Source organism: Hirundo rustica, chromosome 6 (genome assembly GCF_015227805.2).
Source record: "Hirundo rustica isolate bHirRus1 chromosome 6, bHirRus1.pri.v3, whole genome shotgun sequence".
Taxonomy (NCBI): Eukaryota; Metazoa; Chordata; class Aves; order Passeriformes; family Hirundinidae; genus Hirundo; species Hirundo rustica.
In genome coordinates this window covers 52988633-53276990 of record NC_053455.1, presented here as the reverse complement: position 1 = coordinate 53276990, position 288358 = coordinate 52988633, and the positions used below count along the sequence as shown (strand labels likewise).

The following is a 288358-nucleotide window of genomic DNA, read 5'->3' as shown; positions in this document are numbered from 1 at the left end:
CAAGAAAGTTATAGTGTTTGCATCTTGTCCAGTTTTAACTAATGCTATGTTATTTCATCGTGTTTTTTGTAAACTACTGATAAAACTAAAGATGTACTTGCTTCAACATCCTCCATAAGATGTTGCCAAACTCACATTGAAATATATACAAGATTTTGTAACTAAAGACACATGTGGCATAATTTTATCTGTTATCATTTGACAGCACTGTCATAAAATGCTATTTTAGTGCCACTGTTGCCTCCTGTAGTAATTTTATTTCTGTTATTCTAGCAAATGCAAAACTTGTCTGAAAATATATAAAGAACCACAAAAATTATAGGTTCCAAATGACAATAAAAGCTACAAGTTGTCACGATTAATCCAGATTTACAGCATGAATGTTAGCTTTTCATTACTCTGTAGTAAAGGACCATACAAAGAAAATAAACTTATTATGTTGGTGTCATCTTAGTAGACATCACATTACTATTTTCTTTCTTGTCTCATGTGGCGCTGCTGTCTTCCATACCATTTAGTAGTTGCATAATTGTTCCCTTTCAGCATACAAACAAGGTCAACTTGAGTCATGTCAAATAACTAGAGCAAATACCACATATGAAACCATTTAAGATAACAAGTCATGTAATCACATATATTATAACTTGATGGATTTTTCTGGATCATGCTAGAAGTGTGTTAGGATGTTCAAAAGCAACAGTTCACCAAATGACTGTTTCGCCTATAAACAGGCAACTATGAGCAGTTTGTTGGAAAGTATTAATACAGACAAGCTGGAATTGAAAGTTACCTTCATCTACGTCATCATGCTTCTTCTTCACCCTGACCTTTTCAAAGCAAACCTGTGTTTTCCTGCAGAACAAAAAAAAAAAAAAAAAAAAAAAAACCAAACAAAACAAAAAAAAACAACAACAACAACAAAACTGGGATGAAGGTTTAATTTTATTTAGTGGTTTTAATAACATTCAGGCTATGTTGGCAATTTTAAAGCTGCCTAATTATCAGATGCAACATCTGGGATATAATATCTATCAGACTGTGTTTCTCCAAACTGGACACAGATACAAGAAAGGGTTATTTGTATTTATTAACTAGAACATAGAGAGAAAGGTGAACACTTTCCCTATTCATCCTTCATCAGAAGAGAGGCTGGTAAGAAAAAAGGGTAAAAATAAAACCCTAATCAACAAAAGATCGTGCCTTCAAAATTATGTGAGACCCATGAAAGCAAAGAGGAAGCTTCTTACCTGTGCATTTTTTTGCTTTTGTTGCATCATTCAGTTAAGCTGTAGAGCATGTCAGCAGACCTCTTCTGTTCTCAGCTGAAGGCCAAAAGAAGTGGTTTCTCTCTTGCTACAGTGGTTGACAAGAAGTACTGAAACACTGTCCATAAACAAGGAACAATTAAGAGAAAACAGAACATGGCTAGAACAGTTCCACTTAATATATTTATTCCACTCTGCAGCACTTTGAAGTATTTTAAGCAGTTGTTTCTATGATCTTCCCAAGTACTTGTGACAGTAGTAACAATTATCGACTCCTCAGTTTCTGCCTCTAGAGATTTTGAGTCTCTTTTTTCTGCACTGCAAGGCCTAACTGAGAAGAGGTGACTTTCTTCTAACCTTTCAGTCCTAGAGCGTTTCAGGCTGCTGCTGGAGAGAGTGTGGGCACATGGATGGAACAGCCCTGTTGGTACCGTGTCATGGTGTAAATGTGTGTTCTAACCCCATACACCCTCAGTAGCCAGTTTCCCAGTCATATGCTACAGCACAGCCACCATTGATGTTCTCAGTAAGCAGCACAGCAGAGTGGCTTTCCTGCCTGGAGGGATGCTCAACGCGGGCTCTTTTCAGAGGCAGCACAGAAGTGGCCTGACTGGGTTAGAACAGCAGATGGACTGCGCCAATTGCTGGGCCAGTCTCCTGCACTGAAAGGATATATGGTCTAGGGACATTGTGGAACCTGGGCCACTTCCTGTGGTGTGTTCTCCTACTCTTCCAGCATCACTGGATTAAGGAGCACACCTCTGCTTATTGCCTGTAGCATTTGCTTTGATACAGTTATCTGTGATACCAATCCCTTGCTAATGTCAGTGGCTGCCTACTCCCCTCCCCTCCCCGTTGTAATATTGCGGGGTTTGATGAGTGACACATCACATTCACTCACCTTATCGACCACCCTTAATGATTCTCAGGGCCCTTCCCGATGATGTCCAACATACTGACTTCTTGCTGCTGCTGGAGCACTGAACTGGAAGGTCACATTTCTCCCTCACAGCATCTCCGACGTGGCCTATCACACAATTCTGGTCCCTTTCTCTTTCACAGATTTTTTTTTTTTCTCTCCAGTCCCATTTACCTTGAATACATGAGAGCTGTCAGAGTTAAAATCCAGTCTAATTTAGCAGCCCGGGTGGCTTCAGAGTTCCATGGTTTTAATCAGAAAACAAAATGGAATCCTAACTGGAAAACAAAACCTAGATTTAGAACAGAATTTGAAATAGCATTTTGAAACCCTTTCCAGACCTACTGTTATATAAAAGCTACTATTTCAAAGTACTAATTTGACTGAAAATCTGGAATCCTCTAGCAACTATTTGTCCAGTAGAAGGATTGTTCAGACTGAGTTTTGCACAGGCCTTTGTCCTCGGACTGAAGGAAGGATGCCCTGGCTGCTGAGTGCTCCTCTTTAGGTTCTCAGTGGGCTTCTCTCTGGGGGCCTCCTCCAGTGATCTCCAGGCTTACTGGAAGTGGGCTGACATATGTGTGGGTTGCATGGTTATTATTGATGCCATGCCCTGGAGGTGACAGCAGGCCTGTTTCTCAAGGCCTGGACAGGTGTGGTTTCTTGTTGGTGTTTCTGTGCTTCAATGATCTAGATGAACTCCGTGAAGTAATGTTCTGGCTGAAGGGCTGTGGTGTGCCCCAGCTAGTGAATCACTGTGTATCCAGGAGAGAGCAAAGGTTACCAGCATTGATTCCAAACCACTTCAACTACGTTTTTTAAACCCACTATGAATAAAGAGTTGCATCTTCTATATCAGCACCATACAGAAGATAATTTTGTGAAGAAACTCTACAGTCATAGAGATGAGAAAGAAATATATTGATGGACGGTCCCATTCTTCAGTGCCTGGTTGAGTTACTTGGCAGGATTAAAAATAAAATTTAAAATCCCTCATATCAGCCAAGAGAGTTTACAATCTTTTAAAAGCCATTGCTACTGTCTCTAGCTTCCTCAGGTAGAATTTGAAGCCACCTTTCATACCAGATATGACACTTCCTTCTTGTGTGTTTTTGGATTGTATGTTATAATAACATTTTGCAGCATGCCATTCATAAAAATAAGAGTACTTCTATTATATTAAGTGTGCGTAAGTTACATAACTATGTAAATACTAACTGTGATTTCAATACAGCAATTTTTTTTTTTTTTTTCTGAAAAGGATCCCTTCTGTTTGTAACAGTTAGATGTACAAAGTTCTTTGATCATGGAAGCTAACAGCTCATACCTGACTACTACTGAGATGGTGTTGTTTATGCTGGAGGTGGAGAAACAGATCAGTCGACTCAGCACACTGTCCCTGATGCCTGCCTTGAAAGAGCTGTCTGGGTGGAAATGAAGAGCATGTGCACGTCTATCCTATTGCAAGCTGTTCTGAAAAGGCACTACTGGTCTTTTCTAACTTCCAGCCTTCTTACTCTTCAATAAATAGGTCCTTTCTGCATGCAGCAGGAGCCAATGTTCTCCTTTTGTCTCTTCATGTCACTCCTTGAAAACACTATTTTCTCCAAACAATGCTACTACTGTTGTCTTGGTAGCCCAGAGTGGCAAAAGTGGTATCAGGATAGTTCCTTTCATCCATCTCTTGGAACATGTAAAGGTATTGTGCTGTTCCTGCTTTTTTTGAGTAAAGCTCAGGGGGAATGAAAAATCTGAGTCCCTGCCTTACTCAGCATATTGTGTAACCAGCCCAGGGCAGCCAGGCTGCCAGATTTTAAAGCCAAACCTCCCTTCCCTGCTGGCAGCAGCTCTGTGCCACTGGCATCCGGCTCTCATTTGAGTGATTGCTTGTCTTCAGGAGGCAGCAGATGGCAGCAAGTCTACAGATGCGCCAGGAGAAGGAAAATATCTTTGTGCACACACTCTAACAACATTCCATGGAAAAGACGTGTCATTTGTTTCTGTCTGTCTTGCAGTGTGGTTAAGATAATAAATCAGGCTTGTTGGCCCTCGTGCACTTGTAACATTAGGGGTTGTTTTTTTTCCCATTACCAAGAGTTGGTGAATCAGGTCGGGGTGAGAAGATATAAGTTATTTCTCAGTAAATCATCTTCATCTCTGCAGGACTCACTTCTTTGTGCAAATCTCTTTACAAGCCTTCATTGAAAACAGATACTGGTGGCCTTGTGCAAATGTTATAACAAAATGCTGGTGTGTGCACTTTGATTCACTGCCAGTCTCTGCTGTGAGCTATGGAATTCCTCTCTCTCTCTCGAGCTGTCCAGATACATCCTTTTCCAAACACTTCAAAAAAGGTAGCAAGACTTTTTTTTTTTTTTTTTTTTAAACATAAGAGAAAAAGGATGAGGAAGGAAATGCTATTATTAAAAGTCTTAGTGTTTAACACTCCACAGTCCTACTGCATTAAATAAAAGATGAAGTCTGGGTTTGGACAAGAGCACTGGAAGTTTCTGGGATTCCATCCCTGCTCATGAACACATTTAGTGACGCACTTGACACATGTATGTTTGCTGAAGTTGTCACTGCCAGCAGCAACCACATCCACTTAGAGCAGCAGCAATAAGCATACATTGCTGAACTCATTTCAGATTGAATGGAGAGTCTGCATTTTTGTTCCTTCTTTTTGACAGGGGATCCCATTCCTTACTTGAATCTTTTAGTAAGTTTCTTCAGTGTTCAAAACCAGAAATTGGGAAGAAATGAAGTATAAAGCAAAATTTACAATACAGTCTTCTGGTATAAAATAGACAAGCTTTTGAAGAGAAAGATGGAGCTTAGACTTTTCTTCCTGATGAGTCAGTAGAAGTTTGTTTCAATTAGATGGGATCAGCCTCAGGCTTGGGATTTGGTGCTAAGATTCCTGTCTGGCTCCCCAGTCCATCACACCAGCATGTCTGATGTCTGTAGGCAGTAAGGAGACTAATGATATATGCCAGTTGAATATTTTTCATGTTGTTTATCAATAAAGGCCAGACTATGAATGTTGTTCCTTATGCAGAATGAGATGCAGGGCGCACGCCTCAGGGAAAGATTACTTAGAAAAAGGACTTAAAATCCCTCACTTTCCCTCGTCTCTAAAGAGAACAGACGTATTTTACAAGGTGCAGCTGTCCTCTTCCAGGGTGCAGCTCAGACCTGCTCCTGATCCCTTGTGGACACCAGGGAAGTGTGGTAGCCTCGGAGAGTTTTGGGTGTTTTCCAGCAGAGAGACACCAGAGCGGGTCACGTCAGGGGAAACTGAGGAGCCCACACAGCCTTCTGTGCTGAGCTGTAACAGTGGTGGGATGAATTAACCAGTGCCTTTCAGTCTTGAGTGATTCAGCTTCATGGAACTCCTGTGACAGTAACCACCTCTCAAAGGACATTATGTGTGTTTGTTTGATGAACAGCTCAGCCTACACCTGAACTAACAGATAAGATCCCGTTTGTTTTGTCTCCCCTTTCTGCCCATACTGCTGGACACCAGACGTTAGGACCCAGCCATTTGTTTGTTTTTACACCGTGTTAGTAAAGTATGACAGAAATATAAATCTTTTCTAGTGATGGAAAAGTTGCATGTATTTTCAGAGATAGTGACAACTTTACAGAAAGTATTGGAAGAAACTTATTTTTGCTAACCTATTCTAAAGTCAGAAATTTGTTCCAAAATATGTGCCTTCAGTGGGCAGAACAGATCTTTCTTGACTTCGGAAAGCCCCAGGATTTTGTAAAGTGGATGAGACACTCAAGGAGGTCTAGTTAAATGTTTTGTACAAGTTATCACGGAATCAAAAAAAATTTAAAAATTCGTCTGGCAACCTCACTGCTGTTGTGTTTGCTGGGAATGTTGCATGCAAAACACTCCAGTCTTATCAATCATTAACATTGATTCTAGTCTTAATGGGAGCCATTTGTTTTTCATTTGGAGACATTACGAAGCATTTTGACTAGTGTACATAGCTTGTAGTAAAAAGCTTTTACATAGCAAAGTTCTTTACCTCATGAACAAATTATGCTCCTCCTCATGAAGGATACATGGCCTCAACTCCAAAGAATTAAGTATTTAAAAATTAAACAGTTTCAAAGCTGACACAAATTATTTGGTGAAAAAAAGCTCTGTTCCTTAAAAAATATTTGGATAATAAAAGCAAACCCTTGTGAATGCAATAAACAAATTTTAGTTAGGCATAATTGGATTTACTTATTGGTTGTACTCAGTCATGCTGGAATTCTTTCTCCTGATGCCTGTGTGCTCTACACTACTTAAGTATGATGTGAGATAATATGAAACGGTGAATTGACGGCACCAGGAAACTATTTGGATGGCTGTCTGGAGTTGCCATTATTGGCTTTAATTATGAATTGCTGTCCTTTGGGTACTCAATGAGCCAGAAAAGGCTTCATATGTGCCAAAGTATTCATTAGTATTCCCCTTTCTGTCGTTGTGCTTGCAGAAAGAGTTTATATCTGGCACCTGACTGCAGTTCTTCTTAGCACGGACCGAGCTACTTTGCAGCTTTTGATAATCATCTGAAAGTACACCAGTGTCTCTACTTTTTGGATGCAGCAGAAGTTGTTCCTAGGTAACAGTGGAAGAACTCTGACCACTTTCTGATGTAACTGGAGAGCAAACTGTTTTTGCAGTTGTTCATGTGACATGGCTGCTTAAAGGAATTATTGTGGTACCAGCTGGAGAAAGAAATAATTGTTTTCCTCTTCCAGGTTAGGGGACCTGTACTAGGGCTTCATGGGGAAGTCCTTGTATATCAGCAATTTAGGCACTTTGCCATCATTCCGTATAGAACTAATAATGAAGCCCCAAAATCTTTCTGAAATAAACATAGCCTTTGGAATCCATTTTGGTAATGAAAAATTGTCTGTAGGGAAGAATTTTTTTTGTCTGCCATAAGGTGTCCCTAGGGTAGGTACAAAACACAGTAACCACTCATAAAGAATATTCCATGAACTCATCTGACACTTCGCTGTGGAGGCTGTACTGAGAATGGTGACCACTCTTTGGCATGTGCTCTTGAACAGACTGGTGGACAAGGATGAATTCCTGCTCCAATATATATTTACCATTGCAAAACTTAATTTAATTTAGAACCTCATTGAACTTCGAGTCATTGTTTTTAGCAGCCTTTGAAATACTGTCCTGTGGGACACCAGACTGTCTCTTAGAAACAAATATTTTAACTAAGGTAGTGTGTAAACAGATACTCCTGATTTTGGAGCATTTGATGACATTTTCCACTTCTCATCTGTCACATTGCAGCACTAGCTGGCTTTGACCTCATCTTGAGCCTCTACTCTTACAGAAGGATGCTCACCGGCAGTGGCTGTTTCACAGTCTTGTTCTCCCTGAGACCCCAAATCCTCACACTTCTGGGAGATTTTAATCTAGTTCATGGATGAATTTCAGCCTCTATTTAAGCATTCATGTCCAACATTTTGCTTTGTGGGATGAAGTGAAATGATCTTTCACCAGGGTTTTTCAGTATCATCCCCTGCTTGGGCAGGAGGAAGAGCTTTCACCTGGGCAGCTTACACCTGGGGCTGGTGCAGAAATGGATGAAAAGAGAGGATGCTGTCTTGATATATCCTACCCCTTATAAGCCCAATCCCTGAAACCTGGAACTGAGACTAGGGTATGGTGTTAGCTGTGCAACGGGAAAGAGTCCCTGCCTGCCATTCCCCTGCTCTGCCATTCTCCTCAAGCTTATCTAGCCTGGGTTAGCCAAAATCCACTGACATCATGTTTCCAGGGTTTCCTTGCCCTCTCTTACACTCAAAGAGTGTTGCCGTCTTTGGGCTGCTCAATACTTTCTGATATGTCTCTTCAGCGGTTGTTTGTTCATAAAAACACATGGTTTCAAAGGCTGGGGGGGGGGGGGGGGGGGGGGGGGGGGGGGGGGGGAAAATAAAAAGGGAACAAACAAACAAACAAAAAAACCCCAGTCTTTCTTTTCTTTGGTTGCTATTTTTTTGCAGAGAGTTTGTTTCTCTTTACAGGCGCGGCAGGTGGTGCTCTTGGTCCTTCCAAACACAAGTTGCACTTCCTAAACTCCAGTCAGGTCAGAATTGTGCCATCCTGCACCAGCTGGTGGGAGCCCTGTCTGGTTCAGGGCAGGGTCTTTCAGCTTTGAATGAAGTGTTTTCCACCACTGAAGAGGAAAGGAGGGAAGAAAGGTACTCTATGTGGGGTTTTGGCAGGAAATAAAGAAAAAAGATCAATACAAACAAAAGGAACTAGTTGCCAAGTACATTACTTAACCACATTGTAGCCCAATCCAGCCTTCTGTCCCAAACGTAGATAGCAAAAATACTAACTGTGCAACTTATAAGGAAAACATTGTAGCTGTTAAATTGGATGGATCTGTTGCCATTGTTTTCTTGTGCTGTGTACATTAAGTAGGATCAGGCTTCACCTGCACATTGTATTTTCTCACTGCAAGCACCACAAAACTCGTAACAGCAACAATTCAAATTTCCAGGTTTTCCATAGTCCTGAGAATAGCCACTTGCTTGTTTCTCAGCTGGCAGCTGTACCCTGTGCTGAAGATTATGCATTTGTGTCATCCCTTACATCTTGCAAAATCTGGATCAGAAAGGCCATTGGCAGGAGACAGGTAAATTCCCTTCCAGCTGTTAACGAACAGGTAACTAAAAGTGGCAAAAAATCTTTGATTTTTTTTTTTTCCTAATAATGTTTCAAGTGGAAAACTCGCCTGTCAGGATTTCAAAAAGTTAGTTGAAAGTGCTTAGAAAGTAACTAAAATAAGGCAATTCTGAACAGAACTTGAAAGTTTGCAAAGAAAAATCATGAATACAATGCCAAGTATCTCCTCACTAGATTCCCTACCCAAGGTCTTTGCAGCCATTTCCTGGAAAGGTGTCATTGCCAGGTCTTTTCAATTTTTCTCATAAATATATGTTCTTGAGGAATGTATATTAGGTAAAATAAAATTGAATCCCCACTTCATTTATTCTAGAAGCATTGAGTTCTGCTGTTCCACAGTCCTCTCCTGTATATGTTGACTGTTATATGTTCAGAGATATGGTAAAATGGAGGAAATGCCAGGTTTCACCCAAGAAGTTATTCGAATACGCTGGTTTAGGTTTAGGTTTGTTTTCTTGGAGTGCAAGGAGAAACCACCAATAGATGGTGCTGGTGGTGCATTAATAAGGTTCAGTTTCGCATTTGTTTTCTGGTCTGTGCTTGGAATTTGTTTAAAAAAAAAAAAAAAAAAAAAAAAAAAACGAGCGAGAGAAGAAAACAAAACAACAAAAATGAACAAAACAAGAAAATCCCTCGTGCTGAGCTTTTATCCAAAATGTTCTCCCCGCACTGAACCGGTCACCGATTAACTTTAACGTGAACTGTTGGCCCAGGAAATCCTTCAACATAATAACCTTGGAAGCTGCCATGACCATTTTTGGAACGTGCTGCCTCAATAAATCTGTTACTTTGTTGTGCAATGTTGAAGCGTGCAGTTGTTTCTCTGATTAATTAGGGAAAAAAATAAACTTGCACGATCAATCCAAGCTGTGACACGTTTCAGCCCTGGCTTGAACCTGTGGGCAGAAAAGAGCTTTAGAGCCTTCTTGACAGACCTGCCCTGGAATTTTAGGATGCATTGCTGGCTTGGAATTTACACACCATTTGATGAGATAAGGTGGCTGCTAACAGCCTGCAAGGGAAGAGTTTTGGTCTGTCCCAGAACTGCCATTCTATCTTGGCATGAGTAGGACTTAACACAGTGAGAAATGATTCATCTTGACTGCTGCCCCCGCTAAAGACAACATAACTGAAGAGTTTTATATAATTGTGTTTATTTTATTTTATTTCACATATTACCCATGGAGAACAGCTGATACATTCTCTATATTTTTCACCAGTCTGGAATGCAAGATTAAAAAAAGGTATGGAAAAAGAGTTTAACGTTTGACATTCACGATATGAAAAATAGAGGGGATACAATGTTTTAAAATGCCCTTATGCATATATATATATATATATATATATAAATCGTATAAAAATAAAATATATTTTTTTTAAAAAAGGGACATGACACGGAACAATCTTAAATACCAATGCATATCTCGTGATCCACACCACCGCACTTATAATTAACAAAAACCACGTACAATTGCACTTTTCCTCTCTGTGACGTTCAAGTATATCGCAGTCCCCGCAGGGACTAATGAGTGTCCGATTCCCTGCCGGGTGCACATAACGCGGAGGGTAGAGCAGATATGGGCGGCCGTCCTTGCCCGCGGCCGACGCGCACCCTCCAACCCTCGGGGGCAGAGGGCAAGGCCGGGGCCCGTCGCCCCCCTTGAGCATCTCCTCCTCGGCTCAGCGGGGCGCGGGAGGGCAGCGAGGGCCGTCCGGCCCCCTGGGAGCAGCGGCGGTGCCTTGGCGTCCCGGGCGGCGGCGGCTGCGGGAGCCGGCGGTGCCCGGCCCGGGGAGCGCAAAGAGTCCGAGGCGGGCGGGGGGCGCAGCGTCCGCTGCCCTTCTCAGCTCCCCCGCGGAGGGCGCGCCGGGGTCCCGCCCGGGCAGACGCTCTCCGCGATCCTGGCGGATCTCAGCCCGTGCCTCAGTCCATCCGTCGAGACGGCCTCGGCCGGGTCTTGCGGCGCTCAGACTCCGAGGACGGGGCGGAGGGGCTGCGCCCGGCGCGTCCGTGGGCGCGGCCCGGAGCGGCGGGAGCGCGCTGGGCTGAGGAGCTCGGGCAGGGAACGCCGCCGGCGGCCGTAGCCCTGGGGCTGATCTTGTTCGGGGGGGCGGCATCGTTCCTGTCGTTGACGGCCGCCCTGTGGAGCTCGTCGACCAGCCAATGCACCGTGCACGTCCCGAAGCGGCACGCCTTTGTTTGGAAGTGGGGGAATCTGTTAATGCTCTGGCGGTAGCGCTTGACGCGGATGTGAGCATCCTCCCGGTTGCTGCAGGAAGAGAGAGAGCGGGCATGAGAAGAGTGCAGTGGGGGTCCGTAGGAAGAAACCCGGTGGGCGAGGGAAGGGGAGGGCAGGGAGCCCCCAGGCTGGAGACGGCCTCGTCCCGACGGTGCCCCTGCCCCCAGCAGCCCCGGCTGTGCCCTGGGCGAGAGCGCGCTGCCCCGGCGAGGAGAGGCCCGACGGTTTACGGCTGTTACTTTTTCCTACGCATCCAGGGCTCAAGTTACTATTTATATCTGACTTTCGCAGCAAAGGCACTTTTTCGCCAGCTAAAGAGCACGGGGAAAGGAAGGCGGGAGGCTGCTTTTCAGCGCGGTGTGCAGCCCGGGCAGGACCTGCCTCTGGGGCGAGGGGAATCTACGGCGAGAATAACCCTAAACACCCGGCAACGAGGGGACCCCGAAACTTTCCACTGCTCGGAGCAAGTGTCCGAGCCCAGGAAGGGCTGCAATTTACCTGGGAGGCGAGACTCGGGAATCCTCCTTCATGTCCTGGGTGCGTATGAGAGGCAGCACGTCGGCGGCTGCCCCCAGACCTCGGAGCACGCCTGCAGGCTTCATGTCCCGCTTGGCTCGGCTTAGTGCCCATTTCGTCCATCTGAAAGGAGCGCAAGGGAAGGAGAGCCTGTTATCGCAATCTGCAAGGGCGGGAGCCAAACCAAATACATTGGAGGGGCGAAAATCTTTGCCAGCGCCGAGATTTTTTCCGTTTTCTTTTTTTTTTTTTTTGTTTTTTTTTTTTTTCCCTACCCCCAATGTTTTATGAAAGGGCACGAGGCCTTTAAGAAGCTGAGCAATTCCCGCAGGGAATCCAGTGCCTCTGATCGCGGCCGGAGCCAGGCGCGGGGGCTCGGCAGCTCCACGCGCGACGCGAGGCTCTGGCAGAGAGCGCGCTCCGATACTCACTTTCTTTTGAACTCTGTCGCTACGTCCACCTTTGCAGCATCCACCTCGAAGAAGGTCACAGAGCCGAGATAGAGCAGGGCTACGTGAACTAGTTTCATTCTGGCTGGGCTCCTGCTGGAGGGAAAAGAGAAGAACTATAAGCATGCTTGCTAATAAAAGTCAAGTAAGGACTGTCCTTTATTCCTGGTGATCCCAGAGAGGAGCTCCTTCCCCCGCAGAGCCCCCAGGCTACCGGGGACTTTGTGTCTGATATGAACCAGAAGCTAATATTTGCTCGACAACTTATCACAAAGTAAATAACAGAGCCTCCAAAGTTTACGTTTGTCGAGTTTAGTTGCAGAGGCGGCTAAAAACCAGCAGGCTTTCCAGAATACCCCCAGCGGCTTGCACTAGGATTTAACAAACCCATAAGATTAGAGAGAGCTGGCTATCGGATGCATCGTTTCCGAACTCCAGCAAGTGTTTTGCTGCCGGGAAGCTTATTCCCTGATAGTTCCTCTTCCCACTTCACACGCAGAACCAGCTAGGTCTGGATCTTATGTTGTAAACTGCAGCTGATGCCAAGAGCCAGTGCAAGACTCCACAGCATAACTCCAAACTCTTCAAAACAGTCCAAATTTAGTAGAGTTTTACTTGCGTTCCACCTCCCCTGAATCTTTTGTTGTTGGCAAGGACGGAAAGAAAAAATAGTTCTTACCTGACAGTGAGGATAATCCACTGAGACAAATGTTTTTGTAGTAGCGATCCGAGCTTGCAGGGTTTCCTGAGGAGTGAGAACTCCTCCTTTGTGTGTGTGTGTGAAGTAATCACTGCCGAGCTCTGCGCTCCACTGCTCGTTTTTATAGAGCAGCGCTGAGAAGTGGGTGGACCTTGGCGTGGCTGGGCGATCTCTCTTTCGGCAACCCCCCCCACCCCCACATTTCAAGCACTCCTTAAGCATTCTGACCTGAACTGGGGGCAACATTGGTGGGGGGGGGGGGTGTGGAGGGGGAATAAGAGGATTATTGAAAATTATCTTAAACAACCCCTTGGTATTTTGTTAATTATAACAGCAGCTTTTAGGATTCTGAGTCATGGACAACTTGCAAAATTCAATGAGCCCCTCAGCCTGTTTTACTTGGGGCAGACGTTTTAACCGCCAATATATAATTATATTTACTCTGCCTGTAGTATATTTCTCATTCTCGACATCATAGCTTCAGGTGGGTGAAAGCAGAGGAGTGGGAACCCGATTCAATCCATTCCAAAATCCATGAAAATCCATCAAATACCAAAGTTCCAAAAATAAACCCATATTTGGACAACGTGAATGTATAATGAGTAACTGGAATAAACCTTCTTTACATAAGTAAGGAGGTGGCAAATCTGTCATCATTAATATTTATGACTCAACTTGAGTGCATTTTTTGTCTAACAAAATGAATTTGATTTACTTGATCGATTTAAGTAGATCGTGATTCAAATGGTTTTGACAGATGAAGGCTAGAGCTTAGTTCTTTGCCTTGGAACAGAACAAGTGGTATTGCTTTGCGGCAAACACAGGGTCACTGAAACGTCTGGGGTTACGGGCGCCGGGGAGATCCACCGTGCCTTGTGCTATTCCCAACCCGCAAACCTCCAGGGACTTGAGTGCAGGCTTACTTCTCCGGTTTAGAAAGCTAAACCGGTGCAGGATCAGGGTCTCTAACAGCATTCTCCCGGCTGGCCAGCAGCAAAACCTTAGTCTGACCACCTTGTTGTGTTTTTTTAACTTCTTTGCTCCGTGACGCTACAGAAATGCAGAAGTATTTGCAATCCGGCTTCGCAGGGGATGCTGGAAGCCAGCACGGATGGACCGTGTCTCCGCTTACTTGTCGCAGAGCAAATTCGGCGGGACCAAGGGAAATGCCCCAAGGAGATCTGCGCCCTGGGGCGCCAGGGTCCCCTGGCCAGCGAGAGACACTCGGCAGGAAGGAATGAGCTGGTGAATGTTTCTCTCACATCTTTCCCCAAGCAAAGTGTTTCAAAAGTCAGGTGAGTGTGAGCTCGTGACTGCGCCTTTCTAGATAACCGTGATGTATAACAACACCCTTGAGAGGTATGTGCAGGGGGATGACGGAAACTTTCCTGTGCCCGGCTTATTCGGTCTCAGATGCTCTCTCCCTCCCGCCCCTCGCTCGCCAGCGGCGTCCAGATATCTGGAGGCTTCTGTCTCCGGCATCTACCTGTGCGGGACAGGCTGGCCCGGGAGCCGCCATCACCCGGCCGGCGGGGAGGGCCAGCACTGCCTGTCGCTGCTCACCAGCATTAGCCAGCCGCCCCTCTGCCCCGAGCTCCCGGCGCGGCTCCCGCGGGGCGAGGCTGTTCCCCCGGCCCCGAGCCGGCCGCCGGACCCGCTGCCCGCCGCACCTGCCCGGCCGAGAGCGGGGCGGGACGCGCGGCGGCCCCGGAGCGCCGGCAGCCAGCGGGGCTGCCCCGGGCTTGCCCTCGTCCCTCCAGCCCGCAGCTCCGCGGCTGCCCGCGCCTCGGACCGTGCTCCGGAGCACAAAACGAGCAGAGCGAGAGGCTTGGGGAAATGGAAAATGAAAAAAAGAAATGGTCTAGAGCGGGACCATATAATGACCAGAGCTGAACGACCGCATCAGCTCGCGATGGCTGGATTTTAGAGACCTCATGAGGCGTCTCAAGCTCGTGCGAGTTCAAGCATTTCCTTGATTAGCAGAAGTTGAAACTGAATCTAACTTTCTTCCCGAATGAGGATTTTGTGTGATAAGCATTGCTTTGACTCAAATTAAGTCTCCTATTCCTGTAAAAAAAAGAAAAAGAAAAAAAAAAAAAAAAAAAGAAAAAAATTCACACATTTCCTCAAATGCTGGAAAATCCCTCATTAAAATTCTTGGCTTTGACGGGAAGTGTATTTTGTATACTTTTAGCCAAAAAAATGCAGAAAAAAATCTTGCATTGATTTAGGAATAGTAATAGCAGTAGTAACACAACTCTCATGTGACTTCCATATTGACTGTAATATCATCTCAGTGATACAAAATTACTTCATGCAGATTCATGAGGTAGCAAACTCTGACACATAAATGATGAGTTTGTTGCTGGTGTGATTTGTGAAAGGGCTTCAGCAGGTAAAGCTGGTTTAAATCCACCACAAAACATCATGTTCTTTGTTCAGATGCTAATTTTGGTTTTTCTACGAACTTGCATTCTCATGCAGTTTGGAAATGAGCAATAGTCACTGAATTGGTACTATGATGTAACAGTGACCAGTTCTTAAAAAATTATTCCAAAAATATTTATTTCTAAAAAAAAAAAAAAAAAAAAAAAAAAACCAAACAAAACCCACCACGTTACACAGAATGTTCCATAGCACAATCATTCACGAGCTGTGAGCCTGAGGCAATGCCAAGCAGTTCAGCAAGACCAGCCTGTCATGTGAAGTGCAGGGTCTCCCAGATGCTGCCTCATCCATGGCAGGACGCCGGCCTGAAGGAGCAGCGAGCTCCTGGACCTGATTACTGCTTATCTTGGGTGTAGCATTCAACCTCGTGGGTGCACAGAAGACCTTTCAACAAATATCTGCTTTGGCAGGGACATGGTGAAGATGAGTTGCTGTTTATAGAGCATTTATTCAGGGTGAGATTTATTCCAAAAGAAAAGGTCTAAAATCTGTGGGTATCAATGGGGAATCAGTGTGAGGCAAATATTCTGTGCCGATTATGGAAGAAAACTGTTGTTTGAAGCCAGTGGAAGTGCCTTTGCATGTTTCACTTTGTTTAAACAAATTGCTCTGAATTCATATGTCATGCATACAAATAGACTTGATTGTATTTCAGGCTGCACAAAATCAGAGAAAGACAATACTACTAGAAGAATGGCACCCCCTGAAGGATCTAAAACCTCAAACAAGCTCCACACAGAAAAACCTGTTAGTGCCTGCATTCAGCCAGTTCTCTCCGTGCCAAGGGCACAGTGACAAAGGGATGATTCCACTTCTGATAGTCCTGTTGGAGATTATTTGGTAAGCCTTTATCTGACAGATCTGAGTACACCAAACAAAGCCTCAGAAGTGAGTGGGGATGTCTACTGGTAGGGGAAAGCCTGGTTGGGGTCATGGCTGCCCCCCTGTTCTGGCATGGGGTGGGGTGACATTGGATAAAGGGACTACAGCAGAGTGTGAATTCTCTGTTTCTTGAAGGAGGACTGAACTGTAGAAGGTATTGTGTTCATACCTTGTTGCTGGCAACTACACAATCTGAGTGTGTTGACATTGTCCCTTGAGTGTTTTCAGGTTCTTGGAGAGGCTGCAGCCTTGCAATTCTTCCCCTGGGGTGAGTATACGACTAGGTGCTTGTTGAGACCCGTGCCTTGATATCCTCTGTGAGCCCCTGCTTCTCCTGTGAGGAGCCAGGCTACCCTGCTGTAAGTGAGGAAATTAAGGTTTGATGCTCTGGATGAGCATTCAGTTTTACTTTTCATTAGAGTTTAGGTGAACAAACCTAAACAGTGTCTGCTCCACTTCCTCACTTGTCCTATAAGAACATAAGATTGCTCTATACTTAAGGGAAGTTGCCCAGAGAAGTTGTGGATACCACATCCCTGTAGGTGTTCATGGTGTGGCTGGATGGGTCTGAGCCACCTGGTCTAGAGGAATGTGTCCCTGCCCGTAGCACAGGGGTTGGAACAAGATATCTTTAAGATCCCTCCTGACCCAAACCATTCTGTGATTCTGTGAAATAAATAAGATCAACTGAACTTCCTATTTCTTATTTAAGATGTGACACTTCTTAAAAATTTTATAAGCTTTATAAACTTTGGCTGTACTGATCTAGATGGCAGAAGGAACAAAGCTGTAAAGTGAGCACTAACAGTATTGGGGAAATCACTAAATAAACATCTTGCTCTTGAAACAGCATTCATTAATGCCATGGGAAAGTGAGTGGTCCTCTCCTGCTAGAGGTGCTGTTTTAAAAGAGCAATGAGTTTTTACTATTTGGATTTCTTATTGCATATTGAATCTTTTCATGAGTGCAGATATGATAACTCAGCTCCAAATCAGGTAATTTCTTAGTGTCTTTAAACTTTCCCTCCAGATTTAGCTGTACAGAACATTATCCTTTGCTTTGAGAACTGCTGTTGTCCTGCAAACAAAATGCCTATGCACAACTTAACAAAGGTATTCCTACCTCTTACCTAGAAGTGACTGACCCCACAGAGTGCATCTCTTTCTCAAAAAGTACAGTCAATCTTTTTCATGATATATTACACATTTTTCTTTACTCCTAAACAAGGAAATGTTAGGATTGGATCTTTACACATGTCATTTGCTTCAAAACAGCTAAATCATGAAGCAGATGACACCGAGGAGATGTCAAACCTCTGCCCTCCGCTGAGAAGACACAAGCAGGAACACTGCTTGAAGCTTCCTGACCAATTTGCATCTGGCTTATCAACAGGACACTGCATCAGAACATCCAGCTAAGAGGTGTAAGAACAGCCTTTGAAGCAGAAATGTCTCTGAGACCACTAATGACTATCTGCTGGGTCCCTCGTCAGGGTGGATCATCGGAAGCGAATCCAGTTTGCTGCATTTGCACACACAGCCTGGTGCCCACAACTGCTCCTCGCTGGAGTGCACCCCATGTCCTCTGCACTGCATCTTCTCTCCGTGCTGTCGAATGGAACGCACATAGAAGTTTATCAAGAGTGTTTCTTGCAGGCTCTGCCAGCTACCCAAACGCTGTACTGTCCGCTCGTTTATCCTCAGCATTTCCACGACTGCTGGCAAAGCCCACCGTGCTTTCGAGGGCCGCGGTCCAAAAGGCGCCTGCCTCATCTGCACGTTCTAAGTAGCACCACGTCAGCTCCCGGCGGGGCCTCGCTGAACGCCCCAGCGGCCACCGCCCGTGCCCGGGCAACACGTCCGAGGCCACGCGGGTCACGCCGAGGCACTACCGGCCACTGCCCTGCCAGGCTCGGCCCCGACGCCGCGTCCCGCGGGGAGCAGCAGGGCCGGGCCGGGCCGGGCCGCACAGCCCGCTCCGGGGCGTGGGTGCTGGGGTGAGGGGGCCGGGGCCGAGACCCTCGCGCCGACCCTCGGCACCGCCACACAGCCCAGCGGGGCCGCGGGACGGCGACCCCCACGGCGGCACGCCCCGCACACTCCGGACAAAACGTGAGCGGGACATTTTCTGGAAGCGCAATCCCCGATTCTCCAGGCCGGGCTGACAGGGCCGGCGTTATCTCGCCGCCGGCTTCCATTTCCGCGGAGCCTCGGTGGGGGCGATGTCCGGTCCCGGCAACTCGTCGCGGGAGCGACGAAGTGCAGCCCCGCTCAAGCACCCGAGTCTCCTCGGGCATGAAATGGGCTCGGACATGCTGCCAGTGTCGTTTCTAAGGGGAACGTGCCCCGGACCCGCTGCCTCTGGGCGGCCACCGCCCGGGGGGAGGCTGCCGGGAGACAAAGCCCCGCGCGGGCGGGGCGCGGACCTACCCCGCCGGGCCCTCCCGCCCGCGGGTAGCTGCGAAGGGAGGCGGCGGGCCGGCTGTAGCGTGCCGGCACGGCCACCGGCACGGCCACCGGGGGCTAGCGGCACTGCGGGACAACCGGGCCGGGCCGCCCCAGCCCCCGCCCAGCCCCGGGGTCACGGCGAGCGGTCCGGGCGGTGCGCAGGCGCACGGCGCACCCGCGCCTCCAACATGGCTGAGGTGGTGCCGTTCCTCCTGCGGCGGGCGCGGAGCGGAGGATGCTGAACCTGCCCCGAGCCGCCGCCGCAGCCGCTGGGGTGGTGAGGGCGAGGCGCGCCCCGCGCAGCAATGGCCAGGCTGGCCGACTACTTCATCGTGGTGGGCTATGACCACGAGAAGACAGGTAGGTGTGGCCGCGCGCAGCGCCCCGCCGTGCCTGGCCGCTCCCCGCGCTCCTGCCCGGCCCCGGCCCCCGCCCGCCTCCGGCCGGGCCGTGGGGGAGGAGACTGCGGCGCGCACGGGGCGCGCGTCCGGCCGGGGTAGGAGGGGGGGAGGGCGGCGGGGCGAGCCGAGGGTTAATCCCCTTTCCCGAGGGGGGAAGCGGCGTGGCTCCTGCACCGCCCGGCCGGGGCAGCCCGGCCCGCCCCGCCCGCCGGGAGCGGTTGCGGCTCCTTCGCGAAAGCGCGGGCAGGTTCAAACGGGGCCCGCGGCTGTGTCCGGGCGCGGACCCCGCCCCGCGGCCGGACCCGCGGCGCAGGGCCGGTTCCACCGTGTCCCCGCCTGTGTCCCGCCGGCCGGGGCGCGACGGCCGCGGCTCCCGGGAGAACAAAGGCTGCCGAGGGGGCTCGGCGAGCAGGGGTTTGCCCCGTCTCGCCGCTCATTCATCGCCTGTTGAACGGTGCCGCGGATCCCCTGGGGAAGCGCCGCAGCACCCGGGAGGCTCTGCGGGAATGGGTGCTTTTCCTAAAGCCTCGGGATACGTTCTGTCTGCTGGGGGAAAGGGAAGTGGTGTTACCTGTTGTCATTTTGTGGGCAAAGAGAGTGGTTTGTGTTACGTAACTCTCCGTTATGATACCAGCTTTGTTTAAACTGATCGGAGAATGAAGTGATTGTCAGCTGGTATGTGTTTGTGCTGGGTATTTCAGAGCGATGCTTTGAAAGTACGTTGTTAATAAACAATATTTTAAATAGTCCAATGTTCCCTAATTTTTATACATCAACACTCAAGTTTGTTACTCCGAGTAATTCTTTGCAGTAGCAATTGCGTGTAGTCATGTATCTGTTCATTCAAAAAGTGCAGCTAATAAACTCAGACTGTGGGATCTTATTAAAGAAATAGAATTTTTAGAGAAATCATTGTATCTGTTTTTAAAGGTGCAGTGTCTTACAAAGTTTTGCTAAGGGTCTCTTGGATTTTACTATTCTGCAATTATTATTCTGTTAATTACGGCCTGGTGTCTCCTCCCACCCCATTTGATAATAAGTTTGTCCTAATTGTACTGTCAAAACCAAGAGATGTGAAATGGGGGGTATTTTATGTTAAAAATAAAGACCTTCCCTTTTCCCTCTCTCCTGGGAACATTTTCCCTCTCAAAGTAGAGAGAACCCAAATCAATTCCAAGAAGCAACCAAAAATCCCAGATGTGCTTTTAAGAAGACAAAGCAGGTAGGCTACTTACTTCATGGGTGTCATCAGTCTGACAGAGTACATGAAGTGAAATTACAGATTGCATTGGAAAGCTTTATATCTGTAAAATGTCTTCATCTGTAGCATTTAAGTATGTGTTTAACTTCCCATACATAAATCATCTCATGAAATTTTGTGGAATTGCTTGCATGGGTGAAATTGAGCAGATTCAGAAATAACTCCTGAACCTTAATTTGAAATGGTGATGCCAAGAAGGTAACTGGTTGGACTTTATTATTTAAATTACTTGTTGCTACTTCAATGCTTCATAAGAAAAATGCTTGAAGGAACAATGTTTTGTTGAAGACTAGGCATGCATTGTTTTCCAAAATTCCTTTACCCCCACGTGCAATCCCATAATACATGGAGTACTGACCTTTATTTTTGTTATAAAACTGTAGTTTTTTGATGCATTTATTATGCTTCCTTCTATATGAAAAGCAGGGACAGACATTTCTAGGATTATAGACTAGCTACCTTTGAAGCTTTTATATTTTTAAGTATGTTCCTTTTTTTTCTTTCCTATTTTTTTTCAACTACAGCTACCTTCTGGCTTGGCTTTCATGTTCTTGATTTTAATGTTGAGTGTCATTACGTTTTTTAGTGTTTGTTTGTAAGTGTTTGTTTGTTTGTTTTTGTCGTTGTTGGGGTTTTTTTTCCATTTTTCCCTAGGCACAATCTGTGGAACAGCTTTGTGTAAACAAGCAAACAAAAATGCTGTACCCTTCACCACAACCTGTGTGTCAGCAGCATTTGGATGCTAAGCACTTGTGGTTTATACAGAAGGGTGTTTATAGTAGTGACCGCTCTCCCAGAGAGCCCCACTATGTCTGCTGGCTCTCACTGCTTCTATGGATTTATTTACGTGTGTGCCAATATCTGCAGTACTCCTGAAAATGTAAAGGTGCTGATTTCCTGGCAGGTTATCTGGCTTTACTCAAAAAACATTCACTGTAAATATCTAAAATGCAGTGTTTATGTAGTTTAGGAACAGAATTATAGATTTTTCTTGTTTTGGAACAACTTTGTTACTGATGCTACAAGTTTTTAAACAGCATAGTCTTCAGGGGGAGTGAACAGTTTTATTGTCCTCGAATAAACCAGTGAGTGTGACCTTTGGGAATCAAGCATATGAAAGTCCATTCCTGTTCTGATCTAGGCCTGTGTAAATTGATGTTACAGCAGTCCTAGCGCTGCCATTCGTATTATGTTTAATTTTCCTTTGGTTTCCACCTCTCTTTAGGATGCTCACCCATCCAAAAGACCTTTCTTGCTGGGTGTGTTACCTGTGTTGCTGTATTATCTTGTCCTTGGATTACTTTTCTGCTAATTTTTCAGTGTTGGCTCACCATGATGTCAGATGAATGCCAGTATTGGCATAAAGGAGGGTCAGGAGCATGCTGGAAGACAGATCAAAAAATCAGCTTAAACGGTCCTAGAGCCTTGGGCACAAAGATGTTAGTGAGGTGGCTTAGTCTACATGCTCCAAGGAAACTAATGGGAGACCTTGGATAATTTGCCTAACAGGGGTTTTATTCATGCTTGGCAGGATGCACAGAGGCTCTGCCTGAGCAGAGAATGAGCTTTGCTGCTAAGTGTCAGTAGAATTGCAGGCATTTAGGAGCTGAGAAGTCTTTGTGCGAAGGATGACCTGATTCACTCAGCTTTTTCTGTGTTTCAGGTACACTGGTCTGTATTCCCACTTAAGTTGCTCAGTCTGTGTCTCTCATCATAAAACTAAGCTCAGATGGATCATAGTTTTAATGGCTGTTGTGAATTTTAAGAACTTGTTCTGAGCTGCTCAGAACTGCAGTAGCTGCTGTTAGAAATGCATGTTAAGTGTCCTGACAGAGTTTGAGAAACTAGATTTTTAAGTCTCCCAGTTTACTAAACCTTTTTTTGTTCTAACAGTGAAAGCATGAAGGATTTCAGTGTTACACAGAGTAAAACAATCAATCTTAGTGTATTTTGTCTTCAGCTGAACCTTGGCTGAGGTAGATAACATTTTCCCCCAGCATATCAGCACAATATAAAGCTGTTACATAACTAGCTACAAAAGGCACTTACAGAAGTCTCTGAAAGGAGCAAAGGTGCTACTAAATGTAGACATTCTGGGTTAACAGCTAGGAGAAATCCCAGGAGGCCTTACTGTTTATGCATTTTATTTTTTCATGGATTTTGAAGTGTGTTTGATGTGCTTCACCAAAAAATTCTCATTTAATGTGTCTGAGTAGTGGAATGTGGATGGGATTTACATACACAGATGTTTGTAAATATCATGTAAGGGCATGAGAAAATGCCTTTTTGTTTTGTTTGGTTTTGGTTTTTCTGGTAAAAGCCCTAATCAAAACCTGTCCCTAGAATTCACATATAGTGATACTTGGAAAAGGTAAAAGAGAGAATATCCTGTGTCTTCCTTAGTTCAGCAGCTGGAAGGTAAGGGTAAAGAAGAAAGGATCCAAAGACTGGATTTGATTAATTATCCCAAACACCCATAGCAGCTTTCCATTAGGATGCTGTTTTGTACCTAGAAGTTGAAGGAGAAAACCTGTGACGTGGAGCAAGATATTTCCTGTGAGGTTTGGTCACTCTAAAAAGACAGAGGAATGATTTGTTCTTGATTGTGCATGAAGTTGCAATGTGTAGGACAGAAGGCTTGCAACAGTATAGCAGTTTTATTTGGCTGTTGTCACAACTGATGAATGCTGGTATAACATGTGTAGGCTCTGTTGTGGTTGTTTCTGTTCTGATTTTTATTAACTCCTCTTCAGGGAAGCCTTTATTGTGTAACATAGCTTCGTATCTCAGAAGATTTTGAAACAAAGCAAGTGATTGTTGATGGAGTGGGAGAAATTTCTAAATGGAGTTGTCTGATTCTTTTTTTTTTTTTTTTTTTTTTTTTTTTTTTTTTTTTTTTTTTTTTTTTTTTTCCCTGTGAGCAGATTTTGCCTGTGAAGAATATAATATGTGGGTTTTCTGGTGTATTTGCTGTATATTCATAGTTGGACATTTCACTGAGCTAGTGTGTGTATTAGGAGCGGATGATTGCTTGATGCCATGGCATGCAATCTCTGTAAAATGTAGAAAAATAAGGGAATAAAGCTGTTACTTCAGTGGCTTTGTTATCTGTGCTGTGGCTTAATTTGATTCAAATGCAATCCAGGGAAATATCAAAGGGATTAAAAAAGCAACAAAAACTAAATCCTTATTGTAGCAGGAGAATTTTTGTAGCTGAACTGGAATGAAGCATTAAGCATAGTGCTGGAACTGAGCAGAATGCAGAAGTGTGCCTGTGTATTGCTAGGAGATGACTGTAGTTGGCTATGGCTGGGTAGGGCAGGGCAGCCCAAAAGCCTTGTACACAAATTAGTTGCTCCAGTAAATGAAATTATCTCTTCCTTGAAACTTTGTGCTTTACTTTTCAAATACAACAGATTCTACAATACTATGTTGAAACAGGATGAGGAAAAAATATTTCCATTGCATATGGTTTTGTTTGTTTTGACTGTGGTGATGTTGAGTTTTTTGGGTTTGGTTTTTTTTTTTTTTTTGGTGAGATAAAGCTGTCTTGAAAGTCTGCTTGGAGGACCCCCAGTGTTCTTTGGTAGCATGTATTCATAAAAGATATTCAAGCAGTTTCTTCTATTACATAATATTGACTAAAAAAATTAATTTTGATTTTGGTTTATTGTTTTTTTATTTGGAGCAATCATAAAATCTATAGAGATCGTCTTCTTTCCCTCACATGTCTGTAATGAATATTTCTAAAGAACTTGGAGTTCAGACTCCTTACTCACTCAGTCTTGCCATTATCATGACAACAATAAAAATACTTTTTTTTCAGCCTTTCATTTTAAATGAAAAAATTCATAGAGGCTGATTTTTTTTCTCTGTAGTCTATCTTCATTTGCTCTGAAATACGCGGACACAGATTATGTTGAGGGAAGTAGCATTTCCTATCTTTGTGACCAGATTGCAGTCAAGGAACTCTCCCCTGTTCTGTCCTGGATTAACTTTTTGGATTATCTGACAAAGAGACACTTTTCCTGCAGCCTGTTCATGGAAAACAGTTCGTTATGCAAGCCTGAACACTGTGTAAGCCCTGGCCTTCTATAACCACAATCATATGTTTCAGTGGAGGGACAATGAGACTGACATTTAAATTCTACAATGTCCCAAACATAACAGTGAGGAAGAGAATTTATTGCTGTGATAGTTCTCTGACATGAATTTAAAGTACCAACTACCTCCCCAATTACTGGTACTCGCAAAGGAAAACCACAGTCACTGTGGAATTGTTTGTAAAATGCGTAACAGCAGATTCACAGTTCAGCCTTGATAACTGTCAGTGAAAGTTGTATCCTGCAAATATATACTGCTGAGTAGGAGGTTTTACTTTGGTTCATCTCTCTTCTTACTCCTCTTTGCAGTAGCATGAGACTTTCAGGCTCCTTGCTTATATAGTAAAAAAAAAAAAATATTTCTAACAATAGCATTATCAGTACTGATGAAATTAATTTTCTTCTGCTTGGTGTTTTGGGAATTGTGTTCCATTTATATGTGTTTGTTGAAATAAATTACTCCTGTGGTGTCAGTGGTATGTTCTGAAGTCAAGGACGATCCAATTAGTGTTGATTGGGATTTGGCAGCTAAATCCCTGCTCATTGAGCCAAGAACATGCTGGTTATTGCTTATCTGCTAGTGACTAGATAGATCATGATTTCATGTCTCTAATGTTTACAGTTCTCAGTTTTCAATCTTCTGCAAATTGAATACTATGAAAAAATGCAATCATTGAACAGAGCTTGAATTCTTTGTTTCCTTTCTGGTAGTGTTGTGCTCCAGGTATCAAAGGATTCGGGATAGTTGCATGCAAAACTCCTTTAGATCATGGGAGACCTCAATGGATAAAAAGAGACAAAGGAATGTTACTGGGCTTACAAAATCAATCACTCAGAAAGAAATTCAAGAGGGGAAAAAACAAAGGGTAGGAATAATGTCCTTATCATGTCCTTTTACTGTGGTTCATATGTTGTTTCCTAGGATTGAAAACCCCAGAAAATCCATTATCTGACACTTGGATCGATTTTCAGCAAGATAGAAAATGTCTTTTAAATGTTAGTGTCAGGTTGGATCTGCTGGAATAGCAACCTGAAGGAAGATGAGACATTCTGGCAGAGGATTTCTCAGACACTTGTGAATGAAAAGGGATTACAGCTCTTCTTTCTGGAACCTTGACTTCAGTTGTGGAAGGTTGTGCATTTAGAAAATGGGTTTTGTTGTGCTCCTTTTGCCGGCTGCTGTAGCCTGGGATACCAGGACTATGGAGTGTGGTCGGACTCTCTAGTGGGCTGCATGTCACTTCCTCGTGGTTTAGGAAACCTTCTTCTTAAGACATTGGCCACTCCTCCTGCTTACTCTGTTTGACACATTCTGGTATTTTAGAGTGCTCTCAGTCTTCTAGGTGGAAGAATATCTCCCTTATCATCTCTCTCACTTTCTCCTTCCTTCTCTCGCTCTCAGTATCCATTTAACTCTCTTTATCTACTCAGTGGTTTTCTGAGATTAAGTCCTCTTAGCCACTCTGTCTCATTTCTTATGGTTTTCATCTTTAAATAAACAAATTCCAATTCATCACACAAGGTGAAATTCCAATTCAAAACACAGGTTTTGTTGTTTCTGTAAATTTAGGACCTAAAAGCGTGTTTGGTAGAATTTTAGTTTAGGCCAAAAAAAAATCCTTTTCTCCCCAGTCTTATTTTTTGAAAGCAGAAAAAGTATTTGGTGTGAAGTTTCACTGAAATAATTGAGCTGGAAACAGATGTCAACCATTGAGACTTTATATCGTGCATTTAGTTTGTTTAAGTAAAAAAGAATTGAAAATACTTAGAGAACAAGATAGAGCACCATTAGTGATGCCTATAGATGTTGTTTATTTGTGTACCTAAAAAAATTACACTCTTGTTTCTTAGTTTGTTATAATTGCACCAGTTAAAGCCCAATAAACCTTTTAGCTTGACCGCTGTGTTGTTGAAGTCTTCTACAGCTTAAATTTGTACATTTCACATGTGTTTTTGTTTTGGACAAAGAAATGCAGATGCTCATCTTTTTTTGTGACTATTGTTCTCTGAACTGTAAATCTAATTCCTAAATGGCAGTAAGAATAAGCTGTATGTGTGAGTAACAAAATATTCAAGGCTTGAAAGACAAAGGTGATCTTGTCATAAATTCAACTGTAATGGAATTTTAAGTCTTGAAATATTGTTGAATGGGCATACTGTACTTTTTAAGAAAGGTTAAATTAGGAAAGCTGTATTTTTAAATTCTATTACACAGACTGCTTTTCATAAACATGCAAATTGCAATTGCATAAAAATAGAAGAAAGCCACATGCTTTGTTCCTGCAGAGCTGTTTCTTCATAATTAATTTATTTTCCCAGAAAAACACGTAGTAGTTTTATGAAGCTTCAGTGATGACTGGGCTGTTACTGGTCTATATTGTTGGTATATGCTATTTTTAAACTAGGTTTAATACAAAACATTTAGTAGAACTTATAAGAGGATTTCCTTTTTTCTTCTTGTTTTATAGTTTGTGAAGAGAGTAGTAGGTTTGACATTTTTTAAGAATATAGAACTTTTTAAAGAAGGCTTCAGAGAAAAATTGGTGATAAACCAAATTTTAAAAGCCTTCCTAAAACATGGATTTAAACCCACGTTTCCCATGTATTTTTGGGGGTAATTTAATCTATTTAGAGTCTTCCTCTTTTAGACTGCAAGTTCTTAGAATCTTCAGTCTGTGGGAGTTTTTTTTTTTTTCCTTCCTAAGCAGTATATTTTGTTTAGTGGGCTGGTAGGCAGAATTTGCTTTTTGTGAAGTATCTTAGCCTGGGGCCTCTGCCTGAGCCTTAGGTTGTGCCTGGCTGCAGCTGAGGAACAAGTTGGAATTTCCTGTTAAGGGAGGGAAGAGCTGCTGCCTAAGCACTGCCTTTGGGATTCTCCCCACATTTCTTAAAAGTGCAATTATTGAATTATTCTTATTTTATGCCTTTCAGGAGCTGCTTGCTTTTGCAAAATAGGAAGCTAATTAGTATGTGTTTCTCATGATCAGTAAGTTTCAGCACTGGTAGAAAGCCCAGGGTTTGGAATGGATGCTTTTAGTGGTATTTCCAAAACAAGTAAGATAACAAGGCATACACACAGAATAAAAGGATGTTTTCTGTGGCAATAAATATTCCGTTTGTGTTTAGAAATCCATGCAAGTGTTCAAAGTGTTGCAGAGGAATGTTTCTTCCCTGGGTGTTTTATAGTGACTAAAACGGAAATGCTTATTTCAGTGATAAATTCTGGTCCACTTTGCTAAAGTGTTAAGATAACGCCTGTGAAGGTCTCAGATTTACCTTTTAGCTGGAAGCAGCTGCCCCTGCAGCAGTTTTAGATGCTGGTGCCAGTTCTGTGCTATTCCCACTCATGAGCTGAGGTTTTGACTCAGCTTTAAGCTTGCTTTAAGCTGAGGCACCTGGATTTGTCCTGACACTAGATGTTCCCTTTTCCAGCTCGGAGGGGCTGATCCTTTCCAGCAGGGAAGCAGCAGAGAGAGCTGGAATATCCCAAAGCCCCCTCAGTAGGTTGTCCTGAGCTTGCAGCTGTGATGGCACTGCAGGTTCAGCAGGACAGCCAAAGCAAATGGCATGTTGTTTCAGCTACAGGCAACTGAAAAGAAAACAAAGCCATCGGGAGCCACATGTTTGTGATTTGGAATTCAAAACGCTTTTTTCAAAAGATTCTCTTTCCTGTTTGATTAACGTGCATAAATAATGATACCAGGTTTGCCCCTGAGTAAACAGTGTCTGTTCGAGTTGTGAGGTTGTTGTTTCAGCACTGTGTTTTCCAAATATTTTGTTTATAGTGTTTATTATTAAAAGAGATGAAATCATACATATTTCACAAAATCTCATGGAGGCTGTTTTTTATCATTTTGTTCTCTTTTGCCACATGGCATCTTTTTGGAAGAGGCAAGACTGTCACTCATTTTTTGTGACAGAGTGGTCTTGAAAACAACTCAGGAAACATGCTTTCTGCCTTTCTGACCTTGTAAGATGTTTTTGCATTCCTACAAAATTGTTTACGTGCTTGTTTATGGGTTTCTTTATTTTTAATTCTTTTTGTTTGTTTGTTTGTTTGTGGGTTTTGATTATTTTACAAAAACATGGCCAGTGTTTTAGTAAATAACCTTTTTTGGAAAACAGCAGTTCAAGAACATGTGGGTTCCCTGGTCTAGTCTCCAGACATTGCTGTTGATAATCATAGCTGCTCTTCTTGCTGATAGCTTAGTAGAAGATGGAAGGTAGCAATTTACATCCATACTCAATTCTAATAAAAGTGAGAATTGTTGCTCTTTACAGTGAGATTTGAGAGGATTTGAGAGGCCTAACTCAGAAGACTATTGTTTTCATAATCTGTTGTTTTCTTGAGTATATGCTTACCATTATTTGAAGTTAGAAAACCCAGAGGTAAGATTCAGATAAAAGTAATAATAACAATAATAATTTATTAAAGAAAGGCCTTAACTGGTCTGCAACCCATTGTTTCTGTCTTGTGGAAAAGACATTGGAGATGTTTCATTTCTCAAAGTTGTGATGGTTAAGGATAGGATGCTGAAAAGTAAAACCCATGGATCTCCTATCTTACTTTGTAACTGACTTGTGTGTGTGTTCTGCTTATTCTCAACCACTGTTCTTAAATTTATAAAAAAGTCTGTGGGTTGCGTTGTCTCCCATGCCTATCTTCTTTTCTCCTTGTCTTCCCTGACCCCAAAAATCAGTAATTATTCTTGTTTTAGGTTTCATATGAAAACAAGAACAGTCATGGCTACTAATAAAATACTTTGAAATTCTGAAGCAGAAGACTCAGAATATAGTTCTGTTTAAAAATCCCCATATGAAGTCTAGAAATGATCAGTAGAAAACCCTCATTGCTTTCTAAGTCTGGTATGTACTACATATCTAGTTCTAACTGTTCTCTTAAAAGTTTGAATATAGATTTGCTGAGACCAAAACATAAACTGTATGTTTTATTAGGTTTGATTTATGGTTTTATGAAGATTCTGGATTTTTTTTTTTTTTTATTCTTTTGTATTTGATGGTTACTTACAGGAGCTTTGGACTTTACTGATCTTAATGTAGTTGTACAAAACACCATATGCTTTCTGAAGTTTTCACAGCAGATGGACCAAGGTTTTTGTTGACATGATCTTGCCAAACTTAATTAGCAGCAAATTTTCATGTCTGAATTTGAGCTGTTTCTGATTTAATGGTAAGAGTTATGTATAGATTAAGGGATCATAGAACAGTTTTGGTTGGAAGGGACCTTAAAGATCCTCTGGTTCCGTGGGCAGAGACGCCTTCCACTAGATTGGCTTGTCCTTGCTATTTTGGGGCCCCCAGAGGTGGATGGGGTACTCCAGATGAAATCTCAGGAGAGCAGAGTAGAAGGAGAGAATTGCCTCTCTTGATCTGCTGGTGAAGGATGGGTGCAGGTGGTCACTGTTTATGGGCATGGTAGCATGGACTCGCAGAATTAATTTTGCAGACTTCCCCCCCCCCCCCCCCCAACTTTTAAATATCAAATAAAAAGGGAGGTGGGATACTTAATGCTTGAGACTTGCAGATGATTAAAGAAAGTAACTAAAATAATTCCAAATAGCTCAATCTAAAGCTTGTGGTGAAGGGCTCCAGACAGAGCCCATGATGCTGAGTGACTAGAATGTTAAAATTTTGCTTAAAGTGCAGTTTTGATAAATAAAAGCTGAAGTACATTCAGTGATGAGAAAGAATTCATAGCAATGGTCTCTAATTTACCTATTGTCACTTAGTGGAAAAGTTCTTGGAATTTGCTGGGGCAGTTCTCTGTAAAACTTCAGCCTAATGTCTGGTGTGGCATCGGTAAACTCAGAAATAAGCAGTGTAGAATTGTGAAAAAAACCCACCCCAAACCGCTGTGGTGTTGGCTTGGAACCTGAGGGCCAAGAATGGGCGAGGTGAATCCTAGAGGTCCTGTTCAGCCCTGGTTTCTGTGATCCAGAACCTTAGAGACTGGACAGGATCTGCAGGAATTGCCTGATCTGTTCTCTCCCAAGGCACAATTAGCTGGGGCCTTTGCTGGCTGGGGCAGATCTTAACTCCTTCTCAAAGCCCCTTTTTCCCAGCACTTTCACAGCCTTCTCTGTGGTCTATTCCAGTGCTCCTCTGGCTGACTTTGAGGAGACTTTTCATAGTGTTTGAGTCATGTGGCTTTGGGTACAGCTTTCAGCCTTTTACTGCTATTCTCCTTGAAGCATGGTGACCAAACTGAATGTGGTAATTTACATGAAATCTTACCAAAATACTGAGTGAGACTGGTACTTGCTGGTTTTGTGGGGAGTTCTGTGCATTGACATCACTCTGAACTTTTTATTTTTAGTTTTCAACATCACAACACTGACGGTCACTTTGTGGTCTGCTTTAACCTCCACATCCCTTTACTAAACCACATTTTGGCCATCCCCTATGTGTGCAGTCAAGTGTTCTGGCCTAACTCTGCAGCTTTGCAGTTCTCCTTAGTCACACTCTTTAATATTTTTTTGTAACTTTTTTCCTGGTCTTTCAGAATCACTTTGAATTCTTCTCTTGTCCTCTGCTCTGTTTATTATCTGCATTTTCAGAAAACAAATAATTTATGTGTATATATATAAAATACTTTTGTGTATATATGCTTATATATTAAAAGAACAGCTGCAGTTATGTTCTGTGTTTCAGCCTCCAGCAACGTTAATCAAATCCAAAACAAAACCCACTCCAAACCAAAAACTGAGCACTGGACCCCACAATGACTTGCATATCATGTCTGGTAGATAGAATTAATGCTGCTGTAAATATGATTGAGTGTGTGTAGTGAATGAAATTGCAGAAAGCATATTCAGTTGATGTCCCTAGGCATACTAAATTTTGGATTGTTGGGAGTGCATTTAAAAAGGATGATATTTTAAGAGTCGGGGACTTTGAGAAACAAGTTAGCAAATTATTTCCTAAACAACAGAACTAGTGATGTATTTCTGCACATTTTTGTCTTTTGTCTGGAATGGCCCTGCTAGTGCTGCTACAGACAAGGAGCAGGGTGTCTTGAATACTAACTTTTCTTCAGATCAGGGTCAGTGTGTATTTATTTAATTGGGTTAAACGCTGTTGGTCACACAGACGTTGTTTCTGTAGGAAAACTCTCTGCAAGTAGCAATCTTACTTGTGAGAACACCATTTACTGTCACTTAGGAGAATATTTGCCTGCCTTTGTGGCAGACACATATGCTCCAGTTAAGATTCTAGGCCTGCAACAGCCTCAGAAGGGAGAGGTTATGTTCTATTAATTATGGGCCCATAGTCAAGTGGCATTTAATTGTTTGCTAGGACACGAATTTGACTCTGTTTTTTTGTTTATGGGGTCACTTGAGACAATGACTTCCTCCAGTTTCTCGCAATTGCAAAATATGGATTGAGGAGTTAAAAAAATATTTTTTACTGCTAATGGTGCATGCACTGGAAGTGCATTTGGATGTGCAAAATCTTGGCAGTGTAGCTTATTTTTGGGGCAGTAAGGAAATAGGTGATTTAGCACAAACACAGAACCACACTTTATTCTTGCATTACGGTTTTAAGAGAACTCTCAAAAACCCTGAAATACCATAATAATTGTTCCAATTTACACATTTATATTTATTTTATGCCTTCCTGTTTGATTTTTTGGGGTCTTTTTCCAGTCAGGTAAGTACTTACCAGCATTTGCGGTGCTTGTTTAGCTGTATGTGGAGATCAGGAAATATGCACTATGTGAGCAAAGTGCAATTCACATGCAAAGTTCAGGTTTAGTGAAGACTGCTAGAGTTAGAAGAAATAAAAATACACAGTAACACTTGTGATGTTTCAAAGTCTATGCTGTGGATTTAAAAGAAATTTGCGTACAGCATTATTTTTAAGAATTCACATACTTTGTGTTGGTCCCCACTTAATTTAAATTGCTCTGGCAGCTGTGTTCTGTGGGCAAGGAGGGAATGAAATACTGTTAACCTTTGCGAGCCAGAACACAAACAGCATTTAACTTGGGTGAGCATTTAACAGCTGAGGGTGTTTCAAACAGTGATGTTAATTTCTATTGCCTGTTTGAAGTAGACCCTTGCTTTTTGTTCTCAGTTTGGAAGCAAAACATGTTTGGAACTTGTTTGGACCTTTTGCAGCTGTGAAGAACCAAGTTTGTCGTGCAGGAGTTGAGCAGGATGACGTAATGAGATGATTGTGATCACTGTGTGTTACTGTATGTTATTTGGTTTCATATTGTATTTCATTTTTATTTTGGGTTTTATAATGGTTTGTTCTATACTCTCCTGTTCTCCTGGAAAATGTAATATCCCAAAGTTTGTCCCTGCCCATCCTCCTGGTCCCCTCGTGCGGGCCCTGTCTGTCATTCAGCTGTTCCACCCAGCTTCTGGAGAATTTGGGTAAAAGACACCAAATGATAGGGCAAGGGCTGAGAAGATCCCTCCCTTTATGTTCCCATTGGTTTCCTTGAATGTCCCTCCAACCCTGTTCCATTCCCACCTTATCCCTCATTGGGTGTTGGCTTGTCCCCTCCTTTAGCCCCTTCCCTGGATATAAGCCCAAGCAACATGAGGTCAGGCCTCTTGATTTGGCTTGGCTCTGGGGCAGGACAACAGGCAGGACAAGACTGAAAACAGCGTTGGTTTCGCCCCCAGATCAAGCTCTGACCCCTTCCTTTGCCGCTGATGGCATCTTGCTCTCTCATGCTAAGGGAAAGGTTCTTGGCCACCTCCCAGGTTTTTTGGACCCTAAGAAGTTCCTTCTGTTTGCCAGGGAGCTCCATAAGAGGCAAGCAACAACTGTGGCAGGGTGCTTGTGTTTGACCCTGTGTAAATGTGGTCACTGGCATGGATTTGTTTCATTTGGGGTCAATCAAGCAGGCGTGGATAGAATTGCATTCTGTGGATATTTATGTGATCCCTTGTTTGGGGCTATTGTTACTGTGACCTGGAAGGCACTCTACTGGATCTCTGTTCCAGTGTGTTCCCCAGGTAAGTCCTCTTGTCTTCAGACAGCAGAACGTTCCTGTGGGGCTCTCAGGGTGTTTGGATGGTGACACACCAACTCTTTGAAATTCAGGCATGACAGAAGGCCAACAACTGTGGATCCTTGCTCACATCCCCTGCACATTCCCAGCAGGATGGAGAATGTGGAGCAAAATGTGCCTAAACCCTCAGGGCCAAATTCTCTTGAGAGAGAATAGTTCTTTAGAATCTTGGCTTGCACATACCAGTGTGGGGTTAGCTGGTACATGGGGTGACCAGCCTGAAAGTTGGCATTGATGCCATTCAGGCAGGTGGGTAAGGAGCTGATTTCTGCTAAATACATATGGGCCATAAGATATGCTCAGCTTATTGGAAGCTCTTTGTTTTTGCTATGTTTTTAGTCTATAGTCAGTCCAGACAAAATATTTGGCCTACCAGGATATGTGAATCATTCTTCTTTATAAAGCATCATTTATTATCTGTGTTCTGAAAGTGTTTTGTATGAGGAAAACATTGAATGTACTCAGAAATTTTTATTGTTAACATGCGTTTTTACAGCTGTTGTATAAAAATCTTGTTTTGGTGAGATCAAAATATTATTTGTTTTAGCCTGTTAGAATCACAGGAAATATACAGGGTGGGAAACTTCTAAATGACTTGTCACTCCTTATCACCTGTAGGTGAGCAGTGGCATGCAGACTTAAATCTTAACAACTGGTTGGTTTTGGGAATAAAGAGAGAAGTCCTTTATGATTGATTATATTTAAGTGTTGAGTAGAAGAAAAGCTTTGGAGCTTCCTTAATCAGTACAAAAATATATGTACAGTACAAATCTGTTGTTAAGGATTGAGTGAACAAGTTGAAATAAATTTGTGTTGATTTTTTTGTCCTTTTAGTCTTGTTTTAAATGAAACTAAACCTGTTTTTAAAATAAACTAATACATGTGAGGAGGGTGCTATCTAAAATTGTGTGGGGACTTTCAGTGAGTATCTCAGTACCCAAATGTCTGTCACAGCTGCTATGAAGTGGAGGGAAAAATAATGTAGTAGAGAGTTGAGGTGACCTTCCAGTCACAAAATTTTGTAGGTTTTGAACAAATTTTATATCAAGTATGATGCAAGGAAGTTTGCTGACATGTGATATATATGAATGATACCTGCCGGGCGCAAGAGCATGTACAGATCCATGTTCCAGTTCCTCTCATTAAAGGACTCTAGCTCTGTAACTGCTTAAAGGCAGGAAGCATTATTGAAAAATAGTATTTAAAACAACAAAAAGAAATGGAAAAGGACAGTGGAAGAGGAACTGTGAGATTACAAACAGTGTCATTTAGAGATAAAGTGTGCCATGTACAAGAGGAAGAATCCTGTGGTAGTGGAAGGAGAACAGGGACTTGGAAGTTGAGGCGGCTTCCTATTACAGAGGATTGGAAAGTAGATCAGGAGGAAGTGAATTGCAGAGCTAACATCTTGCATGTTGAGATTTACTAAGTAATATTTACAGGTTGGGTTGAGATGTGGATACCTTGAGCAAGCTCTGGAACAGGAATTTGCAGTGATGTGTGATACGGAACTACAAATAAAGACAGGATTTAAGGCTAAAGTGAGGGAGTTGGAGAAATGAGTTGCATGTTATCTCTGCAGCGCTATTGCTGCGTGGGCCATGAGATAAGGAATCCTTATGAGGAGGATTCCTTCTTTACACATTTCAGATTTGAGGAGGATTGTTTTGATCTAAGGCAGATGAAAGAGAGATATGTGTGAATATACAGCTTTAGAAAGAAAGAAGTGAAGACAGAAGGGATTTATCTGTCTCCGCTGCCTGAATTATGTTGTTCACAGGCCCTTGGTTGAAAATTTCAGATGAGCTGGCTTAGTCTTATATTGCAAGAATATCTTGAACTTACCAAGATGTTAACTTTTAACACAGTTGGAAAATAGTAACCAAAAGTAATTTAAATTTTTGGAGGTCATGATAATTTCCCTAGCTCTAGAGTGACAGTGTAAAACAGCATTAAGTTACACTTACGTTGCAATTTAGCAGGAAACATGGATCTTTCATTTACTATCTGGGTCAAGTATGTATTTCCTTTGATTCCAAGCAAGTCCATTTTACTAAAAAAATCAATGTGTTTTTTTTGCTATTTTGGGAATATTTATTTATTGATCAACTCCCTAACCTCAAAATGCTTTTAGAAGTGATGATTGTTTTGCTTAAAAGTGTGTCACTCTAACTTTAAATGAATTACACTCTGCTGTTTATGTGGAGTGTCTTTCTGGTATTGAAAACATCAACCCACACTACATCTAAATTTACAGTAGGCTTAGAGCTTTGGTAACCTTCACCTTAAAAATTTCAGAAAGTTCATTGCCTTCTGTATAAAATATGTTATTTATGAAGTCTTTTCCACATACTTGAAAGCAAGATGCATACTGTAATGCATGCTTACTTTGGCTTCTAGAAGGGACTGGTTTTTTTGCTGTATCTTTTACACAAATGTGATTTTTCCTTAATTTTACTTTGATCCTTCATGTGCACTTTTGATGACCAAAGAAGTAACAGATCCTCCTTGTCTTGATTTGAAAGACAGGTATCTGCTAGGGAGGGGCAGGGCCTCTCTAGGGATGGGGAAAGTCCAATCCCCTCCCTCCAAGTTAATATAATTTAGAAGATTAAAGAGGTAGGGCTATGTGCGGAAAGGGAATAACAGTCTTTAGTAGTAAGTATAACAAGGCAAACAAAACAACAACTACAGCATTAATAATAAACAGAACCAGGACCTCGAGGGGCTTTGTTTCACAAAGCCCGGGGCAGTCTGATCCCATGGACCCTGAGAGCACAAAGCTGGAGCGGTGGAAAGTCCGGGCTGGTGGCTGGAATGGCAGGATGTCCCCAACAGGCAGGGGAATGTCCCGGCAAAGTGAGCAGTGCTGAAGAAGCTGCGACAGCCGGACAGGGCTGGCCCAGCTCCTGCAGGGCAGGCAAAGGAGCTCAGAATTCCTGGGCACACGAGCGGAGGATGGTAGATTTCCCAGGACTGGACTTTCCTCCTACAGCAAGCAGCAGCCTGGCCATCCTCTCCCATGCTGAGAGCAAGAACCCCCAGCTGCCCCAGCCCTGTCCTTTTCCGTCCCCCAAAACTCAGTGTGATCTTTCCCCTCCCGAGTCAGCCACGTCTTTTGTATTGGTCCGGCACCCTCTAAGCACCAGTACTTAGTCTCTTAGCAATTTATGGGGAAAAATTATGTAGGAAAAAAAAAAAGAAAAAAGGAACAAACCTAACCCCCAACATTATTCACCCTGAACTTTTTCCCATACCAACATATTACGTTAAATTTAAACCTTTAAATTATATACGTATATACATGCGGATATGGATACAGACACAGTCACAGTGTTCACTGTAAAACAAGGTCCCCTTGAGGTATGCAGCGGGTCTCTCCATCCTTTTGCATCACCCACCATGTGCAACCAGGTCCATGAGCGAAAACCCACCCCTCACGTGGGATTGTCTTTGCTGGAGGCAGAATTAATCCAGACAGTTTTTCCCAGCATTCCTCTCATGTGTACCACTGGAACCTTATCTCCATCTCTTGTTCTTAGGGGCTCACATTGGGCAGGGCCTGCTTGGTTGGTGGAACCTCGAGTGTTCACTAACCAGGTGGCCTTTGCTAAATTAATCTCACAGTTGAAAGTCCCTCCACCCAGTGCCTTCAAAGTGGTTTTAAGCAGACCATTGCACTGTTCAACTTTCCTGGCAGCTGGTGCATGATAAGGAATATGGTACGCCCACTCAATGCCATGTTCTCTAGCCCAGGTGTTTATAAGGTTGTTCTTGAAATGAGTCCCATTGTCAGACTCAATCCTCTCAGGGCTGCCATGCCTCCACAGGATTTGCTTTTCAAGGCGCAGGATGGTGTTCTGGGCAGAAGTGTGTGGCACAGGGTAAGTCTCCAGTGGTCAGCCATAGCTTCCACCATGGTCAGCACATAGCGCTTGCCTCGGCGGGTTTGGGGAAGGGTGATGTAGTCAATCTGCCAGGCCTCCCCATACTTATACTTGGACCATCGCCCGCCATACCATAGGGGCTTCACCCCTTTGGCCTGCTTGATTGCAGCACACATCTCACAGTCATGGATAACCTGAGAAATACTGTCCATGGTTAGATCCTCCCCTTGTTCTCGTGCCCACTTATAGGTGGCATCTCTGCCCTGATGACCTGAGATATCATGGGCCCATCAAAGCTAGGAACAACACTCTCTTGTGTTGCCAATCTAAGTCTATCTTTGATACCTCTCTCTTCGCATGCTTGATCTACCTGCTCGTTGTTCTAGGTGCTCCTCATTAGCCTGATTCTTGGGGACATAGGCATCTTACATGATGGACTTTGACAGGTAGCTTCTCTACCTGAGTGAGCATGTCCTTCCACTCATCTGCAGCCCAGATTGCCTTTCCCCTACGCTGCCAGTTGGCCTTTTTCCACCATTCCAGCCAACCCCACAGAGCATTGGCTACCATCCACGAATCAGTGTAGAGGTAGAGCTTTGGCCACTTCTCTCTTTCAGCAATGTCCGGGGCCAGTTGAACAGCTTTGAGTTCAGCAAGTTGGCTTGACCCACCTTCTCCTTCAGTGGGTTGTGCAACCTGTCATGTGGGGCTCCATACTGCTGCTTTTCCACTTCAAGTTCATCCCTACGATGCGGCAGGAACTGTCAGTGAAAAGAGCATAGCATGTTTCTTCTGCTGGTAGTTGGTTGTATGGTGGAACTTCTTCAGCACATGGCACTTGCTCCTGTTCCTCTTCATCCATGAGACCAAAGTTTTTCACCTTCTGGCCAGTTTGTAATTATCTCAAAAATCCCAGGGCGATTCGGGTTTCCAATGCGGGCGCACTGAGTGATGAGGGCAATCCATTTGCTCCATGTGGCGTTGGTGGTGTGATGGGTGGAGGGAACCTTTCCTTTAAACATCCACCCCAGCACCGGTAGTTGAGGTGCCAGCAGGAGTTGTGCTTCTGGGCCAGTCACCTCCAAGGCAGCTTGAACTCCTTTATAGGCGGCCAAGATTTCCTTCTCTGTTGAACTGTATTTGGCTTCGGATCCTCTGTAACTTTGGCTCCAGAATTCCAGTGGTTGGCCCCAAGTCTCCCCAGGCACCTTCTGCCAAAGGGTCCAGGACAGGCCATTGTTCCTGGCTGCTGAGTAGAGCACGTTCTTCACATCTGGTCCCGTCCTCACTGGGCCAAGGGCTACCGCATGAGCGATCTCCTGCTTGATCTGGGCAAAGGCTTGTTGCTGTTCAGGGCCCCAGTGGAAATCATTCTTCTTGTGGGTGACCAGGCAGAGAGGGCTCACAATCTGGCTGTACTCAGGAATGTGCATCCTCCAGAAATCTATGGTGCCTAGGAAAGCTTGTGTTTCCTTCTTGCTGGTTGGTGGGGACATTGCAGTGATCTTATTGATGACCTCAGTGGGAATCTGACTCCATCCATCTTGCCACTTTACTCCCAGGAACTGGATCTCTCGGGCAGGTCCCTTGACTTTGCTCTTCTTGATGGCAAAACTGGCTTCCAGGAGGGTCTGGATGATCTTCTCTCCTTTCTCAAACACTTCCATTGCCGTGTTCCCCCACACAATGATGTCATCGATATACTGTAGGTGCTCCAGAGCCTCACCCTTCTCCAAGTGCAGCCTGGATCAGTTCCAATGGCAGATGGTGGGGGTGTGTTTCCATTCCTGGGGCAGTCGGTTCCAGGTGTACTGCACGCCCCTTCAGGTGAAAGCAAACTGAGGCCTGCATTCTGCAGCCAGAGGAATGGAGAAAATGCATTAGCAATGTCAATTGTGGTGTATACCATTTTGCTGCCTTGGACTCCAGCTCGTACTGGAGTTTTCAGCATGTCCGGCACAGCAGCGCTCAATGGTGGAGTCACTTCATTAAAGGCACGATAGTCCACAGTCAATCTCCACTCTCCGTTGGACTTGTGCATAGGCCAGATGGGGGCTGTTGAAGGGTGAGTGGGTTTTGCTGACCACCCCTTGGCTCTCCAGCTCACGGATCATCTTGTGGATGGGGAAACACGGCATTCCTCGATTTGTCCGATATTGTTGGCGGTGCACCACTGAGGTGGCAACTGGGTACTTGTTGCTCTTCTACCTTCAGGGAATCCTACTGCAGATGGGTTCTCTGACAGTCCAGCCCAAAGTGTTCAATTCTTATGATGCCCTCCGCCTCCACAGCAGCTATTTCCAAAAGCCCCACCTGAGTCCCTTAGGGTCTTTGTAATAGGCCATTCCGGAGGAAGTCTATGCCTGAAATACATGGGGCCCCTGAGCCAGTCACAATTGGATGTTTTCTGCCACTCCTTCCCCGGTCAGGCTCACCTCGGCTTCCAACAGAGTCCAATTCCTGTGATCCCCCCGTCACCCCAGCAATGGAAATAGGTTCTGTCCCCACATATTCCGATGGTATCAGTGTACACTGCGAACCAGTATCAACTAAAGCTTCATATTTCTGTGGCTCTGATGTGCCAGGCCATCGGATCCACACCGTCCAATAGACCCGGTTTTCCCGTGCCTCTTCCTGGCTAAAGGCAGGGCCCCTCTAGCGCTGGTCATTATTCCCTTCCTGGGCATACATGGTAGAGGGTTCCTTCACAGGGATCTGACATATCATCCTCACTTCTGTAATACCTGGGAGCTTGGTCATGGCATGCTGAGGCTACTTTCATCTTAGTGGAACCCCCCTCGGTTAGTGTTTCTCTCCTTGAGCTCACGCACCCCATAGCTGCCAGGGCAGAAGTGGGTTTCCCATGCCACCTTCCCATGTCTTCCCCATGGTCACTCAGAAAGAACCACAGGTCAGCTCATGGGGTGTACCCTCTCTCTCTAGCTGGGGGCTGTTGAGCTCTGGACTCTGGGCCTGTAACTCACATCAGTGCCACATGGGAACTGTTCCTCCTCATCTCCTCCCCCATCTCCTCCCTCATCTCCCTCATCTCCTCTCTGAGTTCCTTAACCACAGCAAAGACCTGAGCCTGCATTGGGCCACTGATCATACTTGTAATTTCTGAGCTCGTTGGCTGCAGAACCCACTGTCTCTCGGTTGTTATCAGGATGAATTGTTGCAATGTATGTGGCGATATTGAGATGGTCCTAGGGTTGCCAGATTCCACAGCATCTGCCCTGTGCACCTGACTTTGTCGAGGTCATTATCATGCTGTCCACCGCTCCCAAAGAGTACTTCCAATACTGCCACTTCTCTCAGCTGTTGGATCCCTTCCTCAAGGGTCTTCCAGCGCATTCTATGATGGTGCTCCTGCATTCTGTCTCTGTGGACAAACCTCTCCCGTACACTCATTAAAAGCCACTCCCAGAGAGAAAGAGACCCTGGCTCCTTACCTGATTCACACCTGAATCCTGGGTCAGGGGTCCCAAATTCCTTGCCTCACCACTATGTAGCTGCACACCTACACCTATAAGGTCCCAGACCCAAAAGTAACCAGGTTGTATAAGCCTCACGTCTCCGTCATGCAAGATATTTTTGCAGATTACAGAGACTTTCATACACAGGGACTCAGTGATGATCTCAACCTCTGGCTCCCCTGTGGGTTGTGAGGGCCCTGCCTGAGTGCTCTGATTTCACCTTATACTTCGTTGTTTCCACAGGGGCAACTGCTGCTGGCTGTGACTGCCCCTGTAGTTGTAACCTGGGTGGTTGTAACGTCTGTGGGTTCCATTGCTGCACCATCAGACTCTCCCTCAGTAGGGTAGGGGGAGGGTTTCCCACCCACTGGGGCTAATGAGGCCACCACTGGGGAAATGTGCTCCTTCAGCATCTTGCCCATCTCCTTCACCAGAATCCCCACCCAATCCAGGTGGTTCATTTCTTAGGTGGGCTGCAGGGCAGGGTCAGGCGGTGGGCCAGCATCCCTATTCTGTGGGGCAGTGTCAGGCTCCATGACAGTATTCTCCATCTGGGGCAACTGTCTGTGCAGTGATCCAATTCAACCTCACCTTATCTCTGAAAGCTAAATAAGCTAGGATTATCAGCAACACTTGATTAGTATCTAGAGGAAATTGAAACCCTTCAAAAGCTGGTGAGGTAGGCACAAAGAACTGGTTGAAGGGCTGGAAGAAAACTTCACCTACTGTCATTTTCTCACAGAAAGTACCATTCTTAAAGTAACCCCAAAAACAAGCACTTAGTGTGTGATATTCGTGTATCCATGTGCCCACCTTCCAGAGAAAGTTAAAGATCCATGAATCCCTCACCTTATCAACCCATAAAACAAACTGGGTAACAGCCACAGTAGCCTTAGTTATAGGGCCCATGTTTAGATAAGGGCCTGCAAATGGAAGAAATACAGCTGCAAACACATGCCATCTGTACCAGGGTAAGTTAGACCACATGATGCTACTTAATGAGGTTTCTATATCCACTACACAAGCAATTAGGTCACTCAAGAACTGTTATTCCTTTTTCCCTCAATGCCCTACACTTGGGTGCCAAAATCTGTCTTGGTTTGAAAGACAGGTATCTGTTAGGGAGGGGAGGGGCGGGGCCTCTCTAGGGATGGGGAATTCCAATCCCCTCCCTCCAAGTTAATATAATTTAGAAGATTAAAGTGGCAGGCTATGGGAAAAGGAGTAACAGTTCTTTACTAGTAAGTATAACAAGGCAAACAAACAACAACTACAGCATTAATAATAAACAGAACCAGGAGCTTTGAGGGGCTTTGTTTCACAAAGCCGGGGGCAGTCTGATCCCTTGGGACCCCGAGAGCACCAAGCTGGAACGGTGGAAACTCCTGGGCTGGTGGCTGGAATGGCAGGATGTCCCTGGCAGGTGGGGGAATGTCCCAGCAAAGTGAGCAGTGCTGAAGAAGCTGCGACAGCCGGACAGGGCTGGCCCAGCTCCTGCAGGGCAGGCAAAGGAGCTCAGAATTCCTGGGCACACGAGCGGAGGATGGTAGATTTCCCAGGACTGGACTTTCCTCCTACAGCAAGCAGCAGCCTGGCCATCCTCTCCCATGCTGAGGGCAAGAACCCCCAGCTCCCCCAGCCCTGTCCTTTTCCATCCCCCAAAACTCAGTGTGATCTTTCCCCTCCCGAGTCAGCCACGTCTTTTGTATTGGTCCAGCACCCTCTAAGCACCAGTACTTAGTCTCTTAGCAATTTATGGGGAAAAATTCCATAGGAAAAAAAAAAAAAGAAAAAAAGGAACAAACCTAACCCTCAACACTCCTTTACAAATTGTTTTGAATACTTTACTGTGCGTACCAAAGCATCACTTTGAAACTCTGAAAAATTAGTGTAATGAAACAGCTGAGTTCCAAACGTGTCAGAGTTGAGCTTGCGAATAAACATTCTGCGTTTTAAGCTGCTCAGTGCAAAAACAGTCTTTTTGAACATGAAATATATGATTACTGTGTGTGAGAAGATGCAAAGCACTTTTATTTGATATAAACACTGTCATAATGCTCTGTGTTCTACTTTACTCCAGTGTTTATGATAACACTTTGTATTACTTGGTAAGGAGGCATAAAGAGCTTCTAAAGAACATCACAAAATAGTCCAAATTATCTCAAGGATAAAACTAATTAAAAACCAGACAAAAGCCTTTGCCTTTTCAGTCATTAACCAGACATGAAGCCCAAATCCTCAAGCTGAGGGAAAGAATACTCTGTCACAACAGACCTTGTTATTCTGATATGGAGGGTCTGTAGAGCTTGTGAGCACAGTCCAAAGCAACTCCTGCCCTGTCAGTGGGATAGGACAGAGGAACAGCTGAAGGAGTATGTTATGGAGGATATGACTGCAGAAGGTCTCCACTGTGAGTGTTGCCATGAGGGGATACAGTTTGCCTGCAGAAGGGTCTGCAGAAATACCTGGAAAATAGTGAGTAAAACTCTGATCAGTTCACTCTCTGCCTGTAAACATGCAGCTCTGGGGTAGTAGATATACATGGGATTGCTGTGCAGTGCGAAAGAGAGTGTGTAGAAATTCCAGGTGTGCCTTGTGTGTTTAGTGAGGATATTCCCGTGCAGGGGGAGGTTGCTGTGACTGTTGAGAATTGCTCTGGTAGACTTGCTCTACATCTCATCTCCTTCTGAAAGTAATGTGGGTTCAACTTGGGTATTCATGCTGCTGAAATACAGAATTCATTCTATGTCCATTATTTATTTCTGTAGGCCTGCCTTGTTAGGTCTTGCAACACTGAACTGATGTTTGTCTTGGTGGGGAACATTAGAGGGAGTGGCTTTGGCCACTTCAGTTTAAACTGAAGGTCATAATTAAGTTTTTTCAATAGTTGTTCTGTTTGGTTATGTTCTAGTTTGAGTCATGAAGGAGTTGCCTTTTTTTACTGATTCTGATGGACGCAATAGAGTTGGGATCTGGTAGGATTAGTAAGGCAAGAAAAATTCTTGTTGGAGGTATATCCAGGAATGGGATTTTTTAAAATTATTTTTTTTTAAATCCCCTAGAAGAGAAAGAGCTCTCAAAAATAAGTCAGGATCCAGACATGAAGTGTAGGAGAAGGGAATACAGGTGACCTTGCCCTTGATAAGTAACAGCTATGTTAATTACCCAATACAGCCTTGCCCCTTTGTGAGTAACAGCTGTATCCAATAAGGGTGAGTGTGATAAAAGGGAGGGGGTTAGGTAGTTAGAAAGATAATGAAGGAGGAGGAACCTTGAAGAAGGATCCTGGGGAGAGAATCACTGCTGTGAGGTCAGTCTGAGGCTGCAGTTAGAGCCCCTTGTTGGAACCTGCAGTCACAGTCTAGCTAGGTAAGAGCCTGCATTCTGCAAACTGATACATGCAGTCATTGTTCAGCAGGAAATAACCAGCAGTCAAGAAGCTGCAGGGAAAACCTACAGCAGGAGGTTGCAGCCAGAATCAGTGAATAGTTGGAGTCAGGATGGCTGAGCTGTAAAGAGGAATAAACCACGACCCTTTCATGCTGTGATAAGCAAGAAGTCTGTGTCTGGGCTCATTTTTACCCTCTAACAAGAGGGCTGCTGCAACAATTTAGCTCAAGTTTTATTTATTTAATTAATTGAGAGTAGTTATCCTAGTTCATAACTTCCTTTCCATTTTCTGTAGCAAGTAATGTTGCTTCATCAGAAAAATGGGGATTTTGCTGTTTTAGTTCCAAAGCATGCATTCTAAATTTTCTCTTAGTGCAAACATTATGGGAATTTTTTTTTCAGATTTTGAAAGTCAGATTTTAACTTTGGAAGTACTGAAGTTTGAGACTCCATCTCCAGCAAGTTCTTTTCTCCTCTGTTTTTCCTTTGAAATCAACTTAACAAGAACGTCCATGGGGCTAAATAAATAACAACAGGTAAAAAATCCAGGATAAGGGTAACAGGATGATGTGTGTGAATCTTGCAGCTCCTTTTTACACATTTCTATTAAAATAAGTAGTCATTAAATAATACAAGTCCTCAGAGGCCTCATCTGTGTGAGATGTGTATACAGCATTTGAAAGTCATGGTGATGCCAAAGAGTATAGGAAGTTCTATGAAAAATTGACACCATTTACTGTGTAATAGGGCAAAAAATACTGTAAAGCCAGGGATACGGTTTCATGACTGCTGAGTTTTCAATGTATTATCATTTGATACTTCTGAAAAGCAGCTTTTTAGCAGCTGCTGATAAATTATTTTTGTATGACTGTTCTGCTAAAACAAGAGAATAGCAAGATTATGGATGTTCAGTAGTAAAGGTCTGTATCTTCTCTAACTGCAGGTTTTCTCTGTAATTGTCAAAATACTTTTATTCTTGTTAGAAAGCATTAAATAATTTCCCTCTGCTGCTTGAACAAAAGTCAACCCCAAAAGCCAGCCCTGATAAGCTACACAAAACCAAAGGAGACCCTGAATGTAAACAAGTACACAAATACCATCACAGAAAATCAACCAAACAAAACCCCACTGTCTTGGGTTATGTAACAACAACAAAAAAGTGTATTCTATTTCATTTGTTAAAAGCTCTTAAGGAGATGTTTTTTCCCTATCTCTTGTGACTCCAGGGGGGAGGGGGGCAGATAATGATGATGGCCCAGCCATTAAAACCAGGTGGGGCAGTGTTTCTTATCTCTTTCACCACCCCTCCATCCTCCAGGGGACATCTTCTGATAATGGGCCATTAGGGCTCACCAATAACATGATGCATTACATCATCCCATTGTGAGATTCTCCACCCAGTAACGGGGGAGCCAACCATTCCTATCTAGATAAAAACTGAGACTCAAGAACACCAAGTATCCGGTTTTTCCACTGGATGCTTGGAAGAAGACCGGACCCATCTTGCCACCACTGGATTTTCATCAGGATCATCTCTACTCCACAGAACCACATCTGTTTCTCCAGGAGGACTTATTTGGACTGCTTCCAACACCCTGACCAAGAGGGTGTCAGGTTATATCCCTGACTCTGTCAGGTTTTTCCTGAATTTTTGCTTGCTTGCTTGTTTTTTTTGTACTACTGCACTTGTAATTTTAATATTCCTAGTAAAAAACTGTTACTCCTATTCCCATATCTTTGCCTGAAAGCCCCTAATTGCAAAATTATAATAATTTAGAGAGAAGGGTGTTCCGTTCTCCATTTCAAGGGAAGCTATAGCTTTCCCTAGCAGACAGCTGTCTTTCAAAAACCAAGACACCCACAAAGCACCACCACAAAAAACCTGCTCAAAACAAAACCAAGAAAACCCCTCAAACCCCAGGAAATAACTTCTTTCATTTTTTGCATGTTTTCTATAGAAGTTTGGGGCCTTCAGACTCACAAGGGGATTCTGTCATTTCATTTGTTGAAGTAATGGGTAGAAATAGGTTTGATATGTGTTCAGCCACTTAAAGAGGGAAATGCATTGAAAGCATGAAGATGAAAAGGTAACACCTGTTTTTGCTGCATAGGAAGGTTTTTACCTCTGTGTCAGGGAAGCCTTTTTGCTAAATATTGTACTGTGTTTGGGCAGTGACATGCAGAGCATTTTCTCATATTGAAATTCTCTTCTGCAAGCTGAGTCATAGAAGCGTGTGCCTCATTTGGTAATCTCTACTCTGCATGTAAATTGAAATAGTTTCTGTGTTTCTAGGATGAGGGAAGGAGGAAGGCAGTAGAGACTGTATATATGTGTGTATATATATAAGTTTTGTGTGTGTATGAGCTGCCTCTTAGGGAGTGTTTTGGATATTTTCCTGTCTTATGTTATTGTACCTCTGAATTTAAATCTTTCTCACATCTGTTAATTTCAAGTTAATGTGTTTTATGATTGTATTGTGCGTAAGTAGGGCGCAACCGAAAACCTGGCTGGAATACATGGAAAATTACTTCAGTTTAAAGACAAATGATTGCTTTAAAAGTGAATATTTGTGCTGCCATATTAATTGTGCTTTCATCATAGTAATTGATATGGTGTGACCTAGTAAGTCTGTCAGGGGCCACCTTACTTGCTATCCACAGCGCTTTTAGAATTTAAAGAAAAAATTCTGAAGTCATTGGTGGATTTTTTTCCTTTCTTACATTCTTTCACAGTGCATGATAAAGTAACAAATGAGGAAAAAAAATCTAGCACTTTTTTTCCTGATTAGTTTTAATGCTGCTTTTATTCAGTGCCATACCAGTTAGAGATACAGACCTGACAAACAGGTCTGAAATTGTAACTCAGACTTTCCAGTTGCAGTGCTATAATAGTTACTCTCATCGTGGGGGCTACAGGGAAGTAAAATGATGAGTAATGAGATGGACTGGGAAAGATTTCCTTGCTGAAGTTGAGGCTGGGGTTAAGTTGGATGCCAAGAGAAGTGGAAAATAGAGATTTGTAGGTGCTGTGTGCCTGGGGGAGCAGGGTGAGTAGGAGCTGTGCTGTTACCCTTAATAACCAAATCAAGTGGATGTTGTACTTTCAGGCAGTTCTTTCTGTTTTATTAGTATCGATACTCTTCAGACTCTTCTTTCATTCTGTCAGAGAGGTTGTTTTTCTCCTTAAGTCTCTATGGAGACTATGTAGTTGAAGTTAGGAGAGGTTATGTACACACAGTGTTGTCTTGTCATCCATAACTTCTCAGTTCTCTAAACTAATCTCAAGCATTTAAGTGTGTGATGGCTCAATTGCAGTCCTGTGCATAAGAAAGGGCATGCGAGAAAGGAGAAGGCTGTTTGTCTCAGACTGTTTTTCTGCCATGCTCATTTTTTGGTGTCAGGCTTCTGACGCCAAACGCTGGTTGGATTAGTAAAAAAGCTTGCAGTTTATTAATTCAGAGAGCAGCTCTCATACATATTTCAATTATTTGGCATACTAAGCCAGAAGATATGATAAGGAAATTTCAAAGTGCTGGTGCTTTGACTAGTAATAGAGTGATAGAACTTTTTACTTTGGCAAACAGATTGTTTGCAAGATGGAGTTTCTGGTTTTACTGATGATCTTTATCACGTTCATTACCTGTTAATTCTTTGTTGTTGTGGTCCAGGCTTATGTGCTAAAATGTCTTTTATACAAGAGCCAGCAGAAACAATTTTCAGTGAGTGTATTGTATGTAATATTTAGTATTATATGTCGTATTTCCTGAATTTGGAGTCATAAGTTTACAATCATTTATTTCAAAAATAGGACACTAAAATACATATTTCTAAAATATATGCTGTGTATGGATGTGGTTTTGGGTAGTGTCTGAAAATCATTCTGAACAAACTAATAGACTGTAGTAATTTATTTTTTTTTCCTTTCATGGTGTCTGTATCAGGTGTTCCAGTGAAAGAGATGTAGTTGGTGCAATTTGTTGCTTTGTGCAGGGTTTTTTTCTCCTCCCCCAATCCTCCTAGCAGCCACCGGTTTTGTAGGGGCAGCTTGGAAAAGCAAGGAAGAGATAAACCTGAAAGTGTAGGGCATTTTCCTTACATGGTAAAAATAATTTCTTTCATGAATAAAGCAGTTAAACAAGATCTTGCAGGTCCAGTGAAGAGGAATTCAGGGTTGTTGATGATGATGATTATGGAATTATAAAGCTGGAAGCTTTCACATTACATCAGAAGGAAATGTGACAAAGACCCTGGTTGTCAGTGGATTCACTAACTTAAAGAGGAGAGATTTTACATTCGCTGCTACTGCTGATGTGTTTGTAGGTCAGTGCTAGAAGAGTTTTGTACTTACTTTGTCAGATTAAGGAGCGCAGGGGGCTGGAATTGTGTTGATGCACAGTATTTTAGCTGGTGGATCGTTGCTGAAAGAAGCTCTTGTGCTGCCTTGCTGTTCTGGCAGTTCTCAGCTCCTGTAAGAGCCACTTGAAGGGCAAATCTAGGAACTGCCTTTGGGCTTTTTGAGCAGAGCACCAAGGATGGTTTTATTTCTACCAGGCAAAGGGTAGAGGAAGTGGAAAGGTGGTTCATAACTTCCACTTGCCTCTGGTCTTGTGCTGCTGCTCTGGGGCTCTGGGCCAAGCATACATAATGTGGAAGACGTGCTAGCAAACCACATCATTTGAAGATAGAGAATATATGCAATTTGCAACAATTTGTACAGATTGTGGAGGTGGTTGTGTTTAATATGTAGCTTAGGAACAAAGTTATGTTACAGACTTGTTTAACTGTGTGAGTATTTTGTAATAATGGGCAGTTTGCATCTCAGTAGTCTTAAAAAAAAACCCCAAAAGTCAGAATACTTGCAGACATGTTAGTCTCGTATGACAGGCTCTTCATTCTTCAGGAGTTGAAATCTTGCTTGTCATTTCCCCAACTAGAAAGTAGTATCTCCCTTGTACGACCCCAAAGGCTTTGTGCATTTGACAGAATGTGAAAGGTATTTCTTAAAGTAAATAATTCTGTGCTCAGAGAAAGTTTACTTCCACTGTTCAAACGTTTAAGCTTGACTGAGGAATAAAATAAGATTTTAGTATGATTGTAGTTAACACGGGTTTTGTCATTTGGTTGTTCTGTACATCTCACATGCAGGACTGAGATGGTTACTAGTGGAATGTTATTTTCAGTATATCAGGATCTAATTTTGCCTTTATTCATTATAATAATTTGTGTCCTTTGAAGCCAGTTTTAAGTGTGTCCTGTGTTTGGTATGCTAAGCCACAGCATTAAATGTTCTCCAGAACATAATTAAATGATTGGAAGTTATTTCTACTAAGGGAAACAAAACATCTACCGTTCATCAAGAAATAAACATTATAGGAATTCAAGCCAAATAGGATAAATAGCCACAGGCTATTCTTTTTTAAATGTCTAGGTCAAATGCCTAAGCTTTAATCATGAAGCTTGCTGGTATGTATGGAGATGTTTACAGTTATTTCTGTGTTTTTCTCTTCAGACGACTTAAGCTTGAAGGGGTTTTTTTTACTGTTACTGAAAACAATAAAAACTCCATGTTGGTATGCATTGGTTTAAATGTATAGCATATTATGTAATAACCCGGCTTTTATGGTTTGTTTTCTTGCTTTTGTGAAAGGCGGGGTGTGATGTAAAATATTCTGATGCTTTACTCATGCAGAACAACTCCAGAAGGCCTACTGAAATTGAATCTATTGCAGTTACTGTGCAAAGTGGAATTGATCTAGTAGAGTAATCCTTGAGGTAGTCTATCAGAATCCATGAAGTTGCTAAAAGAAAATAAAAAAATTCTGTATTTAAGGTAATAAGGAGTAATTGCATCGCCTCTAAAAATGGGTAGCATGAGAAATTTAAAATAATAAATTAAAACTTAAAATTATTGGTAGTTAAGTCCATTCCTTTTTTTGTGAACTGAAAAGTGGAAAGTTTCATTTCTTAAGGTAATGTTTACTTTTAAGCCTATGCCAACCTTCCTCTGCAGTGTGCATTGTCTACTTCAAAGCAGCATTAGATCATTCATTCTTTCATTAATGAATCACTAGAATTATTTGTTCAACAATGAATCACAAAGCAGGTTTGAATGAAGCTTATCGAGGAGTGTATTATTACCAAATTTGCATCACAAGTGCTGCAGCATATATTTCATTTGCGTTCATTGACTTAGTGATCCTGTTTTTCCTTGCTACTCCGTTCTTCCCACCCTGCATCATTTATCTCATTTCTGAAAGAACAGCTGAAATTCAAACTTAATGCCTTGATATTGTTTAATTTTGTTTTCTATTGCTTTTACGTGATAATTTGCCACCCCATCACTTCTGTAGATAGGAATCTGTCCTGGCTATAAAGTGCATAATTTACTAACAGTATTTCTTACAAGTAAGGTTAGAGGTAGAAATGATTACACTGAGATTATCTGGGTAGATGTCCAGAAATCTATAAAATGCAGAATTATACAGCATGAAATTAGCCAAGAATGTAGACACTATTTTTCTGACTCATGTTAAAGAAAATATGAAGTGCTACTGCCTGGAAGCAGTCTACACTTCTGTGTAGTCTGTGGAAGTGTGTTATTTAAGTTCAATTATTATTCAGGGTAGTTTCTAATACTGCCCTTTTTTTGGTATATTGGTCAGTTTTCATCTGTGTCAGATATGAGTTACAGGTGTGTTTTGACTTTCAGTAAATTCTGTGTTATCTTCAAGAGCTTTCTTCTGTTCTTCAGGCTTGCAGTTGTGTCCCCCGTTGTAACAGTGTCACAGGTGGCATTAACAAGAGATCACATATCTGAGAAAATAACCGTCTGACCATGTTGGTCCAGTCACTAAATCCCCATAAAATGTTTGTCCAGTCAGTTGAGCACCTCTGGCTGTTTCTGATGTACTTGATTCTTGATAGAAGAAATTGGCTAAGTGGAGTAGTGATTGTGGGGGCATGACCTGGAAGGTCATGTTGAGTTTCATTTGTCCTGTTTCATTTTGTATGGCTCATAATGCCCTGGTAGTTGGCTGGAGGATGTTCTTGGTGGAGTAGTGGGGATTTAGTGCTAATAACGCATTCAGAAGAACTGGAAAATCTTTATTTGCTTTGGTATTTTGTTGAGTTTGTTCTAGATTTTGTGTGATTGTTTGATGGTTTTTCCTTTCAGAAGTGGGAAAATATTAAAAGTCAAAAAAAACCAGAAAAGATTCAACACAATGTAGAATTTATGGGTGAACAAAAAGCCAAGTGTATATATATTATATTAATAGGCATTCAGTTTGGTTTACTGTGTGCAATATTTGAGTTTGTGACTGAAATGGCATTTTTTTCCCTGAAAACCTATGAGCTAAATGATGTGCAATCAGATTGTGTATCTTTTTCCCATGCTCATACCCTTCCTTTTGTTTCTCCACACACTGTCAGGATGTACAGGATGCAGCCTTTGAGATGTATAGCTCTTTTTAGAAGATGTGAGATTTTAGTTTGCTCTTGCTAGACAGTGTCAAGGAGCACAGCAGTAGCCTCTGCTTGCCCTCTCCTGCTGTGCGTTCTGGGCTTGTGTGCTTGGAAAGGTCAGTAACTTCAGGATGGAGCCAGAAACAAAAATGGGCTTTCAGCTTTGGAAACTGGTAGGGGCAGAGAATTCCATGCACCCTGATGTTCTGCTATGAAACAGAAATATTTATAGATTAATGTAGGTTCCCCAGCCTCCTCCTCAGTGTTAATTATGGGCTGGGGAGAAAGTCCTCAAACACATTACTTGAAGGTGAGTAAAAACCATGTGAAATTCTCAGGGTAGTTGTGGTGGTGTAGTTTCTGACGCTTCAAGTAGACTAATCTTGCATGTTCAGGGACTTGTATTACATTTTTTTGTATATATGGGTCACAGGTAGTAAGAAACCAGCTTTATCACATTAGCGGTACAAGAGAAAAAGATACTGAATATATAAGTCTGTCATTTGGGTGATCTAGGCAACGTTTGGCCAGATGTAGGCTAGATTAACGGTTTGCTTTCCTTTTAAAAAAGCCATATGTGTCATTTTGTAAAATGTTTGCATATCTGGATATGCAATAACAAGGAAACTTTATTTATTGAAAAATTTGAAAATGAAAATTCTGTGTAAAAAATATATAATAAGATAGGAAAACTTCTATGGTAATTCCTTCTCTAGGAATTAATTGTTCTGTGGATAGTTGGTGAGAGAACTAAGGAAGGGGTTAAAAGTGTCATGAAATAAGAGCCATGTGGGATTTGTATGTATGCCATTAAATGGTTTGACAGTATTTTAAGGGCTCCTGTTTTGGATAACAAATAGAAACACAGTTTGGAGATAGTGTTTGAAAACTCATTTAATTGAGCATTGTATAAATATGGACTGAAAACAACTGAGACTTGGATGACATTGCACAGGACAAAGAGTACTTAAAGTGCAGAGCTCTGTGGTAAAAGTAGTGTTTACTTCAGAAAGCATGGGCTGCCAGTTTGATAATTAAAAGTTTAACTGGTGTAAATTGCTGTTACAGAAGTCTCATGTGATGGTATTACTAGAATCTAACTGTGTAGTGAAACCTTTCTGAATATATGAATATGAGATGGCGAGTATCTGTTTGGTCCTTTTTATGCGTTTGTTGTAGCCAGCTATATTACAAAATGTTTTATTTATCCATCATACTTTTGGCTTTCAAGATCCCGGTACAAGAGGCTGCAGCAACGCTTTGCTAATTCAGAAGGCATGTGTCTTATGTGGAAATTGGTCTGACAATCCTGAAAATAAAAATACCTTGTAAGTTATCTCTCCTCTGGGGAACATTGTAGGTGCATTTATGATGTTATCAGTGGCTGTTGGCAAGTGCTTGACTGAGATCACAGGATCATGTTCTTCCCACAGCAGAGACAAGTTTGTTTTCCTCTGTGCCGCAGGTGATTAGGACTTCTCCAAAGGAGAAGTATATTCTACCGTAGGTGTTGAGTCATTAGTTGAGTGTCTAGTGCACACTGATTGACTCTAATTTCCTGAGTCTAATTTGGGTCAAAACTCATTCTAGAGGAAAAGAGTTTCGATGTTTTAAAAGTAGAGCTTGATAATGTCACGATTAACTCAAGGTGCTTTCCTGTACAGTTTGCAGTGCCTGTTGCTAAGTGTACTGTGTCCAGTTCTGGGCTCCTCAGGATGGGAGACACAGAGCTCATGGAGCAGGTCAAGGGAAGGGTGACAAAGCTTATTAAGGGGCTGGAGCATCTCTTAATAGGATAAGAGGCAACGGGCAGAAACTGATCCATGAGGAAGTTCCACCTGAACACAAGGAAGAACTTCTTTACTGTGCAGTGACCAAGTACTGGGCCAGGTTGTCCAGAGAGGTTTTGGAGCCTTCCTCCCTGGAGATGTTCCGGAATCACCTGGACTCAATCCCGTGCCTTGTGCTCTGGGATGCCCCTGCTCAAGCAGAGAGGTTGGACCAAGATGATCAGCTGTGGTCCCTTCCAGCCTGACCCATCCTGTGATTCTGAGACAGCGTTTGGTAGGTTTAGGACAACCTGTGAAACTGAAAAAAAATCTGCACTGAATTAGGGTTATGATGTGCAAGGAAGAATATCTTGGAATAGTTTGATGTGGCACTTGCAGCATGCACAGGAGTTCTTGCCTCTTTTTACTTGTGTTGATCTGGAAGGACACATTTAAGAGCAGTTAGAAGTATTTTGGCACCTTGATGTTCAGACTGTACTACACATGCAAATCCCATAGGATTTCAAAGTTTGTAGGACTTTTTCACTTCAGTGTCCTTTTGCATGTGGTGGCAGGGCTGGATGATAGCGCAGTACTTGAGTTTGGAGGTTACATGTTAAAAACAGTGGTGCCTGTAGCCCCAGGAGGTCTTCAGTGATAACCTTCTAGGGCAGGAATCTGTGAAACAATGCCATACTAGTTTGCTCTGATTTTGGTTTTAGTGTTTTAAAAACAGAAGTGCCAGTTCCAGTTGAGGCTTTATAGTGGAGTTTCAGGTTTGTGGTAGAGATCTGAGTAAGAGCAGTTGAATGCGCTCTAATGTATGTGGTTCTGGGTAACGATTCTGAACACTTCCTTAACATTTCTGTGGAGTGTTATGATTGTCGTATGTGCTGAATCCAGTTAATTGCAATTATTGTTGACTTGTATGCGTAGACATTCATGAATGGCCTAAAGGTGAGAGAGAAGATGTGCTAGAGCCAGTAGTGGGATTGGATATGCTAGTCTGTCTGCAGACATGAATGCTTTTTGTTGTGTTGTTGTTTGTTTGTAGGTAGCATAATTTTAATTAACAAAGTATATTAACAAATAATTAACAAATATTTTAAGTAACAAATATGGTGGTGCCACATTCTTCACCATTTTGCAATATGTGCGTATGGGTTAGATACAAAAGTGAAGCAATCCTTGCCTTTCCTAGTCATTAAACATTTATAGCACTCTAGTGGGTTTTTCTTCAGCGTGTTTGGACTACAGCTTAGAGTTTATTCTAACCTAAGTCAATACTCTTTCTATACCTATTTCTGGAAGAGTTTTATAAGTCTTTCCACAGTTTAAACTCCTGTCCAGTGATTTTCCTTTGAAACAGTTGGAATTTTCATTTAGGGAAGTAAGAGTGGAGTCTTGGCTTTGGTTTCTTTGCTAGATTAGCTTTTTTCCCTCTCAGTTTTCTTTTTTTTTTTTTTTAAATAATTTTTTCAAGTGCCTCTCTAGTGATTTGCAGCTTGTCACTGTTAGACAGACAGCTCTCCCAAATTAAATATTTAAAGTTTAGTCATGTAAAGCAGATATTGCTGGAGTGTGCCAGGAGGAATGGACTTACTCTGATACATCTGGTTCTGTTTCAGTATTGAAGGGTTCAAAAATAAGAACAAAAGGTAACAGATAACAGCAGTACAGAACAGTTGTCCCTGGCTGTAACTTTTTGTCCTTTGTTTCAGAGGGGTAAGAATCCTTTGGGCACAGTTGATAAAATTTTTCTATAGAGTTAGTGTAGAAGGAGGGCTTACTCAGATTTTTAATAATAATATTGTTTTTAATAATACATTTTTCGTTTTTAAGTTCCACGGAATTTGTAGTTCTGTATTTGAGTGTGGCTCACATGAATTTGAGCACATCGCTTACACTTGCAAACTTAAGAAAGGGGGAATTACTTTCCTTTTGCAGGCTCTGTAGATGGAACACTCATGCTCCATGTGTGGAGAATGAGGAAACACATGGACGGCGTTAGTTGGAATCCATCTGGCACGGCTCTTCCTTGGGGAGATGGAGTATTCCATAGCTGTGAGTTGTTTTCCTTTCAGAGTGGCAGAAAGTTGTTCCATATTTGTTCTTTTTCCAAGTTCTTCTTTTGCAACTTGAGAACTGACTCCACCTTGTACTCCACATGTGGTGTATATCTATTCCCAGAGAGACAGAAATGTCAAGATATTCCAGTATTCATCTTTCATCAAAACAAAAGCGGATAAGGTCTTTGCCTTGGAAGATTCTCTTCTTGAAAGCGCCTATGGATGTCACAAGTTGACATCACCTGAAGTCAGAGCTTTTAGAAGTATCTTTAGTGGCAGACAAGTTTTTGTCAGCCAGGTCCTTGGGTGCTGCTGTCCTAACAACTCCATTTTGAGGATGTTCCCTCTCTGTCTACATGATAAATTTGACAACTGTTCGGCACTGGGTTATTCAGTAAAATCCAGAAAGACAAAGTTAATGTATGCTCAGTGCTCTGTTCTCATGTCTTGGAGGGCATGGCTGCTTGTGGCAGGGAAATGGAGCTAAGAAGCCAAAATTGTGACAGTAGCAGTTGTCCTTATTCCTTGTGAGTTCTAGACATGCCTCCACAAGACTTGTGTTCCTTTTCTGTGGCTACAGACCAGGCATTCAGCCAGAGCACATTAGTATAATATACTTTCACAAAGAAAAATAGATAAAATTACTTTAAGCAGGTTTATCTTTACTTTTTCAATGAGAATTCCTCACCTTCATGGAATCGGTATCTCAGAACCTTTCCGGTGGTCAGAACCATTATTTTATTCTTTGGAAAGGTGTACTGCAGTGATGAAATTTGCTTAAATAATAGAGGATCCTACTGAGGAGGAGTCTCTCCACGTGGAAATGGAACCATGTTTTGAGGTCATGTTTTGTTATCTGCCTGCGGCCTGGATGCTGTTGCCCTGTAAAGGAAGTCTGATGAACCTCCTGAATCTTCTGTGGTGGGTTGACCCTGGTCAGTGTCTAAGCCCCCACCCAGGTGTTGGCTCACTCCTCCACAGCAGTATTGGGGAGAGAATCAAAAGGACAGAAGTGAAGAAAAGCTTTGTGAGAATCAAAGAAGGCTTTGATGCTCTGCAAGCATTGCTGAGTGACAGCTCAAAGTTTGGTTTATTAACAGCACTCCTGCAGTCATGTATCTGAAACACAGCAACATTCAGGCTGCTTTGAAGGAAATTCACTTCATTGCAGCTATACCCAGTACATTCTGTACTTGAGAGTCTCCAAATTTTGTCACTTCACTGCTCACAGAGTAAGTGGGGAATACCTGTTTTTCGAGGAACTCTAAACTTGCTTTAATCCTTCTTCTTAGCTGAATGTTCCAGGTTCAGAAGCATTTGGAGCACTAGGCTGATTTCAGCAAAGGCATTTGTTCCTTTACCTCAGTGCGGTTGGGCTGTCAGATTATTTCACACTGCTTTCCTGAAGTGACAAAGCTGTTTTTCTTTGACTTCCTGCCCACTGAAACCAGACAGAATTACTTCTTCTTCCAAGTTGTCTTCAGGGCATTTCTTCAAGTGTTGTTAAGAGATGTAGATGATACTGGTCTGTGGAGTTAGCAGTTGTGCAAAAGCTTAAACACTATACCAGTGCAAGTTGTGGAGTGACTGGATGTATTCTTGATTCCCAAGTGAGGAGAGGTCTATTTCCTATAAAACTGATACCAGTCTATAAGTTTGGTTCTGTGACTGCATACTCTGCTAACAACTATGGTAAATCAGTATGTCCTCCTTCTAAAATAGATGACCTATTTATCTTATGTGACTCATTGTACCAAATGTTAACTCAGATGACTTGAAGTATCTGGAATCATTCTGAGTCTTTCTGGCAAGCATTCCTCTGGTGAGTGGATCAACATTGTTCAGATTTGTTGTGGTAATACTGTTCAGCACTTGAACTTCCCTGAATCCTCCAAAAAAGTGACATCAGATGTGTTTCGTGACAGTTGGGAAGCTCATTTTCAGTGATGTTGTACAAGGTCCGTGGACTTGGTTGGGAGAGACATTTTGCATCAATGCTGTGGAGCTGTGCACTCTTGGAAGTGGGTGGGCACCTAACTGACTAATACCAAATTGACAGGTACAGAATGCAGTGATTTCTCTTTTAATAAACAAATTGGGTTTTGGGATAGGTACATGGAAATTCACTTGCCAGCAATTCACCCAAGTGAAGCTTCAAAACTCTAATATGTAAATTTGAGATGTCTTGTTACTAAACCATGAGCAGCACATTCTAATTAAAATGTAGAAAGTGGGGTATCAATCTGTTTTTCTTCCTACAGCAACTGGAGGCACTTTCTGCTCCTTAATGAGTTTTCAGCTAAATGTTCTTGGATACACTCCAATTACATCAGGGTGTCTGGCCATATTTTTGTTCTGGTTCCACTGTTGCAAATCTTTCTAGCCCAAGGAAAGACTGTTTGTCGCTGATTTTTTTTTTTTTTTTTTTTTTTTAATGTGTGTGTAGGTGAAAAAATTTGATATTTAGACCTTCTGCTATTTTTGTTTTCTGTGAAAGAATTGAGAAAATTCAAGGCCTTGCTTAGCCTTGTGGTCTTTTCACGTGTGTTTATGTACCTTATTTTTCAAGACTGGTTGAATGCATTTCTTACTGTATGTTAAAATGTTCTCCAGACTCAGGTGACAAGGTATTCAGCACTGCATGGACACTGCTTAGGTTCTGGTTCTTGATAAGTAAACTTCCTGTACCCTTATTCCATCTCTGTTATTTCCTGGTATTATATGTGGAGTGTAGAAGACTGTTTCAGGTCCCAGTAGTTTGCCTTCTTCTGTGTCAAATAACTGAATTGTGAGGCTTTCTATGAGTTACAATTCATATAGATAGTTTAATTAACATCCTGGTAGGGATTCAGAGGCATGTAAGAGTGTTCCTAGCTGATGTTTTCTTCAAAACTACTGCATAACCAGAAATGATATTGGAGAATCACCATGCCTGTGATAACACTGAATTCTCCTGCATCTTCTATATGTGGTCTACATAGGAAAAACCACAAAACTAAAGAGAATTATATGTTAAAGAAGCTCTATTATTAGGCCACAGCTGAGAGCAGGTTATAGCAAGAATGGTTTTCTGTGGCAATAGTACTACTTAATAAAAATGGCTTTTGTAAGAGTTTATCTGCATGGGGACAAGGGACTTAAACCCTTAGTGGAGATATTGCAGTTGGATGTAAGTAGCTGCTGTACTGTAATTTCTGGTGTTCAGTAATTAATCCTTCACTGAGTATAAAATGGGGATGTGTGGGAGAACAGATGGAGACAGTGCTGAGGGCGCTCTTGCCCCTGATATATTGCAGCTGTATTAATCACCAAAGAGTGGAAACAGCCTTGCCCTCACAGTTTTGGGGTGATAAAAGAGTGAGTTAGGTGATGGAGTGGTCAGTCAGTTGGAGTCTGCTGGCCATAGCTGTGAGGAGAAAGGGACAGGAAGCAGCGAGCTGAAACTGCGGAAAGAAGAGAGAAAGAGCCAGAGCTGTGTGGAGCGGCTCATTGGGACTGCAATGTAGAAAGAGCATGAAAAACTTAAATAACAAGGTACTGATACCTGAGGCCCCCTGAAGTTTTTAGAGGGAGCACTCTTGAGTGCTGCGTCCATCTCGATAATGATGACAGGGATATTCCTGTTTTGACAGGTCATCTGTCTTTGGCTAGAAATGTTGTGATACCATGATGGAAAGTATTTTGCAAGTTGAAACATTAGTTTTGTGTTCTGACATCTGGCACAAGGAAAATGTCGTTTGAGACCAGCTGTTAGGCTGAAGAAAAGTTAGCAGTCAAGAACTCAAAAATTAAAGTTCTCTTTAAATATAATGTTCCAAGATTTATTTTCTATTCTATATATATTTATTTATTGTATTCCATATATAGTATATGGTCCAAGATGTATTTAGTAGGCAAAAAATGAAAAGTGAGAGTGATGAGCTATTAGCTTCCATCTCTGTGAGCCGCCTGTGACAGAAGAGCCTCATGGACACCTTTTCTTACACCTCATAATATGACCACTGCTGGATTATACCCAGTTTTCTGCCCTGAGGTTCAGGACTGCATCTGCAGTTGGTCTGGGATAGGTATTTTAAATCACACTAATGAAGCACCCCAATCAACACTACAGCTGTCTTTGTGAGATTTGGAAGCAAAGCTTTGTTTTTTAGGAACTGCAGTAGTAGGTGATACAGATGCTGCTCTTTTATATAAAGTTACCAGAAGTAAAAATGTTTCAGACCTGAAGCTGATTAGGATTCTGTTCTTGTAACAAAAAACAAATTCAGTAACTGCTGTTGGATCTGTTGTGTGCATATGCTGGTCAAAACTAATTTGGGGAAAATGAAAGCTGAGTGATGTTTATCTTATGGTTCCTACCTATTATGAGTACCTAAGTGCTGCATATTAAATCTGAAACTTACATTTTGCTTCTGTTACTTTATAGATTTAAAACAGTGTGTTCTTGCATTCCTTCCCCTTGACTCTCCTTAAGAATCCTAGAATGGTTTGAGTTGGAAGAGACCTTAAAGGTTGTCTATTTCCAATACCGCCACCTTTCACTAGACCAGGTTTCTCAAAGCCGTGTCCAACCTGGTTTTCAACATTTCCAGGGATGGGGCATCCACAGCTTCTCTGGGTAACCTATTTTGCTATCCTCACAGTAAGAATTTCTTCCTAATATCTTATCTCAACCTGCTCTCTTTGAGTTCAAGGCCATTGTCCTATGTCCTGTCACTACCTGCACTTGTAACAGGTCCCTCTCCAGCTCTCTTATAGCCCTTTGGGTACTGAAGGTGCTGTAAGGTCTCCCTGGAGCCTTCTCTTCTCCAGGCTGAGCAACCCAAACTCTGTCTCCATAGGAGAGGTGCTCCAACCCTTTGAGCACCTTTGTGGCCTCTGGACTCATTCTAACAGATTCCGTGTCCTTGCGTGGAGGGCCCCAGAGCTGCAATGCTGTATTCCAGCTGGGATCTCAGGAGAGCAGAAGAGAGGGGGCAGATTCACCTCTTGTCCTCTGCTGTCCACTCTCCTTTTAATGCAGCTCAGGGCACATTTGGCTCTCTGGGCTGCAAGTGCACATTACTGGGTCATGTTGAGCTTCCCATCAATCAACACTCCCAGGTCCTTTTTCCTCAGGGCTGCTCTTAGTCCATTCTCTGCCCAGTCTGTGTTTGTGCTTGGAATTGTATGTATTCAGTTTAAAATGAAAAACAATGTCTGCTTTGTACCAAAGATTAGTCTTCAGAAGTAGAGTCTGGATCTTCTGCTGCAAGATATGTGAACTTGGTATAGCTTAGAAACTGTCTTCTGGTGCTGTGCTTGCTTTTCCTCATGGGATGGAAAAATCTTTCCAGAATTTTTTTTTTTTTTTTTTTTTTTTTTTTGTCTCTCAAAACTGTCCTCTCTGCTCACTTATCATGTGTCTCTGTGTTGGTGAGCCCTTCGTTGAAAATGCAGTTATCCGCCAGCTCTGGGAAGTGCTTTGCTTACTCTTTTGCAACATTGAATTCCCTGTTAATTAGATATATCCGACTTTCTGGTGCCTTTGAAACAAGTCAATGCTTGAGAAGACACATTTGGTCTTGTACAGTGACAGTTTTTCTCATCAGCAGAATTTTTTCAGGTGATAGTTCACACTGGCAATCTAATTTTACCTTTTTCAGAGGTAGAATGTGGTAGGGATAAGATTCTTCTTGCAATCTGAGTATTTACTTGAAGTCCTTCTGGCAGGATCTAAATGATGTTATACAAACCATTGTAGTTTTTCAAGCAAAAAATATCTGTTCTACTTAGTGATTGTTAACAGGGAAAGTGGTGTAATTTTACATAGGTTTTGAGAACCCATTTGCTTGTCATTGTTTTCCACTTTTTATTTTGTGGTACAATAGGCATGAAAACTTTTTCTTTCCTTTTGAAATGATCTTTCCAATCACTTTTTATGAGACATTTAATTCAGAGCTCTTTACTTTTTGACTGAATTTGAACTTTGTGACTTTCTCCCTCAAAGATAACCACTTGTTCAGACCATTGGATACAAATGTGAGCTTCAGGGGAAGTCTCATTGTTTGCCTTAGAAAAATGTCTTTGTCTAAGAGTTTACACATCTTTTACAGCACAAGACCCAACCCCAAACTTTGTGTATGCTTATTCCACCCTGTATACCCAGCTACTACTAATTTACTCTCTCAAACAGACCAGATCTAATATTTTTCTGTTAGTGTCTGTATCAGTTTTGGAAGAACTTGCTGAACTCGAGACACTGTCTCTGTAAAATATTTTTCCCTATTCAAGTCTTAGAATAAGTAATAGAAGAATAAGTGTGATGATGGATTGAATTGTATAGCAACTGAGTGATAAATTTCAGAGTTTATATTCCTGCTTTATTGTAAGCGTGTTCATAGTTGAGAGCTGAAGGGAGTGGAGAGAAGCTGGTGGACTGATGATGTGCAATACAGAAACCTCTTTTCCTTAGGAAACCAACTGAGGAAGGGTGAAGATGCCCTGTCAGAACAGAAGAGCTCAGGGTCAGGAGATGCTGAGAGCACTGAACTATGATGAGTTTTTAGGAAGAAGATAGACTCAGCAGTAGAGCCGTACAAGTATTCAAAGCTTACAGTGCTATAACAGTGGTGTTGAACACTTGACTGCTGTGGAGCAGGAAAAACTGATCAGAGCCATGGACTGAGATGAGGGGTCAAAACCTTTAGGAATTCAGGCATCAGTAGCTTGGTGCTCACAGAGTGACTTTTTCTCCCTCCTCTCATTCAGATTATTTTTTTGTTTGGTTGGGGTTTTTTGTTTTTATTACTTAGTTTTTTTACTTCCCCCCCCCTCCCCCCTTACTTTTAATTCTTAATGAGCACTTTTAAAAATGAAAATAGAACCACAATATTAGGAAGATTCTTCAGGCTTTTTATAGAGGATTTAGTCTGCAACTTTCCTATATTCTTTAGGGCCTCAAAGAGCATATCAGAATTTTAATTTCCTGATCAGATATATGGCTTTTCCAAATGAATAATTTATTATGATACTGTAGATGGCACTTCAGGTGAAATTACTTTAAGCATAATTTAATTTTTTACTGTGTCATATGACTATTATTTTCCCCCAGGATGTCATATGAAGGAATTGCTCTTTGTAATGGCTTTATTGGCTTGTTTATCAGTGTTCACACAAGTGAGTGAGGAGGATTTTAAAAAAACCCATAAAACCATATTATTAAAATTTTCAATAGAGCACAGTAACATATTTCCCTATTTAGTTGAATGTGCCAGAATTTTGTTTAGTATTGTTATCTGTATTGAGCTGCTCATAGATCTAATTATGACTTTTTCTGGCTATTACCAGACATGATTAGATACTTCCAGTAGTTATTTTGTGTATCTGAACAAATAGTGTCTAGTCAGTAAAATGATAGATGTGGGATTCCCACCCCATGACCTCAGATTATCTCTGTATACTCTGCTCTGGAAAAAAAATTACATAATAGGAAAAAAACCCTCCAAACCATAGTAGAAGATAAAACATGACTGTACTTAAATAGTAGACCAAGTGTTTCAATATCTTTAGGGTATTTTCTAAGTATTGCATTTAGACCTGAATCTTCATGTTCAGGAATCCTGTAGATAAATACTGATGCAGAAGAACTGTTGTATGTAGTCTTCTTTACCTATTACGTTCCTATGAAGTGATGTAGAAAAATAAGTTTTAGCATATGAGCAGACTTCTTTAAGAGAAAATGTAGAAAGCCTTTTCGTGAAGTTGTTTTGCTGAATTTTAGAGAATGAATAACTTTCTTTATATTCCATGAAATCAGATTACAGTTACAGCCACTTACATCTCTGGAGTGTAAATATCTGAAATCTGATTCTAACCTTGCTGTCTGTGTTTGGTTAAAAAAATTACCATACAGAAAGTAAAAAGATAATTGCACAGGCTGTTTTTTTAATGTATTAAAATTTTGTATGCTGAAATAGGTGCTGATTAAAGTGTTGAAAAAACCAGTATTGAAAATGTAAAATTGTTTTGGTAAAATTAGAATCTTACAGTTATATTCAGGAAATTTCAAAGTGGAGCTTTTTTAAAATTCATTTGGTATATCAGTTAAAGATCATTCCAAAGGATGGTTATAGAAGGGAGATAACGTATTGAAAACAGTAATCATATTAGTAAATAGGACAGGGTTCTTTTTAAAGCTGGACAAGTAAACACAATTTGTTAGCGCTGAGAAGCTGCCTAATTTTTTTTTTTTTTTTTTTTTTTTAATATTTGAGACATTGATTCAGAGTACAAAGCTGATTATGGTTTTGGCATCCTGATTTTTATACCTTCCTTGAAAACAAATATTTTCTCCAAGGCAGTTGGGAAGTCTTTTTCAATTTGGTGTGTTCAAAAGACTGTTTGTTTAATATATAGTGTTTATTTTGAAGTCTGATCTTCCCTTTCTATGCAGAAGCTGGCAAAAGTGATTTGTTTGCAAACAAGGAGGGGAATTGTCAGCTAGCAGGAAACTTTCTCCCTGCCAGCTGCCCAAGCTTTTTTCCAATTTCTTGAATATTATGCCAGCCATTGGGTAGGCAGTTACTTGAAAATGTTTTAACATTTATGTTGTTTTCTTGTCTGTGGTTTTTTTTTTGTTTGTTTTGTTTTGTTTTTTGTTTGTTTGTTTTTGTTTGTTTTTTAAGGCTTTTGCAAATCCACGTTACTGTCCACCCAGCAAAAATACAGCGTTTGTCCAGGAGTGTGTTACATCCCAAACTTCTGCCTGGAAGGAAGAGTCCTGAGGTGCTGCTGTTGCAGCCAAGCTTCATTAATTGTATCAGTAACTTATCTAGATAAAATATTGTGGGAATTAGAGTGGTGGTGAAAGGTGGAGGATGATGGTGTAAAGGGGGTTCTTCAGGAGCAGCTGGCACTTTCGTAGGTGTAGGCCAGAAAAAGTTTTTAAAGGACAGCTCGTGCTGTTGAAGAGGTTCCCACGCAAGCTCTTAAAGACGAGAAACGCAACGGCAGCAAAGTTAAGTAACTTTTTACAGAACATTGTAAAGTGTCAGTGAGTTCATTGCCACTGGTCACTAAGGTTTTGTTCTCAAACATGGCTTTCAGCATGAGGCAGCATTTTGCATGACGTTTTTCCAAGGATAATACTGAGTTTGTGGCATTTGGCACATTTCTTCAGAAGGGTTAGATGCTGCTGGAGTCTCGGCTGACCAAGTCACTGTGTACATCCTCAGCCAGTGCTGTTGTGCTGTATCACATGGAGCAGCATTAGAGGGACACTGCTGCTGCAGCTGAATAGGCCTCTAACCTGCTCATTCCCTCTTCTTCCTCCTCATTCTGCTTCCCTCTTCTCCATTTCCTTCCTCTTCTGCTTTTTGTGGTATTTATCTGTTTTCATTTCACTTGGCACTCGTACAGCTTCAGTGGATGAAGTTGATCCCTAAATGTAAATTTCCTCTAGAAGATCTGTTTTAGAGGTTCCCTGAGTACCAGTGGCTAAATTCCTTTCAGCAGAAACACCAACTGATTAAGTGGAATGAGATATGGCATATTTTAACCCTACTCCCACTTTACCTTAAATTAAAATGCAAGCTGGAATATTTCTCTCCTTTATTTACACACATAGAAATTATTTCTGATAGCCAGGTGTAAGGAGAATGTTGGCCTGCCTAGAAGAATATCTGTTGCAATAGTAGGAGGATGATCCTGCATGTAAGGTGCCAACCTGTGATTTGTGTGGTAATGATTGAGCCTGTTTCTTGTACATACTCTTTTCTGTGCTCTGCAAATCACAAAAGTACAAAAAATCAAATACCAAGACATTCAGGATTTTGGACTATCCTAAGTATTTCAGGTAATCCTGACTGCAGTGCCAGTACATTTGGGGGATGATTAAAATGCTACTACTTCTTTTCTCCTCCCACTAAGTTCAACAATTTTTTTCCTGTTTACAAAGAAAAAGAGCCTGAGGATCGCCTTATCCCATTATTTGTTGCATCCTTGATAATATGGCAAGCCTCCAGAACGTCTGTCGTTCAAATTCCCAGGATTGTTGTGTGCATGTCTTGACCTGGTTAAAAATGAACTGACTCTGAGTTGTGGCCAGTTGTACAGAGCGTGTTTGTGGTCATCGTGGGACGCCTGTCTTCATTCCATCTTCCTAAACATACTGGCATTTTGTTTAACCTTTTGTGGCAATTAGGCTGCGATAAAGTCTTTATTCTCTTGACTAAATCAGAATTAAATGCTCTTTATGTAACTTCCATGTCCAGGCTACCTCAGACTTTAAGATGCGCACGGCCCTGTGATGTGCTGGTGGGGGTTGGACAGATTTTTTTCAGAATTTCATGTATTTTAAAGCCTATCAAAGAAACATTTTTCTTTCTTGGTGTTTAATATTAGCTCTCCTTTGGCTTCTTTTTCCCTTTTATTTCAGCACTGACTTCTGTACAGGGACTAAGTTAAAATCCTCTGTAGTATTTTCTCTCTGATTTCATCAAGATTTCTGTAGTGATGTTTATAAAACTACAGTGAGGCCTCAAGAACATTCTGTTCCCAAGACGGGACATGAATTGTCTTTGTGCTTCCATGAAAAGCATTTCCAAAACACCTAGATGTGACAAGAATCCTGAATAGTTTAAAACTTCTGCAAGGTTCAATTTAAGAACTTTGATATGAAAAAAAATTTATTTCACAGCAGATTTTAGTGATGTCCTTAGTACTAGGGTCCTGTTTTGAAAAGGATCAGAGGTACTGTGCTCTGCCACCTGCCTGTGTATCTTTGACAACAGACAGTGTGTTCCTAACTCTGAAGGTGTAAAGTTGTACTTGTGAATGCTTGAAATTATTTCTTACCTTTACATTACCTTTACATATACAGTGGTAGTTTTAAACTATTTTCCATGGTGCAACTATTGATGGTTTTTGTGATCTGTTGTGTGTTTCTTCTTCAGGCCTGAAAATTATACCTTTGTAGCAGATCACCAAAGTGTCTTCCATTCAAAGCTTTGCATGTTAACAATACTGAGTGCTCAAATACATATTTATCAGGGGTTTGTAAGTGAAAAGAGAGCGTTTATCAGTCCTCATTAATTTGGAATGTAAGTTGCATTAACAGCTCGCTTCTGGAATTTCAAGGGCGAGCAAGAGATGGCAATGCGACCTTTCATGGGGAAAGATTTATATAAGGAGGGAGTTTAGGGGACTAGGGTTCAGGAACCAGAAAATTATGCCAGAATTTTAATGTGTTGCGTGTTTGTATTGTTTAAAGAAAAATATGGGAAAAGGAGAAGGGGAAAGAGGACAGATCAGAAGAGGTTAGTTGGGGAGGAAAAGTTGCCTTTTCCCTTAGTAGCTTAAGGTATGGACTGCTTGTTCAGAATTCTTACAGGCTGAAATTTGAGGTTTGGTCTTGGCAATTCGCTTTGTGTATGTACTATACATGGGCAAGAATATAATGTCTGAAATTTGAAGCCTAATTTATTTTGAGGTCAACTGTGATTCTGAATAGATTAAGATTTAAGCCCTCTTAAAGGTAGAAAAAGCTATTGGATGAAGATGATTATTTTAACTAGGCACATTTAGTGAAAATGAAAATTCAATTCATTGCTGTAGGTGCCGAATTAGAGTTTTGAAAAATGACTGCAATGCTTTTACAACTTTTGTACTTCGTGACAAAAACCTTACTACAAAATGAAAGAAAAAAAAAGCAAAACACTTAATTTGAAATATAGGAATATTTTGCTTTGTAGGAATGACTATTAAGATAACAGTATTAATGTTTAATAATAATGGCAGTAGTTTTGTAGGAAATACGTGTCTTGCTACTGCCAGTCATGTTTTGTTCATGTAATTAATAATGAGAACAATTCCTGGTTTATGTGGAGCACAGTGTTAATGTGCAGTGATTACCCATGCTCTGCTCACACACACAAATACTGCAATTAAGCAGATTGTTGTCTGAGTGATGTCTATAGTGCATCTGAGTTTAAGTGGTTTCAGAAGCCTCTAGCAGCTTCTGTCTGGTTGGTCTGGATTCAGTGAGCAGTCCTAGCTATGGGCTTTCCACCATGTTTTTGGGCAGCTTGCATGTTATTGGAAAGGATACCAAAAGGCAAACATACTTTAATTGATGATACAGAGGTTCTTCCTGGTGGCTGTGGCTGTCTGAAGCCATTGACACTGTAATGGCCTATTTTTCCAGTTTAAAACCAAAGTGCCAGTGTTAATGAGTGACAGTTCACAGAATCATTTGGGTTAGAAAAGAACTTTGAGATCATCAAGTCCAACCTCTGACCCAACACTATGGTGCCAACCAGACCGTGGCACTTGAGTGCCACATCCAGTCATTCCCTGAACACCTCCAGGGATGATGACCCCACCACCTCCCTGGGCAGCCCATTCCAGTGTCTGATCACCCCTTCCATGAAGAAATCTTCCCTAATGTTCTTAAAACCTCTGAAACCTTAGTAGGTCTGTAAAGCAGATACTATCAGGCACTAACTGAGGAGATTGCTACTGGTGTTCACTGTGTGCATGTTTTTAATGTGGTGTCAAATTTGTTTAATTAGCTTTAGTTAATAGGAATTTCACCAGGATACTGAGGGAAAGTCCTTTCAGTGTTAATTAATAAAAGGGGCTTGAAAGAAGACTGGATACAGAGTGAAGGGAATGTGGTCAAAACCTAAAGTTATTAATGGGAAAATCTGAATCACCTTTTTAACTTTTTTCCTCATGTAGCTTCAATATTTTTGCAAAGTTGTCAGCAGTTATCAGTAGCGTATATTGAAACAAGTGATGGTTGTTGAAATCCCATGACCTGATATTTTTCTATTTCTTCCTGTTGTGCTAAAGCAGTCAAGAATTAAAATTCACTTGGATGTTGAGTTGCAGCCACCTCTTGAATAATGTTATCTTCAGAGGCAACTGCTGTGCTGAAAGTTGGATGATTTGACATAAGTCAGCTGAAGGCAGAGAGTGTCCACAACCCCTCACCCCAAACCATGAGATTTAGACTCACTGCAATTCTGCTGATATTTTGCTGGTTGGATTGAAAAATGTCAACAGAGAATCAACAGTAATTGCAGTATAAAGTATTGGGGAAATGTGGTGAGCATACAGTACTGGATTGGATCTATTGTTAAAGGAAGTGCAGCTGCTGGGTCTTCTCTTGCACAGGAGGTTCTTTCAAATGATCTCTGTCTAAACTTTTCATAAAGAAGGCAACTTGCAGATCACTCTTGTAATTGAAAGGAATAATTTTTATTTATTTTTCAAACTTATCAAATTACAATGAATTCTACCTCATGATTGCAAACATAGAAAACTCTGAGATCCTGAAGAATTGACCTAAATTTGAAGGAGTGCAGATTCATTTAAAAAAGCAAAACCATCAATCCCCCCCCCCAAGCCAACCCAAATTTTATTGGGATAGGAAGTGTTTCTTACCTATCTGTATTGTATTCAGCGTAAGAAATCATGTGAAATAGTTAGATTTTATGCATTATAAGTATCACAGCACTTTTCTGTGGAAGGATTAACAGTGCTTTTTCTGTTGGTGTTTTGGTTTTATTTTTTAACTCATATCTGATGAGTCTTAACTCATAACAGATATCACATATCTGATGTGATATGGGTAGAAAAATAAGACCAATGTGAATGAAATTATGTGAATACTTTCTAATGCTCATATCTTGAGCACAGAACTATTCACTTCCCTTTTTTCCCTTTAAAATGTTACATTTCTATGATACATCCTCCATGCACTGTTCCATAAACTTTTTGAAAATGTTCTCTATTAAGGATGATTTAAGTTGACGGTTTCCTGAAGATTCAGCTTTACTGCTGTGGGCCTTAAGTTGTACAGTTTAATACCTGGAATGTTTGTGAGGCTTCTGTGAGGCTGTTTTGGAAAGGATTCTTTTAGAAAAATATTGAGAACTTGGATATTAAATCAGTTGTGCCTGAACTATAGGTAGATAGAAAGCATTTTAGGTTTTTAAGTGTTTTCCCAACAGTGGAAACAGGCTGGTTCTGGGGACACACGGAGGGACATGTTGCTGCACCTCTTGGAGGGGGGTGCTCCGTGGGATATGGAGTGATTTCTCTTTGATACCAGAGGTGACCTGAAGTGCAAGTTCAGGCAGCACAAGAAGTTCAGTCTGGCTTTCTGAAATGTTCAGAGGCACATCATTTTCTTCAGGGTAAATTCCTACAGAAGTTTAGAATCCTTTTTGAAAGCAAAATGGGAATTACATGCAGAAAACTAACACTGATGGCCAGCATTAGTGGTTTAAGGAAAGCAAACTAAAAACCTGATAAGATTTTGACGTAAAGGAGAGACTATTAAAACCTTTTTTTAGAAAGTGTACATCTCTCAATTCTGAATTAAGAGCTTCCTATACTGTAATGTAGGGAGAGTCTTTGTAGCAGTCAAGTAAAAAGGAAAGTAGAAGGATTGATAGCTTCAGAATATGATCAAGTAGAAGAAATTTTGAGAAGAAAATTCTTTCCTGGATGTCATTATTTATAAGTGTAGTGGGTAGTGTCAGAGGTCTCAGTCTTTTGTGAACTGGATTCAGAGTTTAAAAAAGTCACCTGTGTTTCCCACAGAGAAATGTAGGGAGCATGTACATAGCAGGACTCTTTGCTGCTGTAATTCTTTGATACTTCCTTTCCAGGAAGTCTGGATATCTCTGTTCAGCTGGGTCATTCTGCCCTTTCTTGCTGTTGGCCTCCTCATCCCCTGGCTGTGCTCTTCCTGCAGTGTTTGTGCTCTCTGCTGCCTTGGGTGCATTGTTTGCTATCTCTGTGCCACCTGCTAGCCTTAGAACAGCTGGAGGAAGAAGAGATTTGACAGAGATATGACTTAGGATAAGCAGATAACGTGGTAATTTGAGACTTTAACTCAACAAGGGGAGAAGTTTTCTGACACTGAGTCGATGAAGGAACCTTTATGCAGTCACCTGTTCCATAGTCACTTCTACTGTCTGCGTAAAGGAACGGAAATGCTTTGATAGAGTACATGAGGGGAATACTTAAACAGTGGGATCAGTGATTGGTGACCCCTGTTCAGTCTGATATAGAGCTCCTTTTCCTTACAAAAGCTGCAGCTGTAGCCTTGTCTTGTTCCTCGGTTTCTGGCACATTGTGAGCTCTGCTTTCTGAGGCATCTCTGCAGCTTCTCTAGAACATGATGCTCCCTTTGGCTTTTAACTTGCTGATCTCATACATACAAGTCATAGCTAACACCATGTTATTGCAGTTCATCAGCAGGCTGCCCTTGGGAGTCACAGTGTGTGCTACCTTGGGGGTAGGATTGCTTTTGGGAGTTTTACCTCTTTGTAGTTTGTATGTCCGTTGTACTAAGAACATCTGTCTGGGATTATTCCCAAGAGACAATCACAGATTAAGTGTAAATATGCACAAAATGGGGAGAACACTTCTTTACTAACCCATCAGATTGCCTTCTGCCTAAACGCTTGTAAGATGTATTGTGGGTTTTAAGATAGCAGCAAAGTCAAACGTAAATTAGGAAGCTTAGCGGGAGGCCTGTTTTTTGTCACTATAGCAATCGATTTATGCTAGCAGACTTGAGTTGTCAGACCGAAAATGTTTTTTTTTTTATGTTAAAGCCAGGAGAGGTATGTATTCATTGCTGCTGCCTGGGTGTCTGCAGAGGAGGCAACACATATAGAACTGCTACTACTAATGCATAAATTGGACGGCTCCATAACATCAAGTACAGCTTTGAGCATTTGGACAAGAAAAATGTTTAACAATTTAATACTTAATCTCCAAATTTTTGTGATACATCTTCAGAGAAAAGATGTTTTTAATTAGATATGATGGGTCAGCTATTAAAAGGGCATTTTAAATGGTTTGCAAATTTCAACTTTGCCATTGATATATGGACAGACAGAAGAATGGAGGACCTTGGCGAGCAGCCCAGTGGGAGGGGACCTGGGGGTCATTGAAGTTACAGCTTCTTCATGAGGGGAGGAGGCAGGGCAGACACTGATCTCTTCCTCAGCCACAGGACTTGAAGGAATGGCCTGAAGCTGAATCAGAGGAGGTTTTAGGTTGAATATTAGGAAAAGGTTTTTTCAGTATTTACCGCAGGATTTCAGAATGTGAAAAACAGAAGTCCTGTTTGTACATGCATTCGTGTACCGTTCAGGATGATGCAGCACTACCATTGCGGTGTATTTGTGCGTTCCAAAATTTATCTATAGCACTGTGCTTCCAAAAAAAAGGAACATGTAAAAAAGAAGACAGTTGCATCAGAAAGTTATCAGAATTTACTAGCCTTTCTTCACGTTTTTCTGTGGGGAAAACCACTGCTGACTTGTCCAAGGAAACCAGTGAGAAATACAGGCAAAGAATTAGTGTGTCCTGGATTAATCATGTGGACTTTTAATCTGGAGATTTATTTCAATCTACAGGCTTCTTTTGGGAGACTGCTATTGAGAAACTTTTGCTTTCTTTTTAAATATCACATTATCCATTTTATTAGTCTTTAACTCACTGCTGTTTTTAGAGAGAGACTGAAATTATCAATAATCATCTTGTCATTTTGAAAACGTGCATGAGAGGCAGAAGCTGGATGCACTTCCTGTAGTGATTCCTTGTGTTACTGCTGGAAAATGTTAAGATTGTATTTATTATATGACTTGCAAAGTCACATTTGAGGAGTGTGTTCTGCCTCTTGTGGCAAAAAACTTACTAATATTTGGTATATTTTGAAAATGTTCTCAAATGTATGGTGATTTCAATTCCACCAGTTTAAGTAATTGAATTTTATCTTTCAGCAGGACCAACCGAAGGTTTGGGGAAAATAATACAAAGATTTCCCCAGAAGGACTGGGAAGACACTCCTTTTCCACAGGGAATAGAGTTGGTAAGTTTGCATTATATTTTGCAATTTTTGGAATTTCTTTCACTTGCAGTTGGAAGATAATCTGCCTTCATGTAATGATCTCTATTATTTAACTCAACAGGGAATGGGTAGAAATTAGTGAGCAGAGGGGATAGATAATGGGTTCAAGAACAATAATTTTGGCTAACAGAAGATAATTTTTTTCTGGTATGCGCAGCTAAGTAAATATTCCTCGAATATAGAAAATGTCTGCTGTGAATTTATAAACAGTGTGTTTAAAAGAAATGCTTATTTGTGCCCTTATGTTTTTGTGAGCAGCCTTCAGATGGCAGATGACTTCTCACTGTCATATTCAAATAATTACAAATGCATATTTGTATAATTTAGATTAAAAAATAAATGAATATAATATCCCAATAAACTGGATTTGTTAAAACGGTCAGCAAGGCTGGTGTGCGGGGATCTGTTTTAAACAGTGAATTCCCAAGGTGCTGTTTCTTGGTCTCTTGGAGAAGAGAAGAGACCCTTCCTTGGTCTCTTGTGGGATGCAATGAAAAAGTGTCTCTCACTCATCTGGATCGTGTATTCACTCAATAGCTGTCTCTAAAAATACTGAAGAGAGCTGAAGGACTGTGGTCACATCCTGAAATGAGGTTTCTGAGAAGTCAGAGTGAAACTTTTACTGCTGCGAACTTGGCAACTTCTGGGACAGGATGAGCTAGAGGAGGAGATGGGCTGTAGGAAATGTTGCAATTCGAGTCTTTGTATTGTGGGGCAGAATCGGCTGGAGAGGACACAGACACCCGAGACTTCCCTGAGTTTATTGCACAGACAGTAAACAGAGCAGCTTTTACCAGTCTCTCTTATCTTTTCAGGCGTGTTCAGCTCCTTGCTCCATACCATTGCTGTGTGCTGTGCTCTCCATGAAGAGCAGGGAAGGGAGTCTGGTGTTTGGCTGCTCTGGTCCCTGGTGCAGAGGAGGTGGCATTTACCTCCCTGAGCTGGTGTACAAGGCTGGGCACTCGTTTTTCTCTGGCTCTGTGGTTTCATTTCTTCACATCCTGGCCTCAGTTTGGGGTTCAGGGCTTGCGATGCCCTGATCATTGGGGTCAGCACAATTTTCTCCCCCACAGCGTGGGGAATTGCAGCCTCTGTGGTGCACTTGCATAACAGCAGGTTGGCAATGCTGAGCCCTGCTGAAACGGGGGAAGCTCCGAGGTTCAACCAGGATGGCTGATCCTGCCTCGAACAACTGCAGGGGCTGAGTCATGGTAAGATTTACTCTGTCACACGGATCTTCCTTATCTCGTTCAGAGAGAGCAACAGGTCTGACTGCCTGTGAGGATGGGAAAATAAGTAAGCACAGCTTGTCTTGAAGCAGTGGATCTTAATCTGTGTCCAGGTGTTATCTCCCATGTAAGTTTGATCATAGGATTTTAGCACCACAAGAAACACCTTTCTAAGGGAGAGATTTTTTAGTTTTTTTAATGTGACAAAATGTTATTTCTGTATCGGTTCACAAATGACTCATTAGGCAAGCCCTTAAGACTAAACTTTCCAAATAAACAAATCTGACAATTTAAGAGCATTGATTCAGCCAGTTGGCAAATCAGTCAAGTTTTGATCTGCTTTCCAAGTGTGGTAAATAAAATTTTAGTTAATGAAGATTGAGGAGTGTTAGAGATACTGCAGAGATCAAGTACTAAAGTATTGTCGTGTGGCAACATTGACCATCGTGTCCAGAGCGGAACACCGGCAGGGAAATAGACAAGGCTTTGTTATAAGCACGAGAATCCATTTATTTCCCCTCCTACCCTGGGCTGGGGAGAGGGTGAGAGTGAAGAGAAAGAGAGCGAGCAGGGCAGGGTTGTGAGTTTTATCGGGTATTTTAGGGGAGGAAGTCTTTGGGTTTAGGTCAAAGAGTGGAGATCAGATTTTCAGCCTCTGCAAAACAGGACTCCAAACTAAAATAAATCACTTATGAAAGTCAGATTTTGGCAGGAGGTTTTTTTCAAGGTTTGGATGAGTCCAACAGGAATCAACATTAGTTCATGGAAAGGAAAGAAGAAAAGCTGCATTACCATGTTTCTGTTTGTCACCTTAAGGGGAGATTTAATATCATTAAGGGGGTAAAAGGGCATACCTTAAGGAAAAAGAGATGGGGGGAAAAGGTAAGAATAGAATAGTTGACAAATGTATATGAGACTGAAGAGAGACATATTTATTAATAGCACTTAGTTCTATGAGAAAGTTTGAGTTAATATCCTCTTAAATGTACTTTCCCCTTCTTTGAAAGATCTGTGTGAAATGGTATGGTTTCTGTTAAATGGAAAAAAAAGACAGGATTTGTATCTGAAAAACATGTCAAGCTCTCTTCACTGTGTTCTCACGAAGGAGAAAGGCCAAAGCTTTTCATGCTTAATGATAAGATTGAACGGAGATTTGCAGTTTGAATCTTGTTTTCTTTCAAAGGTGGTTCTCCTGCTGTGAAAACCTTCAGCTGATTACTGGTGATGATCTCAGTGTGCCGCTGACTTCTCCCCATCCCTCTCAGCTCTTTTGTGAATTCTTTCCCTGAGAATTCAGAAATCTGTGGGATTTTTCTAATTTTTGTTTTTTTCAAATAAGGTGGGTTGAATGAGGTAATTTGTATTGACATGTAATGGGTGATACATCCACAGATCACAAGATCACAGAGCAGCCCAATTTGGAAAGGACTTGGAAACGTCCAGCTTTCCTGGGAAAGGAAGCATAGCTGAGATTATCCTACCACCCTGTCCAGTCTCATCTCAAAACCCTCCAGCAGAGAGAACTTGATTGTGTCCCTAAATGATCTAACAGTTACATAGTCTATTAATGTTGTTAATGGCGTTTTATGAAACAAGACAAGGGGGAAATAGTGGAAAAGACCTATGCACACCCCCACCCCTCAAGCTTTAGTGCTTTAAGATGGAAAACACCTTCTGGGGCCCCTGGTGGTCTCTGTAGCTTGTAGAGATGCCATTAGTCTGAGCTCCAGCCAAAAACTGATAGATGAAGATGCTCTGAGAGTTTTTTTGAGAGCTCTTCTCTTTGCCAACCCTGCGTGCCCACTATCCTTGTGGCTTGAATTCATGTGATCAGATTTCTGAGACATAATTAAGACAATGCAAAGAATGGATTTGTATAGGTAATTTTAAAGTTAAATAAGAAAACCACATCAAATAAGTATTTAACTTTTTCTTTGAGTCCAGTTTTGATAAACCGGTTTCCTGTGGGACAAACTGGGCCTACTGGACCTGCCCTTGACTGACTGAAAAGGGATCATTTTGAGAACATCTTCTCTAGGAAGGATCACCCAATTTCACCTTTTACTTTGTATTGTAGTTTTAGTAATTTGACAATATATAGAGAAATTGGGTCATTATATAATGTAATTGCACTCTGGACTTCGCTGAAGGATGTTGTATTTGGTGTATATGTGTTCTGGATTAAAGGATTACGAGTTATTCAAACTCTGCCTGTTTTTATGTGAGCAGCATGATAGCTATGTTCTCTACATGAGATTGGGAGTAAAACACATTGTCCAGAATTCAACAAGAAGTATACTCTATTCAGTTTTATTCAGATCAAGTACTTTAATTTGTCTTGTTATTCAACTGTGTGTCTTCTGGTTGTCAGTGGTGAGTAAAGCCATGACTCTCTGCTGAGGGAATGATGCTGTCAGGAGGTCTTAGTCAGTGTTTTTTCACACCTCCTGCTTGTCTGCATCCTCTGAAATTACCTAAGGAGATTTTTCTTAACCTTATACTTTTTGCATGTGCCATTTCACTAGAGACTTCACAGCTTTAAACTTTGTTCTGTTTATAACTGAATGCAGGAACTTTGATAAGCCACCTGCAAATTGCTGTGAAGCATACCTGAAGTCTTTTGCAATGGATTATTGATACTTACAGAAACTGCTAAGGGCATGAAGACGTTTTTACCATTTGTTGAATTGTGTGACGTAACTGTAAGATACGATATTTCTTAATGTTATATATGATACATATTGAGTGTTGCTTCAGAAGCAATAAAGTGCTCTTCTTCCATTTGCTAGAAGATTTGTGGGCTATTCAAGAGAAATGTAAGGAACAATTTCAGTTTAGAATCTGAGCATCTTCATTTTACTTGATGAAAAGCAGTCTGTCTGCAATTTATTGACCAAATGCAAGTCAGAGTGCGTTTCTTCAGTTCCATGGAAGTAAGCTGACTCTGAGGGGTAAAGAGAGATTTTCGCTCATTCTTAATAAAGTATTTGGCTCAGAAAAGCATTTCAGTCATTGGTTTTTGAAAGAATGCGGTTAGAACATACCAATCTGATGGCTGCCCCCCATGACATTTTAAATGGAAGTGTTTGGGTATCCTTCTCCATAGTCTGTTTCTGAGAAGTTTCTTCAGATGCAGCTTAAGTGTAAAAATAACCCTGTAAAGTTAGCTGAGACATATAAGAGCAGTGTAAGATTAGGACCATTGAACTTGTTGTTCTTTCTTGTAGAAAGAATGCTTGAGAGTGTATGTTGGTTGGATGAGTTAGCTTTACATTTCTGCATATTTTCTTATTTTTATCACAGTTTTAATTTGACTGTGTAAATTTCTAGACATCCTAATTAGTTATACATCAGAGGAAGCTTTGGTATGTAATGTTACACTGTAAAGTCATTTTGTCCAGGGCTAAATTAGCTAAACTAGGTATCATCTGCATTACTCAGTGTTGGGAGGGTAATCTTAATGAGGCCAGTGAAAGTCAGCCTAGAAAACAGTTACATTGTCTTTAGTTTTAAACTGGATATGATGTGCTTCTGCAGTTTGTGAGTAGCAGGGAAGGAAATTGCCCACTGTAACTCGTGGTGGTGTTAGCAGTAGTGTCATGATTAAGTAATTTGGATTTCAAGTTTGTGGTCAAGTATAGAAATTAATATGAATTTCTAGACAAGGTAATTACTTATCCAAATAATTACTTAAATTATAACATTTATTTTTTAATTGGTAAAAAGTGCTATTTGACACAACCATTTGAAGACCACTTACATGTGTTTTGACAGTAAGATAGAAGGAAAGGCTGCACATGCCCTTTTGGGATCTGGAAGGTTGCCTTCTAAATGAGGAGTCGGAATCAGCTTATTCCTCCTTGGTGTACAGCCCTTGCCGTGGAGCTTAGTATTTCTGCACCTTTGTTTTTGCTTTAGATATGAACTCTTAAATAAATGTGAAATATGTCTTTAATGAAAACTGGATTCAACTTTCAAATTCCAGCTAACCTGAGGTCTCGGTTTGAAAGACAGGTATCTACTAGGGAGGGCAGGGCCTCTCTATGAGTGGAGAATTCAAATCCCCTCTCTCCAAATTATTTTAATTTAGAAAATTGAAGGGGCTTTCAGGCAGAGGTATGGGGACGGGAGTAACAGTTCTTTACTAGTATGTATAATAAGGCAAAAAACCAACAACAATTCCAGCATTAATAATAAACAGAACTAAGAACCTTGAGGGGTTTGTTTCACAAAGCCCAGTGCAGTCTGATCTCTTGGGACTCCGAGAGCACCAAGCTGCAGCAGTGGAAACTCCCGGGCTGGTGGCTGGAACGGCGGGGTGTCCCCGACAGGCAGGGGGGTGCGGGGGCTACAGCATAGCAAAAAGAGCAGTGCTGAAGAAGCCGCAACTCCCGGCCTCCAGCAGGGTAGGCAAAGGAGCTCAGAATTCCTGGGCACACAAGCAGCTGATGGTAGATTTCCCAGGACTGGACTTTTTGTTGACAGTGGACTTCTCCCGCAGCAAGCAGCAGTTTGGTCGTTCTCTCCCCGATGCCGAGGGCAAGAAGAGCCAAGCTGCTCCCAGCTCTTTTTCCTGCCCCAAGATCTTCCCCCTCCCGACTTTCAGCCACCTCCTTTGTGTTGGTCAAGCACCATGTAAGCACCAGTACTAAGTCTCTTAGTAACTTAAAGGGAAAAATTCTATAAGGGAAAAAAAAAAGGAGCAAACCTAACCCCCAACACTGAGATACAAAAAAATGCGAACAAATGAGAGTAAGGACTGGTCAAAGTGTATTTGTATTCTGACTGATCTAGTTGGTCTTGTACAAATTTCCCACTTCATTTTTACATACGTAATTATTGAATTACAGCTGTACTGCTGAGCTCTTAACTGATATTTACTTCTGTTGGAGCTTTACAGTTGGAATAGGGAGGAAAAAAGCTATTAAAAAAAAAAAAAACAAAAAAAAACCCACCAAAATCCAGCTCATTTGTCTTCAAAGTTGCATTCAATTGAAGACATTTAAAAGGCAGCCAGATTTTAAAGTAGAAGTGTTTTACAGAACTCGTACACTTCTGAAAATTTCCACTGCAGAGTCTGTGGAAATCATTACATGTTCAGTCAAAAGCAATACTTTTAATATTCAAGTGATCATCCCTTAGCATTACTTTTGTTTTGCCACCTTGGTATAAGGCATCTTTTCTGAGGAAAAAATCTGATACTTGAACATTTCACGTCTTATTTTAAGTAAGACATAAGAGACAACTAGGCTTGCAGATTAGACAGTTAAGGCCTGAAGTGATTAGAGTTTTAAGGGAGTTAATCTTTAAATGCTTCAGCCTTAGCTAGCTGATCTGTGAGCCAATTTTTCTCAAACATTAATAATTTTAAGGACCTGAATAAAGAGTTATCGACGACATCTATTTATCCTTCAGTGCACCTCGTCAGCTGCAGAGATTTTTATTTGGTGAGGGGTTTTTTGCCCCTCTTTCCCTTCAAATATTTTTAACCTCTTAAGAATCATTACATATATAATTTTTCGATGAACAACTGCACCACAGAGCTCAGTGTAGCACTTACAAATGCATTGTAACATTTTTATTCTTGTATTACGGAAAAGGTGCTTTCAGCACTTAGTAGGAAACATGATAGCAAAAGTACAGCAATTTTTCTTTTCTGAGTGTTTCTGGACTCAGCTTTTATTCTTCAAACATATCAGTCTCCACTATACAACTTAGAGTGCCATTGTTGTGGTGTATTTTACAGTAATGTTACTGCTGTGTTGTTAAACAGCTACATTCTGGTTTTAGAATCTGGTCTTACTGAATGGATGTTAGCTTCTGGATTTTGTAGATTAATGTGATAAAATAATTTGATATTGGTATCTAATTACTTGCAAGTATTCGTTGTGTAATATAATGTCTCACTTGACTAAGTGCTGTCAAAGGGTTCAATTATTGTGCTTTATCCATTCTTAGTTTTGTTTTGAGTTGGAAAAATAACCACATCAGAGCACTACAGTCAACCTGTTTGCAATTTCAACTCTTTTTCAATTCTCTTATCTTTCAATGGAGTATATTGTAAGTGTAACCTTTTTCGCATCTGTCATGGTGTTTTAAGATCCATGCACTTCCATTTTAAGTTAAATTCTTTTTGGATCTTCTGGAGGACTTTATTAAGAAGTGCAGATGTTTTTAGAATCACAGAATGATTTGGGTTGGTTTTCTTCGTTGTTCATATCTCTCATCTCCACAGATAATACTCGACTGCCTGAGATGGTCTTGTCCACCCAAGCTTTGTGTGTGATTCAGTGTCTTTCTTACCTCTCCGTAAGTTTTTCTTACCTTGTTTAAAAGTTAGAGGAAGGCCTGCAACATGGACTTATCTCTAAGTCTCTGTTTTGGGGCTTTTGCTTACTTTTGCTGTCATCTGTTTCCTACTAAGTGTAACAGTCTGCAGAGGAGATTCTGAGACCCCCAGTTAAGCCATGAGGTGTTGTAAGATCTACAAAATTTTGTGGGTGTCTTGGTATTTCCACCTTATAACTTACAAACTTGTCTGTGATAAGTCTCCTGGGTGACCCTGCTTTTCCTGAAGGTTCTGAATTTTGAGTATTAATGTTTTTTGTTGTTGCCTGCTTAAAAAAAAAAAACCTTTTGAAATACTCTTGACTAAAAAGGGCAAGCAATATACATCTCAAACATGTGATATGAAAATGGGCTTATCCAGAAACCAAAACTGAAAAGCAAAAATTATGGGGAAAAACTTATGGTTTTAATTATTTTCAACTTTATGAATAGCCTGGCTATGGATGTGCTTTGTGTTTTTCCAAAAACGTTAGTTTATACTTGAAGGTTAACTTGGATGAATGCAGCACATGACTGTAAAGTGATACATGTTTTTGAAAAGATGAGCATGTCCTTAACATCAGAGGAGGTTCTTCAGCCTAAGTGACCTATTCCACTTTGGATTAGTAATCTCTGAAGATTATTTCAGAATAATTCTATATGAACACAAATCCATGTGAGTTTGAAATGCAAGCAACAAAAGAGCCATTTATCTGGAAAGACACAAACCAGTGTGCATTTCTAAGTCAGTTAAAACTCCTCTGAGTGCTGCACCTTCTGGGTTTACAGCACTGATTTTATGTTGACTCAGCCACACAGAAATTAACTGAAATGTATTTGTGTGCACTATAACATCCAGCTCTGTTGTTATACAAAACTCCTGTTTCCAGTTTTTCCTCATGCCATGTGCAGATGACTCTACCTCAGTTGGGCAAACGTAGATACTGTACGCATCTGTTGTCTCCACAAATAACAAAGTTGAGCCCAGCATGAATCAAAGAATAAAAGTGGGCACTGTTTTGAGATGGCCAGAGGTTAGACATGAGAAGTCTTCGGATAAATAAAATGAAGAGGATAAACTCTTCTCCTTGTCCCTTGTGAATATGGTGAGCAAATAGATTCTCTAGCAAAGGAGATTGGGTGTAAACAGTAATAAATGTTTTAAATAGATGGAGCTCATCCTATTTAGGATTGAAAAATTTTGAGCAGTATTATTTTTTTCTGATGGAGGATGACGTGTGAGGCTAATAGTACGACATGGAAAGGGGAATTGCTTGGATAATCTCCTAAGGTTCTTCTTCGGATTTGTTAATCTGAAAAGCCAAGGTCCTGGCTTCTCATTTGCTTCTCTGAAGAGAGAGCCATGGGAAGGTACCAGACTGGGACATCAGAATGGAGATGAATGAAGAAATATTGTGGATTACCATGGGAGATGAGACTTGGTCTCTGGGGGAGGATTGTCAGGTGTTTGTCCTTGCTGTTAAGTTCTGTATGTCACCATTGGGTCATCTTCCTGTAACTACCAGAGAGGAAGAGAGAGAATTGGACAAATGTAACAATCCTGAAAACTACTGAATTACCTCAGAACTACTTTCCAGTTCGTTGTTTAAAATTCCTGGGTTTGTTTCAGCTCTTTATTGCAGATTATCTGTCAACTTTCTGTTAGAAGTTGAAACTTCTTTTATGCTTGAAGTGCTGTAATTTAGACAATTTTTTGATTGACATTTCTGGGGTTTTTTGTTTGGTATTTCTGTGTGTTTGTGCAGGGAGCTGAGAATTTGTGGGGTTTTGGAGAAAGTCAGCAAGAATGTTGTGTGTTGAATTTATAACCATATATCCAGTTGTCACAAAGTGATCCTTTCTGGGGTTGTGCGAAGGAGCAGAAAGGCAGATGATGTGCAGTCTGTTGGGCTGGAGACAAGATTGTGAAACTTGAACTGGGTCGTTGAATGTGTTCTGGGAATCCAGAAATAATTTATCTGTGAAGTTGATTCCTATGACTGTAAATCACTTTGGAATGTTTTCTAATAGTTCAAGAAAACAGATTAATGGAAAATAAAGGGTATTTTACTTTTTTTTTCTGAACAAATTTGTTAGTGGTTTGTGTTTTGTTAAAGCTGATTCTTTTCATGCTAAGAAGTTTTAATCAGTAGTACCTGTAAATCATTATATTCTCCCAACTCCCCAGTTTGACTGACCTTTTAGTTAGTACTCTACATAAATTTTGTTGTGTTTTGATGCAGGTTTCTTCTGCTGGCTTAAGTCATCTTAGTGGTTTTAAAGCTTGGCTTCTTAAAGTTGAAAACGTTCTTGAAGCCTTTATACAATTTAAGTGCTTATTCATAATAAATTATAAAAGGTGTGTCCTAGTAGTGTTCACCAAAGAACAGAAAACAACATTAATAAATCTTGTGATGATACTTCACAATTTTGTGCATTCTGTGGGCCATAGCTCATTTTATCACTTTATTGTCCAGTTTGAAGCTAAACAAAGATCAGTGCGGAGGCTTTCTGCAGTTCCCAGTTGGTATAATTTCTGATTTCCAGATTCCATACAGGTCAGAGTGGCTCCAGGCACGCACCTGACACAGCACCCATGCAGAAAGCAGCTGATTCCAGTGCCTCAGTGTCTGACTGAGGCTGTGCCATGCAGAATCCTTGGCAAAGGCCTTGGAAGTTTATTGCCTTTTTTTTTTTTTTTAAAACAAATTTCAAAAGTAGCCTGTTGGCCTCCCAGCAGCAGCACTAACTGAAGTCTCAAACAGAGCTCAGCTTAGAAATCCTGAGACTGAGATGCTGTTTTGTTTGCTTCTAAAACAAACACTGCTTAATATTGTTTCAGTACAGCATGGTGGAGCTGCTGTTTGGCTGATTGCATGGAATTGGCAGGACCACTTTGAAATTTTCAGGTTTTATTGTACAACCTTTTTGGACTCTTGTCTGTATCCCAGTAACATGTAGCAATTTGTTTTCTTTTATACAAAACCTGGCATTTGTAGTTGGAAGAAGAAGAAGTTTATGAATGAACTTGAAGGTTAGAAGATACAAAAGGTGCTAGGCTATTTAGATGGCCTTCTTCCTCCTGTATTATTCTTTAGTAATGTGGTATTTTATAACTTCTGGTATGGTTCTGATCCGAATTTCAATATGTGTTTGGTAAATGACTATGAGAATTCTACGGAAGAAATCTTATTTTAAGTAGAAGTCCATAAATAATAATTTTCTATATATTTGTTGTAACAGGAGTTTGGGTTTGGTCATAATAAGGTAAAAGAGTAAAGAAATAATGTGTTTTTATATGCAAAATACAATTTGTACAAAGAGAAGGCAGAAAAACATAACTGTATTCAGATGTGATTTGTAAGTGCTTATTTTAGGGCTAGTCACCAAGAAGAATCTTTGTCTTTGAACTTCTCCTGAGTGGGAATCTGAAGTGTGGAACCAGTAATTTTGCCAGCAGTTTACCTGGACCGCTCCTAGCAAAACTTTTCCTTCTTTCTTTGTCCTCATTGCTCTTTGGGTGTCAGAAATAAACCAGTGCAGGCCAAAACCTTCAGAAGTGGCAGATTTTTAAGATGCGTGGTAATGGTGTAGCTGATCCATGGAGTGTTAGGACTTTATTTAACGTTGCTAAGAGAGACCTCTCTTGGGTCTGTTGCGTTGCAGTATCTGTGTTTTTCAAGGACACACTGTCAAAGCATCACTTGAACAGGTGCTTTTATTTAGTTGCCATGGATACCAGCATAAACTAAAAAGGAAGTTTATTTCTATATCAAAAATAGAGTAATAAATAAAGGATTTCAACTGGCTGCTAATGTGAATCTCTGAAGTCCCAGCTTGCAAAATTGGAGAGGAGGCAGTTCAGGCTCTACTTGTGGCTAATGCTGCTCTGTGGTGATCCTTGCACCGTTTGTAGCTATTGCTCAGCCTGCATTAATTAAATCTGAGCTGTGGAGTGAACCAAGTCAAAGAGGGAGAATTATGACACCCAGGTCTTCTCTTGGATGGTATTTGGATCTTGAGCTTCCATGACTGGATATCACAAGTCTTGCAGGTTTGTATGCTTTAATATATCACCTGCTCTCTGCATGTTTCCCTAGAAATAAAGCAAATTCCCCCTGCTCCCCATCCTGCCCTTCCTGGATTTATGTTTCTAACATAAAAGTTACTGATGCTTTTGAAGAAGCTTTTCTGTCTGGATTTTGTCATAAAGGTTTCCCCAAATTGCTTGCTCATCTTTCCTTTACACTGGCTAGTTCCTGAACTTGGATGTGAAATGAAATTATCTTTTATTTATGTCAACAAAAGAAGATCAGAAAAGCAGATCATGCCCTGTTACTGACCAGTATTGGTTATCCTCACGTTAAAAATGTCTTTTTTCTTGTTTTTTGAAAGCGTATTTCTGATTTGAATCTCTGCCAAGTTACTTGGACAAAAGCAACTAGTACATACATAAAATTAGGATTAAAGCAATTTTAATATAATACATAATGTGTAGTCACACCTCCCACCTCCAAATGAAATGATTCGCTGTTTTACTGAACTGCTAGTATTTCTGTTATCAGTCTGCCATAAATTGTGGGGAATTTTACATAAGAAATGGCTTTAACTTTCTGCTCGTCCCTCTCCCTGTTCTCCCTTTGTCTCTCTGACTTTGGAGATCAGTAGTTCTTTATCTGAGTAAAGGCAGTTCAATGCAAATCCATTCTAGCACTGGTAAAACAGACTGGTAAGACAAGGCTGGATTATGTAGCTACTTTGTGTGGATTCATGCAGTGTATTGCACTGGAATATAATCAACCCAAATCATCTTTTAGTAGTAAAATGCCCCATGCAGTTATGATTGTCCAGCTTTTTCTTAGGCTTACCTGTGAGCTAGGAGTGCAGGAAGCATTATTCAAAAAAAAAAGTAAATAAATTCAAAATTTTGATCCGAGAGAGATCTGTTTTTTAGTTTGCTGACACATCTATGGTATAATGTAGTATTTTAAAAACAAGCAATACTCCTGTTATGTACATGGCATCTGCAGAATCATCCTCACTTCATTTTTTACCTATATTGTTTCCTTTTTGACATGTGTTTTAGCAGTGGACAAGAAAGATGTTCATTAAAATCATGGCTTATAAGCTTAGAATGAAGAATGAATTAGATTTAATGTCAAAGTAGTGGGATAAGAAGTGAGTACTAAAGTTACAGTGTGCTTTCATGACCTCGATGTTTTTAACATTCCTTGAATACCAGATTTGTCTAGTTCTCGGCATCACCTCATGATTATTTGCTATAACTGCATACCAGAAAACCTTATTTCACAAGGATTTTCCTGCATTCTGGCCTGGTAATATACTTGTAGAGACTTGTTGGCATTTGCAATTTTGAAGATTTGTTGTTGGACTGTTTTCATATCTGGTTCGTGTCTTGTATATTGGATTTGATCTGCTTCTCCCAAAAAGCAGAGGAACTGGCATGACCTCTCAAAAAGTGGGTGGAGAGTACATTCTCCCCCTCCCCACAATTTAAATATTTTGCTCCTATGACCAATGTGTGTTTGCAGCAGCCACTTTCTGCATGAGCAGCTTTTCAGCATCCACAGCGAGTTATGTATTGGCACTGAGGGGAAAAAATTACTCCAAAAAGTCACTTGCTGGTCTGGCTTATGGCTGGATCTTTTATATAAGTACAGTTGAAGTTTTCTATTTTAAAATTCAAGATTAGATTCTTTTTATACTTTCATCAATGATGTTACTTAAAAGGATTTCTGAATTTCATGTCTGAATGTCTTTAGTCCAAAAGATTAGCAGCATTTTTAGCTGTGTAGCTGGAAAACTGTTACTATTGTAATAAATATATATCTACAATTTTCTGGGGGTTTGGTTAGTACAATTGTGAAAACTTCATGTGATTTGGGACACTTCCATTTTATGTAACCAAAGAGTGATTAAGTGAATGGAAATGCATTGAATAACAGTAACTTTGTGAAGTCTGATCAGGCTTGAAATATTGTTGATATCAGTTTTTTTGGACTAGTGTGCCTTAGCTGAAGAAAGTAACTATTTGAGTTGCTGTGCTGAGAAAAATGTTTTGCAGTAATGACTTGTGTGGAATCATATGCAATTAATAAATATTCAAATATATTTTAGCTTTGTTTAAAATGAAGGCACATCAGTGTAAAATTTAGTTTATTATGGCTGCCGCAAACATAATTATATTTGTATTTTGTGTGGCAAAGGCTTAGTAGATAGTATTCCATGAAGTGGGTTCAATAATACATTTTCCAAAAGGTTTCAGTTTGGTCCAAGGTGAACAATGATATAAAAAAAGGATAATGTAATCAAGTGTCAGGTTTTTGTGTTGACTTTGGCTTTAGACTGCAAGTAGTATTGTGTGTTGTGAGAGTTCAGTTAAAACTTCTTAACTCCAGCCCCTGAGTTCAGACTGAGAATTAACAGAGAGAACCTAAGTGGGATGTTTTTATTGAACTATTTCTTTGGTTGTTGAAATGGAAAGATGGAAGAACTTTAAGATTTTAGGTACCTTTCTTTCAAAATTCATCATTAAGCTTTCAAGAACACTTCAAAATTACAGAAAAAAGAGATTTTCATTGGCTCTCCTTTTTTAACTACTTCTTGCAGGATCTGAATACATTTAACAATGCAAGTATTTTTTAACGGTCTGTATTTGTAATTTGATCATAAAAAGAAATGGTTGGAAAGCATTACCTGAAAAGGAGTATTTGGTGGCATGTTTTATGTATTGGCTGTTTTTTTTAATGACACATTTTGAGCTGAGCAGCCTCTAAATAGACGTATTTTCTAAGTATCCTAATTTATTTTTTTAAATACATAGATGGGATTTATGCTGAAGCATTTTAGGGTAATAAGTAATAATATGCATCTTACATTATTAAGGTGTGTCATTATTACAGCATATGCACACCCTCCTATGTCTTTCTACTTAAATATGATAGCGCTTATAAGCTTTCCTTTTAAAGTAGGAATTTACTATGATGAGTTAGGTAACAGCATATTTATGTGCACTATTTCACTTGTTATGGGTAATGCCTTACTTGTCTGTTGCAAGAGCCTCACTACAGTGGAAACTGTATTTAAATAAGGACTTGAATTGAGTAGTGGTTTCTGAAGGGAGTTGAAAGAAGGAAACTTAATGACTGCTGTGTCTTCAGACGACTAGCTTTAAGTGTGGTAGAGAAGAATGTGATTTTCAGTTTCACAGTATGTGATGTCTTGCACTGAATAAGGTAAGAATGGGGTGCTCCAGAGTTGTCTGTAATTTAGTTTTAGTTTGAGTTACCCCCTTCTTTGGGTTTTCTTGTTTGAGAAGGTGTGGTTCTCTGTGCCAGCACTGATCCTGAGGGAGAGGAGAAAGCCAATTACCTCATTGGATATGCAGTATAGAAAGATGTAAATGAGATTTGCAAAGTGCAAACACATTTCAGACCCCCCAGTAGGAGAGGCAGTGCACACAGGGGATGAGTGCTTTCTGCTGAGACTGCAAAAAGCAGCATGGACAGCAGGTGAGGGAGGACATTCTGCCCTTCTGCTGTTGCAGTGAGTCCAGAGGAGACCACTAAGGTGGTCACAGGGTTGGAGCACCTCTCTTGTGAGGAAAGACTGAGACAACTGGGGTTGTGCAGCCTGGAGAAGGCCAAGGGAAACCACCTTCTGGCAGCCTTCCAGTGCCTGAAGTAGCGCTACAAGACAGCTGGAGAGGGACTTTATACAAGGGGCAGGTAGGACAAGGGGCAATGGCTTCAAACTGAAGGAAAGTGAGTTTAGATTAGATGATAGGGAAATTCACTATGGGAGTGGTGAGGCATTGGCACAGGTTTCCCAGAGCAGCTGTGGATGATCCATCCCTGGCTGTGTTTAGGGCCAGGTTGGATGGGGCTCTGAGTAACCTGGGATATTGGAAAGTGTCCTTGTTCCTGGGCAGGGAGTTGGACTTAGAAGATCTTTAAGGTCCCTTCCAATTCAAACCTTTCTATGATTCTGTGACTTGCTGTTCAAATTTCAACCTATGGCAAAATGCAGACAGTACAATTTCTTCAAAGTCTTACAGGTCTATGTGCTACCTTCCCCTTCCTAAAGTGTCTGTATTAGTGCTGTGGGAACCCTGTGAATTTTGGAAGGCTATGTTTTAAACAGGAATCAGTAATGGAACAGATAGACAGGTTTATTACGCTGTTGATAGTTGAGCTACCATGTTTCAGGTTCCCTTTCCTGAGTGATAACAAGAAGTCTGGTATTGCATATGCATCTTCAGGATTCTTTTTTCATGGGCTTTAGTTTCCCCTTCTCAGTTAGGGAACATGTAATGCTTCATTACCAACTGCTTGGTATTGTAAGACCCTCTCATGTACGATCACTGAAGACTTTAGTTTTGACTGTTACAGATTATTTTATTGTCCCCAGACTTGACAAATTTCCTGTTGAACATTTGTGATATGTTTACTGTCAGTCAGCTGCTACACCACGCACACAGAGTCCAGCAGAGATCTAATTTGCATCTCTTGGGGAAAACCAGCCATTCAGTCTTGCTTTTAAAAATAGCTTATTACTTCAAAAGAGAACTGTTCTCCTATACCATGACAGTTTAATTTGATTGAGAATTTTTTTTGGTGAATGGTCCCGCTAAAAGGTTTTTTACTAAGTCACTCTTTCGTGTGGAGTACATCATCCATTTACTTATGTTGAAGGGCTGTTAATAGATAGATGATATATGATCTAGCTGTATAGAAGCCTTTCTGATTCTTTTCCAGTGTAATTTATTTTTCTGTTGGGCTACTAGTTTGACGTAATTCGACGTCTTCTGCACATTTGCTACTTGCAAGCAAAGATTCTGGAAAATGCTTTTATAAACAGATGAAGCATTTGCCTACTTCCCACAACCCTACCTTCTCTTGTCTTCAGAAACCCACAACTTAGAGTTATCTAATATTACATTTTGATTACAGAGAACACTTGGAATCATCCTCACTGATACTTTTAGTTTTGTTTTCTGAAATCTTCTCTATCTTCCTCTCCAAAATACAGTTTTGTTGTGGGAACTTCCTCAGGAACCCTTCTAAGAAACTATAACATAGAAAGACTTCATAGATGGGTTTTTTCAGTCCTCTTTGAGGGATTTTGCTGTTGCTTTTATTTTAGCCATTGTCATCAGTTTTTAGATGCTTTCTCCTTCTGATGCATGATGAAACATATCTTAGTAGTAATTGAGGGGATTATCCTGTTCTGCTACGCACTGAGTCAGCCTCACCTTGAGTCCTGTGTGCAATTTTGGGCACTCCAAGATAGAAAAAATATAAAGCTGTATAGAGAGTGACCAAAGGAGGGCATGAAGATGAGGGGTTGGGAGGTGGGAGGGGAAGCTGTTCGAGGAGTGGCTGAGATCACTTGGTCTGTTCAGCCTGGAGGAAAGGGAGTGAGAATAGACAGTTCTCACTGTTAAAACTTCCTCATGAGGGTATGAGGAGGGGCAGGCACTGATCTCTTCTCTCTGGTGACCAGTGACAGAACTCAGAACTGAAGTTGTGTCAGGATATCAGGTTGGATATCAGGATAAGGTCCTTCACCCAGAGGGCAGTGTGACACTGGAACAGCTGGGCAGTGGTCACAACACCAGCCTGACAGAGTTCCAGAGTGTTTGGACAATGCCCTCCGGTACATGATGGGACTCTTGGGGTGTCCTGTGCGGGGCCAGGAGTTGGACTTGATGATCCTGATGAGTCATCAGGATTGCCAACTCAGAATATTGTATGGTTTGATGATTCTGATTTTCATTCCTTAACAAATTTCTCTGCCATATTTCTCAGTCATTTTCAAATGTTGTTTTATTTGTAACTTGCTGGAGTTTATGCGTACTTCTATTTTCCTTATCTTGGACAGGACTTCCCTCCTCTTCCCCCTCCCCCGATAGTTAATTGATTGTTTTCAGAAGATAATTATGACTGCTGAGTGACACTCTGACAGCAACAGGCTTCAGACTCATCACCACTTTCTAGACTAGAAAAAGTGAAGCCTACATGAGGTTTATCACAGTGACTTCCAAAAAACAAATTGCTACAGGTTCTTGCTGGTATGAGTTACAGTCCAACTCCCCTGCCTTTAGAATTTACTTTTCCTTACAAGTTGAGTTCTTTCCTACTGTGAGAGTGTCCTCTGTGGAAAGAGGGTCAAGGCTACTGGTAGGGCTCGATCTTGGAATAATGCTCTCTTAATGTGAGACTTCTCTGTACTGGGAAAAAAACAGAGGCTTGGAGTGGGACTGTGTTGTGTAGCCTGGCTGGCCCAGCCCAGGCTGACTGACCTGCTGCTTTCCTGGGAGAGGAGCAGCAGCATCACATTCCAAGGAGCAGAGCCTGGGCACAGCTTACCAAGGGAACTATGTGGGCCACCACTGGGATGTGTCAGGAGGAGGAGAGAATGGTTACTGTGGATGCTGATCTTTCAGTTTTTATATACTAGCTGTCAATTTTTTGCTTGAGTTTTCAATTTCTGTCTGATACAGGAACATGTAATTAAAAAGTGTTGAAGTGTTGGAAAAGAAAAAGAGCTCTAATTAAGTTTTCTGAGCAGGGATTTTGGCTCTAAACTTTTCAATCAAGCTGGCAGGAGTGTGCTTTCATAAAAGCCCGTGGCCAGCCCACTTGTGTTCATTTGGAATGGAACTCTGGAACTCGGGCTGCTTGTCACTGCCTGAATTTTCCCAAGTAGGAACTGTATTGAAATTCCCGTACTAAACCTCCTGTGGTTATCCTTCCTCTTTGAAATTAGTTTGTTTTCACTGCATTTTGTATATTTGTACTGTGTTTACATTTTCTTCAGGTTTTACTTGAAGATAATGTATCTTTCCTGAAAATACCTGAGGTGATGAGCAGGAAGTTAATTTTTTTTCTTGCTCTGGTAGGTATTTCAGGTATTTTAGTAAAGGAATATCAAGATATTTTCAAAGCAGATTGGGAAGACTGTACATGGTGTTGTTAAGCTTGAGTGCTTGTCTGAACTTTTTTATACATCCTTTTTGGGATGCAGCTGTGCCGCACTTGTGGTGGGAAAACAAAGAGATCTTACTTAAAAGCTGTAGCAGTATTGGGGCACAAAAGTAATGTTTTCTAGTTTCACTGCCACATTCCATAAATTTTACACAAGACTGCAATTTATGTGCAATGTTTTCAACTACAGTAAACATTATTAATAACCTCATCTAGAAAATAATTACATGCTCTGAGGTCATGAACCTAATCCTTGGAACATCATGGGTTGCAGTTAGAGTTGACTTTAGTCAGTGTGGCTGAATGGACATATGTGTGAATATGTGTAAAATAAAAATCCGACAGTTTTTATCCCTTACTTTTTAGAATTTCTGGGGTGTGAAAGTGGCAGTGGCTTTGAAAGTTTTATCGTGTTTTTACTGTGGCTTTTAAAATGCATATAAATAAGTAATTGCTTTAAATGGAAGCAATGTAAATGCATGGAGTGCTCTTTACTATTTTTGTTTTGCATATACTTTCTCAATATGTTGTATTCAATGAATACAGTAATTTATTCACTTTTCAGAACAGGAGCTGATATTTTATATTTAATTTGATTTAATTTTGTATCAAATCAATATTTGTCTTAAACTCTGTTTAAAACAAAAATTTGTGTAATACTATAAAGAAGGGAGAAGAAGCTTGTTAAAGGTTGTTATATGTTGATGAAGATTTCCACAGGGCTTTGTGAACACTTTCATGTGGATTAATTGGAAATGACCAGGCAAAGTATTAGATTTTTTTTTTTTTTTCCCTTTCAGTTGGCAGTATAGCCTTCTAACACTTTTTTTAAGATTGTTCTTTACTGGAGATAGTATTTCTATTACAAACCCACAAACCTGCTGGCTCTGGAAGCAATTATTTCAGATGAGACATTAGAATTATAGATAAATATGAACACTTCATTTTTTTCTCAACTAGGAACACTTGATAATTTACTCCTTATGTGTTTTGAAAAGTAAGTTTGCTCATTACTCTTGATATTATAATTGCTCTTTAAAACATCATTATTAGCATCAGTTTTGCAAATATGCTAACAGGTAATATGGAAGTCAGTCATGAGTTCTGGCGGCAGATTTTTTTATAGCATGTAGCACATTCATGACTATAAAATTTTCTCTTATGCTTTTTCTGTTTCTGGTACTGGCATTAAAGCATACATTTAGTCAGGTATTTACCATCTAAGTTTCACTGTTTTCACTGTCTCATTTTAAATATCAGACCAGTTGGTGCTCCAATCCAGCTCTCAGTTAAAGTGAATTGACATTTAGAAACGTCTCTGGTGCAGGAGCCAGTAAAAGTTGGTTAGCACTGGTTACAGGAAGAAACCACAAGGCTCTGGCTTCCAGCAGATACTGGAATCTTGTACTAGAAGATGTGTGAGTCAATACACTTGGGGTCAGGGATGCCATCCACAGGAGCTTCTAGAGGCTGGAGGGGTGAGCCAGGGAAAGCATTATGAAATGATTCAGGGAAAAAATGCAAAGCCCATGTTTGGAAAGGAAGACCCATGTGTCATGTTTCATGTTGGAGATGGGCTGGCTGGGAAACCTCTCTGCTGAAAATTACCTCGAGGTCCTGCTAGATAGCAAGCTAAACATGACCCAGAGTGTGCCCTGGCAGCAAAGATCTCCAACAGCATCCCAAATGGCATTCAGAAGATCACAGCCAGGAGCCTGAGGGAACTGATTAATTAAGTCCTTTACTCAGCACTTGATAGATGGCATCTGAAAAGCTGTTTCTGGTTTTGGGCCCTCAGTATAGGAAGGATGTCCGTGAAATGGAGCTGTTCTAGAGGAGGGCAGCCAAGAGGGTCTGCTCAGGACCCAGAAGACTTGTTCCATGAGGAGAGGCTGCAGGAGCTGGGAGAGTCTGCAAACTGGAAAAGGGGCATCTTTGGGATGACAGAAGAGCAGCTTTCCAATACCCACATGGGGGCTGTTAAGAAGATGGAGCCAGGTTCTGCTCAGTGCCATGTGATGGGAGAACAAGAGGCAACGGGTATAAATTGAAGTAAGAGGGTTTGTAAGCCAAGCGAGAGAAAAGCTTGCATCATAGGAAAGTCAAGCATTGGAATAAATTGTCCAAGAGACTTTATGGTCTCCATCTTTGGAGGTTTTCAAGATTGACTTTTTAAGTCCCTGAGCAGTCTGGTCTGAGTTTGTTGTTTATCATACTTAGAGTAGGAGGCTGGATGGTACAGCTCCTGAAGCGCCTTCCCTAGGACCTCCAGTTGTCAGCAGCATAATGTATCCTAGTGTGCAGAGGTTGGTGAGGAGAAGGAAGATCTGTGGTGAGATTACATCTCAGTTAGAGCAGCTTCTGCAAAAGGGTCCTGCTGCTGAGCAAGAGGGGCAGAACTGCATCCCGGCATGCAGCCCACATCCAGTGAGCCAGGTCACACCTACTGTGATTAACTTTGTAGCTGATTTCTTACAGGCAACTTTGAGGAGCTGTTTTTCAGCTCTCTGCCCAATGTCCTATGTGTTCTTAATCTGGGAACTGGTTCTGGATGTTGTTCATCAGTCTGGCTGTTAGTACCAGATGTTCTTCAGTTGCCCAGAACAGACAGCAGCTGCATTTGCTGTTGTGGCCTGCTAACAAAACCAAAGTGCACATTCCACATTTTAAAAGACCTTGTTGGAAATAATTTCTTTTCAAAGAATGTAGGAAATAGACCTATTTATTGCAAGATCTCCAACGGATCTTTGATCTGATTGGTGGCCTGACAACTCTGCATTTGAAAAAAGATGGAGAAGAAAGGAACTAATTTTAAAATACATTTTTTCTTCTTAATATTTAAATTATTGATGGGTTGTGGTATGGTTTTCATTACTCCATCCAGTCACTTGGTTTCTGTCACTTTTTCATGTGCAGAGCCAGATATGCAAGATGTTTTCTTAGTAATTTAGTGACTTGATTTTGTGGTATTCGTCAACAGCATCTGTTTTATAGCGATGCGCATACTCTTAGAAACCTGTAGAAGCAGAAAAGCCACTTCTGGCTTGCCAAATCTCTTGATCAAAAGTTATTAAAGGCCTGGAAATTCTTCCCAGTAGGTCTGCTATCAGCTTTATCTAGAAACAGTATATATGCTTCATTAACTCAGTGTGGCTATTCTTATGATAAATCATTTTGATTGGTTGGTAGATGGTGTGTTTGTTGGGTGAGCATGGTTGCCTACTGAAAAGGCAAAGGTGAAAATGGCAAAGTTAATGAACAGTTGCTCTGATTATGTTTTCACACTTTGCTCTAGAAGGAGAGCATGTTTCCATGGAAGAGGTGAGGAAGGTGGTTGTGTACAGTGTGGCCGTTCTGTACATCACACACGTATTGCTTTTAGTTATGGCACTTGAACTGTGAGAAACAGCAGCTGCAAAGACTGGAGAAATAAATTTGTCTGCTTTATCACACAATCATTTTATTTTCAGGAAAAGAAATCCTAAGTGGAAAATTGGTTTCATTGTCAATGTGTCAACTTGCTCATTTTCTTTACCTCCTTTTTGACAGTATTTTTCTCTATAAAAATATTAAATGGTTGGTTTGTTTGTCCTTCATAACAGTATGTTTGGCATTCACGAAATGCCTCTGTAAAGTTTTGTGGGAATTGCTTTGAAAGATACCTAGATGCCTTAAAGATTTAAATTGCGAAAATGTGATTTTTAATGGTAGAGTGGAAATCTAATAAAACTGTTTTCTTCTGGTTGGTAATAAGTAGTTTTTTAGTTATGCCATCCTGAGAAAATCTTATTGAAAGAGGCAAATTAAAGCATCTCAATGAAAATATCTCAGTATTCCATTTGTTAGTGCTAAAGGATTTCTTTTACTACAGAAAGGAAGTGCTCAGTTTCAGGCAAGACTCTATTCCAGGCTTAATTTGTATTTCAAGAATTTCAGTGAATTAAAAGTTCCATGAGGGAAATGAAAGTGAAACTTAGACTTGCGCCCCCTTGCCTCAAAAAAGCATGCGATTTAGATAAAGGCAACTTTATGGGCAATCTGTAGTTCATGTAAAAAGAAAAAAAAAAAAAGAAATATACATATATATATATCTGCTGTGTTTCTGTGTTTTATTCCATGCGAGGTCTGCAGGGCAGACCTGGCTGGGGGTTCGGCAGATGGTTCTACGTGGAGGTATTTATCTGACCGAGTCTGCTTGACTTTTTAAACTCTCATTGTTCCAGTGCAGTCCCAGCTGTAATGTGGAATGCAGCACGAGCTTCCGGGAAGTGCTCGAACCCTGCTCCAACAAACGCCTGAGTAGGAGGGAGAATCATCACTGCTGACTGAGGGCAGCTGAGCTCAGCTTAGCAATTCCTCAGTTCTTTTGTCTTCCTGGCCCGCCGTGAGACGTGGTCTTGGCAATGGCTGTGGTGATAAAGGAAAGGAAAGGTGAAGCAGCTCCTGGAGCAGGAACTGCGGGAGGCTGTGTTTGTTTCTCTTTCTTGTTTGGTAACGGAATCTGTTGTTTCAGTGAGTAAGCAAGCGGCAATGACATGCAGAATTGCACGTTTTAGTGAGACACTGACCTGCCAAGATTCCTTTCATTTATGACATTATTTCAGAAAAAACTTTAGAGCAGAAGCATTGTGTTACTACTTAGAAAGCTCATCTTAGAACGTGACTGTCCAGCATTTCTGAAACTGTGGTTTTATATCTTAGTGTAAGAGGTTGGTGTGATGATTATAATCAGAAGAGTTGGTTTGTTTACGTACTCTTGTAAAATTCAGTATTTCACATGTTTTAGTTACTGCACTATATACTACTTATAGTTGCAATATTTGGGCACGTTGTAGTAGGCTTCTGGAAGTTCATTTTGGATACTTTAGGATCTTTGATATGAAAAATGGTACATTTTGGTTTTCTTTGCACCTTGAAAGGGGTAATTTTGGTGCTCTTTTTATTGATGATTCATTAGAGTTAGAATTAATTTCAGTTGATGGATGTACCTTGCAGATGGTGAATTAAGTCTTTTATTTACGTGAGTAGAGATGCTTTCATGGCACAAAAAAAAAGTGGCTGTGTACTAGCTACCTACTTGCTCCTAGTAATACACTTACTCCTTACATATTTTTAGTAATTAAGAACACCAAATCATGCAGGAAGGACATCATTACTACATAAAATACATTGAGTGATTTAATAAGTACTGTACATGTCAGGACTTAATTGCACAGGTGATTAGAGCCCTGGATGGAGAGTGAAATGGGCACTTTTCCTCTGCGACCATTTAGTACATTCATTTTGTATTAATAAAAAGCATCAAATCTTTGAAGTGTGTGCACTGAAACTTAAAGAGAACAACTAATGAAACCGATCAAACAGCAGATTTTTTTATTTAATAAAGATAAGATATCAAAGAAGTTAATGGTTCCAGAAAGGAAAACTGCCCTGTGAATCTGTTCACATTTGAGTGCGCATTCAGAACTGGATCCAGCTGCACTGTAGATGGAGAGGCTGCTCAGTCCATGCAGCTTATCCCTTTATCTTGTGACCTGGAGTGTGTGACACAGCGGATAAGGGATTCATTCCTCTGTCCTGCATTCCATTTCAGTAAATCCTTCCATATCCAGCACCTCATGCAAAGCACTTTTTTTTTCTTTTGTCGGTTTTGAAGTTATTTAGGGAAAGCCCAGTAACAACGTACGTGTAAAGAAGGATGCATCCTGCTGACATGCTCTTCCTTTTCCAGGAACTGACGTTCTCGTCACATTGAGTGACACACACAAGGGATATTGAGTTTTTACTAATTGTGTGGAATAAAACAAAAGGGGTAAAGGGGACTGCAGTATTTGGGAATTTGGAGGGGAACTTCAGTTCCAGTCTGAGAAGTTGTTTCATTTTGTAATCAGACTGCTAATTAAAATATGCAGTTTTAGGAAACTGTAGCTGAACAAAAGTCTCTTGGTTTCATGCAGCAAAACTATGCCTTGCTAATCTGGTAATATTCTCTGAGTGCATAAACCAAACAGTGGATATAGCTGAATCACTGGCGTCGTTTATTTGAAGATTCCAAGTCCTTTGCCGAACCCCTTCAAAACAGGCCAAGGAAATTACAAGGCAGGGTGTCATGGGTTGGCACAGTTAAATTTTTAGTTATGGAGAAATGTGGAATGTATGTCCAGGTCCAGACCTTAGAATTGCTTTAGAAAGAGCAAGGACCTATTAGAAGGCTAGTTTGGGATATTGGCATCTGTTTTGACCACTAAGGATGTCAAATGTGGCTTTGGGAAGTACCCATATAAAAACCTCTGATTTTTCTGCAGGTCACTCTCTTGCTTTCAGGTCAGTCACTAGGTAACATCATGGGCAGCCCTGGATGAGACCAGGGGGGGTGTGGAGGGGAGGACATGCACCAGCCTTCCCCCATTGGCATGGCTTGTCGTCCTGCAGCCCGGGGCAGAGAGCACATGGCCACTGCAGGCCTGGGCAGATTTAACCCTTTCCTGGCAACATGAAGCTTCTAAGGCCTAAGGCTTCCCTAATAAAGAGAAGAAAGAGACAGAGTGGATATAGAAAAGACACCGCATTAAGTCAGTGGATCAAGAGTGAAAGAACTGATAAGAATATTGGACAAGAGGATCGAGGAATTGGACATTTTTAACCTGACTTCTCTGGAGTAAACTATGGAGAAATGGAGTGTTCCTTGTAACATCTTAATGTTATTTGGGAGAATGCTGGTTCCAATCAAAATTGGGGACTGATATGATTGAGATTTAATTGAGAACCTTAAAGCCCTTGCTCTTGGGTTAAAAGGAGGTCTCAGCCTTTGAGAGAAAGACAATTTTAGAGAGAAAGGGAATCCTTGTTTTGTACTGGAAGAAGAATTCTTAAACAGTACTCCAGATAGACCAAGAGGCCCATAAGTAGTCAGGAGAAAGGCTTGCAGATTTGTGCCATTGGGAACCACTAGACTGTTGTAGTCTTGTGGTGAGTGTCTCCATAGTACTCTAGAGAGACTCTTCTCCCAAAGTGATGAAAGATTATGTTTAAATGGTGAAACTGCCTGAAAATCACAGTTTGTATCTCTCTATGTTGTTTTGTAAGGGTAACAGTTTGCAGAGAGGGGGAAGAGTGTTTTGGCATTTCATTCTGGTTTTAGTTTATTTCCCCAACTTTCTTTTTTCCATCCTTTTAGTGTGTGTCAATAATACTATTTGTTTATTTTCAAGCTTAAGCCTGCTTTGCTTTTTCTCTTAATCTTTCTCCACAAAAAAAAAAACCAAAAAACCAACCAAACAACAACAACAAAAAAAAACAAGCAAACAAACAAACAAAAACCTAAGACCACTACACTAAATTTAGCAACCAGAATTTAGCGAACGTGAAACCACTACACAAGGGACAGTCAGGAATCAGGTGGTGAGCAGGAGAGCTAAAAGAAGTTGACAGGTGCAGAACTAAAGTGTTCAGTGCAGCTGAAGTGTTCCTTGCTAGAGAGGAGAATGTTCATATGCAATAAATATCAGTTACAGGATAACAAAATTGCAGCTATTAGAACTATTTATCTAGTTAGGATCAGAGGAAGCCCTTGGGAGAATTTTGAGAGTGGAAATTAGTTGGATGAGTAGCAAGATGGCTGTTGAAATTCAGTGCTGATGAATGCAAACCCATGCATAGTGTAGGAAGTAATATGAACTGTGCATAAGCTTTGCTGTGTTAGGAATTAATTTGACAAATTTAGAATACATCTGAGGAGCAGTGTTTTGGACAGCAGAGTTGGAGATCTTTGGCTCAGTAAGCAACAGTTTGTGAAAAAAAGCAAAAGCTAAGATTTGTTAAGGATGGAATTGTGGAAATAAAATGCATAAACAAATAGTTCCCCTGTTGTCTGGAAGCGTACAAGAAATTTGGGAATGATTACTAGAATGACAAGGTAGATGAAAAGTTTGTGGAGATGTATGATAAATATGTTGGACATGTCTTTCTTCATCTTCTGGAACCTGGTATATTTTTCTCTCTTGTAGAACACAAAAATCAGAAAACAAAAATTGGTAGCAATGTTAAATGCTCAGAAAAGCTTTTTTTTTTGGACAAGATGTAGTAATTGTAAAATCTTGTGAAGTTTGTAGAAGAAGAATATGTTCCTTCTTTTCACCGATGGAGTCCTGCGTCTCCATTTTCATATAGAAAGCATTCACAGTAGTTTAAGGATATGCAGGTTAATGAACAAAACCTTTTTAGTTTAGCAGTAGTAAACTTTTCCAAATCCTTTAACTCAGGTAAATTTATTTTTGGAAGGAAATCCATATGTATGGGAATGACTTTTTTTGTATTTGCTATACTTTTGTAAGAGCCTGTGAGATTATGTATTTGCAGTGAGTACCTATTTGTCACTCAGGCTGGAGCTGAACTTTGTGTTCATACACTGCCTTCTCATTTAATAAGTCTCTTATTTATTACTCAGCCTTGTGCTTTAGGCTGGCGGTGGCCTCTTAATTTATAAGTCGCAGTTTATTAGAGGAATTGTATCTGATCATCTCATACGATTAATATATATTCTTCTTGCTTGGAACAAGTAAGGCAGAAATACTTTAAAAAAATTTCTGTGCTAATTAATGAATGGAGTGCTTCTGATTTAAATCATGCCTATAAGTAAATAGTTTTTAATACTAAATAATCTTGGTAGGTGCATGCAATAAATTTCAGGTTCACAGTGAATTTTAGGAAACAGCAAGGTGCCACAAATACATCAAATGCATTTCTGAGCAGTAGAAGAACTAGTTTAAAAAGGCTTTTTGGCTCAAGTGGATTTCTGTCATCAGGTATTTTCCAGTTACCTTCTCAATGCTGAGAATGGTTGTTATTAAAAAATACACTGGCTGCCATGACTATTGCTTGTCCTTCTGATTCAAGGTTCTCACTTGACACCATGGCCAGAAAAAGCTAAGTATTGTGAAGATGCACATGATACTGTCTTGAGGGAATTCTGAGTTGCAGATATCTGTTACTGATGACTGTTGTATGCGTTTTTATGGCATAGATCAATTAAGCATTTTGATAAATACTAGTGACAGAGTTTTTGAGAATAATTTCACATTATTAAAAATAAATGCTGTTGATATGTTTCTAGTGGATACAGAATTTTACCATTTGAATTTCTAAAAATTTGCATCCTAAATGGAAAGTTCATTTTTGTTATGTATCTTGGTGATGTTCTCACACAAAGGTATAACTAATAAATTAAAACTTTGGGAAAACCAACCTTTGTTTCTTAATGTATTTTTTTTCATCTAGTGTGTCTGCCTTTGCTAATTAATTTTAATTACGCCAATATTTCTTCTATGTGTATCTCTTCTAAAGAAGCTGTAAGAACTCTAAACCTTTGGTTCTGGGAATTGTTGGGAGTGTAGTTGTTGCACACCTAACTTTAAGGATGGCCTTCACTGCTCAAGTTTTTTTGTAATATAATGAGTAGATATGTTAAGGAGAGAGAAACCACTTCAGTTTTACCAGTGATTAATCTAGCAGGATGTGATAGAGAAAAAAAACCCAAAAACATTTCACATAAAACTGAATGGAATGAAAAGATCATCCTAAAATATATAAAATATAGACCAAGGTGTTGCAGACATTTCTGTTCTGAGGTTGAGGAAAGGAACAGGGAGGAACACATCAAGCAATATTCAGTCAATTATCAGATGATTCTGATAATTACAGAACACTATTGCTCCATGTTTGGCAAGTGAAGGGGTGATTGCAAGATACTGTTGTACAAAATATTCTGGCTGTGAAAGAAGAGAGTTTGGTAACTGGTGATACTGTATAGTTCTGGTCATTAGGTTTTTCCTTTAGTTTGGTCCTTGGTTTATCCTCACATTACCCTAAGAAACCCAGGATGCAGTTACCCTCCAGGGGAGTAATGAATAAGACTGTTTAAGTTCTCCAGCTCTATGAATCCCTCTGTTCAGTGCTGTAAAACTGCGTTTGATATCCCCAAAGTCAGGTTACTTTTCAGAGTGTCTTTTCTGCATTTCACAGCTTGGGTTTTACATATGGAATACTGATGTGTCTGGAAAGTGTTTTTGTGAAAAGCAAAGTCTGCTTATCCTGGATAAAAAACGCAAAAGCAGTAGCAAGTGCAGATTTGCAGTTAGTGCCCAATGCTCCCACTTGTTTACTCTGCAGGCGTAGGGTATCAGCTTTTCAGTCTGCAACTGAGCTGTCTGACACTTCGTGTCTCCTCTGAGAAGTTTTCTGTGCTCCTTAATAGATAGCTTCCCTTGCTTAGGTTGTCAGTAGTTTCCTAAAGAAGATGCTGGCTCTGCCTCTGTGCCTAAAGCTGGATGTCCCTAAAACATCAATCCCTTTAAAGGTTGGTAATAATCGTAGTAAGGGAAGTTTTTCTGCAGGGAGGGAGGAATTTTTGTCAGCATGTTACTGTCTCAGAGGCTGCAAGTTAAAAATAAAAAAACCAGAAATACCTACCACCAGCAGCCAGAAAACCCTTAAAAATCCTCAAGGCTTTTCCAAGCCTCATTAGGCATGGCATCAGTAGGAAAACTTAAGGGTGCGTGTGCCAGAACAGGACCTCACATGCACAGATACGTTCGAAACGTTGAACATCTCAGCTGGGCAGTACAAAAGTGTTGGTAAGTGATGGGTGGCAGGTTAGCTCAGAATTTTGGTGTTGGTTAAATGCATTTGGCTAAGAGTGTACAGAGAGCTGTGTTTGTTTATGTGATAAAGAAATTCTTTGGCTTATAAAGCTGAATTCAGTCTATACATACTTGTGTGTGCTCAAGTCATGCAGAAATGATCAGCCTTTGTGACTTGCCACCTGCTTTGAGTTAGAGGAAGTCTACGGTTGTCTGAAGGCACGTATTTTCAGGCCTCATTTTCTTTGGTGAAAGTGCAGGCAGGAGATGCATGTTCTCCTGTTGTAAGAATACTGGCTGGTTACATTTAGGCATTTTCTGTATTTACAGAATCACAGGATGTCTAGGTTGGAAGAGACTTTCAAGATCATCAAGTCCAACCCATGCCCTAACACCTCAACTAGATCATGGCATCGAATGCCACATCCAGTCTTTTGTTAAACACATTCAGGGATGGTGACTCCACCACCTTCCCAGGCAGACTATTGCAGTACTTTATCACTCTTTCCATAAAAAACTTTTTCCTAATATCCAACCTATATTTCCTTTGACACAGCTTTGAGACTGTGTCCTCTCGTTCTGTCCTTTTGCTGCCTGGAGAAAGAGACCAACCCCCAGCTGTCTACAACCACCCTTCAGGAAGCTGTAGAGAGTGATAAGGTCACCTCTGAGTCTCCTTTTCTCCAGGCTAAACAGCCCCAGCTCCCTCAGCCATTCTTCATAGGGCTTGTGTTTTAGCAACATAGCAAAACTTTTCAGTCTTTTGTAGAAGACTAAATACTTTTCTCTGCAGAGCTGCATAATGTCTTTATGCTGTTGTGAATGTCTGAATTTCAGTTCTGTTATCTAGAACATTGATTTGTGCATCATGTTGAAATGAGAGTATCACAATCTAGCTTGACAAATTTAGGATATTAGAATACATCTGTATGTGTAATTTCACATATGTCCGCCTCTTTAATGGACACTGTTATCAACCTTTATTAATGCCAATATTTTAAAATATTATAATTACATTTTTAAAAACCCAGTCCTCCTTTCTGTTTTGTATCAGTTTCAGGCAAGAGTGACTGTTACTAAAAGTGCTCTGCTAATTAAAAATAACTTTGCTGTTTAAATGCTTACAGTGCCTTATCTTGTATAGACTAGTGATCTGCACTGAGGTGGTCATACTAACATTTTCATTCCAGTGGCATGCTTTTAAGCACCTACATTGCTTGGAGGATTAAGTGCTCCTTATACCATGGAGCTCTTCATAAAACAAACAAACAAACTTCAAGGTTTGGAATGTAGTCTCTAGTATTGCATTGCCTATTTGTCTCCGTACTGCTTATGCAATTGCTTATGCATTGTGCTTTTTTAGTCAGAGGAATGTATGGTGGTTAATTTTAACTTTTGTTTTCAATTTGTTTTATAAGTCTAACCTAATTATTTGTCCTTTTGAAAGAGCAGAAACTAAAGATACATACACAAAAATTAGAACTATGCTTTTAAAAATCTGACATTAATGTACATGGCAGAACCTACTAAAAATTGTAATTTACTGAATTATCCCATATGTCTCTGTGTTTCATGCTGAAACTTGTCCCTGTTGCCTTGAGAAAAATACATGTTGTGTCCGTCGTCAAAAACAGTGTCTGGGGAAGGCAGACTGCAGCACAGTCAGGTTTGCAGATGATACAAAACTGAGGGGTGCAGTTGAATGCAGAGATGTCGTTCAGATCAACCTGGACAGGCTGAAGGAATGTACTGACAGGAACCCCAGGAAATTCAGCAAACAGTTTTGTATGGGTCATCTCTGTAAGTTTATAGAACTAAATTAAGCCCCCATTCATGTCCAGAACCTCTCAATGTTATACTCTGATACCTGGTTCAGTTACAAATTCTATGATAAAGTTTTTTTTATTTTGGAAACCTATAAAAGTGTCATGCTGAGTTGCTATCCTTTTCAGAACAGCCACACTTCGCTGATCAGCAGCTCCCACAGGGTGGGCAAACAGCTGAAGGTGCCAAACCCTTTGGCTTCTCTGAGCTTTCCATTGAATGGCATCAAAAGAAGCACGGCTGCGTCAAGAACACTGTGACCATTAGGTCAAGGGAGGGGATTCTGCTCCTCTACCCCACTTCCATGAGACCCCCCCTGCAGTGTTGCACCCAGCCCTGGCTCCCCAGCACAGGAACTATTGGAGCCAGTCCAGAGGAGGCCATGAAGAGGCCATGAAGATGATCACAGGGCTGCACCACCTCTCCTATGAGGAAAGGCTGTGAGAGAATTGGGTTTGTTCAGCCTGGAGAGGAGAAGGCTTTGGGCAGGCCTAATTGTGGCCTTCCAGTACCTGAAGGGTACAAGAGAGATGGAGACAGACTTCTTACAAGAGCACGTAGTGACAGGACAAGGAGAAATGACTTCAGGCTGAATGAGGGTGAGTTTAGATCAGATATTTGGAAACAATTCTTTCTTGTGAGGGTGGTGAGGGGCAGGCACGGGTTGCCTGGAGAAGCTGTGACTGCCCTGTCCCTGGAAGTGTTCAAGACTGGGGTGGATGGGGCTCTGAGCCACCTGGTCTAGAGGAAGGTGTTCCTTATCCATGGCAGGGGTTTTGACCTAGATGATCTCTAGGGTCCCTTCCAACCAAAACTATTCTATTTTCCTATAAAATTTTATAAACTATTTGCTGATGGGTGTGCTGTGTCCCTGTGTAATTCTTCACAGGGACCCAAATTCACCTTTTCCTTTTTTTGAGTCTGAGTTTATTCTTTCACTTCAGCAGCTGGAGAACCAGTGACCAGCATGCCTGGTGTTGCATGCTTCATCACTGATAGAAACCACTCTTAAAGCTAATAAGTAGATATTTCTGTAGCTATGAATGGTTCCCATTAAACAGAAGGACTTTTTTATCCGTTGGGTTTGACTGACTAAAAATAACTGTCTGATTTGCAGAATTTATAGTGATGGTGTAATTTTTGAACTTATAAAACATTTCTGTTGGTACTAAAAAAGGAAGTTAATTTTTCATCTAGATATACTGAGCTTGAAAGTTGCAGAATGCAGTAAAGATTACCGTAAGATTATGACATTCTTAGTCAAGATAAACGTGCACCATGCTGGTTTTATGCTTTAGTAAAGTCTGCTAAACCTTCAGCAGTGCATTGACAGCCATCCAGAGTGAATTTTCATTACACTTATCCAAACATTTTTTATAATCTTAGAAAGCATACTCCATCTTGAGGTTTATTTAGATGAATAATGTTTCAGATTTAGCTGATCAAGATAACTGCTTGGGAAGAAATAGCTCTTCATGTGGAAAGATTGCTGTCCTTTTCACTGCTTGTCTCTGTATTTGCTGGTACTAGGCTCAATAAAAATAACTTTCTTCACCACTCCTCACAGGGTAGGTGTGTGTTTCAGAGGGCTGCCAGCCCGGGTCTCACTGAGTGCAGAACCAATTGTAAGAATGCACATTCTTCCAGCACGGGAAATTCCAGAGCAAACTGGATAATCTCTCTTTTGTCTCTTCAGCTCTTCTGGCTGTTTGGTGTTTTCTAAATTTCAATAGGAAACTTCTCCATTGCTGCCAGTTTTCCAGGATTCATCTGTGGGCTACCCCCTGTAGAGCACTGAAGGCTTTTTACTGGAGAACCTGGCTTTAGCCTCTCTGGCAGATTCTAAACTATGTATGGTTCAGGAGATTATTTTTTCTATAGGCTTTTTCTCAGTTTTAAAAGAGAAGCATATTCTTGGGAAAGGCTGTTGTTTTCAGGACCTGTGCCTAGAGGACTTTGCCATGGTATGTCCAGGATCATTTAGAAAGATGAGAGGTGGCAGAGCTGGATGATTTTGGGAAATTAGATCATGTTGGAATGGTTCTTCCAGGGTGGTTCTCTGTTGTCTAAGAGAGATTGGGGTTGTGACAGGGAGAGTGTTTCTTCCTGAGGTCACTTCTATTCAGGACTCCAGATACTGGAGTATTTCTGCTTTTCCTGCTGTTTTGTGAGCTTGGAGAGTTACCTGTGTGCCTGCTGGGCCACCAGGAGTCCTGTTGTCAGCTTTAGTGCTGCACGGGAGCGTTTGCATTGCCAAAGATAGATGGCTTTCCAAAATTGTAATTTGAATAATGAACAGGAGGCAGGTAGTGAAATGGTAGATTTGAACTGTGTTGGGGACCTGAAAAATAAGGCATGCCAGTTTTGTTCTGCATTCCATAAAAAGAATCTGTCCTACTAAAGGGGCCTGATTTGCATCTTCAGAGATGTTGTCCTATTTACGCTTTATTCACAACAGAAGAGATTCCTGTACTGTGAGTGAAGTTAAATGACGTTGCTGAGAAGCTGAGATTCTTTCTCTTTGTGTTCTTATATCTGTGTTTTATTTCTTAGAGTTTTATGCCACAGCTTTACTGCTTTGCAGAGCTTTGGTGATTGGTGGTACATTTTCTGTAGGAACAGAATTGTTGCATCTGCCAGAGAAAGTGCAAAAAGATTCAATGCAAATAATGTGGAAGGTTCCATATGATAAGCTTTTTGCAAAAGGGAAATCAGTAATTTAAAATACAGCTGTTAAAAGTAGATTTATCTTCAATGAAACTTGATATTGCTACCTAAGATTTATCAAAAGGATATGTATCTCTCTATTTGCATACCTGTTTCCTATTATGGCAGAATCTTGGATATGCTTCCTGGGAAAACAGAGTAAAAATACTTTCCTGGGCTGCACAGGTGCTCTGACACTGGACGGTCATATCCCTACACAGAACTGTCCAGGCTTTGAGCTTTTGAGCTACTAATTAACTGTGCCCTTGATGCTGTTCCTTTGAAGTGGTCACTGTCCATATTCCATGTTAGCCTGCTTTAGGAAGCAGTCTCACCCCTTTCTGCCTGTGTAAAGGGGAAGTGATGCTGGCCTGGGGCTAATTGTGCCTCAAATCCATTGGGAAGTCTGTGTGTTGTGTTTCTAAATCTGGAGCAGTGGCACGTGCAGTATAGAAATTATTGCAGCAGTTTCTGCATTGTCAGCTGCAGCCTCACTGGGTTTGTTAGGTTCAGATATGATTTCAATCCCTGGGAGACTATTCCCACAACATTCACTTTCCAATGCTCAGACTCAGGCAAGCTGTCTAGAATTGGGGTCGTTCTTAAGTGAAATTAGTAAGTTCCACCCTGGGGACAATATAAAAGTTCTTTCCAAATGGCAATGATGTTATTAGACTTATTGATCTGTAGGAAATTTTGTCATCAGTTTGTAACCTAACAGGGTGAAAACCAGAAAACTTGAGTCTCTGAGTGAAGCTGAAGGAGGGTTGTTTTTTTGTTGGTTTGTTTTTTTCTCTTTTGTTTCTGGGCTTAGAAAGGAACGTAGTCGATTGAATACACATCTGGTTGGCTGATTTTCTTCATGGAAAAACTCCAAATTCATTGTGAAGATTAGAGTAAGCGTTTATGAGTTTTCAGGATTTTGAATGGAATTTGAAGTATTGTGTTTTCAAGCAGCAGACAAGTCAGTATTCTCATAGGTATTTGTTCATGTTCTAATTTTGGCATTTCTTTGTCTATTTTCTGATTTTAAAAATTGTTTTATGCTTCGTGTTGTATCTTGGGATTTCATAATGTGCTTGCTCTTTTTGCAAAAATGCACACAAATTCATTGAAGTTCCTCATGACAAAAAGTTCTCATTTAAAAATTCTTGCCTAGTTGGAATCAACATATTTGTCAAAAATAAGCTGCTTTTTAATGGGAGTGGAATTCACAAATCATAAAAAATTGATGAGTGTGTTAATATGCATGATTTGCTTTAAAAGAGTACAAACACACTTGCCTTATTTTCTTCATAATAATGGTTAACAAATGTATCTGAAAGAGGTCTCGTGAGCAAGATAAAAAATTGGTTAGCCTGTGAAAAGTGCTTGCTGGCTAAAAATGTCTTTTCTCACAAGCTTTATCAATCCTCTCTTTGGCATTTAAATTCATATATTACATATTATATAGGTTTGGGGGGCTTTTTGCACAAATTCCTTTGGAATTTTAAATGTCCAGTGTTGTGAAACTTCAGAATTTTCTGTAGTTCTGGGTGGATGTTTTTGACTTGTTTCTGGCATATCTCTGCATCTTTAGTCATATCTATTTCTTATAAGTGTACTGTTTTCCAAGAAGCTGAGATATGGGAATCTCCTGGTAAACTCTTCTTCATCTTTTCTGTTTGAAAACTGAAATTCTTCCTTGATTACAGTTATTTCAAAATATCACCTCACTTAGATTCCTGTGCTTTGTGTTTCAGATATTTGTTGTCTGGTCCATGTATCTCTCTACTTATAAAGTAGCCAAAAATTGTATTTGAACCTTGGTGCTATTTTATGCCGACAGACCAGTTAGGCTACGTTATTTCATTTCAAAACCCAACCATTTGAACTATCAGATTGATAAAAAAATCACAAGTATCTTTATAAATCAAAACAGTTGTGTGTTAAAGATGCACAAGAGTGGAATTAAGGTATTACAATGTACTTAATTACTTATTTTGATAATTGTGGTGCAAATGGCAGCCACAAAAAATGATTGTGTGGTCATTTGTGAGGTTTTAATTGGTTGGTTGAAGACATGTTGTTTATTCTGGCTAAAGAATCACAGAACCACAGGATCACAGGATGGGGCAGATCGGAAGGGACCACAGGAGTCGTCTGGTGCAACCTCGCTGCTCAAGCAGGGTCATCCCAGAGCACATGGCACAGGATTGTACCCAGATAGTTCTGGAATAGCTACGTGAGGGAGACTCCACAACCTCTCTGGACAACCTGTCCCAGTGCTTGGTCTCTGCACGGTAAAGAAGCTCTTCCTCATGTTCAGGTGGAATTCCTCATGGATCAGTTTCTGCCTATTGCCTTTTGTCGTGTTAAAGAGGGTAGATTTTAAGGATTTAAAAAAAAACCCTTTAGGTTGGAAGTTCATTTCCTAAAGAACCCTGACAACTTTCTGGCTTTTTTCAAACTATATTGTCTTTGGTTTCAGCAGGAACTTGAATATTGTTAACAGCTTGTTGCAAAATGTCTGTAGACCTGAAATCTAAAGACTTAACTGGAAGAAAACGTTTTTTCTGCCACTGCCAACTGTTTTTGTGAGGAAGACTTGGGGAGGTTCATTTACTATAGTATTTCTGGGGGTTTTCCCTTGAGTCCTCCATACACATCATACAGTCATTGTACTAATTTCTCTAAAACTTTCTTTGGTTAGCCTTGTCAAAAGATAAAAACGCTCATGAGGCTTTTCTTACAATATGTTAAACTAGAGACAGAGCTACCCCGAACAGTCACTCAGTGTGCTTTCTGATTTCATTTTAATTTCCACCGTGTTGAGAAAGAGCATTTCCAGACTTGTTTCGACCTTTAAGTGGTACAAATAAGAGAATACCAGCAGAATGATGCTGTGCTGAATTGATGACCAAGTAAGTCCACATTGTAAAAATTCTCTGGTGTTTGATCTGGTGTCTCTAAAATGTTGTCACCATCAAGCTGTCATAGTTGATGCAATGAACTTAAAAATACCTTTTTTTTTTTTTTTTTTTTTTTTCATTTTGCTTAGAAACTTAAGCAGACATCAACGCAATCAATTCATTTTGGTCATGTTTCCATATTTTTTTCCTCACTGTTGTGTGGGGATGTGAAGCTTTTATTCCAATAGAGGTAGAGAATCTATTTGCATTATATTACCATACAAATAAGGTGTTGAGGTGTGATTAATGCTGTAACCATGTTCTAGAAATAGTTGTCATCACTTTGTCCTACAGTTCTCCCTTTAGAAGGCTTTTTTGTGTGTGTGGATTTCCCCCCCAACCCCCCAAGATAAGTATTAGAAAGTCTTAACTTTGTATTGATTAGAATGAACTTTTGCTTCAATACTCATGCTGAAGTAGTGAATCCCTATCATGGGTTGGCACAGTTTTGTTTTCTGGTTATAGAGAAATGTGAAATGTTTTTCCCTGCCAGGACCATGGAGTGGTTTTGGGGGGAGGACAGGGACCTATCAGAGAGCTAGCCAAGATATTGGCAGCTAGTTTGACCAATAAGGAATGTCAATGTGATTTTGGAAGGGACATTTAAAACTAATCTGCAGCAGATGGGTCTCTCTCTCGGAATCAGCCATGAGGTACCATCGTGGGCGGCCGGGCCGGGCCCGGGTCGGGCCCTGCTGCCCTCTGGGCTGGGCCCAGCCGGAGCTCCGAGAGCTGCTGCCCACACGGGAGCGGCCCGGGTTGAGCCCTTTTACAGCTCTGTGGTAGCTCCGAACTGGACTGCCCTGGATGAGACCGAGGGGTGGAAGAAAGGACATCCACCAGCTTCCTCCATCAGCACAGCTTTGCATTTTCTCCAGCCCCATGCAGCCCGGTGCATGCATGTGGCCCTTGCAGGCCTGGGCAGATTTAACCCTTTCCTAGCAACATGGAACTTTTAAAGCACAACTCTTCCTTGAGAGAAAGAAGAAAGAAGACAGAGGGTACGTAGAACAGACACCACATGAAATCAGTAGATTAGAAGTGAAAGAACTAATAAGATTGGAATAGGATTGAAGACGTGGACATTTTTAACTGGAATTCTCTAAGGTAAACTATGGAGAAATGGGCTGTTCTTTGTACCATCTTAGTGTTGTTTCAGAGAATGCTAGTTCTAATCAAAGTTGAGGACTGATGTGATTGAAATTTAACTGAGAACTTTAAAGCCCCCGCTCCTGGGTTAAAAGGAGGTCTCAGCCTTTGAGACAAAGATGATTTTAAACTAGAAGGAGTATTTGTAAATAGTACCTCAGATACTCTGAGAGGCCTTGATGATAGAACATCACAGTCTGTGAAAACTCTGGGCATCAGCAGATGTGTGGCATTGGAAGCATTGGACTATTTTGTCTTGTAGCAAACATCTTCATAAAAAGACCTTAGAGAGACTCTTCTCCTAAAGTAATGAGTGATTATGTCTAAATAGTGAAACTGACTGAAAATCTCAAGTTGTCTTTCTATGTTGTTTAATAAGAAAGGTAATAGTTTGTAAGAGAAGGAGAAGAGTGTTTTAAAGTGTCATTCTGTTTTAGTTTAAGTTTTCTTTTTCTCAACTTTTTTCCATTCTTTTAGGGTGTGTTAATAAAACTATTTTTGTTCATTTTTAAGCTTAAGCCTGCTTTGTTTTTTCTCCTAATCTCTCTCTCTTCCACAGAAAAAGAATAAATACTAAAACCCCTACATTAATTGGCGTTTCTGCCCAGTTTTATTAAATTAAGACCATTAGAGATGAACCCTTAGAGATGATCAGGTATGGGTAAGATCTTTCAAGGTCCTGGGTAAATCTAGATCATCGTTTCCTACTGCAGCCTCTGATGTGTTGAAGGCCATTGTGGAAGGGTCTAAAGTCACTTTCTTTTCAGTAGACTGTTGTTCCTTCTGCAGGAGCAGTTCCCTAGGGTTGCTGTACTCAAGGCTTATATCACAACATCTTTTTATTGAGATTTGACAATTTTAAGTCTGCAACAACATTGCCAAATCTCAAATATCTATGACCCAATTTTCCCATACTACTTATGTTGCAAATGAAAATATTCTAAAAAGAATGTCTGCTCAGCATGTCTGAGAATCTGGCCCTGTGGCGTCCAGTTGTAGCAGTTAGGGACTAAGTGTAAGAGGTGTCTTCTCAGAATCACACAGAAAATCAGTGGCAGAGGCACAGAGTCATGTGCGGGTTCCCAAAGTGGCAGTTGATCACCTGCACGGTTGATCTTTGGGAACTTAATACAGCAGAAAAACAGCAATCTAGAAAGTTTTTAGAGTGTGTGGAGGATAACTTTTTGTCACAACTGGTGAGCAAACCCACCAGGGGAGGGACTGTGTTAGACCTGTTGTTCACAAATAGAGATGGACTGGTGGGTGATGTGGAGGTTGGAGGCCGCTTGGGGCACAGTGATCATGAAATTATAGAATTCTCGATAATTGGTGAAATAAGGAGAAATATCAATAAGATCTCTACACTGGACTTCCGGAGGGCAGACTTTGGCCTATTTAAGAGACTTATTCAAAGAGTTCCTTGGGAAACAGTCCTTGAAAACAAAGGAGTCCAGGAGAGATGGGTGTGCTTCAAGACGGAAATCTTGAGGGCACAGGAACAGACTGTCCCTGTGTGCCGAAAGACGAGTCGACGAGGCAAACGTCCAGTCTGGATGAGCAATGAGGTTTTGAAGGAACTTAGAAATAAAAAAAAGATGTATCATCTTTTTAAGGAGGGACTGATTTCTCAGGAAGTATTTAAGGGAGCTGCTAGGGCATGTAGAAAAAAAAATCAGGGAGGCCAAAGCCCAGTTTGAACTTAACTTAGCAACTTCTGTTAAAAACAATAAAAAAAGTTTTTACAAATATATCAATGATAAAAGGAAGGGTATAACCAACCTTGGTTCCTTATTGGATGAGGCAGGAAACTTAGTAATTAAAGATGAGGAAAAAGCGGAAATGCTTAATGCCTTCTTTGCCTCAGTCTTTATTGGTAGGACAGCTTATCCTCAAGACAACTGTCCTCAGGGGTTGGTAGGTGGTGCCAGGGATCAGAATGGTCCTCTTGTTATCCAAGAGGAGGCAGTCAGAGAACTGCTGGGACACTTGGATATTTATAAATCAATGGGACCAGATGGGATCCACCCTAGGGTGATGAGGGAGCTGGCAGATGAGCTTGCGAAGCCGCTCTCCATCATTTATCAGGAGTCGTGGCTCACTGGCGAGGTTCCAGGCGATTGGAAACTGGCCAATGTGACACCCATTTACAAAAAAGGTAGGAAGGAGGATCCTGGTAATTACAGGCCAGTGAGCCTGACCTCAGTACCAGGTAAGATAATGGAGCAGTTCATACTGAGTGCTATCACACAGCACTTACAAGATGGCCAGGGTATCAGACCCAGTCAACATGGGTTTACAAAGGGTAGGTCATGTCTGACCAACCTGGTCTCCTTCTATGACCAGGTAACTCGTCTGGTAGATGCAGGAAAGGCTGTGGATGTCGTCTATTTAGACTTCAGCAAGGCCTTTGATACTGTCTCCCACAGCATACTCCTAGATAAGCTGGCAGCCCATGGCTTGGACAGGAGCACTCTTCGCTGGGTTAGGAACTGGCTGGATGGCCGGGCCCAGAGAGTGATGGTGAATGGTGCAGCATCCAGCTGGCGACCAGTCACCAGTGGTGTCCCTCAGGGGTCTGTATTGGGACCAGTTCTATTTAATATTTTTATAGACGACATGGATGAGGGCATTGAGTCCTTCATTAGTAAATTTGCAGACGACACTAAGCTGGGAGCTTGTGTTGATCTGTTGGAAGGGAGGAGGGCTCTGCAGAGAGACCTAGATCGGTTGGATGAATGGGCAGAGTCCAACAGTATGAAGTTTAATAAGTCTAAGTGTCGAGTTCTACATTTTGGCCACAAAAATCCCCTACAGCGTTACAGGCTGGGGACAGTGTGGCTGGACAGTGTTCAGGTGGAAAGGGACCTGGGGGTGCTGGTCGACAGCCGGTTGGATATGAGCCAGCAATGTGCCTTGGTGGCCAAGAAGGCCAATGGCATCCTGGCCTGCGTTAGGAATTGTGTGACCAGCAGGAGTAGGGAGGTCATTCTTCCCCTGTACTTGGCACTAGTGAGACCACATCTTGAGTACTGTGTCCAGTTCTGGGCCCCTCAGTTTAGGAAGGATATTGAGATGCTTGAGTGTGTCCAGAGGAGGGCAACGAGGCTGGTGAGGGGCTTGGAACACAAGCCCTATGAGGAACGTTTGAAGGAGCTGGGGTTGTTTAGTCTGGAGAAGAGGAGGCTTAGAGGTGACCTTATTACTCTCTACAACTTCTTGAAGGGAGGTTGTAGACAGGTGGGGGTCGATCTCTTCCACCGGGCAGCAACTGACAGAACAAGGGGACACAGTCTCAAGCTACGTCAGGGAAGGTACAGGTTAGATATTAGGAAAAAAATTTTCACTGAAAGAATAATAAAGCACTGGAATTGTCTTCCCAGGGAGGTGGTGGAGTCACCATCTCTGGATGTGTTTAAAAAAAGACTGGATATGGCACTTAGTGCTATAGTCTAGTTGAGGTGTTAAGGTATAGGTTGGACTTGATGATCTTAGAGGTCTCTTCCAACCTCATTATTCTGTGATTCTGTGATCAAACACATGCACTGTTTTACTATACAGACACTTCCCTTGATTTCTTTTTTTTGCTTAGGATTGCCCACCCATACCTGTTTTCCCCCATTCTCAGCAGCAGTGAATCTTCTTTGGGAGTGCTTGCATGCTTAGCACTGGAATTAAGAAACCACCTTTAAGTTTCAGCAGTGTTTCACCTTCAGCTCTCAGCAGGAGCTTAGTGATGTAGAGGAGGCTCAGTGTTTTCTATCTGAATCACTTCACCTCTTCTTTTATCAGATGTTACGCACAGCTCTTCCCTGCTCCTTGACTTTTCTGAAGCTGCTTTTGCTTGCTTACAAGTACCACATTTACAGGTGCTGAATTTGCAAGTAAAATTTGTTTGCTAGACAACAAGGAATTGTCAAGTCACTGTTATATTCCATCTGAATTCCCCAATTTATATAAAATGCTTCTAGTAAAATCATTAGCAAGTGGATGGAGTAATTTGTTCGGGGAGTTGAGTAATTTTCCACTCCCAGCTTTCTATTATGGGGAAGCAGTAGTATCAGTTCATACCCTACTTTCTGAAGTTTGGAAAGGTTTCCAAATCAGTGTGGAAATACTGGATTTGAAACAGTTCCCTGGTTTTGTATGGCTTTCTGATATGCTAAAAGATGAAAAGTATGTAGCTGAGCATCATCTTGTCTCTTTAAACTTGTTTTGAACTATAGTTGTGAAATATTAAAAAAAAAAAAAAAAGAAAAGAAAGGGGGGGTAAGGCATTTTATGATTCTGTAATGGTTTTAGAGAAGTGCAAGCCATTAGCACAATTGAAAACAGTTCTTGTTGCATTTAAGTAGTGCACTAGGTCGATGACACTTTGCATGCAAAGTTGACTAGTGAAAATGTTAAGTAAAGGGGAAGTATTATGGTGCAACTTTTAAATGTATACTGAAAATATTTAATGTTACTTGAAGATTCATAGCTTTTTAATCCTAAGAATATTGGCATCAAATCACAAAGTACATAATGAAATCTGCATTTCGCTCAGGAAATGTCTGGTAATCACATAGCTGTTAGCAAGTCATGGGGTTTATAGAAACAAGGCTATCATCCAGGTTTTCTGTTTAGCAGTTTTTTTCCTTCTAGTAACTTGTTTTGCAAAATGTTGAGTTGCAAGCTGTCATTAATACTGGACACTTTATTTAAGGTGCATACATAATTTACAGTATCAAAATATGTGTAATTTTATACATCATTTTCTCCCTCAGCTATAGAGTTTCTACTTCACTGTGGACAAAATGTGAACTGTTAGAAACTTGGAAGACTGCCACTCAATGCAAAGATCCCCAATTTTTTTGTTTCATTCCTAATTTAAATCCTTTGAAAACCAAAGTAGCTACTTTAGCAAATTTCTCCTTTTCTACTCTGTTGTAAGACATTGTTCTTGAAATTTGTTTTCTGCTGTACTTTTTGCTTTACCCTTCAAGCACAGCTTGATTTGCTGTCTTGGTGGCTGGTGCTGAGCAGTTTGAAGCAAAAGGAGAAAATGGGCAGTAGAATGATAGTTTTGAGGAACAAGTGGAGTTAAAGAATATTAAGGTTGGAAGAGAAATTATAGTTTTAATTGTAACCACATTTATTGGCTGTTGTGGTTTAAACATGACTGTGTCTGGGGATTTAAATTAAATCATGTAGAAATAGATGCATTTTAGTTTAGAGAAAAAAGACCTGGGGGGTTTTTTGTGTGTGTTGTAAGACACGAGCTGCTGACATTGCACTGGTAGCTTTGAATGCACCATGGAATATGCTACATTCTCAGCGCTGGAATGTTTTGCTACACTTTTACCACCAAGGAAAGCAAAGAATTAAGGAAAAGCCTTTAACAATGGAAATTAAAGATGTTAGTGAAGATCTGACTTGTTTCACCCAAGAATATTAAGCAGGTGTTCTTAAAAATATAAAAGCCTTAAAACATTTAGCTGAGCACAAATGCACCTTACTGAATGCAGAGTCGCCAGAGCAGTGGAAGAACGCCTGGATTGTTCGAATCCTGTCCTGTCATTCCAAAAGTTGTAATCACTGTTATTACGGTTAGAGGGTGTGGTCAATGCTTCAGGCATGAGGTCACGAGTCACACGTTGCTGTGCCAGTTTTATGGAGATGGGTTTGCAGATGTTTGTTGCTTATTGTTAAGATTTTGTGTTTAGGGGATTTTCTGGTTTTCTTTCTGCAGCATACCAATTTCACTTTTACAAGGTGAAAATTCTGTTAAGGAATTCCTCGTCTCTGAGACTCTTTGGGGTAGGATACTCAATATATGCGAAGGAACATCAAATAAAATTTGGTGGGACAAGGGACAAGATAACAATTCCCTTAGGACTGAATTATGGCTACAGCATTGCTGTCACTTTGTGCTTTTGGGGGAATGTTTTTGGAATAGCAGCTTTTAGTGAGACAAAAAATTGAGATATGCCCGTTTTATGCACTCAAGTCGTTTCCATGCAAAAGTAGGAGTGTTATCCAATTTGTTTTCCTTGAAATTCTTTCTTGAATAATGATATTCTGCCTACATTTGTCCAGCAGCTTTCTTGTGAAGTGCATTGTGTACAGCTTTAAAACAGTTTTGAAATTCCTGAATTTCAACTGAAGAGGTTTCAACAAGGACATATTAATTGCTCTTTGTAAGTGGGATACCACCAGACTCTCTGTTCAAAGTGAGCACAGTTGAAACTCAAGCTGAATTGAATTGGAAAAGGTAGTGAAGAGAGTTCTTGAGCTTTCCAAATTATTACAAAAGAAGAAAATTAATACCTGCATCAAAAACCAGGTTATTCTTAAGTGTGAACAAGTGTAAGGGTTTGTTAAAGGAGTAAGTAAATTCTTGGTCTAGTTTTTAAAATCTTAGCATGGCTGTCCAAGAGATAACACAAGAAAGTGTTCTGCAAAGGAGCTGATGTAATTGAAGCAAAGCAAATTGCTGTGCAGGATTCTTAAGAGATTTAGTTTGAATTATAGTTCTTCAGTTCCTCAATATAGTGAGTAAGTGATGTAATTATAAATGTAAAAGAAAGGTATTTATTAGAGGTTTTAAAGGAAATGGTACAAGATAAAGACGTTGTAGTGCCAGAGGTAAGTGAAGAATGGGTCAGAAAGATGTGAGTCACCGGTGACAGGAAGAGTAGGTGGTCAGCTGTGGTAGAAAATTACATTTTCTTTGATGCGGGTAGGAATACCAACTGAAAGACTGTGGATAATGACGAAAGTTTTGGTATGCCACTCAGTCTGTAAACATGTTTATATATCCAGTTCTTACTCCAAAGTGTTGATAGATCTTTGTACATTGCTGATTTTTTTTTTGGATTAAAGGCAATGAAATAGATGACGTGTCTTTGACCTTTCCCTTTTTACCTAGTGTTGCTTTTTATCTCACTGGTTTTTGAACTGTAAGATATATGAATTGGTGCGTGGAGAGCAGGGGATGTCAGTTCTGTGCCTGGCAGCATGGAGGGGGCTGTTTCACAGCCTTGCTATTCCATGTGACACTTGATGGCAACTTCTGTAACTTGGAGGTGCTGCTTAGCTGTGGTTTACAAATAAAGAACACCAGTCTGTGAGCTCTTATAACCTACAGTTCCAGAAAATGTTGTCTAGATCCTGGCAGAGATGTTCTCTCTGTTCCCTCTGCCTCATTTTGTTCTGGTATTGTGGTATGTTTTTCTTTCCTGTATCCGGTGTTCATCCACTTAAGACACTTTTCTTGTCCTCCACTGTTTAATTATTTTTTTTTTTTTTTTAAGATAAAAATGGACATATGGAGGAACGTTTTTAAAATGTGTCAGTTGTTCCATGGTGATACCAGAGAAATACTTTCTGGTTTCATTATGAGAAGTGATGAGAAGAGAGTTCAGAATTTTGATAATGTAGTGGATTGCGGTAGTTGCTTGGGAAAGGCTACAAACATTTTGAGTAGGCTCGTGTGTCAGCCAGTCTTTGCTGTAATGGATTCCTTCCCATATCTGCAGGGAACAGAAAATAAAACAAGGTCTTTAAAAATCACTGCACAGTAACAAGTCAGTCAATGTACTCTGTCGTGGTTCCTCATTCTCGGGGTCAAATCTTGGCTATCTCCAGACCCTGGTGCATTACCCCAATAATGGACAGAAGGTAAAAGACAGAGGTGCTCTTTTTCTTCCTCGAGACCACGGTCCCACAGGTTTATTGTAGTACTCCCAGTCCAGGAGGAAAAGAAAGGGAGATTTTTTTCGTGGGGATTTTAAACTCAGGGGGATAGAGGCAGGGAGAGGAACCACAACCAGTGGGAAACAACTTTGGGGGGGCATAGGGAGGGACCGACCAGAGGATACCAACACCAGAACTTAGAGGGGGGTATAGAACATACCATGTGCAAAATATAATAAAACTATTTTTGTGTACAAATATGATGAACCAGCCAGTGCAATCTAATAACAAAAATGAACTAACTATTTAGTGCACTACAACAGTACTTGTGTGGTTTTCATTTGAAAAATCCATCCCCAGGTAAAGGACTTTGCATTTCCTTTGTTGAACTTGATGAGAACTTCTTTAAATGTGAATTGATTCTGGTCACTTTTTAAACATCACCTACTAAAGGGCAAGGGAGCTGCAATTGCCAAATATCACAAGGCAAAGCAGATGAGGCAGAAAACTGGCTTGGCTGAACAGGGATCTTCTCATGGAAATAAGGCAGAAAAAGGGAGGTGGATGCCAAGTGAAAGCAAGGTCAGGTGACCTGGGAAAAATGCAGTGGTGCTGCATGGCACCATCGGGACAGACTTCTTGTGGCCAAAGCTCAGCTGGAGTTGAAGCTGGCAATAACTGTGGGGGACAATAAAAAGAGGTTTTTTTAAAATACTTGAACGGCAATAGGCAGTGTGAAAATAACTGGCCCATTACAGGATGAGGATGATCTCTGCAAACAGGGCCATGGACAAGGCAGAAGTGTTTAATGCATTCTTTGCCTCTGTCTTTAACAAGGATGACAGACCAAGGGAGGATAGTGAGGGGTCTGGGGGAGAAGCCATGTGAGGAGTGTCTGAGATCACTTGGTGACTCTTGGTCACTCTGTTCAGCCTGGAGAAGAGGAGACTAAGGGGGAGACCTCACTGCAGTTACAAATTCGTCATGAGGGGAAAAGGAGGGGCAGGCACTGATCTCTTCTCTGTGGTGACCAGTTACAGGACCTGAGGGAATGGCCTGAAGTTGACTCAGGGTAGGTTTAAGTTGGGTGTCAGAAAAAGGTTTTTCCTCCAGAGGGTGGTTGGGCACTGGAACAGCTCCCCAGGGCTGTGCTCACAGCACCAGCCTGACAGAGCTCAGTAAGCGTTTGGAGGGTGCACTCAGTTACATGGTGTGACTCTTGGGGATGGTGCTGTGCAGGGCCAGGAGCTGGACTCAGTGATCCTCGTGGGTCCCTTCCAGCTCAGCATATTCTATGACATATTCAAGAATTGAGCTCAATTAAAAAGATATTAGCACATAGTTCTGGCTTTACATGGAGAATTCTTTTTGTCCTGGGTGAAATGTAGTTTGCAAAATGAAGTGCAGTGACTTTCTGACCACTTGCAGAAATATGTAGGCCTGTGTTTATGACTTGAGCTCTACACCAGTGTTTTCAAGTTGTAGCAGCTGAGATTTTTAAGGACATAGTTGGTATCCTAAAGACCTAGGGGGTAGGGAGTACTTGGTTGTGAAGAACAGTCTGTTGGTTTCTATTTTAGTGCAAATCTGTGCATAATCAAAAAATCATTCTGGCAGTCTACTATGAGTTTATCTGTGTGGGCCAAAACTGTTAGATAAAGTATCCACTGCCTGCTAAGTCTTCTTGTAAGAAAAAGGAGTTACTTAAGTCGCATGGTGTTGACTAGGAAAAATGGAAATAGCAGGACATTTCTGTAATGGTTTACAGGGTCCTTGAATCCCTAAATACTCTGAAAGATTCCTTTTCTTCTGTGCTGCTGGAGGTTGTGCGTAGGACACTGTTGTTTGCTGTTCAAGTGTCGTAGGTCAACACATGTTTCCTGGTATGCAACTGTTTAAAGGGGAGGGGGGGTTTGCTTGTTTTTTTAGTTCTGTATTTTTCTAATGTAACCCATACACACATTGTCAAAGCTCATCTATTATTCTTTTAATGTTTGTCCAGTACTACATAGTTATTTTCAAATTTTCACTTGATTTGTTTGGAGTTTACAGGGAATACTTTTCATATTGTTTTTCTTTTCATATGATCTGTTTCATATTTGAGAGACTTAGGAATGTAGGAAACATTGATGCACCAGGAAATGCTGCCTGCAGTAGGGTATTTCTGCTCATCTTGTATCATTTCTCCTGAGACAAATGAATGACTGTGCTAATATTTGCAGGCAGCTTTGCAGTCCTTGCTGCTCAGACAAGACCATCATGTCCGAGATGTCATCATCGGCGCTTCTGCCGTGGTTGTCATCCTACCGACATCGGCTGTGTCTCGGAGTTCCAGCCTTCCTGATAAACCAAATTTTAGTTTTACTGTGGCCTGCTAGCTTGAATTTTAGTGTTACTGTGAGTGTATTGTTAAGCTGTATGTTATTATATTTCTACTGAAATGTTACCAGGCATTTTCTGTTGTTTAAAGCAAAGGCTTCGAACTTTTCAAAGCATTGCAGGTGTCACTGTACACTAATACATTTTAGACCTTAGGTTTCAGTCTGCTTTCAAATTAGACCAGGGGTTTGCTTGGTTGTGGGTAACCAGACAGTTTCAGTCTTCTGCCAGTCTTTTGCCAATATATTAACATATTGGCAAATATATATTAATATTGTATTTAAATGAGGAGAAAAATAAGAGCCAAAAGTAGTTCAGTGTTTCACTGAACCAGTGTAGAACTTATTTTTAGTAGTTAAGAAAAATCCCAAAGGTTTTCAGGTGATTTCTATGTTGCCTGTATCATGAAAGAATAAGTAGTCATTCTTTTAAAAGAACATGCTGTCCTTTTGGATAGCTCTATTGCACAAGTGATGTCCAAGGCAAAGAGTGGGGTTTTTTTCTTGTTTTACTTTTTATTTTTCCTGCAGATGGCTTCCTCTTGGGTATAATTTGGAATAAAATTCAGTACTGTTAAGTGTTTTGGCTCTTTATTTTATTCAAAGTATGTAAGACATTACAGATGCCTTGAAATATTTCTATTTCCTCTGTATGCTTATGGGACAATAGAAGGGAACCCCCCATGGTTGACTAGTGTTTCTATTTTTATATATGAGTACTACTAACATTTGGTTAATTTGGGGAAGTAAACATGTTAGTTATTTATTTTTTTTCAATGCGATTGTGATATTTACAATGTAATTTTCCATGTATTTATTCCAACTATTCAATAGCCTCTTCTATTGTGTCATAATTATTTGGCGATAATTTGACATGTATAATAATAACAATAATGTATTTTGTCCATCTCTTGTACAATTTAGATGATAAAGATGTGGTTTCTGTTTCTGCTCCCTGTATTTTATGAGATGATCTATAATTGTTGATGTTTAGTAATGTTTTGTTTCAGAGAGAACAGTGAGGGAAGGCCAGGTCCCTTTGGATATAAGGGACTGGCATTGTCCCACCAGTAAAGAAGTAAAAAGAAGGCCCTTTCTGGGCATTCTGTCTCTGCAGAGGGCACTTGCATGCAGCTGAAGTGCAGTGCTTATATTTTGTCTGCACTTGTTAACCTACTTGGGAGGGAGGTGGGAATGCCTGTGTTTTCTGAAGAGTGAAGTTACCAGCTTACATTTATCAATTCTCTTAACATGGCATTGTTTTAGTTAATTACCAATAAGTGGCATTTATAAGCAGTAAATCCTTTTGCAAGTATAATTTGCAAGTAAAAATTTAACCGATTATTTTGCATTAAATTATGAAGACAAGATAGAATTATCTAATCCCTACCAATCCACTTAAAAAATATTTATTCCTTCATATACAATCCTACGCAAAACTTTCCAAGAAGTAAATTTTATGGTATGAAATGATATAATGTTTTGGATATGTTGCACATAAGCAATGAAGTTTGCTTTCTTTTTAAAACATTGCAGTTTATTTTTAAAAACTTTTTCCCCATGTTTTTGGCTTCATGGAGGAGACCATATGTGATACATCAGCTTATTTAGTCTGAGCAGAGTCTATTAATTAGCACCACTGATTTGTGATACAATGTCCAGCAATTCTAGTTATTCCAGCTAGTTTCAGTCCTGTCCAATTTGATAGTGTTCTTGAGATAAGGATGAAACTAGAGCATCTCCTGGGCTTAAGGGAATTGATTACACTGATGATGCTAACATGCCATATGCTATAAAGGAAAATAAACAAGTAAAATAAATCCCTGAATCCCTCTCAGCTTGATTTAGTAGAAAATTCCATCTCAGCCCTTGATTTGGCATGCAGTTTATAGTCACATAAGTAAGACAGGCCAGCCAGACTTCTCTGTAAGTACCTGCCAGCCCCATGAAGTGCTGGATGGCTGCCGCTGGCTCTCTTGCAAAAACTTGGATGTCCAATTAGGTATCCAGGTGGAAATGCTGTCTAAATTGCTATGCTTGAATGGTTGAAGCTCTGAAGTATGAGATCTGATTCTAGTCATAGAATAATGTAAAGCTTTGAGTGTTACGAGCGTGTTCAGCCCGTGAAAGTTTGAGAACAAGAGGCTTCATATACAGATTTCCAGGTCTCACATTGGTCTGAACTGACTTGGGCTGACACACATGGACTAAATAATTTCTTCCAAAAGCTGTTCAATTTTACTTGAAGGACTCCAGTTCCAGCTGAGGGGAGCATAATGCTTACCGTGATAACCTGAATCTGTTTTCTATCCTCTTCACTGACTTGAGTATGAGATCTTATTTTGAGATTTGAATTTTTATGAGAATGAATTCTGGACACTTATGTGAAATCCTCTTAACTAGCAAACACCTTATCTACAAATAACATTCTATAATGTGTTTCTCAACTCTCTGCAGTGAACTCCAAAAGCTGACCTCTTTTAAACTCATGGTATGACATTTGTTTTCCAGCCCGAGCGTTGGGGGTTTTTTTGTCTTCTTGTATTCTCTACACCATGTTCCAAAGTGATTCTTTTGGCAGTTCTGTGTCTGCCCAGTTAGGACACATGGGACAGGATGAGGCTTCTTAGCTGGGAGCAGGATTGGGTATTAGATAATGCTTCTTCAGTAGAGGTGACTTCACTGATGTGTGTCTCTGGTAATAAAGATGGGTTATGTTTTCCGGTCCCTCAGCAAGCTTGTCTTTAATCTATGGAATGTGTTTTAAAAATATGATTACCACAAAGCATCAAATCGCTTTTAAGAAGGGAAAAAATACATCCAGGTATACTTACATAGTTATGATTGTCTTAACTGCATTGTATTGTTATTACTCTGCTCCCAAAAAGCCTTTTTAATGCCTTGTTTTTTACAGAAATGTGTCAATCATCATTCTGTTTGTATGTTGATTTTGGCTCTGACACAGCTTTATATTACCTTCTGTTAATTTACCTCAGTTGACTGTTGTGCTGAACCAGTCAGTAATTTCCTATGGAGTTTCTTTTTTACCCTCTTAAAGCATAAAAATTACATCTTTGGTGTCTGGGCCACTGGAATTCCTCCTTTTGGAATACTCAGTTTAGTGGTGAAGAACACCTCAGTTCTTTATTGCTGCATGCAAGTTGCTTGAGCCAGTTTGCTTGAAAATACTGACTTTTATCAGAGATGCTCACATTCTCTCTTCTAATTTGTTGTTGTTGTTGTTCCAGTAACATCTTGCGACAGAAGTCTGCTCCTCCATAAAAACTTGTGATGCTCTGTTTTAATTGGTGTATGGTGGAGAACAGAGGACATGCAAGCTGCAGTCCTGTGGCGATTGTGCAAAACTCCAGTTTAGCTTGTCGTCTAAACATGGAACACGCTGGAGATCTGCCAGGAGGGAGGACAAGTGGCTACCATGATTAGATAGGAACTTAGAAACACAAACTTTCTCAGTGCCAAACCTCTCTTGAGCTTCATTCTGATGAGTTTTGGAATCTCGTAGTGCAGAAACTGCTAAATTCAGCAAGACTACCTGGAGGAAATAGTCTCTTGCTCAAAGTAGCTGTTTCCTGGCATGCCAGCTGTGGACATGGAAGCATCTGCAGTGGCACAAAGCAGTTTTGTTTACAGTGGGGCTTTTGGCAGATACACTTTCTTACCACAGCCGTGAGAAATATCCTGTAGTGCAGGCCAGCACTAATGCCTACTGGTTGTGACAATATATACAGGCCCCAGTGTTGTGAGAAGAGAGGACAAGTATGTCTCAGGTTGTTGATCCCAGTTTTCTGCACAGGAAACTGAGACTCAGTGGAAAGCACCAAACTTTTCAGCTGTCTTTTCATGCTACATATTTTACTGTGTTCCTGGTGAGAATGCTGACAGGAAATGCATTCCATATTTTTCTTAATTATCACTGTGGAAATGTAGAATTCAGTAGTAGCAGCCAGTGGACAAAACTTCACTGGGATATGTTCATATTGCAGTCCAGTTGTTTGCTATTTTTTATTTTAGCTCCAGCCTAGTCTTTCACTTATATGTTTCTTTGTGAGATTTTTAGTAGAATTTCATTTTCCTATGTTTATGTACTTAGTCATCTGTTTCCTTGTAGAAACTCACACCTGCAAAAGGGGAAATCAATTGTGACCTTAAGTGGGAAACAATAATATGACTCATATAAGAAGTATTGTTAAATTCCCAAAATTAACAGACCAGCAATGTACTGCCCTTTCTATAGTTTCCTTTGTTTATTTTTAATTTAACTTCTCCTGGCTGAGTCAAGCTTTTGGTGGAGCGAGCTGCTGTCGTTCTGTCTGTCCTTGACATCTCTGTGGATCTGAGGCTGATGGTGACCAGGCAGTGTCAAGTGTGGTGCTGCTGGGAATGGCTGCATGGGACAAGGTGGAGGCTTTAGGATGCAGGACTGGAGGCACTTCCCTTCAGCCCTTCCCACCTCTGACAGGGCTTCTTCTGGGCTAGGCAAGTGCCAAACCATTTGAACTTCTCCAGTTGCATCAAGAAGCGATATATTTCAAAAATAAATTGGTTAGCACTTTGCACTGAGCACTTTTTCTTCAGTTTTAGATTTATATTACCCTTATTGTGGTTTGCTCTATAAGTGTATGTTCCAGTTGAATTTCTGCTATTTTAGGAGTAAGTTCTGACATCTGATTAATTTGCCTGTTTTAAGACATCCTGTTCTGTATTCTGTCATCTTGAGGCTGTCGGCATCTTACTTGAATTTCTTATGTCTATTTTGTTGCAGCAGTCCCAGGCCTTTCAGTCAGGTCGCATCAGTGTTCTTTCCAGTGTACACTGCATTGCCACGTACTTACACACACTGTCCCCAACACCCACGTGCTTTCTTATGGGTGTTGAGACTTGAACCCATCTCTGACATATATTTTCTAAGGGGCTATAAGATGATGGATACAAAAATCCTAACATATTTAGCATAAGGCTGCTTGTGCTTTTTTTACTATTGTTAGAGAGCAGCAGACTCTCCAAATTGTAATGTGGTGTTAATGATGTGGTTTAATATCTGATTGTGCAGGTGTGAGCAGTAAAAAATGAGATAATGAGGACTTTGTGTATTGCAGTAGTATTTTATAGAACTTGAGTTGTCTGAAATAGTATTAATCATGAAATCAAAATGTATGTTTGTGTAAATAGCTTACTGTGTGCCAGTTGTAATTGTTGAGTGATGCATGTCAGTTACCTTGCTTTTTTTTGTTTTGGACATTCAACCAATGCAATAATTGTACATGCTGTATGTATTTTAAAGCTAGTTTATAGTTTATCCAGTAAGTGAGTTGGGAAGTCACTGAAGGCTGGGAAACGTTTATGGCTGCTGTTGTAACACAGTGCTACAACTGCCAAAAGAAAAAGAAGGAAGGAGAGAGAGAAGGAAAAAGAGTGCATTAGGCGAGGTTAATATTTCATGCTTCGCTGATAATTGTGCATAAAATGCTCAGTTACGTTTCTAAATGGAAACTGTATTTCTAGGCTTGTCTACCTCAGATGACTGCTGATCTTTTAAAAGGTCAGGGGTCATTTAAAATAGGAATAAAACCAAGCCCTAAAACAAAAAAAGCAAGGAAAATACCCTTCCTAAATGTATTCATTGGTATTATAGTGTCACAATGCATTTTCAAAGCCACTCCTGAAAAATGATGGTTGAAAAGGTTAAGAGGGACACAGATACTTCTTTATCTACTTTGTGATGAAAATTAAAACACAAGCCCTTAATAGAAGGGATCATTTTCTTTGATAGTGTTAGTCCTTCTTTAAGTATTCTAAATATCAGAAATTCTCCTTCTGTACTGTGTTTTTGTCTATAACAAAACACAGTACATCACTAGAACTGTATTCTTCTGTATTCACTAACCTGTGACTGAAGTATAAAATGCTAAAGTCATGTCTTATTTGGATTTATTGATGCATTGTAATTTGCTTTTCTGCTTTCACGTTGAACAATAATTTCCAGACTTCTCTCATTACTTTGACCAGTGGTACCATTGGCAGCAATTACCGCTGACCAGCAAGGATTGCTTTGTAAAAGAAATTCTGAAGGCAAGCCCTGTGTTCCTGAATTTCAGTTGCAAGATCCAAGTTTAAATTTATGATTTCTTAACTCTTTGATGAAGTTTAAAATGTATGTTTAAAAAAATGTTCCCAAAATTCTTTGGTGTAAAGTATGTGCTTCAGACACCAAATGTATGGATATTTGGGTTGCCTTACTGGTCTACATTTGAGAATTCCTGGTTGTTGTCCACAGCTGTCTTGCTCACTTTACCTGAGGTAGCCCAGAGCACAGGGTTGGGTTTTACTGTGAGTGGGTGTGGTAAGAAAAGATTCTGCATCCAAGGGTCTCAGAATTTTTTAATTTCCATAAGATTGTCTTGATAACACTTGGCTAAAAGCAGCAGGATGGACCACTGTTTAAATAGGTTAACAAATGTAAAAATTATTTGCACAAGCCCACCAATTCCATGTTCTTACTAAACTTCATTAAAATGGAGATGCTGGAAGTTTGTTTTGTGAAGAAAACTCCATTCAATGCCATTATTAATCCTGTACTATTTCTGAAATAAAAGCATCCGTTTCCAGCACTTACTCATAAATCACCATTTTTGTAGTCTAGCCTGGTTTTGTTCAGAAATGGTCAGAGGAGTATTTGACAGATTGTTGTTGTTGTTGCTGTTTTAAATAAGCCACTGGAATGGCGATACTAAGTGTTCTGAAAACACAAGAAGAAACTGTTTCCCCAGTGGGTGTAGTTTTCTTTCTAAAAGCCAGTTCAGGGCTTAGTTGTTTTGTTGGGTTTTTTTTTTTCCAGAAGATAAACTAGGAGTACAGTTGCTGCACAAATGCTTTTTACAAATTTGAGTTTTCATTATAGCAGCTCCTTGAGGAAAAGTGTTTAAAATTACACAATGTTATGAGGTTTTTAAAAGGCAAAGCAATTAACTTGAAGCTGATTTTCGAGTGCATGTGTAGATGTGCACACAGGATTATATATTTACTGGTGTGTGGGGAAGGTTAAGTTGGATGAGTTTCAAAAAAAGACTTCTCTGTCTTTGACTTTGGAGGATGAATTTACTGGTTTTAACGGAGATGTTCCCACATATTTTAAGTTTTCTTGCTTTGTGGAACTTTGCTGCAGGGTCTCTGTGACAAGCTTGAGCATTTGGTTGTTGAGGATGACTTTAATCTGCAGCTCCAATTAGAGAATACCTCGTCTGTCACTTGTGCAGGATTAGTGCCATTGAGAGTTCTTTCAGCAACTTTCAGCCTTCAGGAAGCACAAGAATGTGGTTGAGGATCTTTCCTCTGAGTGGGAGTGTTTCTTAGTGTCTGGTTTTACATGGCTTTAAGCATTTGAGTGAGGAGCTGAGGTGGAAATGTCCTCAGTATCTGGGCAGAGTCTGTCCCTGGCAAAGAGAGAAGGATTATTCACCTATAATGTATATAATTCACAGGCAGCACAGTTCACAGGTGCCACAAGGTGATTATGTAAAGGTTCCTCTTGGAGAAGGCTGCATTTCAGTTCATTCCAAGGTAGAAATTTAGAAAAAGGCCTTTATTTTTCTGTTTCTTTAGAGCTTTAGGATTAAAAGCTATTGTTTTCTTGGTGAGTGAGTTTAATTGTTTACAGTAGATCACCAGAATATTCTGCAACACTGGAAATGGGCTTTTACCTGAAAATTATTTGGAGCGTACTTTAAGTGCCTTGGTTTTGTTTTTGACCAGGATAAGGATAAATACAGGGTTTCTTAGATGCAAGATACTGAAAGGCCGGAAGCTGTTAGAAATTTCAGTCTATATTTTGTGTTCTGTTTACATCCAGAGATATCCAAAAGCTCCAAGTGTTTCTTCATATTTACAGCTTCATAACATGGCTTTTTTTATCATGCCAGTGAGCATTGTTTTTGTTTTGTTTTAAGTAGAGGTACGCATGTGTGAAAGAAAATTCCTTTTGCCAAAATTCCATACATAAGTGAATGGAGAAATGGTGAAATACTCAGCAGCTGGTGCTAGGTCATGCAAGTCCAGATGGAACAAACTTCCTTCACATAATGTCCAGAACATGGTTCTTTATTTTTAGGGAGGTTTGCAGGAAGGATGATGATGACATGTTAAAAACAAAGTGAAGTTACTTGAATAGTAAGCGCCTACAGAAGCAGGCTTAATAAAGTGAGTCGTTGTGCCCAGAATGATTCAAGTGGGAGCATTCAATGTTTGGTGAAAGAGTTGAATCAGAAAGGAAAGTGGGTATCTCTGTCAGATGTTTTAGAATTTTTAAATCCTTTTGGGATCTTTTAATTCAAGTCTTGTCAATGGAGTTCATGTGTTTTCTATTTTACATGCATCCTAGATAGCTTTGGATTTTATTTGATCCTCATCAAATGTGTATCAAATGTGTGCAAACGTATTTTGAAGGAAAAAAAAAAAGGCAGTCTGAGAATATATCTTAAATATAGTTATTCAAATGCAGGATCCTGTAATGGTATGTCACAGACCTTGTCTACTGTTCTGTGTAAAGCCTTCACAAAATGCTTTCAAAGGATGACTTGCAAAGAATGTTTCCTGTTGTAAGCTTTCTGAACAAGCTTTTTCTCCTTTCTACCTCGGTTGTGCCATCAGAGGTGGTGGATTTCTGATGGAAAGCTGACCAGGTCATTGATACAGAAAACAATGTAAAGTGCAGCGAGAGCAGTCTGTGGCTACACAGACCCAACTAGAATATTGGTTTGCGTTTTTGTTGTGGACTTGGTTGTGCTCAGGCTGCAAGCCCAGAAGAAAATGATGAATTTCTAATGTGCAGTTCAGCAGCTGGGTTATTTCTGATCAAATTTCTGAGATGGTTTTGATCTTATAGTTTTGCCATGGTAAGGATACAAAGCACTGAAATTTTTCTTTAATGAAACTTCAATATTTTATAATTGCTGTTCATTATCATAATAATATTTAGTCTTCATATTTACACTAACCAACAAGCATCCTTCCTAGGAATTCTAAATCCTCCAGTACTTTAATAGAAATTGTGACTATTCCAACATTTTCTTGAATTTTTCAACAGACTTTAAAAGTGCTCTGTGCTCCTTGGGGAAGTAGTCATGGCCACAAATCACTGGGTGTTCAAGCCTGTCTTTGGATAAGCTCCAGCATCTCAATGTCCTTTTTCAAGTGAGGGCACTTAGGAGGATCTACTCCATGACCTGTCCCTTCCCATTTAGGATGTCCTAGGATTCTGGACTCCAAAGCTGTATACAGTATATCTAGGGAATATGGTGATTTATGCAAATGATGTATTTTAATAGAGAGGAGCAAGGCAGGCAGTAGCAGTATAGCTGTGGCTCTAGGGTAGAGGGAACAAATCTATGAATCAAACAAAGATGATGTGTTTAGCTTATAAAAATCAGAAGAAAGAAATGTCACTTTGAAACATTGATTAATCATGTCTAGACTTTAGCAAGAAAGCTTGTGGTGATGACATAAAATTTTTTTTGAAGGTAACAAACCCAGTTACACTGGCTTAAAACACCGTGCGTCATTTTTAAATCTGTCTGGTTTCTTGTTTAGTCTGAAAGCATTTATGGGAATAATTAAGAGAAAGTTCTTTGCTTCAGTGGGCACCTCTAGTTTCAAACAATGCGTACAGTGTAATTTCAGCACCTGCAGTATAAGATGTGTTGCATGTTCTTGAGTGCAATTTCTGCATATCTGCAGCAAATTTTAGAAGGCAATCAGTTGTAACATGGAGTCTGTTTGAAGTACTCGCCCGGCATTAGGGGCTTATTCTTAGGAATTGTAAGTTGGGCAATCTGCTTCGTTCTTATTTTCGCTGTCTTTGATAGAAGTTGTAGTCTGCTTCTAAGAATTCTGGCAAATAAGCAAAACAATATGGAAGCGTGTTGGTTCCTAAACTTCTGGGGTTTTTCTTGTTTACTGGAGGAGCCACATGACCTTTGGATTGTATTCACAGTAGTGCTTTTGTCTGTTTTGGTAAAGCATCTGGTTTGGTGGGGGAACATTTTCCTGTTCTTGGTAGCCAGAGAGTGCTGGTAATTGTACTGGAGGGTAATTTGTATTTATACTAACTTGGAAAGTTCTTCTCAATGTTGCTTGCAGTTCAAATATTGTGCTAATATTTATTACCTTATTTTAAGGAAACTGAGAATCAGTCATTGTTTAATCTCTTGGAAGAGCCTGTTGTCTTTATCGTCAATCTCTTTATTTATAAATTCCTTCTACTTTATTTGAAAACAGACTCTCTGTGTAGCCAGTGGATGTACTCTACTTTAGCTGTTTTCCTCAGCAATCACTAATTGCTGTTTTCTAGTAAAATAGTTAAATCTGTAAAGCATGTTTTATACACAAGATCACTTTTAAATTGGGGAGAATTCTCACCTGTGATTTGAATAGGTTTTGGGCATGCATAGATTGAGAGATTGCTACTGACAGCAGCCTGCCCAGCTCCAAAGTCTCCTCTGGTAGATACAAGTTTAGCTGTTGGGTTTCCCTTTGCATTTCCCAGTTTACAGGGCAGATGTTGGTATAAATTTTATGCAGACCTTAAGAAGCCTGAGCGGCATGAACAGCCTTAATTTGACCTACCTTGTATGAGTAATTTGGTTTTAATGGCATATCATGGAAAAGTTTTATTTGTTGTTAGGCTCTTGCTGCATTCTTTGCATTTTGGCTCATATTTGTTGAGCAGAAAGCAATTCACAGTTTTGGGGGTTATCTTGTTGAACTGTGGATTCAAGGCTTCATTTATTAGGCAGACATCCTTCAAACTCTGCAATTCAATGAGAACTCTTAATGATTTTTTTATTGTCAAACTTTTTAATGATGTTTTTGTTATAATGTCTGTATATATTGACCATATTACATTATCTTTATAGCAGTCCTGCAAAGATTAGTAGCAGTATCTTCTTATTTTTAACTGACATGGGGTGAAAAACGAAAGGAGATTAGACCAGTGTTATCAAAATCATGGACTAATACTGGATGCTTAACTTGGAATGACTAGGATGTCTTTTCATAGAGTACTTTTTGATGTTCAGGCCAGTTATTCTCAGATGTAGAAGGGAGTGCTTAGCACTTCTAAAGATACAGATTCACAAGTGTTAAGCTGACTATCTAGAATTTGAAGAATGTAATATGAGAAAACTTTGGTTTAAAGATTTTCCCAGGATCATAAAAGAAACTGTATATCAGAGGCAGAGTTTTAACTGCTGTTCACCTAAGACTACCCAGGTTCTAAAGATGGATCTGTAGGAAATGTTTGTTTACAACTTACTCTTCATGCACTTTCATCTGTCAACATCTGTCTAGAGGAATGAAGCAATTCTGGAAACTTGAGATTTTGACATATCTCTTTGGTTCCTTTGGTATCTGCATTGTTCAAAAATTCTAGGAATTTATTGTGGGTTTTTATTATTGTTATTACTCCTAATACATACAGGGATTATTGCTTTTTTTTTTTTTTGTCTAAATTCAAGGCTTATAATTTTGCTAGTAAAAATGTACTTGTGATTTTTGTAAATCACAGTAAAAGAAAGGAGGGGTATGGTATTCCATAAAGGCCATCTCAGTTATCCTCAGCAAACTGATCCCTGAATTTCTGCACATCATTGCATTAGAGAGTTTTAAAAGGCAAAAAAGCCTCACAATTTCCACTTTGCTGCTGAGCTGTAGTTCTCTGTTTGTTCATGCTGCTTGTGCATGTAAAATTTCAAATGTTTGCAATGAAGTTTACAGAGGTAAAAGAGGTGAAAAATATTGTTCTATAATATACCTTTTAGGAGTGAGTTTTGAATAATTTTGCAGGTAGGTGCAAGTGATTATATCTGTTTGATTAGATAAATTATTGGTGAAATAAGTGAAGAAATTAAAAATGTAGAGATGTTTTAAGACAATAATTTTAGCTTCAGATTCTCACCTTTTATCCAAATGAAATCAGCTTCATGTGTTAGTTTATTCCTGTTATTACCTGTTCAACACTGCAAAGATGCTCTTCAATACTGACTGTATTTAAAGGAATACATTTTCTTTTCACAGTGTTTATTCTCTCCCTTGATGTTTTTAGAGCTAAATTTATCTGTCTTACCAAGTTCAAGATATATTGGGTTCTCCCCATTTTCTTCAAACTTTGCAACCCTGCATATGTTCTCTTCAAACAAAATGATCCTTGATAATGTTGAAATATTTTTCATGTTTCTGAAGACAGTTGGTGTCACAACTTAGCTGTGTCTGTCTGTTTGCTCCCTTAGTTTTGCCAGCCTGGAGGATGGCAGCTCTCGAAAGAGAGGAAACAGCCAACGTTCTTCGTGGTGGTTTTGACTGACATAGACTCAGAGAGGCACTACTGCTCCTGCCTGACTTTCTATGAAGCAGAGATTAACCTGCAGGTAAGAGATGTACAGTAAGAAACAAAACGGCAGGAAGAAGTGCTTACAAACGATAGATCAGTGTCACAGAGGGCAGCTTGAGAAAATATTTTGCTGTTCCTGCTCGGGGTACGTTTTTCTGGCCTACAGAAATCCATGTATTTTTGCAAAAGGTGAGCTCAGTGCACTTTTTTGTGTGTTTGGAGTTTTCATCTGCTTTGAAACAAACAAACAAACAAAAAACCCAGCCAAAACCACTTAATAGAATTTCTTTTTCTCCACCACTTTTTTTTTTTTTTTCAAATGGGTAAGCAATAAGGTGTTCCTTTCATTTCTTTTCATGTTTGATGTAGCATGGATGAGTCTCAGCCTTGTTCTAGGGAAAGGTTTATTAACTTCTGCTCCCTCTGCTGGCCTGCTCCGTCAGAACAAATGTGCGCAAGGATGCTGTAGTGTATATCCATAATTCTGTAAGTGCGTTTATTGGCAAGATTTTAGAAACTGATGGAATAATTATCAGTTTTCACTTGGGTCAGATTTCAGATGTCAGCTACTCGGCACTGTTTGTTTTTAAACATGTATTTAATTATTTTTTTGGCGCCCTCCGTCTTTCAAAAATAGACAATTTATTTCCCATTTGATGTAAAGTGCTTTGCAGAATATCTTCTGTGACTTAATACATGAAATCTTTAGAATCTAGAACCTAGGGAAAACCTAGTCCAATCTGTAATTGCAGACTGCTATTGTTATGTTTTGAAATATCTTCTTTCCTACATGAAAATTTAAAGAATAGGTAAAACCTTGGTGCTGAGTATAATGGAATTAGTTAAGATTAAATAAATAGCTGAGTAAAGTGATTTCTTGTTCTTTTTGAAGAACTTTATCATTACTGATTATTTTAAGAAAATGTTTTTAATAATCCAAGAGTACTCTGTTCTTTTAATACTGGAGTTGAAAGATTACTCTATTTGTAGAATAATTGAAAGATATGTAGTGGTAATAATAATAACAACGGTGTATTTTTTTCTGGACACAGTTGGAATCCAGAGAATAATAGTTATTCTCATTTTGTTAGTGCTACAGCTTAGTTGGATGTTTTTTGTGGACTTTAGAAGGATTTGAAAGCAGAAATGTGCCACAATATTAGACTTACTTTAGTCTTAAAGTTTAGTGTACATCAACCCACACATTCCTCTTAAAAATTTAATGTCTGTCATATTTCCTTTATTTTATAAGTAGAGAGTGAAATATTCTATAGTAATTCTTTCCCAGCTCATAAAAATTTACAATGGCTGACTCTTCTTCCACTCTATGTATTTCATAACATAAACTAAATTTAGCAAACTTGTTATTTATCCTGTGGTTTCTAGCAGCTGCTTTTGATTCCCTATCCACATCTTTGAAGCAATGCTCATCACAAAACATCCAGTATTAACTAAATGGGGTTTTTTTCTTATATTGCCTAAGTATTAATACAAAATAACCCAAAGTAAAAAACTATAAAAAACTGAGTGCAGTAGGATGTTGGCTCTCATAGTGCCATTCCTGGCTGTGTTGTAAAGAATGCATATTTTTCAGATGAACTTGCTGTGGTGAAATTTATTCTATGACTGCATTGTTTATAGCAAAACTTCCTGTTTCTTTCTGATAATTGAACGTGCCCTGTTGCATGGTCATTAGACAAGAATTCAGCATGTGTACAATTTGTAATGAAACCTAAGCTCAGGGACCATTGGGCTATGACAGTAATACTGATTTAACTATTCAGATACATGCTTAATTAAACAATTGACGATGCATAGTGCCCAGGTCTTGAAATGAAATCTGCACAGTACTTTGCACAGATAAATACAGTTCATTTTTTCCTTAACTGAATGATATAACTTGCTGAGGCAAAAGGAAGATTAAATTTCAAAAAAAACCCCACAAAACCACTTTTCTCCCAGTAGCCTTTGCCAGGTGAACCTTGCTGATACATGAGACTGGTCGCAATTCAGCCAGAGCAGCAGGTGAGATGTTTGGCTTGGCCAAATCTTCTTCACCAAAAAAACCACCAGAAATCAGCCATTTGGAAGTCTCTGTGGTTAATTAAACTGGGAATTGAAAACAAACTCATTTCTCAGCCTATGAATGCTACAAGAGAATCATCAAACCTTTTTGGAGCCTTCTGCATAATAATACAAACCCTTTAGACACAGTTGAGTCTGAGAAGATTCAAGTAAGACTTCTGTTGTTTTGGTTCCTTTCATCCCTGCTTCAGTTGTTTGTTAGAGGATAATTTGTAAATAAATGCTACCAGAAGTGTAAGGAGTTTGTACTTACATGGAACGCCTAAGTGGTACCATGATAACCTATGGTACAAGATGAATATAGCAACTGTAAAAACTACACAGCCTGCAGGAAAAAAGTATCCTCCATGCTATCTCTGAAAGTCCTGGATTCAGTTTTAGCCTTTTGGCAGTTGCATGTCATAACAAGTGCTCCAGAGGAGAACACAGGCTCCAGTAATCAATCACCTGATTTTCAATTTCTTACCCCTGGATAGAAAATAGAATGCTATTTTCTTTGATGGCATCTAGGAATCATCCTTTGCATTATTGCAGTTCTGACTGACCCAGAATTTATTACCTGCATGCGTGCTGGTCAGTTTGATTAGCAATCAGCTCTCAAAAAGGTGTGATAATATATAAAATAAGATTGTTTATAACTTTAGTCTGATTAATACTCCATACCTGTAGGCACGAGTGAGATGAACACACTCCATTATATAGGGGAATAGAACTCTCTTGTGCTATGTGATTTCAAGTGATACAGCTTTGCCATGGAGTCCTTCATGAATTGTTCTGGTTTAGGATGTTAGTCTCACTTATTTATCCCAGCAATGTTTGCTAAAGCTAAGTTAAGGATATGTTCCTCTTCTGTGTTTAAAATGAAGTATTAGAAAGTTTGACCTTAACAGCAGAATAAATTGGATTGTGGGTACTCGCTGCTCGAGGCAGTTCAATTAACAGTGATAAAGCTGCTGTCATTTAGAGGCATCCTAAGTATGCTGCAGAGCAGTTCTGTGTGCAAGGTTTCTCTCCTACCTCAAGTTCTTACATGAGTGTAAACAAATCTGAGATACTGTGCTGGTTTCTCCTTCCAGCTTCTTGTGTTTCCATCACGTGCTTGTGTTTATCCATGTTTCTGTCTGGCTTAAGGTGCTCTTTAGATACTCTAGCTAACAGAGCTGGGTGCTTCATTCATTTCCATGTATCTGCAGGAGTTAGGAGGAGGAAAGTAAGTCAAAACATCTCTATTTCATTTCCTCTCACAGTGCATTGAAAGTTGGTTGGTTTTTTTAGGGGGTCTGGGAGGATGTGGAGGTGTGTGATGTCCCATTGCTGTATTTTGATTGCTTCTGTGGACTTCAAACCTCATAGGTTTGAAATCCGCTAGACATGTCATTGATTTGGAAAAAACTTGTCCTATCAACCAAAAAAAAAAGTCTGCTTAGTTTATTTTTCTGGCAGCTGAAGCCAGTAGCTGTTAAGCAACCAAAGGGTGTTCAGAAGAATCATCTTACATCTACAGAATTCACCCATAAAACTCAGTTTCTCTATGTTTGTGTCTTTATTAGTCACCAAAAAAAGAGTATATATTTGTATACATATATGTGCATACATTCATATGTTTAGTTCCGTGTGGTTTGCTAAAATGAGGTTTTTATTCCTAACAGCAATTTCTGCACATTACCGCTTAGCAGATAAAGACTTGATTTAATACTTTTGACTCAGCAGATACTTCTAGTGACCTCTAGATACTTCTAGTTGTGCTTCTTACCAGTTACGTAATTAGAATTTATATTAACAATGTTTAGAAGAGCACCACAGATAGAATATTTTTTAAAAAATGTTGACTCAGATAATTTAGGAACATAGTGGTCAATTTGTACATTGCTTCGCACTTGGAAAGAAATTTGCCCTCTCTTCCCAACCCCACCATCAGCAAATTAGAGAATGATTTATGCCAGCAATTGAGCCTGTACAACTGCATTTTTTTGCATTACAGAAAATCTGCTCAATGAGATCAGCACAACACCACAAACATTTGTTTATAACAATCTTATTACAAGATTGTCTCATTCTTGTGTGTCTCAAGCGTATATGTATTAAAACATTGCAATCACAAATACAGGATTAAATAGATCACTCTGGAAAATGGACATAAGTAATAATTCACAGCTCTTCTGTTTCCTGCCATTCACATTCTCTTCCTCTCTCTGCTCTCCCCTGCAAAAAGAGGAAAAAGAACTTGTAAAAAGCCCAAACCATAAAATGGCAGATTCACAACATTCACAGATATTTCCTGAGTCAAGGGAAAAACTGCCAACAAAATGATTGTGCTTCATAAAGTTATAATTTTTCAGCTTGGACTGGAGAGTTGGCGATCCTGCTGTGCTAAAGCATATGCTGCTTGATGAGTCACTGATGTTTGGGTTTTACCGGAGGAGGAGAGCACACGGTTCAGTTGTACCTGTTTTTTTGTGGGAAAAATGAGCCCCCTTTGGATATTAGATGAGCATGTTCTATCTCAAATGAACTTTAATAATTTTTTTGCTAGTATCCCAAATGCTAAATTTATTCTGAAAGTTTCTTCATCTAGTCAATGCCCCAAAGCACATTTTGTGTAAAAACCCCCCAATTTTAAAAGCAATGTTTAGTCTGTTGCATCATCATCTTTCTGAATCTACTGAAAAATGGCTGTTGTGACATTGTATAGAGATTTAAATAATGCCTTATTTCCTTTCTATTCTGGTGTAAAGACCAGGTTGCAGATAATTTTCTATATAAGAAACAGGCTTGTATTTTAATGTCCTTTTATACATTTAAGGTCCTCTTTAGACCAGAATTCAAAGTTGAGAACAGTTGTACAAAGGAAATATTTTTTCCATCTTAATAACTCTGGCAATAATTTCTCCTGCCCTGTTCACCCCCTGTCTTGTGCATTTGCACACACATCCCCAAGCTGAACTCATGCTTTTGCAGGGTGCAAAAACTTGTGTTGGGTAAAGGTCACCTTGTCCTCTTAACTTCTGTGTTGTTGAACAGAGGCCCCAAGTTCAGCTCACAGGACAAGGAGATGCTATCTTTTAAGCAGAGGCATTTCTTTGTCAGTAGAGATCAGATTCAGCTGACTTTCAAACTGTAGTATAATACTGTAAGACTTTTCAATGCATTTCATCATGCACAATTCAAAGGGATTAACTGTTGTAATTAACCAAAACAATCTGTGTGTGTAGAATTTTGCTTTGGTGTACGTCAACATATGTTGTTCTATATTATTTAAAAAAAACATTATAGTGAGTTAAAATAGGGTATGAATTACAACGTTCTTAGATTTGAGTTTTGCAGGTGTCTGCCGTTTTCTCACTTTAGTTTAGGTGTGTAAAGTTAGAAAGGGTGGAATTCATGGAGCAAGTTAGCTGCCTTTGGGGAAATCCAGAAAGGTTTAGTAAATTTGAAGCTCTGCAATCATGTTTGCTTCTGCATAGTTCTTGCTAAGGACCTGGTACTTCAGTTCTTCCCCAATCCTCAAAGGTAGGGTTAACACATTAAAAGCAGTTACTTAATGCTATTGGTTATTGCCCTGTGGGATTTCAGCATTTGCAGTGCAACTCAGTGGTATCACCTTGGACTTCCTGAATCCTCTGGGGCTTGCACATCCCAGTGTGGCCTATTCCACAGAGACACTTTGGCTGAACAGCTACGCTGTAATGTGCAAAGTGTAAGTGTGAGGTTACCTTGGTTCTAAAGGGCTTTCAATGTTTTTATATGATAATCCATATCAGCGCCTTCTGGAGGTTTTCCAAGTGAGGTGTATTAAATGGTAAACATCTAATAGATTGTGGTGGTGTAAATTTTGTGTAATACTGGGAGGTGCATTGCAAACTCTTTACTATCACGTTTGTACTCTGAAGTGTCAGTAGTACATAGGAGCGAACAAGCTAATGTGTCATAAAAACTTGAAATTACTCTATTTGTTAAGTTTATGATCTTCATGTCATTTTCTGTCTTTGATCCTTATCTGTTTCAGTTGATTATACACTTATACACTGTGCATTACTACTGTCTATTATCCCCCTTTTGAAGTCATTAAATCAAGATAATGGCTTTTATGCTGGTTTAATTTTTTCCAATATAAGTTTATGGTGGTATGGTTCTGTGTATGTAGGCAAACCACAAAGCAGATCTATTCACCTGTGGCTTTAGCTCAGTACAGCAGATTGCAGGCAGGCTGCAGATTTGATTTCTGGCAGCAGTCAGCTTAGTTTATTTTAGCTTTCATACATGTGTTAGAATTTATTGGATACATGCGTTTATGTACTCTGACAAGTAAATAAAATTAATTGATGCTGAATGGTTTTTGGCCTTTGATTGTTACTAAAGCAGCTAAGTGTGTATTTGGCTGCAAATAAGACAAGCAGAGACAAAGTCACATGAGGAGAAAGGGATCTGTCCCAAATGAGTAATTGGCGTAAGATTACTAAAGTAAACTTCAAATAATTTTTTCTAAAATAAGAAATTGAGTATGGTCACTAAGTCTTTGCTGGGCAGTTAGTAGAAAAACAGCGGGCTTGCTGAACTTTGCATAATTTCAGTGCAGAACTTTGCATAGGGCAAACTGGTTTTGACATAATGAAGTACTAGAGTGCAAGTTTTGTAATGAGAGATGTTCATTCTCTTTCAAAGGGTGAACGAATTACTAAAGCACAACTCTAACTTCACTTTCCGCTCATGTTTGATTTCCTTTGAGTTTCAAATAATGCATGGCAGCTTCCACCCTTCAGAACAGCACAGCTGCATCTAAGGTCTTGTGTTTTCTAACTTTTTTATTAGTACTTCAGTTTAAATTGATTTTCCTCCCTCTGACATGAGGATAAGCCTAATTTTTCTCTGCTCAACATGAATCAGAACTGGCATTCCAGATTCTGAAGACTAGGGTGAAAAGATAGGAGAAGGGTGGCTGTGGTCCATGTGTGCTGTAATTCAGTTGCATGTTGATGGACCAAATGAGAATGCTGTACTCAGTTGTAGGGAGAATTTTTTTGACCATATTTTTAGATCCTTTTGATCTTTCATTATTGGCTTTGGTTCCTAATGTTGATTTTGGCTAGATGGTTATCTTTAAGTTGAATGTCAATATTTAGAAGCAGAGCTGACATCTTAAAATAATGTAATTGTTGTGGCAAAATTAGGTTTATAGAAGTTCAGGGGGAAACATTGAAGTTTGAAGGCTAGATTGTGGCCATTAATATCTCTGGTTAATAAAAGAAGATAAGGTTAATACAAATAAAGTTGATTTTTAAAGCTTTTTTTTTTCCTTCTATATCTGTTGCCTTTAAATGAATTACAGTGATTCGCTGAAGTAGCACAAAATCAGTCACCTTATTTTTCTAGAAGCTTTAACATCATGTTTTTAAGCAGAAATTGAGGCTTGCATGAAAATGTCTGGTTTTGTCGTGATTTACCTCATGCAACATTGAAACATATCCAGTGTCAGCCAGATGTGACTTACAGGAAGTGTAATTTCATGGAACTGAGTGGGAAGCAGAGAGATGTTTCATAGTCCATTGCCACTTGATGGAGAACTTCACTGTTTAGAAAGTATTTTGCTCTTGATCGACTCCCATTTATTTGAGGGAAATATGCAATGTCATATTATCATAATTAGTCTTTAATAGTTTTTCTTCTAATACCAGGCTTTCAAACTCTTACATCATTACTTGATAAAATGCAAACTGTGCTCAGCTTTACGCTTTTTTATAGATGTAGAAAGATTTTTAGAGCAAAAGGACACTGATTAAACAAAGCACTACCTTACTTAACGTGTATAAACCCCACAAGTATTCAATTTTAACTACAATTATTGAGAAGATATTAAACCTGTTTCTAGGATCTGGGACATCATACCTGATCTGCTGGTGACTGCAGTTGTCAGTTACCTTCCTCATTAAAAAATATTTAAAACAAAAGACTGAATTTGTCTAGTTTGGGCTTGATTCAATGTATATCCCTTGGCTACACAAGGAACAAATTGTTTTCAGAAAACAAGGAAACAAATAAATAGCAGAGTGCTGATGACCAGTGGTGTCCACAGTTAATTTTTCTAAACTGTTGGTTAGGGATCAAAGCTGGTTTAATGCATTTATTAATTCAGATGCTTTTATTGAACAAGTTCGTCAACTATAGAGTGATGCTCTTAGTTCAGTTGGTTGGTTATTTTACATTTTAATTTACCCCATCACTTGAGGTCACAAATATGTTCAGTAGCTACTTCTCCTATAAAAGAAGAAGGGCCAACAGTTGCAATAACGTGCGCTCTCTAGTTCTGTATTCTCATTTTTGTAAGAATCTGTGAAACTCATTATTGTGTCATTCTGGGATGTCTGTGTGTGTGTATATATATATATACATATTTTTTAGTGGAGATATGTGTGTGAACATTTCTTAAAATACATGAAAACATTTGAGTTTAAGTATATGTATTGGTGTGCTTTAAGTGTATTGAACACATGCACACACATTTTTTAGCTAGTCTCTTAAGAGGCCAAATTTTAGCTATAGCAAACAAGTTGAGCAAAATGAAATTGCATGCTATGACCTTCAAAAGAAGTTTCACTGTTTTTCGAGTTTATCAAATATTATTAATGCAGAAAAAGAGAGGGGAAAAGAGAGCAAGTAAATAAATCGAACCCTCTGCTGTAAAACCAGGTAAGATTTTTCTGTTCAAACTTATGATATATCCTCAACCATGCTCTACCTATACATGAAATAATTGCTTGTTTGATTGTATTTTGGATTTAATATTGTTTTTAGTTTTAAAATTGGTTATCTTTATTTTTCCTATATTTTTTTTAAATCTCATGTGACATAAATGTTAACTTTCAATACTCGGATGTTGCATGTAAGTTTTCGTGATGGTTTGTAATATCTGATAATTTTTTTTGGAGAACTGCTCTAAGGACATAAGTCAGCTGTAGTTTACAGATCTCTGCATTATATTCTCCTTATAACTTTAGAAACCAAGTCAGGATGCAGAGGAAAAGAGGATTCTGACAGGCAGGGAGCAGGACCCTGATGGGCTTTGATCACGTCTAAGTACAAGGGACCAAATATTTTAAGTAAGGTGAAATAGTGTATAGCCACAGGTCATGCATTTCTTTGATACAGTTAGATCAGTCTCAATTACCTATTCTGTAGTCTATGGAAAAGTCTTTTTCAAGACTTTATTAATTGGATGTTAAAAAAGAGAAATTACTCATTTGCCTTCTCAAGGCACAGGTATTTCTGGATTAAATTTTAGATGTTTATCACCCTGTTAAACTAAACGGATTGTTAAGGATCTGGAACGCTGATTGTTCTCTAGTGTTACATTTTTCTAAATTTAGCTGTTCTGAAAGTTTGCTTATTTCAATTAAATAAAAAGAGAAAAACGGGGGAAAAAAGGAATCTCTTTCAATATTAATTAACCAAGGCAAATTCAGGGAAGGGCAACAGAGCTGGTGAAGTGTCTGGAGCACAAATCTGGTGAAGAGCTGCTGAGGGGGCTGGGAGAAAAGAAGGCTCAGATGCGACTTCACTCTCTACAGCTCCATGGAAGGTGGTTGGAGCCAGGTGGGGATCAGCCTCTTCTCTCAGGCAATAGTGGCAGGATGAGGGGACACAGCTTCAAGAGGAGATTCAGGTTGGACATCAGGAGGAATTTCTTCACAGGAAGGGTGATCAGACACTGAAATGGGTTGCCCAGGGAGGTGCTGGTGTCACCATCAAGAAGATGGTGACATGGTCTCAGTGCCATGGTCTAATTGGCTGGGTGGTCATAGGTTGAATTCAGTGATCTCAAAGGTCTTTTCCAACCTAAATGATTCTGTGGCTCTGTGACTCTGTAATTTAAATTCATCTTTCAATCTGTATCTTTAGCAAGGCTTTCCATACCATCTATTTATTCTTAGTTAAGTTGTAAATGGAATGCTGCATATATAAAAGAAAAAGTTATTGTAAAATGCCCCCAACATAACAAACTCTTTAATTTTGTTATTTTTTATTAGAGAATATTTTTTCCTTAAGAGGGAAAAGGGATAAAGAAGGATGAAATGTGTGTGTGTCTAACCAGAAGTGTAAATAGAATCGCATTTGTGGCTTTACTGCTTTGTAATTACTTTTGGTACAGAATGTTTATGCTGTTACTACTTTGCTTGAAAAGTAGGTTAAACGTCATGTGTTTGAAATTATTATCTACTTAGTCTAGTGACTCCTAATAATGTGCCTGTGTGCCTGTCAGAATAGGGAGGAAACACAGCAGTCACACTGCATTCTTGTGTAAATCTTTCATGAAGTAGGAAAGAGTGGTTTAAGAGTGTAAATGCTTTGTCAATCAGTATTGTGCTTCTGTTGTGCCCTGAAAGCTTTAAATCTAATTATGAATTAATTCAAGACTTGATCTGAAGTCTGAAGTTGTGTAGATTTTATTAGAAAGGTCTTGTATGGAAAGCTCCTCAGTGCCTGTGCACCCTGAGGTTTCATTATCTTAGTACCATGTGAATATGAAAGAGCTTCCATGTTGCCTTGCCTTTAGAAATGTGTTTTAATTTAATTTTTCCTAACAACAAAGTCCACAATTTGTCAGATATCCAGAAACTGTTGCCTTTATGCCTAGGACTCATACTTGCTCTTTAGAATGGTTGATACAGTAAACTTCTGCTGATAATTTAAAAATTTGGGGATTTGGGGGGGCAGAGGAAAGGAGCTGTAATTCCTGTAAAAACTCACCCTTTCAGCATTAAAATGGATGAAAATTAATGAACCTGCATGGTATGTGTGAGTGTTGAGTTATTGTATTTCTCTATGAATTTGTGAATCACAATTTTATCTTAGAAATGAGATGCAAACTCAACTAAGCACATACATTGTGAATGCATTGCTTGACATTTAGGTAAAATTTAATGTACAAAGCCAAGTGTTTGCTCATATTGTGTATATGTATTGTCGAACTAACTGGTTTTATTTTGGTATGAAAGTGTTATACTGTATTAACCAAACTTTTCTGATTAAAACTGAAGTACTCTGTTTTTAAATATTTCTAACTTGATTGCTGAATTGTGGGTTAGCATGTACCTAGAGAAGCTGTACATTTTGAATTGAGGTTGTGAAATAAAGCTTATGAACTCGCAGCAGTCCTGGCATTTAAGAGCATTTTAATCAGACTTTGTCCATTTAGGAGAACTGTTGGATTTTTTTTTTTTTTTTTTTTTTTTTTTTTTTTTTTTAAAGAAACCAAATTGTTGAGTAGTAATGTGACAGAAATAGAAGGCAGATATTTCATGTTGTCATATGAAAATGGATGTAATTCTTCTTGTGATCCTAATTAAGGTAATATAGTGATTTTTGCTTGGAAGAATGCTTGGTCAGAGGAATAAATAAAAGACATTTGGTGGGTGGTGCGGGGTTGGAGAGAATTACATGCAGAAATTGGAAAACAAGGACACTCTGTCATCTGAAAACTTAATTTCTTAAAGAATGTATGGAATTTTAGAAATGAAAGTATTTAGTGACATCTTCATTTCTGGCTATGAATAATAATAAACTATTTGTGATTGAAGAAGTTCTGGCAAGAAGGTTATAGCCACTTGCACAATATCATGAACAACTGCAAGTTCATATGCACTGTGCTGTTCTCATTTTTTTGTAATGTTAGTGGTTCCTAAGTAGGAGAGATTTTATTTTTATATATATATAATTATAATTATAATTATAATTTTTTTTTTTTTTTTTAGCAATCTGAACCAATTTTCTGGTGAAAAAATTTCTTTAAATTCCAAATTCACTAGGTCAGGGTGGAGATGACGTTCCAGATAATTCAGCTGTAATGTTTGTGGGACTTCTGTAAGAAATTGAATTATATTAATACAAGGAGGACAACCAAACATTCTTTTGTGAAATGCATGATCTCTGTGTTTGGAGAGGTTGTAAATCAGCTCACACTTTGATATGGAAGGATCCTGTTCTGTGATCCACTTCACTATCTAAAATGTGCCGCAGGGAGTATTTAATGTGAAACAGTGTCCTGTTAAACTGCTGTCTTATAGGAACTTTCTTTTAGGTACATTGGCGCATGACTTCCCAGGGTGAGTTTTAATATACTGAATTACGTCTAAAAGCTTTAGGGAGTTCAAGCAACCATTGGAGTGTGCTCTTGTTGCTTGTTACCAGTTTCAAATAATGCAGTACTTTTCTGAAGCTCTGAGAAATGTTAATTTTTGGTAAAAATGCTAACATTTTGGGTTTTCTTCCTGCTTATTAATTGAAGTGTTTCTGTTTTCAAGGGAACGAAAGAAATTGAAGGTGAAGAGGAGTCTGGTTTGATTCAGCCAGCAGAAGTATTTGCTCCTAAAAGTCTGGTGTTGGTGTCCAGACTAGATTATCCGGAAATTTTCAGGGTGAAGAACTTGCAATTGCTATTTACAATGTATCAGCAGAAAATCTGGTTTTAAAGAAGTAACAATAACAGTACTTTTGATTTAAAATATCTTACTCAGGATTGATTTGGGAATTTAAAAGCAAAAGTAGCTTTAGATTGAACTACATAAAATTCAACATCTGTGACAGTAAATAGCCCCTGTAGGTTAAAGCAGTGCCTTCTTACCCTCCAAGCAGTTTTAAAATTACACAGAAGGAGTAGAAGATATTTTTCTGGGCTCAGTGTACTGTCTAATGAAAGATGTTATTAGGAAAAAACCAGACAACATTTGACTAACTATATAATGGTAAATTAACGGTGAAAATCTAGTTCTCCTCCATATATAAAGCAAAATGTCCAAGTCTCTTCCAGACCAAATTAAGATGCATGACAGAGATTAGGACCTTGGATTACTTTCAGCTGGTGAAATATGACTTATCTGAGATAAATGAAAAGCTTAAATTTCTCCTAAGCTAATGCATATTAACAGAAACAAATAAAGTTCAGTTTACAGATCAAGGGAGGAAATCATTCAGCAGTTGTCTTTAGACATTAAGGATGATTGAACCATGTGAGATTAAATATCCTCGTAGCCCAGTATTTTGTCTCTCATAGTGGCCCATAGCAAATGTAAAGCAAAGTGTATAAGAATGGGGCAGGCTGTAGAAATAATTCTATAAAATGCTTTCCTAATTCAATGTGGATAATAGTTACGTGACATCCTGAACTAGAGGTGACGGTTGCATGGGGTTTTTCTATAATTAGTTCACTTTCTTAACATTCATATTTTACAACAACCCACAGCACAGAGTTTCACCGTTTAACTATGTGTGATATGAGAAGTTACTGTTGGAATTATTTCTAAGAAGAGAATTACTAAAATATTTGCTGATTTATCAAAGTTATAGCAGATAAAAGGCAAAAGATGCTGTGGACCAGTTTATTTCCTTTTGTCCAAAGACTTCTTAGAATGCCATGTTGATCTGGATTAAATTATTGAGCTGAAGATGTATTTGTGATTTCTCAATCAAAATTAGATCTGTCAATAAAATATGCTGAGATATTAATATACTATTAATATAAAATATATTTACATTGATATAATAAAATAAAGAACTTAAGTTAAATAACACATAGAATTGTTAGTGATTGATACTGGTCTTAAAATGAGCCTCAGAAACTCATTAATTAATCAGTGTTCTACCTTGGAAACCCGTCAGGTTTAAGTCCATCGCAGTTCAAAGCACAGATGAAGCTGTGTTGATTTTTATCATTTTTAACAGTAACTTTTAATAAAGCACTTCTTATGTAGCAAACAAAGCAGAAATATTATACCTCAAATTTCTTTTAAAAAGAACATATATCCCTTTTAAGTAGCCAAGCTAATTTTTAAAAATGAATTGTTGCCTCTGTGGCAAATTACTTTGGTTGGAGAATATTTCACTGCCCTAGTAAGTATTAAGAAGAAGTGACTTTTTTAAAGATATATATACACAGATCTTTGAATAATTTGACATCTTCCTGTATTGCAGTCTGATATATTTTGTCAAACTTTCTAGGCTTGCCTTGGCTTGATCTACACCGTGTATGTGGACAGCCTGAATGTGTCACTGGAGACTCTCATTGCAAATCTGTGTTCATGCCTTGTCCCTGCTTCTGGAGGGTCTCAGGTAAGTAGGGGGGGTAAGAAGGGGAAAGGGTATTTTTCCAGTTAATTTAATTTATGAAGAAAACAAAAAATAAATTCTTGAGATATTTTTGAAGAAAAAAAGATCATAGTTCAGCTGAGTGCTTTCCCTGTGGCCTGTGAGTGCTTTCCCTGTGGCCTGTCTTCTAAAGACAGCAAAAATTCCATTCCAGGATAAGGTCAAAGGGTTAATTTTGTCACTGAGTTGGCTTTTGCAGGGCACATTAACAAATTAAGCAGTTTGTATAAGTTTAGTTTTTAAATAGTAAAGTAATCAGGAATATTTTTGCTTGCTACAGAATTTTTTTAAAGGCTTTTTTTGCCATTTTCTAACATAACCTTCATATCAGTTCGTTAATGCATGTTTTTTCTTTGACGGAGTTCAGGATTCCATTGGTCATTTATTTGATAACTCATTTAAATTTCTATTTTCATAACCTGTTTTTTAAATGCTAAAAAGTAACTCAAATGTGGTTTCCTCTGAGGAATTACATATTGTAAATAGCCCAAGCATTCAAAAATTAAAGTTTTCTAGTGAATAGACTTCTTTCTGCTTTTCACTTCTGCTTTCTGTGAGCACAAAGTCAGGTTTGTTTCTTGATTTACATTTTATAAATCATTCCTATACATTTGTGGGATTTTGATAAGCCAGTTGAGTCTTTTGTGTTTGATTTTTACTTTATGCTGAGACACTGATGGGAAATCATGGTCCTTATTATTAAACACACCAGAAAACTACATGTGCAAATGGCAGCATTAAACAAGTCAAGTACATACAGAACTGCTCACCCAACCTATGGATTTTCAACCCACTTGAAATCCTCTAACTTCCTAATTCTCTTTTGGCTTCCCAAAGCCCTGGCTGCTTTGTAACTTCTCTTAGTGCAGAAAGTGTCTGAATGTCCTGTCAGCTTAGTCAAGTTCTACCTTACTGCTCTCCAGGCCACGTCTCTGTTCTTTCTGTCCTAGGCTTTTGCTTTTGAAGGGGAGTAATCAGATTTTATGTCCTCATCAGAAAACCTCTTTTTCCAGTGGTATTTGAGCCTCATGTTTTCAGTTTTGGTGATCCACTTGAACTCCTGGCTCTGCTTCTATCCTCTTTTTTATTCACTGTCCATAAATGCAGCTTTTCTCAGTGGCTGTTTGCGCTGCTAGAAGAGGAAGGGAAAGTCATGCTCCTCTGGTTGTTCTTCCTTCTGCTTTCTCTCTTCAACTAAAATGCTCACTCATTTCCAACTTACGTTTGGACTCCAGTACTGATTTAAATGGGTCAAACTCATTTAAATCAGAAATTAAATGTTACTCTTTTCTTTCTTATACCTTATGCTTCCAGGGCTGAAGGCAAGTTTATATATCTTAGAGTGGGAGCACTCTTGTAGCATTTATTTCCAGAAAGAGTCAGCTGTGAAATGGGTGACTGACCTGCATCCAGACCTGCTGCCAAAGTGCTGGGGCAGAGTACCTCTGCTACAGCTCAGGGACTTGTTTGGGTTTGCTGGGGAGATTTTTGCTTGGAAATACCTGCTGTAAAGCAGCTAGAGCTTGCTGCCTTCCTACATTCCCCACCTTTGCTGCCATACAGAGCGAAGATTTACCTCACAGAAATGCTCCCCAGCCCATGGGAATCTGGTTAGAGGTAACTGCTTGGCATCACTCACTGCTTGAATGCCATGTGGATTTACTCACAGGAAGGCAAGGGTATTTTGCAATTGCAGTGCTGTTTGGGATGTGACACTCAAGTGCACTCCTTTCACTCCCATTTCCTGCCTCCCTCGAGGGAGGTATGTTCTTGTGCTGGAAAGGTAACTGAAGTTGTAATTCTACTTTAATGTGCAGAGCAGGAACACAGGGATAGCAGAAGCGTCCTCTTCAAAACCCACATGTCACAAGTATGTTCATACTTGATACACCCACGAGGATGGTAGATAGCAAAGAAATTCATTTAGTAATACTGTACATTTTTCTCATTTAAATAGATTTTAAACTTTTTTTTTTTTTTTTGCCATGGAGGCAAAAAATTGTATTGATAATTGTATTGATATTGTAATTTAATTGTATTGATAAAAATGTGTTATTAACTGCCTTCAAAGCCATAACTATTTAACTAAGTCAGTGTAAATGCCAGGGACACACTATCATGCTATATATACCTTCAAAGGCACACATCACTGTCCCTAAATTATATTTCAGATCTCTATAGCTCTATTTCATTTTAAATTTCTGTATAGAAAATAAATAATTTTTGCAGTATGAATCACTTATATGTATGACAACAACTTGTTCATTCTATATAAATTTTAAAAAAATTCTTCCCACAGAAATTGTTTTCTTTGGGAGCTGGAGACCGACAGCTGATACAGACCCCTCTACACGATAGCCTTCCTGTCACAGGCACCAGTGTGGCTCTTCTCTTTCAGCAACTGGGTATGTCTAGGTCTGCTTTGAAAAAAAAAATTATTTTTCTAAATTATAAAATGAGGTATTTTCTGTTCTAATTCAGTTCTAATCATGTGCTGAGAAAGCTGCATGGTAAATATTAATTTCTTTCAAATGAAAGAATGAATAACTGTGCTTTTACCCCTAATCAGACATTCAGAGAACCTTTTTGCGCAGCCTGCCTCTGGTAACTTATCTCCAGTATTAAGAGAATCATGGAGATGTTTGGGTTGGAAGGAACCTTTAAAGGTCACCAAGTCCAATCCCACCGTGTAGTATCTAAGTTACTGGGGGCAGAAGTGAATGTGGTCCCTATGTAATCACAAAAACAGTCATGTAAAAAGATTCCCTGCCCCACTCCCCTTGGATATTGTACAAGCTCCAAAGAACACCAGGGAGGTTTGTAATAAAGCTGGTGTGACCAAAAACATCATATGTTTCTATTGTTATCTGTTACTCCCAATCTTTCAAGAAGATGCTCAAACACAATCCTCATCAAATGTTTACTTGTTCTTGGCAGTTACAGCATTGCATAACTGTTACCTGGGTACCTCGGTACTGACCTTGTCTGCCATTAAATCCTTACACTTTTAGTCTGCATTCCATTGGTCTGTGAAGTGGCTTTGAATCTTAAACTTGTAACAGCCATCTATAAGAGCACAATTAATAATCTTTTCTGAACCTACGAACCTCGGTTTTACTCTCAAGCAACCAAATGGCCTCAGGATATATGTTGTCATCCATTCTTCTCTCAAGCAGACAGTAAGAATGGATGGAAACCAGAAAAATAGTGAAGAATGCTAAGCTTATGTCACAGAAAGCAGTATCAGTTCTGATGAGCTCCATGCCATCTCCTAGTAGGATGATTTAATTGTATCCTTCCAAAAACGAAATATTTTAATTTTCTTATAGTTTAAATAAAAGAAAATGTGTGGCTAACGATATATACAGGTGCTACTTCATCACGGTTCTGAGGTTTTACTTGGCTTATTATGTCAAGGTTCATTATGATTGCTCTGATCAGACTGCAGGCCTTTTGAATATGGATAGGCCTAACAATTTTCCCTCTTTTCTGAAGACATAAAATGTGGTGTGAGGTACCATAACTACAGCAGGTTACACCAAGTGGTGTGGTATGTTTGTTCTGTAAGTATAGTGTATGTGATAACTAATTTGAGGCAGTTTTTTAATCAGTTCTAGTGAAAGGTTGCATAAATGCACAGTTCAGAAAATGTCAAAGAAAGTGAGGCTTTCAGTTAGTTCTTAGGTAATTACCCTGTCTTCTGGCACCTGGCTTTTGTATGTCACATTGGGGTTGGAGTGTTTTGTCACTGGATCAGGCTGAGGAAAACAATGAGGACAAATCTGAAAAGTCATTGTACGCATCACATTTATAGAGGGAAGATGGAGTGGGAATGTAAATATATGGAAGACAAAACTGAAGACCATCTTTTTCTCTTGTCTTACTGAGAGCATATTTTGCAGGGCAGGTTTTTAAAATTCCTCTTGTTTTATATAGAAAGGAATAATAGAACTTTCATACAAGAATTTACCATTTCTTTCAATCACACACAGTTTAATTTAATATTGTTAATCACATGTTATTAGAGGGTTAATATATACAGATGGATGTCATGTAAATTCCTAAATCTGCTGTAGCAGAGTACTGAAGAGTTTGAGTTTAACCAAGACTAGATTGTTGAGCTAGCAGTCAAAAATACTTTACCTTTATATTTTGAATTTGTGTCATTCCTTATTAGCTCCCATAGACTTTCCAATATCTATACTCCAAATTTACTCTTTGTCTACCATCTCATCCTTCTTTTCCCATAGTCCATTAGACTTTTTGCTGTCTTCTGTGATTTTGCTGTTCTTCTGCCTTATTTTCTCCTTCTGATTTCCAGTAAATGTTTGGAGGTTCTGTCTTTCTTGCTTTTTTGTGCATTTTAAGAAGTATGAGTCAATAAGCCCATGTTTACCAGATGCCCTTTTCAGTCATAGTGCACATGAGGATATGAAGATCAGCAGAAGGAGAGGGAGAGAAAAGGAGATAAGGAACAAAAACTCAGTGCTCAGTTTTCTAGTTAGTGATGATTCAAGTGGCCTGAAGAAGGGAGAGACTGAAGAAAGTGCACGGGTATAAAACTTGGCAAATCTAGTCACAGGAAGCTCACAGGCTTTCATCCTGTTTCCCTAAAGGGGGTCATGCAAGCTCATGGACAGAAAAGAAGAGTTGTCTCTCTTCTTTTCTGTTGTAGCAGGACTTTGTCTTACACAAGACTGTAAGAACTATCAGGAACAGCTTGTCTAATGGCCTGGTGTGGGCCCTCTTCTTGTGTCTCCCTATTCTTGGGTGTGGCAAGGGTGGTATCATCGTTGCCTGGGAGTGGGTCTGGTTTTAGTTAAAGAATGTGCAAATCGGTTGGCAGGTAGATTTTTTTAAAGCAAATACTTGAACACTTTCTAAAAGGCTGCTTTTTCCACCTCCTATTTCTGACCACTGATTTTTTTCTTGTCTCTGTGTTTTGGGGGGGTTGTTTGGGGTTTTTCTCATATGTGCCTCAGTTGGCAGTTGATGTATCTGGGTATACAGCACAGTGGTAGAATTGTCTTGTGTCTCAAAGGGCACAAAGTAGAAAATTTTTGTGCTTTCATAGTGTACCTCACTTTACAGAACAGCACAAAATTCCATTCCCATGTAGGTGGCAGCCTGTCATGTTCTTAATGCCAAGGCTTGTTAATTCCAAGTTTCCAGCTCTAAACTTGTTAATTCCAAGTTGTTAATACAGCTACACGTGCCTGTTTGCAATCGTTGTTAACTGTAAGAGGAGGACCAGGAAATATGAACAGACTGTTTTAAATAAATTCTGATTTATTCTCACCTTTCATGTAGTCTTATGAAGAGTTAAAGGCAGTGAATCCAGAGAAGTGTGGTAGAATCCACTGGCTCATCCCTTTGAGAAAATTTATTTTCCTAAGATAAGGTCTAATTCTTTGTGCTGGACATCACAGCTGAACTTGTCAGAAGTTTTTGTGCTTCTTGGAACAATATTCACACTCGCTCTGTTTCTCTTGCCTGGTTGGAACTGGAGCTTAATGTGTATTTGTCTCTACAACCTGGGCTAAAGCTTTCTACTGCTGTTCTGTACTTCAGTGGCAGCTGTTATCCCATCCAGTCTCGTGTTCAGGACACAAATATTGACCAGGCCCCTTTGTCAAATAACGACACGTTCAGTTATTTCTCCGCTGGTACAAGTCACTTCATCTTATCCCCGTCATTAATAGAAAATTGAAGATTAGCTAGAAAAATATTCGTGAACTGCATAAATCACCGTTTTAAAAATAGCTCTTTCTTGGAGGAAGGTGGGCAGCAGGACAACATGTATGACCATGAATAGATACAAAAGTAATTTCAACATTTATTTTGAGAAATATTGTGCAATAGTAGCCTCATCATGCTTTTTCTGCTTGGCAGGATAACACTGTGTCAGCAGATGACCCTCCCTGTATTACCAAGTCCACAGTATATCTGGAAACAGATTTATTTGTGCTTAGGAATTAAACTGCAGTTGGGAAAAATATCCCCAAAGGTTTTAAGCTTAGTAATAAGGAACAGCAGTGTTTGACATTTTAAATCAAACCTTCTATTTTTTAATTTTAAAAAGCCTAATATATAGGAATAGTGTGACAAAACCCAGGCCTGTAGCTGGATCACTAGAAACTATTTAATCAACAAAGGATTAGGTGGAAAAACAGGAATCATAAAGTTACTTTCAAAAATTATGCGTGGTAGCAAGAAGATTTTCAGTACTCCTCTATTACTTGTTATCTGTTCGTAAGATGGTAGATACCTATAGAAGCTTCAAAATGCAGTAACTTTCTTCAGGCTCAAAGGAGATTGAGGTTATATTTCTCTCCCTGTCTCACTGCATTAACTGTACATTCCTAACTTTCTGCTTTAAGCTCTTTTCTCTAGACTCCAACCCTACTTGTCTTCTCCATATGGGCACTCAGCAGTGATGTATTCAGTCCTTTGAATCTGAGACCTGCACCTCCATGACCCCCAAGAGGCAGCTTTTCAAAAGAAGCCAGGACAAAAAATTAGTTACCTGAGGTGCAAAACAAAAACCAGCACTTAGGGTTTAGCCAGCACTTAGGGGTTTTGCACATTTCAAGGCTTGGTAGCATGAATCACACAGCAAAGCTGAGCAGAATAATTATGAAAATTTATTTTTGAGAAGAATTTCTCTCTTCCTTCAAATACTTAACCAAAGACAAAAGAGTTTTCCTTCCTTTCCTTCTTGTTTAGTCTCATATCAGGTCTGGTTTCCTATGTCCTTAATTCCTCAGTTCTGTTTTGTTTACCTGTGCTTGTTTTCCTCCTTGTATCTTAAATTCACCACTCAAGTATTTTCAGTAAAATCATACTGACTTTGTGTTAAAAAGAAAGTAATTTTTTGAGTGCTGAAAATGACACTTTGAAGTAAATTCTACTTTGAATATTCTGGATGAAGGCAAGGTAAGGGTGCTTTGGAACCCAGGGCTGTGTAGAATGGAGATTAAATAGGGGGAATGACGTGAACATGAATGGTCATAGTAGGTGGAGCCAGGTTGCTTGGCAGGCTTGTCTTCAATTTGTCCAAACTGTGATGTAACTTAAAGTGTTAAACATCATTATCCTTCAGCTTTTTTATGTATCTTAAAATATTTTTAACTAGAAGTTGTGTGTGTACCATTAGACAGTATATGAAGCTTCTAAAAAAGAGTACTTAAAAATAATATAGTATAGTTGAAGATGGAAGTGTCATTAAATATCTAATCCAGATCTCAAAAGTGATTGATTGATTAAACTTCTAAAGATTATTACAGTTGCACAAAATATAAATACTAGGGCAGATGTTTGTGGTGATGGCAGAGTTGCTAAGCAGTGAAGTACTTCAGTGCAAGCACTTTAAAATGCTCCACTCCAGCACTGATGTATTTTCTTGATGTTTATGGACTATTCAATTCCAAATTTCAACACTGTGACATGGAACTGAGAAGTTCAAAGTGTTTTCTGTCCTTTTGCCTTGCTTGCATGCTCTTGCCTGTCTTTTGCATCAGAGCAGATACTTCTCTGATGCTACAGAGAGCTGCTTAAAATTAAATAATTGAATACCAACAAACAAGCGAAGAGGTGAATTATTTTCAGTGTTTCCATTGAGTGACACTGACAAAGATGTTTTTTGTTGGTTTAAACAGTCATGGAGCCAAACCCTATTACTGTTATATGGTGATAAATCCGGTCAAAACATAGTGATGGGATCGTATTTTAACTGTCAGACCTGTTTAGGATTTTTTTGAGCTGTGTATTCAAGTGTACAGAAGTAAAGGAAATGCTGTATTTTCTAATTTTTCAGATTTGCTAGAAGCTAATGAACAATGATGGAGGTTTAGGGGTTTTTTTAATATAATGAATGTACTGTAACTATTTTGTGTTCAAAAATTTGTTTGGACAAGATCTGAATTGCAGCAACATTATTTTGATTATTTTTTTTAATTGAGGTGGGCTGCTCCACCTCTGGAAGTAGGTATTTGTACGTGCCGAGGGATTTTAAGCTGACAGGCTTGCACTTCACAGCTTTGGTTAACTTGTGAAAACCACATTTTTAGGATGGTTCTGTGGTTGTGCCAGCATCGTACAGCAGATGTTCTGCTCTCAGAAGAAATCTGTGCATAGGCTGAGAGTTGAGCAGGCTCTGTCCTTGGTTCTTACAAGTCGTGTTTCCTTTGGAAGCGAATGTCATGGCACTGGACAGTCCCCAAGGCCCTCCTGGCAGGGCTGGGCTGTGCTCGAGGCCAGCACCGCTGGCAGAGCTGCGCAGCTTTGGCTCACTCTGTGGGGGAGGAGGTGTGTGAAACATGGGAAAAGCAGGGGCTCCTTGGCCTCTTTGCTTGGGTGCTGTCCTTAAGCTGAGCCCATCGCCCCAGAGCCTGCCCAAGCCGTGGTTCCTGTGCCAGGCAGTGCCCTCTCTGACCCAGATCCTCACCCATGGGCTGTTCGTTCTGTCTTGGTCTCAGGTCGTCCTCATGACTCGGACTTGCCTTGTGGCCACTGTGCCTGACCTGGGTGCAGTTGCTGGCCCTCATCCTGACCTGGCCATGCCATTCTGGCTCCCTGACTGAGCCTCAGACCCTCCTCATGTCTGTGGCCTTGTCTGGCTGTCTCAGCTTTGGGCTGACTGTCACCAGAGCTACCCAGCTCATCTTCTCTGGGTACTCCATTGCTTGCTGGGCACTGCCCCTTCCCACCTTGCTCCATACTTTGCCTTCTGTTACAGAGATGCTGATCCCTGGCAGCTGGTGGTTCTTCAATTTTCACTGCTTACCTTCAAAAAGTCTTGAGCTGATACTTAGGTATCAGTTCTTCACAGTAAGTTTTATTCCCTTTGATGCTAAAAATCAAGCTTTACAAGTCCTACAAGAGATGAAATCATGTACCACAACTTCTGGGTGTGTAATTTGATTCTGGGGAAGAGAACAAAATTTTTAAATTTTATTATTATCTTGGTCTTAAAATATGAACACTGATCAGTTCCTGTGTTCTGCACTAAAGCTGGCTTCATCTCTTAACTATCTTTCCAATGTTTTCTTGTTTCCCAATGCCCTGCCTCAGAAATTATGATGTGACCTACTGGGGCTATAAGCAGTGAAAGTGTCCAGCCTATAGAGTAACATAAACACTATAATCTTACCGTGAAAATTAGAAAATACCTATCAAATCAAAAGGAGAAGAACTGAATTATGGTGTGCCTCAAATTAGTTTATTTTTCTGTTAGCTAATTTTTAAATTCACAGTACTTGTAGGACATGCTATGCTTTACATTTTTATTCTGAATGAAAGTAAAAGTAGCCCTACTGCTTAAAAAGTGTAGCTGCCTTTAGAAAACATAAATCCCAAAATAAGGTAGAGTCTGAAGTGAATATTTAAATTGTTGATCACGTTATATCACGTTACAGCTCATACTGGATTCTAGAGACTGCTTTTTGAACAGTGTTAGGGTTTTCAGTTGTACTCTTATCTTTTTAGTTTACTCTATATCATAGACTTGTATTTATCATTTGCTGCTTTTTACACCAGTATTGTTCAGGGAGAAGTCACAAGTTACAGAAACAGGTGAGCACCAAGAACAGGCTCATACAAAAAGGTCATGAGTTATTTAAGGTTGGAAGTTAAAAGATAATTTCTAACTGTAGGATGAGAAGTTAAAAGATAATTTCTAACTGTAGGATGAGAAACATCCTGAAACACCTTCTGTTGGGAATAGTCATGCAAAGCGTTATCAGTACATTTAAGATGAAGCTTGATCAGTTTGAGGTTGGCTGATATAGCTATGACGAGAAAAGGCTGGACTCTTTCACTATTTATAGTCCCTTCAGTCCCATATTTCTAAATCCAGAATATATTAAAATACCCAGAATTTTTGCTTTTGACTTCAATTTGTTGACACTTTGAGTAATGTTTTCTGTAATAAAATAACTTCTCGTTATTTTAATTCTGGTTTAGGGGAGATAAAATGTTCAGCCTCTCATGTAATGTATTTTATGCCAACAGATGACAGTACCAAATTACTGTATAAATGGGAAAAGATTTTCCTGATGAATATATATGTGTGTTTGTATGGCTGGGAGACATTATGAAAGGGTCACTGCAGTCAGCACGTGAGAAGGCTTATACTTGATGACTAAGAAAGTCCTGGTGTCTTTGAAATACAGCAAAAATATTTTGGTTATGTAGGACAGCAAAGCAATGAGAGATTTAATTGGCAGAGCATATGAAGCATACTGAAATGCAGGCATTTTCAGTACAGCAATGCTGTAAGGGTCGATGTGGTGCCCTTTCCACGTCTTATCTTTGTTATGAGATTTCAGTAATATGAACCAGAACTTTTTTTACTCTGTCAGGTTGTTTGCAAACTTCTCACCCAACTCACTCAATTTCTTTCCTTTCCATGAAACATCATGTATCTTGTGACGGGAACATATATAAATTTTGTTGGTTTTTAGCAGCATGTGTAATTAAATGAGAACTGTTTCATTGAAGTATATATACTTCTTATCAGTCTTTGATCTTAATAAAGTGTATACTCTCCAGCCTATGGGAGCTGGCATCACATGAGTGGATGCTGTTGGCTTATGTTCTGGTTTCAGTTTAAATCCCGCTGGCTGGTGAGCTGCAATTAGCTCCATAACCCAGCCAAAGAGAATTTACCATTCAGGCTTTCCAAGTAGCTTTGTGTGGTTCATCAAAGAACAAATAGATTATGAAGGGATTTGATGTGGCATTTACTGCTAATGGGGCCTTACTGCCACAAGAGCAGAACAAACGGAAAGTGTTCTTTTCAGCGCTGTTGGAAATAAAGGGACATTGTCATGGTGAATTTTATACAGGCACTCTTCTGCACTTCCAAGTAAAGGCACTTGATGGACAGTCACTGAGGCTTCATTTCCCCAGCAGCATAAACTGCCAAGCAGATGGTCCTGTCTGGAATGTCCACTTCCAGTTGCACAGTGCTGCCCCATCCTTTGCTGAAGCGGTGCTTGACTCAGCCATGCTGAGCAGTTCCATCTCACCAAGTTAACAGAAAGTATTTGGAGCGTGGAAGGAGGGAAGGTCCCTCCCGTCTGTTTTAAGTCAGCAGTCTCAGGTTGTGGCTTGATGCTGTGGTTAAATCGGCCTAATGGCCAAGTGCTGCAGTGAGAACAGACCCATCCCTCTGCCAGCTTGAGCTCTCTCACTCTTGGGAGCTTTGCTGCAGGCAGCAGCATCCCTGTCAGAGAACGCCATTAGGGCAGATTCCCTGTCAGAGAGCGCCATTAGGGCAGATTCCAGTTGGGTAATGCCAAACTGTTCCTTCAGTACATCCCTGTCAGAGAGCGCCATTAGGGCAGATTCCAGTTGGGTAATGCCAAACTGTTCCTTCAGTACATCCCTGTCAGAGAGCGCCATTAGGGCAGATTCCAGTTGGGTAATGCCAAACTGTTCCTTCAGTACATCCCTGTCAGAGAGCACCATTAGGGCAGATTCCAGTTGGGTAATGCCAAACTGTTCCTTCAGTACATCCCTGTCAGAGAGCGCCATTAGGGCAGATTCCAGACAGGAAATGCCAAACTGTTCCTTCAGTACGCGTAGCTGCTTTGTTTCTGTTTGTTTGACATGTGTGGGAGCTGGGGGCTTGGTCAGCACCCCCTGAGATGCTGCTGCTGTGGAGGCAGGAGTCTGAAATGAGTTGGAGGCACTATAGTTCTTATATCAAGTATTTCTTGCAGTGTTCAATGTTTTTCAGCACAGCAAAGCACACGACATAAGATGCTCACTTATATCCACTCTGAACTTGTATTACTCTTTTAAGGAGACAAACCATGCAGTAGTTTATTTTAAGCAAACTATAAATCTGAGAAAGAAAAATTATCTGGCATAAGTAAATAAACTCAAAGCCATGTATTTGATAAAGTGATGCAGCTAATGAGTTTTTTTAAGAGGAAACATTTCAAATAAGAGAAAAAAAAAAATTATAGATTACAGTTTGCTCTATAACAATTCAATGAAATTTATTTAAACTATTAGGTGAAAATTTGTTTTGAGATATTTGAGAAGGGAGTTATTTTCTATTTAGAGCAGGACTTCAGAAAGAGTGTAAACAAATTATTGTTTTTCAAAGAGGAACAAAATATAAGCTTCAAAAAGCAAATGTCTAATAAATAGGCAAATTTTAAAAATATGCAAAAGAATCTAGTCTTTGGTTATAGAAAATACTGAAAGGGATCCTACTGGGAACGGATCGCTTTTCGTTCTATTTTTGATGGTATGAGTGCAGGCAGAACTTTTCTCACTATTCTGCAGCAGGTTTGGTAGCTGTCAAATCATAAGAACTTCCAAAACTGCATTTTCCAGACATTGGTGTTAATATTGGTGGTGGGATGAAAACAAAACTATTCTATAGACCTTTACTTCCACATATTTGGTCTTGTAAATTCACATTTGCAGTTTTGCTCTTTAGTTGCATTTTGGGCTGAAATATCACTGTCTCAGGAGGTCAGGAAAATCTCAGAGAATTTGACTGAGAATTTTTAAATTTTCTTAAATGTTTTGAAGGGAATCCAAGCATGATCTTTAGAGAAAATAATGTGATTTTTTAAATGTTTCAATGTTACACTGTTTCACAGTTTCTTCAACTGAGTGTTTGTCCTTTTATGCTCTGCAAATATCAGCCAGCAGTGGCTGAAGATTATTCTTACAGAATATTCTGATCATCCACATCTGTTCTTGCTGGTTTTGCATTTATTTGGTTATGTTCATGTAGTGCTTCTGTAGTAATGTTCCTCGAGAAAGATTTTGTAGTCCTCAGACAGGAAACAGGTATGTTTGCAGTTTCTTGTGTATCCTTGACCATTTTTCTTGTGTACAGTTCAAGAAAGACAATACTCTCCTCATTCTTTGGTATTTACTATTGAAGGATCCTACTGGTATTACCCTCACTCTGAATTGCTCTGTTAAGGAGCACTTTTTCTGCTTTATGTGAATCCAGACAAATTATAAAATCTTGAAAACAAATCGGTTGCTGAAAAAAATTTAATGCTCCTTCCGAATTTTAAAATGTCTTTTGGTGGCTGAACAGAATCCTCCTTTACTTTCTACCATTTATGAATCAATTTAGATGGATGGTAAGCTGCTCTATTTTTGATTACTTAAATGCATCAGCTGTTGCAAATAATTTCTCAAATCTCAATTGTAGATTTGCTATCAGAATACGAAGAGATAATTTTGGCTAATCAAAGTGCTATAAATTTTATAATGTGTGCTTATTTTTCTAACATATCAGTTGATGTATGTGGGAAAAAAGGTTTCACAAAACATTTGGTTCAAACAATAAAATCATTATTCTTGAAGGGGCAGTTCTGAAGAATGGACGAAAGAAATTCACCTGTAAAAATTTCTAGAAATGTGGGAATCTCTCAGTAGCACTCTCCCACCTCTACTTATGGAAATTGGGAAGCATTTCAGTTCATTAGTGTGTATCCATTATCCCACTCCACTCAAAATTCTTTTACAGAATTTCATTGAGTCTCTGTTAGGGTGGACCTGTGAGGGTTCCACAGAAATTCTGTATCCTTATATTAGTAATTAAACAGGTAATTAGCAATTAGTACCCCAATTAGCTTGTGGTTTAATTTCATAGCTAACAGTTCAATATTTAGAAATAGTGCTTGCTACCTTCCCTGTAGTAAAAAAATGTTACTCTCATATCTGATTTCTGTGAAGATCCTTCCCCTTAAATAAATCTATTTTTTGCAGCATTTATCAAACATAACCTGTTTATATGGGCCAGACATACAATCAGTAACAAACTCTTAACTGGTAATGCAGGTTATGTTTGTGTAATTCAGTTTACTGCATTCACATGAAATTGGCATTTACCTCCCTGCCATGTGAGTACTTTCTGTATATGAAAGGGTTATTTGTCTGGTTTACCTTCCTATGTCTTTTCTGCTTTATCAAGAAAATTCATTTAACACAGTCATATTAATCTTGAGCTTATCAAATCTCCCTTTGGGAATGTAAAGCTTTAAAATATGCATAAGAAATTATATTGCACATATCTTTTTCAGTGATAAAAACCTTATTATCTGAATCTTTTATTAAAAATTGTATTTAGTTTTATCATTGTTTCTAGGAAAAAAAATCAGTGATCGTGTTCACCCGGTGTATTGGCAGAGTTGTATTTGGAGACTTAAGAAAGCCAAAGGACTTAAACAGGTCTGCAGAGGGATTTAAGAAAATTTGCAGTAATGGAGTGATACCAACATGCAAATGGCAGACAGACTGACTGGTTTCCTGAGTAGATCATATGCTGTGCTTAATCCTTGTTTCTTTGTGCCTTTGTGATTTAGGGTTCTCCAAACCCTAAATCTACTTGACTCAGTGTAGGCAGAACAGAGTGGATACTGTTGAACTTTGGGGGAGTGATAGCTGTAGGAATATTTTTCCATCAGCTGAAGACGTATTTTTTTATATATATCTCCTCCTTTTCACAGTCTCTTCAATAGCTTTTAATGATCATGAAGTTGGCTTCCATGCTGTTTATACCAGAAACTTTCTCTATGGTCCTCGTGTTTCCTCTTCCCACCCTGCCCAGACACTGGTTTGTAGAGAAGCCTTCATTCTGCCCTTTTTACAAAGCACATGCAGAATTCATGGTTCGGATTATGAATTGCCTTCAGTTCAGTTCCAAATCAGAATCAAATACATCTCTAAAATTGGAGGTTGGCTTCAGTAGTGCATGTCACACTCATGTTTCCTTCTGTGGACTCAGAACTGGGGATGAATTCATGAAATCCTGGATTCTTTGAGGGAGTCTCAGCCGAAGGCTCCATGCTGTAGGGATTGCTTCTCTTCCTCCTGAGTCTGACAAAGCCTAAATAAGTTAATCTCTTGGGGTACTCATCTGACTCATGTCCTCTTGTTTCCTAGCCAGAAAGCAGGATAAATTAACCCTCCCAGATCTCTCTGCTAGCACAGCCAGTTTTCTCCCCATTTGTAAGCAAGCTTGGCTGTGATTTAATCATGGAGTGTGCGGTCCTGCTCTAGTAACAGACCTGCATTTTTTCCTAGATGCAAATCGATCCTGAGCAGCGACATTACAATCATTTGGGTTTCACTCAGTGTAGTTGATTGGAGATACTGTGTGATTTCTGGGTGGACAAATCAATGCAATTTGGCACAGATTGCCTGTGTGAGTATTGAGTACAGTTGTTGCCTCTTATTTACTAGTTAAGCTTGTATTTTGGTCATTAGCAGAGTTATGCAGCCGCATCTAAAAATAAATATGAAAAGGGTTTTGTTTTTCCCTACTTTTTTCTTAGTTATCTTTAGAGCTTGACACTGCCTGGCACAGAACTTGTACTATGAAGTCTCCAGTGGCCTTTCAGAAAGGCTTTTCAGGCTTTGTTGACCCATTTCCTGGATTAGTCCGGCTAAGTTATGGATTATTTTGTCTATTAAGCTTTTTCTTGTGTCCAGTAATTCAAGACTGGCATATTGGTATAATGATGTGTTCAACTAGTTGAGTTTCTGAATCCATGTTTATAACTCTTTACAAAAGTGTAAAGAAGTAAGTGGTAATATTTTGATTTCAAGCAATACAGAAAACAGTAACTGGTCAAGTAGACTTTGTGTTTGGTGGCTTTTTTTAATCGTGCTTAAATAAGTAATTCTAGAACAACAGGAAGCAGGCGGAATGATACATTTGTTGATGTAGGATGTCAGATAATTTAGTACAAATTACAGATTCTTTAAATACTCGAAAACAGTGAAGGTCAGGAAGCTTTCATTCAAAATTTTCCAGCATATGTATAATATTTTACAGGATGTCTGTCTGTAGACTGCAAAGGAGTAATCTGTAAAAATCAACTTTTTTGTTGTTTTTCATGTTGTCTATTTATGCCCTGACAAATGAGCATCGGATGTAGTGTGGAGTCTGCAGACCAGCAGAGGGTTCAAGGTTACAGACAGACACAATGGTGTCTTGCAGCACGAGGAAGCTGGGCTCAGGCTGTTGTTTGGAATGGTTTGTTTTCGGTAAACAACTTGGAAGGCTCGAAACAACGCCTTGGTGGCTTCCTCGAACTATTTAGTCAATGGTTTAGAAAAGGAAAGTAATCAAAAGTTCTACTATTTATAATTTGATTCTCTCAGACAAAAGTTGCCCTCTCAGTCATTATACTGCTGATATTCCTGAAAAAATGTATTTCAGAGTACCTGTGGAGCAATGATTTTGTATTGAGTTAGTGGCTGTCATCTTAAAAATAAGAAAATTCCAGACTAGCTGTCTGTATTGTACACTTAATTTTATTTATATTATGTATTTTATACTTTTATTTAATGCATACAGAGCATTTAGAGAAAGGAACAAAGAAGAAAGAGGGAGAGAGATGGAAAACACAGGTACAAAGAAGCTGTGAGGGCCCTAGAAATTTTTCAGTCAGTGGAAGTGGTTAGCCTGGTTTTTATTGTCCAAGTGTGTTAGATGCCCTCAAGTTTGGTCTCTTCCATAAGTTCTGCAAATAAAGCAGTGTTTTTCTCTAGCTCAGCACCGCTAGGGCTACGTCAGGTGCATTAATGTTTCTGTAAACATTTCAAATTCACCTTCCATGGCCAGTTAGAATGTAGCGAATATCTGGGAGAACAACTCCCAGAATGTGAAAACGTGTCTGCAGTTTGTATTCTGCTGTGAGACATCCAATTTATCTGAGGGAAATAGCTGCTGAATGTAATCATTTAAATATCAACTTATATTGGTGCTGATTAAGATGCACTGACAAATGCCTTTGGGGAGTACAAACTGAAGCTTTATCTGTGGCCACTAAAATGCAACAAATGCAAACCTAATATCCCTGGTGAAACTATGAAAGCCTCACAAACCACACCATCACTGCTAAGTAGTTTAAATAAACTTTGTGTTCCATTGACTGGACATCCAGAACTTTCTGTAAATTGAAGATGATGACAAAATCCATTTCTTGCAGTGGTAAAAACAGATAATAATCAGACAGACATATGATTTAACACTATGCAGCACCATGAAGATAACCTTTATTATTTATACAAGAGTGTGTCACTTTACTAGTTCCTAAGAGAGACTGTGATCTACAACCACTGTGTTTGAATACTGTGAAGTACTTGTAGGTGTCCTCTCTATACATAAGCATTTCTGATTTCCCCTTCATTTAAAGTGTTCAGTTATTATGTACTCTGGAGAATTGCATATTGTTTTGGTGTCTGATGAGGAAGCCTGTATTCAGAAGAGATTTGAAATTAAAAGTGCTGATACTGGATAAGTTTTATGACATTCAAAGGTGTTAGAATTAAAATACCCCTTCTAGACTCTTGAATGATCATAATTCACAGCAAAATAATATCATATATCTAAAAAGGCTGAGGGTTTTTTTCACAGCTTGTTTCCAATTGAATCTTCTACATCAGTAAATGAATGTTCTAATTCTTTCCAAAAGAAAGTTTGAAGTCAATAACATCCAGAGAATATTTTAGAACCCTTACCTTTCAGAACTCAGGTTTGGTTTTTAAGATGGTGCGGAATGGAAAGCCATCTCTATTTTATAGCTGTTTTGATGACAGGAAGGGCTTTTTTAGAGCATTTCATTGCACTGAATATTTTGATTATTTGTGAGGTTTTTTGGTATTATTTTCCTCAGTAATACCTGCCAAAATGTTAGAGGTTTTTAGAGCACTGTTTGAGAATCTTTCTATCTGATTGTAGGAAAAAATTGTCAGGTGTTTAAAAACTGTATTCCTGGATGTCTTCAGATATTTGGTGTGGAATGAAATGGAGTGAGAAGCCCAGCTGAAAACAAAAACTTAGTTTAAAACAAAAATTATATTCCAAAATATTCTTTAGAATTTTCTGGGAAAGAGGCAAGAACAGTTTTGCATAAGAGGCAGTTTTGAGTTTTTAAATTTTTACTGAGCGTTTTTTTCAAGCAGGCAGCTGTTTCTAACCCTGTGTTCAAATATGTTCATACTGCTTGTGCATACACACAAGAAAGGACACTATTTCCAGTTATCTTCTAACCATTCACTGCTGGGTGGTGTTTCATTCATGTGAGGAAACAAATTGGACTTTTTATCACCATCCTTACCTTGTCTGTTACCAAGCAGTTTGTTTTCTACTAGCACAATATTAATTATGCCGCTGACAATAATAGCAAACATTTGCAGCAGTAATTTGCTCAGCCTTGTAACAAAGCCCTCAGTCCTCTCAAGCCTCTGCCTTTGGTTGTGTGAGTTCTGTGTGACTCGTGGAGAATGGAGTTTGGAAGCATGAGCTTTTCATCCCAGGAATAAAGTCTTTTTCTAAACAACCCTCTCCAAATCCATGACCCTCTGTGTTTATGAACTGAGCTTTACTCCAGCCAAGAAAATTCGCATACATTACGGAAGAAAGAAAAGATTTGACAAAACATATGATAAAAATTACTTTAAAACCCCAAAATGTTAATTATCGTATGAATTTAGTGGCTCTCCATAGTCACACTTCTTTCTGGGGACGTTATTGCAAGATAAACAGTAGCTTTGGGAAGGTAGTACAGGCTGTCTTACTGATAACACAAGCCATGTCCTCAGGGAAGCATCATACATTCCAGCATATTTCAGGAAATTTCATAAATTTCAGCATATCTGTCATGTGTCAGGCATGTCTGCTTCTCAGGATGGGACTATTTTCTTAAAGGAAATAGATTTTTTTGTTTTCCCTGAAAGCACATGGCTTTGTCTCTTAGGTAACTTACACTGTCTTAAAAAAGCCTCCAAACCATCCCATCATCTGATTCACAGGTTTTTCCCTAAATCTAGTGGGGCTTTTTTAAACATTCAGATCTTCCTTTAAGTATCTTTCTAATGATAAATACTCTCTTACTGCCCTATTTTAACCTCCTGATTCCTAAACTGCTCTGCATGGATAAGGTATGAATGTATCCACTAGGAATCTTTTCATTTTCTTTGAAACTTGGTAGTATGATTTTTTTTTCCCCCCCTGCTTGGAGATACAGAGATGTTGAGAAGTTAAGCCTGGATCAGTGACCAGAATTGAGTACTGGATATACAGAATGCTATGCAGAAGATGCCCCTAATACTGTTTGAAGTCATTATTAAGCGTTGCTGGGATTTGTGCTGAGAAGTGGAAATCCTTGCCAAGTGGTGTTGAAAAGGAGATGTAATACGGTATACCTGTAATGTAGAAATATTCAGATAGCATTTTAGCAACATGAAAAACAGGAGGTTGCACTAGTCAAATAAAAGGTAGAAAAACATGGAACTTGGCAATTTATGTGTTTATCATATGCTTTTTGAAAATCCCTCCAGAAAATGGTACATTTTAATGTAATTTTGAACTTCTTGGCATGTTGTTACAGTTTTTTCTTATTATTTTATATTTTAAGGAATCCAAAATGTACTCAGCTTATTCTGTGCCGTGCTTACAGAAAATAAAGTTCTCTTTCACTCAGCAAGTTTTCAGAGGCTCAGTGATGCCTGTAGGGCTCTGGAGTCTTTGATGTTTCCCCTCAAATACAGGTGAGTTACGTTTAGATTCTTTGAACTTGTTACATAATTTTATAACTCATTTTGTAATTTTTATTACAAATACAATTTATTACAAAAACAAATTACTTCTATTTTGTGTTCGTCCCAAACAAAAGAAGTTGTCCTATATTTGTTCAAATAAGCAAAGCTATTAATGATGATATATGCAAATCCTAGTGTATACATGTTATTAATAAAAATCTGGTTGCATTGTGGCAGTGGAAATAATTAAGGGAGAAATATTCCACCTGCAAATGTAGGGTAGAAAACCTATTCACAACCCAGAAGATTCTGTAGCTCAAAATAGCAGCTACATCAGTTTTAAGTCACTGACAAATGTCCACCAGAGAATGAATTTCAGTCAACAGAGTGCTCTCTAAAAAACCACAGGTGGATCCAGAATTTTGAAATGAAAAACTTGTTGTCAATCAATTTGGTTTTTTTAGGAAGAAGACCTCTAATTCTGACTCATCTGTTTCAAGCTATGCTTGTATTGTTTTAAAATATTATGCTTGTTTTATTTAAAATATTTCAGAGATTGGTTTCTTTATAATATAGAATAAGAAGGAAACTGAGTTTTGGAATATGTTTTTTAATATTTGACTAGTAATGAATGTAAACATTTAATAACTATAAATTAGGTGTAGAAATGCATTGGTCAGTTTAGATCCAGCTGTTTTGATGACCACACTGAGTTTTTTAAATAGTCAACCCAAGTAAACAATACATGAAATAGTGTTCTATGCATGATGTTTAGTAGTTGTTTCATTATGAAAACAAAATATTTCTTTCAGAGACTTCTTATTAATGATATTTTACAAAAGGCTAAAGTGTGGCCAAAATACAGCCAAAAACTAATCATGTTTTTAAAACGCATTCATTATCTATAACTTTAGTGTCCCTGATTGCTAACAGGAAGATTTTTTTTTTTTAAACAAAAAAGTAGCTTTATGTGAAAGAATAGTCAGAAGCTTTTATTCTATTTCATTTATTCTTTTCACAGTTATCCCTATATTCCAATTCTTCCTGCACAGCTACTGGAGGTTCTCAGCTCCCCAACGCCTTTCATCATTGGGGTTCATTCTGTCTTTCGCAATGACATTCATGAGCTTGTGAGTATTTGTGCCCACTCGCAGTCGCAGCGCCTGCTTTGGTGTTCAGCTGCAGTGTTTCCTAGTGCTTTGGGGGTGTTTGTATGAATAATTTACATATGTTCAAAATATTGCTGTAAGAAAGCAAGGCAAGACAATCAGGAGAAAAGAGAAAAAGCAACTTTTTTTTTTTTGTAAATACGTTGAGACTGTAAAGTGGAGGGAAATTTTTTGATTGTAGTGCAGGAGGGGAAGGAGTGGATCCGTTTTTGGCTTTGTCATCTATTTGTCCTGAGCTTGAGCAATTCACTTAGGATTTTCAAGAGTATTCTCAATTGTTTTATTTTACCCTTTTTAAGTATGTGCTTGGAGAGACTGAACCAGGGTTACAAGAGGTGCTTAGAAACATGAATTTTTACTTCTAGTTGCCCTCACTGTGTTCCTTTGCAAACAGCCTATTTAGATAGCTTGTCTCTGAACACAGACCTGGGACATCCAGAAACAAAAGTCACTTTTGAAAGTTTGGCCTAATTTCATTTTCTTTGGTTTAATGTCATTTTTCAGGGCTAGATTCCTAGTAATAGGAAGTATTTGGAGTATTTCCTGTGTCAAAAGCATTCTGTATATTAAAGTTAGTATTGTTTTGGTTTTTTTAACTTAATGAGCAGATCACGTGCAGAAATTTGAACTATTGTGTTTTTAAGATACGCTCACTGTATGCGCTTCTCCTACCACTACTATTTGTCCCTTACAGTTAGATGTAATCATAGCAGACCTGGATGGAGGAACAATTAAAATTCCTGAATGTATTCATCTGTCCCAGCTACCGGAGCCGCTGCTACACCAGACTCAAATGGCACTTTCTCTGGTATGTTTGGATAAAATCCCCGCTTTTCACCCTCTCACCTATTTGTAAAGAATGAAAAATTTCAATATTAAGTTTTCAAGCACACTGGAAATGAGATTTACTAGAATGATTCATGCAACATTCCTGGTTTTAGAAGAGTTTATTCTCTGTAGTTCAAGTTAGTATTGTCAGTAATGGAAATCTAAAATGTCTTTTCACTGTTCAAGAGAAATCAAGAGATTTTTTCCTTTACAACGATTTTTAATAACAGTATTTGAGCAGCATTATTATTACTTAGTTCTGCTGCCTTTCTGTGTTTATAAATTTATTTCCACTGTACATTTTCTTGAAATTTAACAAATTAGTAATGCTTTAAAGTTTGTGTGATGCCCCTGTTTCAGAATTTAGGGGTGATGGATTCTCCATTAGAGAGTTGTCATAAAAATACTTCAGTTTGTCTTTTTGCTATCATTGTAATAAGCTAGAAATCACCTTATTTGGAGGCTTCTGAGCAAATATTGTCTTAAACAGAAGAAGTTTTAGTCTGTTAATCTGTTTCAGCTGAATTGACTCTAAAATCCCTAATGGTATTTATCAGTTTCATGGACTGTGATCGGAGTTTGATAACTAATTCACATAGAGAAACCTGAAGCTGAGAAGTTAATCCATCTTTATTTCTTTACAGTCTTCATAATTTAACTCAATTTATTACTTGAGGTACTCAGTATCAGTGAAAATTAATTTGAGAAAGGAAAAAAATGTATCTTTTTCTCAGCGAAATGAAGGAAAAAAGATTATGTCTTCAAAATTCTCTAGGTTTTGCATCCTGATTTGGAAACAGCAGATTATGCATTCCCCCCGCCACGAACAGCTTTATCACACTCAAAAATGCTGGTAAGATTTCTATGCTATTTTCTGTGTCTGACTTTCATAAGTGGAAAACTGTTGAAATTTTAGACTAGCTTCCTTTTAAGAATTTGTGTTTGCTTCTCCTTATACTTTATAGTATTATTGGTTGAGCAAAGAAAGGCATTTTGCCCTCTAATAGCATTCTGATGGGTTGGAAGTTTTACAAAATCCAAAAACCTCTTCAATTTAAGAATAAACATTGGGGCTTTTTGTGTAGATATGTTTGAAAATGTGAAACTCCTAGGTGGTACAATATATTTGTTGTACTTATTTCTTGCTTTGAGATTAGGATTTTTCATTGCTGGAGACAGGGAATATCATCCAGACCTCATCTAAACTAATGGAAGAATTCAGCTAAGATCTCACTTGGAATAGGGAAGTTTCACATTAATATAATTTTGTATCAAAAGTAAGAATTTTGTTAAATCTGAAAGAAATTACCATGTTCTCAAGTAGTCAAAAAAGCCGTGGTACAAATATACCTGTTAAAAATCCTAGAGGGCAGCAGAAAATTAGCATATCTGTCAGTAAAGTGAGCCATACAAAATCTGAGTTACAAATAGAGCAACATTGATCATGTTCCATTGAAGAATAAACAGCCATCTAGTAAAATACTCCAATAATATATTCCAGCTTTATGTAATCTTATGTATTCCTTTTCTTTTTAAAAGTAAGTCACAGGCTGTAATTTACTTAGGTTATAGTTGCTTGTTAATTACCTGATCAGCTGGTTACCTGATAGTAAATATTCTTTGATGTGTTTAACATTTAAAATTAAGAGTTTGTAACATAACACCATAAAACCTGAGGTCATAAAGCAATTTTTGGGACCTCAGGTTTTTTGACATGGCTGCTGAGATAATAAGGTGGCCCAGGATTTGATGTCAGTCTTTAGTGGCATCTGGGCCAGCTGGAGATGTCACTGCCCCGAGTCTGCCCCAGCTGTTCACAAAATTTCCATTAATCTGGTGGTGTCTATGTAAGCACTCTCTTAAATAAATAAAGCAGCACTTTAAAGACCTACTGTTTAAAACTTTTTTAAGTAATTCTGGCTTGTTTTGATGGCAGAAGGTTGGCAAGTGAAGATGTGAGTTGGAAGAGTGCTAGACAGGTAGCTGGGCAAACCTGGAGCAGTCTGCTCATCTGGCAGAGCTGCACCTGGTGGCTGTAGTGGGATGCTCCAAACCTGGATTCTCCAGCAGCAGCAGCAGCAGTGCTGCTGCCTTAGGCTCCTGTTATTCCCTCCTACCCCCGCCCACTCTGAAGACACTGCTTGTGTAGTGCTTCAAAGCCACACTTATTTTAGGGAATAAATTCTGGCTAAAATAGCCTTTTTCCTTTATTTCACATCAGGTTTCTCTCATGGCAGCTCATTCGTGTGGTTCGTGACATGACCACCCCTCAGCCACCCTGGCTTTGCCCAGAGCCTGTGCTGCAGGCATAGCAAGGATCAGCAGGGGTGAAGGGTGACTGTGTACAGAATCTGCCATGACCATCTGAGGGCAGGTCAGGGGAATCTGGTAGTCTTTAAGGGGCCTTCCAGCCCCAACCATTCTATGAGACAGCCTCATACCCTTAGAAATATCTCTGCTTCATATGCTGCAGTCCTACACTCATGAATCTGTAGGCATTTCTCGTATAGATTCATACAAAGTGTGGAGAAATTTAGGATACAAGGACATTTTGACAGCGTATTCAATTACTGCTTACAGGACAAAGAAGTGCGAGCAATCTTCCTTAGGCTATTTGCACAACTTTTCCAAGGATACCGCTCATGTCTTCAGCTGATCAGAATTCATGCTGAACCTGTCATTCACTTCCATAAGGTAAACGAGGAGCAGTTATGTGTGTTTATAGTATTCCTTTGTGCCATGTTACTCCCACAAGCCTGCCTTTGGAACAAGTGGTAAAGTTTAAAAATGTAAATAAAATTATCTACGTATGATAAGCACATCATTTCGGCAGAGCACAATATCAGTGTGTTTTAGTGGGACTAATTGCAGGGACAGGATGGAAATATACAACAAAGTTAACTTTGAAATTTAGTACAAATAAATATTTGAGGAATCATAGTGGAATTTTATTTTTTACAGAAAAGCCCTGTATGTAATAACACATTGCTTTGAAGGTACCAGTTTTCTCTTTTATTTCCTGCAAGATTCAAAAAAAAGTACACATCAAGTTTCCAGTTCTGAATTTAGGTATAAAAAGATACTGTGTAATGTAAAAAATTTAATTAGAAAGAACCACTTACTAGTATAAGCTGATAGGCTGGTGAAAATGTTTATCTGGTACATATCAGTTGCTTGTAATTGTAATTTTGATGCTGATTAAAAAAGGTGCATTTTTTTCTGTCTTCTTGCAGGCAGCCTTCTTGGGCCAGCGAGGCTTAATTGAGAATGACTTTCTAACCAAAGTCCTCAATGGAATGGCATTTGCTGGCTTTGTGTCAGAGAGGGGTCCTCCCTTCAGAACCTGTGATCTTTTTGATGAGGTGAAAAATGTTTCTGTATTCTCAAGTAAATTACAATTTACTGTGATATTTCAGCATAGGAAAAATTACTGGAATACTTCTGAATCCCCACTGTTTATTATATCAAGTTTATATTAATCATCTCAACTCTTATTTTCTGCTAAGGAGATATTTCTAGCTTACTTCCATAAAAGTATGCCCCCTCATATGTATGAAGTTAAATAGCTGTATAAACTTTCGTAATGTTGTTCCTACTGTCAGATCTGTAGCTTCATAATACATTCCATATGCTAGTACAGAATTATTCTCAATAATTTAATTAAATTCTCAAAAATGTTAACAATCTCATAGAGAAATACTACATTAGATACATATCCAGCAATTTAAAATGAGATGAAAAAAATAATTTTAAAAAGCAATGCCATAGGTTTACTATATTGGCTTTGAGTTGAATGTAGAGTAAAATTAGAGTGTGATGTTAATTCTGTTTTGTAGTAGTAGTACCTGTGAGAAATTTGGATTGAGGTGTAGAAATGTGAAAGGACTGGTTTAGGTACGTAGGACTTTTCTGTCTGGTAACAAATGCTGCATATGAAACTGAAAATGTCTCATGTTCCAAAGCAACGTGACATTTTTCAGTGTTCAGCCTTCTTTCCTTGGTTTCAATTTAAGATTAAAATTTCATAACTTACTTAGGAAATTTTTGTTGTTGTTGTTGAATTATCAAGATTTTTATTCTTTCTTCTTTAAAAAAAAGTTGGTGGCCTTTGAAGTCGAAAGAATTAAAGCTGAAGAGGGCAATCCACCAAAAATGATAAAGCATGTTAGAGAACTTGCAGAACAGCTCTTCAAAAATGTAAGTTGACTGTACCTGCTGTAGAGTTGAGATGGTAACATTGAAAATACTAATTTCTCAGATTGAGCTAGTGTCCAGAAAATGGAAGTGGCTGCTTGTGGTAGTCATCATCTACATTATGGCAAAAGACTTTGGGACTTTAAAGATCATTAAATTTGTACATGCAAAGGAAATTCAATATGACACTATTGATTTATTAATGCTAATATTGATTTAGATATAGCTACAACTACTTATCTATTTGTAGTGTGTATTCACATAAGGTGTATAAACTGCTGTTTTCTCTGCTGCAACCTATCCATGCCAAATACGTCTCTCTTCTTGCCTCTCAACAGTTTTCCATATGAAAATTATACATGCAGTTTGGCATAATGTATACTTTCTGCAGCTCCTTCCTACTGTGTAACCCAGTCACCCTGGTTTGCATGCTCAGCAAGCATTATTTCATTTTTTACAGCCTGTTTCTTATATTCTTTAGGTTTCATACAACTCCATTCCCAGTTTAATTTTTGCCTTCATATCATGTTTATTTTCCATAGTGCTTTTATAAAGTCTCTTACCATTCCATTAGCTGGTTCTGGGATGGGGGTTTTTTTGTTTTATTTGTGGGTTTTAGATTTTTTGTTTGCTTTGAGGTTTGTGGGCTTTTTTGGCATAAACTAATCTCCCTCCCCCTCACAATTCTGTGGTTATTCAGACTCCACAGAGCATTATCTATTACACCATCAGCAGACACCTTTGTCACCCCTTCTTTTCTACATCCCTCTTTCCCAAAAGTAGTTTACAGCTACAATTCTGGAAAAAACCCTCAAGAACTACTAAATGCTGCTAAGTTCTGGGCTGTTTGGGGGTTTCTTTTGTGTTCTGTCTGTCTTTTCGGCTGATGAGATTTATTTATACCCTTGTGACTGACCTGCTCCTTCGCTACCACTAAGTCAGTGACTTCACAGGACCACACACTGATAGTCACTAAGTCAATGACTTTGTGTGTTCAGAAGTCAGATTTCTAGTAGTGGTGCATGCACCTGACTTTGCCTGAATATATGGTCGCCAGAAACTGATGCCTTGGGAAGGCTGACCTGAAACAGAGACTGGACAGAGCTAGAGAATAAAGCAGATATTTATTGAAAGCCTCCAGGACCCACCTTGGGCAGGCCAGGAACCTGACCAGGGCTACACCCAGGGTGGACTAAGAATGGTCCCAAAATGCCTGACCAGTCACGAGATCTTAGATTTTTATAAACTTTGGTCCATTTGTACGTTGGGGTTTAATTTTCCAGTTACAGCTTCAGGTTGTGAGGTCTCATCCTTCTTGTTTTCTCTCTTCAGTCCACTGTTGTTTATGCTGTTGGGCTGAAAGCTGTCCTTGGTCCTCAGCAGGAAAAGGATTTGTTTTGACTACCTGCTCTGTGAGGAGAGCTTACTAGCAATTAATATGAGGCTCAGAATTACACCTAAGCAGCACAGAATCTGAAAATATGAAAGCTAAAGCTTAAGGCATCAGTGTATGAGGCAACGCTGCTAGTGCTGTCTGACTTTAAACAGACTGCGTGATATATGTTTGACATCTTGTTTCATAGGTTTAATACTCACAATATTGTAGCTGTGACACTTCAGATACAAGGGAGAGACAAAGTCTGTTAGGGAATGATGTTTGCATGAGTCTTGCTGGTACAGGTGGAAAATCCGAGGCCGAATAGCATGTACATCTGACACGACATTTGTGATGTCCAAGATAAAGTAACTTTTTTCCTGTGTATTTCCTCTGAACCTCCCCTCTCACTGAAATGGATTTTGGGACAGTTACTCTCCTTTTCTGGCATTTTCTGCTGTCTTCTGTTAACTCCCTCTTGAGACTGTGTTCCTTTTCTCTCCCTTGCCTTCCCCTGGCATCTGCTGCTCTCTTATCCCTGGATATTTTTGGCTTGTTTCATTAAGTTTTTCCTTTGCAGAGAAAGCATGTGGCTAAGTAGCCGCAAATTCTTGTTTTGACTGCTATTCCTCAAGTGATACATTTGATCTCCTTGTTGCCTTTTGCTCCTGTAAACAGCAGTATTAAGCTCCTGTTTACAAGTTTTCTTCCAAACTTATTGTGCGTTTACCAGAGAAGCCTCATTGATGCATAGCACTCTTTGGCAGTGGTATGTAGCCAGTAATGAGTAACAGCATAGAGTCAATTTGGACAGCAGTAAATTCAGATGTGTTAAATGTTAACCCCAGAATAAATGAGTGAAGAGATGAAAATACTCCATTTTGTTTGATTACTGCACCCCTGGAAATGTGAGGCATGATCCTATGCATGGTAGTAGATAGTCTCTCTAATGAAGAGCTTGACTGTCACACTAGTTTATATTCAAGTCCTTAATATTCGTTAATTTACATAAAATCAGCCTAAGTTAAGCAGGGATTTTCTTTTGCTCTTGTTTTGAATTTGCAAATTGACAAAAATCATTTCATAAAAGCCTTTAAGGAAATTGGAAATATTAAATTAATGAGTCACAGGTGATACGAATATGAAACATTTTATTAGTCATCTGCATTAGATATTTGACTTCTTAATCTTTCGGGTATGGGAGATTCTCCAAACAGTAAAATTAGATGAGACAGATGGTAACACTGCATGGTTAATTTTGTGCGTGACCTTTTGCTTTTGACCTGCAGGAGAATCCCAATTCCCCACATAGCATTCCAGAAGGTGCCGCGGGCCCACGGAGGGCTCTCACTTGCGGGTTCACATCCTGCCTTTCCCCCAGATCAACGAGGGCCGAGTGCAGGAGCTCCTGCAGGAAGGGCTGGCCAGGAGTCAGGGTGCCCCCCCTGCCACCCGCGGGGACAAGAAGTGCGTGGTTCCAGCAGGTTCCCCTGTGGGTATGTTCATTTGTTCCCTTTCCTATCTGCTTCTCATGGCTGATTAGCGTGACTGCAATGTGTGCTCCCAATTTCACATGAATATTGTGTTTTTAATGATCATAGCAAAGTGCTTTGTAGACTCCTGTGTCTGCCTTTGCAATTTAGGAGCCTTTTTTATCTGGCCTTTATTAAGAAGTCATCCAGAGAGTGAGAGGTGCAACTGCCAACAACAAGGTGGATTTGATCTGAGTTAGAGTTTGGGTTGAGTGATTAAACTAGATGTTGTCTACTCAGCTAGGCCTGTTAAATATCACCATAGGTCAGTTGTAGCACTAGCTGAGCCAAGCTTTGAATCATTTGAGTTCCTCCTTTGATACCAGTGGAAGACATGTAAATTACTGGAAGAAGGCAAAGAGCAAAGATAGGCATCTGTCTCAAAATAATTAAACCTGTATTTAGCCCGTAAAGAACAGATGTAGACATTGTAGGCCTGTCATTTTGAGTTTGATGCCAAAAGGTTCTGTTACTCATAGTCACGCTCATTCGACGTGAATGGTGGCATAAACCAGTGTAGTTAGCAAACTTGCGCATGAAGCTGGCAGAGCTTGCAAAACATTTGAAGGATGGGATCAGAATTCAAACTCGTCTTTAAAAATTAGATATCTAACACAAGACTCCGTTGAATTCTGTTCTTCTCTTCTGCTTTTCTTCAAATAACGTATGGTACTTACATAGGCAGGATCAACTGACTAGGCAGCAGTTCCTCAGAAATTAATTTGGGGACTTTAATGACCGTAGGGCAAACATGACCCAACTATATCAAGCTACTGCAAAAAAGCTAAACATCTTAGTAGGATGTATAAACAGGAATGCAGTCAGTGAACCCCATGGAGAAATCTTTTCATTGTGCTCTGTAAGACCTCAGCTGGAGTTTTTGTGTCCATTTTTGGACACTGGAAGACTGTCTCCATTTTTGGTTCTGTTGGAGGGAGTCCATAAGAAAGCAACAGGAATGACCAGTGGTCCAGAGAATGTGACCTACAAGGAAAGATGGGAAGTTGTTTAGGAAAGAAATAGGAGACTGAGGGGGACGCATAATAGCAGGCTTCAATTATACAAGAGACAGTGAGGAAAAGAAGGGGAATAATCTGTAATGATAAGAAATAATGGGTTTAGCAGTACAGAAATAGTGTTATTTGTCAGCAAGACATGGTAAAATGAGGATTGTGAGGCAGTTGAGTGGAAGCCATGGAGTGTCTCTTATGACAGTACATTGGGGAACATATTAGACAAACATGAGAAAATATATAAATAGAGTCGATCCTGTCTAGGGACAGAATGACTAGATGGCCTCTTGAGGCCCTGCCCAGGCCCTCTTCTCTTAGGGTTTATGCAAGAAAAGGATGAACTCTCTTCACCTGCCTTTGCTGTTGACTGAATCATTGAATCTGGTACTTAGAGAAAATTTAAAGGATGTGTGGTAGTGTTCTGTTGTCTTTCTTCAGAAGTCTAGTTGCAAGAAAAGGGATTTTTTTTAACAAGTTAATTTCTGTGTCAAAGCAGGGGATTTCCTGGTTTTTTTTTTTTTTTTTTTTGGTTTGTTGTTTTTTTTTTTTTTTTTTTTTTTTTTTTTCCTGAGGAACAGCTCTCACACTTACACTCTATGCTGAACTGTATCTCAGGATCCTTTGATATAAGTAGCTCATTATTATCTACTAGAAAGGCATATCCTGAATTTAGGTACTATTTATTTGATATTATAGAGAAAAGAACAATGTTAGTTCTTGCATTCTGAATTTTCTTGGAACATCAGGGGCAAAACAGTGCACTGAGAAAATAGATCTCAACAATTTGGAATCTAGATAAGAGAACAGGTTTGTCAGGTTTTATTCTGTGTTGCAGATTCTTGTCATGGCCATCTAAAAATAAGTTATCTACTGCTACAAAATATGCAAGGCTATGAAGCTCACTACAGAACACACACAGATTTATTATTAATTTGTGTTATTATGTATTTCATCAGTGTGTTGGAGGTTTATAATCTCTTTATGCCTGTATGAGACAAAGAGAAACAAATAGTTAAGAGAATCAACTACTCCAGTTAAAAGTCAGAGCACTCTCCTCTTGAGATGGTATAGGAAAAACAGGATTTTGGAATCTTGTGTTCCCATCTGCCTATGAATGGTACTTGCTTAACAGAATAAGAGGGAGGACACAGTAATTATATTTTTTAAGAAATTTGTGGTATTCTTTGTGGTTCTTGCAGATGTTCACAGATGTATATATCTTCTTTTTCTTTGGTTAGTTTCCATAATGGAAAAAGGAAGCACAGTTTCAACAGTGCTCAAAGGCTGGAAGTTGTTAGAAACTGCATCTCGTTCATTTTTGAAAACAAATTTTTGGAGACTGAAAAAGGTAATCAAATGAATTTTTAATTTTCCCAGATTACTCTCTGTTCTGTTAATGAGCAAATGGGAGACTGGCCTAATCACAAAGTACATTTTGAAGTCTTGTTTCTGATGCTAAAGATTATTTTGGCCATTTAAATTAATGAAGTGAGCAATAAAAAATAATCATCTAAATGCAATATTGTGTGTAACATGAAGCTAATGGATTTGAAAACCTGTTTCTAATCCTACATGGGTGAGTTGAAAACCCTTTTTGCAAAATTTATTACTGTTATAAGTAGCATTGTCCACATTTTTTTTTTAAGAGGTGGGTGTATATTGGTCTAGCAGGATTAATTAGAAGGAATGTGAACAAAAGGCATACATATGTGCTTCGGTGTTTAACAATCAATGCTCTTTAGAAATTTTCAGAACAGTCAATTTTGCTGGTTTTAAAAATCAGTAATTTGATAGAACTCAGAGATGAATATAAATATTTGGCATTTGTCTGTCTTCCCTGAAATGTGTTAGTGAGTTGTTATCCTTGACATTCTTATTTTCTCTTCATTAAGAAGTTGCTAGATTTTGTAGATTCTGTCCATAAAGTTTTCAGTTATTGATTATAGAACAGTCACTCAAACTACAATCAATCATCTAATTCTACATATGAAAATGACTGCAGAATTATTTTGAGAAATTTTTCGATTTCTCAGGAAAGTAGGCACCTGTATATCTCTGAAGCTGTGCAGATCCAGACAGAAAATGAGCTTTGCTTGATTTACAAGTTATGCTGTTAAAATGCACATAGGAAAAGTCCTAATGAAGTGATTAACACTTTAAAAGAGTTTTCATCCAAGCAAGCAGAGCACAGTAGTTTTAACCTCATTCGGCTTCCAGGCACTTGGGGAAGGTTCAGTGGGATTTTTGTCCCTCTATATGGTAAATTCTTCCTTAGCAAATAAGCTTGCCTTTTCTTATTACCTGTTACCTCCAACCTAATGGGCTGCAGCTGGTAATCACTGTTGTAGCATTTGCTCCCATCTTTAAAACGTTGACATAAATATTCTGTTGGCCCTGGTTTATGATAACTGGCATTGACAGTCTAGTGGCCTCACTGCTATGAGAGCTATGCCACTTCTAGAATGCTTTCATCATTGATTGTGTATCACCACATGTGCTGCTCAACCTTGATGGGCACTCTCCAGTCCTGGCCTGGCTGTACAGAGCAGAGCATTTGCTTTCATCCACAATAATCCATTTCTGATTTCACATCCTTTCAATGCCTGTCCATATTAAAGGATTTCTATTTACAGATGTAGGTGAGAAATGCTGTTTAATGCATTGGAAAAAAAAATGGGAAAAGTTTAGTGCTTGGTAACCTCAGGCTCAATCAACCATTATGTGAAGTTTGCTCTTCAAGCTAATGGGTAATTTCCAGCGCTCTTCTTTACTGTCACTTGCAGTTTCTTAAATAAAAAATGAATGCTATGTACAGTATGAGTAGTGCCATTTAATTTCATTTCCATAAAGTGAGGTGTTCTTCTCTGCGACCCTGCCTGCAGCTCTGAGAGGCCCTGAAGGGCAAGGCAGCTCGGCACTGCCTGACTCAGGAGCTGGGCCCAGCACGTTAAAGAAAACCGAGCAATCCTGGACCATCAGCAGTTTGACTACATTGTGAGAATGATGAACTGTGCTTTGCAGGTACAGTATGGCAAGGCTTTGGCATTGATTGTCTTTCTCTTGTTTAGGATTAGGATAAGCAAAATTGCTTAGAGGTTTGTGGAGAAGCAAAATAATTAGATTACTCAACCATGTCCTACAGTGATGTAGCAGATACGATTTGATGGTGGATTTGAGATATTTTGTTGTTGAAAGAATAAAAGACAAAACACTCAGGTCTGTACAGGTCTGTCTGATATGACAAGCAGAAAGAAAAGTGTTCCCATTATTAATAATTCAGATACAATTTAGTGTTGGTAGGTACTGAAATGATTTAACTTAATGTCTTGAAGTGCTTTTTTTTAGTGAGTGGGTCTTGGCTTTGCCAGGTCATTTTTAACCCAGAGTTCTTAAAATGTGTATTAACCACAGCTCTGTTAAAAATCCAAAGTTTGTCTTCTTTGTTTAAACCTAGTTTAAGAAAGCGTACTTTCTGCTTCTGTGGCTCATGGTGCATTTCTGCTTGTCACAGTGAGATCTTAGTGTGTCAGAAACTCACAGCAAGTGTTTGCAGTTCATCTCCAATGTTAATTCTACTGACAAATGTGTTGAATAAGCATCAACATATGGTGGCAGCTACCAATGAAAGCAACATATGTGGGTGACTTTTGATTTTCATTTCAATAACTGGTCTGTTTTACCTTCACTTGTTCTCAATTCATAATCTGAAATATTTTATAGACTTACATGTTTTCAGTCTTTTGTCTGAGAATGTAGTGGTATTTTTATTAATTTGTAATGTGATCACATTTGGTTATAATTTTTCTTTTGCTGACCCTATCTAAGTTATTGTATCAAATTAGGGACTTGATGGAGGCCTTTGTGTATTAATCCCACTCTTCTCTAACCTAAAACCCACTGAAATTGTTCTGCAGCAATTTAAAAAAGGTTGGCCCACATTTTTTAAAAGGTGAGTGCTGAATGCTGCTTTCATTGAAGTGTAGAAATAAATTGACATTGACTGAGCAAATGCTACCTCAGGTTGGCATGAAATGCAAGTTTTGTTGTCTGTTGCATTTCTTGTTTGTTCACAGTAAGATATTTTTCTACTGTTGTGAAAGAAGTTCATCTTTGTCTGAGCAGTGGACTTAAAAACAAAACTGCCTGCAATCAGCAGATGAAAACTGAAGTTGTCTAACTAATATGAAACAGCACATAGAATTTGCTTTTTGGCAAAGGTCTTCACCTTTTCTAAGCCCTAAATTTAGCCTTAGAGTTGGAAGAAGAATTGAATTTATCTGTGAAATTATTCTTTGTCCAAATCATGACTAGTGGAATATTGGACCTACTCTGTATTCCAGAGTTAGAAATTTTCTTTCAAACCAGAAAGCAGATGTCTAGATGTGTCACAGATTTTGCTTCTACTTTTTTGATCATTCCTGGGTTAAAAAAAAAGTCCAGATGTTTTTAGACAATAGGAACAAAATACAAATCCCCTCTGTTACTGTATCTTGGAAAAAATTTATAGCAGAAGAAAATAAAATCTAGAGGAAAGAAATCTCTGACATCACCTTTAAAAAAATAATAAAAGCCATTTTTTCTCTGGAAGAAGAAAAACTTTTTTTTTCCATCCTGGTGATTTGAAGGCCCCAAGAAGGAGCTTAAGTTCAAGGAAATGAATGTGTCTGAAGAGTTACTGAAATTAAAATAGGCTTGTTTTTCCCCTCAATAAAACTAGTGAATATAACTCAAATCATGCAGGGGAAAGAGATCAAATAAGGAGGCACAGTTTTTATGCCTTCCCCACCCCCAACAGTATTTTCATATCCTTGAAATATGAAATGAAAAAGTTTTCATTTCTCAGGAGTAAGCTTGGCCAACATGAAAACATCTGAACTCCTGACACTGGGCAGTGAGTTAGGAGCAAGTATTTTTAACATCTACTTTTATGACATATGAAGTTATTTATTAAGATAAAACATGATTTATAATTTGTCTGTGCACTTTGCTCAAGTGTGTTATTTGAAACAATGCGTACATTGTGACTTTTGGACCTTCCTTGTATCAATTCAAGAAAAAAAAAGCACATTATCAAGAACTTCAGTAAGTCTCCCCATGCTGCAGTGGGACTCAGCAAGTCGGCAGTTTTGGTGTAGACGCATGAATTCCTGTAAGCTGCAGGTCATAAAACCAAGTAATTTAAGCAAAAGACACAAAGATCTAATTAAGAAATGTGATCTAAACTGGAGATGTAGTGAAACTTTAGGGAAATACCACATTAGTTATTGATAGGGTTTTTGGGGAGAGTTAGGTTGCCAGTAGGGCTTTCAGACCTCACTGGACTACTGGGAATTATAGAAACTGCCTCAGCCTTACCGCCAGATTTTTTTGTTAACGTTATTGTACGTTCCCATTAGCTTCTGCGAAAAGATGGCAAACTGAAATCCTGCTGTGGCTGGAAGGCATGGATAGAGGGTACATCCAACAGCTGAGAGGAAGAGAAGGGAATGCCCTGGCAGAGGTGACAGGGTGGGCAGAGCCCTGGCTTCCTGCCGGACACACTGGGTTGAGTGGGGACATGTGTGCAGCAAGCTCCAGTCACATGGTTTGCCCTGGGACACACCAGTCTCACCTGCTCATCCAGCTGGGAAGTCTGATGCTCTCCAGCCACCAAACCTCTGCTAATGATAAGGTGAATTGTTGCAAACTCAGCAAGTCAACGTTTTGCAGTAGACACGTGAATTCTGTTAGCTGCAGGTTGTAAGATAAGACCAAGTAATTTAAGCAGTGTCTGTTAAAAGACACAAAAGGCTGAGAATTTCAAGAGATGCAGGTTGGCCATTTCTGGGAAGTCTTTTGAGCTGAATTCTTTGTCTTACTGTGAAGTACTGTGTGTTACAAAATCAGGAAAATTACGCTCTGCAAGTCTAATGCAGAGCCTTCCCTTGCTAGTCAAGTTTTTTCTGATTGCCTAATGTCAGGATTTTTCATTTAATAGAATCTAGTCTCTTTTTTTACCGGAGTCCGCAAAAAGAAAGGTCGGATGCTTTTTCAGAGCTTCTGTATGTTCGTTTTGTGCATGAAGAGCAGCGTGTTAACAAAATGCTTGTGATAATCCCACCATGTATATTATTGCTGGTCTCATATCTGTCTTCTACCACAGGGCTTGAGAAGAGATTAAGGAAATGGAATAAAATGCTCCTACTATTGCTTCAAGTGAATAGCTATTTGATTTTAGTGAATGATTCCATAGGCTGTATTTCCCCAAGGTTCTGATCTAGCCATTTTGCAACTGGGAGGAAGTGAGGGTGGTATTTTACCAATTTCTCTAGAGGTGGCAAAACTTGGACTTGCCACATCTCTGGTGGTTGTCAGCTTGAGTTCTCTCAGTCGAAGAGGGGCAAGGGGCATTGTTTTAAACTGTTATTCTCTCAACTGGTGACAGACAGAACCTGCAAATTTTAATAGGCTTATGATTTGTGGGATAGTACCTGAGAGTTTCATATTAATCTGCCTTCTTTAGCTCCTGTGGTAGACTGTAGGAGGCCTTATAAGTGAGGTATGATGCAGTAAGTGTTAAAAACATGCTTTTCTGTGTTTGAGGAGCATTGACAACTGCTGCTGCTGAAATAGAAATGAGAGGAGTATTTCTGATCGATTTTAGTAGTAGGAAGATCAAAATTATGTGGAGATTGTAATGATCATTGATTAAAGCAGATACCTTCTGGTGAGGGCAATTAAATCCCCTGTTACTTACTTTTATCTCTGCTAGGAGTTGTCACTGACCACTTACTTAAAACTTTGACATGTCCCAGTTAAGACTCTTTCCCCTTACAAATCACATACTGTGACAAAATTTGAATCAGCCTGTCTTAACCATAGTGATTAATACCTTTGACAGAGGAGCAGGAGCATCCTGTTCTGTTCCATATGTTATATGACTAAACTACTGTTAAAAAACACCTACGGTGTTGTGAAAGCTTAATGTATTGATTGACAATCCAGTTCATTCAAACAGATACCACTGCAGATAAAAATGTGAAATTATAGCTCTAAACACTATTTCAGTCATACTTGCTTTCCTCTGCTGTGGTTACCTCAGAAAAATTTGCAGTTCCACATAAATTGCTATTTAAAACATTTTCCTTTCTGTTTTAGTTTTCTATAATAACATTTGCTGACCTCTCAGAAAAAAATACTTAACTTTTTTTTTTGCAACTAAAAAGCTTTTTTTTTAGCAGGGAAACACTTCTCTGTAATTATGTTTTCCACAACACATTGTACTTTTAATACTTGTTCAGAAGTCGTGGCAGAAACCGTCTCAAGGCTCAATCTGCATATTTCTCCATTCAGTTACTGCAGTCATAACTGGTCCAGAATTTCAGTTGGCTCTCTAACTTTCCTCTGGCAGCAACAAATGAACACTGTATTTTGAATGTACTTGCACTTAATTTGGTAAAGCAATAGTAAAAGCAAGAAGAGGCCTGAATACACGGTGGTGATGGCATTTGATAACCTGAAACAATTTTCATATTAAAAAGAAATTCAAAGCAGTTTGCATAAAATATTTAACAGTAAGTTTTCCTAAGAAAATGTATTTCTGGGGAAAGATTCTCTTCAGATAATGTAGGACTGTAAGATGCCTTTATTGGGTAGTTGGAACAGATAAAACTTTCCATTTCAAAGGAAGAGCTCTAGGATGTTGTGGTACAACACTGCCTCTCTAAGATGTTGGTCAGTAATATTGTCTAACTGCACATTCATGCTTTTGTTTGGCAAATGTGAGTCAAATTGGAAAACACATCTGCACCAGACATCTGGATTCGTAATCTAAATGTGGTTAGAGTGGGAATAATGTGCATAAAACTGATAAATACGTAAATACTCTCAAAATTCTGGTCTGAAGCTGTAGGGAAGGAGTGAGGTCTTCTTGTGATGTGATTTAATCTGACAGTTACACAGTCATCAGTGCTGCTTTAGGACCTGCTCCAATGTCACATCTATGTCAGTAGACACATGTTGTGCCACTGTAACTGAGAGAATATCTTTAATAATAGACTAATTAGTCATTTTTTTAGTGCTTCAGGTAGTTTCTGATAGATCACTGTGGCTTTCCATAGTGGCAGTAACCAGATGTTTATCTTTCAGATAGATTATACTGGATATTCTAGAGGCATACTTGTAGTATACAGTGTGAAGCACAACCAGGTACAAAGGACAGTAACCAGGACAAAATTAAGAATGTAACCTGTATTAGCTTACAACAAAGGGCCATCTGAGCCATCATCTGTTCTCCAACATTGGCCAAAAGCAGATGGAAGATAATACTGATTTATTTTGCCTCTAGAACTTTGCTTGTAATTCTTCTCTAACGCTTTAGTGCAATAAGGGCATCTTTGTACCACTTACTATGCAGTCTGTTGTGAAAGAAACTTTGATAAGCAAAATTAAAAACTGTGACATTCTATAAATAATATTAAATAAGTTTTTCTTATGCAAGTAACTTTTGTATTATATTCTGCCACCAGATAAAGTTTAAAAACCTATCAGTCAGTTCTCAGAATTCAGAGGTTTGCGAATACCGTCCAATAACAAAAAAGATTTTATTATTCCTGAGAGAAAATCCACTCGGTGTGCGTGTCATATGATTCAAATTCTTGGCAATATGAAGGTTACATGAGCTAGCATTTCTCATATTTTATGTTGAAAACTATGTTGCTAAACATCTTTATTTTGGAGAGTTACAGCGGGTTTCTCTCCTTTTGGACTTTTATTTCATGACCTGTCTTTTGTTACTCAGTTTGACTTGCATTCCTGGAAGTGGAGTCTCAGAATTCATGTTTGAAAAACAGCACTATTTAAAAGTATTTAAAGGTATTTTAAATTATACAAAATCGGACATGAAGAGAAATCATGGGAGTTTAACAGGCCCACACTTAATTCTATGAATTCATCAGTTATTACCAGTTTGAACTTTTTCATCATGTTAGACATAGCAATGGTATTATGTAAGTGGGGAAAAGGAAGAGGAGATTCCAGTGTTTAAGGCTTGGGCTTCAGGCTTCCAGATTTAATTCTGTATTGTGCTGAATATGATTTTGATAGGGTTTTTTTTTAGTCACATCATATGGTTTCTCTGATAGATGATTCTCAAAAAGAAGAAGTAACAGCTTTATCATCCTGCTGACGTTTTAGGGGTCCACCTATAAAATTCTGGACTTAATAAAAGAAGTTACTATTCCTGAATCTTCCTGTTAATGTCTTTTTTCCCAAGAGATTGCACAGTACCAGAATATCATTACACTGATATTGAACTGATAGTGCTCACATAATTTCTCTAGGGGAAAAAAAAAAAAAAAAAAGATGGAAACACACTGTAATGATCATATTGTTGATCACTTTCCATTTTTCCTTTCTTTGCTCTGAGGAACATACTGTTTGTTATACTCATCCCAACCTATCGGATGACCAAAGAGTCCTGGGAGATCCCAGTCAAGGGCATCTCTTTGTGAAACCCAGGAAACAGAGTTGCTTTCTGTTGGGAAGGATGAAACTGGAAGGCTTTATAAATATGACTCCTTAGATTTTGAGAATATGAAACCGATAAGTGAAATAGAATTGAAAGCAAGTTTTGATGTCTGAGATGTCCTAGTTACTGAATGTCTGGAAAACAATGGTGTGGCCAGCTGAAGGTAATCCACCCTTGATTTAACAATGCCCTTCTCTTTACCGAAAGTCCAAGGGTCAGAGCAGACCCTGCTAGCTTGGCAAGGGGGGTTTGAAGAGCAACTCTTGGAGTTTAAAGTGTAACACATAGGGTAATGTAATGATTATACAGGCTGTATGTAAATGCTATAGGATTTGTATCTTGTACTAGATTGGTTAGTGTAAATTAGAATATTCGGTATGGAAAAGGATTTAACGTATTGTAACGGGAACTTTGCTCTCTTCACTCCGCTTCTCCTCTCTTCGCTCTGCCTCTCCGCTCTTCTCTTCTTCTCTGCTCTCTACTACGCTATTCTCTTCACTACACTTAGCTCCTCTTCTTCACTCTCTGACTTCACCCTCTTAGTTCTCTCCTGGCTCTCTTTCTCTCTCTCGCGGGCCTGCTCTGAGCTGCGGCTGGCAGCTCTCAGCAGGGCCCCTTCACTCACAACCTGTGCAATAAACCACATGCTCTAAGACCAGCCTTGACTCCAGAGATCTCTCGTCACCACCTGTCCCATCGGCACACACCCCAGGGAGACCCTACACTTTCCTGAGGGCTGCTGTGTGTACCTGTGTCATGGAGTGAGGGGTGGGTGTGTGTATCTATGTGGGTGTATGTGTGCTGCCTGTCATGCGCACTGCCAGCTTTCCATAGCCTCTGGGAAGGCCAGTCAGTGTCCCCTACACTGCAGGTGTCAAGGGAGGTGACCCCTTTGCATAGCAGTAACCATTCCTTGGGCCGGGATTCTCCCTGTGTAGGTGACAGTATGCAGGTAATTCCTCCTTGTTGCATCCCTGGGGACATTAGTGTGTGCAGTGGTGTCTGGCTGATTCTACATGTGTGTCCATCCCCAGGGGGGTTGTCTCCAGCTGTGTTAAACTGCCTCTGTGGTTTTAGCAAGGATGGGGTTTTGATGACCAGGCAGCAGAAACCATGGCTGCTTTCACACTGGGGCTGTGCCAGCAGTGCTGTTCAGGAATGAGCTCGTGTGTGGCAGGGAAATTCCTAAATTGCTGTTTTCCTGCAGACTTCCGAGACCCCACTTCTGTTAATCTTGACTTCTGCATGGACCTGCCCTGCATAACTGTTGCACAAGACTATTACTTAAGGAAAGGAAAAGAGAGGGATTAGCAGAAATGAGAGTCCCATGGTGTACTGTCCCATTCCTGCATCTGCCTTCAGTTTGCTTCCCTTCCCTCCTGGCTTCTGACCAAAAACATGTGGTGTTCACACACTTCCTCCTCCCCTCGCTGTGCACGTGCATACCAGAGCAGGTCCAGCTTTGTTTAAGGATCTTTGCTTAACATTATATAAAAATATCGAATGGTAAGCAGGGGTGTTGGTTTTAAACAACAAGAAGCAGAAGTGCACATGAGCAGTGGTCCCAGCAGCTCCTCTGGCTGGTTTGCAGCTTTGGGGCTCCACTGGCGAATTTCTCTCAGCAGCTCCCTGGCATGGTGAGGATGGTGGTACAAACTCATCCATCCCAGATGGATCTCTGCGCTGTTGGGCAGCTGGAGCAGGCTTACTCTTCATGGATGCCTCTTTGTTGCTGGCCTTCTGTTAAACCCTCTCAAATTTGCTGTTGGTGCAGGATGTGCCCCTCTGTGTTTGCTCACACACAGGTATCTCACTGAAACCATGGAGCTCCTTGGAGTGTTGACATAGTAAGCTCTGACTGCTCTGAAGTGTTCATTACTGTTAATTGTGGCCTTGTGGTTGCCAAGTGTTCCTCATAACTCTTTGTTCTGAATATTTTTGGTCATCGTGATGAAAAGCAGACGTGTTTGTATGCTGCTCGCTGCTGTAAATAAAACAAGTCTGCGTTGGGAATTGTGTGTACTGCTGTGCCGTTGCTCTCCAGCCTGGCTGGGAAAGAGGTGAACTGATGAAAGGTAGTAAAAAACAAACCAAAACAAGAAGTCTTTCATGTTGGAAAGAATAGGCACTTTGCTTATATATCAAGCTCTGTGAAATCAGTGATTTCTGTTTTTACAGGTTTTATATCTGTAAGAATAAGGAAGTAACACATGGAATTTTGGTTTTATCTAAGATGTTAGGTATGTTATAAAGTGTATTACAGTACAGGTCCATCATTCCCCATAGATATGTGTATCATTGTTAATTATGTGTACATGCACTTCATCTGCTCTGAGTGCCATTTAATGTGTACAGTAAGTGGCAGAAGATTGCATGGTATTGATTTGCTGTACACATGCAGTGACTGTAGCACTGTGCCCACACATGTGCACAGTCCATTTTAGGAAAGGAATTCCTGTGTAATGTGGTCTCTGATCTTCCTTCCCCTGCACTTTACCTTTCAAGTACTTGGTTAGCCCAGGTAGAGAAGCTGCAGTGAGACATCTCAGCAAGGCGTGCTGCCGTGGCCACACACCAGATTGACAACTGTTGTGTTGTTTCTATAAGGAATTTTATGAAGCTTCTGTTTCTAAAGTGTTTGATTTTACAAGAATTTGCATAAAAGATGCTAATGTGTGGCAGTAAGAGCCTCATTATTTTTGCATATGATCATTTCTGAAGCAGGAAGACGGAATATCCAAAGTCTCCTAATCATTTGGTTGCTGTCATGTTTGCATAACCTTTGGTTTAAACAATTGAAATCTTGGCAGCTTGCATTCAAAAACTGAAGTGTGGTGCTGAGATAAATACCATAAAACACAGACCACTTCTGGGTTTTGTCAGTATTTTGTGTAAACTTTGACAAATTGTCATATGACAAACAGTAGTGAACCATGTGACATTTTAGAATGATTTCTAAGGAAAAAGCATTAGGATCAATTTCTTTACAGTAAAATATCTACCCCTCCTGCTACATTAAAAGTGTGTGCCATTATGGAATGAGAACACAAAATAAAGGTGTAAACAAAAGAACATTTGACAATCTGCATATGTTGTAAAAAATTCTTGCAGCTGTTGACATTCTTTTTTAATATTACAACTCAGAATTATGATTTAAATTAATTGGCTTTTAGGGTGCATGGAAAATGCCACGTAAACGTGCTTTAATGAGGATTATTTTTAGTAATTCTTTCCCTGTACTCAGTCATGGGGGCAGGCTTTGGTATCTAGTGATCCAACAAAGTATTTAAAAATTAATTACTTTACCTGATGTCTATAGATAAAACAAACAAATCCCACAACCCCTTTTCCCCACCTCTCCCCTAATTCTTGAACTCTAAGGTCCAAAACTCCACTTGGGAGCAAAGAGTTGGAATTGGAAGTGCATGTTTAACAGTCTAAAGTCCCACAATGTTTGTAAATTAGCAATTTGATTTCATTTTCTATACAGATTATTTGACTTTTGAGGACAAAAGCAGCTTCTTTTGATTAAATTAAGTCCTTTAGTCAGTTGAATACCTTGTAAAGCCTTTCCTTGGAATGTTAATTGATTGAGCATCACTTTAGAGAATACAAATCCTTTGTTATACATAAGTAAATTCCATACAATTAGCATGTAGTATTCTCTATCCCTTCCAGCTATATAGAATGAATATCTTTCTAGATCTTACTCTAACTATACTAATAATAATACACTTAAAATCAACTTGGATTATGAGGGTGCCATGATTTTCAGCACTTCTTTTTTAGAAACTTCATATTTTTCCTTGTCTGCATTATAATACACTGTTTGTAATGTTCTAATTTCCAAATTCAGATACAACCTACATATGACAATAGTAGGCATATAGTAGGAACTGATTAATTTAAAATCAGTCCAGCAGACCATAATTAATTATTCCAACCAATTTAATGATAAAGTATTTTGTAGAGATTTTCATCAAAATCAGGTATGTATCACCTCTGTTATTGTTAAAACAGTGGTGAATTTTGGCTGCAGCATCATGCTTGTGCACCCACCTCTCACCCTGTGTGTTAATTTAGAAAACTCAAATCTTAATAATTTGAGTTTCTCTGTGTAGGAGAAGATTCAAAGAAGGAGAAGGGTGCTAAGTAAGAGTATTTGAAATTTTTAGTGAGTTGTTGACTAGCAGCACCTGACAAGATGTCTCACAGGACTGAACCAAAAGCTGAGCTCCTAAATGTCCTTGCAAAATGGTAAAGAACAAGATCTAAAATTTTAGCAGCATAAGGATCTTGGACAAAATATGGCCATTAACACTAGTGTGGTACTGAAAGAGAAGGTAAGGGGTACCGTGGGATTCATGTCAGCTATGATAGTGAAGGTCTTCCTCAAGCTTGAGGATTTTCTTTGCTACTTTGAACTGCAGATAAGATAAAATAAATGAGAAAATGGTCAAATGCATCAGGATATCTATTCATATTTCTTAGAAAAAGACACAGATAAGAAATACTTATCATTTGAGTCATCACATTTATTGTACATGGCTGATAGTTCTTGCTGATACAGTGTGTTTCATTCAGTATATGCACTAAATAATGCCATGCTGTCCAGAAATTATCTGTTGAACTTCAGAATTGTGTTCTGCACTCATTTGGTGATTTACTAGTGGGTTCTCTGGAGCTGGAGTCATGCTGGTTTTAGGATGCCAAAGCCATTGCTAATGCTTGATCTTCTCAGTTTTTGTTTTCACTAGCCGTTCTTTTTTATCCGGCCACTGCAATCTGGCTCATCATTCTGAAAGCTCCAAACATGAATTGTGAGGAAAGAATTTTGAACAGTATGACTATAGTTGGGACTTAGAACTTCTCTATTATTTCACTGTACCCCAAGGTACAGAAGTTTTATTAAACTTCTCCTTGCCCTTTACTGTGATTACGTAGCAGAACTACCCTTTCAGCATTTTTTCTTAAAATGTCAATGAAATAAGAACAAAGCAGGTGTTTGAAACAGAACCTTTTGGAAGGAAGATCAGATAGCCTATCTATCAGATATCTATCAGGGTTTTGGAAAGGATTAACTGGCAATCCAAAATCTGGTGAAGAAGGCTTTCTCTGTGGCTAGTTAGCTGGATGTTGCTACTAGCAGTGATTTAGAAGGCTGTGGAACAGAAGGGGGGACGTACCAATTCCTAGAATTTGTATCAAAGAAAGAATTTTTCTGGAAGGCAGTGCTAGTACACTTCTGCTTCTTTGGTCCACACAGCGAGCTCGAGGATGTCTTTTTCCCTCTGGTTGTGTTTACCCTGCCAAACAGTTTTTACAGAGAACAGGAATTTTTTTAAGGACATCCAAACATGCCTCTTCAGCTAGATGACTAGTATGTTCTTTCTGCAACCAAAATTGGAGGAGTTAGTTCATGGAATTCTAACCTTCTTGTTTCTTGAACCCATTTAAAAATCCCTGAGAAAAGTACCAATTCAGCAAGCTTTAAGACAGAAGGATTCTGTGGGTAGTTCTACAATTGCCTGTTCAAAATTGGCTTACTGTTTCTTCCATTGTCTTTATCTCTTACAAAAAATGCTTCATGCTTGTTTTCACTTGGATTAATAGAAAAGCAAACATTTTGTTAATAATCAAGAAAATAATTTTTAATAAATACTTAATAAGAAACAGTCCCCATATCTCCTGTGCATTTATCATACTTTTATTATTGAACCACCAAAAAGTGTAAGATTTCAGATAAAATCTGTATCTGTATGAAAGAGAGGTGGCTGCTGTCCATGCACCGAAAAGACAATCAGGAAGTTTAAAATACTTAACATTAAGTTAAATAAAAATACTGTCTTTCCTATGTTTTCCTTTTTCATAATTTAAATATTTGTAATAGAATATATATTTTGTTGATAACAGTTGTTGTCTTGGAGAGAGCACTTTACTAAATCAAGCCATCTTGAAATCTCTGAATCTCTTGGGCATTTCAGACTTGCAGTAACATTCTTCCTTGATCACACAGATTTGATGTGTTAATCAAGGTAGACACTGCCTCTGCAACATGCTGCTTAATCATGCACAGCAGTGTATCTTTCCATTTCCCTGATTTGCCTTAAAGTAGTCTTTTCTATGAACTGTTTATCCTTGAAATTACTTTATCACTTTTATTTTTTTCCCAGATAAATTGAAAATTTCTGCTAATGGCTCTAGTAACATGATTTTTTCATATGGTGTGTGGTTGTTGTCGCAAGGTTGATTTTTGGGTTAAGCAACTTCTACAACAACTTCTATGAATGTTGTTAAGACTGCACTACTCTTTGAAACATAACAGAAGATTTACATTTCCTGCCTGTTATGGAACAGAGTGGTCTGGCAGCAGGGTTGGCAATGAGGGATTTTAGGTTCTGTCAACTAATATGGTGTGTCATCTGTGCCTGAACATGGAAAAGCCCTCACTGGATGAATTTGAGATTCAGAACCTTAGAATTACCTCAGAAAAACCTACAAAAGCACCCCTTGTCATCCTTGAAATTCTGCAGCCATTGCAGGTCATCCCAGAAATATCCTCTTCCAGCAGCTGACACTTGTTTCATGGATCCAGAAATGGAGCTGCACAACAAAACTGATCCAAGAAAACTTTTTCCATGAGCAGCTGGTCAGTGTCGTTCGTGTTGTCCTTTGGTGCAGCTGTACACAGACTATAGGGAGCCCCTGCCAAAACTGTAGGAAAGCTTTTCAGTACTATCAAGGTTGGCTTAAAAAGCTTGAAGCTCTTCTGCAGCAAGATGTCAAATACATATTGAGAAGAGACCCCATTTTGGGCAGTTGGTGGAAAATGCCTCTGCCAGAGGCATTGCTAGAGCCAGGCAAACATGGGCTTGGGTTCCCAGGAGCACCTGCCAGAACCCTGTGGATTCACTGGACATAGATATAAATCTATAAAATTGGCATCAGCTTTCTTGCCAATAATTTGTGTCTTTGCTGGTTGAGCACCCTGTTTTCTCTTTTTATATTTATTTAGGCTTTTGGGATTCTTTCAGTTGTGTACTCTCCTGATAGTTTCAGTCTCTTGGTTCAGATCCATAAACTTTCTAATTGTTTTGTTCTTTCGTCCCTGGTATAACTCTTTCTGAGACTAATGTTTTAGGATTTTTGACTTGTTTTGGCATGTATAGCGCAGCATTGTTCATATTTCCACATGGAGTTACCCTGTCCCTTCTACAGAACTTTGACAGGCTCAGGAGGCTCAGTTTGTGTCTGCCAGGCTGTGATGCCAGTCAGCAGCAGTCCTGCCCTCCAGCATATTTACCACTCTCCCAAATCTGATGTCAGTCAAAAGTGTGATGAAGATGCATTTTCATCCCATTTTCTGTGTTGTTAATGAAGGCATTCACCACAGTATCAGGCCCTGAAAACAGGATTCCGAACCACCTGCCTGTTAAACCTTGAGCCTGACAGTGCAGTCAGTTTTCCACTCTTTCATGCAGACTTTCTCTCCCAGCTTGTCCCCAAGGGTACCAAAGGAGCCTGCAAACAACAGGCTGCACTTCCTCAGATCCAGAGCTTGGTATTTCATTGAAGAAGATGATCCAGTTTTCCTTGGTCAGTTGGTTTTTTTGTGTTCTAAATCACTTTTGTGTTTTTCCTGTGTCTGGAAATGCTCTCTATGAGGACTTGCGCCCTACCATTCAGCTTGTAGCTCCCCCAGACCTGTTCATTGCCTTCTTTGAATTATTGTCAAAGGTTTTATTTCTGGTTCCCCAGAAAATCAGTTGGCAAGAGACTGAGTCTCCCAAGGGGAAAACTTCGGGGATTAGAAGTTCTCTTTCCTAAGATGATGTCATTGAGGGTCCTTAGCATAAATAAAAAGTTATTTTGCTATCATGTGCTATTCGGTGGAAAATTTTCAATGAGCCCTACTTCCAAGTTACATTTCATCAGACACTGTTCAGTTTCTCCATAGTGAACTAGACCCAAAATCTTTTGGTAACTGATTTGAACTGAGCGTCGACTCATGACATGATAGGAGATGGATGTAAAACTCTACTTCTATCCAAATGTTATTCTAAGTGAAAAACTGTTTTTTTTCAGTGAATCTTTTACTTTACATACCCATATAAATCTGATTTTGGTTTTTTTTTAGGGGTTCATTCCTGTTAAGTTGAAAAAATTGTATAGAATGTGCACTGATTATGTGTTGCATTTTTATTAAAAGTACGTGAAATTGGAAAATCACGTGAAACTTAGAACAGTAAAATTATGTTAAGTGAGGTGAATGTATTTGTACATATTTGAAAGTTTATGACTTTGCTTTAAAATTTAGGAGAGGAGATGCTGCTGGGAGTAAGGATGTGTACTTGTGAACTGATTTCTTAATATGTAATTGGACTATACTGTAATATGGCCTCTATTTTAATAGTTCTTTTAATATCTTAAGCATTTCTTAACAAAGTTTAACAGGCTGTCTGTACAGCAGTTTACAGAGTATCCTGTGTTAATATTTTGCAGTAGCTGTAGAAGTGTTTTTGGTCTACCAGGGCTCTAGGAGTACACTGCAGTTCCTAGATATATTATTAATTAATCACCACCTCCAACTGAGCAGTTAATGGATATTGATCACTTTTTTGTCGTGAATTGCAATGTATTCTATCATTTGAGTGTTGTTTGTCAAAATGTTTTACAAATTGCTGTGCAGGACCTTGTATCACAGCTGGTGTAGTTTAAGGTTTGGACAGAGTCCACTGTGAATGAAGCCCTGCTGTGAAATAAAAGTCAAAAGGCATCTTGGCATCCCAACCATTTCCTTGGGAGAAGATTACAGCCTGAGTATGTTGAACTTTATTGCCATGGGCCTCATGACAGTATTCAGAAACACGCATGGCATTTCTGTTAAAGAAACTCAGATGTGCTGAGATGCGAGGGATGGCATTCCTGTTTTTATCAGTATCTTGCAAAAAAATTTAAATGTTTTAGGCTTTTAGGGTGCAGGAAAAATACAGTGACAAATGTGTAGACAATATGCACATAAGAATTGAGGTTCCTGATCTCCTGAACATAATTTGTAACAAGGAAGAGGAAATGACTAACCTCAGGCTTAGATGGACATTTGTTTATTGAGAAAGCGTGGGGGTGGGGGGGAGCTTGACAGCTCTTCTTTGAGTGAAATGCTGTCTCTTGTTTTCACTTGCTATGCGATCAGGAAGAGGATGGGGCTGCGCAGAGAAAATCTGTTGCATTTGTTGTGAGCTTGTGAATATGTGGAGTAAAGAAAAAGGAAACTTAAAAATCATTGAACGCTGTGTGCTTGTGTAATTGCGTATAAACTGCCTTGATAGAACCCTGTTCCTTATACCACTATGCTTCAAAGGCAGGCAGAATTATGAGAATTCAGGGCCAGGTGAAGACAAACATGAAGCTCCTCAGAAAGTAAAATACCTCTAAAATAAAACTGGATCTACAGCCTGGAATTGCAGCTCTACAATATCTTGCATCCTGTTGCTGAAAGGATAGGTTCCTTGATTAAATGGTGTCTTGGTTTTGAAAGACAGTTGTCTGCATGTAGTAGTACAAAAAACCATGCAAGGTACCAAACAAAAATCCTGGAAAACCCTGACAGAGTCAGGGATAAAACCTGGCACCTTGGTGGTAATGGATGCTGGAAGCAGTCCAAATAAGTTCTCCTGGAGTAACAGATGTGGTTCTGTGGAGTAGAGGTGGTCCTGTAGAAAATCCAGTGATGATGAGATGGGTCCAGTCTTCCTCCAGGAATCCAGTGGAAAAACTGGATGCCTTGTGTCCTTCAGTGCCAGTTTTTATCTAGCTAGGAACAGTTGGCTCCTCCCTCACTGTGTGGAACATCTCACAATGGGATGATGGAATGTGTCATGTCATTGGTGAGCCCTAATGGCCCATTATCAGAAGATGTCCCCCTGGAGGATGGAGGGGTGGTGAAAGAGATAAGAAACACTGCTCCACCTGGTTTTAATGGCTGGGCCATTATCAGAAGGCATCTGCCCCCCTCCCCCATGGAAGGGTGAGAGAAGGAAAAAACATCTTCCAAAAAACAGCTTTCAACAAATGAAATAGAATACACTTTTTTTCGGTTACATAATTCAGTACAAATGGTCATTGCAAAGGCTGATCAGGCAGAAAGACCACAAAGTCAAAAAAAATCAGTGGGGATTCTCCTGGGTTGGGTGCTGTTCCTTTGTCATCGGCACTGGCACCACTCTGTGATGGCCATAGAAGGTGGAGAGGCTGTTACGTGTGGCAGAATTCAGAGCACAGGTCAAGTCTGTGGTCTGGACTTCATGTTCAATTATTGCTGTCCAGCCACATAGCAGTATGAGAAGCTGCTCATCAAAAGCCCAGGGATCTAATCAATGGTAAACCTGGAAGCCATAGACAACAAGAGTGGGTACTCGTCTTGTTTTTATTAGCTGTGAATCACGGCAAAAGTGTTTAGGCAGAACAAAAACAAATTGAAAGCTAGTGTTAATGAGCGACACATAAAATGTATTAGGGTCATTTATGAAGAAGAGTTGGTTTTTGCAAATTAATACTTTTGTAAAGCTCTTTATATTCTTATCAAGACAAGGAGTTTTTGAAACAATGAGGATTTTGTAAGGCAGTATCTCCCAACTTCTGAGTTTGTTCTTGCAGTTCTGTCAAAAGATAAGAGCTCTGCAGACCTTCTCAGTATGTCTACTTTGTATCCTCTTTCTCAGGTCCCAGAAGAGTTCCACTTAATAAAATTGTAGCTGCTTCAATAAGGTTTGATTTTCACCTTTGTCAACAAAGGAAAAGGGAAAAGTTTGATCCCACTATAGAGCAGAGCAGCAGCTGGCATTGATGGTAACTTCACTTGGCAAAGCTCTGTATGAATATTAGCAAGAAAGTAAATGCACATGATTTTTCACTGCTTTTTTCAGTGAAAATTGATGTGCATTTTGCTTCATTTTGCCTATGATTCCAGTAAGAAGAATTAAAACTTTCTTGTGAAGTTAATTATGTGACGCTATTAAAGGTAATATAAGTGATTATTGTCATATTGGCATTGATTCCAACAAACTGTCTTTTTAACTGTGGCTTTTAACTGTGAAGTTGAAGTTTGTAAGTTGAGTACTTTTAAAATTTATTTTGGAAATTCCAAGTAGGACTGTGTTTTTTCAAGACAGCATATAATTACATTAGTTATAATCAGATATTGTTAAATTGTCTGTTCATTTACTTGCATTTTTGATTCTGCAAAGATTGAATATAAGGGGACATTGATGGTAATATCAATTTACATAGAACAGATTTTTTTTTAATCAAAACTGTCATTTGTAATAGTTCAATTGCATTAATATTGTATTTGTATATGAATGAATAAAATTTATGCAGTTTATCTAATGAAAATGAAAAATAACCTTGTTAATATTAAAGTGTATCTATGAATAGTATTGCAGCTCTACCTGATCAATCTCTATTCCTTTTACCAAACAAAACATTTTTTCTAAGCTGGAATGTTGAATTCTCCTCTTGCTTCAGACAAAAAGAGTAGTTTGTGCATTAGGATTGACAGTTCATATTTCCAAAATATGAACTACATCAATAGTAAAAATAATGTGATTCAGTAAAACCCTGCCCACAAAATACACATGTAAGTATTAGGATCAAATCCTGACACCAGTGAAGTCATATTGGATTTGTAACTAATGTTTCACCTGTAATTTGTAGCCAATGTTCTGCACATTGTTACACATGCTGACTTAACAGTTCTTGGGTTAGTGCTTTAAAAATACATCTGACCCTAAAGTTTCTGGCTTTTTCTTTTCTGGATTCATTTTGAGCTCAGTCCTGCAGGGTGATGAATGCTCTGTGTATGCCTGAAAATTGACTTCAGTTTTTCCCAGGAGGGACAGTGTACTCTTGAGCAGCATTTTTAACAGAGCATGCATACATCCTACTGTGCTGCCAAAAAGGTATGGATCAAGTGCTGCCATGTTCAGCTTTCTAGTTTGTCGCTAGAGGATACGAATAAATGCTCACAGATCTGACTCCATGAGATGAAGGCTGAAGAAGAAGAACTTTATTGTTTACAAAGACCTCACTTTATAGGTTTTGACGAATGACCAGGGATTGGAGAACAAGGTTACCACCTCTCCATCCCACTGGCCAGGCTAGAAGTCCATCAGTTGACTATCATTGGAAAGGAATGTGGAAACATGATGATTACAGTACAGGCTATGGGAAATTCCATTACAGAGCTGGAAACATCTCAAAAAAGCTCACATAATATGGCAACACTAGTTTGGATGTATTCACTGCATGCTACGGTGATTTCATGTGATATTCAGGCCTTTGGGGAATTCCATGTATTTATGATGTTCCTGAATGTAAGGCAGAATTGGATCCCAAGTTCGTGGCATACTCGGATTTCTGCAGATTATTAAAAATGTGGTATCTCTTTGAAAAGCTTAGTGCCTAAAGCAGAAGGGGTTTTAATGCAGGAGGATACTCTGTCAGGTAGCAATTAATGAGAGAGACTACTGAGATTAATTTTAAAAGAAAATTCTACCTCAAATGTTATGTAGATGTTCCGTGCATGTCTTCTAGATTTTTATCATGTGACTAAGAGAAAGCAGAAATCCCTCAGTGTAAATTGTTGTTTAATGCAGGAAGAGAGGTAATTTTTGTGCACTGTCACGGTGCTTCACTGGCTTAGGCTTGCTCTTGTGGGGTATCAGAGGGGGCTTAACAGCCTTCCTGAACCTGCACGTCCAGGAGCTGATCACAGAAGATCCTTTTCCTGGGGTGACATTTCCCAGCTTTTCATCACTGACCGTACTGCAGAGGGCATCTCGGCTTCATGATGATGTGCAATACCTTGTTTTCCAAGCAAGAGTTTCCACGCAGTACCTGTTTGAAGTCAAGAGTGAGGAACAGAGTTGATTCTCTCCTCCAGCACCAGATGCCTAAGCCACCTACCAGATGCCAAAAGCCATCTCTGCTCCCCCGTACCAGCCCCATGTGTCCAGCCAAGCAGGCAAAATCCGTAACTTCCAAGCTCTCAGCTCTGCAATCTAATGGCAATATCGAATCACCAAAGTTTTGCTGCATATTTAAACTGACTGGAGTATAAAAGTAATTCACATGCGCTGTCAGAGTTAAGTGATGTAAGGAAAAACATTCTCCTTTTATTATTTACTTGTCAATTCAGTGTAGCCAAAGCTATTTTAAGTGTACATGAATTCCTGTAACACTTCCAATCTGCTACAGAGCTCAGCAACTGTCTGGATATAGGATCAGTATGGCCAGAACAATGTGCCAGGTTTTAACTCAATTAGGCATGGATTCAAAGCAGTACTCTGCATATGTCATGGTGGAAGTCTGTATTTCACTGTCAAAGAACATTGGTTTGTTGATGATTAATTTGCTGAAAATAAATTTTGTTCCCCAGATATGTTCGAGCTTCATTTTGTGAAAATTAGGTGGAAAAGCTTTGGTTATTTTATGGTATTTGATTTTTGTCTACTTTTGTAGCAGCAGTAAGATTATTTTTCACAATTGGTAAAGACATTATGTTTAAGGCAGCTGGATTGCATTGTTTCAGGAGTCTAAATTAATTGCCTACAACACATATATGACATTTTCAGTACTTCGGTTTGTCTAAAATTGGGAAACTGAGATTTCAGTGCAACCTCTCTTTTAGCTATGGCATTCTGTCTTGCAACTACAAAGCAGGTAAACAGTTAATTAGCTCCACTTATCTTTAAACAATAGTGTTATAATTTATTCTAACTGAGATTACTTTATATTCCTTGTCATATGTAGGAGAAGAAAAAAAAATAGAGATAATACTTCCATACTACAAGTCCATGTACTGCTGACATGGAATATGTGGAGAATTTCATACTTGAAGGAGGGAATGGAAAAATAATCTGATGTGTTTATATGGTGATGATATATATCTTTGAGACATGTTAGCTCTTGGAGTGTTGAATGCTCTCTAGGTGAAGATACATGGCTCGGTTTTTATAAAGATATTTTTATGTATATTTTGGATAAAAGCCCAAACTCTTTCAAATAATTTGAGGTGAGGGATTAAGTAGGTAACCTGAAATTGAGGATGGATTATTTTATACCTGGTTATAAATAATCACGTGCAGAAATAAGATATGTATTTCTTTGAAAGCTGTTGCACGTTTCTAAAGATTGGAAAGTTAAATTTTAAGTATGAAGTGTTTTTCTTAAGTGAAAAAGTACTAAGAATATTTATCATATATTAAACTAAAAATACATGTGCTAACTTCCAAATGGGGATTGAGGATGTAGATAACAATAGGAAATAATGTAGAAATGGAAAATTGAAAGCAGCTGAGGCTGTGTCCTTTAGCCTTATGCTCTGAGATCTTACAAACTAATTTGGGTTTACTGTACACATGTTGCAATACTAAGAGGCATCATTGAAACATTTACTGAGTTTCTCAGTGTCCATTTTTGTTAGTTTTCCTCTACCAGATTGGAAGCATGTTATGAAGCGTGAGCACTTGCCAAACTTGTATTGTCCATGCACAGTTAGCATTCATGCATTTGTGCAGAGTTAGACACATTGAAACCCTCAGTAACTCTGTGCAGAAATAAACCTTCACCATTGTGAGCTTGTTGTTTCCCTTTTCAGAATATAAGTGCAAGCAGTTTTCTAAATTCTGCTGTATTTAACTATAATGGACATTGGTATTCCGTTTAGGTGAGCTTGATTAAAGTAATAGAAGATGAAGGATTTGTTACTGAAAAATCACAAAGGTTGAAATAGACTTTGGAATTATGAGAAGCAAAATAGTCTTGTGATGAGTTTTTTTGGTCTATTGTTTTAAACCTGCAATCCACAGCCACTCTGCAGCCATTTAAAAACAAATAATGAGATGGATACAAATAACATCCTAATGATCCTTAACATTATTGGTTTTGTAATGTAGATTTCATATGTCTGCTATCACAATTGGCTGGTGCCAGGTTTTTGCTAGTTGCTCTGTTTTAGATAACTCTGATATGAGATGAAGGCATAAATGTAAGTCTGGCAGAGGAACACTTGAGATACTCCAGTTTTGATATTAGGTGAGTTGTTAGAGTTAATAGAGTGGTTTGAGTTGCAGAGTGCCATTTAACAAGACTGTTAAAGATGTTAAAAGGAATTGTTCTACTAGAAATGTTGGTTGTCCATTGATCATCCAGGGGCACAATAGTGATACATTTGTCTCACTATGTGTGTTATTGTATTCTTTAGTGGTGGCAAAAAGAGCTGCTGAAAAAACACCTGATCACTTTTTAAAAAAATATAATTTTTAACTCTTTTTGGCTATTTTTTGTTCAATTTTTTTATGGTCAAAAAAAATACAAGTAGTTTGTTTTTTAAATATTAAGTTACATTCCAATTCTGCTTTCTTTTAAAATACTGTAATAAAATCATGATTTCATCAGCACAATTGCTAGTTGATTTACTTTGGCATACCCTTCTCTGCCTAGAGAGACATGAATGACACACTTGACTGTTGAATGAGGCATTCAGAAACTTGAAGAGAATGGGTTTCATCTTTTTTTAAAGTTAACCTCGTGCCAAACTTTTGTAGAGGCCGTGGAGGTGATTGTTTCATATTGCATAAATGTCACATCCTTCACGTAGACGTTTTGAAAGGGCATTCTTTGGTCACCACATCACTTCCATTTTAGTCAAGTTTGCTCTTGACCCAAATGGAAGCAAGCTACCTTTTTATTGTTTCATAAATGAGGGAAACTTTCCTTATTATGTATAAACTGCATCAGTGAATTTATATTTTCGATGTGTGAGTGAGAAATTGGCTAATAAATTTCTAAAGTGGGAAGAATCACAGCAATACTTGCCTAGGAGATATCGTAAGATATAGATAGATAGAAAGATACACACACATAAATATGTGTTATTTTTACAGGATATTGAATTATTAAAGATTATGTTGTGTGTCAGAAGGATGCCAGAGGGATTCTATAATGCAGAAATGAAATTACAGTGCATAAAAAGTGATTTTGCTTATTTTCTTCTTTGTTTTTTTCTTGCAGGATTGTTCATCTTCAGAAGAATACAGCATTGCTGCAGCTTTGCTACCCCTGACAACTGCCTTCTATAGGGTGAGTTTCTATTGCAAACCACTGCTGTTTTGTATTTTTTTACATCACATACATTGTTAAAATGGAGAAAGGGGTGACAGGAGATACATGACGGCTAGGAAGATTGATTCTAAAATTTTTTAATGTCAGTGGAATTCATCAAATAGACTGGTATGGACATTACTCCAGAAGGACATTTGTTGATGTTGAGTCATTATGATTATGGACATACATGCAGATCTAAATGCCGGTTGTATGATGGGTTAGAGAATTATCATTGAATTATATTTAGTCACTAAATCAACAGAAAAGAATAATTTCTGATGTTACTATGTAAAAACTATTACTGTACTACTGTGTTTAATTTGGCACGTAAAACATACACTGGCCAATATAATATAATGGTCACTGTAGTGAAGTTGGCCAATAAAGTACTTGGCCAAAAGTACAACTTAAGTTTTCAGACTGTGTAGTTGTTAATTTTGGAGGATATTATGAATGGGTTGTTTTAACTGTATATTTCTTTTCAATTTCTTGTTTTGGTTTCTTTTTGGGGAGGGAAAGTACATAAAGTTTGATAGTGGCAAAATTCAATATGATAGTAAATAACAAAAATGTAAATAGTGCATATTTTATAAGTCATTATTTCAGAAGCAGAACTCTTGTAGTATGACTGTATTATTTCAATGTTCCAATACAGTAGCGTTTTCACCAGTTCTGGGTAGCTCCAGTCCTGCTTTTTAGCATGTACCTGCCTGAGGAGTTAAGTTCAGAATGTGGACTTGCTTGCAATATTAAATAACTTTGTTTAATGTGGATGTTGTTATACAACCCAGACTGGGAAGTAAGTGCTTAGTCGTTGGTAATCGGTACCCTGAGATACTGCAAAACAGTAGTTGCTTTGGCAGCTTATCTACACTGTAGTAATACAGAAATTGAAAAATACAACCTTCCACCTTTCAGATTGTGGCTTGTCTCCCTCACAGAGTCCCAGCTCCGTTTTTGCTCCAGCTAGCTCAAGAGACAAACTGCAGTTGGAAGGATTTTTTTCCTCAGGGTCCCAAAACCCAGGAGTGGCCAGGAATCTTTTCCCTTATCATGAGAGAGCGAGTCCCCCTCGATGGCACAGAAAGGTCTGCACTTGGTCTGGGGAGAAACCAGGGCTTTATTCAGTCTGTCTTCTGCGGTCCTGCCCCAGGCCAGGTCAGGAGCCCCTTCCCACTCCCCTGACCAAGAGGCCTTGGCCCCGTATCCCTTCAGCTTATATCCAGGGAAGGGGCTAAAGGCGGTGACAAGCCACTGCCCAATCAGGGATAAGGTGGGAGTGGAACAGGGTTGGATTACATTCCAGGAGGGGAACAATGTGGGAGATGGGCTGGGGGAAGAGCAGGGACAAACTTTGGGATAGTACATTTTCCAGGGGAACAGGGTGGGGTATAAAACCCAATATAAAAATTAAATACAATATGAAACCAAATAATACACAGCAACATCAGATGGCCTGTGAGGCATTTATAAGTAGCCAGAAGTAAAATGCAGAAAGTTCCCAGTTTTAGCTGAATGGAAACCAAGGTTTCTGCAACAAAAAAGATGAGAAATCAGTCAGTCATTTTCAGTTTAAATTATATATTCTAATCAATTTCTGGATTTTTTTTTTTTTTAACTAGAAATAGATTCTGTCATGTTGTTTTTAGAATAAAAAAATGTCAAACCCTACCAATCGTACAAACCAGAATGGTCTGTTGAAGGCAAGACCAATTTTTACAAACTTAAATATGTAGAAGATTTCTTGAAATTTCTTATTTAAACTAGTACTTAAAAACATATATGAAGCATGAAGTGGCAAGATTTTTTCCTTCTAATTATTTGAACTGTAAAAAAGTTTTATTTAAATGTGTTTTAGTTTATACCTGTACATAATACCCCACAACTGTTTTTAGGGAAAAGTATACAGAGCATTTCCATTCTCTTATGTTTGGTACATGGTAAGATGTTAAATTTTTTGATTCCATCAAATAGACTTTCTCCCATCTTTAGATCCGAGTTTATCTTTCTCTGTTCCCTCTTTTTTGAGTCCTTCAGTAGCAGAATTGTTGTTTCACATTTGCTGCTGCCACAAATACTTAATTTGAGGGAAGAGCTAATGAGCTATATATAAACTTCCCTCTTCCCTTTTTTATTCTTACTAGTGCATAAATTCTACATTTTAAAGAAACTTCTGCTTTCTTTTATTTTCTAGTTTTTAGTTTTGCTTATAAAAATAGCCAAGGGAGTCCATGTAGCCCTTTACCTTGAGAGGTAATACAGGGAGTATTTTGGGGTGCTATAGCAGTTTGGTTAGATTCCTACCACAGTAAAGTTTGATCAAGTAGGCAAAAAAACCCCAAACAAACAAACAAAAAACAAACTTCTGAATGTAGTATCAGGGGTTTTGAAGTAAGCTTAAACAAGTTTTGATTTCACCATCAAGCAGAGTAAAAATCTGGATTGAATATAAAATATGTTTAATTAATTTCTTCTACACACTTGTATTTTTTGATAGGGGTACCAATATCTCACACAATTTCTCTCACATCGTGTTCTCTGAAAGCTTCTTTTGATAGCTTAGACTATTTAACTTTAAAAATACACTGAGGAAACTGTGAGTCCCTGGTTGGAAAAAGCATGATAAGTTTTTTAATGTGCCTGGCCTGAATTAAAAATTTAAATAACCTGACTATTAACTTGCAAAAGCCAGCTGTTAATGCATAATAGAAGAAGAATTTTGTTTTTCCCAGATCTAATCCTCAGGTTCAGTGATGGTCCCCTTTCGTATGTCCCATTAGATACAATTCTTTGGCAAAAGTACTTATTTTGGCATGAAACTATTCATACTAAACACAAACTGACATGCTGTTCAGAACATAAGATTAGTAGACTAACTTTGCAGTGATTAGTTAAAATTCAGATTAACAGTTTAAGGCTCGGTCTGAGTAAAACTTACACTTTTGAGTAAACTGATGTTTTGGGGGTTTTTTTGAGTCAAAAAACCTATGCTTTTTGGAGGATTTTTCAGCTTCTCTACAGGTTTTCAAAGTAGTGTCATAGACTAGAGTGAATATGTTCTACCTGGCATGAACCTGTGCTTCAACATGGAGAATTATATTACCTCTGCCATTTGATTGTGTTGATGCTTCCCAAGGATGAGGCAGTGCTTGGTAGAGTGCACTTGTTTTATTGATATTTCTGTTCTCAGAATACCATGTTTAATGCCAGCAGCCTGTTAAATCTCATTTCACCCACCCCTTTTGAGAATGGACACAGGAATTGTGTATCTGACAGTGACACAGGGTTCCATTTGTGTGTACATTGGTGTAATTGCACAGGCAGTGCTCCAAATCAAGTTATCAGTGACAAAATCCATAGTAAATCTAAAAGTACAGTAGAGTTCTAAGAATATGTAGAGTTCAGTCCAGTCTAATATTTTACCATCTATGTTTGCTATAGCATTTTGATGGGAAATTATGATGGGATCTCATGTCACAGCATTTAATTGTTAATTTCTGTTGCTTCTACTGAAGTAATAAAAAGAAGTTACACAACATCACAGTTCCTTTATGGAAGCACTCTTGTGTTCGTGAAATGTTAGGTTTCATTTTATTTATCTATGACAAAGCAGAGCACAAATGAAACAATTACCTGTTCTTCCTAAATAACTTCACTGTGTTTTACTAAACACAGTGCAGTCACCAAGTGTTTGAGGTGCATAAATAATGAGAAGGACGTGGTTTGATTGAGTTCGGCAGATAAGCCAAGAAAGTGAGCAGTAACACAACTTAAAATTGGAGGTGATGTTGGTAAGATTCTGGAAAGGTTGTGTCATGCATTAGCCTTGAGGGATTTTTAAATATTTTTGGTAAAACAGCAGAAAATTTAAAGAAGGGAACAATCTGGCATGATGTAACCCATCTTGTCTTAATCCCTTTGCTTGTTTAAAAACTAGTTAGGTTATTTCTACACAGATTCAATTAAAATTACAAGAAACATCACACTGTGTACAGCATGCTAGGAGCTCTTGGGATGTCTGGTGAAATTTCAGAATTCTCCCTGAAGTCTGCTGAGTGATCTATTGTGAAACTTGATCAGGCAGGATTTGATCACACTCTAAGTCAGAGCTGATGGGATTAAAGTCATAGACAGGAAGTCAGCACTGGTTGCATATTTGTGGCCTGGAGTAATAATTGAATTTTTTCTAGAAAAAATAGTCCCAATGCTTTTTAAAAATTTTAAGTATTGGACACAAGCTGTTAGCAAAGTGTGACTCATCAGTGACAGTGGACTTTGGTGTGTACTGTTAATGTCACAAAAACAAATAAATTTTTGCTTCTGGGTTAGAAAAAGGTTTTAGTTTACCATTAGTAATACCGTCGGCATTCTGTTTAAAATTGAAACAATATAAATAAAATGTATTTATACATGAAGATAAAAGAATGTTTCCATGTTTTCATGGTACGAATGACCCATGGTTCCTTGGTATGTGGTCACTTCTGTGAATAAAGTGGAAATGTAGTATTCCTTGATGCTGCGGAAAAGAGGTCTTGTTTTACGTGTGGGAAGAAAGGACAAGAGGAAAGGGACATGTTTTAATCATGTTTTCCTTTTAACTCATCGAGGAAGATAATTTGATGGTTGCGCAAGTGGCATTGTCGGATCCACGGGGTTTGGATTCCCTGTTTCATTCTGGATCCCTGCCAAGGTGGCAGGATGTGGTGAGTCCCATGCTGCATTGCTGGGAGGCTCAGAGTGCAGCCAGAAAGGATCAGTGGCAGGCATGAGGCCTTGGGAATGCTGAGCTGAAAAAGAGACTGGACAGAGCTAACAAAATAAAGTAGATATTTATTGAAAGACCTTCTGAGGGTACACCTTAAGCAGTATAGGAGTCTGGCCAGGGCTGCACCCAAGGTGGACTTAGAATGGTCACAAAATGGGCCACCAGTCACAAGGTCTTACACTTTTATAAGTTTTGGTCCATGTGCATATCGGGGTTTAATTGTCCAAAAACGTCTTCAGGTTGTGAGGTCTCATCCTTCTTGTTTCATTTCTTCAGCCCACCGTCATTTATTCTTTTGGGCCTGAAAGTTGTACTCATTGTCCTTGGTCTTCAGCAGGTAAAGGATTTGTTTTGTCTGCCTACTCTGTGAAGAGAGCTTTCTAGCACTTAATGAGGCTCAGAACTACACCCCTAGGCAACACAGAATCTGAAAAACATGAAAGCTAAAACTTAAAGCATCAGGCGCCAGTTCCAGCCTGTCCTGGACAACACCACAGGGAGCAAAAGCTGGTCCCCACTGCTAGCTCAGGCAGAGGCCGCCTGTCCATCTGCCCTCCCTGTGCAGCTAAGCTAATGTTCGACCCTCTGATCACTCTTTCTTCCATCCTTCAACCACTGAATGATAGACACAGTTGTGTTCCCCTCTGGACCTGATGGTGCAGGTTATAGTAAAATTTTCTACCCCTCAGGGATCTTTTCCAAAATTATATGATTAAAATATTATGGCTAAACTATATATGATCATCTCTGCTCCCATACCTTTCTAGTATATTCTACCACATTGCATAGTCCACAGTAACACACTTGCAAATTTTTTGTTGTTTGGCATTCAGAGGTGTTTGACATAATAAAAATATACTATTCTGAGAGTAAAATTTTCTCTGCGTAGATATTATGAATAGGCTTCCACATTAATAGACAAGCATTTCTTTAAATTGCAGGATTCAGAGCAGTATTATTTTTCAGAATCACAGGTACTGAAGTTTCTGAGTCAGTTGTTTTGAATGGTTTGATGTATACTTGGAGAGTGCTGATCTAGTTTAGGCAAAAATAACCCAGATGCAACAAAATGTCTCACAATTTGGATGTATTACATTCAAATTAACATTTTTCTTTCAGCAAGATGCACTGGAGACTGCTTTCTAATTTTTATGTGACTAAATTATGTAATTCTTGTGAGAGAGAGAGAGAGGGAAAAGATGATGATGATGATGATGATGATGATGATGATGATGATGATGATGCTTCTAAGCCACAAAATTTCAAATAAAATTTCAGTTGGATACTGATGTGAATTTTTTTGTAGAGCTTGAAATGGAGGGAGAGAAATGAGTCTGAGGCTTTGCAGACGGGCTGGCTGAAATCCTTACAATATGGCATCATTGGGATCTTCATCTGCATGGATGCCCATTTTTCATTTGTACTCCATGTTCCTGTACCTATGTTGAGAATGAAATAGAATTCCATAAAATAGGAGAATTTTTTTTAGAGTTTTTAAAAGAGAAAAAAATTATATAAATCATTTAACTTAAAACTTCTGAATATAGTACAGAACATTTATTCAGGTCATCATAAGAATTATCCTGGCAGTATTTTTGTGAGGAAATGGATTCTAGTCCAGGGACTTTTTTTATAATCTTCAAGGTGAATACAAAATTGTGAGTTAGGTTGAATTAATAAAAAAATGTGAAACTGGAAGTATTTCATGTTAATGCACTAATAGAAATAATTCGAATGTTTTCCATAGTGAAATATATTTGTTGTTTTGCATAGCACAATAATAACATCAAAGTAATTTCATGAGTGTGTACTTTCCTAGATGAAATGGATTAGCAAGTTTCAGTGACAGTTATGGTAGATATTCAATGGAAGAAAGTCTTTACTCTTTGAAATGCCTGAATGAATGACTCTGCTCGACTCCAGAGCATGTTGGGTGTAGGAGGAGTTCCCAGTTTCACAGATGAAGGCTTTCTCTGAAGATTGGAGGCAGTACTAGTGAGATTCAGAATTGTTTATAATATTTTAATCATTATCATGACCCCCCCTTCCCAGACAGACCCAATTCAAGGTTAGTTATGTAACAGAAACTTCATAATTTGAAACGTGCTCTTTGTTGTGTAGCAGCAGCTACAAGTCACAAGGAAGATACCCCATGAAAGGCTGATGTGGAAAATCCATGATGATGGGGTGAAGAGTTGATTGCATTTTTATGTCTCTGTCAATTATTTTACATTTAGTGTCAGCTGGAATCAGTGGAATATTGGTCCACCTGTACTGTGGAAAACAGTGGAATAATTTGGTACTAACATTATCTCTGTTACTTTATAACAATATTATGTTAATGGTCTTTTTTAGAATTTGTGTGAATACCAGGGAATTGCATAAAGCTATTGGATGATACAGATAATTTAGAAAAATTAGTGGGTTTTTTTGCGTTTAACATGAGTTTTGATTTTGAACTTGAATTTCTGCAGAACTGTGGTTGTCACAAGTAGTTCTATAATCATCAGCATGCTTTCAGCCTCCTGGAAAGGTAGGAGGACTTTCTGTAATATGTTAGCTTTCTTGTCTTGGATTATGTAACCTAAAAATATGTTTTCTGTTTCATCTGTTGAAAGCTGTTTTTTGGGAGATGTTTTATCCTTCTTACTCCAGGGGGGAGGGAGACGGATGCCTTCTGATAATGGCCCAGCCATTCAAACCAGATGGAGCAGTGTTTCTTATCTCTTTCACCACCCCTCCATCCTCCAGGGGACGTCTTCTGATAATGGGCCATTAGGGCCCACCAATGACATGACACATTCCATCATCCCATTGGGAGATGCTCCACACAGTGGGGGAGGAGCCAACTGTTCCTAGCTAGATAAAAACTGGGACTGAAGAACATAAGGTATCCTGGTTTTCCACTGGATTCTTGGAGGAAGACCAGACCCATCTTGTCACCACTAGACTTCCTACAGGACCACCTCTACTCCACAGAACCACATCTGTTACTCCAGAAGGATTTATTTGGACTGCTTCCAGCACCCTGGCCCAACAGGGTGCCAGATCATATCCCTGACTCTGTCAGGGTTTTTTCCAGGATTTTTGTTTGCTTCCTTCCTTGTTTTTTTGTACTACTACATTTGTATTTTCCTTTTTTTAAAATATTCCTAGTAATGAACTGTTACTCCTATTCCCATATCTTTGCCTGAAAGCCCCTAATTGCTGAATTATAATAATTTGGAGGGAAGGGGGTTTCCATTCTCCATTCCAAGGGAAGCTCTAGCTTTCCCTAGCAGACAACTGTCTTTGAAAGCAAGACATTTTCTAGACTCAAATGTTTTCATTCTTGCACCCAGTTATTATACTGCCTTCTAAAACTTTCTGTCCTACTCTGGTGTGCTTGGATTAAAAATCACTTCTGCTTTAAAATTCTTCACTCTTGAATTGCTGACTTTAATTTAGGAAACTCCCATCATGAAAGACTTCCTTTATTGTCTTGGCAAGGAGTTCTGTCTGCTTCCATTAATTTTCTTTTTGTATCTCTATCCTGCCAGTTCTGATACAATCTTAGTCTATGGAAATGTTTTTGTGACTGAAATAGTATTAAGTAACATTATTTTTAGTACTAAAATTATTTTATTTATCCATTCTCACAATGCTAATTCCTTTAATATAGAAATACATTAAGTTGCCTGCCTAAAAAGAACATAGCTGTATTATGTAATGGATAACAGTGAAGAAGCTGAACCACAGAAGAATATTTACAGCATTATCAAGCGGTGTATATGAGCATTATTTATATTCCTGGAAGATCCAGGAGCCTTAATTGTGGCTGGTGTTGCTTTTGTACAGAGAACGGAAAAATGAAGATACCTACCATCAAGAGCTTACAATATATATTTGAAATAAGTAGTAATACTTGAAGCCAGGCAGTTTGAAGCATTGGAAGGAAGCTGTGGAGTCACCATTATTGTTCATGATTCATGACAGTCATCATTATTCATAATAGTCATCATTCCTGTTAGTGATTCTGTGCACCAGTAGGTTAATTAGGGCTGAAGTTTTTATAGATGCAACCTAAAAGCAGGATTTTATTGACTTTTGAGAGTGGATAATGTGCTTATGAATATGAGTGGGGTCATGGAAGAGCATTTTTAAGGCAATGGTCAAAGTTCTCTCATTATTTCCAAACACTTCTTCAGTCAAAAGCTTTTATTACATCCATTAATAGTTATTTTAATATAAATGTTGTATTTCAGTAAATTATTTTTGTAAAAGCAAAAATACTTTTCAAGTTAAAACAGGAATCTGAGGGTTCTTGTTAGTTATGATCGAGTAGTTTTGCAGTATGCCTTGCAAACACAGGCGCCTAAATGTCATCTCTGATCCTTAAGATTTTAACTTGTGCACTTTGCTTCTGGATGGATACATTATGCATGCCAGAAGAATACGTTTTATGCCTTTGCAGTAGAGAATATCTCACTTCCAAAACTATTTTCAGGTGGAGGAAAAAGAAATTAAACAGGAAAATATAATACAACATATATTAGGTTAGCATATTAATAGGAGAGACTAACTAGAGAATGACTTTAACATGTGTCTTTACAAGAAATCTAAGAAATTAATTACTGTGGTAACTTTGCTCTGTTGAAGAAGCTGATTTTCCCAGAATGATAGCATCATGGATAACATACCTTAGCTATCTGTAGTTTCTTTCCCTAGTGGTTTGTGAGAGGAAGTTATTTGGTTAGGAAGAAAAAAAAAAAAGGAAATTGTCTCCAATTAAAATAAGATATAATGATAAATTTTGTAGTAAATTTCTGTTACTGAGGAACTGACCCACTAGAATAAGGAGAAAGCTTTCTGTTGCATTTCCACTATATTGGATCACATCATTTGTAACTGATTTCACTTGAGCTTGTTTTCTAGAAATTACATGTAACGCCAGTTTAACAATTTTAATTAGTTGTAGCCCATCTCTTTATGTTGTTACTTCTAGGGGGATTACAGTGTTACAGAAATTCTGATTCACTTGGAATTTTCACCATGAAAGAATTTCTGGTGGCTTAATTAAAAGCTAGTAAATCTTCTGACCTTAAAGTGAAGGAATGTAAATGAAGAAACCGAGTCCCCCATGGGTTTTCCATGTGTAAGTTCAGCTTTGCCTCCTCATTGCTATGCCCTTATCCCAATAGAATGGAACTTTCTGCATGAAAACACAATTTCCTTCATTGAGTTCTGTTTCATTGTAGCATTATTATCTGTCATGATTTGAGCAGCATTATTTTATGTTTTCATGAGAGAGCAAATGCTTACAGATGGTAAGGGAAAGAAATAGTTGATGTATTTGTGTGTATTGCCTGCCTCTGTGTGAATGTCTCGGTTGCTATCCTGGGTAGCTCATGAACAATTTAAACTGTGACCAAAGAATTGAGGTGTCAAAACTGCTTTTCTTGCTTACACATCCAAGTGATTTAAGCCCATAACTGGAGTTTGTATCTCCTACTGTTGTTTACATCCATATCCCTGCATTTTTTTTTCCGTTTGCTGTTTCTGTACCCTTCATGACAGTACCTGCAGTTAGAATTCTTGGTAGGATGCTCTTCTTGGCTTCCTCTGATTCATCACAGCTCTCTGAATTTGTGAATCCCGTATCAGCTCGTTGTCATGAGTTTCTAACACTGCCAGTAAGAATTCATAGGGCAGGTGTGTGGCTCTCCTCTTCCTCATGCACTCCACATGCCAAAACTGCATCTTACCATTTGGCAGAACTGTTCCTGACAACATCCTGCTCTGTAAGGCACTTCCATTTAGCACTTCCACAATAACTTTTCTTTGTCTGTTGGTCAAACTGGATTTTGTTTAATCTCTCAAATGGCTTAGCTCAGAATGCAAATTCCATTTTCTTGTCCATACTTTGAGAATTCTGCATAATATTGTGGTTCCTGATTTTGTCCTTCTTTATTTCACCTGAACCATATAGTATATATAATTAGTATTGCCAAGGTGAGATCTATTACTGTTAAAAGTCTATGAATTTGCAATTTATATTCTGTATTATACCCTTATATCTTTCAAATTTGCTCATCCTCTTCTTGAGGGCTACTTGAGGACTATTATTTATAGTTTCTTCAGATAAGGAAATGCTGCATCTTGAGAGAGATTCAGAAATAATTTAGCTAGTGAAGGCAGAGAATGCTGCCATAGAAAGAAGGAAATAGTCATTAAAGAACTACTAGGATGAAGTGACAGAAGAACTTAAAGTAGTTACTTTACTACCTCCTTGGGGTATTACTTAGATGCTCTATTTAGCTGGGCTTTAAGTTACATACAGGTCATCAATAATTCTAAGAACCACTGTTTGAATATAGATAAACTTGTGAGATTTACAGGGTTTATTTATTTCTGAGCACAGACCTGGATAACAACTTGGTTGCTTTGGGTTATTTCTGTGGGTAGAGCCAAGGCCACCATTCCAATGCACTCACAGGTGCACACTTACTGCTGAACCACTGGATCCAAAGGGATTTGGTTATTTTTTTTTTAGGAGATTTTCAAAATAACTGTGTCAAGTTTTGAAAAACTCTTCAGATGGATTCAACACTTCAACTGAGAATTTTTGAAGTCTGTATCTTAACTAATGGATTTAACCCACTAAAACTTTATTGTGCTGTATAGAGGAAGAAAAATCAAACTATTTCTCATCCACTTAATGGAGTTTAACCTTATTTAGAACTGTGAAGTTCTGCTATGAACATGTCTTATGTCTTTTGTGGGATCTGAACATACGTCATTTTAGACGATTTCAGTTTCCTTTCTTTCTTTGTATAACAGAACTATTTAAATCTCTTTTTATCTCTTTGGAGAAAGAAGTGTGTTATTATGTGTATCATTTAATGTTTCAGGGAACTTTGTATCTATCTTGATAAATCTGTTTAGAAATCTGAGGTATTCTGTGTGGCTTTAAGTAATGTCTAGTAAATTACATATGACCTTCAGGAATCTAGGGTTAGAGACCATGAGTAATTAGATGTTTAAGTGACTTTTGCCAGAAAATGTATACAGTAAATAAAGTTCCATCCAGAATTACATCCCATTTTTGCAAAATTCTAGAATTCTATTGCCCTCTGCTGGTTAGTGTACCTGGCTGTGATTTGGTAGCACTGAATTATAAGTGAATTGTCCTTCCTTTTATTTTTGATGGTGAAATAATAGTAGACAAACAGTGTAATGGACCACATTACTACTCATTTTATTTAAAATAGAAGCCAATCTCGAGTCTGGTTTGGTGGCTTTCTGAAGGCGGGAGAGGGGGCAAATGGTTTTCTTTTTTTGTTGCCAGAATTTTCAGGTTGGAGACAAAGCTCAATTTAGTATTTTCACTTTTTTTTTCTAAAGGAGTAAAGTAGAAATTAACGGAAGCTTTGCAGGTCTTCCTTCATGTTTTTATGACATTTCCCCACATTTGTATGCGCAATACGTGTGGGTATCATTTTATACTTTAGACCAAATAGGAAAGCCATTCATTGAATTGAATTTTTTGACTGATGTTATCCATGCTGAACACAGTCAAACTTGAAAACATATTCATATACAATTATACTTGGTGGAGTAAGTGTGTGTACTGGCTGTAAAGTGAAAGAGGGTAGATTTAGAATAGATAGTACGAAGGAATCGTTTATTGCAAGGGTGATGAGATGTGAGGGAAGGTTGCCCAGAGAAGTGGATGCCCCATCCCTGGAAGTGTTGAAGGCCAGGCTGGATGGGGCTCTGAACAACCTGGTCTAGTGGAGGTGTCCCTGCCTGTGGTGGGGGTGTTGGAGCTGGATGATCTTTTAGGTGCCTCCCAAGCCAGGCCATTCTGTGATACATGCACACACTGTGATGTAGTGTTATCTCCAAGTAGGATGTAGATAAGAGTCAGTCCTGCTGGTCAGTGAGTGAAGGTTGATCCTGGGGTACAACTTCGAAGTCTTTTTGGGTTTACCAGGATGAGTGTGGGCACAGCATAGATGTGACTGCAGGACTGGCTCATAGTACATGTTTACGTGCAGAATTTAGTTTGCATCACTTGGGCAGGGGCAGCTGTGGCCTCCAGTAACTGGGACCAACTCATGATGTGCAATAGGTGCTGACTGACTGGATGTTTATCTAAGCAGCTCAGAGACAGGGAGCAGCTCTTTTAAGTTAGCAGTGCCACTGCTCATTGTGTCATCAGTGTCCTGATGATCTCTAAGCCTGCACTTGCAGATTCCTGGGATAACTGTGACCAGGAGAGGAGAGGAAGAGCTTTGACATGCAAAGGTGCTGCAGTAGCTTCCTCACAGAGGTGGATGGATAACCCACAGCCAGTGATTCCTCGAGGAGTTGAGGAGGAAGCTGCTCTTTGCATTCGGCAGCACCCTCCTTCTCACTTCTGCTTCATTCTCTTAGCAAATGTATCCAAACCAGTAACCCAGGCTATCAGTTTGAGACAGAAATACACTTCATTTCTGAAGTAAACTGGACTTCTCTAAAAAATAGTGCATTGTTGTGTTTGCCCCTTCATTTTCATAACTGGTAGACATGCAGCAAAATCCTGTGAGAAAAGAGTGGTTAGGTATATTCATGCTTTGGTTTTTATTCTTTTTGGTTTGAAAAATAATGTTTCAACTTCACAGTCAATAGCTAGATCCTCTGCTTTGCTCTAATGAACTTCCTTCTTTGAGCTTTTGTGGTGTAAAGGGTAGTAATTGCTGAGTGACCAGCACAAAACATGCTTTTCTTTATTAGAAACAAGCAATCTAGATAATTTAATGTTACAGGGGCATTCTTTGAGGGCCTGGACCCCACAGGAAGTTTGGGAGTCTTGGAAATGGTGCATATTTCTTACTGAGCTGCAAATATCATTTTCACCATCAGAAGTATCCAGTGTTGGGGAACAGGGGAAAAATTCTAGGCAGGTGTTATCCAGTACCTCTCAGTAAAAAGGAAATAATGGAAAGATAATTCCTGAATTCAGGAAATTGCCTGTATAATCATATGTAGCAAGTCCCAAACCTACCTTGTGTTTTCACAAACTGTAGTATGTAATCATTTTGATAGGGATAAGGTCCGTTTCATACGGAATTTGGGAAGGGAGTGTTCAGGGGTTTTTAAGTTTCATTAATCTAATTAAAGGACTTAATGTCCTTTGCAGAAGTTAACTGATCTTCTGTTGGTTGTTACAATTTACACCTCAATACTCTTTCTGTCATATTGATAGCTTTAGAATAAGGGCTTCAGTAAATTCAGAACTACTTTTATTATTTTCTTGTGGGGTCTCTTAAGTTGTCAGTCCCTAAATCCTCCCTTATAAGTAGGAAATTCTTTTGCTGCCTCCTGCATTCATTCTGTCTGGCAGGAGTGAGTTATTGGGACAGAGAGAAAGAGCACAAATATCAGTGTAGTTTCGCTGCCCCGTGGAGACCTAAGTGAAGCTATGTTTTTTATATGTAGTATTTCTTGATGGGAAACACCAGAGTGCTGCTCTGCTTAAGCTGGAGAAATTCTGAGCAAATTCTTTTGAATGCAGCAGTAAACACTGGGGCCTTTTTGATGTGTTAGAAGAGTTTCCAGTGTAAGGAAATGGGCCTGACTAAGCACTCTCTGCATAGAGAATACAGAGACTGCAAACTTCATGGAATGCTTATATTTGTACCAAGAGTATTTTTAGTTTATGGATTTAGGCTGCTGAGGAACAAGTGTACTTCTTGAGGCTGGTATTCTTACTGCTTCTTTTACAAACAGACTAACCCAAACAAGCAGAGAATCCAAAGTGATGTTGTCCAAAATAACTGGCAGAGCCAGGAACTGCAAGTCCTGATTTTGCTTCTGTGTTCTGGCCACTATCAGGTTTTGCCATTTGTTTCAACACATGCAGGTGATGAGAAGGATAATATTTACGATCGCTGAGCTTGTTTCATGTGTTTTCTTTCATGCTTTTGTAAACAGATTTTTTTTATTTGGTCTAGGAGTTATTGTCAGTGTTGATTTATGTCATTATATTTGAACATAAATCTCCATTATTTAAAAATTATGCTTTGTACATGGCTCTTCATGGTTTTAAATTATGAGCACAGGAAGAGCATCTAAAAGCCCCTCAGCTTTCCTGTCATGTTTGTCCCATGCTAAAATCATTTATCTCATTTTTATTTCTTTAGACCCTGGGTTAAGAGCTTAAACTTCTTTTTGAGTTTGTGTCAAAGATTACCCATTTTCTACTGTTTACACAATTACCTGATTTGAGTTAAGGTATCAAAGGCACCTGAAGAAATTGATAGTCAATTCACTCTTGTGTGTGCATTTACTGCGCAGATTGATGTGACTTAACCCTACCTACCAGCTAGGCTTGAACAGACTTTATTTTTCCTTTCTCCTTTTGATTTTCCTTTCCCTTTTTCTTTCCTTTCCCCTTTGTCCTTCCCCCTCTTCTTGACGTTCATACTCCCTTTTGGCAGATCCGTTGTGACTGGGAATTCAGTCCCAGTGAAAAAAACAAATAATAAATCAAAGTAAAAGTCATGACGTAGCTTTATCACTAATCTTTGCTTTCAGGCTATGTTATCCATATTTTTATTCCATGATTTACCAATCATCCCTATTCCTCTGTAACACAGTTTTTGTGCATCTGGATTTTGAGGCAGATCAGTGATTAGGCCAGATCAATCTGTGGGCCCCGTGGTATGTCTTTTGTGTGATTAGGTTTTTTCAAGGGAATGTCCAGCAATCCCTACAAAGATCAGTAGGATGGTGTTTGTGCTGATCTGTTCTGTGATTTAGCAGCTGGATCAGGAGTGGAAGATCAGTTATCATTTCCTGTGATCTGCCATAAACTGCACCACAAACTAAACTTGGGCATCTGTTAAACAAACCAGCTCTCTGCTCTCTCAGTCTGTACTCAATAAACAAAGTCACATTTAACATTATTTGAATAGATGTAGATTTCTTAACAGGTTACCAAGAAACTTTGATGAAATTCTGCATGATCAAATCTAAATGATACTGCTCACTTTTAGATGGCTAAGCACTTCAATTGGGTAAATTTTATTAGCATGTCACATAGCATTTCCTCAGACAGAGAATTTTCAAGAACCTTTGATAGGGAATAAGTACATGGCTCATGATCAGGACTTTCAGTTCGTGCTGTACTTGGAAGAGAATCGTGAGGAAAACACTCTGAAGAATTGCAGAACTGGAAATCTGTAAACCAGACTGCAAAATTTTTGGTTGTAATTTGTGGGAACTGACAGTGGTCAGAAAATTGGATTTTAGGCTCCACGCAGTAGCTTGAAGCCTGCGGGAAAAGCCAAGTACGTAACTCTCTCACTTGGGCCTGGGAAATCATGAGGAACCCAATCTCTGCAGGTATCTTCTTCCTGACACCTGGTGTTTTTCCAAGTTGTTTACTGGCAAAGATGTTTATTGAGGGGCATTAGTCTGAAACAACCAATAATATTCATTGTACTGAAATACTGTATGAAAGACCTTGTCTTTCAATAAACCTTTGCTATAATGCCCTCTGAACAAACCGGAGTTCTACGTATCATTATTTGAGCCGTCCCGAATGGTAATGATAGTAATTTTCTATCCTCCCATTTGAATGCCTGAGTGCCAGCTAGGGAAATACAAGTACTAGCTGTTCTGTACAATTCTACAATTACAAATATTAAATGGAGTAGTATTCATGCTCTCCAGGAAAGTGGTTCAGAACATAATCACTAAAGTAAAATCTAAGTTCTAGATATAGGGTATGTTTCAGGTGTGGGTAGTATTGTGAGTGATAACCATTAAATGAGGCACCCAGTAATGTACTTTTTTTCTTCAGTTCTGCTGCAGAAATAATCACAGGCCCAAATTTAGATGACCTGCTGCTTTGCTCCATGCAGTAAACAACACATTGTTTTGTGGCCTTATTTTTTCGAAAAGTAAGAACATATGATAAAGGATTTCAGTCTTCATGATCTGGGTCATTGAAATAGTTTTCCTTTCTTTTTATGTGGTTATCAAGAGTATTAAACAACTGGGAGATTAGTGCAACCTAAATAAATAGATGTGCTTGAAAAAATGCTTTATTCATAATGATTAATGCTGTAACAATTCTGGGTTTGTTTGAGACTTTACAGTGATCCAAACACTTGTGACTTCAAAGAACATACCCAAATTAGCACTCTTTCAGGAATTGGATTTGGGTCATACAGTTCAGTAAATAACACTGAAGATAACAATTTATCTAATCTTCTGCTGTTGCAACAAATGCAGTTTATTGGAAAGACTCAGTTGACACTTACTATTAGTTTAAATTTCATTCTGCAGTTCTAAATAAAATGGGAAATCATTTTCATGTGTTTGAATACTGGTTTCTATGTTGTATGACTAGGTTATTAAAAATACTGTGGTTTGTTGGCAGGGAAGATGTTTTATATTACATATGTGTTCTGTAGTGTTATCACGGAATTCTTACCTCAATTCTCATTTTTCTACTCTGAATCAAGAAAAACACGTCTTGCACTGGCATTAGACTTGTGTACAACCTCCCTGTGTGTTAATTTCTTGCATGGCACAAAACTGGAGATAATTTTTCTATCCCATATTTCAATACAAAACTTGGCATATATTTCATATTTCACTCTGTACTACGAATCATATATATATATACACACGTGTGTGTGTGTGTGTGTGTGTCAGTTCTGAAGTCATAGCCTTTAAAAGAACTTGAATAGTAGGACTGATTTGGCAACCTTGCACATTTTTGCTTGCAGAAATTAGCACCTGGGGTTAGTCAGTTTGCTTACACCTGTGTACAAGATCATCCTGTCTGGACTAACCAACAGTTTTGGGAAACAACCTTCTATAGCAACGTGCAAAATCAAGTTCGCTCCCTCTACCTTACAGCCAAAGATGACAACCATGCAGTACAGTTGAAACAAAAGGTAGGAAAATATATTAAAATATTAAAGTAATATTTTTATTCACATATTAATTATCCCCAATGTTACAAAGAGTTATGTTTTTTCCAATTTTATGTAGTTTTCTTTCATTTTCTCCAGTATTACACAGTATACAATAACACGAGAAATACTAGAGATTTAAATTTATCTGCAAAGCATTATAATTTGATGTTAGCTCAACTTAGTGTGGAAAAAAGCATTTGCAAGATACCTAGGCATTCATTAATTAACATTAGGCTTTAGATCATTAATATGAGCTGCCACATTCCTTTATTCTACTTTGACTGTATGCCATCTACCTAGTTTTCTTTAAGCTAATGCTAGAATTGGACTCTAACTTATAAAAACATGAATGCTTCAGCTCCTCTGGAAACGATATAAAAACTTCCCTCACCTGAACATCCTAGGAATCTGGAGAATATTGCCAGCATCAAGCCATGAGCTGCATGTTAATTCTCAGTCAGATATATGTTTGCTCTTGTTTGAGCTGAGTGGATAAGCTGTGGAGAGCAGCTACGTTAAAATCAGTAAACCACTCTGAAGAAACATGGAAGATCGAATGGCATGAAAAAGACCTTAAAAGCAAGGATGTTATTTAGATCAGCCCACATTGTGCTACTGGTGCATTTCAGTAAACTGCTCTCAAAGCTCAGTTCCCATAATCATAACACTCCTTATACCCTATTGAAGGTAGTTATTTGCTCTTTCTTTTTGAATTAATATATAATTTAAATAATTGAAGAAGTTTAAACAGCAGCTGAATACATAAAGCTTTGGCTAAGCATTGTTTTTAAAGTTGTAGCTTTATCATCTCTTCTATGTCTTTATATTTCTTTCTCTGTGTCTTCCAGGAGAAAACTCCTGCAGACCAGGATAAGACAGCAATGGACCTGGCTGCTGAGCAGCTGAGGTTGTGGCCAACCCTTAATAAACAGATGCAGCAAGAGCTAGTCCAGAATGAGGAAAGCACAGTTTTCAGCCAGGCCATTCATTTTGCCAACCTCATGGTCTACCTGCTGGTACCACTGGATACAAGTAAGAACAAGTTGCTGAGAACATCAGCTACTGGGGACTGGGAGAGTGGAAGCAACAGCATTGTCACAAATAGGTGAGTATCCGAGGCCAGTGCTCATCCAGCAGGATGGGCCATGGCTTGCAAAATGGCTGTACTCTAAATACCAGATTGTTTCAGCATCTTCACTTCCTTTCAAGTTCAGTAGTTAAGGAGAGCAGAAGTCTAACATGATTCCTCTCAAATAACAGAACTTTGTCTGGAGTGATTTACTTCTATTTAAAGGAACATTGTATTGTCCCAGTAAGAATTTTTAATCTAGTAATGCAGATGTTAAAGACAAACATGGAGTTTGGTGAGAAAGAAAACAGCAGCCTCAAACTCACTCTGTTAGTTTTTATATAACTTAAAAATAACCACTGTATGAACCTAAAATCAAGAAAGCATTTGTTGTAGCATCTATAAAATCCGCATTTCGGTGCAACAGCTGCAAAGGAGAAAAGGCACTGAGGTCACAAAAAGCAAGAGAGCTAAACCAGAATTGCAAAGGTTAAATTACCAAGGGAGCAGTAGGAGTATAACACCAGTTCCATTCATTCCCTAGCAGGCAAATCCAGGACATTTCATAATAAGCCTTCCTCTCTTTTTGTTTGTCTTCATTATCACCTTTCTGTACAAATTCTCACTCGATAAAATTATAGAACACCATGTGAGGATACTGGCATCAAGTACAAGACAGGATGAAACTCCCCATGGAGTTACTGGTTTCTGCTGACTATACACCTCTAATCTCAGGCATTAGGACGTGCTCAGTGGCCTGCTTGTGATGTATCTTGCAATCTATGAATTTGGCCCCCTAATATTCTTATGGGAGGCATTTTTTAGACATTCAAAGTACATTTCCCACCAAATTACTTCTTTATCTAATATGCACAAAAAATGCACAAAAAAAAAATCTTATGATCTTTTTAGTTTTGATTGCTTTGCTCTGCAACCTAAATATACATTTAATGTATCTTTCTTTATATAACTGGATATTTGCTTACCATGGGTTGCAAATACTTGGCTTTATGAAGACATAGAGCTCTCAAAAAGCTGTTCTTTCTCTTCTGGGCCTATCTGTACTGGACTCATGGAGAGAACATTGTGATCATTTATGAAGTTTTGGCAATGAAAGTACAACGTAACTGTGGTACCACCATATCCTTTTAGCAAGGTTTGGAAATTGTAACTAGAAAAAAACCCCACAACTTGTCAGTGTCTATCCAAGTGTCATATGTGCATCACCAGCTTAATTGTTCACACTTGTTACTGCTTTTATTTCTGCCTTTAGCATTGCAGGCAGTGTTGCAGAGAGTTATGACACTGAGAGTGGGTTTGAGGACTCAGAGAACAATGATGTTGCAAACGCAGTCGTGCGCTTCATCACCAGATTTATTGATAAGGTTTGCACAGAAAGTGGGGTCACACAGGATCACATCAAAGGTCTGCACTGCATGATACCAGGTAGGAATTGTCACAAAACATGCTTTATGGTGTTTCTTTTCATAATTAAACAAATGCACTTTCTAATTTGAGTTACCTTCAAATAAGTTAGAGTATTAGATTACTTTTCCAGATTATAATTGCTGTTAAATCTCAGATAATTATTTCCTTGATGTCAACATTTGAGAATTTCAGCACTATCAGAGATTTAATTACAGGGCAGCTTTCTCTTTCACATTGTGTGAGACTTTATTTATGGTGTTCCTGTTTTCCAGGCATTGTAGCAATGCACATAGAGACTCTGGAGGCTGTCCATCGAGAGAGTAGGAGGCTTCCACCGATACAGAAAGCAAGTGTTATGAAATGTATTTGTATTCTTTACAAGTATTAGAATCATAAAATCTAGTCATCTTTTTTCTTCCTCTCATAATGTTATGAGGAAATATCAAAACATTAAAAGAAAATTTCCACCAGTGATAAATAAAGTGCTTGGCTTTGGTCTCATGAAATATGAAACCAGTAGAGCCAGACTTCTGATCATAAACAAGCTGTTGCATGCCCGCTGCTTTTTGAGACCCATTTCTCTTTGTTGAGTCCAAACTCCATTTCCCTTCTTTGGATTCAGTGTCATAACAATTTTGTTTTTAAGCTTTTAAAACCAAATATTGTTACTACCATGAGGTTATAACACCGATTTACACTTACGCTTCCATTATTTTGCATCAGCCCAAAATTCTACGGCCAGCTTTACTGCCAGGAGAAGAATTTGTTTTCGAAGGTCTCCGTGTGCTGCTGGATCCTGATGGCAGAGAGGAAGCCACAGGAGGACTGCTTGGAGGTCCTCATATCCTCCCTGCTGAAGGAGCTCTGTTCCTTACCACTTACAGAATTATATTTAAGGGCACTCCTCATGATCAGTTGGGTAAGAAAATCTGAACAGTGATAATTGTGGTCCTTCAGATAGGCAGGATTTTGAGCTGGCCTGTCCACCTATTCAAACATCAGCAACATAAAACAGTATTTTTCAGACACTGGAAGCAAGTGAAAGGAAAAATATCCATTGTTGCATTGTGCTCTGTGTTATTTATTTTCATATTGTATTTTATGTTATTTATTTTTGTTGTAATGGTTTGTTCTGCACTCCCCTGTTCTCCTAAGAAATGTTACGTTCCGAGGTTTGTCCCTGCCCCTCTTCCCTGTCAATCTCCCGTATTCCTCCCAGTCCCCTCCTACGGGCCCTGCCTGTCATTTGATTGTTCCTCCCAGCTCCTGGAGAATTCGGGTAAGGACATCCAGTGATAGGGCAGGAGCCGAGGAGGTTCTTCCCTTTATGTTCTCATTGGTTTCTTTGAATGTCCCTCCAACCCTGTTCACTCCCACCTTTTCCCTCATTGGATGTTGGTTTGTCTCCTCCCTTAGTCCCTCCCCTGTATTTAAGCCTGGAGCTCACCCCCCCGGGCGGCTCGGCTGGAGAGACTCCCTAAGGTTTAGATGTCCCTGGCTGGGACTGAATAAAACACCTTGGACTTTGCCCTCCAACTGAGTCCGACTCCTCCCTCCATCTTCAGTGAGGTCCCTCCTGTGATAAGGGGAAAACCCCCTTATCTGCTCCTCTGGTTCCCATAATCCAGAGAAGTGTTCCCCATCTGATTGCAGTGTCAGAGCTAGCCTGGGTGGATGGAGCCGCTGCTCCGAGAAGGACACTGCAACAATCCATGAGTTGGTATTCTACCTAAAATTATTACTTGGTGTAGTGGTTTCACGTTCACTAAATTCTGGTCTTACTACTCACTCTTTTTTCTGTGGGAGACAGACTAGGAGAAAGCAAAGCAGGCTCAACCTTAAAATTAACAAATAGTTTTATTCACACACACTAAAAGAATGGAAAAAGAAAGTTGGGGGAAAAAAAAACTAAAACAAAACAGAATGAAACTCCAAAAACTCTTCCCTCTCCTTGCAAACTGTTCATTTTCCTACAAAACAACATAAAGAGACAGAACTTGTAATTTTCAGTCAGTTTCACCATCTGATAATAGTCTTTCATCAATTTTTTAGGAGAAGAGTCTCTCTTAGAGTCATGGATCCCACTGACAACCTAGAACAGTTCTCTTGTGGGTTTTAAACTTTCACAGAAACAACCGCCTGGAGAAACCTGCCTTTGTGGCCCCTCCCATGAGCAGGTTCCCAAGCTGCTTATGGGCCATGGGTCTTAGACTTTTGCATATTGGGGTGTCACCTTTTAAAGATGAATAACTCCAAAGCAAAGGATTCTTCATCTCAAGGCACAGAGATATCTTCTCACTTCTTCACTGGCGCAGAGGGCTTCTCATCTCTATCTCTGTTCAAGCATCTTATAGGATTAATATCACTTAGTCCATCACAAACACTTTTGTTCAAATCCACACACAAATCTAAACAATCATCTCCCCAAATGCATGTCTTTCCCATGATTTAAAGGGATAATCTAAATATAGAGTTCATTTCCATGGATCAAATACGAATGGAACAACAACTCTTCAACCCTCTGTCCCAGCAGTCTTTTCACTCTCACTCTACTGACTTTATGTTCTTTCTTCTTCATGCTCATTCTGTCTCTTTTCTCTCTCAGAGAAGGGCCAAGCTCAGGGAGCTTCATGTTGCCAGGAAAGGGTTAAATCTGTCCAGAGTCTCTTCTCTCCTGCAGTAGCTCCTGGTGTGAGATGTTCAAGGCCTCACTGGTGAGGGAGGAAGAACTCACACAGAAACATCAGATATCGGAGCACTCAGGCAGTCCAGAATCACAAAAAACCCAGGCAGGATCATAAATGCCTTCTCAGCCCACCCCTCAGTGTAAATGGGGCCGGCCTCAGCCCAAATGGTGCCCATAGCTCTTATCAGGGGCCCGGCAGAGATCTCTCCCTGCTCCAGGGAAGTTTGGATAAAGTAGCTGTTGTAAAGCTGCAACCTCTCCTTCCCTCCCACCCGGGAGCCGATGGAATCCGGCCAGGCCTCAGGCCAGCTCCCCCAAAAAGGGGGGAGCAGCAGGCCCAGCTCGGTGTTACCTGTCTCTCTCTGGCCAAAGGAAAAAAGGAAAAGGTCCGACCTACAGGAAATCAAGGGGTTTTATATGGTACTTCCCAAAGTCGTAGCTAACAATTTTCAGTGGTCAGAACAGATGCCAATATTCCAGCTAACTCTCTGATAGGTCCCTGTCCTTTCTAAAGCAATTCCCAGGTCCTGACCCGGAAAATCATTCTACATTCCTCTGTAACTAAAAAACCAAACTGTACTAACCCATGACACTTGGAAATAACGGTACTTTCTTAATATGTCAGCTCTTCTGAATGATAATTTTTTTGTGATTTAGCATGTGCCATTTCTAAGCAGATTGTCATTCAGAAGTATAAATTTATTTTGGAAAGTTCATGGTCATATGTAAAGATATCGAAGTATATAATTTCTGTTTATAAGTTATATATTGCATTATGAAATCTGAATAAACTTTAAATTGTTTCTTTACTCCCTACCGACCTAGATTTTGGGGCTGCGTTTCCATTATGTAGAAAGGCTCAGAAAGAAGAATAGTTTTCTAATCATCACAGCTGAATATAGAGTAGAAATTCAGATTACAAATGATGTTTTAGGAATTTGCCAACTTTTCAGATATTTTGCCTGAAATTAGTCCTACACCATCATGTTTATGTTGTTTTGTACTTACTCTTGTTTACTCGGGTAGCAGTGCGAGCATAGCAGACCTGGCTGTTTGATCTAACCGATGTCCATGTGTTGTACCCTCAGTTGGGGAGCAGACCGTGATCCGGAGCTTTCCCATCGCCTCCATTACCAAGGAGAAGAAGATCAGTATCCAGAACCAGCTGCAGCAGAGCATGCAGGAAGGGCTGCAGATCAGTTCAGCCTCTTTTCAGGTAAAAGAAAGTTTTGTGAAAATATATGTGGCTACTGTAAGCTCAAAATATTTATGAGCAGCGCTTTGCCCTGGTATTTGTGAAGAGTCTGGTTTTCTGCCCTGTAAGGTCAATAGACAAGGCAGAACTCATAGAACCCTGGCATTTCTTGGCCCACTTGATATTTACAGAGGGTTACTATTTCACATTGGATTTCTTTCACTGCTTTCTTCACCTATTTTGGAAATAGAAAAGGACCGGTTTAGGTCCAGAATCCCTTCATGTAAGTAGAGGCCTAGGGAGGCTAGTAAGAACCTGCTTTCTCTCTCCTCCAGCTACATGGAATCAATATGGAAAAGCTCTAAGTATTACTTTCTTCTCAAGGTTTGTCACTTCACCAGCTTTCTCTTAAAATCCATGGCAGAAAATCATGGGATGTCACACATGGGATGTTGCACTTCCCAGAATCTTTAGGGTAGAATCCATGAACCTCCATATGACAGGCACAGACAGAGCTTAGAATTTTCTGTAGAATCCCCATCAGTGTGTTCAACAAAAGTGTGTATTGCAGGGCAATTGATAAGAGATGTAGTTGTGAACATTAGGAATCCTGAAGTCTTTCCTGAGTTTTACTTGTTGGTTTTGATCTTAACTGTGGTCAAACCCTAAGAGATCAATAGCTGCAAGCAAAGAATTTTATACCATGGACCGAAAGTAGACTGCATTGCTTAAAATGCAAAATACTTTGCTGGGTTGACTGACTGCAGAAGCATATTTTCCTTGAGAACAGTGACTCCAACATTTGAAAACGTAACAAAATAGGATTTCACTATTTCTTTACAATAATGCACATTATTTAGCTAATCATCCTTCAGTATCAACTTCAAAAGCACAAAATTAGGAAGGCAAATGAGTAAAACAAGCAAAAAAAAGTTGTTCTTGTGGACTTTTGAGAGGACTTTTATTTTCCAGAAATCTTTTTACCAGAATACTTAGCATGCTTCAATGATGTGATAAATACAGACTCCAGCTCAGAGCTGGATTCAGGTCAAACATCATCTTTGCTTTTGTTTAGCATAGTTTTGTATTAGGTTATGAGAACAAAAACAATCCACAAACAGTTTATTCCCTGTTCCCTGTGTAACAGCCAGGGTTCAATACAGGATTAAATAGCCCCTCCCCTTTGTTTATTAATTATGATTTTCAGATGGTTTGCTGTGCAGCTATACTGTTTGATATCTCTAAAACTTCGGATCAGTGTAACCCTGAAAGACTGAAGAGCTCCTTTCAAGGAGGTCGTAGAACAACAGAGCCATTAGTCATTTGGAAAGTATTTACAAAACAAGTGAAATTGGAAAAGCAAGGATGAAATCCACCTTCTAGATGGCAGGCAGAGGAATTTAAAAGGTGTCTAGGTATGCGTTCAGAAATAGAGCTCTAGGATATTTCTTTGTTTGCTTTCTCTGCATTCTTAGAGTTCTTTTGGGACTTTTTATGGATTCCGTATTTTCTGTCTCTTATTTGTTTTCCCCAAATTGTTGACTTCCTTTCAGCAGAGGATAGTTGGATGGGATTTTTTTTTTTTTCCCAGAAACTTTCAAAAAAGCATTTTTAGTCAAGTGGATGGATCAGTGTTGAATAGCACAAGGTTATTTCCTTTTTAAGGAGCAGATTTCACTATCACATTTTTGTTGTACTAGCAGTTTTCTATACTTTGCAAGGTGAGGCCAAAATTGGAACATCTAAGTAATAGAAATATAATGGTTGTGACATATAAATGCTGAAATTGTTGGCTTGCTGAGTCTTTGAAGTGCATTACCAACCTCAGCTCCCAGTGTAGGGGCAGAGCTGGCAGACTATTTCCCGGCTAAGCTGTCCCGTGTGACCAGAATTTGAACTGTTGTAGATGTCTTAGTGCCAGCACTATGACTTGGATGTACCGAAATATTTTGTATTTGATCTTACGAGAATTCCAGATGCTGCCTATGAAGATACCTTAGTATTAGGACATAAATTTAAAATAGAAAATAGAAGCATCTTTAAATGTGTAATAGCTATCAAAATAAATGAGTCATATTACATATATCTGTATTTTCTGAAGGGCATAATACTGTGAAAGTATAGGAATTTTGCTGCTGTATCTTAGAATCTTCCAGTTTCTGAAATTCTCAGACTGTGTTTCCAGTTTCTAACATGCCATGTCTTTAATACACAGTTAATTAAAGTAGCATTTGATGAAGAAGTGAGTCCAGAAGTGGTGGAAATATTTAAGAAACAGTTGATGAAGTTGCCGGTATCCTCAGTCTAGTCTTCAGCACTTTTGCCGTTGCAGCTGGGCAAACAGCACCACAGATAATTATACCAAAACAGAACGAAACGAACACTTCATTCCGGTACAGTTTCCGGTGCACTTTCTTGTGGGTGAGGGGGGGGAGGGGAGGGGGCGGGGAGGGGGTTGAGGGGGAGGGTGCGGGGGGAGGGGGAGGGGGAGGGGGCGGGGTGAGGGGGAGGGGAGGGGTGAGGGGGAGGGGGAGGGGGGAGGGGGAAGTTGTTCTTTTTATTTTGTTCCCTCATACCCATCTCCTATTCCCTCTCCCTCTACCTCTCCCTCTCCCTCTCCCTACTCTCTTTTTCTTTTATGTTCTTGTTCTTGTACTATCCAAATGTACTGAACAGCCTGAAAGCTCTGCACAAGTGGAGATCATGTCAAAGTATGTGATTGCTATTTTGCATCTCTGTATTTCCCGAGTAAGAGATAGATTGGTAGGATACAGGTGTTATTGGGATTGTACAATTTGGAATTGTATTATTTATCTAAACTTCTGGCCCCAGTAGATTTGAACAAGCACCTTATTACATTTTGAAACACATGAAATTGAAGTAGCGTCTTGACCTCAACATGGAAATTAGATTAATTGTATTTATAATTAGTAGCCTAGCCACTTACAGCCTAGTGTGGATTAGGATTAGTTTTACCCTATTGGTTTTTATGCATTTGCCCTATTGGTTTTTAATTTAGAGTTTGAGCTTTTGGTCCTCTTTCGAGTTTTACGTTATATGATAATTTTTACTGGACCAGCTGCATCATTAGTCTATTCCAGACCAGTAGGTCCTGTGATTCTCTGTTGATTACTGTATTGTTTACACAGGAAATAGAATCCCAAGCTAGTCATGAAATCCTAAAACCTAAAGGTAATTTCTATCTTTCCTGCCTTTACTTTGGCAGCTTTCTAGATTTATCACATTACTAGAAAAATAAAAAAAACCCCTGAAGATAAATTATATCTGCTTATTCATTAACAGTAGGAAAAAAAAAAAAAAAAAAAGACACAAATTTATCTCTAAGTATTACAGTTTATGTTTAAAAATTAATAGTTAGTATTAAGTGAAAAATTATTAAATCCGTTTTATTTGCATTCATCATAGAAATCTGTAAATGTTACCAGGCAGAATCAGATGAATCTTTCCAAATACTTTTGGTTTTTTTGGATTTATAGTACCTTCTCCAAAGCATTGTGAAGGGAGCAAAACGTGCTGGGAAGATGACAATTGGGCGACAGTACTTATTGAAGAAGAAAACGAGCACCATAGTGGAGGAAAGAGGGAATCGGCCTGGCTGGAATGATGATGATGATATTTCTGGTAAGAGTGTGACTTTTTTATCTGTGTTGGTTAATAAATCTATTCTCATATGTTTCCATTCTGGTATATTGAATGAGAAATGCCTTTAACAAGAAATTGAAGGGTTTTCCTAGACAGGAAAGAGAAGGCTTTCGAATCTGTACATTTAGTGAGTGTTTTCATTTGCAATGAGAAGAGGAAGTTGACTTTATTTAGTGGTACAGCAAAGTACTAGATTATTTTTTAATTATCAAATTATTATAGATATATCTTTTAGATCATTTTTATGTCATGCTAGTGGAGTTGAAACAGCACAGAAGCATGCTGCAGTTTCCATTTATCTCTAGACATCTGGCATCTGCAGGTAGTCTGATGAGAAAGCAGTAACTGGTGAGGTGCAAGAATGAGCAAATTGGAGACTTCTGTGGATGTGGGGCTGACAAATGGTTTCTGGAAGCAGCACAACTCACTACTGCTGAAAATAACACTTCCCATATTTTTGGTTGAAATTTTTTGGGGGTAGAAGGTAGAAAGGGGTTTGGGCACTTTGTGCAGTTTGTGTGATGGTGTGGAGTTTGACTTTCCCCAAAAGGCCTCTTTTGCTCCCCTATGCTGCAGTCTGTACATCCTTATCTGGACCACTGCTAATTTATAATAAACCACTAGAGGGAACCAGATTCTCCTCTACATAAACAGGTATTGTTTTGTCAAAGCATTCTTTCTTAAAAAAAAACATGGGCATCTCAGATAATGAAGTGTTCTTTGAACATTGATAATTTGTTCCAAACATCAAACAAGCCGAATTTTCCTGTTGAATATTTGGTCACTGAGCAAGGCAACTCATGTGACTTAGAAGCAGATGTATGAAAGCTGTCTAAAGCGGTACTGAAGCCTCTGTTCTCTCTGAAATGGAAGAAAGCCATTCCAGGCGAGCTTAAAAATACTGTTTTTCTTCTTTCATTCCAGATAAAGTGATGAGAAATAGGCAAAAAGAAGGGCTGGGAAAACACAGTGTCATTAGAGTGCGAAAAAATTATGTTCTTAATTGAATTTCCAGCATCTTCCTGAAGTGCTGAAGAGTTAGCATGTGTTCTGATGTTACATGTTCTTTGGGTCAGAAATAATTCTGCAGGCTGTACCTGGGTGATTTAGGGGTGATTTTGTTCTTCACTCAGAGACACCAAGCACAGCTGTACCTGTGTATTCGTAGTCTCTTGGTGATGAAGTTCAAAGAGTTTTTGCTTTGCTGATATACAAAAACGATGGTATTTTTCAGTGAACACAGGTTCTATATAAGATTAGTGATAGTCACTTTTTTCCTTCCTGAAAAAAAAAAATTAAATTTTAACTTGTGAGCCTTTATGCCTGCTGCTTTCCTGGCTGGGAATGTGTTAAGGTGACCAAAGGCTGAGTTTGCTTTTCTGTCTGTGCAGTACTGGCAACATCAGGGACAGGGAGCTGTCAACAGCAGTGACTCTGTTTCAGACAGAATGCAGAGAGCCACAGGGAATAATCACTGCAATTCCTTTTATACTGACTGCTGTGGCTTTGTTTTTGACTTGTTTGCAAGTCTCAAAAACTGAATTATAGGAAACTATGCAGCTCTGCCAACAATCTACAGCAGGTGATGTGCTGTCTTAAAAAAGAAATCTTGAAGATAGGGCTGGAAGGAACTTCAAGAGGTCAAGTAGTCCAGCTCTGCCCCAAGGCAAGATCAACATATTTCATGTGTTCCTCATAAGTGTTTGCCTAACTTCTTAAAAGCTTTCAAAGGTGAAGGTTCCACAACTGTAGGCAGCTCATACTAATACTTAGACCATCCTTAATGCTGGGCAAAACAAGCAATTTTCTGAGATTCAGGACTAAACATCATCTTGCTGCAATTTAAGCCTTTCATTTCTTACTCTGCCACTATATACATACAGAAGAGATGATTCCCCTCAGTCTGATTGCAATATATAATGTATATATGATCTGTTGTAATATTTTTTCTGTTGTCTTCTGAATGTTAAATCTATGCAGTCCTTCCAGTTTTTTGTTTATTTGTCTTGACGGACTTCTGATCATCTTCATTGCTCTTTTCTCAGACTTCTTTAGGTAGTCAACATATAACTTGCAATGTGATTTCAAAAACTGGGCACAGTAGTGCAGTTACTAGTTGTTGCCAGAGAACATCTAATTTCACTCAAATTCCTCCTCGTCTCTTTGTTTCCAGAGTTTAGAATCTCTCAATCATTAGCAAATTCTGTTTCATATAGTGGTCACACAGGTGTGTTCAATAAAACAAGAGACTGTGAAACCTTCTTTTGAAAATAGTCACATCTGAAGAACAGTAAAATAGAGGGATTATTCCTTGTTTTTTCAAAATCAAATAAATCATGTTTAAACTTGAGACGGCAAAATATCTTCATCTCCCTCTTCAGTTTAAGGACATGGATAGTAGCTCTTATGTTTAGTTTTTTATGCACAGGAGAGTGTTTTGCAAAGTTTGATCACCAATGTACCTGCTGTCATGGGAGAAAAATCTGTTTAGGAAAAAATATTTCACAAAATACACCCTCATCTTGAGTCAGCTATAGCTTTCTGTTCAAAACTGTTAGATACCAAGATTTTGTATGACCCCCAAAAAATTATTTCTAAAACTCATTTAAATTAGTTTCTCATTAGTGCACTTCACACTTTAGATGTTGTGTGACTTCTTTTTATCATGACAGATATGAAAAAAGAAGAAAAAGAGGAGAGATGCAGATTGTTGACTTCATTATTTAGAAAAATAGAGATTTTTTTTTTTCTTTAGCTGAAAGGGCAAAGAAATTTTTCATTTAGCTTTTATGCTAAAATGTACAGAAAAAAATCATAGAGGTACTACTCCTGTAAATTCTGAATGTTGTCTACTGCCAGTTAAAGCGTTAATTATAGCATATTTTTCTATTTTCTAAATAAGTTTAGACTCCAGTTTTATGAAGTACTGTTTTAAAACCTCATATACTTTTCAGTGCTTCGTCCATGAAGAAATACTTCTTATATGCACATATTTCAATTCTTGAGGTGGGGGAAAGTAACTGTACATGCTGTGAGCAGTAAATCTGCTCTCAGAAGTATTTGGAAATGCTTGAAAGTGTCACTAATAGGCAGGTGGCAGGTTTTGTACTAAGACCTCGCCTGACTTGAATTTCAGAGTAGTTTGAACTTGTGACATAGTTTTTTATCTCTGGTGGTTGAAGTTTTTTCTGCTTTGGAAAGGGCAGCTGATATGCACGGCTGAAGAAAGCTGCTGCCTGACATTGAAACTGAGACATTCAGAACCCAACAGTCATCTCTTGTGAAATTGCAACACTGAAACACTTCTTAGGCTGAACCAAGCCTTAAAAAGATTGTTACCTCTTCTGAAGATAGGTTTTTTTAAAAAAAAGTGTAGTTTATTTTTATCTTGAATGTGTAATGAATCTGTAAAGAATTTTTAAATTGGTAAAGAAAGATTATCTGTCTTCAGTGCGGTTCAAGTGACTATGTGAGATAACTTTCTCCAGGATTTTAGCTAGAGAGATGTCAGCCATGCCAGTCACAAGCACAGTAGGTAACTTGGTGCTATAGTCAGGTTTGCTGACTAAAATGCTATTTTAGTGTTTATTAATTTGGTCAACTGTGGTTTGCATGTCCTGGATCTTGCCATTCATCTCTGGGAGCAGGACAAGCTTGTTTAGAAGAAAGTAGCATTGTTTGCTGTGTAACTGGTGGCCTCTCCAGTAAGATTTTTCCCTTTAGTTTCAGATGACAGCGAGCTGCACACCAGTGGTACCCTGAAAGCATCAGAAAAATCAACCATGGAGCAATTAGTAGAGCGAGCCTGTTTCAGAGACTATCAGCGTTTGGGGCTGGGGACCATCAGCACTAATTCTTCTCGCTCAAAAACAGAATACTTAAGAATAACTGCACTGAACAGGATGTATTCCCTTTGCAGGAGGTGAGTTTATCAATTCACTTAAGTAGCTGAAACTAGAGACACATGTATGTATATCTGCATTCATATATTTACATTTAAAATCTCTTCTGCTCCTAAAAAAAAAAGAAGCAAACTTCAGAAGCAATTAAAAATAACAGTTTTCTTCAAATTAAAAAGTATGTGTTACAGATGACTTTATGAAAGTATTTCCTTTAAAAGTTTGTCAGGTGCTGAAAGTCATATGCTGAGTTTTAGCACATCAGTGTTACTAAGTCCTTTTTTTGTTGTTATGAAAGCTGATGTAGTTTACTGACACTGCCCACAAAAATTCCTTTTAATACAGAAGCCTACCTGCATGAGTCATATCAGAAGACGCTGGCATTCTCCAGAGCCAGTTTTGGGCTGGTCATTGCTTTCATTATGGCCAATGGAATTGCCAGGAAGAAGGGCATGGAAGAGAAATACTAGATCCTTTCTTGTTTCCTGACTTTTCTGGAGTACTGGTTTTGTTTAGTCACCAAGAAATACAGTGCAGATGAAGGCATGAAATCTGTCCATTTTCATTATGTTTTGATTGTTATGCAGACAACCCTTTCCTACCCTAAAGCCATGGGGTTTTTAATATTCTCTAGGCTTTCTTGAAAATATAATTAGTATCTGAAAGAATTACAAATCTCAGCTATATTACTGTGATTGCTGTGTAGACTATAAATACCATATACATTTATTTTGTCTGAGGGCAATTGAATAAATGTCCAAGAATTGAATTTGCATAAATCATGTATATTTTAGAGGAAATAAAAGTTATTCAGTAAACCGTAGCTGTTTTCTTGTTCCTCATCTTAGTTTCTTCTTAACACATGAAATTGGCACTTACGTTGATTTTTGATTTTTTTGGAAGACAGAAAATTATATTTCATATTGCTTGGATCCTTCTTTCACTAACATGAACAAAACTACCATCTTGCTTGTTTTCTGTCTTTAAAGGTATTATGTCTGTGAATTTCCTAATCTCTCAGTGTATTGCAATGTTTTAAACAGAACACAAAAATGCAGTGTCAAACACTCTATTCCAAGGACTCTGACTGGACTCTCTAAATGTATTTTTCCATAAACCAAAGACTATTGTTTTCATTGTGATACTTTAGGCAATCTAATGTTTCTTTCCTTTCAATTCTCATATTTCATATACAGTTGTCCAAACAGAGCTTACTGCCATCATTTGCATACCTCAAAATTTTCGTTTCTGTGATGCTTTAAAAAGTACGGCTTCATTATAGTGACAGATAAAAGAGATGCTAAGAAGAAAAATACTGCCAAATAAAATGTAACCTTAAATGAAAAGTGCTTAGTAATGATAGTCTTACAAATTTTTCATAATTCAATTTCTATTTAAATGCAGTTTGCTTAAATTAATGCATTTGCTAGGCTTGGGCTAAAATGACTTTAAAAATAAAAGCAATTCTAACAGTTAAGGTGTATTTCATTAAGATGTCTTTTCAGCTTGTAATTTTAGGTAGGTATTTTTTTCACTGCTGAGCATTTTGAAATCAATTTTAATTGTTCATTTTTTGGTTTTTTTTTTTCACTTTGCTGCCAATGCAGTTATCCTGGGCTGCTGGTGGTCCCTCAGTCTGTGCAGGACAGCAGCCTGCAGAGAGTGGCTCGCTGTTACCGCCACAATCGCCTGCCTGTTGTCTGCTGGAAGAGCACGAAAAACAGCACCCTGCTGCTGAGGTCTGGGGGCTTCCATGGAAAAAGCGTGGTGGGCCTCTTCAAATCCCAAAACACACATCCCACGGGTGAGTTGATGCAGCTAGGCTTTCTGTAGAAGGAATTTCACGTGGAAATGCATATTTTGCCAGAGGAAAATCAGTGATTCAATGGAATCAAAAGTCTCAGGGTGTAAGTGGTTATCTGATATTAATAGTTACTGTATGTCAAAATCCTGAATGGTATGAAAGCAGTTCCAAAACGTGAATGAATAATTTGGACAGAGATTGGACCAACCACAAGATTTATCAGAATAGTTAGTTTTCAGAGGAATAGAATATTAGGGTAACATTAATTTTGGAAATAACATTTGTTGACTTCTGTCATTCACAGGCAGTGGTTAGGGTACTTCTGACTGCCTGGATTTCCATCTCATGCTGATAGCTTTTTCAGAATTAATCTCATGCCGAGAATGAGTCAGTATTATCTTTAATTGAACTGATAGTTGTTTGGAAATTATTCCAGAATTAGGCCATATTTTTTTCTTTTTGGAGGAAAAGGAAATGTGAGGTCACATTGGAGTACCAGAAACTCACCAAGGTAGCAAAGAAATTTTATTGTCCTGTTTATGTTTCCATCTCTCCCCAGTAATGGCTAAAATGCAACTAAAAGTTTTGACTCTGTTCAAGTGTGTTCTATAGAATTTTTCAAAACCTATAAGAAGCATACTGTACACTTGTGTACACGTGCCATAAAAGTAGTTTGAAGATTACATGATTTAAATTTTTTTTACATAATCCTCCACAATTTTTCCTTCACAGAATACCTTTATGAAAGCCGTGGTTTTCCTTCTTTTTAAGAGCAATTTATATCAGACCTAGTGAGGTTTTGTGTGTATCTACACCTTTAAAATCTCATTATTTCAAAGATATTAGAAAAACGTTTTTAATGTTAGTGTCTGTACTGACTGTTAAGGCTAATTTGGGAATCGCTAATTATCTACTGAATGTTTATTGCTATAACATTGAGTGTATCTCTTCAGTGTTTTATGGGAGCATTTTTTAGTTGGAGTGATGAGCATGAAGGCAATGAATTGAAATTTATATAAGGTGTTTTTGTTGAAAGGATTAATACAATCAGTGAAGTACTACCAATAGTTGGCACAGCAGCTGTCAAAGCTGATGGCTACACCAGTTCTTCCACATGGTTATGGTATGAATCCCAGGCATGGCAATTCAAATGTTAGTCTTCAGCTGATTTAATACTGATTGTCCTGGCTGAAATACAGATGAGGCATCTTTAACCTGATACAAATGGAGAAAAATTTGAAAAAAACCTGCAGGAACAGTCTCAAAATTATGTCAAGACAAACATTTTGATGCTTTCTGCAGTAGTTTTCTGATGGTTTCTTTTCTTACTTTTATATAGCTTTTTATATTGCCATTGCCATATGTCCACCAGATATATGATGGAGTAGATAAACGGATTGACGACAACTGTGTCTGACAGATACTTGCTTCTGGAGTTACTGTTTCTTTTAAAGTATGGAGAAAAGAGAGACTTCCCTCAGGAAGATACAGCAAGGAAAAAGGAGAATATTTATAGGGTGTTTATTTTACTCTTCATGAGGTTGAAGCTTGTTGAAAACAACACTGATCAACAAAGGTAGTTACACCACAGCTGCCTCAGCAGTTGCGTGCAGTGACGGAAAGTCTATAATGAAAAACGCATTATGAAGCAAACCAAGAGGGTAAAGATAATCTGATGTTAAATTCAAGTTGACACGTTCATTCTTTCCTAAGAAGAGACTTTATAGGAGTGGATTTTTATTGATCAGTTCTGGATTGATACAGAGAAACAAGGAGGGCCTGCTGGAAACTTAATGAACATTTTTGTGATTTCCTGTTGTGTGGTGTGTTACGCAAGTTTTCAAGCATAGTTGGAGGTCAATATGTTATAGAAGAAGCACAGAACATATTTTTAGAGAAATATGCACAGTACTTAATTTCTGTGTGGAACTAAACTGCGTATGCAACAGAATTGTTTTTTCTAATGTCTGTCCAAAAAAAGATTATTGACAGATGTTCAAATATGAGATAGAGAGTATATAGGTCTTTTGAAATGTTCTTTTGAAAACTGCAAGTTGGTTTCTGAATTACTTTGACCTCACTTGGAATTTTTGTGGCAGTGCACTGTAGTTCTAAATATGACATTCTACAGCTAAATTAGCATTTATTGATCAGCTACCCTGTGGAAAGAACGTTCATGTTTCTTGGATGTAGTAACACTATCCAGAGAACAGTTGTCTTGGTTCAGGCTGAATTACTGATTGTATTAGGACCTGTAAGATAAAGATGAAAGCCATCTGTGACCAGGCATATAGCACACAAATTAGCATTCTGGTACTAAGAAATGCGTTTCTTTCCTTAGTTAAAACCAAATTAAATGGGATAAAATTGCTACTTGGGATCTCTACCCCCCCCATCTTTTGTTTAAATCCATGTTGCTGTGGTCACCTTCACGTGTGATACAGCACTTGAAAGGTGGTCATTCCGTAGAAGTCCCAGTTCACCTGTGCTGGTAGGGGGCAATGCTTTGAGTCACCTCTCTGTGCTGCTGTGATGTGATCAGTTGTGGTAAGGATGAAGGGGCAAAATTTTCCACCTCTAATCCATCACAAGGACATTTTTGCCCTCAGTCTTTAATTCTGATATGTACTTTGTTCAATGACAGACCTTGATATAAGTCGAACTGTTTTTCTAAAACACACACAATACTCTTCACAAAATAAAACCTTTAAAGTGCAGGTGGTATAGATGTTATCCTTTCATTTGGACAGTTCAATTCTTTTAATTTAACTAAATTGTTGAGACCTAAATTGACTTTTTCTAGTATTATTTCAGGGGTGGGGGTTCCAGAGACCTTTCCAGTGGGTTTCAGGATGTGTAAATTCTGCTTAGGAGTAGAAGGGAAAATAATGTTCCTGCTCAGACTTTTCCCTTGGTCAGATAGAAATATCATCACTTCCTGATTGTACTTTCAATTCAGATACTAATTTCTGTCTTGAAATTTCTTTCGCTACCTCCAGCTAATTAGCTCACTGTCTATTAGTCTCCAGCATAGAATCTGATTGGATCATCATTGGAGAAAATTATTTACAATTTTACGAAGTGTTTTGTCAAAATGGCTCAATCAAGTTCTTTAACTTTGTCTCTTATTCCAAATCTTGTCTCTTGTGAGCAAGATATCAAATCTGGTTTAAGCAGCTATGAAACTCTTGCCCTATAGTAAGTCCAAAGATAGCTGCAATAAACTAGAATTCCAAAAATTTTGTTTGGCATTTGAAAAAAAATAAACTGACTCATTAATAGTGGACACTATTTTGTCATTGTGCTATGGCCCAGGACCTGAGCTTCATCTCCTTTCCTTAAGTCCTTGCACCTGGACACTCCACCAAAATGGATGGAGTTTTTCTCTTTGGGATTATTTGTTTTTCTTATTTTTGAGGGGGTTTTCCCTTGGTTCTGTGTTTTGTTAATGTTTTCTTAACTTTTTTAATGGGCACTGTGTCCCAAAGAACCTCCAAGTACAGGTAAGTAACCTTCCTTTTCAGGAATGAGGTGGAGCTGGTTGAGTATGGTTTTAACTTACTTTTGTTACAGAAACAGTTCTGTCTGTTCTCTGCACAGTTTGATGACAAGCAAGACAAACTTAGAAATGTTACTTTTTGTTTGGAGAGTGAAAGGAAATCTGCATTAACTTCACCAAGTTTGTGTTGATCACATAATGGCTAGTGATCAGAGTTTCAAGTAGTGACCATTAGGTAAAAATTTCAGAAGTTCAGCTTTGTGTGGAATGCAGGAGACCATTGCTGGATCCTGCTGTACAGCCAGGTGATGAACAACTTGTCATCAAGGGAAAGGCTTTTTGAACCTTTGGCAAACTAGGACATTTCCAATTCTCTGCTTTACACAGTAAGCCTTTTATTCTTTGTATCGGCAAATTGTATTTTTCTTATTTAATGCAATCCATTCTTCTTGTGACTCTAGCTCCCACGTCTCTAGAATCTTCAAGCAGTATAGAACAGGAGAAATACCTACAAGCCTTACTGAATGTGATATCCGTCCACTGCAAAAAGAATGGCAGTAATACTCTCACTGTTAGCCCAACCATTGCTCTGTCTCCAGGTAAAATTGGTTTGTACAGTGCTTTTCTCTGGCTAAGCTGATAAGTGACTTCTCTCTGATTTGGTGCTAGTTCAGTGTTCCTTATGAATTCTGTTGTTTCTTTACTGTTAGACTTTCCACATAGACTTTCCATAGACTATTCACTCTTAGTTTCAGTGAATGTGTTTTCCCTGTGTAAAGGATGTTCGTAATCGTTCTTGAAATACTTTTCAATATTAATCTGGCAGTGAGGTCTTTTATAACTAATTAAGAATAAACTGCATATGGAATAAAAGACTACCAAATTTTAAAGGATGCAAAATCTGCTCTATTTTGTATTATGAGGAAGTATGAGGTTGCAAGGTCAGAACAGGTAACGTTGTTTAGCTGCAGCAGCCGTGGAAGGGGTATAGGCCTCTTTATGCATTACATCCTCATAATGAGTTTCTGCTAATGTGATTTCCAAATAGAGCTCTTTTTGCAGTGAAAACTGTTTCAAAATACACTATTTGAGTTATCCCTAGGTGGAACCATGAAGAAATGAATCCATGTTTCATTTCAGTTATTTTGTGATGAAACTTAGTGAGGTTTAGGTGAGGGTAATCCCAATGCGTCAGGAAGGACTATGTGACTTGAAATTGTCTGTCTTGTCTTAGTTGGTTGTAATTGGCCTAATGCTGCCAAACAGTGGCTTTTCTTGTAAAGTAACACCATCTCAAAGTGTATGTGCTTTGCTTCATTTATTGTAAAATATGTTGATTGCTCAGCTGCATCTAACACCTCCATACTGTTGCCAAATGTATACATCTGTCTTAAAAATAAATCTAAAGTACAAAGTTGGCAAGAATTAGCTGTATTGGGTGAAAGAGGGTGTTTTATCAGTCATATTAAGTGTTAGTCTGGTTAACACTGTAGCTTTTTTAATCTTCTGTTCTTTTTTTGGCTGACTTTAGGCACTGAAACGAGGGCTTCAAGAATGTCTACTGTGTTTAAGCAGGTAGTGCCAGGACATTTGGATGTAAATCTATCCAATAGCTTTGCTGGAGGAGGTTAGTAAGACTAGCTCAAAGTCTATTATCTGAAGTAATAAATGATGAAAAAATTTCAGTGAAATAAAAATAATAATACTCCTTATTGATTCATTGCTCTGTGAAACAGCGAAACAGAAATTAGATTGGCCTCAGTCCACAACATTATCTAATTTCTGTTCTAATCCTTTACTTACCATTGAAATAAAATGGGTTTCACGTTGGAATTAGTGAAAAATTAAGCACTCAGATAGGGATTATATTTCTAAATTATTTGGGATTCATCCATATTTTTGTCTGTGTATGGCCTGAAAATGCATATTTTTATATAAGAATTTAATAGACTTTAGAATCTGCAATTACAGATAATTCCAATATATGCCTGAAGTTTAGCTGATGCTTCATAACATTGCAAATAATCTGAATAATTTTACTCTAAGTAGTAAGGAGTTATGTGGCCAGGTGTAGTAGGTAGGGAGATAAAGTACATTCTTTGAAGTAGTTATGCCTAGTTACAGGGGCTCATCAGTGTCATTTCTACAAGAACATTTCATTATATTAGGGGGATTCCATCTACTTGTATCCTTCTTATCTGATGGAATTATTATGATTTTGTAATGTGCAACATGGGCGTAAATCAGTGCACCAAGTTCCTTAAATATAGGTTTGTTAAAATAGGGATGAATATATTCCATAGGAAAGAGCATTTTACATTTGATTTATTACCTTTCTGCTGTGAAGGCTCCTTTTACAATTATTTCTAAGCATCTAAAAGTTGTTTTTCTCCTCTTTTGATACCTTATCTAAAATCAGTTAGATTTACGTTGACGCGCTGAGGCCCATTCCAACCTAAATCTTCTTGTGTGATACAAAACCTAGAGCTCCCTATGAGAAAGGATACAAATACTATGTAGATAAAAACTTCAGAGGGGGTGGGTGGGATTAAGAAAATGAGAGAAGGAGAAACACAAGAGGGAGGGAGAAAGGAAGATGCTTAGAGATGTACAGGGAAGTGATGTGAGTATTGTAGCAGAGGGGAAGAGAGGAGGGGCAGGAGAGTACATGGGGAATCACCACCGAATGGGGAATTCTGTGCATTTTCATTAATCATAGGCAATGCATATTTCTTATCTAAGAGCCTTGTCTATGGGCTGTGCTCACTGTGTTGCTCCTGTGTCATAGCTGGAGTTGAATAAAGCTGGTGATGTGGGTGAGAGAGCTGGGGCTGAGGAGAGCAGGAGGGAATAGTGGCTGCAGCTGCTGGATAAATGGTGCTGTGCCCAGCCTGACTGAGTACTGGAGCAGTGGCAGTGCCGGTGGCTGACAGCGGAGGTTTGGTTGTGTTCCATCCCCTTGTGCCAGCACAAAAGCACCAACAAAAGCCAAGTGGTGCTGAGGGGCAGCAAAGGTGCTGCAGATAAGTCAGGGAAAGCTTGCTGGTTGTTGTGTGGAAGTTGTCTTTTGAAGATAAAGGGATTACTGAAATAACTGCTGCTGGTTTCTAGGATTAGATTTCATGGTAAGTGTGATAGGATAAGTTTGTTGCTGCTCAAAGGAAAAAAGGAGCCCGAAAGCACTATTAGGTCACAGACATGCTGTTTTATTGGCCATTGAAATCCCTTGGCTAAATTTCAGCAGTAATCAGGAAGAGGGCAGAGAAGTTATCTTGTGTCTCGCTGGATGGCTGTCACACCTGCCCTGTGTGTCTGAAAGGCGTCTGCTCACAGCTCAGCAGGATACGTGAGGACTTCTGAAACACGAGAAGGTTTGACAAGTACAGTGGGAGCCCTAGGGAAGGTGAGAAGTTGACAGGGGAAGAAGGAACAGAGAAAGGGAATATCTCCCTGGAGAGAAGTAAACACTAGGGAGTTTAGATTAGCTGATACAATTCTTTTAAAAGAAATTCTAAAATACACGGAGTATATAAAATCTCTAAAATTGTTCTCAAATCCATTCTTAGAAACCTCCTCACTACTTTTTCACAGCTAGATATATTCCATATGTGAAGCAGCACGCTGCCATGGATTATACACTACACTGTGCAAAATACAATAGCAATGTTTTTGTGGTTTGGATTCTGGACCACTCTTTTCTTCTGTTTATTGTCACACATATGAAGGCTCAAAAGCCAGGTTCAGCTATGATACACCAGTAGAAAATTATATTTTCTGTTTGCTTGGGGTTTTTTTTTCCAGACAATGTATTTGTAATACATATAATTTTAAAAAAATGATTTAGAATATATGTTTCAGTGCCTGAATCATATTTCTCGGTTTTTTAGAACCATCCTTGTTCTGAACACTCATCAGTTGTTCTGAATATTTGTGTCTGTGTCAAGTATGATTTTTTACTTTATCTGGAACATTGTCACAAAGCATCTGCCCAAAGCTCAGTCAAGTTGGTTTTGATCTGAACTGTTTGGTCAAATAGTTATGTTTCATAATATATTTTCATTCTTTGACCTTTTCTTGGTTCGTATTTTTCATGAGAATTATAAGTTCACTCAAAGCTTTTCCTCTTACATTACTTTGTAAGTGTAATGTGGTTCTACAGAGCAGCACTTCTTACCTGGCATTGCCGTGTAATTTAGCGGAGTAAAAAGCCTTCTCAGTATGTTTTACTTCTATTGGAGAAATACTGGGATATTTATAATTTAAAAATACACACCCAGCTCAGACAATTATTTTCAAAGCAGGAAACATTAACATTTTGAGTATGATTTAATAGAATATTTGTATTAAAAGGACTCAGTTATGCTGATGTGGGTTTTAAGCCAAAGATATATACACTCATAAACATATAAGGCTCCCACAGAAAATGATGATTTTTGCAAGAGGAGACAAGATCTTTTTCTGTGATAGATACTACATGTTTTCTAAATTATGTACTTGTACACAGGCCTTTAAAAATGTTTGTAGGTATATAGATCTAACAACTTGCATTCTTCTTTAATTTTGAGGTCCATCAAGTTCTACACTTAATGTCCCTCGACTAAACCGGTTTTTTATAACAGGCATTAATGCTGGGTTTTTTAATTAAACTAACTTTCAGCTGGGTAGAAACTTTCAATAAATTATTCAACAGAATGATTTAATCATTACATTTCCTTTGGTATTATAATTATGGCAAAGCACATGATGACTTTGCTACAAGCTTGAAGCTATTGCAATGACAACAGAAATTATTCCTGTTTGATAAATGGATACCTCCTTCCCATTTTATATTGCTTTTGTGGCTTGACTGATGTTTTGTCTTGTGATGCCTAAGATTTGTGCTGTCTGATAAATCATGTACTATAAAGAAATGCAATATATGCTAGATCTTTGGAAATTAATAAGTAACCCTTTTCTTCTCTCCTGCAATGTGTATCGCTGCAATGTGCATTCCATTCCTCCTCCTTCTGTCTTAACTGTTATCTGCCAGTCCTTGGGTGCAGAGATAAATGTTTCACTCATTCAAATTCCAAATCAGCAACTAAGGAAAGAGTCCATCAAGGTACTGTATTCTGTCCTGAAAGCCCATTCTCTTCTACCATCCTCTGCTACAATGTCTTAATTCCTTCTAAAGTGATAGAAAAGCTTTGTTTCTGCATTAAAAAATAGGGGGGGGGGGGTTAGCTCAGTGTTGTGGATTTGTTATGTTTTGGAGGTTTTTTGCCCATTGAATGTATGCACAGTGACAGTGATGTAACACAGAGTGATATGTAGAAAATTTTCTGTATGAAACTTTTAAACAGCTAAAAATGAGTTCTGGAAAAGAGTGAAGTAGCTAAGAAATGCTGTTATCTAATCCATGAATTTCTTTCCATAGTTATTATTAATGCTAATGAACAGGGAAAATTGATTACTGTCAAATCAGAAAGTCATTATAACACAGTGTATTCCAAATAATAAAAGCAATATACTGCTAACAAAAATAAACTACTAGGCAAAAATACAATAGAAACATAATTGTGCCTTTTAATCACTGCTGTCCATGCTGGTAAACATGTTCATCTGCATGACTTTGTAGCCAGTTTTGTTGCTTTTGATGTGCCACAAGTGCTAATGATGGGTGCATTTGTGAAATGCTCCAAAGTGTCACTGTGCATTTTTGTACACTTCATTTTTGGGTACAGCAGTCTGTGTTGGAGCTTGCATTTTTCATACCAAATGAATAAGAACTTCTTTCTCTTATTAAGTGTTTGCTGTGATTTCTGCTTGCTAAAGGCTTTGTTATTTCACGTGTAGTAGCTGAGATGTGGAATAAAAGTTGGTACTCAGTACACTCCTTCACTCCTTGAGGTTTTTTATAAAAGTGGCTGGCTGTGAAGTGGGAGCTTTTGAGAGGTGTTTCTGACTCAGAACTCCTTGCCAGCCACTCTCAGTTGCAGCAGTTCATCTGCTCACATCTCAGACTAGCAGCCAGACAGGCAGACACACTAAGCTGTACAGACAAGTCCCTGTTGAGAGTTACCATACAGAATTATTTTTTAACAGAAATCCAATCCTGCTTCTAAAAAATAGAATAAAATTATTTTGCTGGTTGATCTATCTCAGTGGAATTTACTGTTATCTGCATCTTTTTTCTTCTATGCAAGAAATGTTAACTATGCACATTATTGGATTTTCCTGAAGAGGGGTGGGTGTTGATCCTATAGTATCTAAATTTCTAGTACTGTAAGGTATTTCTGGTGCCTCTTTTGGATATCATGCTTCACAGATTTATGGACAAGAGTCTCTTCTGATAATCTGATTTACTGCATATTGGGATAAAGAATTTCACACTGCCATTTGGACGCCAAATTTAGTGTAGTTTAAGGGATTTGAATTTCAAGTAGTGCTATTCATACTCTGAGAATCCAATACCTTTCACATGCCTCACATTGCACACACAAAAACAATCTCACAAAATCCTGGTTATTAATTGAGGTACAGAAAAGAGAAAAATATTTACTGCTTGTCTTTTCTTCTAGCCCTAATGAGGCCTTGGTAATCTGGTTTATCGCTGCTTAATCTTTCATTAAAATCACCAAAACTGACTCAAGCAAGATGGGATTAGAGCATGTTGCGTGCTGTAGGAGGTTCCTCCCCTGGCAGTGCCAATGAAGCTGCAGCAGCAAGGTGTACAGTGCAGACTTAGAGTGTTGTTGGGACGTTGGTGTGATGTCATTCCAAAATTGCTGCTTGCAGGTGCAGTCCGTGGTTCCACATCGCACTGCACTTCACGTTGTTGCTAGCTTTGGGATTTCTGTACTTTCCTGATTTCTGTCCCTCTAGAAATTTCATTTCCGTGCACTTACCTGGACATGGCTATTTGCAAATTGTGATTTATCCCCGTATCACTGATACCACAGCAACTGTTTTGTTTACAGTAGAACGCACTGTGCGGAGACAGATGAGTGTATGAGGTTCAGCAACAATGCAGGAGCATGGTTTTGACAATTTTTGTTCCAAATCTATTTCTTTCCAGTACATGCCATTAATTATGTCCTGTGAGGGATACATGTGACATGTTTAAGCATGTGCCTTAGTAATTATGGTCCCCAGTGCCTCACACAAAGTGTTTTTAAAATATTCTTCATCCTTACGAAGGTGTATGGGCGAGTCTTCGGTCAAGCAGCCGATTTATCAACACTCAGACTCCATTCATTGATGTTGGTGCAAGACTTGCAGGGAAAGATAACACCCCTCCCTACAGCAGCAGCAGCTCTTTTCTGCAAAGTCATCTTCTGAGAAGACAAGCAGCCCTCTATATATTTGGAGAAAAATCTCAGTTACGGGTAATGACAATTTCTTTGTAATGCTTAATGTAGTTTTTATTTGGTTGACTTTAATTATTCTCATGTAGTGACAAACAGTAAATGATATTCAAGATAACATGGAAATACGTTATGAAGGAAACAAAATGTTGTTAGCTGGGAGAAGCAATTATCAGGGAAGGAAACCTTCATTACTGTGGGCAGCGCTAACTCACAATCAGCCAAATTGATGAGAATAAGGCCAACCAGAACTCCTGATTTGATTACATGAAGAGGACCATGATGTCTACAGTTTTGTACATATTATTTGATAGATTTTAATGTTTTCGATTGCAATTGTTGTTTTGAAAAACAGGTATCCTTTAATTCTTAGTAGTTTTACTTGTTTTCTGAAAATGTTTTCAGATTTTTTTAAATCTCTGCATTCAAAGATTAAAAAAACAGGGCTTTTTCTACTTTCTTATTCAAAATGTGAACATACATAAAATATTAATGTACGTTTTGAAATACAAGAAGGTCCAAAACCCATATGGTAGTAGGAAAGTACATCAGTATTCATTTTTTTTCTGAAATGTTCTATCAGGAGGTGGAGGAGACATGCTTTACTAGAATAATGCATCAATTACATAGAATTCAATTACTGTATTCCACTAATAATCACTGTTTCTATTTGTTTGATTTCTTGATGAAGGATACGTGAAGAGTTCAGTCATTCATCTACAGCTGTGTAGCAGAAACTCTTACTTTATTCTGCTAAATAATCACGTCACCTAAATTGATAAGGAAAACAGAAATAGACATTTTAAAGAAATGGTGCTACTTTCCTCAGTTGCTTTTGTCGTGCATTATTACAACTTACCATTGTTGAGTTACTGAATTTATTTTTGAACCATGCCAAAATATAAACAGAATTAAAACCAGGCTTTCACTTTCTTACATTTTCACTTGGCATTTTATGAAAGAGCTTAATGAAGACTATTTGCAGGCCAAGTTTAATTCAGTGAAAGCAATTTCTGAGGAAAACTCTAAAGGTTTGGCATGAACATCTTCAGTGATGCTTCATAGATGAGAATTGTTTCTCCTAATAATGTTCTCCATATTATCCTTTTCATCATAATCCATTGGGTTTTGGTGGAGTTTTTTTTCAATCAGCTAACTTGTTCTCTTAATTCAGTCCTTCTCTCTTATTGCTAAATGCAGTAAGTTAAATAAACCATGAGGAATTCTTTTAGGAAAACCATCCAGCTGCTGCTCTGTGCTGAACAAGGTTCTTCAGACAAACAACTCCCTCAATGTCCAGGGATTGTTTAGATGACTCAGCTGGTTTGCAGTTATGGGGCTTCCTTTTGGGTGTGGGGGTTACTTTTTTTCCGCTTTATTGAACTCCCAAAATGTGTCCTGCACTGTTCATATGTCATCCATGCACATATTTTCATTTTTATTTGTTTATTGTTGATTAGCTTTAATAATGTTAAAGGAAGTATACTTTGTTTTGTATAAAGAACTGAACAGATTGTCACTCTACTTCGGTTTTTCACCACTATAATTGTTAGAGTCATTCTAATTATTATTGAAAATACGGCTGTTGTGCAGTACATTCTACTGTTATGGTTATCGTTGGATACTTTATTGTGGTACATTTTGCAAGGATTTTTATTCTCTTTTATTATCCTGGGCAGGTGTTTAACTACACCGATTTTTCATGAGAAATTAATGACTTAGCAATAAAGCAGGCAAGACTTGGGGATTTAAGGAGACCGTCAGTGAAAAATATGCTTCCCTTTTGAATTACATCTCCTGTTGTCCTTTTCATGCAGGGGTTCAAACTTGATTTTGCTTTGAATTGTGAGTTTGTTCCTGTTGAATTCAGTGACATCCGACAGACAAAGGCGAGCTTTAAAAAGCTGATGAGAGCTTGTGTTCCCAGCACTATTCCTACCGATTCTGAGGCAACATTCCTCAGAGCACTTGGGGAGTCAGAGTGGTTCCCACAGGTAATTTATCTGACAGGTACTTCTGATAATCTATGTGCAGTACTGCTCACACAAAATAAATTCCAAGCTCTTGTGACAGAGGACTATTGTGTTCTAACCAGCTGTTCTTTGCTCATTGTAAGCACTTTACACGCAATCTATTCCGGCATTACACAAGCATTACTATTATTTTAATACTATCATAACATTTACAAATATGGGAGGCATTTTTATAACAATTTATGTTTTATAGCATGGAACTGGATTATCTATCTACATAAATTCATGGTCTTGGTTTGAAATTATTTTTCTTATTTTATGTATTTTAAAAATCAGAAAAAGAAATTGTGGAACAACAAATGAGCTTTTTGATATTAAAACCAATATTTGACTCTTCCTATGTGTTCCCATCCTGGATTTTGATATGTGCAAGTTAAAAAACAAGCAAACGTCTTTTGTGGGATATGGGGAGGTGTTTGTGGGGAAGAGAAGATTCTCTGTGTGTTACTCTCTTCTCTCTGAACCTGTACCTTTATCTCCCTCTCTCACATTCCTTTACATAAATATTAACCAAACAAAGGCAAGACTAGAGCAAACTTAGCAAGATTCAAATTAAGAAGGATGTGGGAAAGCCAGCTCTTTGTAAATCTAAAACCACTTTATTACAGTGAATGGTTTTTAACGGCTGCTTTTGTGTTCGGAATCCACTGCAGAATATACTTTTCTCAAATGCTGTTAATCACAGAAAGCAGAATAGAAACTTCAGCTGATTTCTTAAGGAGGAAATACTTGTAAATAACATGTCTGTTATTAGGAAACATTAACATCAGGAAATGCACTCCTGGTTGAAACGTGCTGCAAGGGGTGACTTAACTTCTTCCCTGAGGTGAGAGCAGGAGCTGCTCATGGCTGGGTCTGGCCACCAAGGTTTTCAGGAAGGGAAGGGGTTGGGAGAGCGTGAAAAAGACTCAACTTCCTCCTCATGTGAACATTTTCCATCACAGAGTGGTTGAGCAAGTTCATAAGTGTAGATAAATTAATCGAATGTCATCTCATCATTGAACTGATGAAATAAACCTGCCCCCTGTAGCAGCCCAGGGACTGAGGGCAGATAACCCTGGAGTTACTCTCTTTTGGCATATTTCAGAGGATCATTCTTTTTTTTGGGTGCATCACTCTGCTGAGGACTAGGACATAATGTCACACACTAGCTTTGTTACATTTAAACCACATTTCTGTGGTTTAAGTCATGTCATATCTGACTTATGTGATAAAGCTAATTTATGACCGATAAAGTTAATTTATGACTGATTTGGCACATTTTTCTACTATTCCCATGAAAGAACACAGATCTGTCATCTCAGAAATGTTTTCATTGTGTTATGCTTTCCTCTTCTGGGCAATAGAAGTTTAACATTACTGATTTTAACACTGTCTCTTTGTAAGGATGTGAATGCATAGAAGAAAATTGAAGCACTGCCCTATCTTCTGAACACAAATTATAAAACTAGTGGTTTGCATTTTTAACAGTGAATCTGTAAAACCAGATTGCATATCAGTTTCCTCATTAAAGATGGGAAAAAACAGCCTTTCTTCTATTCTACTGCCTAAGAAAGCATAGAAGAACAAACAAGCTTGGTTTTCAACGTGGTTCTCTTTTCAGTCTTTTCCTCTAAAAATTGCAGGAAAATTAGTTGGTTTGGGTTGGGTTTTTTCCTAAATAATGACTGTGTGAATGCTCAGAGGAGTCAAGGTTTTTCTATCACAATTTCTATAGCAATATTCATCTTTTTAAGAGGAAGAAAGCAGACTGCCATGAGTAAGGATGAATATTCTAGGATTTAACTGTTGATTTGGTTTGGTTGATCTTTTTTTCCTCTTATTTTCTTCAACTGAATTTTGTTCTCACTTTCTTGTGCCTTTTGTACTTTCTGAACTTACTTTTTTTTCCTTCCATAAATGATCGTAAATGATTCTTACCATCTTTTGTTTGTTTTCCTATACTGTTTTCTTCCTTCTTTCAGGCTTTAATCTTTCCTGTTGCTTCTGTTGGTTGGATTTTATTCAGTGCTGCACAAAGAACAGTTTCACTCTGCTGTAAAAAACTGAATTGTTTATGTATTATCTATTATGTTGTTTAGCAAGAGCGCTGTTATAGTATACAAAAATGGTAGAATCATCATGCAGATTTTTCTTTTTAGTAATAATGATGCAAAGACTCATAGTAAAATAAAAATGCCCGGATTGGCATGAACTTGTTTAACTTGCTTATTTTAGCATCACTGTGTAATGAGTATTAAAATGCAAATAATTCAAGTCCTCTTTTGATAGATTTGAGCCTGTCTGCCCTACTGTCTAAACTATTTCTCTGTTGTTGTTGTTATTTTTGTTCAATTCATTAATTTCCAACTTCCATGGGACTGAATATTAATAATATTATCTTGTAAATATCTTGCATGGATTCTCCCATCAGAGTACTTAGGGACTTTATGGAATCTTAACATTTCACAGGAAATTATTTTAGTGTTAAGCCCAGGATGGAATTTCTCTCCAGTAAATCTGTCAACTATGTTGTTCCCATTCTCCATTTTATTGCAGTACTCATTGGCTTTAATACTTTAAGTTCCTATCTCCAAAACTTCCCTTAGTTTTATTGTAGTTCAGATGGAAATCCTTAGAATGTTACGTTTTATTGTTGCCTAATCGGTTGGATCAATGTATTTCCCTGTGCTATATGTAGATCCTGGAATACCTTTTTAAATATGAAAATATTCTATTTATTATCTAAAGATTTATCTAGAGTGTGTTACTCATTCATAATATTTTATAGCTTCACAGATTAATGCAGCTGGGTGTGATCATCTCAGAACTCCTGGAAAATGGTTCTTCTGTTATGGTTTGTTTGGAAGATGGCTGGGATATTACTGCTCAAGTAAGCTGCTATAAAAACCTTGAAATAGTTAAATATTTAAAAAAAAACACCAGGCAATACTTTTTTATGCAAGTAACGGACATTCGGTATGATGTGAATAAATTTGTGTTGTGGCAACAGAGAAGAAACCAGAATGCATGAATCCTTGCATTCATTTGCAATTTATTTCATGACATGGTTCATGACAATGAATTCATTCCAAAGGTCCTGATGATCTTAACAGTTCTAAGTCTTACATCTAAGATATAATTCCTGCACCTGAGTATATGTAAGAATGAAAGCTAAAAGTTGCCACAGCTGTTCATTTATCATTTTAAACGTTGTACATTTTAAACGTAGGAGAAATTTATTCTCTTCCATTCAATTTCCATAAGTAATGTTAGGAGACCATGTAGGGAGAAAACTGCATTTGTGCCAAAGTGCCTGTAACACCTGCTGCAAGGACAGATCACCTCAAACTATAAATTAGGTGAATCAGGATCTGCTGCCTGACTTAATAGATGTATTGTGTCCATGCTGCTGCTTCATAATTCATAAGAGAAACACAGATATCCGTGATTCTAATAAATAAAGTCTTCATGTGCAGCCAGCATCATAATACCAGGTAAACAAGCACACAAAAGAGTGTGACCATAATTATAGGAACCATTGCCAGACAATGAAGAGTAAAGAAGGGAGATACGTAGCTGGAAGTGCAAGAAGACTGTGCTGCATTTTAAAGTCTCCTGAGATGCTGTGTGTAAAAACAGACTGCAGTTGGCTGGGGCAGAAGTCACCCTCAGGACCAATTCTTTAATGCTTTTTTTGCTGAGGTAGTAGATACTATCTTTTAAATGTTTATTATAGAAGGGGATTTTAACATAATTACATAATTTAAACATAATTTAAATGTAGTAAGCATTGTAATCGCCTCCCAAGTCTGTAGCTGCTTAGGTTTTATTTCTACCGATACTATAAAGTCTCAGTGTAATTAAAGTTTTTTCAAGTGGAATATTACTTGGTTTGTTTCATAAAAGTATTTCATGTATGTGATAAAATACTTGTCATTGAGTTTATACAAAAGCTTTTGTTTTCTCGAACAATAAACAAATTACTGAATGCTTATAATTATTTGCTAAAGGTTTCTCCTAACTTCTGTCACTCATAACACAGAATATCCTGTCTTGTGATCTAGGTGGTATCTCTGGTGCAGTTACTCAGTGATCCCTTCTACAGGACACTTGAAGGCTTCCGAATGCTGGTGGAGAAAGAATGGCTCTCTTTTGGTCATAAATTCAGCCAACGCAGTAATCTGACCCTCAATTGTCAGGGTAGTGGATTTGCTCCTGTTTTCTTACAATTCTTAGACTGTGTGCATCAGGTAAGCTGATCTCTAACTTTCATTTCCTTGAAGGTTTCATGAAGAAATGTGTATATTCCAATATTTCAGATGTTATAGATACATATAGGTTTGGGAGAAGACTAGTACCACCATTCCCTAGATTTTATTAAAGTGGGTGGATTTCACATCAAGAAGAGCTGGAATGGTTGTCTAGAGGAGACTGACCCAAAGCAGACTCAGAGAGATGGTTGGTAGTAATGTTCTATTAAGGTCATTTATGCAGGGGTTTCAACTAGCGGGTTTATTTAGTCCTTTATTCAGAAGGAAGGCGGCACTGATTTCTAGTACCATGACTAGACAGTTTTTAATTCCTTGTGCCTGATGATGAGCCTTGAAGCGGCCTCATACTGCATCAGTTCTGGAAACAGTGACAGCTGTAAACCAGGGGTTTCTGAGATATTCTGATTTTTTTGTGTAGTATGTGTTCAGAAGAAGATGGACATCAACATTGTGTGGTATAGGAAGAAATTGGGTTAAGTGGATTGTACTCATTTTGGGTTAATTCTGAAGTCTGTCCTTTTCTTCATCTCAAACCACTAAATGTAAATTCTTTGCAGAGATTTTGTGGATGCAAACATCGTTAAGAGGGGTTCTTGCATAGTTCTTCTTGTACATGTGTCCTTCTTTTCCCATTTCTCTGATTTTTCTCACTGAAAAAGCTGAAAGTTTCCTTGGCATTATTAACCCGTGTTAAAATGTATGGGTGACTACGTGTCACAGAAAATAAACTGTTAAAGCACCAAGCTTTTTTGTTGGGAAACATACATTCATAGTGAATACTTGCATGAGAGAGGAGTCTGTGAGTAGTCTTATTCTACTACCTGAAGAAAACTCCACAGGTTAAATAACTTGCTAAACCAATGGAAAGCAATCTTCAGATATATCTATGTGATATTGATAATGAATGAGCTCATAAGATGAGTGAAAAACATGATACGGAAAAAATCCCCAGCTTTGTGTCCCAATGTTTAACACCAACAGCCAACATTATTGCTGTCTCACAAGTTAATACATCATATTCTTGGAATTGCATTGATTCCTGCAGCATTCCCCTTATGAAAACCTTAGAAGTATTTGTCACATCTTCCATTTCCCAGTAGCTGTGGATGTAGGGTTATTTTTTATTTGAAATTTGGAGATTTCTCTAAAGAGGATTAGCACTGCATTTTTCATTCAAAAAAGTTAATCTGCCCAAATGTCACACTTTTTCTGGCAATAGGCTTAGGGCTCCTTTTCTGAAGTAGGAAAAAACCCCATATTCTTGGTTGCAATATCTACAACAGGACAAAATTGCCATGTGCTCTAATACTGAAACCCATCTGCCTGGTGGTTCATTCAATTCTGTAAATTAATAATTTGTCTTGGTCGTGGGGCCGTGTTCTCTCTGCTTTCAGGCACCTTCTCTAAGTTTAAATTGGCTGATTGGATAACACCATCCATTAGCAGAATGGAGTAAAGCTACCTCTGATTTTAAGCAATATTATAAATTTGATGTGAATCCTTCTAGTATCTCCCCTTACCATTTTTTATGCTAGTGTGGTGCATGTGTACTAGACTTCTTCTGGGAAGAATTTAAACTTGGACCAATGATTTGTCACTTAGCTTAAAACCATTGGGGTCATCAATGTAAAGTGGAGTCATCCACTCAGCTGGACTAAATCTAGTCCAGGTGAAACCACTGATGTGTAGTATGGCTGCAGGGAGCTCAGCAGCAGCTGCTTCAGTCTGTTTGCCTACTCTGTATGACTTCTGATTACTTGCTAGTGTAGACATAGCCTACATCCTGTTTCTGCCCCTGGAAACATTTTGCTTCAGTTTTACTGTGATAAATCTTAGACAGTTGTCATTACAAGGAAATTATCCACACATACAGTATGTACATGCAGTATTTGTTACCTTGGTTTTTCTGAACCTTTCGATTTTCATAAATGGAGTCAGATCTTTTTAGCTAATGTACAATATTAAGAGCAGTTTTCTACCTTTTCCCACAGATGTAACATAAACAAATCCTTTGTTTTTCATTCTCTGTCCTTTGTTTGCGTATTTCTAACCTGAAAACCATTGTAACTGACGGCTGGTCTGGCCAGTTGGCTTGAGAGGTGAAAACTCTAAAAGCCAATCTTCTGCTAGACCCACAAATGTATATAAAGTAAGAAATAAAACAAAGAGCCTCTCTCCGCCCTGTCTCAGCTTTGAGATGGATGGAGAAACCTCTGCTGTGCAAAACCGCTTGTCTGCGTGTGGCTGCTTTGTGTGTCTCGGTGACACAGTATTTCTTCCTCAAGTGATTTAGAGATGACACAGATTTTGGATTATCCAGAAGTTAAAAATTAAATTCAAGGATTTGGGTTTATTGTCATGAAATAGAACGGACCATGTTTTCTTCATGGCAGAATTTTTGGTTTTTCTTTAAATTATGTTTAACAAAAGGACATGGGATAGTGGAGTATAATCATCCCACCTTTAAAAGTTAGAATGAAATGCAAAGTGTGATAAATCCCTGCTGTTGCCACCTGTCAGGTATAATTTTCCCTCCGGCTGCACGCATGCGAATGTGTCAAGGAAATACAAGAACATACCTTTGTAATTCACCTCAGGTAGCAGCTTTGGTGTGTGTCACTCAACAGGTATCTGACTCTGTCTCATGAAATATACAGGTTCTTAGCAGATACCTTTTCCAGAGAGAAGTGTATTTTCTGCTTTGTGAGTTGAAGCTGTGTGCACGTGCCCTGGTTGCAGCTGTGCCAGCAGGATGAGCATCTGCTGCTCCCCATCAGGAGCTATTCACTGCTGCTCTGGTGGAGATAGCATCTTTCCAGTCTCTGAGCTCAGGACTTCTTGGGAGCCTGCCTGCTTTTCCCAGCCAAAATGTTGGGAAAAATTTGGTAGAAAAGACCATTAGAAGCAGGTCAGCTTGTCCATCTGAAGGAGACAGTAACGTCTTATAAGGAAAGAGAGGGCTGTGTAGGGGTTATAATTGTTTTACCCAGTCTTACCTTCATCCCAGACAGGGCATGGGAAGCATAATCAGTCTAATACAGATAATGCAGACTTGACTGTAAGCTAAATGACCTACAGCCCCATGGAAAATGTAATTGAGTGACTTTTCTAGAACTAGAGTTAGCTTCTTCTTCTTCTAACTTGTGATGATGGCATGGTATTGAGTTACCACATTCTGACAGTGTGGTTGTAATTTCTAGGGAAATTGATTTTGAAGTCAAATTAATGGTTGAAGTTTCATATGAATTTACAAAAAAAAAAAGTTTTCTCAACATCCGTACTTGAAAATTTTTGTAAAGTTTCATTGGTTCCTGTGCAAATTGTTACACAACTACAGAATCCAGTTAGATTGCAACTTGACCCTGAAGTGTAATATATTATGATCAGTTTTTAAAAATTACCCATTAACTGGAAACAAACATTTGGTCCTTTCCAAGTCTTTTTAACCTTTAGATTCCATATACTAGTTGCAGTAAGATTACCACAGAGCCAGTCCATGCATTAAATGTCATGGGTTAAACAAAAATACAGAGAAAACAAATGAAGCAGTGATGCCTAAATTAGAACTGCATCATCTTCTAAAAAGTCATTGTTTATGCCAATATCTCCAGGTGTCAGCTGAATTATTAATGCAAAATCAGTCTTTCACAATAGCAGCATCTGGCAGATACTTTCCCTGCTTCTAAGGAGACTGAGTTTATGCAAGTGATGTCAGTGAGGAAGCTTTTCTTATTTTTCTTCTGAATCTATGGGGTGATTTATTAAATATAATTAAAACAGGATGATTTTCTAGAGCTGCCATCTTTCAGGCTCAGTGAGGAGCTCTGTCACAGCGCCCTGTGTAAGAGGAGGTGAGTGCTGCTCCCATGGGAGATGCGGTCACTTATTCCAGGGTTTGCAGGAATAGCCTCATAGCCATTACCAGCACAGGACCTTTGGAGTGCCGTATTCCTCATACTAGGTAAAAATTGATTTCAAAAACCAAAATGTATTAGAAAACTAAGGAAGGCTGATAGAGCTATAAGATTATTAAATACATTTAGGAGATAGTTCAGTGGGAAGGTGGTAGTTTTAAAAAGAACCCCAAAATGCTGAGTTTCTCTAATCATAATATTAGAAACACATACAAGTTTAATCCGATTTTAAATGTTCATTTTAAATGTATTATGGAGATTAAGACAACAACAATTACTGCATTGCTCACCTCTATCACAGAAATGTTTTACAGTTGTTTTCTCTTTAAAAGTAAATTATATTATAATAACTTAGTATAATATTTCTGCATCCAGAAATCTCAGAAAGGGAATCACCCACAACATTTAGTTCCATGACAGGATTTTATCAGCAGCTTGTTCTTGTAACTCTTACATGTATTAAAATAATTGTTGGACCATAAGTAGAAGCTAAGACCCTGTATATATTTCATGTCAAATAGCAGAATGTTGCCTTTCCTTCTTACAGTATTTTAAACAAAACCTTCTCCTAAAACATGGAGATAATATGTACTAAAGAAGATACGGAAAAAACCCTTTTTTAATAAATAGAGCTAAATATTTAATTTGTCTGTAAAATTGAAGTCCTGAATTTATTATAGAAAACAAATTGTTTAACTTTATTCTTAAAAATCAGTGCAGGAATGTAGTATTTATATCAGGGGAAAAAATGGGTGTTAAATAAGAGTGGGTATATTGGACTGACATATCTTAAAGTATCTTATTTAAATGCCCAGTCCCAAGATAATATTGTGATATAATAACAGCAAATTCTCTGACTGAAATGCTATGTGGGTATTTATAGGTCCTTTCAAGGGATTTTTCCATCGCTGTTGTATGTTCAGTAGAAAACCTCTCCTTGCTAAACACGTTTTTCCCCCTTTATTTAGCTGCTCGGTGTGGAAATCTAAATGTAAGCAGCTTCAAGTAGTCTTAATAACAGTTCCCATTGGTACTGAAAAAACCTCATTGAGTAACTGACAAATTAAGAGAGAAACTGATAAGGAATTAGAGAGAAAGTGTGGAACAGGAAAATGCGTGGTGGGAATGCAGAAGACAAGGCGCAGGTAGATTGCAGAACTAAAGGTATATTATAGGTTTGATGTGGAGCTAGACAAAGCAGAGCGGGACTTACTCAAATGTGAAATTCAGTCAGCAGTTTCTTTTTTAATTGCAAGCTGTACTTATTTCCACTGCAATTAGGAATTTTCAGTTAATTGCTGTGTTTATTCTAAAAATAAAGATCATGAGTCATAAACGTAATTGAAGAGTAAATTTTAAATTAACATATGAAATTTCTCTGAGCACTATCTCATCAAGATTTTTAGAATCTTTCATTTTATATGGATATCAATATAAATATCAGTAACTAATGCTAAATTTTTTTGCCATGAATATTAAACTTCATGCTTAAAATTTTACACCAGGCTCTTTATGATAATATTAAAGAGAAGCAGCTGTGAAGAACCAGCCATTTCACAGTGCTGTACTCTGATAATCTTGTATAGTTTTCTTAAATAAATATTTTTATTTTTCTTAAATAAATATTAGCTCCAACTCATGTTGGAGACATTCGCTGGATTAGACAGACCCACAGAGTAATGAGGGTAACAATTTAAGGAATGACATTGTTTTTACCGTTTTAAAAGAATAATGGCAAGACACCTCCTCAGTGTGGGGTTTTTTTTCATACTCTAATATTTTGGTCATATTTTGAAAAGAAAGAAATACATGTAGACTAGTAAGTACTTGAGAAATTGGCTGTTTCGGGGGTGGTAGATGGAATGTCATTTGTAGCATTGTACTTGTCTGCCTCGTGGGGTTTTGAGCAATAGCAAGAAATCCAATGTGAATCCTTTCAGTGAAAGCTTGAAGTCCAGGCACATCCAGGAGTAGCATCTTTACTTGTGAAGTTACATGGTGGCAACTCAAGAATTATCCTAGAAGATTTATATCCAGTTGGATTTCCTGAAGAATCATGGGATCTGTACAGAGTATAATACTGCTTATTACAGAGTTGACTCTATCTGCTCTGAAATGTTTTTGCAGCATAGACAATACGTGAATTTATTTAGCAAAAGAGTATTCTAGGACAAAATGTTAGGAGTTTTGTGACACTTGCAATTTGTTTTCAGCATTCATGGGGGAATTGTTTTGCTGTCATTTCACTTTATTATTTCTTACATATCTATTTGTATTATACCTCAATATCCACTTTTTTTTCCTTTTTTTTCTTTTTTTCTTTTTTTTTTTAATTTTGTTTTTTAGATTCATAACCAATATCCGACAGAGTTTGAGTTCAATCAGTATTATCTGAAGTTTCTGGCTTTTCATCACATATCCAATCGATTTAAAACATTTCTTCTGGATTCAGATTATGAAAGACTAGAACATGGTATGTGTGATCTTTGTGTATTGCATATTGCTTTTGTAGTTGTTGATATTTTTCTCCTCAATATATGGTCTACAAAAATTTGCCTGAGTTAAGATGGTCCAGTAGCTGCATGGTGACCACATAACGAATTATATTTCAGATCTAGGAAGCAACACAGAGGTGAAGAACATGTAGTATTTTCTGCATCAGTGATTCCTGAGCCATGCTTCTGATGGCCCTAAGAGAAAATGGAACAAATTAGTGCCATGCCTCAGGGTTTTTAGCCATTTTTCTGTGTAGTTTCATTTTCCCTACTAAATACCTTCTTTTAACAAGAAACGAAGTCTCTGAGTCCATCAGAGAGTGCATAAAGTTTCGACAAGTAAAAGCCTTTCCATCGATTACCTCCCACTTCTTTCTCTTGCATTATCTTCAGTGTTCTCTTTTTATATTTTCTGTTTTGCCCTGTCATGTGCAACCTTACTGGTTCCAAGGCCTTAGCACCCCTCAGAGCCATCTCACTCAGGCTCCATAACCACAGCTGAGGCTGTTCTTGGGACTTGTCCACTAAAACATGCTCCAAATTTCTCTGCTTTGTGGGCTGCTTCTCATGGCATATGATCAGTTTTAATGCTTTTCTTAAAAACTGTTGTAGCTGTTGGGCAGATTAGACTTGGGCAACCATTTTATTTAAAAAAAAAAAAAAAAAAAAAAAAAAAAAAAGTTAATTTTTATTATTTGTCTTATTTCCTGTTGCAGTGGCATTTGATGGTAGGCTTTGTTATACCTTCAATCTGTGAAATTCTTTTAGGCTGTGCTTTAGCATTTGTTGAGCATTATCATAAAGCCATCTATTTGCTGCTCTTCTTTTCCCCAGGGACATTGTTTGAAGATAAAGGAGATAAACATGCCAAGAAAGGAATTTGTATTTGGGAATGCATTGAAAAGATGCACAAAAGGAGCCCTATTTTCTTCAATTACCTCTATGCCCCTGCTGAAATTGAGGTATGGTTTTTGTTAATATTCAGGTGGTTTGTTGTTCTGATTCCTTGAGTACATTTTGATATCTTAATTGTTCTGAACCCAATTAAATATTTGATGGACAAAATTGACCCTACCTGATTGATTTTAGCAGTATCTGAAAGCCATGGAAACATAATTTAAAGGGCCAAATTCTGGAAATCCTGAGGAACTAAGTGAGGTTCCCTATTTGATTTCATTAAATAATGTGAATTATTATTAAAATAGTCTTTAAAGGGGAACTGACTTTAGAGTCATAATGGGATACAGTTCATAACAATCTGATTGAATCACATTATCCACATCCCTGTCTTATATGATAATGTCTGTCCCCTAGACTGGGCTGAGTCTTGAATAATCTTAGAAAATTCACAGTACACTCACCATTGTAGAATTCAATTTAGAATAATCTGGAAAGTACAGGTATTGTGTTGTAAATCTTAAATTCATGGGCTTCCTTCATGCCATTATAATAACACTTTGTTTCAAATAGGCACTGAAGCCAAATGTAAATATGTCCAGCCTCAAAAAGTGGGATTATTATGTGGAAGAGATTTTGGCTACAGGTCCTTCCTATGACTGGACCATGGTACCTGCAAAATGCAGTGTTTCAGAAGAAAATGACCAAACAGATGGTTCAGTCTCTCAGACTAAGAGGAAAATAGTGTGGCCATGTTATGATGATGTAAAAAAAATACAGCCTGATGCCATCACCAGCCTTTTAAGTGTGAGTACTTGTGTTGCACAGCACAGTAAGTTCTCTTATGCTCATGAAATTCATATTTACTTTTCATTGAAGTATTCCCTTACAGATGTACTGTTATTAAAAGGATCATGATAGATGTCAAAACAGGTCTTTAGTAAGACTGACTGGTTGATCTGAAGATGTGGTGGTGGTTGTGGGGATCAGACTTCCTGCAAAGCTGGTGTTGTTCTGAATGCACACTTCCCTGGGAGTGTGCTTTAACTGTAGCAAATGGATTCATTTTTTTCACTGTCTGTTTTAAAGAATAAATAAAATTTTAGGTTGACTTTTGTAGGAAGTGCAGGAACAGCTATTTTCATTTGGGCAAATGGTGACTATTGCTTTCTTGACCTCTTTCTCCTCATTTTAAAGTAGGTGTGTGGTAAAATAACCCAGATTCTTGGACAGATCAGAAAATAAAATCTGACACTTGTTGATTTTAACAATTGGGAAGCAGATACACGAGCATAAACTGAACACCTTGGCCTGCATTTCTCAAAAAAGCTTGCCAAGATTGCTCTTAGTTTATTCATGTTTACTAGAACCAAACTGATAAATTTAGATTCTTCAGAATATTTTGGTACTTGAAATAGATGCTTGATTTTGGCTTTTTCTTGTTTGAGCTCACTTAGACTGCTTAGGTTTTGTCTTTTCTTCATTAGATGAAAAATAATCCCATTATCATCATTGTTGTAGTTATTTAGGGTGATTTAACATCTGTCTTCTCTAAGAGATTAAGATGCTTGTTGATTATAATTAATTAACAGCCTAACATTTGGTTATCATCATAATGGCTAGTGCAGGAAAATGACAAGGGCATTCTTCACTTCCATTGTGTCAAGCCACTTGTATGTCCAGATACACATCCCTGTGTGCAGTGTTTTATTTTGAAAACTCTTTGCAGACTTTAAAGCTGGGATTGTGGAGCCCACTTTTGCAATGCTTGGAAAATTGGGATATGCTGTAGGCCCTAATTCTCCTGAATCAAAGATGATTTTTAGAAAGTCTTAATGCAGGAAGCTTCTGAGTGGATGTGAGTCCTTGAAGATTTTGATGGAGTTAGCTTCATTCCGGCACGTTCCTCGAATTCCTTTTGGTCTGCTCTTTCCAGTCCTGATTGATCAAACACAGGAACAGTGCCCAATTTAAATAAATAAATAAATAAATAAATAAATAAAGATAATCTCATGGAAAACCCCCCCTTGACTCAAATTAAGGCAGTCTGAACTTCCCAGATGCAAAGGAAGAACAGCCTCTCAGTAGGGGTCATTTTGGGGATTCTTCAGCAAAGCACAGAGAGCTTTTATATCAGGTAACCAGAGCCCAGAAGCACATCAGGAATACAACAGAGTTCTGCATTTCTTCCCGGGGTAGATGCCAGACTATCCATATCCACAACTGTGAGAAACTGCCATATAACAGGGAAATTAGCCATATTATAGGCTAAAGATATGTGGGTCAGGTTTTATAGAGTTTAAATGTTACTTGTGAATTAGATTATAGTAATAAAAGATAGCAATGGAGAGAACATTTGGAGAACTTCGGAGAGGTTGTATAAAGGTTACAAAAATATTCTTCTAAGTTTAAAAATCAAAGTCAATGTTCTTTTAAAACAAGTTGTTAATTTAGGGCTATTGCTGATGCGGGAGAAGGACCTCTCTTCAATCATAAATCCACTGAGAATGTGTTGGTATCCCAAAAATGTTTCAACTGAGACCATATTTAGCATCATAAATTACTGGGGAAGATTGAGTCTCGCTTGGTTGATAAGCCCAAATTTGTTTGTTCTAAAGATATTTTTCAATTGAAAACTAGATAGTGCACTTCAGGATGTGAAGCTGAAACAGATAAATTATTGAGTGCCTTAATTCAGTATTTTCATGGTAGAATGTGGTGCTCTTCTTTTAAGAGTGGATCAGATTCTGGTACTTGTAAGAACTGTAAGAAATGAACCTGTGTGCATTCACAGACACATTGTGGAGCAAAAGAGGTGATCAATCTCCAGAGTTCTGGAGCTGCTGCAGATATAGCTCCTGTCTCTACCATTCAGATATTCCAAAGCAGGTTATTTAGCAGATCTTCTGCAAGGCACAGTAATGCTAATTGCTTGTTATTAATTGCAGGAAGTGGATATTCTCATAATTGAATTTGTTACAACCTTTCTTTTCATATATATATATATTTCTGCTCCTGTAAGCCTGGACAACAGGAGATGAACCAGGGTGCTAAATGTAGAGATTTTTTTTCTTTCAAAGAAATGCATCTACTTGGAGTCCATTCCCCACATGGAAAGGAAAAAATATTTGCTGCTTTCCATAAAATTTAAAGCTGAAAAGGCAAGAGTAAATCTTAGTGATTTATTGCCATTTTTTTTTTTTTTTTTTTTTACATGGGGTCTATTAAAGAAGAATTTAGTCCTGACTTTTCAAGTTATATACAGGAGATTGTTGAAAGTTTTTCGTGAAAGTTTTTCATTTTAAATTCTGGAAGCACTACTCACTATGGAGCCAAAAAAGAAGGAATGTGACCCAGTTGCTAAGTAACAAGTTTCAGTTACTTCCAGATTCTGCAGAAAAGGACTCAGAAGTCATGAGTAGGGCAGAAAGAGAATGATCAGATTAAACTGACTAACTTAGAGCAATAAAGAGTTTATATCCTTTTGCAGCAATTTGGGAAGGACTTTACTTTAAAAAGTGTGTGGTAAATTGATTCAGTGTTATGCCTTCAGAAGTGTTTTCCATTCAGCACTTTCAAAGACAAACAAGTAATGTAGAGAAGGCTTTAGTCTGGCTTGTGTTCATCATTCTTTACTTTTTTATCCACCTGAAGACACTCCAAACAAAAGTATTCTGGTTTTATTTCTTAGCAGAAAGAGTATATGTGACTTTCAGCTACCTTCAGCATTTAAAGCTTCTCCTTTGATTCTTGCTGTTGAGCCACATTTCTTAGATTTAGTTTCACTCTGCAGTTTTCTGATTTACCTTCAGCAAGGAAAACTTTGTAGAAATACGTTGTTCCTGTTACATTGTCAAATGCTGGCTTTTTATTTTCATGTAAGAGTTCAAAATTTAGTTCAGAAGTTATTTTCCTTATCAAAATGTTTTCTAACTTTAAAATTATAATAATTTTCTGTCTTTCAAATTAATAATTATTTCCTGAAATTTTTTTCAATCAAAAGACCAATAGGAACAGGACGATATGATGAAATCTTCTGTAATTATTAGGTAGGGTAGAAGTAAGCAGAGACTTACTTTCTCTCCTTTGAAAATAAATGCCTTAGGTGTTTAGTTGGCTTCTATATAGCATGAGAATTCTATGTCCTGTGGCAATTTTTTTATTCCATTATTAATTCTTAATTGAATTCGCAAAATTGATGTTTTAATTTTATTTAATTAATAAGAAGATTTTCATAGCAATGTAATTGTTGAAAGTAAAAGTGGCAAGGAATATGGACCAGTCTTCAAACTCTTGACAAATGTATCAATGAGTGTTCACAAGTAAACATAAACTCATAAAATTGACTCTTTTTGCTTAACTTTGCCCTGTCTTATTAACAGGAAATAACCCTAACTTGAGGTTATCAACATAGGTCATATTCCCAAGTTCCAGAAGAACATGTTGTTACAGTTTGGCATCCAAATTGAATAAATCTTTCTGTTTCATTTCCTTCTTTTATTACAGCTTCGTATCACATTTTATAAACCAGGGTAAATGTTAATATTGGCAGTGCACAATGTTGGTGTCACAGCACAGAATCTGTTCTTTGTAAATATTTTCATAAAATACAGCCTGTCCTTAACAGTGTTGTGTTTCTGATATGGCAGTGGGTGTTGAATTTTGTGTGTTCAGGAACTGGGGGAGAATTGAAAGCCTGGTGACTCCTCCAACCTGGGAATGCAGGAAGAACAATGTGGCTGATGCTGTCCATGGGTGCCTTTGACTCCTGATTCTGGTGCATCTCAGTTTAAAGCTCTTATGATAGTGTTGAACTTCACTGGGTGAAAACATTGACTAGAGAATGATTGTTTAAAGGAGTGATCAGTTAGAAATGTTTATTCTTACGGAAACCCTTGTTACTTGTTTCAGGAAATCGAAAGGTTGGAAAGTAAATTAAATCAGAGCCCAGAGAGGTGGCAACTCTTGTGGGAAAGGGTCAAAATGAATCTAAAAGATGACACCAGACAATACAATGTAAGTAGAAAAGAGCTTGTCCAATAGAATAATTGCATTCCTGCTATATAGGCTACCTGGGGCACTGACAAAATCACTGTATTCCTTGGAGTAAAATACTGCTTTTGAAAAACTGAATATGTTATTATAACCCATGATATTGGCCTTCTATTTCTTCATGTTAAAAAATACATTTTTACTTGTGCTGTTTATCTAGTTGCTTTTCCAGAGTAGTTTAAGGCATACAGATAAAATGAGCATTTTACTAATGCACAAATATATGGTTTTATATATTGAAGAGATCCTTGAAGTACAAAAAAAACTCAGTTCCTGAAAGTTGCCAAAAGGATATTACAGATTCTCAGAGATAGGTGAAGATATTTCCATGGCTAAATGGAGTTACAATTTCTAAGTAGAGATAAGAAATATTCATGCTTATGTTTCCTATTCCTGACCATGGCAGCAAGAAGAGCTGATAATATGGATACTTTCTAAGTCAAAGGCTGCCTCTTTGCTCTCTCTGTGCACCAGGAACAATGCTAGATACTGCTTTTTGGGAGCTTGGCCTCTGAACTTTGCACAGTGAGTTACCAGTTCAAGACTGTATCTGTAGAGTGTTGTCATTTAGATTAGGACCAAATACAGGATCTCTTGTTCCAGGTTATTGAGATTCTGCTAAAATGACATGGATCTGTAAAGTAGCTCTTGGAAGCCATAGTTTTTCCTTTCCCCCCTTCCTTCCCTTTGAAATCAGGGAAATTTATTGTATCCAAATGTCTGTTCAGTTTTAGATGCTTCTGAGAAAGCACGGCGAACACTGTTCAGTATTCTGTCACTGGAATATATGAAGCTTTTCTGAAATACTGATTTCTCACACCTTGTGAACCCTTCTGCCTAAGAAATGCAGGGAATTGCCATCCCTCTGGCTTCTTCTCTGAGGCAGCACTGACTTGTATAGGAAGGTTTTTTTTTTTTGGCCTCACAATAGTTCCCAACTTACATGTTGTACCATGTATTTATTATCAGTACAGCACTGAGACCATCTCACAATGCAAGACATATTGCATTACCTTTTTTCTTCTATTTCCCTCTTTTTCGGCTCCAGAGACATCCTTCTGGCTCTTCAGGGATGATGTCACCTAATCTACATTCCTATCAAAAGAGGTCTTTGTTGGAAATACCTGACAGTGGGCTGGGTGAGGAGCAGAGTTCAAGCATCTCTCCCTCTAATGGAGTAGACAGAAGAACAACGACGCTGTACAATCATTTCACATCAAAGAATGATGAAAATAGGTAAACTGAATAATCAGACAGTATTTATTAATATTTTATTTGATTGGTACAAGTATCTGCCTTAGGAAGAAATGAAACTTTCATGTGCACAGAGTGTTTCATGGCTACCTTATTTCTTCTTTTTGGATTTAGTTATATTTAATTGTCTCAGTGGATGGGCCTCTGTCTCCTACCAGCATCCTTCACCCTTCCCTTTTCATTAGATGCACAAGCAAATTGTAGTTGTACATTTAATGCATCCAAAGTACTAAAAGGGTGTTTTGTCTGTGTATCACGGTTACCAATAGCTAAACTATTGGTTTACATTGACTCGTTTTCTTGCAGGAAAATAAATGTTTAATATGTATCATTTTGGGGCTTTTATTTCCTGGCAATATCCATATTATGGAATCACATGCCACTGTATTTTTTATCCCTCTCAGATCCTTTGAAGGTACGCTATACAAAAGAGGAGCTTTGCTAAAAGGTTGGAAACCTCGCTGGTTTGTGCTGGATGTGACAAAACACCAGGTAAAACCTTTTAAGATAATGGACTTTTTCATTATTGTGTTGCTCCTTTTTTATTTAGTGGGTTTGTATAGTTTGGTCTTTCAAACAATATTAGTAATAATAATTTTCAGATGTAATGTGTGCTACATCATTCATGACCTATCAGTGTTTGTCTGGGGTATCTTGCAGCTGATACAGAATTCTGGTTGGACAGAGGGGTTTTAGTATTTTGACTTCTCTTTTATTAGAAAAGAACATATAGGAGTATTTTATAAAAATATATGAGTATATTTTAAAAATATATGGAGTGTTTTAGATTAGTCAGAGTCTTATAAATTTAGGAACAAAATTATTCATAAGTGTTCTACCTAATCATTGTACAAAAATGAGCACCAAAAATAGACATCTGTTGGTCTAAACTTTTTATCCAATTTACAATCTATGGCAGAATTCTGCAATAGAAATTTATGGTCTTGTGTACTTAAAATAATGCTGGGTCATCAAGCAGTAAAATATTCTGAGCCAAATATTGCACAAAGTGGGGGTTATAACTTCTTAGACTCATGTATGCTTTTGTTTAAAAAAATAAATTTATTGTAGTCAATACACTTAAAAATATGTAATATAGATAGACATGCATCTCTTGAAATGTTAATTGAGTACTTTGAGATCAGTGTAGTAAATACCAACAAATGTGCTGTTTATAATTATTTCTTCCTAATATAGTCCATATATCTTATATATAGGAAAAAAGGTTCATTTTTCAGGAGAAAATGATACTTTTATATTTTATGTCTAAATAACCTTCTGAGTATGATAGATGCAGGAATAATACAGGTCAATCCTAGCTGGAGTTCTGTTGTTTGACTTTTGCTGTGAAAGTTTGTGTTGCTATTTTACATTGGCTTATGGGAATTTGCTGGGGTTTTGTTGTGGGGGCTTTTTTTGGAACTTGTTTGCATGTTGAAACTCAGTTTACAGAGTGATTAATATCCATACCAAAGTATCTTTGTAAGGAGGAGAAAAAAAAAGCTCAGACTTCATTCAACCTCTACGTACGGTGCAGGAGAATGTGAGCTCTCTGTGTGGTTTATAATTACCTAAAATTACACTGAAATTTCTGCTGATCACTTTAAATTCTTGAAATACAGAGAAGTGTTCTATCAATGCCTTGGTGAAGTAAAGCTTTTGTGTTAGTTTTATGTAATGACCAGTGAAGAAATGGTTCTGCTTTCCTGCCTCACATATCCTCTGCCCTGAGCAATCCATGACTATTTGCTTCTCTGCTCTGGAGCTCTGGGGACAGAATACACTTCCCCCACCTCCTCAGCTCCTAGTTATTTTTATGCCTCCCACCCTTAGCAGTCAATGGCCCCAGGCTGTATCCAGGAAGAGGGAATTAATCTGAAAGGTCCATCTAAAAGCTTGTCTGGATTTTTTTTCCTCTTGTGTTTCAGCTGCGATACTATGACTCTGGGGAGGATACAAGCTGTAAGGGACACATAGACCTTGCAGAAGTGGAAACTGTAATTCCTGCTTCTCCAACGATTGGAGCTCCAAAACATGCCAGTGAAAAGGCATTTTTTGATGTAAGTATATCTGGTCTTTACTTATCTTTTTGTTAAACTTCCTTCCCTTGGTGTTTTTAAGCTGCTGGTTCCAGTCCTGCTGGAAGGTATGAGCTAGGAAGGAGCTGTTGTGCCATCTCAAGACAAGAAAAAAATTTATGTAGCTGGCATCACTCTCAAGATCAATAGTTCAAAACTGTTGCATTCAGACCGAATGATCACACTGATGATTGCATTTTAAAGTTTGCAGGTTTTCTTTTCCATGTGCTGACATCTTTGCCTCCTTGTTTTCCCTTTGCAGTTGAAGACAAATAAACGCGTGTATAACTTTTGTGCCCAAGATGCACAGAGTGCTCAACAATGGATGGACAGGATCCAGAGTTGCATTTCAGATGCATAGAAAGGAGAAAAATGTTCCATGATAAAGTCCCATTTAAAGCACCTCATCCTGGAAGAAACTGAGTTCTGGAATGTTACTGACACACAACTCACCTTCCTTACATTTCAGCCATTAAAGTTCATAATAAGTTCTTTTCTGTTTAATAATTATAGCCACTGTAACTGCTATTTTTTTTTCTTTTCTGCAGGAAGGACTTGGAAAAATAATAATCCATTTATCCTGAATTTCCTCTTTCTCCAGTACAATTCCTAGCTCTAAAAGTGGGCTGTATTTGTACTAGCTTCTGATCCTGGTTTTCTCATTTCAGAGCTATTCTATTAGGAAACATGTCCAAAAGAAAGTGTAGAAATTTTCCCTTCAACAAGAAGTGTATTTCTGCTTCATTTAGATTTTTAAGCAGAATGTTTTTATTTCCAAGCTAGTCATGAATAAGAGGGAACATGTCTACAATTCCTAAAAACAAAGAAATAAATGAAGCTCGTGAGTCCAGCGACATAGACACAAGGTTGCCAATGTTTATAGACAGTCAATATTTTTAAAGACCAAAAAAGTGAAATTGCCTGATGCCAGACTTTCAAGTGTCTTCTCAGTGTGCAGGTCATTCTCTAATCTCGTGCCCTGCTGAGTGCTTCTGCAATGTTGTTACGGAATTTCAAAATTTAGGAATTACCTGAAGAGCAATATAGCACTTTTATTTTAGATTCTGTTTGCAATTCCAGTGGGATAAATGAAAGAAAACTGGCTGATACTACCCTGAGCAATGGAAAACAACAAACTAGGAATTCAGTAGATGAAGGATCTCTTGTGTGTGAGTTGTATATGTTAATTTATATGCTGTTCTGCTCACTGTAAAATAAAAAATAACAAACATGATAATGCACTAAACAATGAAGCAAGCACTTGCACTGAAATCTTTACAATGCAGACTATTTTGAAGGACAGAGGTAAGTTATTTGTAGCAGAACAAAACAAAACTAGCTAGTTAACAGCATTTACTGGTATTAGATATGTACATAATCAAGTTTGAGGTGTTGTGATTTGATACTTTTTAAACATTTTTTGCACATTAATTGGAAAACTGTTCATAGGTTTTTACTTTTGATGAATTTGTGTTTGTTCTGCTTAAAATCCTGGTGAAACATTTTTAATAGCCCCAAGTCAGCTGAAATTTTACAGTCTATGAATAATGAGGACTAAGTAGAATATGTAGGTAATTAAGCCATTGTTTTTACTTTGAAATGTTAATATGTTAAATAGCACACTAATATTACAAAAGGTCTGTATATATGATTCACTATTTTCTCATTTTTCCAGACGTTCTGCTTGTAATTTAATGTCAGCCTAACCAAACTGACTATACTTACAAGATTTTTTCAGTTATTAAACTTTGTGGGGGTTTTTGTAACTAATGTATTTTGTCAAAAAGGAACATAGATTTCTCACCACACACAATAGGAAATGCAGCAGTTTTTAATGCGTTTGCAATTTCAAAACAAAAATACGAAGGATTTTTCTAGCATTTTTCAATTGACAAATTTCCACCTGTGACAGTGGTGTTTGCACATTTGTATTTTTCTTTTTATATGAAGTACTTTTATATGTACTTTGTAAAATACTGATCCTGTTCTTAGGTTATGTGAAGATATACATACCACTGCTTATTTTGTAACTGGTTCATTTTAATGCTGTATGTTATGTGATATATGTATGCTAACCATCTTGTAATGATTACACTCCTTAAGGAAAAGTAAAAACTTTCCTTTTACTGTAAAAGAGAAAAAAAGCAAGACCCACCTGTTTAAATATTCCACAGACACAAGACAAATCCTTATTTACTCTGTATTAAGAATAGTGGGTGTATTCAAAACTGTGTGGTCTTTTGTATACTTGTAAATATTCTTACCTAAAAGTTGCACTTGAGCATCCCTAACTCAAACACTTGTCAACGGTAACACTAAAGAAATCAGAATTTAAGGCAAAATTATCATTCTAACAGCCTCAATGTATAGGCTTTACCAAAAGGCTAAAAACATGTAATGTTCATACTAAAGTCATTGAATAATGATGTTAAATATATTTTTTAAAAAAGATTCTGTATGGTATCACCAACATAAGTCAACTGCATACTTTCACCCTGAGACGCATCTCACTCATATCACCTTATGCAAAAATGATCTAGTTCCTAAAAAAGAAGCTATTAAAAAAATGGCAAGGTCTTGAGACTGTGCATCTCAATGGAACTCCTGAGTGTTGTGTGGGACAGCAGAGTCCAAAGGGAAAGGGAATGTGTGATGGAGGTGGGGGACCTGGGGCACTTCTGGGATGCTGTGGTGCTTTGAGGACGTGGTTTGCATATTGAGCTTGGCATGGATGCTGATGTTGCCTTAAATGTTGATCTCAGTTTTTAGTGTCTGTATTGATGGAAAATGGACTTGAGCAACTTAACTTAAAAATACCCAAATAAAAGCTGAAATGAGAGACGTGGTATTTGTGGTGTCTGAAAGGAATATACAAGAGAACGGTAGAAAAAGGCTCTCGGTACGAAGACACAAAGCTTGTGGTCTCCCTGGAGGTCTCTCCTTCACAAAATGAAGGTTCCAACAGAAACTTGGAGAAAATGTGGACAAGCCAGCATAGCTTAAGCTAGAGGGTTTGCCAGTTTGTTGAATTATATCAGCAGCAGCAGAGAATTAGGAACCGAGAATTTGATTGGGAAAAATGCTGTGTACAAAGGGATTCAACTTCATATTCCATGAAAATTTTCTGGGAAAATCCACCCAGGAGTTGGAAATGAGCAGTGTGCTCCCTCTGCTGTGTCACATCACTATTCTCACATTGTGTATCACAACATTCCTACTGTAGAAAAGAGAATTACAACATTACAGGTCTGAGATAAGGGGGAGAGGATTATTTGCCCTTCTCTGTGTTGAGTAACAAAACATCCATGGCGTAGGTGGAGGAATGAAGCAAGTTTAGGCTTTGAAGAGTTGTTACTGCGGTATTGTATCAGTGATTTCTCTTTCCTATCTAACAAGTGTTTTCTATAAAAACCCTTTATTTTGATGGAGCCTCAGAATTACTACACTAAGAAATAAAATACTTAGCATGCCACACATGTGGGTCACTGGTTATGTAATGGTACACAAACAGCTAAAAGACCCAAGAACATATGTTCAAAATTTTGTGTCACATCCCACACACATTATTTGTATCTGATATTTTGTGAATTTCAGACATAACAAAAATGTGGTGATCTTGTCCAAATACTGTCATTTTGCCTTTTCATCCTGTGATATTCTTGGAGTATATTGAAGTGGCTGCGCCTCATTTCTCATTTTTCATATTTGTGATCATCCAAATATTTTGTATGTTCGTGATTATCCTGTGGTTGCTTTGGAGAGTCAGAAAACTGGAATTAATCTACCCATTCCCCAGTTACGCTGAAGTTCATGCCGAGTATCAGTGTTACACCTACTTTCTGGGGAGTTTGTCTGTATTTCATTGGTTTCTTCCCCAATTTTGGGTACTGTGCAAGCCAAGGGCAGTGGTAGCATCCACATTCTCATTTAGGAAATTTTCATCTTTGAGGTTTTTCACATCCAGTTTTTCATTAATTGCCTGTCAGTAAGGATGCTGCAAGTTCATTATTGTTTCCTCTCTCCACTTACCAGTCAAAATCCAGTGCGAAATTAAGTTTTTTCCAGTTTCAGCTTGCATCTTATAGTTCAAGATTCTTCCTTCCTCTTCAAATTTTGCTTAGAAGTCAGAATGTGCACACTTACGAATAGGAAATTTTGTTTCATTTTGGCACATTTTCAGTTTTTCCATTGTCTACTCTTTGGTGAAGATATTTTTAGGTGTCTTTTAGGAGATTCACAGAGAGCTGATACTTTCATCTGTAAAACAGGCAATAGTAGGAGATGTAAATAGTTTGGATAAAAGGGCCACTATCCTGGAAGGAGATACAATGGTAGCAGTTCTTTCAGGTATTAAATAGCACTCCTTCTTGCCCCTATACTCACCTAGAAAAACCTGAAGCACAGTCTTTATTTATTGATGCCTTGTTTACCAGTGTATATTGAGCAAATATCAATGAATATTTTGTTGTTTAATGAATTTGTCTCACTGTTCACCTCAGAATTCTTGTAGTTTAAGCCTGTCACCAAACAGGAACTCCAAAACTTCGTACTGTCCATCTGAATTCTATTACTTGTCCGAGATTTATACAAGGTGCAACATCCCTGTTCACATCAAGACCTCCAGGAAATCCAAATTGATAACATCATAAAGTTGTGTGTAATTATGAGAGAAGCTCAATATAGTGGGCAATAGTGCAGATAAAACGCTCCCAAGTTTGATTAATTGTATGTACAGGCTTTCCTTATGTTGCATTGCTTTTGTGCCATCACAATTGTTAAAACTTAATTTTACTTCTGCTGTACTCACATTATCCCTCAGGTTAAATGTTTTAATGCAGTAGTTGCAGCAAGTGCTTGCACTAAATTTTCAATCACTTTGGCTATTTAGTTTAAAGCATTCAAATTTTTGTAGTGTTTCATACAATCGAATTATTTAGAATTGAAACTTTAAGAAAAATACCGCTGAAGAGTTGGTACTGGAATTGCCATTGATTTTGATGAAGTTGGGCAGCCTGTTTTTCAGGGATGCCTGTAAGATTCATTTTATATTCTTTTTTTAATTTTCAAAGAGCTTTCATTTTCAGTGCTTCCTGAATTAGGGTAAATCATGTATTTGCTTCAAGGCAAAATTAAGTTCAAAAATTTCTTCTACTTTTTGTACTTAAAACAACTAGTTTTCTTTATCTTTAAAAATGTTTTCTGGCCAAAACCCAGTCAAAATTTAAGTCAAAATTAACTTGGTTTCTTCTGCTTCAGGCCCCTGACTGAAAGGAAAGCTTGCAGTAAGTCTATATCTGGTATGAGTACGAAAAGCTGGAAAATATCCCATCAAGTGCTAATGAACCAGAGCCACGAATAAATTGCATATCTGGTTTTGGTATGTGGATGGTGTCATTGACCATTGAGTGTGTGATGTATGTTAGCAGTGCCAGGGCAGGCTGTAGGTCTCACAAAGTATCATTCTGTTGCTACAGCAGTCAGACATCTGGTTTTAACTAGAAATCTACATTTTGCATGTTCTTCATGCATAGGCCTTTGAGACTTTGTTTCTTCAGCGACACAAATTTTTGGAGAGAAAATAATTTTTCAGATAAACCGGTTTTATCAGTTATTATTTCAGTCATTAAAACCACACAGCTGACCACACAGTGGCAGATGTGACAAGTTTCTCAGCCTAGGGACAAAACCCAAACACGGATATTTCCTGCGATGCGTTTTAGTTCAAAGACCACTGTACACAGGTTTTTGTCATGCAAGCAGATTTTCTGGTTTTGCTATCAAAGCTAAATGTTGCTGTCAATAAGGTCACACATACCCTAGCAACTTGCTATGGGCTACCACTAAATTCTTTTAGCTGTTGTCTGAAGGGCCTCAGTTGAAAAATATTTCTCCCCCGGCCTAGGTCACTGCATGCCTCTTGCCTTTTGGTGTTCAGGTATTTCCGGGAAATGCTGTTCTGTGCAACTTTCCCACTTTATCTTTTCTCAGACCCGCTCCCCATTTCACAGTGAAACATTATGCATATTTAATTCTTTTAAATTAAATTCATGCAATACTTGAGATAAGGACAGCTTTCCTTATTTCATGATAGTATCTCAAGAAAACTGATAACTTTATTTGAAAAATTTGTATGTGCAACCCAAACAGAGTTTCTTCAATTTATATTGGGATTGCAGCCCAGCAATTTCTGTTCATTTTCATTATGTTTGAGTTACCTGAGAGTGTGATGAAGCTTCCAGTGACACTCAAAATTACAAGTGACTGTATTACTGCTCTCACTGGAGTATATTAGAAGTTAGGATTTTAGATAAAATACTTCTCACTAAACCATGATGGACCGAGATTATGAAAACTGTGGATGTCAGGAAACAGAGAAGGGCCCAGGAAAAGCAAGCCCTCGCTGGTTGCTGGTGCCTGGCAAAGCAATGTGCTCATGCCAGTGTACTGCAGAGATGAAAACAGCAGCTGTGAGCAGCCCAGTGCTTATTTAGCTGGTAGACAGAGAATCAGAGCATTAGACCTGAAAAAGACAATGCCTGTGACAGAGTGGGGTGTAGGAAAGCTCACAGCACAAATGGGAAGAGCAGCCAGTAAGCAGACCCTGGAAGTGGATACAGCCACACCTTCAGCAGCAGAGGAAAGCTTCCCATCTCCTTTGCTTCCCTCAGGGTAGTTGCTTTATCTGTTCCCCGAAACAAAACTCCATACATGTCTCACTTCTGTTTTGTTTTTGATCTTTACTTGTCTGATCAGGTCTAAATTTAGCTGAGAAATGTTTGAGAAGCGCAGATGATGCATGTTAGCTCATTCCCTAAGGGTGCCTAGAATACTTGCAGGTGCTCTGATATGCTGCAAGCCAAAAGGTGAAAGTTCTTTGTTTCTCTAAGTGCTCTGAAACTAGCGGCTAGTTCAAGCTGTACATGTATATTTTGGAATTTTAGGGAGCAGGGAAACTGAATGTGGTTTGCTGGGCTACCATAAGGGATAACACTGGATGTGAGCCTGGATTTCAAACACCCTCAGCATTTGACAGGTGATTATTGCTCTTTGGAATTAGATTTAACAGGGCCGGGGAAAGAGGATAATGTGAAGCCAGCATCAAGTATGCTGAACTCTGGTCTTTGAAAATACCATTGCTAATGTTGCTATCAGTGTATTTCCAGGAGAACATCACAGCTTTGTTTATCAAGCACTGACTTGGCCAAATTATTATCAGCTGCTGATGGGTACAAAGGATGCACTATCAAACCTCTTCTTGAATTTCCAAATTTGGGCCGTTCTTTCCATGATGTAACATATTTGTCTGCTATATGGGTATTCTCAAATGTGGAAAAACCTATAATACAGGATTTTATCCATATTGCAAAATGTGTGCCTTTGCCTTATGTTTGTTGCTTTAACCCAAACAATTTGATTATAAATTTTCTTGGCTTTCTTCAGTATAGCTGAGCTGACCAAAAATTGCTACTACACTGCTGTGTCCTGTTACTAGTTATTGCTAATGTCATTTTGAGATATTATGTAATTAATATTGTTATTTTCTGTGGGACAGAATTCCTAGCAGTTTGAAACGTCAACATCACACCTAAAACAAGTCTCCCTTGATACATTCACTGAATGTTTTTTAAATGAGGAGCCACATAGCAAACATGCCTGTTCCATTTCATTTGCATAGGGAAAAAACAAAATCTATGGTATGGTGGTAAAAGTGGGCTCAAATATCAGTGCTGATAAATACTTGAAGAAAATAGTGCTGCTTAGAGCTGTTAAATTTGCTCCTCTTCAAGGAACTTGGTAGGTAACACAAACACTTAATTTTTGGACTGCTAATATGTGGTTAAAACAAACCTGAGCTTCTGCTGCATTAGGTTAAGCTGTTCTTTTGAAAGACAAAAGCTCAATGACACTGTGCACTTCAACAAGAAATAGTCATACAGCCCTTGAAAAAGAGGACCGTTAATGTACAGGATATCTTGCAAAATCAAAAATTGATGTTATCAAACTCTGGTTTGCAAGGCTTGGAGAGAATGGGAGAGGAGAGAGAAACCTATAGTCCCTTTTTGAGAACAAACATGGATAATAGTTAGAAAGAGAGATGAGTACTTGGGAAACAAACCCTCATAGCAGCCAACATCTGAATTTTTCACTACTGGATTAATACTAACATGGTGTAAAATACTTTTAAATTAAGAGTGTTATCCTGCGTTTCGCTATCAAATGCAAAGTCCAGGCCTTTATTTACAAATACAACACTTGCAAAATAAGAAAAGTATAAAGTAGATCCCAAAACTCCTTGTCTTTGCCTTATTACAAAGGTGGTATTGCATGAGGAGAGGGGCAGAGGAATGGGTGGGGCAGCAGCCAGGCAAATGGAGAAAACGGGAAATTGTTCTTTACTTGCAGAACTTGAAAAAGGTTGCCATACTGCTTGGAATTGCACAGGTTGGCAGAGATCCTGGGAGACTGGAAGAGTAAAAATCTCAAACCCAGGAAGTATAGAAATTATAAACTGTGTTTTTGTCTGGAGTCAGTGCCTTTGAATTATGTTTCAGGAGCATGGCAACATTTTCCTCTGAAGGGAAAGACTGAGAACAAAATTGGGTTAGAAAAACATGTGATTTGCATTAATTTTATCATTTTAGTATATCGAATTTAAACTGAAATTTTGTTACTCTGAAGGGGAAAAGAGGATTGCCATGAGATCCACAGGTGATTAAGGCCCTTGCCAGAAGCATGTTCTGGATGGATGAAATGGCAGAAGCCACCATGAGCCCCCAGAGGTTGGGATTCTGCCAAGGAGTGCTCCAAAAGATAACTGTGGGGCACATGGAGTTTGGAGGGAAGTGCTGAAAGTTTTGATTGATGGCGTAATTCCAGGAATAGTTGTCCTCTAGAAACTGCTAAAATATGGAAGGCTTTTGAAAAGTAATAGCTCAGTTTGCAGCAGTATTTTAGCATGGTATTTTGGGAATAGGATGTTGCTGTGCTTGAGGGCATGTTCTTCTCTGGATGGTTTGTTGAAGCCTGCATTGGGAAGACATTCACAGATTCCTCTTGTGCTAAAGGATTCCTATATCTGGAACGTGTAGGAGAATGGAATACAGGTGACCTTGCCCCTGAGAAGTAACCGCTGTGTTAATTACTCAATACAGCCTCACCCCTGATGAGTCACAGCTGTGGCCAATAAAGTGTGATAAAAGGGAATGGCTTAGCTGGGGAAGTATGAAGGAGGAGGAACCTTGAGGAAGAGGGAATGAGTGATTCATGAAAAAGAAGGATCCTGGGGAGGGAATCACTGCTGTGAGGTCAGTCTGGGGCTGCAGTTAGAGCCTGTTGTTGGAACCTGCAGTCCCAGTCTAGCTGGGTAAAAGCCTGCATTCTGCAAACTGATCCCTGCAGTCAGAGTTCAGCAGGAAATAACCAGCAGTCAGAGGCTGCAAGGGAAACCTACAGTAGGAGCTTGCTGCAGCCAGAGTCAGTGAATGGTTGGAGTCAGGATGGCTGAGCTGTAAGGAGGAATAAACCAGGGCCCTTTTCATGCTGTCATAAACAAGAAGTCGGTGTCTCAGCTCATTTCTATCCTCTAACAAGAGGGCTGATGCAACAGGAATGAGAGATTCCCTGCTGATTTTTTTTGTGTGCCATTTAACATGTCATCTTCAGACAGCTTCATAGGGAGTGCTGAAGTGTGTGGGGTAAGACTGAAGGCATTATCCAAGTGATGAACTCTGCCCTGGGAAGGGAAGCTTCTACATATTATTCAAATAATTGTCCCAAGACCAGCTGCAGGACTCAGTGGAGTGTTTGGGATGTATTGCACTGGTCTCTCACAGTACATTTTATTCAGAGTCTGTGGATAGTTCATCCTGCTGGAGCTGATTTCTGTCAACTCTGAGGTAAATTCAGAGGTGCTTTCCCTTCCCTTCAAGTGGTAACATCTAGAGATTTGCCAAGACCTAGCAAAACCTGCTAATGTGCTATAGAAATAGAAACCAGCCAAAAGGTGGCTGCAGCTGTTGTTTACTACATTATTGCAGTTTGGTTCCTCATGTGCCTCTGTGGAAATAAGTGCTTTAGAATCAGCAAATAAAAGTTAAACAAACTGGAGAAGATAAGTTAAGCTAACCTACCTTCAGCATCTAATTTCTATATCACACCAGAGCCTTTCTGTATCCAATCCCAGCTTCCCAAAGGATTTGGTGTAAATCAGAAATACCTGTGAGCTAAATCATGTCAGAGGAATTCTTCCACATTAAAATAAAATACCAAATCTGCACATATGCTGAACATGTTGAAGTTGTGTGGAAGGACAGTTTGGACATTCTGTTAATGTGATGGAGACTATTTTGATATTGTAATTTGCTCTAAAAGCATGTGTAAGTAATTGCTGCATGAGGCACTGACTTCACAGATGCAAATACACGTCCATCTCCCAACCAAGGAGTCTCAACTCATTTTGCAGTACAGTGTGTTAGAAAGCATTGATAGGTTTCCCTCATGTTAACTATCTATGTTTTAGCTGAAAAAAAATCATACTTCTCTGTCAGAAAATATTTCTTTAAATTCTGCTATAATTATGAGCAACAAGAAATATCCTGTGCTCAGAAGAGAGAAGATTCCTCTATTCTGATCCGAGGAGTATGTATTTGCTCACTTCGCATTTTGTGCATTACACTTGTCATTGACATGTCCATGACATGCCAATTGAGGCAGAATCTTTTTTACATGATGTTAAACAGCTCATGCTAGAAACCGTGCTAAGACTCAGTGTGTGGGGAACTGGAGAATTTACCTGTAAGCTGCAGGTGGATTCCATTCAGATGGCTGGTTTGGGAGGCATGGAATAGGATGGAACCTGCAGTCAGCCCTCTTTCTCTGTGTGATGGGATGGATACATCATTTTAAAGCACTTTTTAAAGATCCCTCAGCTACTGTGTTTTAATGGCTGTAGCAGTAACTTCAGATAAGCCAAGAGTCTTCCACGAGGTGGATCTTTTCTTGCTTTGCTGCAGCACTTTTGGATTTAGCTGACTCTCAGAAGGGATCCATTTCTCTGCTCTTGAGTGATACTGTGGCCAACTAGGGCATTTCTCTGCAAATACATGAATATAAACAGCATATATTGGATACTGCAGCTCTGAGTTTGACTTATAACTACCTTCCTGAATAGTATTGTCAATGATAAAAATATTTGGAGCTCTCCATTTTCTCAAGACGTTGTTTGACAGGCCCATTTCTTTGCTGTCATAGGTAGCAAAATTCAGGAAAATGTGCAGCTGAACAGCTGTCATATGTGTGGGACCAGGAAAGGGCTATTCTTATTTCCTTTGGGTTTTTTTCTGTTATTCTTAAAGTGTTTTTCAGGGGCTTAAATTATGGCCTCCATAAGTATTTGGCAAAGCTCGCCCTGAGTTCAGCAAAGCAGAGGTTCCGTCCTTCATGAAGGTTATCGTCTCTGTTAAATTGAGTTTGAGATCTGGTCACATGGAAACCAGTATTTGCTGTTATTATTAAAGCTGCTTTTCTTTCAGCAGAGTTCTTTGGAACCATGTTTCTGTCCTCTCTGGATTTACCATCATAATTTCCAAAGTACTGTGTTCTGGAAAAAGGACAAAAATAATACATGTTAATAACCATAGGATGCTGGGAAATTTCAGATGGGTTTGGAAGTGACACCATAAATTGTTTTTAATTCTGTGGATTTATTATTTCACAAAAGAAATTATGAGATTGTTACAAGCAGTAATCAAGATGAATGTATGATGCAGGAATTCCTTTATTGCAGAGTCAGCTCATTGGACTATACCTCTTCAGTAATGCAGCAGCTATAGAAACTGGTTAGTGCTTCCTAGGCACTGTGATCAGGTTATTTGCAAAACAATGGAAAAGTTTCATGTCACAGCATTCAGCAGTCTGAGAGCACAGCCCAAGGAGAGCTCTCCCTTGGGCTGGTTATGTTTGCTGCGTTAAATGGGGCTCAGTCCTGCAACATTCACCTTTAAATACATTGCTCAAAATACACTGTTGTAGTGCCATAATTTATAGTATTGGCTACAGAATTTTTCCCAATTATCTCTAGAATTATTTATAGTAAGGCACATATTCCTAGCTGCCAGGGAAGGTATGAGGTGTATGAGATTCATTATTACGTGTGATAAGCTATCGCCCCTGGGTCAGCAGAGCCCTGAAACTGCCTGCAGACCTCTAATTCTTTCTCCTCCTTTTTCTCTCCCAAGCTTCATGTGCATGCACAGGTACATAAAGGAAGGTCCAGTGGTGCTGACTTCCTGCAGAAAGCACCACGGTGTGTTAGTGTTCCTCTCAGCGTCACTGCACACTTTGGGATGGACAGCTCCAGAGCTGGGAAATGGAGGTTGGCCCAGGCGTAGGACAGGAAGCTGCTCTGAAGTGAAGGGCAGGGCGGCTCTTTTGCTCCTCCTCACCTCTCAGAGTGACAATTATTCACTGCTAAAGAGGAACTCCAGCAGGGCTGTTTGCTCTCCATGCCACGACAGACCCACCTAGAGAAGAAACTCAGAGACATTCCTTTGTGTCATGATTCAACACGGGGCCAAACTTGATGAATCCCTCCTGTCAAGCTACAGGCCAAGGGATTCTTTAGAAGCGCAGGAAAGCGGAGATCTGTTGTCCTGGTTCAAACCAAACTTCACTGAAGTCACGTGATGTAACTCGCAGTGTTTATGGCAAAGAAAAACCAGCATTCCAGGTATTTAGTGAAGCTGGCTGGTGTTTACGTAAGCTGTAAGGGCTGTGCCATGTGACATGGGCCCTGTTCCAGCCTGGCTGCCAACATGGTTTGCCAGTGATCCTTTTGCTGTGGGAGAGGGACTTGCAATACTTTCAGAACTCAGTGTTGCCAGTATTTCTCTGCCTCAGAGCCTCCAGATGGAGGTTTTTCATATGGTTTGCATTGAAAAATTATTTGCATTGTGTTCCATATGGTTTGCAATGCACATCCTGCATTGCTCTCTGTTTAGACATGGCTTTGTATTGGTCAGTGCCAGGGTTCCAGTCAAGTTTTCTGGACTACTGTTACAGTGTGTCACAGATAGAATTGCTTTGTCAAGACACCACAAAAATGCTTCTGGGTTTTTGGCATCTGTGCTCATCGTGCTGGAACCATTTATTTAATTTACATTTTTTCCTCTTTCCCACTATCCACTATTTAGTACGTTGAAACAGTAGCACATCCTCCTTTTAACTCTGGTTTTGGTAAAGTTATAAGCATTCCTTCTGAAGGGTCTGCGGCTCTGTTCATTGGAAGGAGTCCTAGAATGGGTTGGGAGGGACCTTAAAGATCATCCAGCTCCATCCCCTCTACCATATGCAGGGACACCTTCCACTGTCCCAGGTTGCTCGGAGCCCCATCCAGTCTGGCCTTCTAAGGATGGGGCATCCACAGCTTCTCTAGGCAACCTGTGCGAATGCCTCACGACCCTCACAAGGAAAAATTTCTTCCTAATGTCTAATTTTACCCTGCCCTCCTTCAGGCTGAAGACATTCCCCCTTGTCCTGTCTTGACCTGCACTTGAAGAAGTCCCTTTCCAGCTCTCTTGTAGCCCCTTTAAACACTAGAAGGTTCTCTAAGGTCTCCCCAGGGTGTTCTTTTCTCCAAGGCTGAACAATTCCAACTCTCGTGTTTGATATTTCTTTCATTTTTCCAAAGACACAAATTCAGAGACATCATGAGGTCAATGTCATGATTCAAAACAAAAACAAACGAAGGCATGAACACATAGCAAAATAATAGTGTTATCATCTATAAAGAATTTCCTCAAGCCTACACATTTGAGCTGAATAGGAATTATTTGTGTTTTTAACCCATGGAAAATGGAACCAGTTCTGGAAGTACTAACTGAAACCACTGCTTTGTGTTGGGACAAATGGAAGATCTTGTGAACTGAGAAGCAGAAACAGCAGAGAATTGTACTTTATCTTTTCTTCTGTGCTCTTTATCTGCTTTTTATCTTAGCAGTCAATTATTTCAGGAATCTGCCACATCTGTATCCCACCATGAGATTTGAGGAAGCTGGAACAGCGTAGTGGATTCTGTGAGGAGCATGACATGAAGGCCTGCAACTGTTCATGGATACAGAGAAATCTCAGGAGGGGGCATTCCACACCTGCTGCTCAGCAATAGGGACAAATACACTGTCCTTCTGCCTTTTCCATAACAAAATACTGTTGTCCATAACACCAGAGAGCATTTGCAGTCTCTAAAGTCCTACAAAATAATGCACCAGGGTCAGGCTTTCACTCTTGCAATGTGATAATTTACTCCTACATTTTTTTCATAGTTATCCAGATGTTCTACTTATTCTAATTATCCTGAGTTTCTCATCTTGTTGTCATTATCTGGAGAAGTTCTTGGCTTGACTAAAGCAAAAATTTACACTCTGTGTAGTTTTTCTGGGTGGGCATTTCCAAAGTTTTGGTGTATGTTAAAATTATTTATGTCTCCTTGTTCTAGATCTTCTAGTCCTTTGTGCAGTAAGACCAAGAGGACAAACAGTGTAGTTGGGGTTTTTTTCACTTTTTGCACAGTTATCTTTTTGCATGCTGTAGTTTAAAATAGAGAGGAGGTTGCCTGATTTATAGTGAAAGTTTCTGCCACTTTGGGGTTGTGATTTTTTTTTTTCTTCTTGAGGCTTCTTTTCCCTCCTTATTGCAGAAAAACTTACGGACTGCAAATATGACCTTATAGGATCAGTGTGTTTGGATGAGAGGGATTTGGGAATAACTTTTTGGTTGTTTTCATTGATGTGGGGGGTTTTGTCTTTAGAAATCTTATTAGAGAGATACTCTTGACCTAAAAATTCCTCTTGCTGTTAATAATATCTCTGCATTTATGACAGTACTGCAATGCAACCAAACTCCTGCTCTTTGGAAGACAAACATTCTATTTAAATACTGCTGGAAGTTTTTGTTTTACTACTCTGTCCCTGGGTGTAACAAACACTGTTTAGATGGGAAGTTAGAAGCAAAAGGATTGAGAGGTTACTTTTATGAATGTCTTCCTAAATAAATCCTAGGACTTCAGAGTATGTTAGTGCTTTCAAGGGAATTCCTAGAAATTACTTCAAATTCTTAGACCATGCCCTTCAGAAACTTTGGCAAAATATTCAGATGCAATATAACGTTCTACTACTGAGTGAAATTCACTGCATGCTGTTCAATAGAAACAACTAATCCTAAATTCTACCTTTGTAATTCCTTTAAAAAGTAGGTTTGCTGAAGACTCAAACCAATTACTATTTAACTTGCTCCTTGAGTTTCCCAGATGCCTTATACCAGATGACAACTATTTGTTTTTCTGCCAAAACTATCTGTTTTTCTTACTGAGGTATCAGTAAGACTGGATTCCAAAATATCAATGCCGTTGTAGAGTATACATCGAATTTGGGCAGAGGGGAGGGAGGGAGAAAGGGAAAGAGGGACTTCACGAACCTAGTTTGTTTTTGAAGGACTTCACACACTCCTGGGGCCTTTTGTAATAAGTTGAGTTTAGCTCTCACTGATAATATTGAATAATGCTGATCTAACCTCGTCTAGACCCACGAGGGTTTTTTTTCCTCCCCACTCCCAAAGATTAATGTGTTGTTACACTGGGTATGGATATTTATGCTTCAGCAATGCCTTGTGATATCTTCCACAGTGAAGTTTATTCAGGAGCACGCCATCTGAACCTAATTCATTTTCTTGTTTTCAATTTGCTCGGGAGCTATTATTCTAAACTCTTCAATGTAGAAATAGTCATTGGCTTTTGCAGTGTTCTAACCTTGTCCTCTTATTGCCTCTTTTATAACCTCATTTAATGAACTGTGTTTCTTGCTGAGATACGTGATGTGCAGTAGCACCCTCCTTCTCCAGTGATTATCCACACCAATTCCTTTATTGTTCATTACAGAAACAATTTTCTCTCAGAGGCTCTACCTGCAGCCCAGTTTCTTCTCTTGGGTCTGTGGGCAGCTGGCATCCATTCTGCTCAAAAGCAGGAGGGACAGGATCACAGCCATGCTCCACTTCCTTTCCACTATTTTTGGGACTCAATGACTTTTGTGGGTCCCTTCCAACTCAGCATATTCTGAGTGAGGCAGCCTTTAAATTTCAATCACCCTGCATATATTCCTATTTTAATTTTACTCTGTATGGCTCCTTTCTATGATGGTCGGCCAGAACAAACAAAACCTTAAGAACTCCCAGCAGAGCTTTTCAGCGTAATCCAGGGTGTTACAAGGATGTTCCTGCACAGTACTCCCGTGATTGCTATCAAACCCAGCTTTAACTGGGCCTCCCCAAGTGTTATTTTCTCTGAAGGCTGCTAAGCAGTAATAAAGGATGTACCAAATTCATCATAGTGGTACAGGACTGCCTAGGCATGTGGAAAGCCTTCAGGTAGTGTTTTGGTTGGTTTTGATCAGTGCACAAGTCCATGCTGACCTCCTGAGCCATTTGTGCTCCTGTCCTCAGCTGCAGCCCTCATCTGGGGCTCACTTGTGCCTTGGTGTCTGAATAGGACTGATCTCGTGAGCTGGTATAAGTGTATGTAATACCTCCCAAAAAAACTTACTCAATACAGCCTGGCGGTTTTCAAGAACATCTGAAATGCATCTGCAGTACAGAGTTTGCTTCTAGTTTTATTCTGATATCCTTTTTTCTAGGGTGAACCTCACATACCTTGTGGCTTGTTGAGAATAAATGCCTTGGCCATATCGGCACAGGGAAGTGCTGCTCTGATTTATTTTTACTTTGATAGTGAATTCAGAGTTGTTTTTAGCTCTCCACAGGGCCCTAATTGTAAGAATAGATGAAAATGCAAACGTTCTCATTCAAAAGAGCAGTAAATATGTTTTTAACTTCTTAACTCAAATGGAACTTAATTAGGGTAGACATGTATTTACTGCTGTCCTGGACTGAGGTCAGTGAGACCTGGCACTGTCGAGTTTAGTTTTTGATTTGGTTGCTACAAAATGATTTATGTAAGTGAAAGAAAATCTTGTTTTTGTCTGGAGTCCTAGGCCTCTCGATGCTCTGTGATTAGTATCTTGGGAGCATGGTTTTCAGAACATTCTACAGGATTTGGTTATAAATCTCTGTCCTTCTGCACTTCTTCAAACTACCCCAATAGGTACAAACTTCTGCTTGTGCACACCTCCTCTGTTCGAGAGAGGTTACAGCTACTCTAATTGATTGCAGTCGAGTGAATGCTGGAAATGTGCCCCAGGTGCATCCAAGCCTTTTCAAAGTTCAGGAATACTCCTGAACACATCTAGGGCTTCACTGGGGAGAGCCTGTGAAGCTCAAGTTCTGACTCAAGTGCTTGGAAAGAGCAGACAGCAGCTGAAAGCCTTGTAATAAATACTGGGGACAAAGAGGTTCCCAATCGGAGCCATGTGGAGCTCACAGGTAAAGGCTGTAGCTGTTCATCGTGCTGCTTCAATATGCAGGAATCCCACCTTGATCCATGAAACAAAACATTTGCTTTCAGGAAAGAAAGCCTGTGAGGGGAAAGCAGAGTCTGACTGTGCCCTTGACGAGGGAGCTGATCTTGTTACGCTGTGGTTTGTCCAGAGGAGCTCAAGCCTTGCTCTCCGAGGGTGGCATTCTCCTTATTTATTTGTTCTTTGTTTAGCCCTGCATTTTTACGTGCTGGCTGCAGGTCAGTCCCTGCTCAGCCAGCAGCTGCACTGGCCAATTCAGAGCCACTAAGCTCAACTAAAATGTTAGCTTGTCTGTTCGTCCCTAGGCTTCCCAGGATTTCCAGCAGTAAATCTGGAAAACACATCTAATCCCACTGAAGCATTCTCCAGCCTCCCTGACATGAAGGATTGTGTGGTAGCCATTGTGATTTGTGTGCAGCAGTGGAGTTCCTGGGACACAAACCAGTGAATACGAGTTGTGTGATTTGGGGGGAAAGGGGAGAGGTTGTTTGCTATTTCTGGGTTAGGGAAGGAAGGCAGTTAAATTTTGTATTAATGAAATGACTCGAGGAAACAGGCCCAAATCCAAAAATCCTATCAAATATTAACTTTTTGTTGATGGTAGAATTTGTTCAGTTTATACACCTGCTAAAGAAGTGCTTTTCATCACAACCTGGTTCATTTCCAGAAATAACTGTAAGCCTGGCCAATAATAGACAGAACATTAGAGAAACAAAATCACAAGCAAGTCTGTCCATAATGACTTATTCGCATTTTCACCCACAAAGAAAGCAAATGTTTTGATTAATTTGCTGAAAGTTTACTTCTCTTGTTTTCTTTAACATTTTTCTTTATTATTGGATTTACATCCTAAGACAAATAGTCTGCTATATATTTAGATTTATTGTTTAGTTTATAACAGTATAATTAGAAAGAAAGATGAAATTGAAGATAGCTACTGATATACAATAAATTAAGGTTTATCAGATTTGTTTTCAGATCCCTGCTGTCCCTTAACTCTGAAACATGGAAAACCAAAATTTCATCCTATTTGTTTCTTTGATGTAGAGATGGAGATGCTGACAGAAAAGTTGGTGATGGCTGAGTAAACTTTAAAAAAAAAAAAAAAGAGAGAGAGAGAGAAATACTGGTGATTCCTTAAGATGGAAGGAAAGGGCATCTGCCGTGGTGTTGAACAATACCTTCTGTCTGTAGATGGACGGGGATACAGGATGGAAGAATTTGGCTCCAGAATCATCCTGCCAAATAAACCCAAAGGGCATTTGAGGTGTTTGCCATGACTCCTTGTAAGATTGGACTCCCTCGCAAAGCTGGTGCAGAAAATCAGGAAGGCTCTGTGCAGAAGCAACTGGATAGATATTCCTTGCTAGGCTTTTTTTAATTTATGTGTTCTGAACTGCTGGATCCACTTTGGGGCAGAGGAAGATCCTAAAGTGGCATTACTTGAGATCTTAAGAGCCGTTTCCACAAAATCTGTGCAGTTGTATGTTTCCTATACTGGAATGAGCACCATGACTGTTGGATGCTTGCCTTTGGGAGGAGGCACAAGGAATCCAGGCTTACCTCTGCTGCCCAGGACAAACTGGACAATCCCCACTACCTGCTCCCATGCACCAGAAGTAGCGCTAATTTATTTAAATGAACGGCACATCTGACTCTCCTGTTTGCTGTCGGAAAAGCTGGATCCTATTTTCCATGGCCTCACTCCTCCTTCCACCCCCACTCCCTCCTCCTTCCCCCAGAGGACAGTGCTGCCATATGGCATAGCAATCACTGGAAGTGGCCAGTTCAGGACAACTGGAAAGGAATTCGAGCCATTACTGGAATTCTAATCTCAGACTCTTCTAGAAAAGAGCTTAACAGCTTTTTGCTCGTCCTCTTGGGTCTGATGTTTGACAGGAAATGAGTTTGAAGGGTTCAGGAGCAGGTCACAGAATTCGCCTTGCTGCCAGCTGCTCTGCCGACCTTAACAGTGTGTTTGCAGAAATCTGATACACTTGCTTATTATTAAAGCCTTTTCTCCGAGAAAAGTTGCTTCCAAAGCCAGGTCCTACCAGACATTTTTCTAGAGTGTTGCATCCTCGCCTCTCTGAATTCTTCTCCACTGACACTTGCTATGACCTAAGACTCCAGCCATGTGAAAAATGCTGTTTTGTAATTCAACGCGGAGGGAACAATTGTGTTTGCAGGCATGTTTATGTTTGTCTTTTGCAGCACTTACTTTGTTTGTCCTTTATGTGCCCATCTGTGGGATCTCAAAGAAACTCAGATAGTTCCCCAATCTTGCATAATTAATAAAATACCTCATGGACTTAATAAAATACCTCAAATCTGGTCTCAAGAAAGCAAATGTAATGGATGGGCCGACTGTTTCCTGTGTAGCAGCTGAGAAGTATATTCCCAAGCAAATTTCAA

At 39.0% G+C, this 288358-nt stretch overlaps 2 protein-coding genes and 1 long non-coding RNA gene across 3 annotated transcripts; 2 read left to right on the top strand and 1 right to left on the bottom strand.

Annotated features, from left to right (window-relative positions):
* Positions 1 to 10738: 10738 nt before the first annotated feature.
* On the bottom strand, positions 10739 to 12888 carry ADM (adrenomedullin). The gene is given in 5 exon segments (XM_040067515.2): positions 10739 to 10994; positions 10997 to 11169; positions 11638 to 11778; positions 12087 to 12200; positions 12784 to 12888. Coding segments are annotated over 4 exon segments (540 nt in total). The 5' UTR covers positions 12185 to 12200; positions 12784 to 12888; the 3' UTR covers positions 10739 to 10866.
* A 31133-nt stretch (positions 12889 to 44021) lies between these two features.
* Positions 44022 to 45600, top strand: LOC120753919 (uncharacterized). The gene is made up of 3 exons (XR_005701286.1): positions 44022 to 44128; positions 44552 to 44685; positions 45468 to 45600. It is a non-coding gene; the product is annotated as an uncharacterized LOC120753919 (long non-coding RNA).
* A 9752-nt stretch (positions 45601 to 55352) lies between these two features.
* Positions 55353 to 271320, top strand: SBF2 (SET binding factor 2). Its single transcript, XM_040066769.1, is given in 47 exon segments — positions 55353 to 55446; positions 72242 to 72330; positions 132553 to 132690; positions 145034 to 145147; positions 146727 to 146837; positions 149173 to 149278; positions 166286 to 166418; positions 167431 to 167539; positions 168273 to 168386; positions 169182 to 169259; positions 170987 to 171100; positions 171640 to 171768; positions 172505 to 172603; positions 175265 to 175276; positions 175278 to 175307; positions 175309 to 175471; positions 177759 to 177782; positions 177785 to 177868; positions 179371 to 179459; positions 179461 to 179541; positions 202103 to 202171; positions 219725 to 219895; positions 220765 to 221021; positions 222259 to 222431; positions 222686 to 222759; positions 223137 to 223332; positions 226188 to 226315; positions 228510 to 228584; positions 228586 to 228600; positions 228602 to 228699; positions 229806 to 229936; positions 233681 to 233879; positions 235464 to 235660; positions 239621 to 239758; positions 240691 to 240786; positions 246339 to 246526; positions 248323 to 248499; positions 251309 to 251410; positions 252585 to 252770; positions 259052 to 259178; positions 260035 to 260162; positions 260671 to 260904; positions 265009 to 265113; positions 266198 to 266385; positions 266808 to 266895; positions 268332 to 268463; positions 268744 to 271320. Coding segments are annotated over 47 exon segments (5667 nt in total). The 5' UTR covers positions 55353 to 55367; the 3' UTR covers positions 268843 to 271320.
* The last annotated feature ends 17038 nt before the right edge of the window (positions 271321 to 288358 follow it).